This window comes from Marmota flaviventris, chromosome 4, assembly GCF_047511675.1.
Source record: "Marmota flaviventris isolate mMarFla1 chromosome 4, mMarFla1.hap1, whole genome shotgun sequence".
Classification (NCBI taxonomy): Eukaryota; Metazoa; Chordata; class Mammalia; order Rodentia; family Sciuridae; genus Marmota; species Marmota flaviventris.
The window spans coordinates 160,619,784-160,908,141 of record NC_092501.1 but is presented as its reverse complement, the minus strand read 5'-3'; the positions used below and the strand labels follow the sequence as shown (position 1 = coordinate 160,908,141).

At 37.1% G+C, this 288,358-nt stretch overlaps 1 non-coding gene across 1 annotated transcript; it reads right to left on the bottom strand.

Annotated features, from left to right (window-relative positions):
- Positions 1-202,786: 202,786 nt before the first annotated feature.
- Positions 202,787-202,977, bottom strand: LOC114095625 (U2 spliceosomal RNA). Its single transcript, XR_003583292.2, has one exon. It is a non-coding gene; the product is annotated as a U2 spliceosomal RNA (small nuclear RNA).
- Positions 202,978-288,358: the final 85,381 nt, after the last annotated feature.

The following is a 288,358-nucleotide window of genomic DNA, read 5'->3' as shown; positions in this document are numbered from 1 at the left end:
GGAGGTTGCAGACAGTCTTAAGGTTGCAATCAATTGACCTTGAGAAGGGAGATCAGTCTAGTGTAATGGAATGGACCAGATCTACTCACAAGGATCTCATAAGTGACTGAGGTTGGGAAGAAAGTCTGATCATTGATACCATATGATATGATACGTGATATGTGACCGTGTCAGCTTTGAAAAAAGAGGAAAAGGAACATGGTCCAAGGAACATCATCATTGTAGAAATTGGAAAAATATGAGACAGATTGCTCCCTACAGTTGACAGAAGGAAAATAATTCTGCTGATCTCTTGATACAAGCTTAAAGAAACCAGTCTTAACTTTGAAGATCTAGAAGTATAATATGATGCATTCCTGTTGTTTTTAATTTGAGAAATTTGTGGTGATTTGCTATAGCAGCAGTATGGAACTGATACACAACACTGTTTGAAACAATCTGAATTAATAATTACTGATAATGATATTACCACTTTTGCTATTCATTGTGTGGATACATATATCCATGTGTGTGTGTGTGTGTGTGTATGTATGTGTGTGTGTGTGTATGTATATATATATATATATTGTTGTCCTATTTCCTCCCAGAATCTAGGAAAGCAAAAATCATGGTTTATGGACAACCATCATGATTTTCTATAATCTTTACTTATTGCTATTAATTTTCTCTTTCCAGTATTTATTGTAAGGATTAATCTTTTATTCTGCATAATGGTTTATATATTTATTATAACCATAATAATATTTAGGCCATCTGTGAAGAAAAAGGAGAAAAAAATCTAAAATATAGTCCTATTCTAACTGATTATATATAGATAGTTTCTACATGGGAGGGAAGCAGAATCATCAGCCTTTTTCACATAGATTTAAATTCCAGTTAGTCAGATATTTAAATAAAGATAATAAAAAATTGAGAAAATAAATAAAAATAAATGAGTTAATAAATATTTTCCAATTGTAGCTTTCTTTGTTTATACTTATAGAAGGGTCAATATCTTAAATTAGGGGTCAGATAAAATGAGCTCAACCATAACTGTGGGTTAAATTAATCAGTCACAGTTTATTATTTTACCTCTGGTGTTTAATTAAAGTTGTAGTCAGGGTAGAAAGAAAATATAAATAGGTCTTACTCAACAACTTCTTGGATTATCTTCTGTGTAAAGAATACTGAGTATAATATGTAGCCACCTATTAAGGTTTATAATATTTAGAAAAAAAAATTTCCTTCAACCTACATAGAATTATTTTCAATTACTTAATACCATATGTATACACACATATATATCATATATAAATATATGTATGACATAATTTATAGTGAAAAGAATCTCCATCTTCTCCTAAGTGCAGATGGGTGTCTACCTGGAACAGATGGGCCAAATGTTGTATAGGCTGGTAGAAGATTTTGCTGTAAATCCTCAACCAATTCCTAAAGGCCAGTGTGGGCTAGGATAAGAAGGCCTCAGATCATAACAAGCAGGTGCATACTTCTCTGCAAGTTTTGAATCCAGGATGTCAGCAGGGTTCATAACTGAAGAGACCCTTGGAAAAAAGTCCTCTTGTGAGGGAAACTGGAAGGGAAGCTATGTCAGTCATGCTTAATTTATAAGTTAACTGTGTTATATATAATAGAAGCAAAACTATGTCATTTGTAGTTAAAGAGTATCATTACATTGAGTATATATTTTTCAAAATATATATCTTTGCATGCATCTATTACTTTAGAGTGTGCACACACATGTGTGCATGTGTGTGTGTGTGTGTATGTGTTCTTAACTGCTTTTTAATAAACAAAATAAATGAAGGGCTCCACATTTCTTTGTTTTAATTATGGTATGTCAAAGCAGAATACATCATTCATTTATTTAGATCCAGAACCCAACAAAATAGCTTGGTATACTGTAGGTGCTTAATAAAAATTTCACAAAAAGACCTGGATACTGTGTCCTATCATCTGCCTAATGATATTGACTTCAATATGTTTAACAGTGAATGTGTCCAAACTCAATCCAAGTGGATCTCTCTCCAGGACAAGCATCCTAGTTCTGTTAATGATTCACCATAGGAAAAAGAATTTGTCACTGTCCTCACTGCCTCATTCTCCTCTTCAAACTCTCAAAATCTTCTAAGAAACCAAGTACCTTTCAGTCTCTTAGAAGGCTTACAGCACTGTATTCCTTACTGTGGGGGGAAATTGGAAAAAAAAATAGAAGCTATTCTATGCTATTTCTAACATATGCATAAACTATAATAATGAAGTCTTGAGATTTTAGCATAATCTGAAAATCATAGGGTCATATTAAACACCATTTCAGATTATTAGACTTTCAAATGTATTTGGGTCCTCATACAAAATATGACCACAGTTTGTCAATCATTTAGACAGATTATCTTTTTCACTGGCTTTTAGCCAAGAACTTCTGTGTATTCCAGGGGACATTGAACTATGTCTACAGAAATATTTATTGTCCCAACTGATATTGTCTCAACTGGTATTTATTGTCCCAACTAATATTGTTATTCTTTAGTGGGAAGCTACTAAATATCCTACCATGTATATATTTAGACCTATTACAACAAAGACTTACCAACCTAAAATATAATCCTACCACATTTGACAAGTGTTAAAATATCTGCATTAAAATACAACTTTCAAGCATATGTTTTATAACCATATCAACAAAAGAAAAGATTAAAAGAAAGTCTTCTGATGAACTCTTACATCACTCAATTCCCATCGTCATACTTAATGCAAAGCCAGGTGCTATGATTTACCTAATATCATAACTTTGTCAGCTTTTGAACTTCCACAAATTCATTCAAAATTTGTAAGTCAGTGAGCCACTTGAATGTCAGAGTGGCTGGTTTTCTGTGTTTTCTAAGCAGAAGCTGCTCTCAGTAGCATGTGAGAGGTGGGGTCTTGTTCTTTTAAACAGTTGGGGTTCTGATGCATTTCATTTTGATCAGTGGCTCTGGAGCTCAGTGCTCAATCTTGGAGTCCATGTGCTTCCCAGGACATGGAAAGTTGAGTCATTGAGACTGCAGTACAAATGGACTCATTTCTGCTTTCTCATTAATTATTTCTTATGAGTAAGTAAAGTCGAGTTACATAATTTCATAATTAGGTTTGTATTAGTGCTTTGTTGTGAAGTCTTTTGATGTCTGAAGGGACTAACAATAACAACTCTATTAATTAAAAGAATACCGGCAAATTATTCATTCATCCGTCTGTAAGGCAATCTTTGGCAGTCTCTTGTTTTTCTTTGTAATGTGTCATTGTTATTTTCTGATCAGCTCTGCCATCTGAAAGCCTTTCATGGCATTTTCCGTGTGTGTAATATAATACAGTTTGAAGGAGCCTGAAATATTATATGCTTCTCCACTTTGGAAGACAAGAGGCAGAGTGAAGAGATCAGTGTCTTTGTCTGGATCATTTTGTTGTAGGTGTTAATTTGCCAAGGTATTTCTCCATTACTGCTCAGACCCGAGCATTGGACTCTCTTATTGGATAATTATTTATGAAGAGATTTAAAGAAAATATATCACGGGAAATGTTTACTCAGTGTTCCATGTTTGATCTTTGGGGTACAATCTTTTTGCTAAAGCTGGAATCTATTTCCAATGACTACATATGAATGCAGCACACGTTCTGCGGCCTAACAGATGCCATCTGTAAAAGCATTTACTTTAAATTAGTGGAATAAGTAATCAAAAGGGCTTTGTACTTAATGCAAAACTTTTGGTGACTATTAAATGCTCATTAGAGGGTGTTTTTGCTGTATGACTGTCAAAATCAGCAGGACGCTTATGTTAGATTTCCTGAGTGGGTCAAGATTGAATATGATTTTACAACCTAAATAACATAAATGAATGCAGGTTATTTCAGCATCTCCAGATGTTTTTTAAACTCTTTGCCCCTAAATCCAAAACTTAATGCCATTTCAAATTCTTCAGTGGTATTTTACTGAAGACTTAAAAAATTAAATGTTTTGGCATCTCTAGATAAATAAGGAACATTTTTACACTATCAACATTTATAAATGAATATCATGATACAATCAATATTGTTAAATATACTCCAACCCATATATTACGGAACTATATCCCCTGGGGGAATCAGATAAAATCAGCTTAACTATGCTAATTATTACAATAGCCAGTTATTTAAAAAATTTTATTATGATGGTTTATTTGGTAGATTGTATATATGTTACAATTTGAATCTCTGGACACATGTCCTTATTATCACTTAATTTTAATTGAACATTCAATATCTGTCTTGTTAAATCTAGAGAGATGCATCTATTACTTTCAGCATTGTTATTTATGTAGAACCATGCCCAGGAATGATATGGTACAACTAAATGCTTAACTTCTGTCATGGTCTTACACCGAGGGAATTAAGTTTTAGATATACTAACTAAAGTCTATAATTGGCCTGATTTTTAGAAAAAGATAATTTTGAAGGTCCATCTGCATCAGAGAACTGGCAAAAAGAAACCCAAGAGTCCATAATGTCACACTTACAGGCCAAAATACACTAAAAATAGTTGGACCAACATTGAAGGTTAAATACAGAGAACTAAAGCAAATCAGGCTCTAGTTAAAAAAAAAAAAAATTCAACCAGTTTAGAAAGAAATACTATAAGAGTTGCATGATGCCATTTTTATTTATTTATTTATTTTTAATCGAGAAAAGTATAAATTGGCAGAATAAGCTGTTGCTCTACTCTCTTAGAAAATCCTTACCATGGGGTTTAATTCTTTTACTCCCTATGATGTGCAGAATGAGAACTGTTTTTCTGATTCAAAACTCTAGTTTTCCACCAATGTTGTCTCTGGTCTGGAGGGGCTGAAGGCTGTTACGCTTTCCCCCTGGCAGTCCTCAATCTTCTCCAGGCCAGGGATAAGCAGCCATTCCACAACTGGCTGTTGTCCTTGTGACAGATCACAGCAGAAACGAAAATAATTTCAATCTTAATCTGATCTAGACTCATTTTTTGAGAGCTTCCCCAAGAGTAAAACATTTGCGGGGATACAGAATCTATAATAGAAAACATATTGCCATTTTTGTGCTGGTGTGGGCTAGAGGGTAGCTATATCCACACAAGGAACCCAGGACAAAGGGATGAACCGTGTCCTGACTCAGTCAAACCACAATCATGTGTTGAAAGTGGAAGTAGATGTGTCACCATTCAATTATTCTTATTTATTATTTTTTTCAAGTGCCTGTTCAATAAATGCTACATTCTTTGCCTACAACACTTCAAAATGAAAGCAGTCTTCATCCTAAGCCCCTTAGAGTGTGTTGGTAAAGATGAGTTTGAGCATGTGTCATTATATGGCAGAGATATAATGAACTGAGCATTCTGCTGTGGGTGAGAGTAGGGTGCTCCCAAGAAATGAGGGGCTCAGGACAAACAAAAGACAAAGTCCCTTGGAAAACGTAACAGATCAACTGGTTCTAGAGGAGCACTGGCAGTAAAGCAATTTGGGAAAGGGGGAAAGAAGAGCTGTTCTCAAAGAAACCTAGAGCTAAAGACATGGAGGTGAGATTTTCACTGACAGCGTGTCCCCAATATGCAAAGGAAAATCATCTATGTGTTTCTGCGATCATCAAATAAACCATAAATTAGTAAATTGGATAAATTTTAGCCATGTTAGTCCTAAGTAAATGGTATGGCAGAATTTCAACCAAATTATCTCAGTCACGTGATGAGTAGATTTTAGACTATCTCAACAAAACATTCTCAGTTTTCCTCTCAGTGAAGAACACATCTGTATTTAATCAGAGGAAATGGAAGGAAAAGCCATATTAGTGTGACCCTTTGTTCCTGATACTATACAAACACGTAAAATCTTAGGAAATAAACACATGGGAACGAATGAAAACATTTTAAAATGATCATACTGTCTCAAATACTTCATGAGCAAATTGTGTTTTAGGGCCCCCTGATCTATGATGACAGTCATCAAAAGGAAGCAAACATTAACTTCTTGAAACTTTTTATAAAATATTCAACGAAAAACAGTATAGTAAGGTAAACTCATTCAATGGAGAAAGAGCATGGCTTAGGAGTGCTGGTGTTTGTAGGTTTACAGCATGTGCTTAACCTATTATTATAATGTTCACCCTTTCTTCTTCTTTTCTCCACATAGATAGAATTGACCTCTGCTTCCACAGGGGATTCTGGGGTTTGATGAAGTTTGGATTCTAGGCTCAGTGAACATGACATCACACACATCTCCCTCCCTTTGACTCGGAGGCCAGTGACCCATCTCATTTCCTCCACTGAATCATTTAAAGGGAATGCAAATATTTTAACATAATCAGATGATGAACTGAAACTGTGTTAGTAAATATTCTCCAGGTTTTTCCCATTGGAAGAAATAAGCTGAATTGATTCTTTCAGTTGAACAGCAAAGATATGTAGCTGTAGAATCTCTCATAAGATGAACACTCATGAATCTGAGGTAGAACAATGTCCCTTAGAGTGAGATGACTCCCTCCACTGTGAGCTTGCCTTCCCAGAAGACTCCAGGGGACAGCCCTGTGTCCCTAGGCCTCACATCCTTTCAGGGAAACCTGTTTTATGACCCTGAAGTCAGAGCCAGGCTCACTGCCACGTGTGAACCCGTTAGCCTTCAGGAAGCTCAGCATGCTTGTCCTGTGGGGAAAAGAGGCAGCAAGTGTTTTCATCCAGTGTCTACTCAGTTCCAATCCATTGCAGTCTGTGCACATCAACCCCTATATATGTTTCTTTCTTTCTTTCCTTCTTGTTCTGTAGGACCTGTCTTTCTTGTGCCAGTCTCATCTTTTGATCTAAAGCAGAGGATGATTTACATCCTATCTTCTTCCTGAGAATTTTGACATTTTGTTGCAACCTCCTGTCACATTCAAATATTAAGTGGATCTCTCTCTTGTGCCCTCTCTCTCATTGGTTTTTATCATCAGTGATACACTCAGGTGTCTGCCATTTCCACACCAGCAGCCCCACACAGATTGAAGATAAATGCAGGTGTGTGTCAGAGATATGTCAGATACCGATAAATGTCAGCTTTCTCAGGCCCTCGGCCTCCAGCTTTGTGAAGCCAACAACCCCAGGCCTGGAGCCAGCAGCTCTGTGTCCAAGAAGTGGAGTTAGAAAGGACCACATTGGTTCTCAAATACTTTACAAAACAGATTTTGTGGAATATTTATCAATGGTTGGGAAAGACTTTTATCCAGTTGCTGGGCATCTCCCAAACCAGAAAGCCATGTCATATCATTTATACTTCCACATGCATTGCTTTCTTCCATTTCTCTTCTTGTCATCTTAGAAAAAGTAAAAATATTAATATTATTACATTTGACACTTGAATAAATATTTTTAAAATATTCTCTGGAACAATCTGAGAACTGTACCAAGAGCACTTCTTCATCCCCATCTGCAGTGGCTGTCTTGGGGATCAGCAGGCACGTGGGTTGCATGCAAACCCAGCAGCGTCCGTCCCTCATGGACCATGCTCACTGGGAAGAAGGCTGGACAAACACACTGTGCATCCAGGCCTGTCCGACATATTTTCGGGCTGAATGAGCTGAGCATGCCGCCTCCAGGAGATCTGCTCAGGATATAAACCACCAGTTATAAAAATTGAGTTTCAAAACCAAATTAAAAATTTGGAAGAAATTGTACTGGACACCATGCACTTGACATTTTCCCAAACCTTAAATAGTTGAGAACTGACGTTAACATTTGAGTTTTTAAATTTTATCTAAGGAAATGTGTCAATGTTTCGAAAATTAGCATAACTAAACAAACCAATATTTTCTGAGGGATTAATGCATGATGCTGCAAAATCCTGAATGTATAAAGATCCATTTGAAGTGCAAGATGGGTTTAATAGACCCCTGGATTAAACAGAACAATGGATTTAATAAAAGAGTGGGGGGAGAAGTTTAGTGACAATGTTTCATATTCTACTTTGCGACTAACCTTAAGACACTTCTCCTTAATGAGTTTGTGTGTAGCATCAAAGAAGAATATCCACAATTATCTGAAAAGACTATTAGGTGAATATTCTTTTTCTCCAACTTTATATCGGTGTGAGGCCATATTTCCTTAATGCACTTCACCCAGAACAACATATTGAAGCAGATTGAAAGCAGAAGCCGATAGGAGAATCCAGCTGTCTTCTATTAAGCCAGACATTAAAGAGATTTGCAAAAATGTAAAAGAATGCCACTCTCTTGAATTCTTGTTGTTTTGAAAAAAAAATAAGTATTTTAAAATATGTTAGTTTTGTTAACACGCAGTGAGTAGACTACCACTTTAAATGAATTAATATTTTTAAAATGTAGCAGATTTAATCTATGAAATATCATATACTGATAACTATAAAACACGAAAACAAAAATGCTCTTTGGAGTTTCAGTCATATTTAAGAGCACAAAGATGTTCAGACATCAAAATTTCAACAACTTCTGTATATTTGTTTCCTGGTACTGCCCAAACCAAGTAGCAGAAACCAAGGTCAATTTTCACAATAGAGTTGGCTTTGGTTGTTGTGGTTGTTTTTTGTATGTTTTCCATGACTCCAAGGCCAGAGCACTCATCTCAGGTGTTGGGAGGAGCCTGCTCTCATGGCAGACTCTGGGGAGAATCTGTCCCAGGACTTCCCCCTGGCTGTTGGTGTTACAACCATCCTTGTCCCTCTGCCTGGTGCTGCTTACGCCCGGGCTCAGGCCCGGGTCCTCTCTGTGTGCCTGTCTGCAGGCAGCATTCTTCATGGTGTGTTTCTCCATGGCTGCATCTCTTCCAGGACATCCGTCCCCTTGGAGTCATGGCCCCCCTACTCCAGTATGACTCCATCTTCGTTTCCATCTTTGTCACCTTTGCAAGGATCTTATAAGGTCACAATCACATGGACCCAGGAATTGGGACTTCTAGGGATCAAAGTATCTGTCAGAGGGGTAACGTTCAACCCAAGATGCCAGACTTCCTAGGAATCCAGCTGTCACTGTCACTTGTTGATGATCACCCCTCTTTATCTTTCTTTGTTGTGGTTTGCTTGTGGACACATTGAGGTTATTTTGACTTGTTCATTTTCCCAGGTTTTATTTGAAGTACTTCACACAATTTAGAATCAATAAGTAATTGTCACCTGAATCAACTAGTGATAAATTAATTATTTGATATATTGTAAGAGACACTGAACATTCCTTTTTTTTTAATCTTTTGAGATCTCATTAAAGGATGCTGGTTTTTCATTCCTTGTCTAAAATAATTCCTTATCTGTTTTCCTTTGGAGGCAGTTTGGTATACAGAACGAGCTAGCATTTTAGTGATAGACTCACCTGCCTTATAATATGAATGAACCAGTCTCTAAAGTACACAGCTTTGAAGATAATTTTCCTATATATCCATCATCCTGATTCTTATTCTGAAAAAAAAAATAGGAGTACAAAAAATGCTTGCCTAGAGGAATTTGGTAAGTGCTATTAGATGACATATGGGCTATGTGAAAAAATGAGAGAGATTTTCAAGTTTGGTTGCTCAGAAGAATCTAGCCTGTATTTGATGAGCCTGGAGGGGAACCTAGGCATCTGCATTTTAGAAGGTCATCACATGTTGACTGCATTTAGACACACGTGAGGCAGCAGGTGCAACATGTTAGCAGTACCAACATTTAAATCTTGGTTACAAAGAGTTCTGGAACAGAACCCCTTTATTAACCTGTTGTGTGTGTCAGAACCTTTAATTCAAATCTCAAGTAAAGCCAACACCTTGTTCAGGTCAAATTATATATAGCAATTTTTAACAATGTCTTGATAAGAAACATTTTAGTTGCTGTTATTATTTTTGAAAAGGGAGTTTGCTGATAATGACTCAACTTGTGCTCTGCTCTTCCCAGAGGAGGGCTGCTTCTTGACCAGAAAGGGAAGTGAAAACATCCCGTGTCTCTGGGCTGTGACATTACTCTGCACATACAGTCTCCAAACCCTCCTTGGTAGAGATAGTATTCTCTTTGAATTTGAATTGTGGAATATTCTGCAGGTTATAAAAATATGTGGCACAGTGTTTGGTATATATTAGGTGCTGAACAATTATTAGCTTTTCTTCAATTCAATCCTGTTATAGAGGTAAAACAAAATGTGAAAAAAAATTATTCTTTTATTTGTTCTAATTAGTTATACATGACAGTAGGATGGATTTTGACCCATTGTACACAATTTGCCTTCCTCTGGCCTTATGCAGAGTCCCAACATTAGTGTAATCATACATTTATAGCATGTAATAATGTAAAGGAAACATTTGTTTTGTATCATGGACTTGCTAAAGCATCCAGTGCAGAGCTCTCTTTCATTTTTCATTTTCCTGGTACTCCCAGGTAACAGTAGTGACTAGTGTGTCCATCACATTTTGAGCTTTTTGGAGGTCATCAGAAGGATGCTAAAGCTGGACATTGAGGCCAATTATTTGTGACTTTGATTATTGTTCAGGTGAATCTGAACTCAGGGCTTGTGCAAATTTAAAATGCTGGCACATTTTGCAGTACTTTCTAGTGTCTTTGTCTACACATTTCAGGAACTGTTTCTGGTTTAAAAGTTCAAAACAGCCTAAAACTTCAAACAGCAGCATCGTTCTCTGGCTTTAATGGCAGCAGAATGGCACAGAACATCTGAGCTCATGCTGCATAATGACGTCCTTTGGCCCTTCCGCACAGGCCTGCTTGTCTCGTGTTCTTAAATAAAATGTGAGATCTTGGAATGTTTTTCTATCTGACAGGATAAAATTGAGGCCTTTCTGTAAGATGTAATGGGATTTTAAAGGCAGACTGGACCCTGAAGCAAAGAACCACTCGCATTTTCGAATCACAACTGGTGAGCAATGGTGGTTTGATCACAGGGCGATGCCTGTGGCCTATAGTACCCGTGGGAAACCGGCTGTCTTTCCTGCCTGGTCTTTTTAAAGTTGCCTGAGAGAGCGCTGCTATAAACTTACTTATTTATCCTATTTATTGGATGAGCCCATCACATAATGGTCTTTGGGTGCATTTACAAGGGCAATAAAAAAGGCTATACAATTCTCTCTTAGCAATTTCTTAGCGAACACAGAGCTCAAAGTAGATACAAGCATATGCGATTCAGCTATTTCACTGTTCTTTAACAATCTTTACATTTTTATTTATTTAGCTTTTTTTAGGGTTATCACATAATAAAATTGAAAAGGAGGAGTACATAATCCTAACTGAGATACTAAAGAAATAAAATTATGGAAAACAATTCACACTCTTTTTCAAGGTTCCCGGAGGACATCTCTGGGTTGGAGGTCCTGTCTTCACAAAGTTGCACATCCTATGTGGAGAGGCTTTCATTGTGCGTTCTTCTTAGATTTCACTTCAGATTAACAAGCATGGCACGCAGGGTGCAGACCAGCCATGCTACATTGCTCTGCATGTGAGACATTCCTACAGAATTTCAAGCAAAGTGGGTTAGTGGGGCTCTGAACAAGAAAAAGATGGAGCGATAGATGAGCATGTGCAAGCATGTGCAGGGAGCAGGTCACATGCATGGGCACAGGTGTCTAGCGTGTGAATCCCGACTGACAGCAGGTGGATACGGTAGCCTAGATAAAGATCTTAGATTTTGCTCAACAAATAGCTATTATTGTCTACATATGTAAAGTGCTGTCAAATATAACTAAGAATAAGGGATGGTTCATTCACTCACTAGTGCTTAGAATTTCTAATTCTCTGTTATTCTACTTTCAGTGAAGTGATCCACCACAACAGGTGCTGAAATGCAGATGAAATGTCAAATGCAGATGAAATGCATAATAGTATTTGGTCAATGATGAAGGTAAATATGCTAATTGGATAAATAAGACCAATGCATGGGTCAATATATTCTAAGAAAGTTGCTAAAATAACAATAAACTATACTTACATTTTCAAGTAACTTCCGATGAAGAATTTATTTCATATGATTCCATCATTTCAACAAATCTTCCTCCACCTGTTAAGATATGTAATTTGCTTTGCTTGGTGCTGAGGCTAACCCAGCGAACACAGAATGCTCTTTGCCCTCAAGGTGGTTAGTGCATTGTGGGGAAGATAACTGTCATTCAAGGTATAGAAGAAAGAAGGGAGTGCAGAGACGTGGACATGGGAACTCCCTCCCGGCCCTGCTTGAGAATATTATAAAAAAGATCACTTGGCACAGTAGTGAGCAGATCAGAGGGGGCCACCTGACCATGTGGAGGAGGCTTGGGAGAGCCAGGAGACTGGAAAGATGAACACAGCCAGGCTGTGGGCTTCTTCAGTAGTTCCTGCAGTCTGCAGGTGCGATTTCTAACTTGAGTCTCCGTAAGGAAGCAGTCCAATGAGAAGTTGTGCTGCAGTTTGGCTTTGGTACAAAGGTGGTTTGGGCTACAGAGAAACAGGGCTAGGGCTTCTGGGTAAGTGATATCACTGGACTGGCAGGAAAGAGAGGAAAGTTAGGAGGGGCACTACTGTGGTATTGTCAGTGTGATTTTAAAAATACACGTGAAAGACACTATAAAGTTGGATTAATGTTTACCTGTAAATGGATATTGGAGCAAAAAATAGGATAAGAGTCAGAGTAACGTAGATGACTTAAGCACGGTTGATACAGAAATTGGAGCAGTTAATGGAGAAATAAAAAAAAAAAAAAAACGGAAGAAAGAACGAGCAGACAGGAGTTCAGTGTTGAAACTGGGGATTGAAGTGATGGGGGGGTGCATCCAGAAGGCAAAGGATACCTGGCACGGAAACTCAAAATGGTCTGGAGTAGAGATAAAATGTGTGCCTTACCAGAGGAGAATCATGGCATGAAGTCAGGAGACTGTGCAAGATTATCAAGTGAGAGAGGGTTAAGCGCAGACATAGAGCACCCATACCTGGAGGTGGGAGATGACCAGGGAAGGACTGCCATGGAGGGTTCAGTGGAGAAGTCAAAGCTGCAAGAGGGAGATATAAAGGCCCCACGAGTTCCAATTAGACATGGAACACAACACATTCTTCATTAGAAAATAGTCAATATAGGCTTTAATTCTCATTTTTAATAGGTGTGTGATTAGCATTCATTTGCTCTCACACTTTGCTATCTTTTAATGTTTTTGTTAGTGCATTAAAGTTATAGATAATACCGGGGTTTATTTTGACATAGTCACTTATGCATGAAATATTATTTGCTCCAAATCAGTCCCCAGTGTTTCCTCTTTTGTTCCCCTCCTCCCCCAAACACAGCAATTTTTATAATGTGTTTTGTTTTCTTTAATCTAAAAATTGATGTTTAGAACCCTTTTTTACAAATATGCACTGAACAGTTTCATGCTACTGTTGAGGGGTGTTCACATCTCATCAAATTGCTGTCCTAAGTATGACTGCTCCTAAAGGAGATTAATTTCCCACATTGTAAGGAGTTTCTTTTAAAGACAGTAGCATGATATATTCATCAACACAGGAGACCTAAAACCAAAATGCTACAGGAACTTGCAGGAGGAAAGTTGGTTCTCTGTTCAGAGTCACTGACGCCTCATTGAAAGAAGCAACTGAGATACCAGCTAAACCACAGGCCAGTCCATTTCTCCCTTTTATGCTACTCTGTGTCTTAAGTTAGTCTAAGTTTAGGGCACACGCAGACTGAACTAAAAAACTTAATTTGAATATATATCACTTAGTTCTCAAAATATATTATTTTTTACCACTTCAGTATACACACAAATACAGAAATAAATTTAGGGAATGAATTTTGTTTATTGTAATTTCCATTTCCATTTCAAATATACTCCATTTGTCTCTCTGTACCTTCCCCCCGCAAGATTTAGATTTAAGACAGTGGTATCATCCCATTATTTTGTACAAGGATGTACAACACCAGTGAAGAAACATGGAAAGAAGTTAAAAATATTTTTAAAAAAGACAAGGGTAACATTTTACTATAATTACTTAACATTTTACTATTTTACTTAACCTTTAAATATATTTGTAGACTATATTCACATTTGATCAAACCTCATTTTATTTATATATCTAAATAACATTTATCATATGTTACACATTCACTTATTTTATAGAACAAGACATTTTTTATGAACTGTTACAAATAAGTCTATTTATTTCTCTTTCAGAAAAATACAAAGATGTATTTCTTATTTCCTTCAGTTATAATTTTTATTGTTCCTTAGAATTTGAATTGCAATGTACCTGAAATTCTTAGACATATTACTTTTTCCTGGAGAAAAAAAAAAAATCACAGCACAGCACAGTACTTAATGCATCTAATTGTGTGGCCATTGTCTTCGGCATCAGAGGCTGTTCTCCAAGGCCGTTTTGTCATTCTCATGACCTCCCTATGACAATAGGTTACCTTGTTATTCCCAGTATCAATTGCCATGGCTTTGACTCCCTCTTGATAGTATGGAATCCAATTTCTCTTCCATTCAATGTCAGCAATAAAGGATTTATTCAGCAGCTGAAGATGGTGTCATTTGAAATGAGAAAGGAAGCTTTCTTTCATTCCAATTAGCAATGAGGGAGAGAGCTGGTCTCTTCCCCCTACTTCCCAGGCCTGAGCAGGACCAACACTGAAACTGAACCCTGTCACCTGCTTAGACTGTTGCAACTGCACATCATGGAGCAGGTAAAATGCATTTTCTGTGTAGGGGAATCCAGACATCTTGGGCGAGTTGCTAACCTGCTCCCAGAGAGATGCAGGGTCATTCCTCTTTCCATAGCAGGGAGGTTTTCCACTGGGCAAGTCATGATTGGCATGTGAGGTAGGCCAGGACACACTGCCTGTCTGTGTAAACCAAAGGCGCCATGTTCCCAGCCACTGACTCCTTTGCTTTCCCTGTGAGGATGACAGACATCAAGAAAATAAAGTATGTTAGAAAATGAAGATGTTGCTTGAATTGATATACAATAAATGAGTGTGATTCTTCAGTAATCTTCATGATCTTACTTTTATGTACTCCATTCCCTGCCAATAATACATATTTATGTGGTGAAATTCTATACCTCGTCATTAATTTTTTTTCTTTTATATTTGATTGAGTGGCAAATAGATTAATTATAAGTATTTACTTTTTTCTTTCATATATATACGTGTGTGTGTGTGTGTGTGTGTGTGTGTGTGTGTGTGACTTGTATTTATTTGTACACAGCTAAGTGGGGAGAAGTTCCCAAGATCCCTGGACCAGCTGGCACCTGAACCCCCCACAGATCATTGTCCATCTCTCAGTGAGTGGGACAGGCCGGTTCAGGTTTGCACCTGACCCTGCTGTCCTCACTGGCCGTTTCTGGCCCTCTCTCCCTTCTCTTTGGCAGCTGCTGGTTCCTCCAGAATCAAGTTTTGCTTTTTAAGCTCTTTAAAGACTTACATTTTACCTCTTAAAAAAAAAAGTTACCATATGCTCCAAAAGGTAGTTTCTAAGCTCATATGAAGTACTCTAAAATAGGAAAAGCAAGCTTACAAAATATTTGTGATACAAATAGAACTAATATACATATTACAAACTTTGCCTACTATTTCTTTCTCTTTTTTTGTATTTATATTTATTTGAATGAATGAGATTTCATGCTTCATTCACACTCTGGTTTAAAGTTACCTAGGAACAAGCAGATTTTGAGATGTGGGAAAAGAATATGTGGATTTTAGAGCTTATAGAAGAGGTAAAAAGGAATGGTCAAATACAATGGCATTGAGGTCTCAGAGGCTTTTTTTTCTGATAAATATGTACAGAGAGGTGTTTAGTTACACAGCAAGCATAGAATGTGTAGATATTCAGGGAGGGGGCAGAGGATTGTGTGTTTGTTTATCTTTTTATTTTGAGGGACAAGAGACAACAGATTCAGATAGATGTATAAATAAGCATCATGCATCTTCGATGATTAAGAACTTCTGAAACCTAAGAAAAAACTGTAACTTAGAATTTGTTCTTCAAGATAAATGACCACGAGTCTTATCTCCAAGAAAACTATAAGAAAGATTTAATAATAATTTTAATAATGTATTTCAATTTGAATAGAAATTATGAAACATCGTTTTTAGTTTTTTCTGTAAACATATCATACCTACATTTTAGGCATGTGGAGGTACTACAAAGAAAACCCAGTGATACTCACCTGTAATCCCAGCTACTCAGGAGGATGAGGGGGAAGGAGCACAAGTTTGAGTCCAGTTTCAGCAATTTAGCAAGATCTTGTCTTAAAATAAAAAAAAAAATAAATAAAAAGGGCTGGGATGTAGGTCAGTGATAAAGCACCCCTGAATTCTCTCTGTATTGCTGGGTGTGGAGATAAAGGAGGTCATGCATAGCTGATCTCCTCTGCACCCTCCCTCGGCTTGCTAATGTTCTGAACACCAGTGGACTCAGTGAGCAGAGACCAGCCACAGAACATGCACATTGGTAGGTTGGTGAGGGCCTGAGAAGCTGAAAATGAACTGAGCTGAACAAAATCAGAATCTGTTGAAGAAACCTGCATGGATTATCAACCTGCTTCCCTGATAGTGTGATAGTCCCTGCTGCCTAGATAGAATGACATGGCCCCGGCCATAAGGTGCATGGGACATGCATGGTCCTCTGCAGCTTTGCTCTGGATGAGGCTACTAGGACCACCCGGGTGGGCTGAGGGGCTGTCTGGTACATGAACAGTGCTACTTCATTTTCTCTCTATAGTTCCAAGTACACCTGAAATATTCTAAATATTACATGAAGATCCATTAATTCATTTGTTCTTTCTTCACTCATTTCATCCACCATCATTTATTTTGTGCCTACTGTGTTAGGCACTGTGCTAGATGCGGAATGGAAATAAGAAAGGAGGCTTGCATGTTTCTCACCTCTATAAAGCTTTCAGACTTCCAGAAAATAAATAAAGGGAAAGGGAAAATTGTAGCAACTATTGCAGTGATAATTACATATTATGATGCATCCTGGGAGACAGAGACAGGCCAGCTTCAGTGTGCCACCTGAGCAGTCATGTTGGTCCTGTGCTCGGAAGGTCTGTGCTCAACTTAAAGTTCTAACAGTACCTTTTGGAAATTCTAAATTATTCTCCAACCATAGGTGCTATGTTTTCATTTTTCACCAGCCTCTAAAATTACTTTGCATATTCAAAGATGCTACATTAATTATAAACATGGGAATACCTGTTTTAGATAGAGTGATAAGGGAACACAATCCAGAGAAGGTAATTCCAATTAGATTCTTCCTCTAAGTCATAAGTATAGGTAAGATTGACTCCAGAGCCATCTCTCTACCTTTTACTGATCTACCTGTTGCTCTAGCTAAATCAATGAGGTTTAAAAGAATTAACAGATTAAGTAGTAAAAGAAGATTCACAATATATTTACAAACCAAATCCCTCCTAAAAGTGGACAAAGGATACAGAACAATAAACAAATAGGCCAGTAAAATGTGAAAAGATGGGATTCCAATAATCATTAATATAAAATTAATCATCTGTGGGATAATCTATTTCATCAATCAAATTGGCAATTAAAATTTTAATTCCCCCATGTGCAGGTATAATTGCACGAATGGTGCTATTATCATGTACAATCAGAGAAATGAAAAGCTGTGCTCCATTTGTGTAAAAAATAAAATAAAATTAGGTAAAAAATGTAATATCTATGGTCAGTATTCTTGTTTCAGGGAACATTAAGTTAATATGATCACATAGAGATGGAATTTACTGGAAAGAAATCAGAAAATTCAAAGTTGAGGAAGGGTGTTGGTCTCAAGTTAAGCTTAAAAGAACAGTACTCGAAACTCTGCTTGAGAACTGCTCTGTGCATCAAATTATCATAAACTTTGATGACTCCTGTAGTAAAATAGGTTGTCTCTTCCTTTGCAGATGCCACCTCTGGATCAGGAAATGCACGAGCATCTCACCCAGTGTCCTGTCCCTCATTCCATTACTCTGAACAGCACTGTGGATTGTGTAAAGTGCCTTTTCCTCAAGAAATGCACACATCATCATCCATTCTTCCTTATAGCTCTGTAGAGCTCTGTTGCATTCACACCCCACGTTCGTTTTTGTCCAGTCATCTGGTGATGGACATCTAGGCTGTACCATAACATGCCTGCAGTGAGTCGCAGTGCTGTACACATTGGAAGAAGGAAAATCTGTCATTTGCAATTAAATGGATGGAACTGGAGAATCAGACTCAGAAAGTTAAGGGTTGAATGTTTTCCCTCATGTGAGGAAGCTAGAGATAAAAAAGGAATAAAATGAAAGGGAATCTTATGAAAATAGAAGGGAAATCAGTAGAGAAGGTAGGGAAGGAGGGAAAGGGGAAGACCTGGGGAATAAAATCTATAAGATTATGCTACACACATTCTTGAATGTACCACAATGCATCCGACCTTATGTAAAATTATAACGCATCAATGAAAAACACATGTACATGTAAAGAAATAGACAGTAGATCAGGAGAGTAGAGGAGGGGAACAGGAAGGGGAGGGAAAGCGGAGAGGGAAGCAGAAGGACTACGGAATGTATTGGTGCCGATCGTGTTATGTTCATATATGAATTTATCACAATGAACATCACTAGTTCATGTAATTATAACACACTAACAAAAAGGAAAATAGAAATTTCTGGGTTGAATCTACATGTACAATGATGGGTTAATTAGCCTCCCTGTTCCTCAAATTGCTTCTTTATAAAATGGCATTAGTAATATCTTTCTTACATGAACATTTTCGTATGAAATGAAATAACGTATATAAAACGTAATGCAGTGTCTCAATCATCAGTTGAAAACTTCAACTACTTTTGGCTATTTTTTTGTGAATTGAATTTTGGTTCAGTTCATTTGTCATTTGCTTTTTGGCATAACCGAGTTTTTCTTAATAATGTGAAGGGTATACTTATAATAATTTAATAATTTATCTTTTTCCTAGCACTTGTGTTTTAAATGTTTACTCCCAGTTCATTTGGTTTTCTTTTTTTTTAATATTATGGAATTATAAAGTTTAACGTATGTTTTCAAATCCACTGATGTTAATTTGATGTCCTTTTACTGTTTCTGAATTTAAAAACAAATTCTTATTGAAGAATCAAATTAATGTTCACACATGTGTGCCTTTTTATTGCTACTTCCCTTCTCTATTTAACCATTTAATCAACCTGGGAATGTGTTATGATGACAAATATCTATGATGTCTTTAACAACAAAGAATATACAACCCAAGAAATCAGTATCCAGAAAAAAGATAAATGGAATCTTTTCCAAGTTCAAAATATACACTTATAAAAGAGACATAATTGAGCCACAGACTGGAAAAAAAATGTTTGCAGCTTATTTGAAAAAGGACTTATGCTTTACTCAGCTTTTCCATTGCCTTCACCAAAAAACCTGACAAGAACAATTTTAAGGAGCGAAAGTTTATTTTGGGGCTTACAGTTTCAGAGGTCTCAGTCCATAATGGCCTATTTCATTCCTCAGGGCCCAGGGCAAGACAGAACATCATGATTGACTGACGGGTGTGGTGGAGGGAGGAGGCTCAAGACATCACACCAAGAAGCAGAGAGAGACTAAGCTCAGCTCATGAAATATATATCCCAAAGGCAATCTTTCCAGTGACCCATGACCTCCAGCCACACCCTACCAGCCTGCAGTCCCCACCCAGTTCATCCTATCAGGGGATTAAGGCACTGATTGGGGTAAGGCTCTCATAACCAATTCATTACACCTCCAAACCCTGCATTGTCTCACACCTCATATCTAAACCATAGCACCAAAGGAGGGAAAGGGGAAGACCTGGGGAATAAAATCTATAAGATTATGCTACACGCATAATTCCTACAAATCAACAATTAAAAGGAAAGTAACTCACACACACACAAATAGACATAATTGCTGCAGTCCGGCTGCAGCAAAATAACCAGGGGGGGGGGTGAGGAACAGCTTGTGTACATTGAATCAGCAGGAGTGGAAGCCGTTTATTGTAGGACAACAGAGGTATTTATATATTCCACACAGCTTATCTTAATTAACATAAAATAGATACATCAGTCAACCAATAAGGAATCACAACACTTAATGGCTTGCTGGTGTTACTTCACAAACCACTCCCTCTGGCATTTTGCCAGGCACCATCCAGACTTGTTTACAGACTCTAACACATAATATAGCCCAACTGCAGAAGATATTGAGAAGAGCTACAGGTTCACAGCAGTGTTGACCACAGCTCTGTTGACAATGGCCCGGAGTGAGAAAGGACCCCCGTGCTCAGCAACTCAGCAACAGGGGGATAGAGACAGATGGTGTAGGTGTGAAGCCAAAGGAGAATGGGTGCTGGCAAAGGCTGGGTGCCCCTGACCCTTGCAGACAACATGCCAGGTCACAGGCACTGGAGGGCCCATATTCTACAAATACGTTCATAGTAATCACCCAGGGTGGAAAGATCCATACAGACCCATACAGGGCCAGAGGTTAGGGGACATAGAGAATGCAGAAAGATCACTCAGTGTGTAAGGGTCTTTAATTTGGAGAAATAAAGAAATGCTTTGAGATTTGAGAGGCACAGTGAGTGCATAATACTGTTCAAGCATGAAGGACCACTAAGTTGCTCATTTTAGAGTGGTTCCTTATATGTTACGTGAATTTTACCTCAAAATTTATTTTAAAGATTGGATGGTCAGAAGACTTGGATACTTCACCAAACAAGATATATGGTATGTCCATACACACATGAAAATAATCAACATTATAAGTTATTATATATATATACACACACATAAAACATCATTAGAACACAAAAAGAAAAAACCTGATGCTTTCATTTTGCTAGAGTGTCAAATAGCTCAACCACCTTGAATAGCCAAGCATGACCAATATGATCCATTTATTTATTTATTTATTTTGGGTACATTCATTCCATTCCACTTCTGATCATGCACTAAGATCCCTGAGAACATGTGTTCCTGTGTTCAAAAGAATGACTTGATCAAGAAAGTTCAAAGCAGCTGGATGTGCAAGAGCCTACAAAGAGAAATAATCCAACGATCCACCAATAGAAGAATGGGTAAAACCGGGAGACAAAAGCCCTCTGGCTGATCGATACTCGCCATCAATCATCAATAAGGATGAAGATACTTGAGTACTGAGAGAGGATGGATAAATCCAATGAGATTATTTTAAGTGGGAGGAACAAGACACAAATAATAACACATTGATTTATCCCATTTATTTTAGGTTCATGAGATGATGGGACATGTCAGTATCTTTCATTAGGTCTTAGTTGCATGTGTATAAATAATTTCCAAAATTCATAAGACTGAACACTAAAATTTGCATATTTACTTTGTATTGATGGACAATGATATATTTTCTTTGTTAGTGTGATTTTTTCATATTTAAAATAAAAATAACTTATTTTATGACATTTAAATGCTGTGGACAATCGGCCCTCATCCTTTCTCTTTCTGGAACAGGTTTTTGTATCTCCAGTTTGAATACATATTTTACTGTTTTGTCTTTTAGAATTAGTATCATGCCTGTGTCCAACCTCATTTGGCATGCTAATAGGAATACACCTGCTGATCTGCCATCATATGACATAATTTCCTAAAGTGCCACCTGTGATACAACATATTGTACAGCTTCCATTTAAAAACTTTATGAATATTAAAAGCAAATGTTCCTGCTTCCTTGAGTGCATTGGCTTCACATTCTGCTCACCAAGCCTATCCCAGGTGTTGATTTAGAATTCAGTGGTACAAAACGATTATCTATCATTCTAAATTATCTCATATTCTTCTAATCCTCCGTGTATCTGAGACAGAAGCCTGGGAAACACGTTCTTTCCCATTGACCATGTAGCACATTTTGTCATTAGTGGCTGAAGCTGCGTCATTTGGAATTTCAATCTAAACAAAGATTCATAAGTGCGTCTCCCAGCAGCTGCCTTGTCAGGTTGTGAAAGGGAAAAATTAAACTCCTATATTTATTCCAAGCTCTTCTGTGACGGATCTCATAGGAGAGCTTCATTTTTATTTCCTGTTTATCAGAAATAAGCCTATGGAAGACACGGTATGTAAGTAATTATGTAAAGCCATCACACAGATGGTGGATCATAATAAGCGATTGTTGATAGGGATTTGGTCCTTTAACAAGCGCAGAGAAATGGCATCTGACTCTCCTTCTTATTAATAATAATACCTAGTGCTTGTTAAATTTGGTGGCAGTTCCACTTTATCAGAAAAAAAAAAGAGATCTGGCACTGGTAATAACTGTTATTGAAAGGGAAAGAAACAACACAGGGCTTCATTTATTTTCTATGCAGACAGAGGATGCTACCAGAGATAGAGAAAGAGACAGACAGTCAGACAGACAGACAGACAGGTAGACCTTATGAAACAACTGAAAAAGAGTGAAACTGCAGTTATAATGCAGCTTTTTCTGGATGCCATAAATCTTTTTTCATTAAACTTTTAGAATCGACCCTGCAGGAAGCAGAAAATGCATTTCTCCAAATTGTTTACCTTTCAGCCTCTTTCAAACTGTTACTTGTAAAGTACTAGAAGTATAAAGCCACTGGTTCAGATATTCATTCATGTATCTGTTCAGAAGTATTTGATGAGACTGGCTTCTTCCAGGCACTGTTGGGAAAGGCAGCTGTGAGTCAGAATAGCTGGTCTCTACCTTCAACCTGATTATTGGCCCTGAAAAGAGCATGATTATCGGGTCTATTAAGAATATCTGGAATGAGATTAAATTCACCCAAAATGTATTCATTAAATGTTTAATTTTTTACAACCTAGAAAGAGGAGCTGGACTAAAATGGAAAAATGCTACAACAAACTTCAATACAGGGAGATTTACACTGAAATTTTCAATTGCTTAAAATTTGAATGTAATAATGTAACTAAAGTTCTGGCCAATCTATGCCTCTTTCTGCTAAATGCCTGAAGCAAATGTCCCTAGACATTGCCAAATGTCCCCCCAAAGGCCATATTGCCACCTGCTGAGAAGCATTAAGAGAAGAATTAAGGGAGAAGAGATGTAAAGACCTCAGAAACTGATAAAAACAAAAGTCTCATTAGATACAAAATTAATGTTAGTTACCATAAAAAGGATATAAATTGTTCTCATTCTCACAACCATTAATACTTCACAGTATCTACTAAGTCTTTTCTTCTCCTGTACGTCTTTGCTTGAATCATTCAAGAATTTGAAATAAAACCATATTCTTGAAACCATAAAATGAACAAGAATAGCTACTATCATTTCTTGTTGCATATTTTGGGATAATGTTATTAACAACCAGATTAAAAAAAATAACAAAGTGATCAAGAAAGAATGTGCATCAACAGAATTCAAAATGAAAATAAAAATTGCTGGCAATTGAGATTTTAATATAAAATTTGGAAGAGTGTTTACAACATGATTTTCTTTCGTTTTTTCTTTTGTCAAGAACCTCACTCTTTGTAGATTAGAGATGTTAATCCAATAACTGAGAAAAGAAAAGAGTTTCAAAATAGGAATGAGGAAGAATCAATGCAACATCAATATGCTTTTTAATGTAACATCAGAATTATGTGTGACAGATGATCTCAATGTTGACATTGCTGGCATTTGGTGTAAATAGGTTGGTATTTTTTGAGGTACCTTGTGCACAATAGGATGCTTAGAAGCTTCCCTGGACCCTGTCTTCTAAATGTCTGGAAAAAAATGTCCCCAGGCATTCCCAAAGTCACTGAAAGGCAATATTGCCACCTGTTGTGAATCACTGAATTAAGGCAGTGATTAAGGAGAAGAAGATGTGTGGGCTTCTGAAAGTCTTTGAGAGATAGCTCACACAAAGGGAACTTTGCCCAACTGACTAGAATCTATAGCTAAGCATCACTAGTGACAAATAAAATAATATCTATAGTATCCTGAAGTGTGCAGATTAAGACAAATGAAAAAAAGAAAAATCTCAAGATGTGAAAATAAATAGCAAATATCAAAAAGTCAAGTGAGTAATTCTATAAGTCAGTGACAATAGAGATCAGAATTCCTAATCTTTGTTTATTTCAACATCTGTTTAAATGTTGTAGTTTTGGATTACAAATATAAGTGAAGTTAGCAGATACTAATTTTGACTAACTATGCAATCATATTTTGACTTTATTTTTAAAAGATCAAAAATATGTATACTAAATAGCTTATCATCACTTTTCTCAATTATCCAAACAGTAATTAGCTTGAAAAACTAACCTTAATGAAACACCTGGTGTCTTTAAAAGATCTAAATAATTTACCTAGGATTTTATCAATAATTTGAATTCATTTAAGTACAGAAATTTGCTAACTTGTTAGGATTAATTTATGTTAAAACTGACTTTCACTCGAAAGTATTTTTTGAGGTGGGTCAAGGAATAATGTGAAAGTCCTACTAAATTTTTAGTTTTAAAAATTCATTAAAATGGCACCCCAATATTATTTATAATGTAAAGATTTCAAAACAAATCTCAAAATTTTTTTTTTTCCTTTCACTCATTCCTACACCCATGTTGCCATTTGTCTGTGGTGGACTGGTGACCAAGGCCAACCATTGGGAAGTTGTGTCCATGTGGCGGAGGGTGGAGACAGTGTGGACCGGAAGGTCTCCTCGGCTGAGTGCTGCTGAGCCAGGCCCTCCCTGGCCTCCGCTGTTCTGCACCTGTGTGCTCAATTGGTCTTCCTCTTCTTTCTTCCTCTTCCCTCTTCCTGATTTCTATTAAGCATCTCCAGGGACCTCCTGGCCAACACTTCAACCATCAAGTCTTAAGTTAGGAAATGAGGGAAAAAAATAGCTTTCCATGGTTGCATTAAATTGAGAAATACAAAGTTGTATTTAGAAAATGAGTTCCAAGGGGAAAAAAATTGTGAGCTCTTTTTAGATGAGTATAAAACTAATAATCCATAGCTCAAACATATTAATGATTCAAAATATGTAAAGAACTTAGACAGGACATTTTCAGACATTGTGTAATAAGCATATGGAATGAATTGAGCAAAATGACCATCAAAGAAAATAAATGAATGAGCTTAAGAAGCAGACGTTTTTACATGAGGAAAAGGATTAAAGCATACAAGGGCCAGTCAGTATGTGGAATTGTGATAAAAGTGGACAGCCTCTTTGAACCACATGGTACTTTCAGCTCATCCATCTAAAATACAAATCTACACTTTTAATTAAAATATGCCTTCCAAAGTCCATGAATATGTCTTAAAATACTTAGAATTATGTTGGGTTTGGCCTAGGGCATAATTTACATAGGTAGTTTGAGTTTTTGGTTCATTAATGAAAAACATACTTGCCACTTGGGAAGGAAAATATATAAAAAAAAAAAAATTCTATCATGTCCTTTAGATCCAGTAATAACTCCACTGTGAAACTCAGTGCATTCTAGAAAGAAGTTTGTGGGTTGTTTGATCATTACTGAAGAACACAGAAGTTGAACATTAGTGAATGCATGTAACCCCTCCACCCTCTGCTTCCTAAGGGGAGACAGGGTTACTTCTGGAAACTTGATTGGGGCCAGAGCAGTCTAGATTTCTTCCTTTGCTTGAGTTGGGCTTCCCTTAGCTCCATCCCCACAGGACTGCTATAAGTAGTGATTTTTTTTAAAGTCTTTCTTGTCTTTTAGAATCTATTTCTTCTCCTCATCCCTACTTGTTACTAGCTGATGTATTGATGCTGAAGGAGGGACACTTCCATCGTTTGTTTACACCTAGTGTGTTTATCTTAATGGAGAAACTGTGTAGTATTTGACTTCAACTATTTTAAAGATAAATGATAAAAGAGCAGTTGTGTTGATTGATTTGTGACTATGGACAGCTTCAGAGGTTATACCAGGCACACTGTGTATTTTGACTCATTTTACAATACCCTGACAGATTATTTTTAATATTGCTATTAGGAGATGAGTTGTTCCCCTGTCTTTAACCCACAGCACCTTAGAATATTATTTTATTTGAAAAAGTGTGTGTTTGCAGTTGTAATTAGCTGACAAGGAGTTCATGCTGGAATCGGGTGGATGAGGGTAGAGAGGTGGGAAGTGTCTCTATACCCAAGGGCCACCAAAGGTCCCAGAAAGTCATTAGAAGTAATGGAGATGTATGGGACAGATTCTCCCTCATAGAAGGAACCAGTCCAGCTAATACCTGACTTCTGGTCTCCAAAATGGTGAGAAAACACTTTAAAAAAAAAAATAAGCCACACAGTACTTGGTTATGGGAACTTGGTTATAGTAGCTTCAAGAAAACTAGTGTTTTAGTCATCTTTAGAGCTGCTATGACTAAAAGACCCAACCAGAACAACCACTAGTAAAGAAAAGTTTGTTTAGGGGCTAATGCTTTTAGAAGGCTCAGTCCATAGAAGACTGGTTTTATTTCCTTGGGCTGAAGGCGAGGCAGAACTCATGGTAGAAGAGTGTGGCAGAGGTAAGTGGCTCACATGATGATCAGAAAGCAGAGAGACACCACTTATAGATACAAAATATGAACCCCAAAGACATGCCCCATTACCCACCTCCTCCAGCCACACCCTACCTGTGGTTCATTCAGTTACTGCTCAGTTAACCTCCATCAGGGATTAATTCACTGATAGGTTTAAAAGCTCTCATAACCCAATCATTTCTCCTCTAAACTGCTTTGCTTTGTCTCACACATTAACTTTTGGGGGACAACTCAATTCTGAGCTGTAACAACTAGCAACAGCATTTTACAGCTGAAGACTGAAAGCTCTGGAAGCAACCACAGCCCAGGAAGAGAAGTGGGACCTTCCAATCCACACATTCTCCTAAAACAGCTTCTCATCTGAAAAATACAATTTCAGATGGGAGACTTTTTCTAATCTCTTTTTGTATTCTGTGAAGAAAGGACACAAAATTATAAAAAAAAATTTTTTCACAATTTTTAAATCTACCAGAAAGGAACAGAATAAACATGATATAAAGAAAAAACAATGTCCCTAAAAGCTGAGAAGTAATACTGAATCACTGTACATGTTAAATAGTTCCACCTTGAAAAGTTATGTTAACAAATTACCTGCTAGATAAGGAAAGACCCTTAAGGGACATCTCAGATTGAGTGTCAGTGATAAAGGAAAAAAAAAAGAAACATGTAGAAGAGGTAAGTGAGCTGAACATTTGAGATAGATAATCAGGCTGCACTTTATTAAGGGAGAGAAGTCACCTGGGAAAGGGGTTTCATAAATGCAAACTGTAGGAAATTATCAAATAGATCAATTTTGAATGTGAGTGATCAAATAGAAAGAGATATGTCTGTAGAAAACATTTTTAAAATTTATACTAAGTATTTTTAAATGATACAATGTAATGTTTTGAAACATGCATACACTGTGTAATGTTTAAATCAGATTAAACATATCTATCTCCTCAAATATCATTTCCTCAAGGTGTAATAATATAAAATCCTTCCTTTTATCTCCCTGAAATGCATAAGATAGCTTATCAGTGTGTGTAGCCCCCCTGTTCTCTCATAGCCCCTGAACTTCTCACTCTTCTCCACTATCTTATCACCCATTGATCAATTTCTCTCCTTCCCTCTTTCCCTCACTACTCTCCCCATCTTCTGGTTGATATGGGCTAAAACTAAGAGAAGCCTTCATCGCTCTTTCTGTAGCTCAGAAATTCTGCCTGTCTCCCTCAGGATATTTGCTCAGTCCACAAATCACCATCAGCTCTTCTCTGTTCAAGAACACAGGACATAAACTTCCCTGTGTTAACAACTCCACAACAGTGGTTCTCACAATTTTACATCTCAGATCTTTTTAATGCCCCTAAAAAAAGTGTTGAGAAACATTCCCAAAGATATTTATCTTATTAGAAATCTGAACAAATTTTTTTAATATTTGTTTACAAATTAATTAAAAGTAACAATACAAGCATAAGGTATTATTATCAATTTAATATTTCATGAAAAAGAACTACAAATTAGTGAGAAAGAAGGAATTCCACGATGCCTTTGCAAATCCCTTTATTGTCCTGCGTAATTGAGGCTAGCCACTTTTTCATGTCCATTTGCATTCAGTCTGTTGTAGTTATGTTGTTTCAAATGAAGTGTATAATGAAAATCTAGCTTCAAAAATATATGTAGTTAAAAAAGAGATGAGTATTGTATTTGGTGTTCTGTACAGTCATGGCTAATCTTCCTTTAAATTACATAAAACCTAAGAAAAGGTGGATTCTTAAAGATTTGTGATGCTACAACTTCAGGTGCCAACATTTTATAAAGTTATTTTACAAACCCATTGTCCTAACCTCTTTGTGAATGGATGGATACTTTGCCATACCTGATCTTGTAATTATGCACTGGCTACTTGAAAGTATGAATTGACTCATGCAGTCACATCTCCCAGAGATTAGCACATTTCATTATATGATGTAAGTCATTAACATTTGCCAATATCACCTCAGACCATAGCAGAAGAATCTGTTCATACTGGGATGTTATCAAGCTCATGTTGATGAAGACAAATTTTCTAAATCTGATCTTTGTTTCCAAGCTCAAATTCCACCATCAGTCTATCATACTGTAAGTTATTTTCATAAAAGCAACAGCCTAGCTTTGCTCACTGTGGAGAAATCATTGGCCTATCAGTGAGCATGGTCTATCAGTTATTAATTCAGGTAAACTGAGAATGTGAAGAATTACATTGAATATGATAGCTAAGTTTAATAATCTGGAGGGGAAAGATTCATGGGTGAGTCCATGGCCTTGAGTGGCCAGGAGTGACCTTTCCTCTTTCCCTGGTACTTTTCTATAATTCTGAGCACTAAAGCTTGTCATTATTATGAACATGCAGAGGCGTGGCTCTGCCTCAAGCTGGAGTCCATTGCTTCAGGTATTGGCCATCAGGGGACATCCAGCATGTCCTCTGTGTGCACTGGAGTCCTCATTAGGGGTGGTAGGGCAGACTGTGAGCTGTGGGAAAGAAGAATGGAAGGAGACAGGAGGTAGGAGAGAGGCAGTGGGGAGGGCAGGAAGACAGAGATACAAGTGGGATGGTGTCTGTGTGGCAAGCGGCAGTAGCTCAGATGTCTTCCTGCAGATCCACTGCTCACTGGAGAGCTGTTACAGGAAAGTGTCTCAGACTCTCAAAGTCATCTCGCTTTGGTTGTTTGTTAAATGGAATCAATAATACTAACTACGGCCGAGGATTATTGTCCGAATTAGGTGAAATGCATTAAGAAAACAGGACTCAGCCTGCTGCTTGGTACTATTCCATGCTCAGTAAAAGTTAGCCTTCACCATGATAAATGCCACCAAACGTGTTAGAGATGGAACCTGCAGTGTTATTAAAGAAGACAGAACGCTGCCTTTCACTTATCATTCTCCTTCCATCCGGCACAGCGACCTCACCTCTGCCTACTCTAGGCCTGGGGCTGGACGTCCTCTGTGTGTCCGGACTGGGCAGTAGCTTTCCTGTGTCCTGTTTGCTGGAGGCTTCCCTTACCATCGGCATTATTTACTCTGGGGAGAAAACTATGAATTTGATAAATTAGTTTAGATAAAGTCAACATTAAATTGTAATTCTCTGGGATACCATAGATTTTTCCATGGTCTAGACAACTCAGAAGAGGGAAGAGCTGTCAGGGCATTTCAGGAGAAGGCATTTTATTAGGCGGGGAGAAGCTGATGAATGCCAAGGCCAGTCAGGAGCAGGCGAGGTGGAGGAGGGGTGCACTCAGGAGAGGTCAGAGGATTGCTTTGATTTTGTTTATTCTCATATTCCCCAAACATATTTAACCACATTGTCCTCCAGGTCTTGAATCACAATTGAGTATCATGTGTCAAGTGCTTCTAAGGGTGGGCAGCGCTGGCTGAACTCCTTCACAGTAATTAATATGCTGTCACTTCTCATTCCTGCGCCTCCTTTTAAAGTCCCTCTCCGGTGCCCATTTCTGATGCCCGTGTTATGCTGGTGGAGATGCCAGGGTGTCTCCTAAGCTCTCTCCATGCAGAGCTTCCCTGCAGGCTCCACCCATCTTTTGTGCTCCTTCAACAGCCTGCTTCAGGGGCTCAGAACTTTCCATTTTTTTTTTTTTAATATCAGTCCAGTTCAGATTGTCATTATTTTTTTTCTTATTTCATTTTATGTTGTGTTTTTAAGGACATCAGTTTTGGCAGAATCTGCCATTAATACTTTCTGAATTCTCAAGCCTGTTTAAAGCCATTTTCACTCCCAGAAATCTTTAAATATATAGAAAACCCTTGCCCCAATCCTAGATCTAACCTAACTCATATGCCCTTTTCCCACTATGAACAAATATTCACAGTTTTATCTGACATGAAATTATGGGTAACATAAAACAAAAACCCTAACTTTGCATTTTGAAAGATAGCTTGTCAGTTTATTCAAAATCCCCTGAGTGTGTACTTGTGTACTCCTGAACCCTGTATCTCCTGTTTCCTATAGACCCGGGGCTAATAAAAGATATATAGCATTGAGAGAATCAGTTGCCAGGATTCCTTCATTGTAACTTTCACATTTATGCTTCAACAGGTTTCAATACTTGCAGTAAGAATAGAGGGCCATGGAAGGTTTTAATCATATATATGTATATATGTATATATATATATATATGTATATATATATATATGTATATGTGTATATATATATATATATGAATGTATATATAGTATTTTAAAGTTGATACAATATCTGATATTTATTGTAAGGATACAGAAAGCACTGCATTCATTTTTCAGTCAAATTAAAGAATGAAAAAACAGTAATAATGAGACTCATGCATTCCAATTCAGAATCTGTGTCCTAATCGCATGTCATTGTTGCCTCAGGGTGTGGGAAGGTTTGCACAGCAAGGCTCTCAGTGAAGGGGGTATTTTGTGTTTAGTCCATATGAGCCCTGATTAGGAAGATTCTGATCCTCAGCTACGCAGCATCTCTCTCACTACCCAGTGGCTAGCTCCTGGCTGCTGTCAACTTCTGGTGAGTCACTATAAAATGTAACACAAATCAATATAATATTTTAGAAAAAATAATTTGAAAGAAACTTACAACTATTAGTTATAGGAAATAAAATTATTTTAGAAGTTATGCAATGACCCTAGTAGCTAATAATGTACATTTTAAATAAATGAGGATTATATATTATTTTAACCTCCATGCTGATAAAATGATTTAAAATGTTCCTTACTACATTTGATTGAAAACATATTGAAATAATAAATGTAAAGATGTACCACACTGGAGATATAAATTTACTTGAATGATTTGTAAAAAATTATGCCCTGAAAAAATTGTATTGTTATTATTATTCGAATAGTAAAATATATATCCATAGCACCTTTTATAAACAGATAATACAACTGAAAAATTCATCAGCTTATGAGACTTGAATATTACTTTTGAACTGTACAGATGCTGGAGTAATATGACTTTATTTTAAGATAATTCTCTCTTATGTCTCCAGCTGTATCTTACGCCTTCTGTTTCAAGAACTTTTAACATGTAACTTAGATTTGTTTTGTTCTTCTTTGCTGTTGTATTTTCTTTTGATATCTAAAACAAAAATCAGTTATCATGGGCAATAAATTAGGAGATATCTTGTGTAAAAGAGTTATTTTTCCTTCTACATAAGGGTATACTATTCTTTTATAGAGTGTTTTTTTTTAAAAATTCATTTGCAAAAAAAATCTAGTTGTGATTGCTCATGCTTGTAGTCCCATGTGCTTGCGAGGTTGAGGCAGGGGAATCATTTGGTTACATAGGTTTGATAACAGCCTGGGCTGAATGTGAACACATATTGCTAAGTGTGTGTGTGTGTGTGTGTGTGTGTGTGTGTGTGTAGGGAGAGAGAGAGAAAGGCTGAGAAGGTAAGTGCACTACAAGGGAAAATGATTGTGAAAATTATAATGCAATTATTTTATGCTGCTAGTTTAGAAAACAACACTCAGGGAAATCAGGACTATCAATGGACCCACAAATCTATAGTCTATGTGGTCAATTATTACTTCTAATAAAACTAAGTTTTTCTCTTATCATAAAACTCATTTTATTTCCACATCTTTTCCTCAAATCTAACACCAATAATATTTGATTTTTTGAAGACAAAAATATGTGTCTCTGAAGCTGGTCTACATTAGACACAATCAGGGTTAGATACGTGTCCTGCCATAACAGAATCAAGTGGGCTTTGTAAACATGCTACACATTTATTGTCAGGTGTTCATTGTCATGATTGTATCTAGTACTGGAGTAAATTTACTTACTTGGATACCAAAGGCAATGAAATAAAAAAATGTATTTCATAGACACTCGTTTTCTTCTTTCTCTCTCTGAAAACAGTTTTCAGTTAGATTAGAAACTAATCTATATTTCTTACCAGGGCTTAAAATGGAAGTAGATTGGTTTCTGGAGAACTAACATTACTAACTGTTCTTAATATAATAAATGAGAATTATAATGTATGAACGTGTCAGTGGATGATAGGTCACGATGAATCTATATAACTAGAATTTATTTGACATGGACAATGGGCGTGTGCTTCATGGTTTACAGTCAATCTGTTGTGCAAAGTGCTCAGGGTGCAAGCACTACTTTGTTCAGGAACATTTGCACTAAATGTTGACTGATCTTGGGGTCACTGGTTCCTGTGGCCTCTCCTGGAAAGTCATATTCTGGCTGATGAATAACTGGATACACCACAATTCTGGGCCTCAAGGCACTGCCTACTTTTCCTGCAAGAGAATCTTATGTGGCCATTGGACTTGCCTTCTCTTCCATCTCTCTTCTTCCCCTACTAACACTATCTCTAGTAGTATTCCTTGGGTCTGTGTGCACAGTTATCTGGCCATACAGACTTCCATTCCCTGCCATTGTTCATATTACCTGTAATTTTTATGTCACCAGGATATTTTGACATTACCCCTCTGTGGCTTCAGTAAAGGGTCCTATTTTTCACTTACATTCATCAGGTTTTCAAGAAGCCTGAATTTATTCTCAGGATGTCCAAGAATAAAGTAGGTATTATGAAAACTCCCGATTAGTGAATTCAGACAATCAAATATGCAATAAGTGTCTTTAATCAAACACTCATCTTGATTTTCCTCAACTACATAGATGTGGTTCTCATCTTCAAATAGATGTGTAACTACAATTTCTAAACCCAGACTCTAGGATCACAACCCAACTGTTCACTGTTGATATCTAATAAGCATCTCATTTTTTTTACTGATTTTTAAAAAAAAAAAAAAACAAATGACAGTGGAATGCATTACAATTCTTATTACACATATACAGCACACTTTTTCATATCTCTGGTTGTATATAAAGTATGTTGACACCAATTTGTGTCTTCATACATGTACTTTGGATAATGATGTCCATCACATTCCACCATCCTTGCTAATCCCCTGCCCCCTCCCTTTCCCTCCCATCCCTCTACCCAATCTAGAATCCATCTATTCCTCCCATGCTCCCCCTCCCTATCTCACTATGAGTCAGCCTCCTTCTATCAGAGAAAATATTCAGGGGCTGGGGATGTGGCTCAAGCGGTAGCGCGCTTGCCTGGGTTCGATCCTCAGCACCACATACAAACAAAGATATTGTGTCCGCCAAAAACTAAAAAATAAAAATTATAATTCTCTCTCTCTCTCCCTCTCTCTCTCTCCCTCTCTCTTTAAAAAAAAAGAGAGAGAAAATATTCGGCATTTGTTTTTTGGGGGGGATTGGCTAACTTCACTTAGCATTATCTTCTCCAATGCCATCCATTTACCTGCAAATGCCGTGATTTTATTCTATATTATTGCTGAGTAAAATTCCATTGTGTATACACACTATATTTTTAAAATTTTATTCATCCACTAAAGGTCATCTAGGTTGGCTCCACAGTTTAGCTATTGTGAGTTGTGCTGCTATAAACATTGATGTGGCTGTGTCCCTGTAGTATGATGTTTTTAAGTCTCTGGGGTTTAGACCATGGAGAAAGATAGCTGGGTTAAATGGTAGTTCCATTCCCAGTTTTCCAAGGAATCTCCACACTACTTTCCATATTGGCTGCACCAATTTGTAGTCCCACCAGCAGTGTATGAGTGTGCTTTTTCCCCCACAACTTCACCAACACTTATTGTTGTTTGTCTTCATAATAGCTGCCATTCTGTATGGAGTGAGATGATAACTTAGGGTAGTTTTGATTTGCACTTATCTAATTGCTAGACAAAGCATCTTAATTTTAAAACAGTAAAAAATAACTCTTTATTTTCTCACACTTCACAGTTGTGCCCCTCTCAGATCCACACAGTTCTGCAAGTGGAACCATCAGTTGCATAAATTAAAAATCAACATTTTTTTCTTCTCTGTTTTCTCATTTCCTCTCTGATACTCTCCATTTGCAGGTCAGAATTGTCAGACTGAAAGACAAAAATGTCAGCCGTCCCAGTAAAACACATCCCACAAGCATCACCTCCAGCTTCACCATCCCTGCCCCATCCTGGGCACTTCTGGTTGATCTTTCCTGAATTACTAAAGGAACCTCTAATCTGAACTTCCACTCTGGTTCTGACCCTGTTCTTTGGGCTTTAAATTTAGCAGTCAAATAAAACTTGCAAAATATTATGAGATTCTCATGTTGGAAATTTTTGGTGACTTTCACCAGTCTCAAAAAAATTTAAAATTTCTTCCTCTCACTTGCTGAGCACTGCATGCTCTGAACCTGTATCATCATGACCTTCTGTATGGTATCCTAAATCCTAAATTGCAGTGACTCCATCACTCCAAATGGTTGCTTAACTGGATTTTCTAAAGCTAACAAAGTACAATGAACATGGGTCGGATACAGCCTGACTCATGATTCTTCCTAGGAATATCCTAAGCTAGACACAGATCAGTGCCTTCCCATGACTTTCATCTGAGGAGATGGAAGAGGGCTGTGTTAGTCCCACCACCCACCGTCACCCACCATCTGGTGATCAGGTGATGCTTGACACTGGGAGGATTCTTCCTGTTTGATGGCTTCTGCTCAGGCATCGAAGTACATAAACACTCCAGAGCCCCATAACTGCAAAGCTCCCCAGGGGGAAGTCCTTCTGACCTTGTTCTGTGTTCATCCAATTATGGACTCTGTTAGACTGTTCAGGAAGAGCATAGAAAACTAAACACCACACATGGGGCCATACACTTCTGGGAAGCAATTACTCCTTCAGCTCAGATACAGGTTCAAATCATGTTAAAGGAAATAAGTATCAGCAGCTCAGTGCTTTTGAATGTCTATTAGTGTGTAAGGGATGATTCCAACTACTCTGTGTACAATTACTGCAGATTCAAAAAAAAAAAAAAAAAACCAGCTTGTTGCCTGAATCATCATGTTCTATCAATATTAGCTATTGATGTTAAAAAGAAATATGATTCAAAACAATCCTATGAGGTAAACACTTTGTTCCCATATTTTTCAGAGAGGAAATGAAAGCATAAAGGGTAAGATAATTTATTTTGTTCATTAGTTAGGCAATTAGCAGATCCAGCCGAGCACTTAAGCAGAGGTATGATGACTCCAGAGTCCAAGCCAAGGTCACCTCAAGTTAGCATTAATTTAAAACATGCCACTTTTCTTCACCTTGTAAAGATGCTTCTCTATCATGCTGATTGACTTTTATCTTCCTGTAAAAGTGAGATCACCCACTTCAAGCCACTGTTACTCAATCCAGGAGCCTCGGACTTCCTCAGGATTGGTCACTGAGTACTTGGACCAAACCATAGTGTGCTCAGTATTTGACAGAGGAATAAAAGGACTTGTTGCCACATGGCATGTGTCTCACCAAAGACCAAAGGGGATGAGCCATGTTGGAGAAGGTGTGCAGTGTTTCCCAGGAAACACGGGTGGTTTAGTTTTAAGCAGTTTCTATGATAATGTGAAAGCAAACTCATACAGACTTCATTATGTGTCAGGAACTGATCTATGAGGTCACATATTAACTCCTTAAATGTTCTAAACAACTCTCTGCAGGTAGGGACATATACTGAAGCTGAGACAGAGACACATTAACAACTTGTCCAAGGTCATGGCTGGTAAATAGGGAGAGGAGACAAACCTGGGCAGCCCAGCTCCAAGTCCTGCTTTCACCATGCTGAGACTGTTGCTTCTTTGGAGATTGATATCTCCTGTAGTGTAGGAAAGTCATATCCCCCAAAATAGATAACGAGTAGAAACTGGGCAGTTAGACAACATGGCAGTTAATATCACAAGGAATTTTAAAAAGTGATTGACAAAGAGAGAAGGGCTTGCATCTCCCTGGGGTTTGTGGTGAGCACAGGGAATTTCCCACCTGGCAAGAATTAAAAGTCTCTGAATTTATAACGGATTATATTCATCCACACTCATTGATGCTCTCAAGATTTCCAAGGAAACAAACCCAGGCTGATTGTAAAATCTGAAACATACAGCCACATATTACATGTTACTTTCTTATACAGGTATCAAGAGAGACAGATTCTATTTAAAACACATTGGAGGAAGAAATTTTTGCTGGGGATGCATTTTATACACAATGCCTGGCAGGGAAGGAATGTACAGCATATGGTCACTTTCATTAATATGATATATAGAGTCTGAAAACAGATATCACAGAACTGAATATATTCTACAGGATTCTTAAATATGAGATGAATGTTTAAAATACAATATTTTATTAAAAATAATTTCTTGGATATAACTCTCAAATTATGTATTTACTGGGAATTTTTTATAATCCCAGTAAAATATATATAAATTTAATAAATTCTTCAGAGGATGTTTCTTTTATTCTTCAAAACTAAACACAAAGATGCCAGAGAAAGGGAAAAAATGTTCCATATAAAAAAAAAAATTTTTCCCACAGGAATTTAGCATATCTAGAGCAGAGGCAATCATAGGTAGAACTCAAATACGCCCACACAGCAGGTGCTACAGAATGTTTTGTTTGTAGTGAATATAACAGACTATATCATAAGAGTATGTCATTAGGAAGAAAGCAGAAAAATGATAATATGTCTACTGGCTAAAATAATCACACATTAAGCAAATATGAATATTAAATAGATTTAATTATACAATCATATGCATATATATTTTCAATCACATATAGTATTCATAAACACAATGTATACATTTTTCATTTATATATAAATTTTGTAATTGGATAACAAATCACAGTGCATTATTATAATTATATGGAACACAATTATAAAATTTTATAAGTGCATTTCATATTTATATAATTAATAATATACCAAATGTTCGGTCACATATTTATATAAAACCACATGTCACATAGTCATCAAGTGATAGAGACAGACAATACAGAGCTTTAGGATTTTCCTACTATTGCACTGAATGTGAAACTCCCACCCAAATGCTGTGCTCACACTGAGGATCACAGTGATTTCACCATCAGTGTGAACTTTCTCTCCACTACCCTCTGCATCACATCACTCTCACCTCCATCAAAGTTGTGAGATGTAGGATACTTTGGGAGACATGGATGATGCTGTTATGGGGAGTTAAATCTCGAGCCACCAATGCCAGTGTTCATGTGTGACTGCAAGTTGGTGCAGTGGGCAGAGATCTGGTTAGCTCTTCCTGGGAACTGCTCTTGGGAGTTTTCTCACAGAAACTTTGCAAGGAGAGGAAGCCTCCACTCCGGTTCTTTCCATCCACTCTATGGATGTAAACCCACATGCTCCATAATGTGAGTAAAATATCCACTGGATTAGTTTCTACATATGTTACAATATAATGAGTATTTATAGTGACATCTAACACTGCCAACTGTGCGTTCTCCAGGGGGAAAAACTCCTCAACAATTCTGCAGCCAATTTCCTGGTCTCTTTACCCCTCCAATTGCTTGAGGTAGCTTGTCTCCAAAGGTTCCGAGAGATCATTGATTGAGGTTGTTCTAGGCCATTTCTCTTCCACAAAAACACAACTTTGTGGTTCAAAATAAAATCATTAAATTGAGCCCTATTGTAGTATGAGATACTTTCTATCTTGAATACAAGGTGACTTTCTCTCTGAGGGATGCTTTTGGGAAAACATTGGTATATTTAATCATTTATGATGAAATCTTCTATTAGGTCCTAAATAGGACTCCACAACAGAGAAGCATTTGCAGTTGCCACCTTGAGCAGGTGGAGTTATTGCTGTGGAGGCCTGTAGCCCACTCTCTGAGTCATCTGTCACCGTCACCCACTCTGGGTAGGGCTGCGCCATAGAGCAGGGTGTGGTGTACATCAGAGGAAGGCCTTCTTTGCCCCCAGGGACCCAGCAGAAGAAACAAAGACTCCACACATCATCATTAGCATGACAGTGGAATAGTGGGGTTCATTTTGATGTAATCCTACATGCGTGGGATGCCATCTGCTCCATTACAATCCCCAGTTCTTCCTCTTTTCCTCCCCTTCTCCTTTCCGTCTTCTTCTGCCTCTTCTCCCTTCTCTACCTTATGCCTTCTATTTATTTATAGTTTTTAAATTGATGCTTTATAGATATATTTAAAATGCACTGTAGTATATTCATATATATGTGAATATATTTGCAAGGAGTGGATTTCATTCTGTAGTGGCTTCGTTTCCCATTTCTCCTCTCTCCCCAACCTAGTGCCCTTCTTCTACCTCACTGCTCTTTCTTCTGTTTTCATGGCATCTCCCTACCTTTCTCCCACCTGTTTTCGTCTAGCTCACCCATATGAGTAAAAACATTCAACCCACTTTCTGTGTCTGGCTCATTTCACTTAGCATTATATTTTCCAGTTCATCCATTTATCAGCAAATGTCATAATTTCATTATTATTCATGGCTGAGTAAAACTTCATTATGTATATATACCATATTTTCTGTATCCATTCTTCTGCTGAAGGGCACCTGGGCTGATTCCGTAACTTGTCTATTGTAATTGCAAAGCTATACAGAGTAAAGTGGCTGTATCACAATAATTTGCTGATTTTAGTTCTGTGGAAAATTACTGAGGAGTGGGATAGCTGGATCATGTGGTGATTCCATTTCTAGTGTTTGGAGAAACATCCATGTCACTTTCCATGGTGAATACACTAATTTGCAGTCACCAAAAATGTATGAGTATACCTCTGCTCCACACACACACGTTTGCCAATAATTGCCATTCTGAGTGGAGTAAGATGAAATCTGAATGTAGTTTTGATTTCCATTTTTTGTTTTCTAGGGATATCGAACACTTTTCTTACATAGATTTGTTGGTCATTTTTATTTCTTCCTTTTGATTTTATTTTTGATTCACAATTGGAAAATAGAGCAAAAGATGCATTTGGCACTTGCTTAAACACATGCACAGCCTCTCAGTTGTCAGTCAGCATCCCTCACTAGAGTGGAACCATCAATGGCCTCTCAATGACACATGACCACCACCCAAATTTCATAATTCACATTAGAATTCACTCTGGGCGAGTATGTTTAATGGGTTTTTGACGGGATGTATAATAATGGCATTATGGTTTGGCTAGGCATTGTCCTCCTAAGGCTCTTGTGTTGATGTAGGAATATTCAGAGGTGAAGTGATTGGGTTATGGGAGTTGTAACCCAATGTAATCATTCTAGTTTGAAGGGACTGCTGGATGGTAACTGTAAGCACCCTAGGCATGGAGGAAGGGTCACGCCCTGGAAGGGTGCGTCTCTCCTGTGGCACCTTCGCCTCCCTCTCAGTTTCCGGACTCCTTCATGAGCTGAGACGCTTCCCTCCACTGGGCTCTTGCACCATGATGTGCTGCCTCACCTCATCCCAGAGCCATGGAGTTGGCCACTTACGGAGTGAGACCTCTGAAACCATGAGCTCAACTAAAATTTCTCTCCTCTGACTTGTTCTTGACATGCATTTTGGTCAGAGCAACACAGAGGTAAGTACAGTGTTCATAGCATCAGCAGTTTCTTACACAAACTGGGGTCAATAACAAAACTGAGAGCTGATTATGCAGAAAAGGAAAATTTATTCTTGGCCAGAGAATAGGGAGAAGGTGGGAGAAACAACCTTCAGATCATGCTGTCACCCAAGTGAAAGACGAGGGTCCTTTCAAGAGCAAAGGAGAAAATTCAGATATTAGTTAAGGAGCAGGGGAATTATTCACATCTTCTTGGAGAGCAGACTGGGTCTATCCCAGAAAAAAAGCTAATGTGAGATCCTTATGTGAAGCTGCTAGAATCAGGGTCAGAAGCAGAGCAAACCAAGATAGCATTTGGCGATTTCATCAGGGCCAAGTAATATAATGAGACAGTCCAGGTGATTAGCAGGTCCTCAGAGTGTTCTTTATGGCTGAAACCAATTCTTCCCAGTTCCATTCTGCGTTAGTCTCATAGCAGTAGCTGAAGTCCTACAAATCTGCACGGCTGGGTAGGTGTTCCTCTGGTCTAGAACAGAACACTGGTTAGCAAAGGGACTGCTAGTATCAAACTTGAGGTCTGAGGGTGTGTCTGTTTGCCTGGTGACTCTCTCACGGAATATCTGTACTGCTCTCAATTCCTCCAGCTCCACCTGCTTACACCTATTTATCTGCCTTCCCCCAGGTTTTGGCAGCCGCTGCTTTGTTTGTTTGTTTTTGTTTTGTTTGTATGTTTGTTTCTGTTTTTATCATCTCTATTGCTTTGTCTTTTTCAGAATATCATATAGTTGGTATCATACGGTCTGTACCTTTTCAGATTGGATTCTTTCAAGTACTAATATGCACTTAAGCCTCATCCATATTTCCCCTCATTTGATAAATCGTTTATTTTCAGCACTGAAAAATACTTTATTATCTGGATGTACTACAGTTTATTAGTTTGTTCACCTGCTGAAGGACATCTTGGTTGCTTCCAAGTTTGGGTAATGATGAATAAAGCTATTATAAAAATCAATGTGCAGGTTTTTGTGGATGTAAGTTTTCAAATGTGTTGTGTGGAGACTAAGGAGTTCAGTGCTTGGACCATATGGTAAAAACATATTTAGTTTCATAAAAAAAAAAACTGCCAAAGTGTCTTTCAAATGGCTATGGCAGAAATGAATGAGGGGATTCGTGTTGCTCCACATTCTCATCTCCATTTGGTGTTATCGGTGTTCTGAATTTTGCCCATTCTAATAGTTATGTGGCAATATATCATTTTTTAATTTGCATTTATCTTACAGAAACTGATATGGTGCATTGTTTCATATGCTTATCTACCAACTGTCTAACTTTGGTAAGGCATAATCACATTTGCTGGCTTCTTGGGTTTTAGGATCTCTTTCCACATTGTGTACGACATCTTTATCAGACTTGATGTTTTCTTCAAATAATTTGTCAAGGTTTTGGCTTGTCATCTTACTCCCTTGGCATTGTCCTACATGGAAGTTTTAATTTTAACAAAGTCCAGCATTCAAAGTTGTTCTTTATCAGTTACTCTTTTATGAAACATGTTTTTTTTTTTTTTTCCCTGGGGGTAGGGCATGCTGGGGACTGAACCCAGGGCCTGGTGCATGTGAGCAAGCACTCTACCAACTCAGCTACATCCCCAGCTCTGGAACATGCCTTTGAGTTTTATCTGAGAGCTCATCACCACGCTAATGTTCATCTAGGTTTCCTCTATATTATCTTCCAGGAGTTTTACCACTTTACACTTAGGAATCTAATCATTTGTAGCGAAATTTGTGAACGGTGGAAAGCCTGTGTATTTTTTTTTTTTTTTTGCATGTAGGTGTCCAGTTGCTCCTGTGCCACTTGCTGGTGTCTTTCTGTCCTCCACTGAATTGCCTCTGCTCCTGTGGGATCCTTTGGCTATGCTGATGTGAGGCTATTTCTGGGCTTTCTATTTTTTCCGTTGATCTACTTGTCCACTCTCTGACCCATAACGCTCTGCCTTGATTCCTGTAGTATTGTCACAAGCCCTGAGGTTGAACCGTGTCAGAACTCCAACTTCATTCTTCTCACAGTTATGCTTTTATTGAAGAAAAACATGTAAGATAAAAACTTAATGAAGACTGAAATTTAATCTGGTGGAGAGTGAGGGGAAATAGAAAAGATAACTACAAACCATCTCAGGTAGAGATGGAGGCCCTGAATTAGGAAGTAAGTTTGATTTGAGGATCTTAAAAAGGAACTGTGCACAAAAAGAGGAACCAAAGAACCAAAGAAAGAGGGTCATTTGACAGTGTTGGACAGGGCAGATGTGTTTTATTCATTTATTTTGTTTTTTTTTTCCTTCTTGTTTCTTTCTTTCTTTTTCTGAAAGGGGGTTCAACATGAGGCAAAAGGGAGAGGCAGAGATGAGACCTAAGGAAGGAGAAGGAAGGTGGAAGGTGTGTGCAGGAAGAGAAACCCAGGCACAAAAGGAGAGAGGCCTGAGGAAGCGCCACTGACCTTCTTCCATGGGGCAGAAGCCCCCCGCCCTCCTGCTTCCATCTTGGCAAATGAATCATATTCATTTGGCTCCATCATGGTTCAGACACTTCTGTAGTGACAAATCCTCTCCTCTACTTTTACTGACCAAAGCCACCATTGCTGGTGCGTCCTCGTGCCCCTGAGGGGAACTCCACTTCCTGCCAATCCCTCCCCCACTGCATCCCAACCTCCACGTATGCCGGGCTCCCCTGAATTCTTGAGTTTGTCTATTTGGTTCATCCTCCACAAGGAAGAAAGACACATCTCTCTGAGTCCTTAGGGTAACTACTCAGTGTTTCCAGCAACTTCTAAGATCTTTGGCAAAGAAGCACTTAAAGGAAATGTTTTCAATCCGGAGCTGCTAATAGGTCAGTAAACAGGATTTATGAAGCACAGCTGTATTCAAGGCCCTGAACTGTGGGCTGTAGGGAAATGAGGAATTCGCCGATTGATGTGAATTCCTCATGAGAAAGATGATTTAAGAAAGCTTCAATTAAAATAGGATAAATAGGACAACTCAATCAGATGAAAGCAGTTTATCTATATGATTAAATTTCTAGGTGAAATGGGGGAGGAGAATTTGAGGGAGAATTTTGAACAGGGTTCTAAAATATTCCACAGGATCAAGTGGGTATTGCCTATTTTAAATCAGAGAAGAAGCAAATAAGGCACATATGGATGTATCCATGGTCAGGGAAGGAGGCTGAAGGGAGGAGCTAAGAGAAACAGGGAGAGAGAGAGAGATGTGTATCTGCAAAACATTGGAGAGGGAAACTGAGCACTTCCTAGGACATTGACAGACTTGAGTCCCATTCTACTTGCTATTTAATCTTTTGCATCTTAATTATTTATAAGTAAGACATGCTAGTGATGGCTAACCTATGTGCTGATATTTTTAGAGGAATTCCCTTAGGATATTTGCTCAATAAGTATCACTACTATTAATCATATCTGACTTTTTTCTGGGGACTTCTACTTACATTCCCCCTCACATCAATTAATACAGTGTTGCATTTGTCCTGATTGTCACAGAAGTAAACAGCCTCTTGTTATTCCACTATGTAGCTTCTTCAATGGCATTATATCACCAAGAATCTGAGATTGGTAGGTTATCCATAGCCCAATGCAATGTTGCCCTTCCTGAACTTTCTATTTTCATTACATAATGCTTCTCCTTTTGTTCCTTGATCCAGATACTTTATGAATTAGCAGCACATGCTCAGGCAAAACAGGATCCTTCTGGAGTCCCAGCCTTTGCAGACTTGGATACCTGTGTACATAATCCCTATTGTCATTGTGGCAAAATCCTGCTTGAATTTCCCTTCTTTAATCTAGCTTCTTTCACTACCATGTAGAGAAAAACACACACTTTTGTGTGCACTGATTTTACTTTTTAGGTTAAAAATGAAATCTGTACTTAGAGAAATATTTGTTTACTTATTTGTTAAACCATTATCCATCCTTTTTCATGATGTTGCAAATCTAAAATTCAATAGACAGTATTGTATTTCTAGTATTTTGAAAGAGAAACTTTGGAATACAGTTAACATCTAATCTTTATGGTTTAGACATTAGGTGTCCCCCAAAAGCTCATGTGTGAGAAAATGCAAAAAAAAAAAAAAAAAAAAAAATTGGAGGTCAAAGATTTAGGTTGAGAGAGCCTTAACCTAATCAGCAAATCAGTGCATTAATCCAATGAAAGGGTCTATAGCTGGATGGTAACTGTAGGCAGGTATATTGTGGCTGGAGGATGTGGGTCACTGGGGCATTTCCTTGGGTTATATATTTTGTCCTTGGTGAGAGGAGTCTCCCTTTGCTTCCTGGTGCCATATCCTGAGGCACTTTCCTCAACCATATCTTTTTGCCATGATGTTCTGTCATACCTCAGGCCCAGAGGAATAGAGTCTGATATCTATGGACTGAGACCTTGGAGACTGTGAGCACCTAATAAATTCTTGCTCTTCTGAAATTGTTCTTTACAGGTCTTTTTGTGACAACAGCAAAAAACACTGACTAAGACACTAACAATGGCTGATAAAAGATTGAATCATTAAATAAATATAGGAATAAATGCTTAAAGTCTTCATAAAATAGAATTTCTTCCTATTTCATGCTATACCTCTGTTACCTTCAACGATGACATATACATATGTGAGGTGCACAGAAATGCAATAGCTTAGTACTGATATAACTGGGTAGTCAGTGTTCCATTAAATGCACGGCAATGGGTGTATATTTTCATATGAAGAAACTGGGAATAAACTATATTTGGTGAGGTAAGATCTTCATTAAAATACAAAATAAGATAAATATGACCTGGGAAATAACAATCCCACACTCAAGAAAGGACAAATCCAGATTGGATGATACACACCATTTGGAGATTCCAAGATGGTTTCATTGGGGCACATCAGCAAAGTTACCCAGATTAATTTGGAGACAGTACAAATCGCAAGATTGTGGGAAAATTGTTCAATCGAGCTGTATTTTTGTATAAAGCAAATCTCAGAATAATTGATTTGAAAATGAAGTAAAAATAAATAAAATAACTCAGATTGTCATGAGATTTTTTTTTTCCTGTGATGAAAGAAGATAGCCGCAATATGAAGAAGTTGGCAAAAGTATTAAGACAGAAGCTCATCTGTAATGGATTTTATTCAGAGCTTCATTTCTTAAAATGTTGCCATAATTCAGGGTATCTTGATGCAGGAGACAGCTGGAATTGATAATAACGTTTCTCAAGGCTGTCATTAGTTCTGCAATATTAGCTTAAAATTAGTATGGAGGAGAATGCAAAGTTCATACAGATTTTTGGTTCAATTCCTTACAGCATATAAAAGATGAAATGACATATTTTAATAAGCCATCAGGACTTGTTTTCTTCAGAAGAGTAGCCTCAATTTTTAAAGATGTACTATTAGAAATCATTTTACTAAGCATATAGAAATATTTTAATTGTATTATAATTCAATTCCAAAACAACTCCATAAAGCATGAAGTTATTTTACTTATAAGAAATATGCTTCCATTGAATTATTTATTTAAAATCCATTAAGGAAAGATTTACACATATGTAAGCAAAGCACACATATTACCTCTTCAATAAACAAGGTGAATATGCCATCTACAGAGAACCTAGTCTTAAGTCAGTCAATCACATGTAGCCCATAGACACCAAATCCAGGACCACTAATGCAGGGTGATTGGAAGGCAATCCCACCCTTTGAACACCATGTGATCACGTCAGATGAAAACACCTGGGAACCAAGTTATCTATACATAAAGGAAAGCTAAACAAAGAATTCTTATTTGCTTAAGTCATATAATTACTTCTAACTTTTGAGGAGCAGGAAGCATTTATCAATAACAGAAATAAATATAATATATAGAAAATTTTGTATTTATTTTCTATGTTAACCACAGATTATATAAAACATTATGTAAAATTTACTAAAAATGTCAAAAAGACATTTAGTTGGTCACGGGTTTAAAATAACACCATTAGTATCACTTTAAATTATTTGTAATTATATAATCATGATCACAAAGTTTATTTAATTCCCTACCCATAACTTATCTATTATCAGTTGACCTATCTACATGCTTTTGTTTGTTGATTTAAAGAGTCCAAATAACAAAAAACTTAAAAAATACTACCTTATTTTTAATCACTTATAAATGTCTAATTAAATCTCATTTTTGTGTACATTGATAAACTGCTTAAGTGTAATGTTAAAATAGCATTACAGGGCTGGGATTGTGGCTCAGCAGTAGAGTGCTTGCCTAGCACGGGCAGGACCTGGGTTTGATCCTCAGCACCACATAAAAATAAAGGCATTGTGTTGTGTCCATCTTCACCTAAAAAATAAATAAAAAATTTTAAAAGTAGCATTACATGATCAGTTCTACATAGCTCCCAAGCAATTCTTTATAGGAAAATGTGAACTAGATCCTTAATGTTTTAATACGAATAAGCTTAGTGACAGAGATTGATGATCAGCAAATATAAAGGAATAATATAAGTAAATAAAAGCTCAACATCTACAAAGATGGAAAATATTGGAATTTTCAGATGCAAAATATAGAGTAATTATATGCCGCAGTCCAGCTACAGCAAAATAACCAGGTGGGGTGACGAGCAACTTGTGTAGATTGATACAGCTGGAGTGGGAGCCATTTATTGTAGGACAGGAAGGGTGTATATACATTACACACAGCTTATCTTAATTAACATAAACTAGATACAGCAGTCAACCAATAAGGAATCTCCACACTTAATGGCTCCCTGGCGTTACTTCACAAACCACTCCCTCTGGCAAAATGCCAGGTGCCATCTTGACTTGTTTACAGACCCTAACATTTCCCCCTTTTGTTTAATTTAAATAACAACCATAGTGGTTTTTACACAAACACCAAAAATAATCTGCTACAAGCAGAAGGGGAGAATACAAAATGCCACGATATCAAGCCATTTGATGGCTCCATGTAAGAAGCCCTTGGAAAAATTATACCAGCAATGACACCATTAGCAAAGATACCGAGTTACAATTTGTTGTAGATTACAGTTTGTTGTCTCAGTCCAGGTAAAGCAGTGTCTCAATAGATTAACTCACAGTCCAGGTAAGTTCTGCAGGCAGCTAGCTTAAATCACAGTCCAGGTAAGTTCTGCAGGCAGCTAGGTTGGTCTGAAGTCTTGTCTGGTTCTCAGCAACACTGGAAATTCTTCCACCTTCGTCCTCACCAGCACTGGGACGAAGGCAGGAACTCCGGCAATGATGCTAAAGAAAATCCTGTAGTATTCCAGCAGGCACTAAGAAAACAACCTTCTGAACAATTTAGTACATTATCTCAAGGTTATTTTACATTTGAAATAAGCCTTAATAGTGCTCATTACTCATTAGCTTCCAGGTGTGGGAGAACCATTGTAGTCACTGGCCTTGGAAATGATCAAACTGTCTTCCGCCTGCAGCAACCCGGGCAGCCCCAGATGGCCCCGGGGAGTGTTCTGGACGCAAACTGCCACTGGGCACAGGGAGCAAGATCCTGCGAGACTGTGCCTCCGGGGCAGGTTTGGATTTGGGCTCTCGCAGTGGCGTCCCGCTACAGGGGGGGGTGGGGGGTGGGGGGTGGGGGGGGTGGTAGCCGGCTGCCACCGCTTGGAAAGTCCTTGCTGCGCCGCGCCAATTCATGCAATGAAAAGTATTCAGTAATAGCCTTTTGCTGCAACTTTTTTCCTGATAATCCTTCTTCTTCTGAACTTTCCTTTTCTTTCTGACTAGAGTTCCTGGGCTTCCATCAACACATGCCCTAACTATTCTTGGTTCCACTGGGGTGCCTCTTTCCCTTATCAATTTACTTCTCACCCCTTCCATATTTTCATCACAAAGACAATACAACATTTCAAGACAAAACAAGACACAAACATACTGGATCAATCTTCTCCATTTTCTCGAAATGGCCATTTTTCCTCTCGCCCTATCTAGGGACGAGCAGATTTGCTCCCATCCTATCTATGGACAGGCAGCTTTTTTTCGTCACTTACCCCCGAGTCCCGAGTGTCCCAGGGCTCCCGGTATGGGCCACCATCTGCTGCAGTCCGGCTGCAGCAAAATAACCCGGGTGGGGGGGGGGGGTGACGAGCAACTTGTGTAGATTGATACAGCAGGAGTGGGAGCCATTTATTGTAGGACAGGAGGGGTATATATACATTACACACAGCTTATCTTAATTAGCATAAACTAGATACAGCAGTCAACCAACAAGGAATCTCCACACTTAATGGCTCACTGGCGTTACTTCACAAACCACTCCCTCTGGCAAAATGCCAGGTGCCATCTTGACTTGTTTACAGACCCTAACAATTAATTATATATGAAAATATTTTGAAAATGACACAATTTTAAAGACTGATCATCTTACAGACATTATTAGGAGTAAAGAGATCAGAAAATACATGGCAGTATGTAATATTTAACTTCTATGTTTAAAGTGTATACATTTGAAAGTAAACAAAGTTTACAGGTGAAGTGAAACAGAATTGGAAAATACAGTCAAATAAATAACAAAATGAAGCCCTGAGAGATAAGGAGATGGGAATAAAAAAGAATCATGGAGATATAGAAAGGATAGAAAAAATAAGGTCTAACCAGTTAATTTACAGGGACAATAGAGAAAGAATAATGAAGAAAAGATAATATTTGAACATATAGTGGCTGAAAATGTTCCAGGCCTCATAAAAATTACGAATTTAAAGAGAGGGGAGGGAGGCTGCATCTCAACAGACAAAAATCAATTCTTACCTCTTTTAGTGTGGACACAATGGAATCCACTACATCTAAAACCAAGAGCAGGACAAAGAAACCCATTCCCTTAGGTGCTCTTCAGCAATGGCTCCAACTTTTACACAGTGCAGGGAAAGACAGAAAGAAACTAAAAACATAGGGAGTGGGAGGAATAGACCTAGATAATTTAACGAAGCCCTGTAAAATACTCCTGGAAAATGTCAACAATAATATGACAATAGCCCAGTGCGCAGATGGAAGATCAATATGAAGACCTGAATGTTTTCAGTATGTCTATATACTACAACCAAGAATATTGAAACCTCATTTTAAAACACATTACATCAATTATACATCAATAAAACTGAAAATAAAAAGAAACAGCAGCAACACATTGTATACACTACCAATATATAGAAGAGGCGACTTAGGTCTTACAAAGGCTATGCAAAACAGGAGAGAAAATGATAAAACTCTATATTAAATGTGACATAAATATGTGGAACAAATACTCTATTCTTGGATGGTACTCATCAATTCCCAATGATGTGAATTCTTCAAATTTGACCTAGACAATATAAGAACTTCAAGTACTAGCAGATTGTCAAGCTAAAATAAAAATACAAGTGAAAATAGTGCAGAAATAAAAAAAAATAGAAGAGGATATATATATATATATATATATATATATATATATATATATATATTCTATAAATAGCCAAAATTTAAAATAAAGCTATAGGAAATAAGAGTAATAAATTAATAAATTTTATACCTTCTGTTCAGTAAAAGACAATTGAAAAAGTGAAAAGATGAATCCAAATCTAGGAGAAGATATTAGTAACACATAATTGACAAGTATCAGATTCGAAAATAATACATTAATAACTCAAAGAATCTTACCCAAGATAATTTTTTGTCAGAAGATTATGAACAGTACTCTCAGAAAATAGGAAACATGTAAGTCCTTATTCCTTATTACTTCATTCTTTATAACATTCCTTATTACTTCATTCCTTATAACATTCCTTATTTTAGAAATGGACATTACAATCACAACAAAACACCATTTTGTTCTTGTAAAATAACTACTACTAATAATAAGTCAAATAATACAAAGTATCAGAATACAGTTCAGCAGGAACTCATATTTTTTTATATTGAAACATAAATTTGCACAACCACTTCGGAAAGCAATTTGATATTTGCATGTTATACAGCCCAGAAAAATCCGAGCATAGTATGTTGTGAAGAAATGTCTGCATGTGTATTTCAGGATCAGTCTGGGGTAGGGAGTTAAGCCAGAGAATATTACTTCATTAGATAATAGATAAGACATTTTTTACTAATAAAATGTAAGATTTTACAATTATAAAAATGAATGGATTAATTTACCCATGAATTTAAAATTAAGTAAAACTTTAAAACATGTTTCTTAACCAGGCATTAACATGCGATAAAATTATTTAACACAACAAGGGAGGATTAAACACAAATGTTAAGATGGTGGACATTTATGAGTGGCAGATAAGAGGTGGGTAGCAGAGAAGGACAGAAGGATGTGCAAGTTATGAGCATGTTCTGTTTTGGTGGGTGAAGAGACAGGTTTACAAGCAGCATTTACACATTGCTTTTCTTTATAAATTCAAACAGAATGTATCAGTTATGGTATATGTTAAACATCATGTATTGACACATAATAAAAATATTAAGACTATACATACAGGCATTAGGAAAGAATTTACTAAGACACAATCATATTTGCAAATGTTTTAACAACAAAACATTCCCAATTTTCTTCCCTGAAGTTATATAAACCTTACATAACTTACATAAAACTTTAATAAACTTATAAATAAGTCTGTTGCACAATCTGACAAAATTCTGTTAATTCAAATAAACATGCCAAACATCAAGGTAGAAATTAAACATCCTGTGGTGCCTTCAGAAATTTGCAGGGAGCCGCAGTGCACTGGAGTCAATAATGTACTCAACTGAACATTTAAAAGTTAATGTACTGTCCTGATGTGGGCAATTCAAAATGGGCATAGGAATTGGATTTAAGCCAATGTCTTTTTCCACTTACAGTAGATCATTATTAACAACTGAAAAAATGGATGTTTTTCTACAGTTCAAAAACTTCTTCTGCAGATGTTTTTATATGTAGCTGAACAACAATAACAAAAAGACTTGGATAGAGTATCCTTTAAAGAAATGATGGGTGAAAAAACATCAGATTTTCTAATATTTCTGTCTTCATGTCAGTAAAATATGTGATTCTGCTTGATTCAGTCTTTGAGATTCAATAAGATAATTTATATCCATTAAAATATTAAGAAAGCCTTGAGTATCATCACTCGTAAGATATCTTAGAAATCACTAAGCAATATGTAAAAATGAGATGAATTACCCATTAAGTCTAATAATTTCCCAGGAAACAGATTTTGACAGAGTTCTGACTTCCAGAGAACCATATTATTACTTTGCCTAGTGTAACTGTCAAATGTGTGTAAAATCATGAGATAGTTCACAATTTTATTCCATATGCAGCTTTCACATTAGCTTATATTTTTAACTTGTATAATTTCTCATGTATTTTCTGTCTAAAAAAAAAGCCAAAAACTTTCTCAGAGGAAAATAGTTTTATTAAAAAAGACATATATCTATTACATTACTTTCTGATAGATATCTTTACTGATCCATCAAATATACAGAGAAAAGTGTATAACCATTTTAATAAATGCAATTTTAGTATAATATCAAATACACTAACACCCTCACATTGTGACGTGCCTAGCATTTAATGATTCTACCACCTATTTTCTACTTCATGGGTTCTTCATTTTGAACTATTGTGTCTTAAATGTTATGTTCATTATCCAGAATAGTCTAGCTAAAGAGAAATAAATATTTAATTGCTTAGCCATAAAAGTGAATCAAAATGTCACTTCATATGCATATATCCAGCCCAGGTTTCTCTAGCTTCATAGGTATAAACAACAAATCTCCCATGTTGGCCCACTGAAGACATCTAATACTTCTTGTCCTCGAGTAATAAGGTGCTCCAGTTCATGGAGACCTACATAATCAATTTTTAAAGCAGCTTTTCTGAAGGGTTGTTACAAAAAAAGACCACCCCAACAGTTAATTCCTTAAAATAATGATTATTTATTTTACCCTCAACTCTGCACTTGGTGTAGGGCTTGAATAGAATGGCCTATTTCTGGTCCATAAGGCATTAGTTGGGATGTCTTTATAGGGATTGGTGTTTCTTCTTCCAAGGTGGCTCCCTTACATGGCGGGTTGGTACCAGCTGTGTGCTGGGGTCTCAGCAGAGGTTGTTGCCAGAGGCCATCATTTTCCTCTTTGAAGGCCTCCACCTGGAGATTTTTATGTTTCAATAAATTTTTATTCAACCTCACAGTAGTTTTCTTTTTCCAGGGGCATTGGCATGTGAACTGAATTTAATTTGTAGATATTCCTCAATAATTACTAATTATTTCTAAATTTTAAAATTGATTTGTTTCCTGTTTAATTTTTCCATTTTTCCCTTTGTAAATTACACTGTATCACACTGAAGGGGGCTTTTAATGTAGCTATCATAATCTTGATGATGTTACTTCTTTCTTAGACTTTTATGATCCCTAAAAGTTCAGGTTTCATATCCTTTGGTCATTTTTCAATTTCTTTACTGAATTCATTTTTCCAGCTTTTTTCTCTAAATGAATTACTTTGCCATTCGCAGGAATTATTTCATTTTTTAAAATGTATTAAATGCAATAAATTTATGATGGTAGCACACACCAATGCTTTCCACATGAACGTCTATCCTAATTGCTCAGAAGGGTAAGAGGAACTCGCTTGGAAATTAAATCAGAACTAAATTTACCTCACAATCTAGCAGACATTTATCAAGCTGCTTCTTAGAGCATACTTGTATGTATCAATATCTATTTCTCCTTTTGTTTTTTGGACACACAGGTCTGCACTGACCATATTCCTAAGATAAGCAATCATGGCTGTGATGCTGGGAAACCAAGATGGGCTCTCTGGTTACTTTCTTCACCCTTGCAGCAATTGCAATGAGAGTAGTCTTGTGATAACTTTGGAGAAGCAAAATTAGAACAATCTGTATTACTGTGGCCATATGGAGAACAGCTACTTTGCAGTGTGGCCTGGGACTTAGCAAGCCTCTGTCAGTGGGAAGTCAAGTGGCACTGTGTCCATGAGAATTTGGGTTTGTTGCTACTTCATTCTGGTTAAATCCCAGGTCAATAATTATATTCCTGTTTATTTTTTGGTGACTATGAGAATTTCAAGTGACTACAGAAATTTGAAACACCCTCTTATTCTCCTTTGTATTCATTGATCTGGACAAAACATGAAAAGGTACCCATTAACAATAGTGAAAATGTAATAATTACGCACAATGGAGTTCTACTCAGTAAAAGAAGAATGAAGTCATGGCATTTGCTGGTAAGTGGATGTAACTGGAGAACACCATGCTAAGTGAAATAAGCCAGACTCAGAAAGTCAAGGGTTGAAACTCCACCCTCATATGTAGAAGCTAGAGAGAAAAGAGGGGGGAATCAGAGGAGCAGAGATAGGATATCAATGATAAGAAGGGAGAGAAATGAGAAAAGTTGGGGAATAAGGAGAATAAAATGTACCAAATTATGCTATTTGTATGTATTAATATACCAACAATGTACACCATTTTAAGTAAAATTATAATGTACCAAGGAAATACATACAGATAAGACACCAGAGTAGTGGAGAAAAGGGAACCCGGTGAGGGAGATGGGGAGGTCCTGGGGACTGAATTGCTTTGTGCATATGTGAGCATGTGACAATGAGCCCACCATCATGTAAGCCTATAATGCAGCAATAAAAATATAACATAACATGAGAAGGCATAGTCTCTGGAGATATGCTGTACATAACCTCTCCTATCGATGTTGATGTTCTTGTGTAACTGAATGGTATTCCAAGTTGCCATGAATTCTTGTTATTAATCCTTAAATGTTAATTGTTTGTGTTTCTTCAAATTAGAGATTCTATGAAATATAGAAGGTATGTATGCTTGGGTGATGATTGAGAAGAGCACAATGATTCAAACTCCCTTGGAAGTCCATTCATGGTATTCCTGGCTGAGGTAGCCAAGTCACATATTTAAGAATTGCTTTCACTGACATTGAGGGAAAATTGTTTTTTGTTTGTTTGTTTACCCTCTCCCTGCACAGTGATATATCCCTGCAGTTTGTTAATATACTTTAAATAACTCCTGCCTAACACTTTCTTATCATTTATTGATTTCCTTCATTTTATTTATTATTATAATTTTGAATATGTGTGTTCGTTGAGAGAGATAGGAACTTTTTTAGTCAAAATGCAAGGATGTTAAATTGAAAAGTTTACTACTCTTAAATTCTTACTAGACATTTTAAATAGAGGCCAGAAACATCTACTAAAAATCTATCCTACTTAAGTACATCAGTGCAATAAAAAACAGTGGATATTTAAATCTTCCAGTGAATTCATTTTAATTTCCCACAAGTCTTCGCAGTTGAGCAACTCATTTGAATATTTGGGAGCACTTAAAACGAAAATAAAAGCGTCATATATTTATATTTATATATATTAGATGGATGGATAGAGATAAAAGTATATATGGGCATAGCTATCAGCCCAGTGTAGTCCCTAAGCAAGTGCTGAAGTTATATTAAATTTTCAGGGAAAGGCTACTCAATATTTTTTATATTACATTTTAAAATAAAATATGAAATATTTCCTATTGTGTAGCACCAAGTGTACACCTTTATTCTGCATTGAAACTCATGCTCTGAAGGCTTTAATTTTCTGTTGATTGCATAGATAATTTTAGTTTTTGACTATTTCAGATATGGTGTTAAGAGACAGTCTTCATTATAAACTTTCAAATAGAATCAACATGTTTCCATAACTACTGGGTGACTCAATTTTGAGAAGTGTTCTTTCAGGTGCATGCATTTATATACATGGTTTGGTAGAAGATGAGGAATGAATCAAAGGTAGGATCAAATTTGTGATCATTGATCTGCACTCCTGGAAAATGGCTTTTGAAGACAAACATGTGATTGTTGTCATATGTGCCTGTCTACAATTCTTCCTATTATGCTCTTCAAAGAGTTTCCTAAGCAAGCATCGATGAGCTGCTTCTGAGATGGGATGCTTTGGGAGGAACTGGAGAGTGGAGTAAAGAATAGCAGCACATTCCTGCTTCAGCTCCAGGACAGAGCACTTTGACATTTAATTATGTTGCCAATGAATGTGTCCCTGAGGGCAATTGTGAGGACACACAATGGTCTTACCCTGAGTGGACTGGTCCTCCTTATTGATGTCCCTTAGGTCAGCAGCACTCATCAGTCAGGACTTGTGCTGTGCTCCAATCTCCCATGCAACAAGCTCCTGTAGAGAGCATCCCTTAGGAATACTGGGATTTCTTTACTATTTGGGCACCAGGGATTCTCATTCAGGTAAAAACAGAAGACAAAGGGAACTGACAAGAAGTTCCCTCATATTAGATTGAGTCAAATTGCATTTCTGTTCACTTCTGACTTCTGGATACCCAGAAATTTCCATATAACATTACCAATTGAAAACTAAATTAAAAAGTGCCTTAATAGGTATTTCTCTTTATCATACTGATAACCTATTTCTTAACTTTTTATTCTTTTGTTGTTGGTGGTGCTGTTGTTTGTTTGTTTTGTTTTGTCTTTTTGAATTCTAGTAGCTTAGTGATGTGGCTTTAATGTACTGGAAGTGGAATATTATAATTTATCATAATGCAACATTCTTTAATCAATAAAACTAAGTACTGGTTTCACTTTATCATAGGATACTCGAAACATTGTATCACTAGCACTTTAACAGTGTTTCAAAAAGCAAATCACAGTAAATTTTTCATCTTCTTTGGCAACTTAATTATTTAAATACCATAGAAAGATGACATGGTTGATGCCGACGCAAAGATTTAAGTACTATAAGAATATGTGCTGTATTTCATGCAGAGTTGACAGTGCTATTTTTAAAATGCTGTATTGTCCATAGTGGTATATTTGCATGGATCTGGCCTTCAGTGTTTTACAAATGATCTTCCTTTTGAAATGTATAACTTTCCTAGACATTTGGGCTGATGGAGTTTTCCTATGAAAATGTCATTGCTGGAGTTAATTGACAGCTATAAGCTGCCATGGAAAAGCACATATGTTTTAGTGGGAAAGGCTTATCTAGAGAAGGAGACTCAGTATCACAGTCAGAAAGCTATTAGGGGCCCTCACGTCACTGTCCTTTTTAAAATGAGGTCTTTAATGTTTCACATAGACACATACTCATACACACACACAAACACTCATTCACATCATTGTTCAGAGTGATATATATCATGCACAATTGTTTGCAAGATCCTGGTTTTTTTCATATTTAACTATGTGGAAACAATATTATTTTTTCAGAATAATACATGTTATTAAAAAAGTTATAGCTAAAAGATTTATGAAACTACATTTCATTTGAACTTTGTACCAAATATACATAAGAAAGATTTCTGCAGAGCCTAATTGGTTGATCATTAAGAAATCAGGAGATTTGGAGAAAATGAGAATAAAAACAGAAACAGATACAAGAAGCAAAGCAAATAAAAAGTCTAAGTTATCCTCAAAAATAATTCCTGCTTGTTAGAAAACTTGAGTTTGAATTTTATTTCAGCAACTGAAATGAACATTTGTCTGCAATTAAGTAATAAGATAGATTCAATGATTTTTTTTTAATTGGGGACAAGCATGTTAAGAAATGTTTAAAAAATGAATTGTGGGTGACATTTAGACTAACAGAAAATTTAAAAGGATCAAATTAATTGTCTTAATATTTCCATAAATTGGTAATGGTTAATTTTTTACAAATAGGCTTCTAATTGACATTTAATCAAGCATACATGAGTGTATGTTAAATATAAATTAATTACTGTAAGTTAAAAATACCATAATTTTATGGTGTGTAAACATGTGAGTACATTTTAGTTACCATTTAATTAAAGATTTCACAGATGGTAAATGTATGATTAACTAACATCTCACTACCTTTCTATGGAAAGCATTTTTGGGGTTAAATATAATGTAAAGTTAATTAGATATTATTTATATAATAATACTTAAAAAGTTGTTGGTGATTTAGCTCATCTATCTCATTTCTGAATTAACTTATCTTTACAGTAATATATGTGGAAATTAGAATGTGCATAAAGACTGCTTATAAATTCACAGTTACATGATTGTGATTTGATTACCCATCAATGCAACATCTTCATAGAAAATACAAAAAAAAAAGTCTTGAGTTTTAAAATAGTATCTATTTATAAAATTATGTTAAATAAATAAATATGATTATACATAATACAGGAAACACTTTGGAAAATGTAAATTTCTATAAATATGTAGTGGGTACTAATTAACATACTGCATTTTGAATTACTACTTTTCCTTGACTTTGCCCTTTTCCACTCAGTGATTTTTGACTGATATTAACTTTGTGCCCCTATTTACCTCTTCCATTTCTCTTACATGTCCAGTAAGTGCCATGCATTCTATGTTAAAAAAATAGAATATTGTTGCAAACTGACCTCAATTGGTGTGGTTATTGATGATTATTCTGGTCCTTTAGCAAAGATCAGTAGTGTCCTGTAGGTGAAGTTTCTACCAACACAAAATCAGTAGCTGGCAATACATTATAATGAAGGCTAAGTCCAGCTAAAATCTGCTACACTTACAAATGTTTATGAGCAAAACAGTAGGAAAACTGTCATTAGCACCTCCATTGTGAGTAGTGGTCCTTCATATGGGAGGAAGGCAAACTGCATGACAGGTTCAAAAGAAGCAGCTGTGTTCTAGTGAACACAGGATGCATCTAACTTCACTGAAGTCACAGTTGCTGTTGTGTTGTTAAATAGCAACTGTTCCAGAAGTCTCAAGGCATGTTTTCATTCTCAATATTGTAAGAATTATAAAAGATTTGGGTTGCCCAGATATTTCCAGTTTATGTGTATATCTGAAATTTTATAATTCATTTTAATATCAATTTTCTATTGAGATGTCTATTCCTGATGAAGATAGTTGAAGAACTTATAATAATACATTAATACATTTCTGGGATATACCTCTCTGATTGTAGTTTATAAATGAGTGCACTTCAAATATTAACATACATACTTAGGATATATATTACCATAGATAATTGCATGTAAGTTTAAAGAATCATGTATCATGTTGAAGTATTTGAAACCAAGTTATAGAAAATACAGGAGACATATATGTGTGTGTGTATATATATATATATATATATACACACACACATATATGTTTATATAAGTGTATATATATATATATATGCACACATATACATATATTTTGCCAATTTAATTTGCCATATATATAAAATCACAACCTTAATTATTATGAAGTAATCAGTGTGAAGTTGTATAAGCAGTTTATAAATGTATAGAATAACGCCAGCTGAATTATGAAAAGGGACAAATTTGTAAACAACAGGCATAATTAAAGTACCAAAATTTAATTATATCTATGCTTATAGTCTCTTGATCACTTAAATTTTTCTACTAGTAATTGAAGATCAAATGCTGTTCTGCGCTTCACCTAAACCAAACATTATGGAAGTTACAAAAGGGGCTCAAAAATCTAAATCATACCCATGCTTAGATCAGGAGGTTAAACTTTCCTAAATGAATGTATTATCATGTGATTTTTAGAATCAGGATGCATAAATAATAAGATGCAAAAAAGATTAAAGGTAAGGAGTAAGCCATGGAGATCTACATTTAATTGAGTGATAAATTGCTTGATATAAGGACAGAGTTCACAAAAAGAGAAATTATTAGTTAGAATGTCTTCATGGAGATGTTATTATGGGGATTATGAAGGTCCTCATAGCCAATTGTACATTTTAATAGATACTGAGGCCTTAGCTTCTTCATAGTGGAGATGCACAGAGGAAGCCTGGCTGCTTCTGAGGTTCCTAAAGTTAGGTATTGCTCTACAGTGAAAAGAAGGGAGTGATTTAACTCTTGTTCACTCCTCTCCCAGGTGCATTTCAGATGTCATGCTAAGACAAGACATACTTATATTTTCATTCCACAAATATGAAAGAGCACATGTATACATCTATGTTGTAGATACCTCTACCGCTACATATTTCAAACTATGTGAGCTTTACATTCTAAAGGAATTACTGAGAATTCCAAAGAGCTTTTGATTTTACAGGATACATCAATAGTATATATGGTATCAAACATTAAATTGATATTAATTGACAAAAATCTTTTTAAATTATTTATTATTTATTAAAATAACAGTAAAAATGTACTGCATGATAATGTAACATAGATCATTTAAAATAACTATAATTTTCAACACCAAAAAAAATAATCCTGTGAACGGAAAGTGCATTGTTTTATACTTTGCAAGTCTTTTTAATAACTGGCTTGATAAAAGAAATCCTGTTCTCATATCAGCTTTTTCATTGCATACATCACATCTATTATTTTTTGAAAGTATTTGAAAATACCTGGCCTCACACAGCTGTGCAGCTGGAGAAATATTTCCAGATGATTGTGCACATTGTCTTTTACACCATGCTAAAGTTTGGCAAATGGGTGTTTTTAGAGTTTGCTGTAATGTGTAATTTGAAACTTCATTAACAGTTTTTTACATCTTTTTCATATGAAAAAATGCTGATCTTTCTTGTACTTTGAATAAATTTTTTACCCATCCATGATGTTATAGCCTTGTACATTGGTTATTTGGAAAAATAAATGTTTCACAGATATATAATCCCCCAAACATGGATACAATTTACTTTTTTAATATAAAAGAAAATCCCATCCAGCCACTTGGAAACTGTAAAAAAAATCCTGCAGACTTTAATACCCTGATAAGGCTAATGATGAGAAAGGCTTTATTATAAACTACTTTTAATCGAATGGATGCCTTGATAGTTTGTGGGGACTTTCCCAGTGTTCCCACATCACACTTGAGAAGCATAGTCTTTGAGCACAAAAGGGATACAGAAGAGAAATATGTGCCTGAAAACCCTTCTCTCAATTTCTCCTCCTGCTAACACTCTCCCTGTTTTCAACCCATCACCACTACAATAGGATGGATGAGGGAAAACATTAACATTCTTTTCCTGATGCCTAAAAAACTTGTTTTTTAAACTATTTTTTTTTCCTACAGAATAAGCCCCATCAGTCAAGCAAATGTGTTGATACACTTGATATTTTTGCAAAGTAAGATTAGACTCTGACCAAAAGAGCATAGTGTACTCCGATTTCCAAAAGCTCAGATTTGCTAAACTATGTGTCTTGGTATTTTTCAAGGAGTCCCAACAACCTAAAGAAATGATTGATACCACCCTTGGGACCAGAAACTGAAATACTTCCAGTGGATTCCCTCTTCCTCCTCCTTTTTCTTTCTCCCCTTCTCCAGCAAATCCCACAAGGTCAGGGATATAGAAGACAAGAGGGGCGTGATAGATATAAATCTAACAGCTGACCTGTTTTCCATCTTTGCTGTTGTATCATTGCCAATATAATTGTACGCATTCAAGGTGTGCAATATGATGTTTTGATAGCCTTATACACTGCAAAATGATCACCACGATCCAATCAAATAACATATTCCTCCCCTCAATTGATTACCATTTGTGTGTGTTCCTGGAAGGGGATGTATCTGAGAGAACCTTGGAGACCTGTTCTCCTTGTGAATTTCAACACAGTGATATTAACGTGTTCACCATGCTGTCTATTAATCTTCACCAGGTCGGTGGCTTCTGAGTATATTTGAGTTGCCAATTTTCCACATTCTATTTATTCCTACATCCTCTTTGTTGTGTGAGGGCGGGGACTTCTTAAACTTTGGCAATGTGACTTCCCCCCTTATTTTAACTACTGGAATAATGACCCATTCTATTCTAAAGTTCATGACCTAGGTTTTATTTTAGCTGTCAACTATACTTAGACATCACTGGGCACAAATAGAACAAAGAATCATAAATATATTTACAGCAAGTAAACTGAAAAAACAAAATTATCATTCCTCTACAGGATGCCATTTGGCCAGGTGACTTTGCCAAGCATTTTATTGACCTTAGCTGTCTGATTTTATATGTGCTTTTTATGACTTTACTTTTGAAATATTTTATATGAAAGCCATGTGACACTTTCAATACTTCAGAAGCCAAAATAATTATGTGTGTGTGCTCTTCACTTAAACAGTGAAGAATTTGCAGTTATGCTTATGCCTATGAATATACACATTGTTGAATGGATGAGGAGGAGTGAAGCAACTGGAAAAGCAAAATTAGTTTACTGACATGTTGTTAGTGCTGGAACTGATTTACTACCCTCCAGACTTTCATAAATATAATTATCAGTGCATCAGATTCTGAGGACGGGATTATAAGGAAGGAGGCCTGAGAGAACTGTCTTCAACAAGTACTTCTGCAAGAATGAAGGACCTCTAGAGTAAAGAATTCAAAAATGCAAGAAGGGGCATTATAGAGGAGTGCTATGTGTCTGTTTTCAGAATCAAGGTAATGCCAAGATTCAAATAATAGAAAATCATTAAATAGTGTGTACTATTACCTATATCTGGGGTAACAGTGGTCTGTGTTTTCATTGACGTGTATATGTCATGAGCTGCTTATAATAAAACATTGATTTCAGCTCATTGTGAGTTATATTTTGGCAGAAAATTTTCTCTTGCCTGTAGATTGGACTCTGAAATAACGAGAGATTCACAGAAGTTGCTTTGGAAGAAAATAGCAGAACTTCTTTCTTGTAGGTCATCAGCTTCACCTAGAAAGGTCACAGGTCCAAGAGAGAAAAGAGCATCTTGGAGGACTCCATATTTGGGTACATATGAAGAACTCAGACTTTATTTAAAATCTGGTTCTGATGTGTGGTAGCCAGAGTCCCCCGCAGTTTACCCACTCACTGGGTAAAGCATTTGACGCTGAGTAAATACTCAGTAAGTTTGCTCCTTTTTATTTCCTCCCATCTTGCATATATTTGCAATATTAATCTTTGAGTCACCTACTCAGTATGTGACCTTATTCTTTCAGAAATTGTCATCATCTTTGACAACCTAAAATCATTTTTAATTACTACTGCCTGAATATACCATACTTTATTGAACCAAATCTGTGCTGAAGGATATCCAGGCTCTTCGTGATTTCCCAAATTTTGTATATTGCTATAATGGACAAACTTTGGCACATTTTTTCATATTACTTGTGACATTATTTTGATGGGAAATAGACTTGAACTTGTAACTTTTTGGCCATTGATTTGTTTAATTTTAAGTTTTGATTAATATGGCAAAAATGCTCTAAATCTTTGTATATATCTTTGTCAATACTGTATGATAAATTTTTCAGTACTTCGTAAAGCTTCAGAATCATTTCCTCAAACTTTTGCCAATACTAATTTTTTGGGGGGTCTTTTTTAGTCATACATATCATGAAACATACTCATGAAAGCATGGAATATAACTGGCTCTAGTTCAATTCCCAGTACTTCCCCTTTCCCTCTGCTCTTCCCTCCCCCAATTCCTTTTCTCTACTGATATTTCCTCTATTTTTATTTTTTTAAAAGAGAGTCTGGTGCTGAGGATCAAACCCGGGCCACATGCATGCCAGGCAAGCGCGCTACCTCTTGAGCCACATCCCCAGCCCCTATTTTTAATTTTAACTTACTTAATTTGTATTTTTATTATAGTTAGTGTCATGTGACTCTACATGATGACGATATTCACTGTGATGTATTCACGTATGGACATGGCAAAGTCCATAAAGATCGGATTATTCTGCTGTTATTCCCTTCTCCCTCCCCTTCATTCCCCTTCTTCTAGTCCTAGTGTATTTCACTTAGCTTCACAGCCTGCACTCCATTCATTTATAGCAAACACCATAATTTCAGTCTTCTTTGTGGCTAATAATCCAGTGTGTGTGTGTGTGTGTGTGTGTGTGTGTGTGAAATCTTCCTTTCCCATTTATCTGTTGGAGGGCACCTAGGTTGGCTATGTTGCTTGACTATGGTTAATTGTGCTGCTATAAACATCGATGTGGCTGTGTCACTGTTCTATGCAGATTTTTAATCTTTTGTATATATATGAAGGAGTAAGATAGTTAGTTGGGTCATATGGTGGTTCCATTCCTAGTTTTTTTGAGAAATCTCCATACTGCTTTTCAGTGTGACTGTTATAATTTGTCGTCCCACTACCAATGTCTGAGTGTACATTTTCCCCCACATCTTCACCAACATTTATTATTATTTGTATTCTTGATTACTGCCATTCTGACTGCAGTTAGATAAAATATTCCTAGGGCTTTGTTTCTGATTTCTCTGATTGCTAGAGACATTAACCATTTTTCATAAGTTTATTTACTAATTGTTTGAGAAATATCTGTTTAGTTCTTCTTCCTATTTATTAATTGGTCATTTGGTTTTTGGGTTATCAATACCCTGAAGAGCAGGTGGCAAAGGCAAAAACTCGCATTCTATAGGTTCTCTCTTCATGGTCTTAATTCTTTACTTTGCTGTGCAGAGACTTTTTAATTTGATGCCACACCATTTATTATTTTATTGGTTTTATTTCTTGCACTCTAGGAGTTTTGTTCAAGAAATTGTTTCCTGTGTCAACACATAGGAGCCAATACTGAATTTGGGAGGTAGATTACAGTAATATGAGAAGCTAATTCTTTAACTATTGGTTGGCTTAAAAATTTTTATATGATCATGATAGTCAAACTTTAGGAAAATTTTTACCATCATTTTATGTGTGATACTGGGGATTGAACTCAGTAGTTCTCTCCCAGTGAGCTACACCCCAGCCCTTTATTTATTTTGAGAAAGGGTGTTGCAAAGACTCTTCAGCTGGCCTCAACCTTACAACCATTCCACATCAGCCTTTTGCATCAAAGAGATGATAGGCATATCCCACAATGCCCAGGCCACAAAACTTTTCATATAGCTTGTATGTACATTTTGAAAGTGACTTTGTAAGTATATATTGCATCTAGAAGTGTAAATATAATGTTTTATTTTTTATTTTAAATAATGCTTGCTTCGTATATTAAATTTAAGTTTTTGAAAAACAACCGTGGACATTAAACTTTGATTGTACCTCATTAATAGAAACTGTACTTTTATTTTATATGGTTACAATTGTAAAGTATAGTTAAATTGTATTTTTTCTGTCTTCTAATGTCTTTATTATACATTTATTCATTAAATTATCTAGCCATTTGGAATTGTTTTGATATGAGAGATGTGATAGACGCTTATCATTTTTTCAAATGTTCTATCTTTCTTACAGCATTTTTAATCATTTATGTTTTCCGTTCAAAATATTGTTTCTTCAAGAATCTTAAATATGTTATAAATTTTGGAGTTTGCATTTAAATTTCTTACAGCAATTCTTAGTATGCTGCCTTATGAAAAAAATTAAGAGAATTTTCCACATTTGTACTACAGTATTTATTTCTTCTTTCCACACTGTGCATATGGAGGACATGCTACAAACCTTCTCAGCATTATGACTGGATAAAAGATATGGAAGAATAGAAAAATAAGCATAACACACACTTTATTCTCTAAGAAAAATACATATTAGTAGATAACAATGTCATAAACAATTCAAGGAAAATACAAATAAATGATGTTGAGTTTAAAAGTCAAAGATTCTATTTTTGGTGACATTAAGAAATGATTCATATGAACCCATTTAATGTGCATTCAAAACTGTGGGTAGCAAAATGATAATTCAGAAAGAGAAGAAATTCTAAATGAAGAATATAGTATAAATGACTGAACAGCAAGAAAGTGCCAGATATGTTCTTGGTAGCTAGATAAAAATAGATTGAATCTTATATTCAGAGGGATCACTGAGAGAGGAGGCTTGTGGGAAAGTCAGGACAAGGCTTTGAATCTTGCTATGACTGCCAGATTGAGTTCAAGTTTAATTAATTAACGAATGGGAAATCATGAAAGGTTTTTGACAAGAATGTTGATATGATCAGATTATTAATTAAGACCAGTGACAATTATGCAACAATTTGCAAGCCTGTATAGAATCTCAGGAAATCACAAGGAGGCATAAATCCTAGTCATATGATAATTTGAATTCTTGATGTCATCTACCATTTTTTTTGAAATAGAAAAATAGCCCTGATTCTAAGTCAAATATATGTGTACAAAGCAATTTATCAGTAAAAGTTAAAGTAAAAAGATTTGTCAATTTATCTTAAAGTTTGGGCATCCCCGTAGTGAAGCCCACTAGCTAAACGTCAATTTTGGAATGATTAATTCAAAGATAATAAAATTATCTAATGTACATTTTAAAACAAAGATAATGTGGATATAACACCAACAGTAAGAATATTATCATTTGTAAAGGGTATTTTTATCAATAGTGCCAGACAATTGGCTAAATTTTGGTAAATATAATGACTTATAATGAAACAAATACACAAAATTTTTTTATACTGAGGGGATTTTAGTGCAAAAATTGTTGAACACTTCCTCCACCATACACATATATCAGGACTTGATAAACATTCTGCATGTATCCTTTTTTGTGTATCAAAAATAGTATATACACTAGCAGTAAATCATATAGCAGTTTATTTTCCCATTGTATGCAAATAACTTTATTATTAATTTAACAGAATCTTGTGTTATACCAACCAGTGAGGTGTGACTAAAAGATTTTGCTATATTTCCTTTGTATTTCAGGTGGAATATGTTTATCATTAATTTGCCAGAGATACTGTGAGAAGTCCCTGTTTCAGCTATTAGGAGTATGACTATAAATGGTACCATTTAGACGTTTTGCCTTCTCTTCCTTAATGAAAATTAATTTTGGTTGAGGAACAAGCTACTTATAACTTGTTTTTAGAAAGTTTGATGGATTTGCTGATTTTTGTAATAAAAACAAATGCCTCCATGAATTCTTGCTCCTGTTTGACAGTGTTGAAGCAGACATCATACTGGTCATCTCTAGGTCAGTAAAAACCCATTTCACACACAGCAGATATTTGTGTAGAATCATGACATTTAACCACTCAGATGTATCCCACCTTGTTCAAATGCATATTTCTTACATTGTACTTGCTCTGCTTTTTACTTTATGATGATATGTAGTATTGATATACTATTTTATCAATATATTATGTTTTTAAAAATATATATAGTAAACTTTAAAAGTAGTTTTGAATATTTATTCATTTATTGAGATAAAACAGGTAAAAATAAGGAAAGTAAATATTTGAGAAAATTAAACAATACTACCATCCAGATTTTATTTTTTAAATAACATTAATCAAGTCATACCACACTCTTGATTGATGGTTCATCAATATGCACTGACCGGTGAGTCTCCTGTCACTCATGGGCTCCTTGTAGATACATCATTGGAATGTAACTAGCTGCTCTGTGAAGCACAGAACTGACCTGTTCCACCTTGCTGGATGAGCAAGGAGGATGTTATTTCATCACGTTTTCCCCTCAGAAACCACCAGTTCTCTCTGTGCGTTCAGAAACAGTGCTAGATTCTTACTCTTTCCAAAATGTATTATGAATGTATTATAATATGTCTTATGTACCCAGGGCTGCAGCTTCCCAGATGATAGCAGCCAAACTAGGATCTTTCTCTGCAGTGTGGTATGCATACACTTTGCCTAAGGTCACAAGTAGCAGCTTGAAGTAGATACCAAGGAAAGCCTGGTGATTCAAGGATCATGGCATAGAATCACAATGACTTCAATATTGAATACCCTGGCCCAGGTAAGGTAGAAACCATAGCCCCCCCCCCAAAAAAAAAAAAATAAAAATATTAGCCTGCAATTTTCCTGTATTGTCTGGCTATGTGATAGACTATGGATAATAAGAAAGTCAAAGAAATAAGAGTGTAGAGTTAATACTGATCTTCTGATAAATTCACTAAAATTTTAACTCAAATCTTTTGCTGTTAGTAATTGCATGTTATAACAATCTTCTTTTAAATGCACAATAATACATTTTCTTTTACTTATGAGAGATCCATTTTACACAATTAACAGAATATCATTTTCTTTTCCTTTTGGAAAACTCATAAAAGGAAAATAAATATAAATAGTGAAAGAATATGTCAGTTACTGTCAGCCCTCCATATCCTTGGGTTCCACATCTGTGGATTCAACCAACCATGAATCAGAAATATTCAAAATAATTGCATCTGTATTGAATCTGTACAGATGGCTTTGTTTGTCATTATTCCCTAAATATCAATATAACAACTACTTAACAACATCGACATTGCGTAAGATATTAGAAGTAATCTGGAGATGATTTATAGTATGTAAAGAATGTGTATTAGGTATATACAAACACTATATTATTTTACGTAACTGACTTTTGCATCTGTGGATTTTGGCTTCCTTGGGGGAATTCCTGGAATGAATGTCCATGGATACAGAGGGATGAATGTACTAAAATCAGGACTTATTCTCTTTGCAGATAGGTTACAATTAAGTGTAACTTCTCCAATGCCATAATGAAAGATTAAGGTACTATAGGCATTGAGGGAGCAAATAGGAAAAGTCCCTGCCTTTACTTGAAAGAAAGGCAACAGGGAGAAAAGAAAAAAAGCCTGGGGACCAACTCCTCATCATGCCAAGTGAAAGCCAAGAATCAAAGCGGGTGGTCAGAAACATGCCTGATGCCTGATAGAGTGGAACAGAATTGCAACAGCCACTAAGGAGCAGAGAGGAGCATCATGGGAGGCAGTGCCAAGTCTGAGTGGGTGATTCCAGAAATGGAAAAGGCTAGAGAAAATTAAAGAAGGAAGATGGAGAGATGAGGGAACTGGGGAGTGGGAGAGAAACTTTCCCAATAGCCAGACGGGCAGTGTGGGCCACGGTTTTCAGACAATGCTGGGGGGGGTGGGATTCAACCAAAGTTATGCTAGTTCTTTTGCTCCAGTGTGGGAAGCTTCATCCTGTGACAGTTGAACTTGCATGGTGATTGAAGGCTCCATCAGGGAAGGAAAGTTTGTGGGAAATGAGATGAAGATGATCTGCAAAAGACTGAGCAAGTGCAGTCAGCTCTGAGGACAACTGGGAAGGAAGAGGCACTGGGATCATTTGTAGCGCAGGTGGGAGGCCACGGTGGCTCCCTGCAAGATGACCAGCTTCATGGCTAAGTTCTGTGCTTGAATGGGGACGTCATGGTGGGGACATCATGGTGAGAAGGAAGATAATGAATTTATATTCAGACACTTTTTTTGCTCAAAGTCATGAGGCTGCCCCAGTAGGAACATCTGCAAGGCATTATTAGTGTGTGGAGAAGACTGGGAGGAGACAGAGGTGAAAATGTACATGCCCCCCAGTGAATGTGCCTACCAGGGGTGATGGAGATTGTGAAAGCAGTTTTATCATGCACATATGACACAAAGCAGAATTGTGAAAGCCACTGGGGGTGAGGTATGAAAAGAAGCTAGCTAATGAGGCAGAAGACACTGTCAGAGGAGTCAGCGATCCGGCTGTGCAACAACGTGAGTGTGAGGGGTGGTTTGCACTGCTCGCCTTTCTCAACGACTGAGATAAAATAGTGAATAAATTAGCAGCTAAGGTGTCTGTGGGTTTGCATGGAGAAACCTCTAACTGTGAGAGAGTGCAGGGGAGGGGCTCACGTAATCACTCTATATACCATCATTATTATTACTAGGATAAGATGTTGAAGCACAAAACATTGTACACTGTTCTTAGAAACATTCATCATTTATAAGATTTGCAAACATCTGGCAAATTCCTAATCACCCAACAAATGCAGTGGATTTTTATCATACCTAAGGCCAAACAATTATAAATGGATCTTTGTTCCTCTCAGTCAAGGTCACTTCATGCCTCCCCACTAAGACCCAAATCGCTGTCTTGTGCTTTTTATCTAGGAATTGATAGCACATCTGATGTCTGATGCTATCTTCATCAATGCTCCAGTTGTTACATGTGAGTTCTGACATTAAACTGAAGTGTTTATTCAGGGAGAGGCAGGGTGCCCATGAAGATCCACGAGCATCTCAATAGGACTCATGGTAGACGGAGGAGGTGGTGCAATACAAGAAGAGACAATGTCAGGGACTGGGGGAGGCAAGAAGAGGGGGGCAGAGCGAGGAGGAGGAAGGTGGGACCTGAGGAGAAACCAACAGGGAGCTTGATGGCAGCAACTGCACCCTGAGCAGAGCTGCCTGGTGGGAGCGGAGCTGGCACAGCACCTTCACTATTCAGACCTCTGATGGCCTCGCACACAGTGAATAGGAGTGAAGCCCCTGAGATCAATCCTGCATCAATCCACAGCCTCACAGAGAGATGTAATGTGATGCTTGCTTTGTTCCTCCTTCTTTAAACATTAGTGGACTTTTGAAATCAAGGAGTTTGTGTCCAACTACAATAAGACACCTTTTCATATTGCGTTACGTGTTAAGTCATCAGGTAGTTGATAATTGGGAAAGTTAAAATTCAGAAAAGACACTGTTTCTGGAAAAAATAAATAAGCAAAAAATATTTTATTTTTTCCTATTTCTCACATTATGACCTCATATTTCCTATCATAAGAAAGGCATTTACAAAACTTTTGATTCAGACATAAACTATTGTTTTAACAAGTTACCAATACAGAATTTAGACATGCATCTAAGATAAGGTGCACAAAATTGTTTTGATGCAAAGGCTATCCCAAGATAACCACCTAACATAATCATGTAGACTATAAGGGATTGAATATGCCTAGATATGATAACATTAATACCAATCCACGGTTCTTCACTCTGATCTCTTTGCGAACAACATCAATTCCTTTGCACAGACGTCATCCTGTCTCATAGAAAGCAGTTCTATTTCTTTCTTCTTTTTGCTTATGCTCCCACCAAACAGCAGTCATTAATTTACTGATACCCTGTCTATCAGGCCCACATCATCTTGATTAGGGCTGTTATCCTAATCAAAAGGCTGATAATTAAGACTATCCATCTGTAGAGTTCTAAGTGCTGAGATGAGTTGCAGATCCTAATTAAGATTATTTAGGTGTTACTTAAATGCCATCATTTGATTCAGCTAATCATACCAGCAGGTACATTAGATTTGCATTAATGTTCTGCTGAAGCCAGCAGCTATTTAGGCAGATCAAAAATGTAGATTGCAGACACTATTTCAAATGTCTTTATTTGAAAGTGATACTGAGACAATACATTTAGATAAGCAGGATGTTAGAGCAGCTTAGGTTACTTCAATGTTTCTTAATTTGCTTTATGGTAATAAGTAGAGTATTTAAAATAAACAGCCTATTTATTGAATTTACTGTGTATCTTTCATCATCTTGCACCCTCTCTCACACATGGATATGCAGCCCAACAGTGACACATCTTTCCAGTGTTTTCCACTTTGTCAATTATTCTTACTGAGGCATATTAAAATTTTTTGCAAACCACATTTCATTAGTAGAAATGTTTGGGAACAATGAAGGATGTTTCAGATCCAAAATATCTCAAATTATATTAAGAACAAATAAATAAAATAATGTCTTAATAATCATATAAATAGCCAACCATCCTAATGCATTAATAATAAAATGATTATAGTAAAATATAAATCATTAATGTCTTATTTTATATTATTTTTTCTTTGCTTAATGGAAAATACAGAATATATTTTTGATTGATTGTATAGGTACAATGGAATGAATTTTGTTCATAAGATCTTGGCTAAGTATCACTTCCAAGTTATTTCTCCCCATATTGTGAGGACAAATTCTACAACTGCCTCTGAGAGTAAGTACTGCGTTTCTTTCTCTTTTTTCTGAGAATGATTCACATAAAAAAAATATCTGGTCAATAATTTGAATTCTCTTTTTCCGGTGTACAGAGGCAATATACACTCAGGTTATATGCCCAGATGTTAATTTCTGAAATTCTTGTGTTAAAGTGTGTATGTGGGTGAGAGTAGGAGAGAAGGCACAGGGCCATAAAACGAACTGGAAGCAAATTGAAGTCCAGAAGCTCTTGCTTCTGCTGTGTGCTAGGTATTCATGACAAAGGGTAATATTGTGAACAGAATCACTTCTTGCTCAGGGGTATCACTGTGTGAGTGTCTACATGATATAGTAAACTGATTATTTTGTGCTCTCTATCCCTATATTCATTGAGGTCTGATTGACAAAGTTTTGTAAATTAAAGGTCCACAGAGATGATTTGAATACATTTTTATTATGAAAGGATTACTGTATTCAAGACAGTTTATACTTCCGCCCCTCACCTAACTACTGTTGTTTTGTGTTTTGTTTTGGGGTTTAGGATCTGCTTTCTTAGTGACTTTTGCATATCCAGCACAGTAGTGTTGACTAGAGTCACCATGCTCTCTTTGGAGACTTTTTCATCTTACAACTGCAAGTCTGCACCCTTCATTCACATCCCCCACGTCCCCCACACCCTAGCCCCCAGTACCCCCCATTCTACTCTGATTTTATGACTCTAGCTTCTGCAGACTCCACAAGGTCGTACAGTGATAGTTTTGTATCTGGCCTATTACACTTGGCATAATACCCTCATGTTTTATCCACACTGTTGTAAAAGGCAGGATTTCCTTTTTTTATTGTGACCTAAAGATAGTCACATATACATATGAATATTTTACGGACCTGTAGCTATACCTATTAATTAATTAATTTATTCACCAAGGGGCACTTAGGTTTTCCCTAATAGGTGGGCTCTTGTAGACAAACTGCGCTGGACATGGATTGTAGACATTTGTTTTTTGACTATTTACTTCATTTATTTTAGATTTATCTATAAGTGGGAATAGTGGATTTTATGATAATTCTATTTAATTTGAGAGAATTATTTCCATAATACCTGCTCCAATTTTCATTCCCCTTACTCAAGATTGCTATCTTTTGATATTGAGGTACTAATGCTCCTATCATGTGAGAGGTGATATCTCATGGTGGTTTTGATTTGTATTTTCCTGGTAATTAGTTAAGGTATTCACGATCTTTCCATGCACTTGTAGATCATTTGTTTGTCTTAGGGGAAATGTCTATTTTTATCCTTTACATAGATTTAATAAAATTGTTGTTATTATTTTGCTATTGAGTTGGATGACTTCCACATATATTTTTAATATTACTCTCTTTTCAGATACATGATTTGCAAATACTTTCTCCTATTCCATAAATCATTTTGTCGGTTATTCTGTTTAAAAGCAATTTAGTTTCACATAGTTCAACTCAGTTATTTTTGCTTCCATTGTGCAATAAATAAAATCTTTGCTAAGACCAGTACCATAGAGTACTTTCTCCATGTTTCCTTCAGAAATTTTATATTTCAGGGTCTTACATTTAAGTCTTTAATTCAGATTAAAATAATGTTAGGGTTCAATTTCATTCATTTGCATGTAGATTCCAGTTTTTCCAGCATGGTTTATTTATTGAAAAGGCTAACTTTTCACCTGTGTATTCTTGGCACCTTTGTTAAATATATTAGATAATTGTATATCTGTGGGGTATTTTTTTATGGCTCTTGATTGTTTTCTATTGGTCTCTGTGTCTGTTTTTATGCTAGTACAATTCTCTTTTAATTACTATCACTTGTAACATAGTTTGAAATAAAAATGTGATGTTCCCAACTATCTTCCTCAAAATTATTTTTGTTATTAGAAGTCTCCATGCTTCTATACCTATTTTAGAATTATTTTTCTATTTATGTGAAAAATGACATCGGAATTTGGATGCAAATTGCATTGACTTTGTAGGTTGCTATGGGTAGTAAGAACATTTCAACATATCAATTCTTTTCAAACCTTAATACAGAATCTTAATATCTTAATAACATCTTCTTATTTTTTTTATCACCATTTTATAGTTTTCAATGTATAGGTCTTTCACTTCTTTAAATAAATTTATTTCTTAATGTCATATATTTGATGCTATCACAAATGGAATCTTCTTGCTTTTTTAGATAGTTTATTGCTCATGAGTATAAATGTAAATGACTTTTATATGTTGCTTTTGTATCTTGTAATTGTACTATGTTATTTTATAGGTCATTATTTTGTTGTTGTTGGAGTCTTTAGGGCTACATATGCTTACATACTTAACTGCAAACAGAGACTGTTTTACATCTTCCTTTACAAACTTGAATATTTTATTTATTTATTTTCCCTAATAACTGTGACTAGAGCTTTAAGAAGTAGGTTGAAAAGAAAGAGTAAGAGTACACACCCTTGTTTGTTCCTGATCTTAGAGAAAAGGCTTTGAGCATTTTGTCATTGAGTATGCCAGCTGTGAGCTTGCCATATGTAGGTTTTTTAGTCCATTTTTCCCTTTCTGTGACTAAAAGACCTGACAAGAACAATTAGAGGGGAAAAGGTTTATTTAGAGCTTACCTTTTCAGAGGTCTCAGTCCATAGGTCGAGCCTTTCCTTAGGGCTCGTGAGGCAGGACATCATGGCAGAAGAGTGTGGTGGAGGGAAGCAGCTCACATGATGATCAGAACCAGAGAGACTCCACTCTCTAGATACAAATATATACCCCAAAGCCACGCCTCAATGCCCGCCTCCTCTAGCCACATACTACCTGACTTCAGTTACCACTCAGTCAATCCCCATCAGGGGATTAATTCGTTAATTGGGTTGAGGCTGTCATAACCCAATCATTTCACCTCTGAATGTTCATTGTCCTACACATAAGCCTTGGGGGACATCTAATATCTAAACCATAATAGTGGGTTTTATTGTGTCAAATTGTATTTCTTTTATATCTAATTTGTTGTTTGCTTTTACCTTAAAACATTGTTGCATTTTGTTCAGTGCTTTGTCTTTATCTGCTGAGAGATCATATGGCTGTTCATCCTTGATTCCATTGCCTAGCTGATTGATTTTCATAAATTCAACTGCCCTTCATTCCAGAAATAAACCCCACTTCAATGTGGTATACCATTCATACCATTCCTCCTTTTACTTTTCTCTTGTATTATGTCTGCTGGTATTTTGTTGAGAATGTTTGCATTAGTGTACAGAACTGAGTGAACTGTGTGTCTTCTCTTGAATTGAATCCAATGCTGGCAGCACTACCACTGAAAACACTTCTACATCTCAGATCCTATAACCCCTGCAGCTGCATGCGTGGGAATACACTAGTTCTGGGGTCAAGTGGCCTAATTTCCCCACATGGACGAGAAAGGGACAACTTTTGTAACACACCTGTTTCAACCACCCAGAACTCCAGTATCCTCAGCTGCTGCAGCCATCATGGACACTTGGACCACTATGGACCATCACAGTCTTTGCAGTCTTTGTAGGCATTGACTTCTGCTGAGGTAGCTGCACAGAGACACAGCTGCTGTAGCTCACTGGAAACCAGAGGTGTGCTCCCTACCAGCCAGTCCCTGGAAGCCACTCGCAGGTGGACATCTTTTCAAATGTTTGCAGTTCAAAATCCTGCCTACAATGTACAGATGCCAAAGCAACAATAGAAAAGAGAAAATCCAAAGACATATATATGTCACCATCAAGGATCATGGCAACTATTCAGAAAGTGACCTTAAATGGAGATTCATGTATTTTCTGGGAAAAAATTCAAAATTATTATTTTAAGGAAACTCAGTGAGGTGTGACTGTTTCCATCATAGGTATCTGGATTTCAAAGACACTGTGTTGTATTCCAATTCATAACTTTAAAAAATATAACTGGCTTTGTTTTCCACCATTTACAAAGTAGTCTTTAAAAATTATAAGACTTTTAAATCTTGGTCATAAATGTCAACCTGTACCCTACACACTGTAATAAAACAATTATACCTAACTGGATATTGCAATGTCATTTTCTTCTGCCCTCAGGTAGAAAAGGTGTTAAGTGGTAAACTTAAAGATATTGATTAAAAACCAAGAAGGATAGAAAGGAGAACGGAGCCACTGAGTAACTTGCATGTTGACTAATCTGTTGCTGAATAATTTAGAATTGAATATATTTGGAACTATTAAAACTTTGAGACTACTAATGACAGCACTCAACAATCTTATTTTCTTGGAAAGTGCCCAAGAATTCCTTATTTATGGCTCTTTTATTCTAATGTGACTAATTTATATTTTGCCTGAATGGCTTTCCTAAAATTGATTTACTTTTAGTGGAAGAATATGCTTTTATTTAAAGTTTTATTTGCATCGCATATAAAATACTAATTACTTTAACTTACCCATAATCTTTCTTGGTATATGTCAATTTTAATCAATTTGTTGAATGCTATTTTACCTTGAGAAACTTGCTCAGAATTAAACATTGTGATTGAGATTAGGCTCAAGTTCAGCCAGGTGTGGTGGCACAGGCTGGCTACTTGGGAGACTGAGACAGGGAGATTGCAAGTTCAAGGCCAGTTTTAGGAACATAGAGAGACTCTATCTGAAAATAAAAAATAAAGTGGACTGAGAATGTAACTCAGTGGCAAAGCACCCTGGGTTTGATTCCCAAAACCAAATTAAAAAAATGAACACAAGTCCTAGATATAGACTTATACATATAATACTGCAAAAACATTGTGCATAAAATGACCATTTCTGAGTACCAATTGTATACTAGGCATGCGACTTGTATTATTAGTTTTATTCTTCAATTCCATGTAAACAAAGGTGACGGACCTCCCACCACAGCAGGGGTGTTTAGGATCTCCTGCTGACTCTTGCTGTCTGGGCACCAAGAAGATGGTGTGTTTCCTCATGGGCAAAAGGAGAAGAGTGACATCTGCTTTGCAGGGATGTTTGGAGACTTGAGGTTCTTGTTTTCATCCTTTTCTCCCCAAAGACACCCCATCCTGTGCTGCACTCTTCCTCATTTAGGGAGTGATAGTTCCATTCTTCCATGTCCCTGTGATACCGTCAGAGATGAGTTCAGTGGTTCTCCTCCCTCCACTCCACAACCAATCCACCTACAAAGCCCGCTGGCTCTACTGTGATGTGCATCACACCCTTCCCCTTCTCACCCCCACTGAGGCTACGGCACTGGTTCAAGTCCAGGCTCTTCTCACCAGGATGAATCTAAGTATGGCCTAACTCCCTGTCCACAGGGTTGTCACCAAGGTCCACCCATCCCAGCAATTTTCAACTCAGTTTTCAAGTGATCTCCAGAAGTACAGACATCTCATGCCACCCCTGTGTTTCCCCACAGGACACTGGCCCTCCCAGGAACCCCTCATTTCAGGACCTAAAGAATACTCCTGCAGGAAGAACCCATGGCTCCTCCCTGAGGACGCTTTCCTGGATGCAGGAACAATACTGGTCAATGGAGATGTCAAGGCAGAAGCACAGAAAGAGTTAGTGTCCTGGGAGCTGCCCTCAAATGCTGACAGACAAAATGGAGGCTAAATTTCCCAGCACTCCCAGCCCTCACTCTGGTGAGACCCCTGGGATATGACAGGCCATCACCCAGAGTTCCCACCTTGACAGAGTGCCACTGTGCTGAACGTAATCTCCTGTGAACTGACTCCATATTTTCTTCCTTCTCTCTGACACCCCCATCTCCCCTTGGCCTTTCCTAGATCTCCTCCCAAATGCACTGCTAGCTTCACGCCCTGCACGGACCTTGTTGACCTGGCCACAGATCTCGTCCCTACAAAGGCTTCTCCACAAGCTCCTTCCCAGGCTGGTGTCGGGCATCACGTCTCCTCCTGATGTCCCACTCCCCGCTCACTCTTCCTCAGCTCTCCAGGGACTCCACACCAGCTCAGGGCTCACTGCTCTCCCCAGGGCCTGCTCCTCTGTTTGCTCCTTATTAGTTCACCCTCCCCTGCTGCCACTCTGGGACACCTGCTCCTTCCCTCACCTGTCACGTTTTCCTTCATAGCCCTTGACATCATCTGGTATGATATATATTTGATTATTTTAAAAATCTGTCTCTTCCCACTAAACATAAATCTCATGGTGTTAAGAACATAGTTTATTTTTTGAGGACACTGAATCCTCCTTGAATAAAATAATCAGTAGCGTATACAAAGTAGTTACTCAATTAGTATTTCACTAACAAATTACAGATAGCAGTAATATGAATTTGGGCAGCCTAGTCAACCTTTTAAATACTTTTTTTTTCTTTTATTAGAAGTAAATACAACTTTTTAGTACATATTACGTGCTCAGTGGAAGATGTTCATTCTTGTGGTCAATATTTATATGTTGTTTTAGTCCTAAATCTACTATCATGTCATTTTTTTTATTATAGATACCCCATAAAAGTGGATGTTTCCAATTGTAAAAAATTTAAGACCCATGTTGACATTATGGTAGGCTATATAGGTTCAAAGTACATATAAAGAAGGACACATCTAACACTCTATTGACATGCAGTATGTGGAGAAGCTTTCTAATGGACGACCCCACCTTAATTAGAAAGTGTAAATCTGAAAATGGTTAGAGACCAAGTTTGTGGGTGTGAAGGATTGATACTATGGAAGACTTGTGGGAATATTGTTCAGGTTGTCATATGTCTTAAGGAAGGATCATATGCTTTTGAAATTAAGATTAGACAATTTTATCAGAAGAGAGATATGCAAGAATAAAACTTTAAGTATTGTCTTTTTTTTTAATGAAGGAAAATGCAGTTCTAAAATAGTTAGCAAGTTAATGAAACAACGTGAAAGGAAATCCTGAGAGGAAAAGCTGATTTTATTGCAAGTTATCAGAGAATATTTAAGGATGACATGTTCAAAGCCTTATTGAACAAAGCCATTTTTTTAAATCATTTCATGTATCACGTTGATTTGGAGACATAGTTCTTTACACTGTACATACAATATGATATCCACACAAAGAGAGGCAGAGTCGAGCAATCATGAGTGATGTCATTTTTTAAAAATTTTGTTTTCTTAGCCAATGATTACCAAAATAATGAGGCCAAAGCACTAAAATGATATCAGCAGAAATTGTTTTTGAGGTAAATGGATGATTATGATTGTGATGCTTATATGTCACAAAAAGGTAGACATATTCTTATTTATAGTTTCTCCAAAACTTATGCAATTATCATTTATTATAACACACACACACACACACACACACAGAGTTTGATGAATTTTAATGAACTGAACCTGGCTTCCTGAAACAGACTATCAATAGTATCCCAGCAGCCCCCCTCTGACATACCCAAAGGAGATTGGTGTGTAAATAAGTAACTTAAAAAAAAAATAGACTGTGGGTTAGCCATTGTGTAGAAACAGGTGTCAGCTGGCTCTGGTGATCTGGGGCTCCAGAGCCACACTGTTCTCCGGAAGTCTAGTTCTGTGATGAGGACCTGAAGTCGTTGCTGTAAGTTTACACACACTCGAATGTGTTTCCATAATCCTTCTAATTCCTATGAGATTTCAAGTATCCCTTGATAAATCCCCTTCTGCTTAAATTAGCTGGAGTGCATTCTGTTTCCTGCCGTCCAGGGCCCCGCATGAAACAAAGATTAATCCTCTCCATGGACACTTTGAAACACCAAAATATATTGAAAGAGGTTCCCGAAGGAGTACAGACACAAAGAGAGCGCGAAAGAATTATTTCAGCATGGAAAACTGTGATGGTGGAACTCTGCTTGGTTTTTCTGGGGTAGCAAAAATAAAAAGTAATTTTCTCCCGATCATGGAGACTCATAATACAATTAAGTCAGCTTGTCCCACAGAGTGAGGCTGTGACGTAGAACACAAAGTGAAAACTACCAGATGCAAAATCTGAGAATGTTACGCATAGGCGTTTCATTCCTGAGAGGTGGAAGCCAGAGTCAAGCTCCCAGAAACCATGACTTTTTCAGTTTTCTCAGAAAAAAAGGCTGTGGGGTCACCTGTACCTGCATTTGGTTGCCTGCCCTCCTTTGCAGTCAGAGAAAACGACATAAAAAGGCAAAGTGACTTTGATGGCAGTGTGACCAAAACTGGGAAGTCAGGGATTCTGCCTTCCTGGCCTATAGCAATGTTAGCGTTTCAGGAACAAGCCAGGCTCTAATGCAGGCCATGCACCTGATCTAGTGTTCCCAGTGGGATGGTGCCCAGGCCCCAGGCTCTGGGGAGAGTCCCAGCTTCTGTTCTCATCTTAAGGTGATGGCTTGAAGATTAGCAGGAAATGGGAAGAAAATACAATTTAGGACTTTTAATTTTACATGGGCTCACTACAGAACATTTGTGCAGTCGGAACAAGACAGATGCACACCATCAAGAAATCTTAACTATAATGAATGCATTGACTTGTAATTTTAAAAATATGCCAGCACATACCCTTTATTATAGTAGATAATTCAACAAATATAGGATTTTAAGTAGCTCAACACTCATCTTGCTGGGTCCAGAGTACCAGATGTTGACAGAGTTTCAAATATGTTAGTAGCATACAATTGCATAAAGTGTTGTCATATTAATTCTAAGGTGATATATTGCAATTACACGTAAAAATAAAGATCTTGATGTAAATAATTTATGAAAACTTTAAGTACTTGAGGATGACAAAATAATTAGACACTTAAATAAAAATTAGAATTGTTCATGTGTTTTTTTTCTACATAGATTCAAACTTAATCCAAATTTATTTACATTGATATGGAAATGTATAAAATTTTGGAAAAAAAATATTGTCTGCTACAGAGACTTTTCAGATAATCAAGAGTTTTTTTTTTTAGCATATGGACATTGGTTTCAAAAAGTATATTTCTTTTAATGTATTCCTATTGACTTAAAATAGATAACCCAAAGTTTTCTGCCCTTGACCCCAGGAGCTCATTTTCAGGCATATTTCTCCTATTTTGTCCAAGTGTTTTCCTTTCTAATCACCTCCGGGTTCATTAGCTAAGGCCCTTCATGCCGGCCGCAGCCCCTCCGGCCCCCTGGTATTTGCACTGGGAAACTAAATATTTGTGCGGCTGCTTACCTTTGCTCTTCCCTCCTCAGTTAGCACAGTGGAACCTCACTTAGACTCAGGCTCTGCCCCCAGCTTGGAGGGAATTGCAGCTCCTCTTGGAGGCTGGTATTGATTTCTTCTGTGACAGCATCGGTTCCGAACACTGGCCACTGTTCATTCACTCACAGCCGTTGGCAGGCACTCCTGTAAGATGGGTGCAGTCCGGTTTGTGAATTTAAGGAATTATTCTGATGGTCAGAAATAGAGCTGAGCAAGTACTCACAGGTGATCCAGTGTGCTCTGGCATGCACTAAATATCCTGACACACAGGATGAGGAAGCAGAGTGGGGAGTCAGGGTGGCACACTGAAGTGGGTGGGATGAGGGGAACGGTCAATGGTAAGTTGTAAAGAAGTAGAATATGTGGGTTTCCCTTTGCTTTAACAGGTCAAGATGTCATTGGCATATGATAAGTAGCACATACTTAAAATGTATAATTTCAAATATGTATTTGTGCTTATATGTATGAATTCATGACTTCACCACCTTAATTAAGGCAATGAACATATTTGTTACCCTCCAAAGATGCCTCATGCCTTTTCAAAATTAATTCCTCCTTCCTTGCCCTGAAGCTCCCTCCTCTGCCTCCAGGGAATGCTGATCTGCTATGTCACTAAAGACCGCTTGAAAATGCTAGAAGTTTCTGTGAATGAAATCACACAAAGGGACCTCTTCTTTGAGGACGAGAACAAGTCTGGTATTTTTCACTCATAATAATTATTTTGAGATCCATCCACAATGCAGCCCATGTCAGTGATCTATTCTCATTAATGAGCACTGGACCATATTGTGTTAATTTATTCATCTGTGATGATGGACGCTTTGTTTGTTTCCAGTCTCTGGCTATTTTAAGTAAAATTGCTATGAGGAAGTTTGGAGATGGAAAGTAAAAGTATTTGTTTGTTTGTTTTGTCTGTTTGGTTTGATTTCACTTTGTTTTAGTGCTGGGGATTAAATGCAGGATCTTTCACATACTAGGTGAATGTTCTACCACTGAGTTACATCCACAGCATAAGTATAGATATTTGTAGGTATGTATGTATATGCTTATATTTTTTTTATTTCTCTAAAGTTATTTATGGAAGAATAGAAATATTTGATGATATAATAGTTTAAACCTTTCAGAAAATGCTAATATCTTTACATACTTAAAAATATGTTTAACTTTTTTAAAACTTTTGATTAACATCTATTAGTTGTACAAGTTAATGGAATGTGGAGTGATGTTTCAATATATTCAAACAGTACTCACTTGTAATAGTAGACAATGTATGATGGACCCAAACCCTTTGTCTTCTATGCAGTTGACGAATGTTCCCCTAGTCTGAGCTTTTCCTCTGTATCCTCTCCATATTGCCATTAGAACTTGAAAAGTTTTTATTTTAATGATGTTCTATCACTTGGTTATTTCATGGATTATAATCAGTGGCCTTCCTAAGAAATGGGTATTTGATTCAGGGTTGCAAGGACTTTTCTCAGGGTTTCTTGTTCTAGAAGAAAATCTTCTAGATTTACAGTTTTAAGTTTTTGCATTTCCATCCATCATTCATTCCGAGTTCACCTGCTATGAGACATGAAGTACGTATAAAAACAGTTCTTTTGTTTTTATTTTGCTAACAGATCTACAATTCATCGAAACACCATGTATTTAGAAGTCTAGTTTTTCTCCAATTGCCTTTGCACCTTTGCTGAAAATCAGTGGCCCAACTCTTATAGGTCTACATCTAAAGCCACTGTCCTGTTTAATCCTGTCAGCACATAATGCCCACCCTGTCTCCATTACTCTTACTTCACAGGAGGCTTTGAAGTCAGGTAGTTTCGGTGGTTCAGCTTCATGCTTTAATTCAAACCTGTTTAGGCTACTCTAGACCTTTTCTACCTCTGTATCAACTTTACTCTATCAAAGACCTGCTGGGAGTTCAATTTTACATGCAATGAATTTATATAGCAATTTAATCCATATATTTTGTCTGTTTTTCTTTCCATCTTGGCTAAAAGCAGAAAATATATCTCTGCTAAGAATAGCTCATTTTGATGGAGTCTTTGCAATCAAACTTGGTTATGAATGTAAATTATACTTTCCATTAACTGATGAGTTTGAATGTGACAACTTAATGGGAAAAAAATGAAGGAAACTACAGGGGTCAAATGAGTATCCATACATGGGGTTGAAAGACACCCATATTGAATGATTATCAGTATTGTGAAAATTTGTGATAATTTGTTGAATTCTTATTTGAGCACAAGGGATTGACTAAAGACAACATTTCCTTTTTCTTTCTTTCTTTCTTTCTTTCTTTCTTTCTTTCTTTCTTTCTTTCTTTCTTTCTTTCTTTCTTTCTTTCTTCCTTTCTTAGTTGTAGGTGGACTCACAATATCTTTATTTTATTTTTATGTGGTGCTGTGGATAGAACCCAGTGTCAGATGCATGTGAGGCAATCACTCTACCATTGAGCCACAACTCCAGCCCTAAACGTAATATTTTATATTGAATATTTCTTTACAGTCTAAATTTAGTCCTCCTGGCTTAATATCCTGAAGCTGCTTTCTTATTCGTCTGTAATTCTCATTTTTTTTTATTTGACTTCTGTGAATCTCAGCTTCCTCAACTATGAAACTGAACTATTAATATAGTTTATAGCAAAGGACTATTGTTTAGCTAATGCAAAATATATGGAATGCATTAAGTATGCAAAAAATGCTACAAAGAATACCACGAATGTTGAGATGTTTGAATATTTTCAGTATGTATGGATAGAAGTCCCATGGGCGCTGGCGTGCTTCCTTGGCACTGCAGTCATTTATAAAGTGGGGCCCATGGAGCAGAGGCGGGGCTGGAAACCATGTTACAGGCAGTCTTCACACCTGGTGTTCCAGCGGGTTCCTAACAGGGTAACACTGCCATGCCTGACTATCCTTACTGCCTCTTTACCTTTCCCTCATTTCTCCGTCAGACATGATTGCTTTAAAGATTTTCTTGATATCCCAGACCTTAAGTATTTATGTGTGTTCTACTTCGGTGCAATTTTCATGGATTTTTCATCCTTGGTATTTATTGAGATGCTTCCCCTCCCCTCCCTTTCTCCCATTGTTCTCCTCCTCTTTCTTCTCTCTCTTACCTTCTCCTATGAATGGCACCAGGGATTGAACCCAGGGGTGCTTCAGCCCTGAGCTTCACTCCCAATTCTCTGTACTTTGTATTTTGGGAAGGATCTTGCCTAGTTTGTAAGCCTGCCCTGGAACTCCCAATCCCCCTGAGTTGCCCTCCTGAGTTATCTCCTCCCGCTTCTTTAACAGATACAATTCAGTAATCATAGCTCTTTAACATTCTCTGCTATCAATTGTAACATCAGTAATATTTCTTTTTTTACAGTTTGATTGAAAAATTCTTTAATAAATATAAGCTTACATATTGACACTTAAATTTTAGAATAAAGCTAAGTTAAAACAGGACAAAATAGATGACTGATATACATAATGGAATAGCACAGCTTTCTCAAAATAGTGGGTCTTAGCTCCATTGTAAGACATTTAAACAGCAAAGATTCAATTATCCAAACAATTCAAATTTTTGTGTATAGACAAAAACAATTATCAAGAGATCACACTTTCAATGTATGTTACAAACACTAGGTATTTAGTGTTCCCACATTTATGTAGTTTCAAAACATGTCTATCTACCTACTACAAAACCACCACTGTCCTAATATTTAAAATATCTTATGTATGCTATCCTTTACTTAATTAGGCTCATCCTAATTTAGTCCTTATAAATCAAAATACAAACTTAACAAAGTACTACCTTGGAGCAACTAATATTTCTAATTTTGTAACTCATTATATATGTGATATATAAATGAATACAAATTCCCTTCTAATATGGCCATGATTTCAAATAGATTTATTTATATAACATTTATTTACATTTACAAATATGCATTATGGATTGACTTTTTCCCCAATTAAAAAAAAATATTACTTAGCAACTTCCTTAATGAATGTGACTTAAGACATTTCTCAAAAATAGACTGTCTTTTTACTGTGGGATTTGTAGAAGTTGAGTATTTTTATGCTTGATAAAATGTAACTTCTATACAAGTTCTCACTCCTTCCTGTTTATCAAAAGTTAATTTTAATCTCAGCCTACATTGTGCTCAATTATCCTGCTTCTTTTTAACAATGTCATCTGTATTCTTTTTTATCCAATGAACTTCAAACTGATAGTTCTATGAGGTTCAAGTTATGTTAACTTTTGAAGGTGATTTAGTTTTGTGTCTGGAAATTCAATGAAGGCACATAACTTCTCTGCAGAGAACAGACTGGGTACACATAGGAATTAATCTGAGTTTAGTGTTCAAATACCTAAGATCCTTCAGAGGCATCAGTATCTTCTCTGTTGTTGCATCAATTGACTTTGCTTCTCATTGTTGGATATATTTTCTTGCTTATTTGTATGCCTGGATGTTTTTATTTGATAGAAGAAATCTTGGATGGAAATATATTTGTATTGCCATAAATATTTTTGAGTGATGTTTTGGACCATACTTATTTTTCTTAGAGTGGGTTTGATCCTTTCAGATCTTGGTTTTAAATGTTGTTAAGAAAGACCTCTGCAGTTTTCAGCCCAGGATTGTTTCCCTCTACCTAGAGGAACTGTTTTAAATATTTTCTAAATACTGTACTTGAATCACAAGGTTTTTATTGCAGACTGCTGGGAGCAGACACTGTTCTCACCTGGGGAAGAGTTCCAGAAATTATCCTTTCTAATATATTCTGGTTAGCTATTTATGTAACCTTGGCTACTTTCTTCCCACATTTTCAAACATGAGACTCGGCTGAATATTCAACAGGAAATTTCCTCAGATCTTTATATCTTTAACTTTTGCAGCTTTATCTTCTTCAGTTTTTCTCTGTGGGTCTAGCAGCCTCTCTGCGTTCCGCCTCTGTGTCTTCAAACCAGGGAAGCTACTGGGTCCACCTGGGTTCTCAATTTCAATTCCATCATTAGGAAACGCTCTGTAGGCAGGACTATGTGCCTATTCTAGTGTTTAAATAATTTATTTCTCCTGGATCAAGGACTGCTGTTTTTCTGTCTGCTATCTAATTTCCTGAAGACAGTTTTAATGTATTTTGTCCAGTTTTGTGGCATTGTTGCTTCCTGTGGTAGAATAAATCTGGTCCATGACATTTCATCTTGACCAGAAGCAGAAATTCCAACTTCCTTTTACTACTTCTCACCAATAAAATGCCAATAGCTAAGATTAAAGTCCCTGACACACAAAATGATCTTTCTGAAAACCGGTTTCCTTCAATTTTTATGTTCCACAAACATTCATATTTAAAAAGCTCTTCTTAGCTACTTATTCGTGTGAATTATTTCTGGGTTGAACCGAGTTTCCAGATCATTAGGATCTAGCCAACACTGAGCCCCACTGGGACCTCCACACAGGCTTTCCTGGCCTCCCACTTGTTCACCTCCCCAGCTCACCTCCCCATGGCCTCGCCTCTGCCCCTTAGCCTTTCTTCCCACGGCTGCTGGCTCATCTCAGTCCTGGTGTCCTGAGCACGTGTGCTCTCTCTCCCCCTGTGCTCTCCCACATGAAGCCTCTTGTACCACCACTACAAAATTCTCCAGAAATGTGGGTGTTATGGGGAAATGGCCACATCTGTGACGCCACCAAGGGGGTCAGACGTGCCACAGCAGTGTTCTTGCAGGGCCCACAGGTCCACATAGCTCCCCTCCCCCTGGCTTTCTCATGTCCTCTCCATTGCCCTCTCTCATTCACGCTTCTTCCCAGATGGCCTCAGAAGTCTCAATTCTTCACCTGGAAAATTCATGGAAATGCAAGTTTTATACCAGTTGTTGCAGGGCCTGGCTGGCAAACCGTATCCCTAAGGAGCTGTGCACCAGTGGTGCAGTGGATGCTCCACTGACCATGCTTAGAATAGCACAGCACTGGGACACACAGACCCTTTTCTCAGGAGGCAGTTGCCATGAAGTAGTGGGGTGGGGTGTGTTTTTGCACACATTTCACTCTAATGCAATCACATGGCTACTTTCTTAACTAGTGGATCAAAAAAAGAAGAAGAAAGAGAAAGAGAGAGAAGCAACATGTTTATAACCCTTTTATTTTATTTGATGTGTCAGTTCTAAATCTTAAGAACAAAGTACTTATTCCCATGAAATTCTTCCAATCAAATCAGTCAATGGAATATGTAAAATATGAGGAAAACATTTCTCATATCATTTGCCAATATTTTTTCTTACCTAAATGATTCTCTCTGATGAAATCATTTAGACTTTTTATAGAATGTTTTGAATATACTAAAACACTCAAAACCCATTAAATAAAAAATGAAGTTATATAAGTGGCATGATATTTTATAATATTTTGAATAAGAATGGGGAATTTTGGCAAATACTTACTTAAATATGTATATCCTTTCTGTAATTCGAGAACTAAGGAGTTAAAATGTTTGTGCATGGACATTACTTTGTATTCATGACCCTCTTTTCTACTGAAATGGCTCTGGACACCATCCCACCTGCTGCAGGAGCATGGATCACCTGGCAAGAACTTTTACTTAGAGATGCACTAGGCAAAGCAGAGTCAGATTTTTAGTCACAGAAAGTAAAGGCTTCTAAAGGAGCAGCCAGTCCCATCTAAATAATTAAAAACAATGGAAAATTATGGTCCATGACTAAATGAAAGAAAATTAAATGAAGTCCTAATGATTCCCGAAGCACATGGCTACCAGCACTGAGATGCAGTGAGCTTGTAAATCCTTAGAGAGGGGCCTTCCCTTACTCCAGAGAGATCAGCTCATCCTCACTTTCCGCCTGCAAGGTGCTCTGGGACCAGTGCTGTGCCTCTTCCTGTAGAAACCTGGTTTGGGTGTCCAGGCCTGCTAAGAATAAATGCCACCTGCTCCCCACGGCCCAGCCTCTTTCCCAGAGTTCTCAGGGTAACTGTGGAAAGCCATTGACATAAAGCCAGGGATTGTCAATCCCTGTGAGAGCCACACAGTTACACACACACACACACACACACAAACACACACACCTTCCTGTGAAGATGCTTTGGGGAGTATATGTGAGGCCTCAACATAATTTTTTTTTCAAAATTCTCTATGAATTCAACTTTGCTTCATGCTGAGAAGTGTTCTGCTGTTAAAATATTTGTACTTAGTTTACCTAAACAGATGGTGCAGACACACCCACCCTGATGCCAATACTTTAAAAAAAATGTGCAATAATTTTCTTTTCTTCCTTTCTTCCTTAATTTGGAACTTACATGTTTACATTGTCCCCCGGCTCCAAGCCATCCAGGTAACCTCACTATGGAGAGGTTGTCATAGGATGATCATTTAAGGAATGCACATAAAGAGTTAGGAAGATGCTGACTATGTGGATCACCATATCTTTTTAGGCTCCTGGTGTGCTGAATACATTGCACACTTGGGGTTATGCCAAAGTTAAACCCACATGACACATTGGTGCTTGCAAACACAGCTATGAAGGGCTCAGCTAAAATAGTTTATCTGCATTATAAAGTAATTTAAGATACAAACGAGGATGTGTACTACCCAGAGATAAAATATTCATATAATTCCTTAACTCACTAACATTTCATGTGTTATCAAACATTTTTGGTAAAAGTTTATGTTTATATTAGATATCATATTATAAATGCACACATATGCACAGGTCATGTGTGTATGCTGTGCCCTGGCAAAAGCACCTGCATTTTCAGTGGCTACCATGTAGAATTAGGAAAGTCTTTCAGTGCCATTGAGACCACTGAAGAAATGGCTTTCATCACTTGAGCAGCATCCTGCTACCAATTCCTAAGAGGTGTGCATGTTCTTCTTGCTTTCCCAGGGGGCTTGGCCTCTCCTCCATCTCCTTCACTGTGCACTGACTTGAGTTACTTCTGCAAAGCTCCAGGTGACTTTGCAAACTGTCTTCCGCTGACCATGAGGGTGGAAAGAGAGCAAGCAACAATTACCAGCTCTATTTCTTGCTTCTGTGATCATTTTCTCCTCCCCACATTCCTTTTCCTATAGAGTTTTCCCATTGCAGTTTGTGTCCAGGGCACAGGGAACTTTTGCTATTGGAGATTTTCACTTATCACTCTTCAGACTGTGTCCCTGTATTCTTCACTTCATTGATTTTAAATTCCTCTGGCTCTGCCCACACCCCCATTTTAAGGAAATGTCTCTGCTCTGTGTTCCAACTCCTGCTGTGATTAGGCTATTAGACCTGTTTGCAGGACCACTCAGACCTATAAATGACCTGGGACAGGGAATCCATAGACAGGTCAAATATGTACTGTGTGCACACTTGAAGGTAGCATGAGAAAAATGATATTTTGCATTAGAGAGAAAAGATACATTAGTATTGGGCCATACAGTATTGGGCCAACTTTATGGCAGCCCTGGGCAAAAGGAAACCCCTACCTCACAATATATACTCTAACAAAATCCACATGAAATATACTTTCAAATGTAAAGAATGGAAGCAGACAATCTCTGAAATGAGATGTAAGTGGACACATGCTATTGGCATTAATGAGGCAGTGCAGGGAGTATAGGGAAAAGAGTAGTAAATTTGACTACCTTGCATGAGTTTCCTGTGCATTAAAAGGTATATCTAGCCAGGTGGAGTGGTGCACGCCTGTAATCCCAGCAGCTTGGGAGGCTGAGAGAGGAGAATCATGAGTTCAAAGCCAGCCTCAGCAACTGTGAGGCATTAAGCAACTCAGTGAGACCCTGTCTCTAAATAAAATACAAAATAGGGCTGGGGATGTGGCTCAGTGGTTGAGTGCCCCCGAGTTTAATCCCTAGTACCAAAAAAAAAAGTATATCTATTGGCAAATGAACACTTGGAAGCATATAACTTAAGCATTAATACTATTTATTACATAAACATAATATAATGTGGAGAATTTGAATACATCAAATTTGACATAGCAAATGATTTCCTGAAAGTGGGGGTGACTGGGAAGTTATAGAAACTGGTTTGATTTTCCTTCCTCGTTTAAGACTATCTGTGTTCCTTTTCTTGGATGCCTCCCTTTCAGCTGAACACATAGTAATTACCACGGCCCCTAAAGCCTCCCACATTTGCTGTAACAACAGTCAGCAACTGCGAGACGTGGTAAGGAATTTAGCATTCTCTCATCCCACTAGACGCAGTGGAGGATGAAATGAAGTGGATTGCAAAGATGTAAAGTTTGTCACTAAGATTAATCAGTTTGGTTGTCAAAGTATCATGTGTTTTCTCCATTTTATTTGGAAATTAAAAAGAAAATAAAACACCTCGTGGTACATAGAAACTGGTGATTATCCTTCCTAATCATTGCTAAGTAAAAGTTTTCCCTGCTACTTTTCTTTTAAATGACTTTATATGTGAGCCATCATGCCTGAGGAAGACATTGCAGAGTTTCTCAAGAACTAAACTCTGTCTCATGGGATTTTTTCCTAAATGCAAGGTTTGTTAGCGACTTGAACACACACATACACACATGCTCCCATTTCTGAAAATGACGGAGACATTATTACAGATGTGCTACAGGAAAAGTCTTTATAGGGTTTTATGGGTTTTCAAGCATAAATTTTAGAAAGGCAGAGAGGATGGGGGTGATAGGAGACTTGCAGGTCATGAGAACCTTCAAATTCTGCAGAATGTGGAAAACCTGTAGAAAAGAGCCCCTGTGCATTTTGGAGTTAGATTGTCAGATGTATTTTGTATCAGAGAACATTTATTTTAAGCAGAGATAAGATTTGAGAGCTGCAATTAAACTTGCTCATTTGTGCATTGTTTCTGGAATATGGGAGCTGATCTCCCAGGTCACAAGGACACATCCAAATCCTACATATGCTGCACAGGTCATTTTGCCAGAGCAGAGATGCTGCTTTGTTTATATGTAAGAAGACAAGAACACTCTGCCTTAGGTAGGTATTTATATCTTTGGTGAGCTAGAAATCATGCCATAATCTTATCTAAGTCTCCCTTGCTGCACTTCAGTAGATTGATAACCAGATCTATTTAGTTTGTGATTTATGTGTATTCCATTTGATTCAAGGAAGTTAGAAGGGCTTATGACTGTTTATCATATGCTGAGAACCTCCTGGTATTCTGGATTTGGAATCAGAAAACATAAATTCATGCCCAGCTTCATTGTGAATTGCTAGATAGCACTGAGGAAGTTATTTCTCCTCTCTAGGCTTTAATTTCTCACCAATACTGGTAGAATCTATTTTAAGAAGTTGAGAGAATCAAATATAATTCATAAGAAAGACTTGGTAAATTTGAAAAAGAAGATATCATTTATAAACGTTAGTCAATCCAATACAGTAAACATCTTTAGTCAACATGGTGCTTTGAATTATTCCTTTTTATTCTTTTTAATAATTTAAAATGTCATTATACAGTATTGCTTTGTCATGTCAGACATGTTTCTGCAAAACTAATTTACCTCCCAGTTTATATAAAAATGCATATTTCTGATTTCAAATGACAAAATTCTTTTAGCTTCTTCTCTATTAGTCCAAATGTCAATAAGGACTAAATCTAGTTGTTTTTTTTTTTTTTAAATCTATTTTTTAAAATAAAGATCTCTTCTATCCAACCTTCAATTTCATGTCTTGCTTTCTGTTTGCCCTTCCTTTACAGATTTGGGAAAGGAGGACCATGTGCGTCAAACACACCTAGGTTTGAATTCTAGTGCTGCTAGTTACTGTCTGTGTGATCTTGGTTATATAATATAACCTTAAACCTTAATATTCTCACCTGTACAATGGGGATAATGAAACATAAGCCTCTCACAGTGATTATATTTAATTAAATTTTTCTTATAATAATAGCTTTCCCTATTCAATATCTTCAGTGCTTTCCATTTTCACTAAATTACATTCAAAATTCTCATAAAAACTTCTTAGACCTTGACCCTCTCCCCATATAAATAATTTTTTTTTATTCTTCTCCCATAGTTGTAGCCACCACTAGATGTTACTGTCTTGACACCAGAGGCACAGAACTTACCTCCCCAAATGCCTTTTAAATCAAGGGTAATTGTTTATTTGATTTCCTGGTCTCCAATAGAGGAGAATAAAATTTCCTGAATATATAACAGAGCATTTCTTAGGCAAAGTTTGCCAATCATTGTTAAAGAACATAGGACGGGCCACGGCTACCTATTTCCTTGGTATCATTACTCTTGGGTGTAGGTTTTTGCTCTTTATACAACTAGAAAACAAATCTTTCTTCATGTCTCCTCTGTCTCAATAAATGAGAGTGGCTGATTCCAAGTGAAAAGATGGAACCTTTTTCCTTCTCTATACCCCCTCTCCCCCAACAAGACTGCAGAATAAACAGAAAAATGTGTAATATACATTCACTTACGAAATTCATACTTGTAAAGGTCAGTTGCCAGACATTAGCCAAACCTTATTTTATGTCATTCTGTTCTTTAAAAATGTAAAGGTGTTTAAACTAGACCATCACCCATAACTATAAAATTATATGAAGAAAGGTATAACAGAAATGCTTCTCTACTACACAACAAGACTAATTCCAGTACATAAAATACAATAGTACAGCTCTTGATCATGCTACTGACTGGATTAGCATCAATATATTTCCTTTGGATGAATTATTTCCTAATTAATAACATGAAGACTGTCTATATTTAGGTGACTGGCTTGATTCTGCATTGCTTTCTAAGCACAGAGAATTCTGAGCAGGGAGACCAGGCTGGGGAAATGACATGGCAGATATTTATGGGACTAGCCCATCCTGAAGGATTGCAAGGACTAAGTCGGGCTGCATTTGTGAAATGAGGGCACCTTCCTTGGAGCCCTCCATCCATTCATCCAAGGTCAAAGCAAGGACATAGAACAGACTATGGACAGTTCAGAACAGAATTATTTACGACTTGTCAGGACCAAGACAGGTAGTGGATAAAAAGCTAGGCAGCCAGAGACGAACACTGATGAGACATCGGAGCAAACAGGACAGATAAGGAGAAGAGGAATGGGAGCTTCAGAAAAGGGCAGAGGGGAGACCGTCCATCCTGTGGAGCTCAGGACTCTGTAGAGAGTGCTCAGGGAATGTAGGGAGTGAGAATCTGGCTCGATAGGAGTAGATAAAAAAGCATTTCCATCAGGGGGTCTACGCCAATTTTTAAGTGAAGCTAGCCAATCCCTAAAAAACAAATGCCAAATGTCTTCTTTGATATAAGGAGAGTAACTAAGATCAGAGTAGGGACGAAGAGCAGGAGAAGAAGATTAACATTTAACAGGGATGAGAGGTGGGAGGGAAAGGGAGAGAGAAGGGAAATTGCATGGAAATGGAAGGAGACCCTCAGGGTTATACAGTGGAGGGGGTAGAGAGAGAGGAGGGGAGGGGAGGGGAGAGGTGGGGAGGGGGGATGGTGGAGGATGGGAAAGGCAGCAGAGCACAACAGACACTAGTATGGCAATATGTAAATCAATGGATGTGTAACTGATGTGATTCTGCAATCTGTGTATGGGGTGAAGGTGGGAGTTCATAACCCACTTGAATCAAAGTGTGGAATATGATATGTCAAGAAATTTGTAATGTTTTGAACAACCAACAATAAAAAATTAAAAAAAAAAATAAAAGAAGAAGGGTTGGAGATGAGTTGTGGCTAACTTGGGCCCCGCAGTGAAAGTGGATGCTGTGAATGGGGAACTTTGCCATCAGGAGTGAGAAGGCCCAAGTTCCAGCTGCTTCTTTTTATTTGAACACCAGAAGTATCAAAAGTGACTGGTGGAAGGTAGATCGAATCCCCAAGGCAAGTGCGCTCTGTCCTCTCACCCAGGACCAGTCCTGTTTTGAAGTCAATCTTTCTGAGTGAAATGTTTATCAATTTAATTCTATTGAGAAAGCTTAATTGTTTCTGTGTTTGTTTTGTTTCGCTTTATTGTTTAATTCTCTTAGCAAGTTGCTTGTTATTCAACTACGAATACAAAGAGCAAGAGTATTCTCAATTAAAGCATGTGCCTGCTCAGAAATAAGCCTGGGCCTCTGCTGAACAAAGGGAATCTTTCTTTTTTTTTTTTTTTTTTTTTTGGTGGGACAGTGCTATGAATTTAAATTATAAGGAGGGACAAATGGAGTCTCATCTCTTGAAAACTGCAAACAGCATGTCGGTCTAGGGAACATTGCCAACCTGATGTTATTTGGGGGTTTTATAAATGATCCGGAAAGAATACACAGGGAAATTTCCTTGTCTGAAGAGGACATTAAGCTTTGGGGAGTGAGAAATGACAGGGCAGTAGACACCAGGAGAAATATCTGACTTAATTCAGCTGTGACTTTTGTGTGCCCTGTTTCCCATGTTCTTTTTTTTTTTTTATTGTTGGTTATTCAAAACATTACATAGTTCTTGATATATCATCTTTCACACTTTGCTTCAAGTGGGTTATGAACTCCCATTTTTAGCCCATATACAGATCACACTTCAGACAGAGCCCTAATATTCCCGTGTTCTTTAACAGATAGTTTTTTCTTACTTTTTAAATTTGTGAATGTGAGCCCTCATTTACAAATCCAAAAGCAAATACTGAACTATGGTAGTTGTCCCATAATTGTATGATTACGTACCTTGTAGACATCCCATTATGACTGGAGGTTCACACCACTTCTTGAAAAGAGGATGAATGTGCTGGTTGCCCCCTGACACACCTACCAGGCAGGGATATTATCACTACTTCTCAACATAAAGACATTTACTATGAAAGAAATAATGCACAGAGAATGGCTTACTTGTCTTTGTGAGAATAAAAAAAAAATTCCTAATCTCTTGGTGCTGAAATTAACTGATTTCAAATTTTATGCAAATCATTTAATCTACTTTTTATTACCTTTTTCTTTTAATGAAAAAAAAATACCTAACTATTAAAATAATTCCTTGATGATTGAAAAATCAAAGTGATTTTCAAATTATATCTCACGTATTCTCCTGAGGAAATATAATCAGATTTTGAAAAGATCTTTGTTAATGATAACATAAGCATCACTCTAATATTAGATTTTCATAACTATTTTTCCCACTTTATCATATTTTGGTTAATGAGTTACTTGTGATTTATGCTGTCTTAATTATGTTTGTCCTCTCTTCTTAATTTATCTAAAAACTTAGGAATATATAAAGTTATAATTAAAAATCTCCAAAGTAACCAAAGATAGTGCAGGTTGTGTTTGGCTAGATTGGATTAATAAACCCATGCATGTAATTATATAGCACATGTCCCCAGAACATCATTTTCTAAAGTTACTTAAAAATTTGTGGTAAACTTTGGTTATATCTTAAAGAAAAATTATCGTATATATTTCAATATGTTTCAGATATTTATGTCTAGTTCAATATTTGTTTTAGGAATAACCAACACTTATACACTGTGCTTTCATGAATAATATCAGAGAATGGCTTTTAATCATCTTTGCACTTTTACTGAGAATTGTAGATATTTGCAAATCTTTAGGATTAAAATCATGGTGTTAAAAAGACCTTGAAGGTCCCTCCAGTCCAATTCTCCATCTGAACTTCAGATAACCCCCAAGCTGGGGGGACAGACTAAGCAAGATGGATGATTTTGTTTCTCCAGACTTTCTTTGTACAAAACAATTCTGATTGTTTGCAGTGTTCATAGCAACCGTCTTAGCAACTTTATTATGCAGTTTAACAGGAACAAATTGAAAATCAATTATACAATACTCATTTTGTACACAAGAATCTAAACTTCTGAAAATTTACATGATTTTGTGCTGTCACACATTTAGATGGAAGAACTACAATTAGAATTTTATTCCCTATTGTACAATACTTCATGGGTAAAAGGTAGAAGGTAACAATAAAATGGCAGAAATGATCTCACTTTCCATTGTGCACAGTAAATGCAAGCTATTGCCTTAATAGAAACATTTCAAAGAATCATTCTTAAGATTTTTTTTCTTCAATGATGTCTTGAATATTTTTTTGGCATGTAAAGGAAAAATTATTTAGAATTATTCTAACTGGTTTCTTTTGACCACTTTACACCAGTAGAGAGTGATGGTCCTGGTCCCAAGAGGTACACAGAACTTCTCTATTCTGTTTTTTCAGGTCCACTTTGTGCACCTGAATTCAGCATTGAGTATTGCCAGTAATGATGCAGAAGTACTGTCACAGCCAATCTTGACAGGAGAGGTAGCTGCCAAGCAACTCATGATTTGCTGGAAAAGTTCAATGACTCAAGTAAAAAGACAGAGAACAGAAAGTCAACAAAATGCCTGAAACTTGAACTTATTGTGTCTGACCTTCAAATTCGGGTTCCCAAAACAGTAGGTGGCACACAATTATTCTTGTCAATAGAGATTCATCAAACACAGGGTGATACACTCAGGCCAATAGTAATAGTTCTTTCCTTCCAATTCAAACGGTGTTGGTACCAGAAGAAAGAATTTACATTTATGATGCTATGTGTATACGCATGTATGTCTGTATAACGTGCATATGTGTACCCGCATGCATGAGTGTGTGTATCTCAAAGAAACATCATCATCACGGTCTATCAGTACCTGAAAGAAAGACAGGAGTCTTGGCTTCCTGTAGAACGACTTTGCCCTGACCTAATAGCTTGCTTTGCCACTGTTTGCAGGCCTCTTGGTTTTTGTTCAAATGAAGATAAATTTTAGTATTTCCCTGCTTGCATAATCTGGTGTCACATTCCAGACTGTTAGCAGCTTTTCCACATATAAATTATTGGGCTATCACCTCACAGAATCTGGTGTGCTGCTATTTTAAGCATCCTCCAACTCTTCCCAGCCTTCTCCTAGGTGGTATTAGACTTGCAGACCCATTAGAGGGAGCTGGACTGCTGTGAGTGCCCAGCATTAGTGGGACATCCTTGCAACCAGATTGCAAAGAGCAGGCATATTTGATGAAGCATACTTAAATAAAAGGCTATTATATTTAATGGCCTCAAAAAGAGAAAAAAAAATGTATGGGAACTCATACATTTTATGTCATTGGAAGCCATATCCCCAAAGTAAGAACAGCATCATTTATAGGGATTAAGGAAAATTATTATTTGACATTTTTTCTGTTATAATAGCAGTAAAGTTAGTTTCTTATTTATGTGATAAAACTACTAATGGATGGATAAATTAATAACATTATAGGAATTATGCTCAATTAATTTTATGTTTTAAACTTTATCATGTAAGAAAATTGTTTCCAACGAGAAAACACAATGCAACTAAAGCCCTCTGTAAAATATAATTTACAAAATAACAATAATATATCTGTTTCTTTTATGCTATATGCTGAATAATTGATAATTTGAAATCATCAAGGAAAATATATAACATGCTATTTGCGTGTATATATTTTTTAAAATAAAAAAATAGTTTATAATGAGATAGATGGGCTGAAATGTGCAAGCCTGTCAAATTAATTGCTATTTTTTTTTTTCAAAAATCATGTTGATTTTATCTATCAGTGAAGTCCAAGTGATAATTTCAAATAAACCACATTACTGTTTAGAACATACAATATCGCATTGTTTGTTCCTATGTCTAATTATTTCTCATTCAATGATGGTTCTTATGCCACACCCACATATTTTTTTTTTGTTTTTTGGGTTTTTTTTTGTTGTTGTTGTTTATTTTTTACTTTCATGACATCCTGATGACCTATGGCCAATGACTGAGGTTCTTTGAGCCTTGAGCAAATAAGAAGCAAAAAGACCTTTTTGATCAAGAATTTATTTGTGCATTCTACATGTGGGAGAAATTTGAGATAACTTAGCTAGCATGTAGAAAAATTCCCTCCCTGAAGGTAAATATGACCATTGTGTTTGAATTGCTGACCATTCCTGAACTGGCAACCACTGGTGATCATTGCCTGCCCATCCAGAGATGGGTGTTACTGACAATGACCTTTATAGCAGTGAAAGAGGTTCAGAGACTGAATATGAATTTATTGCATTTAAATAGTTAGCAAGCAACAAGTGACCATTTAAATATAATTGTATTTCCCTTCCTTTTTTCTATCAAATGAAGAAATGTTGGACCCTTAAGTTCAATAACATAGTTTGATCCAATGTATATAATGATAAATAGATTATTTTTCAAAAGCACACATTTACCAAAGCTTTGATGTAATTAGTAGTGAATGGAGATTTGATGTATTCCTCAAGTAGTTATTAGTTTAATCTCTTTCAGTTGACATTAATACTAATTTTTTTTCTATTTCATAATCAAAATGTTCTTGAATATTCCTGATTACAACTTTCATAGCAAAAACTAGCCTTGCATAACATTTTTAAGACAAACTACATAATTATTTTAGTAGAGAAATGGATTCCTATCTAGATGGTGATTCAAATAAATTGAAGGAAGGAAGAATTTGTAGAGGTCATTAAAAAAAAAAACACTTTAATAAAAAGCATTTGTAATTGTAATTTATTTCAATTTCCAGTGTATACATTCTTAAAGCAAAGACAGTTAACATTTACTTTGTGATAAGATCAACATTCCATTAATCATTTGCTTCTTCAACGTCTTGAAAGCTAGCAATTTTTATGTTTTCTATGCTTTACATTCTATCATTTTTCACTTATATTACCTCTACATGAAAGAAAGATCTAAGTGTAAAAAAAATGTCAAAAATAGGTTACCAAAATCATTATTATGTGGGAAACAATCTTGAGAGTAATTTGTAGTTGAGTAAAATAACAGAATATGAAGCATTATAAATTATTTTTCAAAATATGAAAAATCCACACAAAATATAACTGGCTGTAGCTTCCTGCTCATTTGCTCCCTATCTGAGGGGTGTCTGACAGTGAGCCTATTTATTCCTGGTCTTGCTTCTGCTGCTGCTGCTAGCTAGCCAGTCTCTAAGCAGAGTTGTTATTTTTTTTCCATAAAATCTATCTCTCTTCTCCCCTCACCTATAATAAGTCAAACACTATTACAGAACTAGATGAGGGAAGGCTGGCTAAGCTAATGGTTTAGCATTGCAATCGTATGTGCTGAGTACATTATATTGAATTATGGAAAAAAAGATTCCTCCACTTGACTTTTCATGTTCTGCGTCTGTCAGCTTTATTCTTCTAAACAATGAGGGAACAATTGCAGTTATAGAAAATTGAACTGTTTACTGAGGACGAAAATGCAGAACACATATTTTTCAGAATGTATTCCATGTCCAAAGACCACAACTTCATTTCTCCCTGTTTTGAATAAACATTCTCATTAGTGGTGGGGCCAGAACCCAGACGTGGCAAGGGAGATAGTCCAAACTCCCTCGCTCTTGGTTCTTCTCACTCCCTTCGTTTTCAGCATCTTTCTACAGTACCATTTCTTCCTGGTGACCCACAGTCTTTTGCACCTCTGTGTCTAAAATCCAAAATAAAAGAAAGAGGGGTTTGCAGAGCGGTCTTGTTCATAAAGTAAATAAATTGAGTAAATTCATGAAACAGATAAAATAATAAAAGTTACAGTTGGTTCTCCTCCTTGGTCATTTGAAATGATCTCAGTCATTGCAAAGACTGGAAATAGCTGCTACTTTGTTTACATCCATTTTTCCAGAATAGTAGATATGGAAAGCTCCCATCTGTCCTTAAAACGCAAAAAGGAAGGAGGTCACTGATGCGTAAACCATGCTCACTAGGTTTATAACATTTTTACAAACGAGAAATCGAAACTAAATAGTGTTGACCCACATTTCCATCTCCTGAGAACTAAGAGTCAGGTATCTTGCTTTACTTCCACACATATGTGAATGAAGTATTTATTTAAAAAATATTTATAAGAGCCCACTCTTCATAAATAATGCTCTGCCTGATCTGTCTGTTCTCATTCTGTTGATAGATCAATTTAAAAATTTATACAAAGCAAAATAGCTTGCCTCAGAGACCTCATCTTCCAAAGAGAGAGCCAGAAATCATACACATGCACAACATGGAGAGTGACGTCAATGTTATGAAAAAGAAATGGAAACAAAAGTAAAACTTGAAGGAGAATAACAGACCCTGGGTGCTGGAGATGAGTAGATGAAGATGGTCCGGGAAGGCCTCTTGGACAGGAGACAATTGAGCCTCAGCTGCACAAAGGGAGGAGGTGGGTGGTGTGGCCATCCAGTGGAACAGTCTACCAGACAGGTGCACATCCAGGCAACAGCAGAGGTCTCTGCATCTGGAGTCAATTGAGCAAGGGAGAGTTTTAGATGGAGAAGCAATTAGGGATTTGGAAAAGAGGGTCTTGTAGGTGTTTGCAGAGCTGGGTGAGAGATCTAGCTTCCACTAGGGTTAAGATGGGAAAACACTGGAAATGTCCAAACTGGATCTCAGAGAAAGCTGGACATTTGCTGAAGACCAGGAGGTGAGAAAGGGCAGATGCACATCCATTTTATTACCTAGAACGTACATGAAGCAAATTTGCTGTGTACTCATCAAAGACGCCGATACGCCCCTCTCACTGCAGCGCTAATTTCGCATGAGGAGGAAGGGATTGATCCTGGCTCACTGTTCACAATAACCTTCTTGTGGGAAAGAAAATATGGATAGAATCCTAAATGAAGTCCCAGTTCAGATCTGAGAGCAGCTTGATGTAGGTTTGCATCATATCAAGTTTGGCAGAAAGCGGCTCTAGAAAATAAAGTGCTAGTTAGAGAATAAAACTAGGACACAGACATTCTTGACTTTATCCTCTGCGCGGGGCGGGGAGAGGGGAGAGGGCACCACACTGTTTTCAATAAGGCAGATACTGGTTTGCTCAGAGAAAGGGCCTGGGGCTGGAGAAGGACCTTGGATCCTCCGGTTCTCAGTCATTAACTGGCAGTGTCCATACAAGGGCCTGAGGACTAGCTGGGGGGTGGAGGTGCAGGAGTCTCCCCTTTCCTCACCCCCACATCTCCCACACATCACATGGAGGTGCTTCCCGAGATGCTTACTAATCCTGGCTCAAAATTTCTCATGACCTCTTCCAAAAATTTTGACCATTTCTTCGTTGTCTCCCCATCGTCCTGCTCTTCCACTTGGTTTCTCAGTCATGGGGCTTGTCTGCCTCATTCCTCATGTACATCTCCTTCCTTCAGTTTCTCTCATCTGCTCCCAGAAGACATTTCTTACTTACCTGGCATTCTCTGTAGGGAAGTTTGGGTACCATTTTTTTTTTTTTTTTGGCGAGAGAGAAAAAAAATTAATTCACCATGTATGTTTATGGCTACTTTTGATTTTTACTCAGGATACCATGAGGGGTCCTCTCAACTCTTCTCTTTTGAGTATGAATTCCTTTCTTCCATTTCACAATCTCAATTCCCAGTGACACATACCTCTGTATGCCTCTAAATACATGCAGAGTGGTCTGTAAGTAGCAATTCCAAGCTTCATTTGGAAGACAGCCTCTTGCTGATCAGGAATGCCTGAACGGATTTTACCTGAGTCCAATATAAACTTCTATATTATAGGTTTTGTAGTTGGGGAAGGTTTGTCTGTTAGAGCAATTATTGTCTCCTTAAAGGATGCAATACCTAATGCTTTTGCCATACTCTGCTTGAAAGCTTGTAATATCGGCGGGTACTGTGAATAAATGACTTACTACTCTATAGCAGCCAGTATGATGACTTGAACATCGATAGATACATATTGAGATTTATGTGAGTGTTCAAATTCAGGGGAAAATTTCATACCATGTGATTATAGAAATGTGTTATTATAAGTAGAAAAATTGAGGTATGTAGCCAGGTTGAAAGATGGATTTATTTCACAATTCAATATTAAGTATATTAAACTTCAGTTCCTTGGTGGGAAATTCCCTTGTGGAAACCTGAGTCAGATAGTCTAGAGTGTTCTGCTGAAACTAGGAGAATATACAATAAAAAATGTTGGAGTCGTCTGCAGACAGGTGGCTGTGCAGGGACTCCACATGTGTATTCAGGTAAAGAACAAAAGACCAAGTGCAAAAGGTCCACAAACTCCCATATTCCCCTGATAAGAGAAAGATCTGGCAGAGAGAGATGTGAATGGGCAGTGAAGGGAGAGGGAAAGACAATGCCAAGAGCCAGGGAAACCGCTCAGGAATGAAGTGATAGTTGAGGCAGGGACATCAGTAACCGACCACTGAATTTAAAACAGAAGAGCCTTCTGTGCTCCCTGAGTCAGAATGTGAGTGAAGTGGTCAGATAGGAAACAGCACTGGGGGGGTGCTCAAGGACACAGTAAGGGGCAATGACTCCAGGGGTGACTGTACCAGTTCCATCAGGACCCTCTGGTGGAAGTCCTGCCCATGCCATCCTACAACTAGTGGCCTGCATGCTTCTGCAGTGCTGAGGGGCCTCTTTAGGTCTGTTTGTTTCAATTTGGGCTTTTTCCTCATTGCTTCACCACAGCGAGTTGGACAAGACTGAGGAAATAGGTCGCAAGCTGGCAGTCCTCAGGACAGGCAGGCAGCTGGAGATCCACGGGAGGCTGGGCAAAACAGAAGATGCCAGCCGGGAGCGGTGGTGCACATCTGCCGTCTCAGAAGCTCGGGAGGCCGAGGCAGGAGGATGGCAAGTTCAAAGCCAGCCTCAGCAACTTAGTGAGGTCTTAAGCAACTCAGTGAGACCCTATCTCAAGATATAAATAAATAAATAAATAAATATATAAATAAACAAAAGGGATGGGGATGTGCCTCAGTGGTTAAACACCCCTGGTTTCAATCCCTGGTATCAAAATAAAACCCAGAAAAACAGAAGATGCCAGAAGACTTTCTTCAGAAATTGGTGGTAAGAAATACCCAAAGGTAAGACAGGAACTGCAGTGCCATCTCTCCAGTCGTGCATGCAGAGGTCCGTAGTCCATGTGTAGGCCCAGGCTGTAAGACACCAGTGCCCAGGCGAGAGAGCAGGACATCAGCAGAGGCAGAGAGAAGAGAAGCAAGAGGCAAGCAGAGGGCCTAGAGCAAGACGGCAACAGTGTATGGAGACGCTGCGGCCAGTGGCCCAGAGACAGAGGCAATGGTTTTGAAAAAGCCTCCTATCCTGAGAGATTCCCCCGGCTGGTTCTTACTCCTAAAATGACCTCAGTCGGTGGACTTGTGTGATTTTGTTTTGTTTTATTCAAAAACAACTTGAAAAAAGAACCACAAGTCTTCCTAGTGTTCATCTAGCTGTGCCAAAGCCAGGTGGCTCCATCGTTGGCACTCCTGAAGGGTTGAGAGCATATGGTCAGGGGAGAGGCATAAACACGTGAGGCAGGAGCTTTGGTTGAGTGAGATCAGTGCCTCCTGAATGGCTCAAACCACTCTGTTCCTCCCCTTCTCCCTGGTGAGTCACTGCGCCTTTCATGCAGGGCAAGCAGCCACGTCTGAAATCGGCCTGAGCAGGATCCGATTCCTTTCCACATGGGCCCCTGTGTCCTCTCCAGAGAGAGAAAACGATCTCTTTTGGTCATAGGATGTGAGAACATCATATGATTCCTCAGGGGAGTGAGGGCCAAGTCTGCACTTAGCTGTGGAGCAATCAATAATTGAGCACCCTGATCACAGAGGAGAGATCAGAGCTGAGAACCCCTGAGCCCTCACAGATCAAGACCCCAAACAGTATGGCAACAGGCCAGTTTTGAGTCTATCCGTTTGGGCAGGGTAATAAAAAATTTTAGTTATACCATCTTATCCACATTAAAGAAGTGGCGGAAAATGTCTGCAAGCTGATTTTAAATGCTACCACCTTCTGTTGGAGGAGTGGATCAAGTGTCATTTGCCACTTTACATTATGCAATAATCATTTAACAATGCATGTGGCTTCAACAGAGCCCCCAGTTATGATAAAATGGCAAAAATACTTATATAATTTTGAATTAAAATTAATTGCAGAAATTCTTTTCCCACTGGGTTATTTTTCTGGAGTGGTAAACGGCTTCCTGCTAACCTGTGATCGATTTTGTGAAGCTCTCCTAAATAGCAGAGTTAATGATTTAGTAAGAGTCTTCTTTTCTGCAAAAGGACTTTCCCCTGCCTTTGAAATGTCCACACCTGAGATACACTGAACATTCATATCTATCCTGCACCAGATTAGAGACGGCGAGTGGCAGCAGGTCTGATAGTGCTCTGAGGGCTTCAACAGATGCTGTGCCAATACACGGGGCCTGATACATGGAAGGAGAAAGGAGAAATAAAGCTGGTTGGAAGTCCAGGGTGTCCTGGCTATGGAGGTGTGATTGGTTCATTCTTAAGCACGATCCCCTGTATTGTCTTCAATTTTGTTCTTCTGTTTCAGCAGCCATGGCAGAATCATCTTCCTATCACTAGTCACAATTAATGCACATTTGGACATGTAACTACTTTCTTTTCCAGGATGGCATGAGTACCTGCTATAATGGTTAATAAATAAAAGTAGTGTTTTGAAAGTCCTCTTCAATTATGGAATTATGGAGTTGTATTTTTGTTTGTTTGTTACAAATTGTTTAATCCTTTAATTATATTGTAAATAATAATGATTCTCCACTGATAACATCTGGCACATGTGTAAGAAGCATTTTAGTTACCAGAAAATACTACTTCTAGGAAAAAGACTTCTGAATGTATTTTTGTATTAGAAACTATCATTCATTGACCATCTTTCTGTAACCCATCCTTAAATATAGTTCTCCTTCAATAAAAATAAGTTTTATGTATATATACACACATATATTATAGAGCTAACATAAATATGTTGCTCAAAGTATTTTGATCATTAAACACTATTACGCATATATTACTATATTTTCCTACTTGTGTAAAATTAAAGTAATAATCTGAGCAGCTATGAATTCGTGATGCTTGCCACAAACCATAGGTTTTATATATGGTTTCTTATTTAAGTAATAACAGAAGTGATTTTTTTCACCTATGGAACTGACACTGGAAGACAGTAAGAAATAGCATTTCTGCATACTGCAGTCAGGACTCTCCAGTTCTGCTGTGTACTGTCTGACCTGCTCTTTGCCTCAGGAAGCTGCCTCCGTGGCTGGTTTCAATCCAGTTTCTTTGCTTCTACCTTCTGCACAGGTTCAATTCAGAGACCAACAATCATCATCAGATTGTGGCTGAGAAACTCCAGGGCATTCGTGAGTGGGTGCTTCCTCCTCAGGCTGCACCTCTGCTTGACTGCATTCCCCTTGCAGAGGTGGAACCTCCGCTGGTCAGCACTCTCCCATAGCCTCTGGTCCTCCTGGTCTGCAAGCACTCCATCTCCTTGCCCTTTTAGATATAAGAACTAACACCTTCCCTGCTCTGTGACACCGGAGTCCTTGTATCCATGGTTGTCTAACGTAAGCCAACTAGCAACATTATAAATTCACATCTTATTAACTTCTATTAAATCCCATCCTGAGAGTACAAGGTTTGAAGTTGTCACCAGGATTGGCTCCAGAAAATAGAACTGAGTAGAATTTGGGTTTCAAGTTACTTAAGTTTTTTACTAGGGCATGATGATATATGGTATGTGGAGGCATTGTATGTGTTTGTGGTGGGGAGTGGAGAGGAAGTGACCATCCTTTGGTCTCTCTGGCTAGAATAGTAAGGAAAGAGATACAGAAAGAAGAACCCACCAAAACACTCAGATGTGTACCCAGCTCAAGTGTAGGGGGGAATCTCAGAGCCATCAGGACAGTTTTAAAGATGGCCTTAAGTTTCTGTACCTTCAGGGTGGATGTGGCTGAAAATCAAGCATTGTTCCCGATTCTAATTGTCAGAGTTGCTGCTCTGACAAACATGACCCTATAGGATTCTTTTCCCAAAGTAAGGGAACTAACAGGGGCAGGAGTGTGCTGAGCCATAGGATTGGGCTACCTCAGCAGACAGCATCAAGCTGAGTACTGCTGCACCTGGGTCACCCTGAGTGGTCCTCACCTGCTCTCCAAATTCCTCCCGGCTCAGGGAAGGAACCACCCTTCTCATCCTGAAACCCTGGCAGTAGCTCTGCATGGAACAGAAGCCTCTTCTCCCACACCCACTGCAGGAGTCAGACTCTAACAGAGCCCAGCAAGAGAAGGGAAATGATCCATCTGGGAGAAAAGAATCTTTACAACAAAAACATGGCAGAATATTCTCAGTATGGATTGAAACGAATCTGAAGGACATACTGGAGTACATTCTGAGCATGTTAGATCAGGAAGCACAAAAACTAGGTAAATGCGCTCACATGAGCAAGAATTTAGTTTATCAGCTCATATAGCCTAGGGCTGCGCTGATAGATCATTGGTTAGCTAACTGGTTTATCTCAGTCAATGAGGCTGAATTGCAAGAGTTGCTGTGGCAAACTTGTATCAGAGGTCAGTCCATGTACCAAATCAAGCCAGACAGCTTGTTTGTAAATACCTTGTTATTGGAAAACAGATACAAGATTTTATATTTGCTTTTGCACTATGATAGCAATCATGTATTTGCAAAAGAAACCAGACATTCCACAAAACCTAAAGTGCTTGCTATCTTCTACTTCATAGGAAATGCTTTCTGGCTCCTTCACTAAAGGGGAAAAAAAAAAGGCTTTAACCACAAGAAATGCTTTAGTCAGTTTTGAACAAGCCACTGGGACTCCCTCTCATGCCTTGACCACATACATCCCTGAGGAGGACAGACACCAGGGCGTGGGGAAGTGTAGTGATGTTCCTCAGCCTATGGACATTTGGATGATGTTGTAATCCAACCAGACTTCAGGGGTCATCAAGGTGACTCCTGTGGTTCATAGAATAAAGTCCTTCAAGTAAAAGGTGCAGTACTATAAATGCAAAAAGGCATTGCAGACAAAGTAATAAAAACAATCGTGAAAGATGGAGTCTTCCAGAAAGCTGTCAAATGCCAGTAACATCACAAAATTAAATAAATAAATAAATAAATAAATAGCTTTGCAATTTTTTCTTTACAGTTTTTCCCTATAGGGAGTGATGGGTTTTAGTTTAGTTGTTACGGTTTTTGTCAGGCCTCTTTTCATAACAGTGATTCCACAGTGGTGGAGGCCACATAGTAACACTCAACTACCAGGTCACATGGGTCCAGTCACTGTGGAAAGTGTCAAGGACCTATGGTGGTGGCAGATTCATGACAAATTTCAAGAAATGAAGTAGATGAGTGGTTTCTTCTAGGTATTGTTTGACATACATAATTGGAAAAGTTCAAGCGGTTGTTTTGAAATTTAGTTGATTTATATTAATGGATTCAATGTTTGGGTTCCCTCAAAATTTGTATGTGAAAATTCATATTTTAACATGAAAATTTGCCCCTGTGACAGAGGCTTGGTCTTCAGCATGTTGGTGTGATGCAGTGAACCCTTGGGAGGTGGAACAGGTGGGAGGAGTTAGGTCATTGTGGGGATGCCCTGGGAAGGGACTGGGAAGCCTTCATGAGACTAAGAATGGTCAAATGCCTGTATCACTCTCCTGCATACTATTTGTCATTATGATCTCTCCCTCTGGCACTTGCTCCTACATGAGGTCCTCACAAGAGACAAACTATGCTTGTACCATGCCCTTGAATCTCTAGAATGACAAGCTAAATAAATCTCTCCTGTATAACACTAGCCTGCCTCAGGTATTTAGGTCCCATAGTAAAAATGAGATGAATACAATGTGATGGTATTTAGATGTGGGCCTATGGGAGGTCTTGAGAGTAGAACCCTCATGATATAAAAGGAGGAAAGATACGATTCTCATTCTCCCTTTCTCTCTCCCTCCCCCTCTCTCTCTTTCTCCATGTAAGGATTCAAGGAGAAGAAATATATCTGACACCAGAAAAAAGCCCTTAGCAGACATCAGATCTATTGACATCTTGATCTTAAACTATCTGGCTTCCCAGAACAGTGAGGAATAAGTACTGCTGTTTAAGCCACCCACTGCATGGTATTTTGTTATAGCAGCTCATGGATACACTGACCTGTGTCAATTCACAGACTTGTTGCTCCTTGATTGGCAGGAGGTCAGGTTCCTTGAGGGAGAACTTATCACAGTCCATTTTTGTGTCTGAGAACATCCCTCCAAATCTTACTATAAAGGTACTGTAGCCATTTACCCAAATGACTAGACTTTTTAAGGGGCAATATGTACAGTTTATAGGTTTGTGATTTCTGCTGAGTTTGCTCATATGCTGAGATTCCACCAAGACCCCCATTGCTTAGGGCAGAAACTTTTAGAGGTCAAGTGACAAATGGAATCCTGGCCCAACTCTGTCTCAGAGGGATTAACTGAACCACAAGTCCATCCTGTAGTTATTGCCCCAAATCTAGACTACAGAGTGAGGGAGGGTACACTTGGTGACATACATGATCGCCACATTAGTTGCTGTATTATTTCTGGATATGGGTTCTGTTAGGGAAGGTAAAGTGGAAGTCCTGAAACTCTTTTCACACCTTCCCCCTGTGATAGCAAGCTGAACCATTGCATCCCAAGGGCAGGAAGGAATCTGGTGTCTCCATCAGAGCCTCCAGGGATTCAGGGGCTTTCTGAATGTGTCTCTATAGGACTTGGCTGAATATCCAGTTGAGATGGCCAGAGAGCACTGCAGAATAAATAAGGACACTTGAAAACACACTTGGGTGGTGATATTATCCCAGGTGTGATTGCAGGTGTATTATCTCAACTCAATCAGATAAATACATCCTTTGGCTGCCACATGAGAAAGCTGAATGGGTATGGACTGAGCACTATGCTTTGTTTTGAACTCCCTCCAACAAAGTGAACCAGATCATCATCCCTCATGAGATGGGGACAACAGTTGAAGTTCTTTTTTTATACGTCAAATTATAGTCAATTCTCTTTTTTTTTTTTTTGAGAGAGAGAGAGAGAGAGAGAATTTTAATATTTATTTTTTAATTATTGGCGGACACAACATCTTTGTATGTGGTGCTGAGGATCGAACCCGAGCCGCATGCATGCCAGGCGAGCGCTACCGCTTGAGCCCCATCCCCAGCCCCGTCAATTCTCCTTCTGAGTTCAACGTGTAGAGTTCAGGTACCTCAATCATCTTAATAGCACATAAAGCTATTGATGACACTGTGCCAATTGGGGCTAGTGAGCCAGGATGCAGGAAACCTTAGTGTGATCACATGACAGGAGAAGGACCTAAATCCCATGAAAATCCAGGGATGTGACAAATTGGGAAAAGTCCTAGCAGTCCATTGATCTGGGAAATTTAAGACTATAATGAAGAGCAATTTCCTGTATCCTGCACAGCCTTCCATAAACAAGGAGGAACTTTTTAGTAGATTGTTTCTGACCCATTGACCAAAATATGGTAGGGTGATACATTTAAGTCAGACCCAGACCAAAACTCCACAGAAGTTCCAGTATATAGTTCAAACTTTCATGATTCTTGGCTTTAATAACCAAAAGTGTGAAAGGCAGATAGGGCAGCTCTTTAAGGTCTCTGAAATTTTCCAGTACAAGAATTGTAGCACTGGTTCTTCTCCAGTGACAATCGTCCTTCATTTCAAAAGCAAATCCTGAGACTGCACAACTGACCCCATGGCACATGCAGCCTAGTGACTGTGCATCTGGACTGCCCTCTGTGAGCTGGTGTTATGTGATCTGCAAACCCCACATCTGAATGTGCACAGCAGCATTTTATTGTTAGATGGAAATGACGTATATAATGCTGGGTCTGTGCAGGTCCAGAGGAACCTAGGGCAAACTTGAATTTGTGATTACATTTGTCCACTACAGGAAATTGGCTTTTAAATACTCCCTAAATGCAACTAGGCAAAGCAGTTGCATGTGATTTTCAATTATCTGAACCAATTTTGAATAGCCAACAGAGAATAAAAGCAACCCTTAGTAGTATTAATCTTTCAAATAACCTACTCATGGTGACAGTGTTATCTTTGAGGATGGTTTCTCATCACTGAGAAGTGTTTTTCTCCTATTAACCTAAATAATATATATCATATTCCTATTTTACCCTTAGAAATCAAATTCCAATAATATTCTGATAGAGTTACATTGTTTTTTAAACTTTTATGATGTTACTTATTTATAGTGTTTGATTTGTAACTTTGTTTGTCTTTTAATGTTTTTATAACACCTGATATACTAGGTAAGCATTTTATTTTCACAAATAAGACTTTAATAATATGTAATATCATGCAGGTTTTTTGTTAAAGCCCTCAAATACTGCTTGATACAATTAATTACATCATTCTTAATAAATAAGCACATACAAGCATGCATGCATATTCTTGGAATAGCATTTTGATGCTTTGGGGATATATATATATATATATATATATATATATATATATATATATATACACATATATATATATTCTGATCTATACAGAGACTCCTTTAATGGCCCGAATATTTTGGAAGGTTTTTGAAAACAGTTTCCTCAAATTTGTCACCAACTGTAATTTTGTTGTTTTTCCTGGAGTCAGGTGACTTTTAGTATTCTTATCAGATCTACAGTGACTGATCTTCCTACACTCAAAGTCATCCTGAGTTTCACACCTGCTGCATCTTTGAATTTCAGCGACAAGAGTGTGATTCATCTTCTTGTTTGCTCGGTCTTGTGGCACCCACGGGGAGAGAAGGCTTTCTTTTAATGAGCTTGCCCCGATCTTGCCAGGAATTAGCACACTTCCAAAGAAATGGCAAAAATGCCAGTCCAGGCAAGACTCAGAGGAAGTAGAGGGCTTAAGGAAACCCTCAGCATGAGCCTTCCTTCTAGGCTGCATTTCAGGGATGGGCGCATAGTGGGTTATTATAGTGAACATTACACATTCCTAGGTACCGCTTCAGACCTTCTGAGTATCAACAGGTATGTTAGACATGTTGAAAAGAAAGAAGTAATGAAGGGTATCCAGAAAGGCTAAAAGAAAAAACAGCGTTCATTTAGACATTGTTTTTCCCAACAATGGCATTTTCTGTTTACTCTTACCATTATATTTACCAGGCATGTTCCTAATAGACTCTTAACAGCTGGCAGAAAGCAACACAGTCTCATGGTCTCTGTGAGCCTGAATGTAGACATCTGTTATGAATAAAACTGCTCTAAAGCATCCTGCCTGATGAGATCATCAATCTCTCTCTGATTTTCCTAAGCAATCTCTTATTATCACAGTTACCCAGGGATGTTTCTGAAACATGTCCCCTTACCTCCTCTACCCCGACAATCACTGAAGTGAATCACACCCCAATCTGAATTTCTTGAAGCAATTCAAAATAATGTGTAAGGGATGGAAGTATTTCTCTCTCACTTGTATGGGTAAAGATTACTCCTAGAATGTTCATGTGTCATTTCAATTTTATTTCATTTGCACTTGGAAATGCAAAATGATTACTTTCTTTTCCATACATAATTGTTAGAGTTTAGATCTGAGATGTTCTCCAAAGACTCACATGTTAAAGGCTTGGCCCTCAATTCAGCAATGTTCAGTGGTGGGGTTCTGGGATGCGATTGGGTCATGAGAGTCTAACCTCATCGATGGATGCATCTATTGATTGTTCATAATTGAATGGACTATTGGGAGGTGGCAGGCTCTGGAGGAGGTGGTACCAGGTTGGCAGAAGTAGATCTGTACTGTTTATCTGATTATATATCTATGAATTTTATATTTTATTACTATAGCACCCCCTCTCTTATTTCTCTCTCACTGGGATTTCTGGGATGCTTGTGATACTTTCTAACAGATCTTTCAATTATAATCCTGGAAGTTTCAGAAAGTTAAGGGAGATGCTTCTTGATTCCACCTACTTACTTCCGCTCTGGGATGGCACTGGGCATGCCCAGGGTCGCTGCCTATTAAATTGTGCTTGAGTTAGCAGGGCACTGTTTGATTGTGCCTTCATCTTTGCCACCTCAGATTTGTGGGGAAATGATGATCTGCAATCACTAACAGTTATTAACTACTGAGGCCTCATCAGGTAAGGTAACAAACACACTTGCAAGTGGACCAGATTTTATTTTAAGCAGTTGTGCTTCAAATCATAAATTTATGCAGCACACCAAAGTCCTCATTTCGTCTTTTCTCTGTATTGACTCTGCTCAGTTTCCCACTTGTGTTAATCTACTTTTTAGGGAAGGCCAGAGGTGGACAAATTAGCCTTGCAAATCCTTGTCTCTTGAGTAATTTTTCAATAATTTGGAATAATAATAATACATTATTCTAATGTATCTTTTTATGAAGTGTGCCTCCTTCTTTCTTGATCATTATACTAATACTGTTTGGTTTGTTTTCTTATCATCCTTCTGAGGTAAAGGTCATGGAAGAATTAGAAAGTTTCTTTTGGTTTTGTCTTAGAGAACAAATATAGTTCAATACCAAACTATATTGTTTATTTTTATGTTTTTCATTGTCTATGCATTTTGTTTGTTTGATTTCATGCTCTTTGTTCATAGGTTAAGTTTATTTAATTTTGAATTATTAGAATACACATAATTTATTATTAATAATTTCTTAATAAAGTTATCATTATTCAAGAATTTTATGTTACAAATTTTGTTTAGGTGCAATTATAAGAAAATTTTAATTCAAAGAATTCTTTATCCATCAAAGAAAAGATGTGAGCTTTTTGTCATATTTGTGAAAGAGATATTATATCACTGGGGACTGGGGTCTGACCCACAATGCAGTCTAACTCCAGTTATTTCAGCTCATTACCTGAAATTGAGCAAGTATATCATTTAAACAAAGAAACCCTTAGTCATCTCACATAAAAGAGGAATGATGCTATCTAATTGACAAGTTGCTATGAGGATTAATTTTATTGGCGTATAGACAGATATGATCCTTTCTATATGCACAGATTGATTTCTAGCAGGCCAACACTCCCAATGAGAACTAGAAAGTATGGGAGAGAGACTGGAAAGAACTCTTTGAAGGCACCTGAGAATTACCAAGGTTGTTAGGACTCGAGGAACCGGATCTTGAAGAGCAAGGACCCTCCAGGTCCTGATGCGACATTCTTTTCCATGACACCCCACATCCACACATGGCACCAGCTGATAGGCCAACACAAGCCCAGAGCAATTTGGGCAGGGAAAGCAATGCATGCAGTCCCCTTAGAAGGATTCCTTATGCAAATTGGAGAGTACAGACCAAAGTCAGAAGTGCCTTCCCTTTTATGTGGCTAGTGAGAGCTTAATTTTCTTTTGGAAATCAAAAGATATCATTGATTAAGTAAGTTGAGGAAAATCTATGCAGACATGCATTGAGTAAGTATGAAGCATTTTGTTACACTATATTTATTTGCATGTTTTTCAGATTCTAGTTTTTATATTCATGCTTAGAAGAGGAATATTCATTAGGAACTTGATGAGAAGAGTCCCTCTGTAGTCCTCGCCCTTCTGTCACCACTTATGGCCTTTCCCCAGGGTAAACAGGGTGGAGTTGGAATTCCACAGGTGGCCAGAGTTCTCTGGTTCAAAAGGCAGATGAGTCCTCAGGAATGGCCAGCGTATTTGAGAAAGAAGATGAGACTAAGACAAGCTATCTCAAACCATACGGTAATAGTCTACACAGACTATCCTAGATGGAACAGAGCAAACAGTAACGTCCTAAATTTTCAAAGACTATAGTAGGAACTTTTTAAAAAGCTCATGGCATAAAGTAAAAAAAAAATAATAATATGTATTGATGTGTAAACAGTCCCACAAAATATTTAAGATTTAAGAAAGTTTTATGATGTCACATTTAAAGCTTTATTCATAGAGTAAACCTCTCTAAAGTCATGTATCAAGTTATCTATCAGTGGTTACCACAGCATGGAAAGATTCAGAGGACCTTAGTATCCTTCACATTTACTCAGTTTCCTGTCATTTACTAAACATGAATTACATCAAAAACTAAATGTCAGAAGATCCTAACATGGATGTCCATCAGCATTTATGCTGGTGCTTTCTCACCTGTTTAGAAAACACTGTGGGTAGGAGCTCTGCTTGTTTTTGTTTTTGTGTTGCTCTTGCTTTCACTTGGACATAGATTGATTGCTCTTGTCCTAAAGGCTCTCTGTTGCCGAATCCATCAGATATTAATCAGCCACCTCAAAGTGCATTTCGAAGGTGAGTCTGGAATATCAGATCAATGAAGATTGAGTGCCTGTTAGATGCCACTGGCTGCCCCGGGTACTATCGCTGACATCACATATCTCCGACTCAGATGACCTTGTGAATCAGCATGACTCCCTATAAGTGCCAGCAGCATAAACTCAGAACACCTTGCTCAACAAACATCTTGTTTCTACTAACAGCATCAACTGAAGAATAGACTGCAATCTCAATTTTACTACCGAAGAAACCGAGACTTGACGTGTTCACATAAGTCACACACAGCCATTCAGGGATTGAGTGGTACAATCAGCATCAAATGCAAATTCTGCACATTGGAGACAGTTTGCTCCTCCCTAGGACACTTGCTCAGCTCAGGGAGAGGACTATGGCTTTAAATTATTAAATTACTTTTCCAAGGGCAGTTAGCTGATGAGAGTTAAAATAGGAATTACAGTAGATGTCTTTTGAGGCTTTGCAGCACAGCTCTGTTAGTATGCAGGGATGTGTCTGTCTACCTATCTACCTACCTACCAATCTACCTGTCATCTTGCATGTGCCTTCTATTTTATAATATGCCCTAAATCCCATGCACTCCTTGGTATTGCCTTTACAATCCACCATAGCATGACAACAGTTTGTAGAGGCTCCTAAATAAAATCTCTGCCAGTCACAAATAATTTCTTGGGGAGGTGGTTTGTCAGTAGTCCTGGTCCTTCTCTTCTTGTGGGGTTTGGGACGATTATCCACTCCCACTCTCTTGAGGTTAGATATAATTGTGCAACATGAGAATTCATCTTTTGAAGCAGAAACTTTGCAGAGCTGAAGAACCATTGTTCATGCCCTTCTCCTCTGATCCTTTTCCTGGGCATCTTGACCGAGGTGAAAGGTAAGATGGCCAAATTTCATCCACCTTAGTTCTCTGAGCACATTCCTAGCTAACTTTCAGACGACTTGAAGCCTGAATAATCAATAAATGATTCTATTTGAAGCCAATGCAAACTTGAGATACTCTTTATGTAGCATACATACCTGGGTCAATTCTTACTACTTATTCTTAATTAACAAGATCAATGGTTTGATGAAATGCTCAAGATACTCTTCTGCCTTTTCACCCTGTATATACTTATTGAATACCTATTACATGACCAGCAATATGCTAGGAGTTATGTGTATTGTGGTGGGTAAAATACAGAAGAGCTGTTCTCATTAGAGTTACCTGGCAAATGACTAACTGTTCTATTCCTCAGGAACTCATAAAACATGATAGGATCTGCAGCTTCCCCCAAATAAACAAAGTGGAAGCAAGTTTAGTATTTGTGGCTGTGGTTGAATGTCCCAATCTTATCTTCCAGTCCAATCAGACTATTTAAATGTTTATTAATTAATTAGTTTTGAATATCTTCACAATTTTCTGGTCAATCATCAAAATCAATGTGTTTCAAGTTGAGGATTCTCTCAATTCTGTTCAGAATTTCCTCATTGGCTCTGTAATTCACTTAAATAGCATTGTATGTGTGTTGGGGAAAAACCAATAGAAAATAATTGGAGCCATAGACGGACATTTGTAATTTTACATCGTTTCCTACTGACATAATATCCTTTGCATTTTTTTCACTTATTAGTATTTCCCTAAAATTTATTGATTCAATGTGAAATACTTCAGTACTTTGACTCTACAATTACAATACCTCAGAAAAAAATGAAAGAAATAAACATGTTCATCAAGAGTTGAATTGATAATTTGTGGCATATTTATACAAAGCAAAACCATAGAGTGATGTGAATTAAGGAGCTACTGATACTATAACAACATAAACAGTTCTCATAAAACTAATGCTGAATAAAATGGGACTCTCTCTATATAACATATTATTCAGTTTTTGTAAATTTGAACAGTAGTAAAGGCAAATTTCATACAATATGATAATACTATTAGGTAATATTAAAGTCATGTTAACAATAATATGTGAAGAGGATAATGATTATCACTAAAGGGAGCAGACTTTGGTTTTAGAAGCTCAGTATTCTATTTTTGATTACTTTATTCTTTATTGGGTTGAGTCACTGTGATCACCCACCGAGGTGTGCCATGATTTGAGGAGTTTAGTGGCTATGGGATATTCCATTATGAGAAGCAAACTATTTTCTCATGTTTTACATGTGAGTATTCTTCACTGGTTTCTCTAGACTTCCTTCTGTGGTTCTTGTTTGTCTAAAACATAGTCATCATTTTCCCTTCGGTGAGTCAGCCAGTGTTGAATTCTCTCCAATCCCTGTGCAATGAATCTCTGAATTCAAATTAATTTTGAGGTTGAGATTTTTTTAACGAATCTATTGGTTTGTTTGAATGCATGGAAAATGTGATGCCATTTTCTTTTAACATTCATATGCATTCCTGCCACTGAACATTCAGCTGTTAGATTTTGTAACTCTGGGAACTTTGCACTGTTTTGTTTTGCCGTATGCTTAGATGTCGGTTTCCTTATTTTTAAAATCTTGGTATTCATGTGGCTTCTTGATTCTGTAAATTGATCCCTTTAATAACACTTGGAAAGTTGTGCCATTGTCTCCTGAGAGTTTTCTTTGGCCCCTTTCTCTCTTTGCTCTTCCTAGAACACCAGACCCATCCCTGCAGGAGTGCTCTTTCTGAATATCCTCCATGTCTCACATGATTGTCTCTCGGCTTCATCCTGTGTGGTTTCTTCTCACCTCACATCCTACTATGTCTTCTCCAGTTGTTCTTATTATGCAATTGATTTTATAATTTGGATTGAAGTTTTAATTGCATATCCTGGAAGTATTAGAAATACATTCCAGCACTGCTGAGTTTTTCAGTTTTGTACTTCTATTCTGAGTTGAATTACTCTGGACATTTTAGAGATGTGTCAGAAAGATCCCATTCCTCAAACAACCGTAGGCTGTTTCTAGGTCTCGTGTCTCCATTGGTGATCACCTATGTGTCATTCCTTAATGTCACATCATATTCACTATTTCTTCACCCACCACAAAAAAAATAACCTTTTGTCCCTTTGAAAGGATCTTGAAACTCTGGCAGCAGGGATATCACTGAGCTCTGAGCTAGATGTGGTGATGCTCATGCTAGTATTCAATCCTCTGAGGACTCTAGGTTTTACTTTCTGCTTCATTTAACTAAGGCGTGCAGAAATTCAATATTGGGTAATCTGCATAGTCTAATATAATTTCTTATTTCAGAATTTGAAGGACAGGAATATATTTGTGTGAGGGTGTCCTCCTCTTACTAAAACATTGTTCTTTATTTCCTTTGGTAGTTTTCTGTCTTTCACTCTTAGGGACTAAGGCCTATTACCATCATCTGTGAGAACTTGTTGGATCCTACCCAATGCATGTGCATTTGACCACCGTCTTGGTGGGTGCTCTCCAGTGTGATTTGCTAAGGCACTCTGTGTCATACCCCTGCTAACCACAAACTTATTCTCAACGTTATTGTAATTTGTTTGAAAGGAAGATGTGTTTATATTGTTTTACTGGCTTTATTGAGAGCTAATCTATATACCATACAATTCTCTCATTTTAAAGTGCACAATATGATGATTTTTACTATAGTCCCATGATTATGCAATCATTGCCCAAATCTAATTTTAGAACATTTTATACCCCATTAAAGAAACTCTGCACACATTAACAGTCAATCATCATTCCTCCTCCCAGCCACTCCATTCTTTCCCAGTCCTAAGCGACCACCACAGTTGCATTACCTGTCATTAGGAAAATGACACATACGTTATGAATTCTAAGTCAGTGTTTGCTTTACAATACAAGAATGGCTGTCCAGTAAGTTTCTCTGGCTTCCCTGGTAAAGCAACACAAATGGGTAACTTTAAATAGCAGAAATTTCATGTCTCATAGTACTAGAGGCTAGAAGTTCAAAGTCAGCTTGGTGGCCCTGGTCTTGTTAGCAGCTTTTGGTGCTTTTTGATTTGCCTGACCTCCTTTTAACTAATTACATGTGCAACACCTCATTTCCAAGTAAGGGCATATTCTGAGATATTAGGGACTAGGACTCAAATATATATATACCCATATATATATATATATATATTTGTGTGTATATACGTATGCGTATATACACACATACATATATACACACAAACACAAATATTTTTAATATATTTTATATATTCATTCAAATATATATCTTTGTTATAGATCTATAGCATATATCTCTAATATATATTTTGTTTTGGGAGGACATTTTCAACCATAGTATAGATGATGAATGGTCAATAACATTTTTCTTTCTTTGCAAAGGCTTTTATCTTGAGTACGCTGATAATAAGTAATTCTATTGTTTTTACTTCTCTCAATGGAAATTCCAACACAACACATGTGTTTTTATAGTGATTCTATGAACCACTCAAAGTAAATTATTCCTAGTGTAAATTGTTACATTGGTTATAAATTATAGGATTGCAGATTGGTTCAATTTTTTAAAATTTTCTAGATAATAATCTGTAATTTCTCTCTCTCCAGTAGAATTACAAGTAAGAGATTTCACCCGCCATATTCCACACAACCATTTTTTTTTTTTCCAAAGAGGTAATGTTCTTTGTTCAAATCACTTAAATTAGAGCTGCATTAATAATAATAATAAAAAAAGCATTGGAATTTAGTGTCATTTTTAATATCTTTTACCTTTCCACATAGAACTTTCTTTCAAAGTCCTTAAATAACTTTTAACTCAAGAATAATTCTAATATCTAAAGAATTATTTATTACCCATGATCTCAAAACAGAATCTTTGATCAACCAAAGATAAAATAATTTTCTTTGGAACTGGAGCACAAATTGATTTGTAAACTACACAATGGCACCAGTCAGATATCAAGTCAAGGCTGACATGAGAATCTATTAGGAGTTAGGGGCAGAAGGAGAAAATGCACCAAGTAAGCAGTAAGTGCCAGGGAGAGAGTTTGTGGGGAGCGTGAGAGTCGCCAGACAGATAGAAACCATAGCTCTGAGGGAGGAAGATCACCAAGAACGTTTGCAGACCAAGGGAAAAAACAAAATTGGAATCCAGAGAAAAGAGTAGATTCTTTAGGTCTATATTTATTATGTGTTTACATAAGTAAAATCAATTATAGCCAATTTATGGGCAACCTCAGAGTCCGGGTCTCTAAGAAAGTAGCTCGAAAGAAGTTTCAAGTTCTTATCTACGTGTTCCATTAATCTCATGATACTTAATTTAAACTACAAAAGAAACTTTTATCTGACTCAAAGTAGAAATGCCAAATAAATCACAATTAGATCTACTGGATATTTTGTAATTTTCTTTTCATAATTAGTTTTTTGATTTATAAGATGTTTCTGTCTTTTTTTTTCAAGAAATATGAAACCTTAAGTTTAATGTTTTTGATGACCTGGTTCTTTCAAATATTTCTTTTGCATATTAACCTCTTTTTCCCTTAATATCTAATCTAACCTTAAAGAGGAAAGCCACTAGTGGAAAACCTCTGTTCTGCAATATAGGTGATAAAGATGCTTCGAAGATGGATTTTGGTTCGGAGGCATTACATTCTTGTTTTCAATTTGATCTGTCACATTTTGAAATTTATCAAATATTTTTCTGCTTGAAATTATAATAGAAATTTTGTCTAAGTGCTTAAAGTTCTATATAGAAAGTTGAGAGTTCTTATATTTAGTCTTTCTTCATCATCTCAGAGGTGAATGAAGACTGTTTTTTTTTAATTGGTATTTTATTTCTTAAAATATTGAATGCTTATATTTTCCTTATGGTTATGAAACTGTTCTTGATCATGTGGGGATACACTTGTGAATACCACATGGTTACTTCCTTCAAAAATTCTTACAGACTACTAGCTTAATAAAGTAGATGTGAACAAATGTACCGAGATCCTGAAAATAGGCTGTGGGTGAGGAACATTATATAGACCGTGCTGTTTTTATAAGTTCAGATTACTTACAAACCTCATACACAGATTCTTCTCTCCAAGAGCTTAACTTTTTGTAATTTGACCTGGATATTTAACAGAAAAAGTATAGCAAAGAAGAGCTCGCTGAGTGTTTGTTTAAGTGGATTAATGAACTTAATATAGGAACAAAGTAAAGAAGATTTAGGTATCAATTGAAAAAAAGCATTCTTCCTGGATTTAAAAGCTTTTTGAAAGTTTCATTTGTTTGTTTTCTTTGTAAGTAGAAGATAAGATTTATAAGGGCTTAAATTTATTTTCCATCTCTAATTTTTAGATCTACTTTTCTTATGTCAATATGAGAAAAATTAAAACTCATCTAACTTTTTTTTAAAAATCTGTAAACATAAGAGTTCTTTCCAGTCATCAAATTTCAAGCTTTTTAAAAGCACAAAGTATGCTTCATAAAAAGATAATATTCCTTGGAAAGAGAATCTTGCTCAGAAATGACTCTTTTTTTCATGTGTTTTGTTTTCTTTTTTTTTTTTTTTTTCATTTTTGAACATAGGAGACTGGAAGTTAGTAATAGAGATTTTAATAATGGAAAACAAAAGATAAGAAGGGCTAAGTGGTTTACGTTGTCCTGTATCTGAAAGTCCTCTAATGTTAGCCTAACACTAAAACAAGCTCCCTTGAGCTGGAGGGGCTGAAGTCAGTGTGGACTCCCAGCTTCATGTACTGCTGCCAAGACAATTCCCCTCAACAACCAAGAATACGCCTACCAACGCCCAGCTCAAAATCTACAGGAAAGAAAACCCTGCATATAGAACAGGGAAAAGCTGAAGAAGGTCCTACATACATAGGAAATAAAGGCATAGATACTATTTGAAAGGGTGAGAAGTATAAGGAATAAATTCAAATCACCAAAATTTGTTTAATATGACAATTGCACATAGCATCATTTAGACCTGGGCTTGATGATTCCTTTTCATTTTTATATTACAGAAAGAAAATAATTATCAGAGGACATCACTGCATATAACATTTTCAATAATACTTGAATATAAAATAAACATTTACAAAATACATGATAGCCTTCCAATTAAATTATATCACTGAACCAAAGCAGCTTCAAAGTACCACCTAGCCCCACTGTGAAATTGTAGTTGACTGACACAAGTTTAATACTTAATCCCTACTTTTTTTGTGTTTGAACATATAATTCAAGTAAATATAATTAGGTCAATTCCAAGGTACAATAATTAAATATTGATATAAATGCTTTCCTCTGCAGTGAATATCAAGGAAACAATTTTTAACATGGAGAATGGAAGACTGCTGTTGAACAGCAATTACTAAATACTCATGTGAATGTGCTTGAAACACTAATGTGCATGTTTGGTTTTGCTTCTAGCCTCAATGCATAAAACTATTTTTAACTTCAATTAAAATTGTATAGGTGGCATGAATCCAGAGAAGAACAGCTGTCCCTATTAACAATCGATTGTGCAGAAGATAGATAGAGATCAGAATTATTGTCATGATTCTAAATTCACCATCATTAAGAAACTTGGAAATAAGCAAATTTCATATGTTCTAAAGTATTAAAGTTAGTCTTCATACAAAAAAAGTATTTTTATGCATTTATAAAATAATTAACTAATAGTTGACAATATATTAGATATTATTTGAAGAACATAAGATTGTTTTGAAGCTTTTATAATAATTTATATTGTAATTATCATTAATTTGCATAAGCAAGTACCCATTTGTGAATAAAATTGCTCGATTTCTATGAGAAAATGTGGATGAACACAGCTCATGTATTATAGAGATCTTGGCTGCCATCAATTGTTGTCACAGTCTTCAGTATTAAATCATATGTAGAAATAAGTACAATCTGCCTCTCAGGAGAAGTGAAATGGATCTCCTCACAGCTATTATCTAGCAGTTATTGGTTTTCTACATCAATGCGATGACATAATTTATTACATGATGAATTTTCCAACCCGCAATCCATCTTAAACCACTATATATGTAGAAACTGAAAAATAATACAATTTTAAGTCAATAAAGTTAACTTTTAACAATGAAAAATGTATATTAAACTTTTTGAGAATGTAAATGTTTCTATTTTTTGTTACTATCACAGACACATCTTAATAATCTGAGTAGAATATTTCTAATGTCATAGTCTCAGGACTTCCCTTGAAAAAAGTGAAGTAGGTGCTGGACAGACCTTCCTCTGATTCCTAGCTTTGTGTCTTATAACTTCGATTTTACTGTCTAATATGTCATTATAGCATATTACAATCCAAGTAAGCTATTTCATTTTCAAGCCTGGATATTGCTGATTGTGTTTGTTAAAAGAGAAGATCGATTCAGGAACAAAGCACAGTACCTGATTCAAGGGAAGTCAAAATTTTCGGGGAAAAAAAATCATACCCTGTTACTGGAATTTTGAAAATCATTTTTTTACATTCTAGTGCTAAATGATAATCTCCAACTTTTACAATATCCTTTTCTCCACTGTCAGCATCAGTCATTTCTTCAAGGAGTTTTGCTATCTATGAGAAAAATGGTATTAGAAACCAAGATATGATAGACTATTTGCTACTGAGATGTCAATTCTTTAAGACCTTTCAATTGACACAACTCATTATAAACACATTTTGAAACTATTTCTCTCTATATCCCTTCATATACATAGGCAAAGCATGAATGAAATATGGTTTCTCTAACAGTAACATATTATAATATGTATCATTTGAGCATACTTCCTTGCTTATCTGCAAACCCCAGCAAAAAAGAGCCTGACTCTTATCATCATTTATTTATTTTATTTACTTATTTGTTCATCTTCTGTTCATTTATTTACTTAATTCATTTATTTAATGTTCAATTTAAATTATTTATTTATTAATTTTGCACTTAATTTTTTATTTACTTATTAATTATTCATTCTTTATTTGACCTCAGTTTTACTTAAATGTTCAACTTCATTTACTTAATTTTTCAGCCATCACAAACATACACAGCAGTACTGGATGGGTCAGCAGGATTCCTACAATGAGTCTCACTGCATGTGTCACCTACATCCTATTGGTTCCGTTCCTCTGAAGAGTCATAATGCGATATACAACTTTATCAACTAGGCTATGCTGCTTTTTGCAGTCTCTTTGGTCTTCAGTCTTTAAAACGCCACTGGCTTGAAAAGTTACTTTGATCATGAACTCACCACCATTTTCTCCAGATGCTTCATACATTTATTTACTTACAGTGTGGTTAGATATTCTTGCCATTTCTTCCATTGTTCTTTGACCTCTTAAGTGTTTTAATTTTTTTAAAAAACCCTATATTAAATTTCACCTCTGTGTTTTAAAATTCTGCTTATTGACAAATGTAAACCATCATATATTCATCATTAAAGTAGTACATAGGATACTTTTAATGTCTTGAAAGTCCCTCCTACTTTACTTAATCACCCTCATCCCTCAGTCCAATCCTCTCCTTGCTGCTGGTTATTGATTACCTTACTGTCTTTCCAGCTACTTTATTGATTACTTTATTGATTACTTTACTGTCTCTCCAGCTTTGGTCTTCCTAGTAGCTGTACTATTTTACAGTTCCACCTGAAAATACTGAGAGATCCTATCACTCCAAGTCCTCAACATTTGCTTTTGAAAATTGTTTGGATTTTACCCATTTGGATAGTTGTGTGGTAGAATCCTATTGTGATTTTAATGTTCAAATTCTTGAATATGAATAATGCTGTGAAACTTTTCATTTCCTTATTATTCAGTTGGGATATTGTCTTTAATGAAATATTTCTTCAGATTCATTGCTTAATTATTTTATGTTTTCTTATTTTTCTTTGTATATGTTGGACACAACTATGAATAGGTATATAGATTACAAATATTGTCTCCCAGCTTCTATCATGTCTTGTTTATCTTTATTTTAATGTTTTAAAATTATATACTTATTTTAAAATAATATTTCAATTGATATATAATAATTATACCCATTTTGGAGATATAATGTGTTATATAAAAATGTAGAACTATAGATACTATATATATTATATAAGATATACTTATATACATACATAAAAAATATTTGGGCAATACACACTCTCTCTATATATATACACACACACACATATATGTAGAGACAGATAGCTATATAATATATATAAATATATAGTATATATGAATATACAGTATAGATATAATATATAGTGTATATAGATATACACTATAGGTATCTATAGTATACACTATGTATATTTCTCTCTCTCTCTCTCTCTCTCTCTCTATATATATATATATATATATATATATATATATATATATATATATATATATAATATTGACCAAACATTTACTTTAATTTTTTGTTTGTGGAAGAAATGTGGTTTTCAATCTTTAAAGTGTATCTTCTGCACAGCAGACTTTTTCTTATGAGGATAAGTTCTATCTCTCACTTCTACTTTAATAGATCATGCTATAGGTATTTTATCTAATAATTACTATCAAATCCCAGGTCATGTGCAGTATTATACTTTTTCATAGATCTGTGATATACTTTAATTTCTTTTTGGGGCAATTTGAAAGATCTAAGCCCAGGTCTTTTACTGAGTTTTTTTTTTTTTTCTCTTGGTCGTCCAAATGCTATAGCACCTTCTCAAAAACGCAATGCTTTCTCCATTGAATTTCCTTTGTGCCTTTGTTATACATCAGCTGAATACACTTGCTTCAGTCTATTACTGGGATCCCTGTTTTTTTTTTTTTTTATTGATTCTTTTGTCTATTCTATCAACAGCATCAGGCTGTCTTCATTCTGGAGCTTTAGATTAAATCATGTTTAGATAGTGTCATTCCTTCGTTTTGCTTCTCTCCTTTAATACTGTGTTGGATATTTCAGGTTTTTTCCCTGTCTATATACACATCAGTGTTAGTGTGATAGAGAAATCTACAGGATCTGGGATTTGGTGATAATCACTAAATACACCTAAACAGTAATCCATAAAAGTAAAGGTGATGTTAGTACTTATCATAATTTAAAAATCTGCTCTGCAAAAAATTCTCTTTAATTATTGAAAAAAAGCTGTGCATCACAAAAAAAAATGGTAAATGTTTCAGGTTATGGATATGAAAATGTGGTCAATCCAGGATGTACACATGTTAATAGCTTGCTGGAATTTATATGGGATTTATAATATATCTGTGAAACAGATATGAAAAACTCAGTACCTTAATATTTAGACTTTCTTTCTAATTAATCTATTGGTCAAAACAAATCTCCAAAAATATTTTTGAAACAAATGAAAATCAAAGGACAATTCATCAAAATCTGTAGGGTGCATCAAAATCAATGCTCAGCAGCAAATACTTAAACTTTAATGCATATATTAGAAGAGAGAAAGAGTCAGTAATTTAATTTTCTATCTTAGGCAACAAGAAAAAAGAACAATTAAAGCAAAAGTAAACATAGAAAAATAAAATAAAAAATATAGCAACACCCAATGCAATTGAAACAGAGGATCAACAAAACAAAAAACTCATTCTTCAAAATGAACAAAAAATTGTGTCTTTAGCCAAACAAAGTTAATTGACAAATACTCAAATTATTATTAGAGGAACTGAAAGAGGAGATACCATTGTAAATCCCATGAGCATTAAAAGGAGCATATGGGAACATCATGAGCAATGCCATGTCCACAGATTTTATAATGTAAATGAAATGAGCCAATGTCTTGAAAGACACACTTCAGCAAACTCACAAAAAATAAATGGAAAACATGAAGAGACACATTTATTAAATAAATTGAGTCAATAGTTGATAACTTCCCAAACCAGCAAGTCCCAGCTCTGGATAGATTAGATGGTAAATTCTATCAAACAAATTCTACTAAATCTATCATTGCTTTCAGAAAATGGAAGTATAGGTATACCTTCTACCTCATTCTGTGTGATCAGCATTACTCTAATATGAAAACCAGACAGACATTGGAAGAAAAATAAACTAACCAATGTATTTCGTGAATATTAATTCATAAGTCATCAGAAAATTATTAAGAGATCCAACCCAAGTGAAATTTGTCCCAGACATGCAAAGCTTGTCAACATTCAAAAAACATAATAATCCATCCTATTAACAGGCTCAAATAGAAAAATTGTATGATCATAATAGTAAATGCAGAAAATGCATGTGACAAAATAAGATATTCATTCATAATCATTATATAATCATGTAATCTGTGAAAAAATAGTTTCATTTCATCCATCTTATTTTATAAGTGTTATTTTCGTTTTCTTCTTTTGTTGCACCAGGCAGAAATTCTAATGCAACACTGAATAACAGTGGGAGAAGGCATCTTTGCCTTGGTCTTGGTTTCAGGGAGACAGTGTCCAGTTTACCACCCATAAGTAGGGTAATAGCTGCAGGCTTTTGCTGGGGTTCATGATCAGGTTGAGGAAGTCTCTCTTACTCCTAGTTTGCTGGGGAATGTTTTTGTTTTGTTTTGTTTTTATTGTGTTTTATTTTATTTTTTGAATATATGACAGCAGAATGCATTACAATTCTTATTACGCATGTAAAGCACAATTTTTCATTTCTTTGTATATAAAGAATGTTCATGTCAATTCATGTCTTTATACATGTACTTTTTTTGCATTACAATTCTTATTACACATATATGCCACAATTTTTCATATCTCTATTTGTATATAAAGTATTTTGACACCCAATTCGTGTCTTCATACATGTACTTTGGATAATGATGTCCATCACATTCCACCATCCTTGCTAATCCCCTGCTTCCTCCAGTTCCCTCCTTCCCCTCTTCCCTATCTAGAATTAATCTATTCCTCCCACACTCTCCCTCCCTACCCCACTACAAGTCAGCCTTCTTATATCAGAGAAAACATTCGGCATTTGTTTTTTGGGGGATTGGCTAACTTCACTTAGCATTATCTTCTCCAATGTCATCCATTTACCTCAAAATGCCATGATTTTATTCTCTTTTATTGCTGAGTAAAATTCCATTGTGTATATATGCCACATTTTTTTATCCATTCATCTACTGAGGGGCATCTAGGTTGGCTCCACAGTTTAGCTATTGTGAATTGTGCTGCTATAAACATTGATGTGGCTGAGTCCCTGGAGTATGCTGTTTTTAAATCCTTTGGTTATAGTCCTAGGAGAGGGACAGCTGGGTCAAATGGTGGTTCCATTCCCAATTTTCCAAGAAATCTCCATACTGCTTTCCGTATTGGCTGCACCAATTTGCAGTCCCACCAGCATTGTAGGAGTGTACCTTTTCCCCCCACATCCTCGCTAACACTTATTTTTGTTTGTCTTCATAATAGCTGCCATTCTGGCAGGAGTGAGATGATATCTTAGAGTAGTTTTGATTTGCATTTCTCTAAAATATTCTCCATAATGGTGGAGTGATGTGTCAATTCAGTCACTTGGTTGACATACTTCCATTTCCTACAATGTACTTGCTTTCCTATCCCTTTTGTCTTCCCTAAAAACTCTTTCTTTCCTTATAATCTCCGACTACTTTTCCAAACCTGGTTGATGAGATGGTAAATTATGGGGTGGGGGAAGCACTTTGTAGCTGTGTGAATAAGCCCAGTGTTAGTGGTTCTGTGTGCCCTGGCTGTGAGCTCTCTCTCCTACCATCCTTCTCTCCCTTAGGTGATGCTGAAGGCTACAGTGTGCTCTGATGCGTGATTCCCTATTCCTAGTGTTTTAGTCAGCCTTTTCTTCACTGTGTCTAAAATACCAACCAGAACAACTCTAGAGGAGGAAGTGTTTATTTGAGGGCTCACAGTATCAGAGGACTTCTTAGTTCATGAAAGCCGGCTCCATTGTTCAGGGCTTGAGGTGAGGCAGAACAACATGGCGGGCGAGTATGGCAGAGGGAAGTGGTTCACATGATGCTCAGTATGCAAAGAAAGAGACTCCACTTGCCAGATACAAATATATACCCCAAGTAGTATACCATCCCTGGTAGTAGGCAGGTGCTTGCTATGGAGAGCTCTCTGGGCTATTTCTAAATAGGGTTTTCTCTCTTCATCCATTGGAAACATGGGTATTTTCTTGACTCTTTACAATGAAAAATTTGGTTGAGTTCTAGGATAAAAAGTCTATGAAGGTTTAGGTCCTCTGCTAAGCATTTGCCCTGGACTTTGTTCCTCTCCTGCTGCTTCATACTCCCCAACAGGTCATCCAGCCATTACGCAAGCTTTCTCACCAGCTGCGCTCTTGGGATCTCTAATGTAGGTAAGCTGATCTCAGTCACAATCTATGCTCCTGTCTCTGCAGATTTGGAATTGTTGGATGGTCCTGAAAACTTGCTTTCTGATGGCTCAAAATAAAGACACTGATTTTCAGGGTTTTTAAAAATTATTATTTTATTTTTCCAGGATATTTCTTATTATAAGGATGAAATCAACAAATTTTAATCTCCTTACTTGTTGGAGCTGAATCTGGAAGATAGGTAGGCTTTAAAAATACTCACTTCTGGATTTATTTACATCATCAATACTAATAAAGGAACAGACATATTTGAATTTTATTTTTGATTGGTAGAAAGCTCAGAACTGAAGTTTCAACACAGTTTTCTTTTCTTTTTCTTTTTGTTTTCCTTCTGAAGTCAGTGCTGAGTTCCCAGCTGCCTTTCTAAGGGAGGCAGGATTAAAAAGCCCTCTTCTTGGTATTTACAAAGGGCAACAGCAGTGCAGCACAGAGATCTGAAAAAGGAGAATTTAACAAAATAAATCAGGCACTACATTCCCACCACTGAACTCGTCAGAGAATGTGAAATATCTTAGTACACAAAACACATTTCATCAGAAAGAGCTCCCTAAAATAACAGAAGGGGTCTAAAGTGCACTGTAATCTTAAATAATAGTTAACTTCCGCTGACATTCAAGTGGCGTTCAGCTACAAGTTGTATGTATAAATTTCTAATTGTAAACATGTTATCCTTAGATTATTAATATTACTAAAATACACTAGTCTCATTTCATTTTTTTTTCTGAAATAGAGAAAACATAGCAGTGATTCATTTAGAAAAATGTAAATCACAGGCCTGAAAGTTATTGATTATCCAGTTGGTGTTCTATCCTTTAACTGCAAACAGGAGTTTCAGCAGTGAAGCACAGGTTCATGTGAATCCATTTCAGTTTTCTAAGCTTTTCATCAAAACTCAAGATGGAGCATTGTGTGATCTGTGAATAGCTTGCATTTTTCCCAGACAAATTTCTGGTATTCTTTGCTTTGTAACAAAACTTTCATTATAGAGATTAGGAGGAAGATACTATAGAATTGACGCTTCACAAAGAATGAAAAGCAAAGTCTAAAATAGGCTTCAGCATCACATTTTTCTACAGAATGTTGAAGCAAAAGAAAAAAAAAAAAAGAAAATAGTCACAGTCAATTCCTGTTGGCAGGAAATTCACCTGTGGAGAGAGGGTGTGATGTGGAAATGCTACCCTGGAAGGAATTAATATTTACTAAAAAAAAGCATCACTTGCAAACATTCATTTGTTTAACAGAATTCAGAGATGTTTCTGGTGGCCTTTTCTTTTTATGGACCAGGAAGCTAAGGCTTAGTGAAGGAATCTCTGTGATTTCTTTCTCTGTGTATTGCTTTTCCTCCAGATATGAAAATAATTTGTTTTAAAAATGAGCATCTAATCAGAATCTGGTTCCAATTCAAATATGGAATCCAGCATTCCTGTCCCCACCTGTAAAATAATAAGTTACTTTCCACTGATGTGTGTGTTTGTCAGAAAAACTTGAGTTCTCTAGCCATGTGTTTGGCCTTGGGCAACCAATTGATCATGTTTTATTAAAAATCAAATATAAAATAAGTGAATAATTCAAGTCCATCTTAATTTTCTATGTCCAGATAAATCAGACACAAGTAACCTTTATGAAAGTAATTACTATAGAAAATTTGTGGTTTTTTCTTTACACTATCTCTTTAAACAATGGGAAAAAATGATTGACATCTTTTAGTGCTTAGAATATTTCCTCAAAGAAGCATCTAAATTTGTCCCAGTAAATATTTTCTATAGTGGTGGCAGTTGACTTGAATGTGCATTTAAATATCATGGGGCTCTCATTTAAAGGAAGGCTGGTTCTATACATCTGGGAAGATACCTTTAATTCTGCATTTTTAATAAGCTCCAAGATGCTGCTGATGCTGCCAGTCCATAGACCACACTACGATAGCACAGTTCTATTGGCTGAAATCTATTGACTTAAAAGATGCCATAAGAAACACCTGGTACCTAACTTAGCTTTACTAAGTGGGTACATTTTTAGAGATTAATTTATGATTATAGAATTGGTTTTCAGTACATTTCCTAGGCATGATCATTCCAGGGATATCACTTGTTTGCAGTGGCTGTGTCAATGCTCTGAGTGGAGTGGCTGAGCAGTTGAGGCAGGAGCACATCAATTTGCTTCCACAAGCAGTGGGTGCTCTTTTCCTCTGAGGGTTTCAGGAACCATCTCTTATTTGACATGTACTCTTGGTAAGAACAATGTAATATCTTACTTATAAAACAACACCCCTGCAATCATGAAGTGCCAATAATTTGGCATACTTAGGAAGAACACATTTTTTTAATCTTAAAGAAATATAAAATGTTGGAAATCCATTATGCAGTATAAAAATAATGGCAAGCACATATTAATTTTTTAAAACATTTCTTTTTCCCTCTCGTGACTACAGCTCTTGATCTCTAAAACAAATCCTTCCACCTTCTTCTTAGTCCAGTGGAATATTTTGTTTTATATCATAACTTTGGACTTTTTTATATATTTGTTGTTATAACTACCTAGATGCAGATATTTATACAGATGATAGGAAGATGACAGAAATATATAAAATGAAACATTTTTTTCTACTTACATGAATTGTAAAATTATTACATGGGTTATTTCAATTATTTTATGTTCATTCAAAATTAAGACCATGAAATGATTATCCAGCCAACACAATCTACTAATTGTCATTTCATTTTTCCATAGATACTATTTATTCCTCTAATTCTAGGGAAGTCATTATGAAATTCCTATTGCAAACAACTCTGCAATAACTCTTCTATTGCATGTGTCCTTGTGATCCTGAGAGGTCCCTGACTCTCCTGAGTGTTGTCAGTGTTTACCTGATTTGTGTATACTGAGCCAACTCGATGGTTATGGGATATTTTACCATATTTCTGTTTGCTTGGTCAGGTAATTATTTTTCATATTCTTTTTATTCATTTTTTAGATCTATGAATTGAATGCTCATATCCTTTTACCCATTATGGTTTCTTACACTTCTACATAATTGTCATTTTATTTATTTAATATTCTGAATATTAAGAATTTTTCAGTTATGTGTTTGAAATATCATCTTCCAGTTGTAGATTGATTATCGTTTAACTTAAAGCATGATGTTTAGTTTAATATAGAGAAATTTTTAGCTTTTTCTTTATTTTTCCTTTAGAGATCACATAAAATATCTTATTGATAAAATTTGTCTTCTAAAATTATATTTTTTTCTTTTACATTTATATGGTTAAGCACTACAGACGATGTTTTGTGGGCCAAGCAATCAGAGCATATTTTCTTTCATATGGATACCTATTATGTCCAACACCTTTTATTGAATATGCTAATTTGTGATTTCAGCTGCCATAAAAATTTACAATATGTGCACAGGTTTGTAGGTGTCGACGTGCTTCTGGCTAATTTCTTCAGAAGGGGTGTGTTGTTTGCAATTATATCAAGATCGAACTGCTGTATTATACTGTAGCATCATGATTTACATGAGACTTGTTTGGTTGTTGAATTTGTTTTGAATATTGTTGGTCATTTTACCTTCATATAAGGTTAAGATCAGTTTTAAGTTTCACAAAAAGGACTTGGTAGAAATTTTACTGGAATTAGAGAGCATTATTACCACGATTTGAGAAAAGAAGCATTTTGGGTAATATATTTCCATTATGAGAAAGATGATTACATTTAAGCCCAAGAATAAACTTGTCTATCTGTATTTATTAAAAATTAATATCTGGTAGTACCCCACCCAGTATGTAGCAGAATTTGATGGTATCTTCATTTTAATTATCTATTCACAGGGTAAAGTGAATCCTAGGGTAGAGCAGCACAGACTGCTATTAATTGTCATATAATTTTTATATGATCACATTTTGTGTAATCTCAGGTTTTCATAGAATCTCACATTTTCCTGCAATGTCTATTAGACAGTCACTCTTATTTTTGTAATGGGTGTTTTGTTCCTTGTTTATTATTTTTTTCCATATCTTTATTTTTTTTTAACTTTCTTTTGTTCCCTGGTGTAGGGCTTCAAGCACCATGTAGTACACAAGTACCAATAGTGATGACATTTCTGCTCCATGCTTTTATTCGACTACTTCTAAAATGCCACCATGAGCTATTAGTTTGGACTGATTTTTCGATAGTTTTCCTTTACCCCTGGCTTTTGAGGCACATGCTTCAAGCTGTTTGCTAGTCCTCGATTGTCTAGCCTGGTTTGTATCTGTTGAAATAATCATGGTACATTTTCTCCTCCAATATGTTAATAAGGCCTGAAGAATATCATTTGTAGTTTATGTAACATTCTGGATACAATTTTGGCCATTCTAAGATAAATCTAGTTTGTCCATGGTGTATTTTTCACTTTCAAAACTTGGTGAGTATGCTCAGATGCCAATATTCTATTTAACATCTTTGCATTTATAGTCTTTACTTTGATCTCTGCAATTTTCCTTTCTCAAACTATCCTTGCCTGGATTTGCTATTACAGTTTTAGTAGCCTCATAAAATGAGTTTGTAAACTTTAACATTATAGTCCTCTTGAACAGTTTATATAATTTAAGGATTACACGTTCTTTTAAAGTTTTATAGAACTTTTGTTAAAAAACTGTCTGGGCCTGGTGTGTGTTGATGTTGAAGAGATGGGAAGAAAGACATATTTATACTGTAGTTTCTATGGCTTTAATTTCATTAATCTTTTATTAAGGTTTATGTTTCACTTTTGAGTCAGTTTTTATTATCCTTACTTTGTAAAATGTCTATTTAATATAGATTATATAGTTATTTATATAATTAGTTCATTCTACACTTTTAGCTTCTAATGTTTACGTGTTGGTTTTCTTTACATTTTCTTGCTTCACTAGCACAGGAGCCTGTGCAGGGGACCCCTCACATCCAAACCTAACTGGCTCTAATCCTCTCTACTCAGGACACACAGGCAGGAGGTTCACACATGCAAGGCCAACCTGAGCAACTGAGTGAGACCATGCCTCAAAAAAAAAAAGTTTATGGATGTACCTTAATGGTGAAGCCTTTGCCTGACACGCCCAAGGCCCTGGGTTCAATGGTCAGTATGTCAAACAAACTAAAAACAAAACGCAGAGTTTGAGAGAATGAGCGTAAGCCTTCTACTCCTCCCAACATGTGAGGATACAGCAACAAGGTGCTTTGACCTTGGACTTGCCAGTCACCAGAACCATGGGAAGTTGATTTCTATTGTTAATAAACTACCAGTCTAAGGTACTTGACTTATCTGGGAAAGTCTCATTTCTTCCCCGCATGAGAAGGACACATTTGCTGGTTCTAGGATTTTCAGCTTCTGTATTTTGCCCTTTATCACCTTGAACTGCCTTTGGTGATTCAGGGTTTCTCGAGCAAAATCTGAAGAGAACCTTGTGGGGAAGGGATGAGGAGTGTTCCTGCCTCTCCACCCCATAGGTGTTAAGGCCAAGTGCTAGAGTGTGTTAGGGGACAGAGCATTCTGTGGTAGCATCACCATGTGAGTGAAGCACTACCATCCCTTGGACACCAGTCATTCTGAGTTGGAAGAAATCTGAATTGAGCACTTTGAGTGTAGATAGGATGAAGCTTTTAAAGGCCAAAGTTGTGATGGATTTTCATCAACCTCCGAGTGAAAAGATCACTGAAGTATCCCACAAGTTTTAATCTCTAAACGTGTAACTGTTGGTCCTTATAACCCCCTGAAACAAAAAGCTTCCGGGGTCCTTTCTTATTCTTATTATGAATGTTGAGAAGGTCCTGGAGGTCCCAGAGCGAGATGAGCACTGGGGATTATGCCCAGGCATGACTGGCGCCACTGTGATGGGATTTCAAACACTGGCCATATAAGAGGGTGGGTTTGTCCATGAGTCCAGGAAGCTCTTGGTGGTGACCTGTTGGACTCTCAGATAGTTAGCATGTTTGTTGGTTGGTGGTCGGTGGCTGGTAGTTGGTAATTGCGGTGTTTTGCTGTTGGTTTTTTGATTTGGGCTTTTGTTTATTTTGTCTTTCGGTTGTTGGCTTGGGTATTTTGTTTGGGTTTCTTCTTATTATTATTTTTTTAGCTAGCATCCTTAGTTGGTGTTCTGGCTTTAGGATGCACAGTCAGTGAGGTCAGAATAGCATAGGGCTGCAGGAGCCAAGACCCTGCTACAAGTCACCCCTCATGGACCATTACCAGGTCTTGAGGGACCTTGGGGGGGCCTTCAGCCAGGTGTTGCCAGCCCACCATCTCCTCACAGAGGAAGAGGTGGCAGTGAAAGTTGTGGTGAAGACAGAGGGAACATGCCCATCCCATATGAACTGGAGAGGTTGATGGCCTTGGATCACTGAAACATGATCAGCTCTTGCAGGTCATGGAGACCACGGGCAAGTCCACATGTTTATGGAGCACGCAGGTAGGGACAGCTACAGTCCTGCATCCCAGAGGCCAGTGGCCTGAGGGAGTAGAAGGCCTGCAGAGTGTTCAGGGAGATCGTGGGTGCCCTGCATCACTGCCAAGACAGAGGAATCAGGCATGTGGACCTGAAGACTGGCAACGTGGTGGTGGATGCCGGGGCAGCAACATCAAGTTCATGTACTTCGGCCTGAGCACCAGGTTCGTACCTGGGCAGAGGCTCAAAAGGTTCTGGGGCACTTTCTGTATGTGCCCCTGAAATCGTGCCGTGGCAAGAATACGAGGGTCCCCCATGGAAGTCTGGAGCTGGGTGTTACTCTGTTTCTTATGTCACAGGGAGATGCCCATTTAAGGCACGCACTGCCCAGCGCCTGCAGAAGCTCATTGTGCAAGCCATCGTGCAGGCCAGCTACTACCTTACCCGCACCTTTTTCAGGATGCCGGCAGCCTCATCCAGCAGATGCTGACGGTGGACTCCACTCAGATGCCCACCCTGGAGGAGGTGATGGGGCACCCACGGCTGAGCCAGGGTGAGAACCCTTCACCCAGTTCTTGTAGCAGGCAAGTACACTCCCCAGACACCCTGACTGCGCCAACAAGACCATCATGTTTGACATGGTTCATGACCCCTACAATACCTGGTGTCCCTGGACCAGAGGAAATCCCAGGAGGCCAAGGCCACCTACCTCATCCTCTGGCACCAGAGAACACAGAGGGTGTGCTGCATGCTCCAGGTGAGCCCTGTGCTTTGTAGGGCAGTTCAGCCTCGTCCAGGCCCTGCAGATCCCCCCAGTGTCCACCCCAACAAGGCTGCAGCGAGCATGCCCTTCCCTTGCCTTATGAGCAGCAGCAGCCTGAGAAGGCCAAGTGGTCAGGGCAGCTTGCCCGCCATTCCTCTGTGCTTCTTCCACATGGACATACCCGGTCCCAGCCCAGCCCCCAGCTTGACCTGTGCCCTGCAGGCCCGAGTACCCCTGGCCCAGCCTGTCACAGAAGGCCCCAGCTCGTCCTCCCAGGGTCCCTCTTTAGGGCAATCCCTTCACAGCAGCAGGGGCTGGAGGGGTCACTAGGAGAGTTGCCACCTGCATGGGCAACTGTGCTGCTGCGTGCTGTGCCTCCATGGGCTGCCTCCAGAAGGAGATTGGCACCAAGGCAAGGAGGCCACAGGTGCCCTAGGTTCCAAAACAGAGTGGCTCTAGTGAACGCGCCCTGGTGAGATAGACCAACAGACACCCAGAAGACCCCGAGCTCCGAGCATCCGGACATCGTGCAGCCAACACCTGTCAGGAAGGGGACCGAAACGGCTTTAGCAGTGAGGTGTGCCACCTGCCTCTGGCTTCCCCACGCGGGTTCCAGCCAAGAGCACGTCTGCTTCCACGAGGACTCTCCTCTGCCCCCACCTGCCACAGACAGGTCTCTGGGACATTCCCCCTGCCCTGGCCTTCCTCCCTGGCATCTGGGATAGCAGAGATGGTTCTTAATAAATTTTTATTTCTCACAATTAATATAATAAAATTGAGATTCCAAACTTTGTTTTGATTTGTTTTAAAAAGTCAGATTTAAAAACAGAAGAGACAACTTTAAAAGAAAAAAAAAAAGAGAGAATGAGGGCTCAGGGCAAGGGCAGCAGCCCAGCCGCCATCCAGTCTACGGCTTGGACCACTGGGCCTCCCTCTGCTGTTCAGTGTAGATAGACTCACGGGCCGTGAACCAGTGTAGAGGGGGGCTTGCTCCCATTGACCTAGTGTAGATGGAGATTCTCTTTTGAGCCATTGTAGGCTTGAGCCAACTGTTCTGGGCAGAAAGAATCCCTTCCCCAGTCTTCAGACCCCTCCCTGAGGTGTGTGGGGAGGGTGGTGGCAGGTATTGGAGAAGACACATCTGGAAAGGCACCGGAGACTCCAGAGTGTTCTGTGGCACCATCTCCATAATCCCAAGGGCAGGGAAGCCAGAAGTGGGCAGTGGGCAGGGTCGAGCCTGCCTACAGCAATGGCTGGTGCTTCACCACGTGCCCCACAGCCTCAGAACCCAAGTCTTCTGACCGCTGCTAAAGGTGATGGAGAGTGAGCACATAGGCTTTGGGGATCTTAAACTGTCTCAGGTCGTTACTTACATAAAAGCCAAGTGACCATGAAGGAAATAAAGTTCCTAATATAAAAAGCTCCAAAAATATCTTCAGGTATAGATGATATCCCTGGAGAATCCCACCTCACATTTGAAGAAGAATTAATTCCCATCTTCTACAAACGTTTCCAGGAAGTAGAACAGGGAACAGGTCACCATGTATTTTATAAAGCTGGTATTACCTGAGGATCAAACCAGAAAAGTCAATGCCAAGATAAAACCATGAAAGAAACCCCAAATTGACATGCCAAAGTCCATCCTGAGTATAGACACAAATATCCTTGTGTATTGCACTTTATTGAAAAGCCAAGAAACACATGATGGCATGGATTCATGTAGAATAATGACATGACAAAATTCAGCACCTATTGATAAAAATGCTCAGAAAGGTAGGACGTGAGTGTGGGAGGGACTAAAGGAACACTACCCTGATGGGACTCTGGGCAGGGAAACTTCACTAGTGTAGAGAATGCTGCTTCTCTGCCTCCCCCCCGCCACCTCAGCCAGTGACGCCTCAACGTTACATGCGTACACACTGTGTGCTCAATACCACAGAATGATGTTGGGGTTTTTCTTTTTTTTCTGCTATGTTATTCTCTTATGTCTTGTGGGAAGCAACATCAGCATTAGCTTTTATCATTGTCACATATTTGCTTTTCCAGAGATCTTTCTGTCTTCATTAAGATCTGAATACCTAATCCAATGTCCTCCAGGTCAATCTGAAGGACTCCCCTCACACAGGGCACATCTAGTGAGGAACCGCTCCATGAGGAGGCGGTCAGGCCATGAGGCTGCAACCCCCGGGATGGGATGCGTACTTGAAGAGTGCTTCTCCAGCATGCCCAATACCTGGTTCACTTCCAAGCACACACACACACACACACACACACACACAGGAGTGTTTGTCAAGCTGGGAAAAAAATAGACCTAAGCCTATGTTTTAATCAACCTTATCAGCACTGTAGCCCATTCACCCAACAAGAAACACTTAGAGGGGGAAACGTTTGCACAGTGGTCTCAGTCCACAGATTCCTGCCTCTATTGCTTTGGGCCCAGAGTGAGGCATCCCATTATGGCGGAAGGGCCCAGTGAAGGAAAGCATCTCTCCTTAGGACAGCAAAGAGGCACAGGCAGAGGCAGAGGCAGGTAGAGAAAGAGAGTGGGGCAATGGTTACAGAAATAAGAGCCCTTCCAGGACATGACGCCTGTGAGCCGTGGCCCAGAGTGACCGGCAATGACCCCCCCACTGCCTAGAGTAACCACCAAGGTTTAAGCATTGTATTAGTATTTTTGAAAGAATAAGACTTATTTTTTTTCCACACACTGTTTGTTTTCTATTTCATTAACTGTCAGATCCTTTGTGCTTCAGTATTGCTCTGGTTGTTCTGTCCTTCTTCTAACTCTCTGAGCTAAGTATTCTCCATGGACGTCTCGACCTTTATTTCAAGGGGATGCATTTTAACATTGGAAATTTCTTTCAAAGGACTGATAGGGGTGCGACCCCCAAATGTTGTTAACAGCATTTTTTATGCTACTCAGTATGCTGGGGTTTGAAAATGTCCCCATGATTCACGTGTTGGAAACTTCATCTCCAGTTCTCCTGTGCCACAGAGTGGGGAGGTGGGAGCATTTATGTCATGAAGGCTCCTTCTCATGACTGGATTCATACCACTGCAAAGAGGGTGCCTGAGAGTGGGTTGGCTCCTCCTTGCTGCCCTGCCTTGGAGGGATGCTGAGCTCTGTTCTGTGCCCACCCACCTCCCTCAGAATGACCACTTAGCAAGAAGGCTCCTGTGAGGGATTCGCTTGGCCAATGCAGTTCTGCTCATTGTAACTTACCCAGCCTCAAGTATTCTACCAGAGTATCACAAAAGGGACTGAGACACCGCATTAAATCTTTTTTACAATATATTACTTACTCAAATCAGTAATTAGTTGTATATGCATGTTTTGTTTCCCAAAATATGTGGCTTTGAAGATTCTTTTTAGTATGAATTCAAATCTCATAGAGTGTACATGATGGTTCTATTACTGTTGAGACTTCTTTTGCTGTACTATCTTGGTAATTGAAGTACTCTAGGTGCATGTGAAAGATTAACTAGAATGTCTAATAATTAATAGAATGTTTAGTAATTAATAGATTAATAGAATGTCTCTCTTTCATACACAAACACACGCACAAACACATCGTCATTATCATTTTCTTCATCCTGATTATTGCCCTTTCTTTCTTTCTTTTTAAATCTATGTGAGTCACTCCTGTCAGGATTTCTTGAGGAAGGGTTGTTATAATGGGAAGATGCTGAGATTTCTCATTATCTAGTGCATTGGTGGATTTGGGGGATATATTTCTCAATATTCCTTCATGAATTTTGATCTTAGAAAAGAAGGTGTCCACTTTCTTATGATATCACCTATTATGTACACTTCTATACTTGTTCTTTTTATTATTCTTCAGCAACATTATTCATAATTACATTTATTTACCTAAAGTATATTTTGTGTGGCCTTAATATTGCTATGCCAGAATTCTCTCTGATTAGCTGTCACATATCTGATGGATCATAATGTACTGGGCATTATCCTCAAATATATCATTCACTTCACCAATTCTGTCTTTAACAATGTTTAATATGCTCTTTAAGTCACTCATTTAAAATTTAATTTAAATAACTGTTTGTTATCTCTAGAAGTTCCACTGTTGCTAATATGTATTTTTCTTTTCTATGTTTCAATACTTCCCTTTATCCCATCTCATTTAAAATGCACTGATTTTATTAGACTCTTTAACTTTTCAAGTTATTTCAAGTTTGTGGGGCTTATCCCTCCTATTTAGTGTCTACTCTTTTTAGTGTAGTAGATAATTTTATCTTTGTCAGCTATGAATTCTTTTTTCCTTTCCTTATTTAATTATTTCTACTATGAGAGGCCTAGGTGTTTTAAATATCCCTCCCAATTCATTTCCAGTTCTGTTTCTCATACCAGGTGCTACTCTGCTGGGAATAATTTCTAGATTCATATCTTGGCGTAGGCGTTTGCTATATAAAAAACAAACAAATATAAAGCAATGTGCTAGCATGAGATTTCACTTTCATTGGAAAACACCCTCACCTCAACTCCCAAGTCTAGATAGAAGTAACCTTCACTGTCTCATAGCAGGACTTTGCCTCTTGATTTGGGCTGTTTATCTTCTCATGAAGGTTGTCACACTGCCAAGAAAGGACATTCATCCCATTCGTGAGCTTCGTTTTCCTGCACTGTCTGAGGCAGAGATGTGGACCTCCTTGCCCAAGCCTCACCACTTCAGGTTCCACCTGAACCATCAGAGCCTTCCTTTTCCTGCTTCACTCAAAGCCCCTGTGGATTTTGCTTTCTTATTTTGGAGTTTGCAATCTTTTAAACAGCTATAGCTAATCCAGATTCTTAAGTTATTTGTAGGAGGATTTTCCCGCTAGCCCAGTTCTTTTATTTTATTGGAATCAGAATGCTCTGCCTCTTCTGTTCTACCTTATCCAAAAGATCCATGAAAGTAAGAATTAATCACTTCCGTGTAAGTCAGTACACTATATTTAGTCTCTTCAAAACATTTGATGTGCTTTGTTAGTTCTTTGCTTCTTTTTAACTTCAAACAATCGCTTAAGTCCATGATATCCTGTTGTATCTCTAAATGCACTTGGGCAGGATGAACCATCACATTTACCATTTTCTTGCTAGGATTTAGCTCTCTGTGCACTTATCCCACTATCACACCTTCCGGGCAGCTTCCAGGGTTTCTCTACACTAGTTTCTCTACCTTCATTCACTCGCTTCCAACAACCTGATCTAACTACAGCTAAAATAATGAAAATTTAAAAACTCAAATTGTTCCTTCCAGTGTAAAACCTGTGATGGCTTCTAGTATCTGCAGACCAGGCCCCTGACCGACAGCTCCTTGGCTTGATCTCAGGAACCTTTCAGCTCCACCTTGGCCTTGTTTTCCATTCTCTTTTATTTCTTAACAATGTTGGCTGGTCTTTCATTTTTCACTTCACTTTGAAACTAGGCTGTTAGACAGTAGTTTTCTTTATTTTTCCACATTGTTTTATTCGTTCATTATTGTTGTACATGATAATGGGATTTTCTAGGATTCAGCTCACTGTGCACTTACTCCACCATCGAACCTTATGGGCAGCTGCCAGGGTTTTATTGTACATGCACACAATGTAATAATATAATTTTGCCCACATTGCTACCTTATATGCCCACCACTCACCCCCTGGTCCCTTCCCTCCTCTATCTCCCTTTGTTTTCTATGGGACCCCTGCCCCCTGCCTTCTTTTTCCACTCTAACTTTCATCCATGAGAAAACATATGAACCTTGACCTTCTCAGTTTCACTTATTTCATTAACATAATGGTCTCAAGTTCTATTCATTTTCCTATGAATGACATCATTTCATTTTTCTTTATGGACAGATAAAACTCTTGTGTATATACACCAGATTTTATATATCCATTTATTGGTTGAGGGGAACCTAAGCTGGCTCCACAGTTTGGTTATTGTGAATTGTGCTGCTATAAACACGGGTATGCATATATCGTTATAGTAAGATGACTTTAGTTCTTTGGGATAAATACTGAGGAGTGCTACAACTGAGTCATATGTTGGTTCTGTGCCTACTCTTTTAAGGGACTATCATGCCAATTTCCATAATGCTTTTAATAATTTACAACTGCACCATTATTATAAAATTGCACCTTTTCTCCACTTCTCTCCAACATTTATTATTGTGTGTATTCTTTTTTTAAATATTTTTTTTAGTTGTAAATGGATATTTTTTATTCATTTATTTATTTATATGAGGTGCTAAGAAAAAACCCAGGGCCTCACACATGTCAGACGAGTGCTCTACCACTGAGCCACAACTCTAGCCCCTATTGTTTGTATTCTTGATGATTTCCATTCTGACTGGTGTGAGATGAAATCTCAGAGTATTTGATTGGAACTTCTCTAATGTTAATGATGTTGATAATTTTTTCATATATTTGTTGATAATTTGTATTTCTTCCCTTGAGAAATACATGTATAATTAACTTACCCATTTAGTAATTGGGTTTTTCTCTTTGGGTGCTGAGTTTTTTGAGTTCTTTGTATATTATATATATTAATCCTCTTGTCAGAAGACTAGCTAGTGAAGCTTTTATCATGTTCTATAGGTTTCCTCTTCACATTATTGTTTCTGTTGCTGTACACATATTTGATGCCACCACTTATATTAATACTTGGGATTATTTCCTGAGCTTTAGGAGACCTATTGAGAAAGACTTTGCTGGTGCCTGTATGTTGGAGTGTTGAACCTACATTTTGTCCTAAGAGTTGTGTAGTTTCTGGCCTAATTTTAGATCTTTGATCCATATTGATGTGACTTTTGAGATATAGGGGTTGTTATGGTTGGTTGGTTTGAAGTCCCCCAAAAGCTCATATGTGAGACAATGAAAGAAGGATTAAAGAACAAATGATCAAATTACAGCAAGCGTTAACCCAATCAGTAAATTGATCCCTTGATGGGATTAACTGGGAAGTGACTGAAGGTGGGTAGCCTATGACTAGAGGAGGTAGATCACTGGGGACTTGCCTTTGGGGTATTTCATATCTGGTGAGTGGAGTCTCCCTCTGTTTTCTGATCATTATGTGAGCTGCTGCCCTCCACCATGTTCTTCCACCATGCTGTTCAGACTTACCTGGAGAGCAGGCTGTTTATGGACTGAGAACTCTAAAACTGTGAGCCTTCAAATAAACTTTTCCTCTTCTACATTGGTTCTGATCAGGTCTTTTAATCACAGTAGCAAAAATGCTGACTTAAATAGAAATCTACTTTCATTCTTCAATCTACAGATCCATTTGTTAAAGAGGCTGTCATTTCTCCAGTGTATGTTTTGGCACCTTTGTCAAAGGTCAGATGGCTGTACATGGGTGGTTCTGCCTCAGTTTTCTCTGTTGTGTACCATGCAACTATGTGTCTGTTTTTATGTAAGGTGGTGGTTTTCCAGGTGGGTTCCTAGAATAGTGGCATTGCTGGCGGGTTTATCAGGAATGTGTACTCTGGAGTCCTATCTCTTACTTAGAGTCCGAAACCCCCAGGCAGAGCCTGACAATCTGCTTTCATGTGCCCTCCAGGTGTTTCTGAGACATGCCAAATTCTGGGAGCCACATCCACTGGTGCTGGCAACATTTGGAACACCCCTTGCCCTATCCTCAGCAAGCTGGCCTGGGTAATCTGTCCCATGCTTCATGCTTCAGATAAAAAGTCATTCTCAGTGAGGCAAAAATAGCACCTAGGGTCTTATAGAGTCCACCTGCTCTAGTCTGCTCTTGTGTGTGGCACTTCCTTGTTAATGATTGTCATCCTCTGGTAGGATGCTAAATACTGTTTAACCTTCAGTGAGCAATGGCAGACTTGGGAAAGTAGGAAATTCCAGTGGTCTCTTTGCCATGTAGGGTCAGTGTTTGCCATGTACATACACAGGAGGAGGTTGATACCCACCTACGAGGTAGATGATGGCAAAGTATTTTTAAATGCATGGAATGGATGAATACGTGGTTGAATCAATATTTTGCTTGCAAAGATCAAAAATGAATCCTCCCCAGATCCTCTCACTTCATTCCCAAGGTATTGCTTGTTGAAAGAACTGATATCAAGGAAATCTGAAGTGCAGATAATATTTTTTTGATTTCAGGTATTTGTTTATAAACCTAAGTTTCCCAATGGGTGTCTATTTATATTGTTATTTCCAACTCATTTTAAAGTTGGCGACTGCTGGGTGAGAATGGTAAACACATACGAGATATTGAAATTATTTTTTTCAAGCAGACTCAAGTTTCAGGTGTTAAGTACTCACTGAGAACTGTCTCTATGCAAAACGTCACTAAATTTCTTCCACGGGCCAGCACAGCTGTGTTTACAGGTGGAGTTGGAAGGACAGCTGGTGGTGGGAGTGTGACTGTGGGAGGTGACTGTGCAGGAAGCTCACAGTTGTAACCTCCCTGGTCCTAGCTGTCCACCTTCAGTGATGTCATCTGCCCTTCATGCTTGGGGAAACTATTTCACTTCAGAAGACTCTGTTCTCATTTGTCTGCTTCTGGTTATATGCTTTCTCCTTCATTAAAGGTTCCTTTTCTCCATGATAAAAAGAAAAAATTCTCTGATTGTTTCTGTATCTTTGAGCATTTTGTAATGATTTATAACTCTTTCTTTTGAATTTTAACTGATATGATCAAAGTTTAAATTTACTTACCTGTATTTCCATTCAATTTATTCTCCTATAAATCATTAGTCACCTTTTTGATTGCTTTAACCAACTTATTTTTAATGCTTCCACCTCAAGGACTCTTCAATGTCTTTGTGTTTATATTTTCTTTTAATTTGACTGAGTTTTTTTTTTCTTTAAATAGCATTTTCTAGTTTCAGTGTTTTCAATGTGTACTTTTGTTTTCTATTATCTTAATTTTATAGTTTAATGTTTAAATTATCAATTTACTTCTTAATTTCTAGCCTTTCTAAATCTCTCCTTGTGTTTCATCCAAGTTTTTATCCTAGAATTAAAATTAAAACTTGAATTTAGCATTTTAATTTTGGGTCTATCCATGTGCTATTTATTTCACAGGTTTCAAAAGTAGGTCTTATATTTTATATATATGAATATATATAATTTATATATTTATATATGAAAATTTTATATATAGTTATATATAATCTTTAATTAATTAATTAACTAATCAATTAATTAATTATTTTTGATACAAAAATTTAACCACTGAGCCACTTCCCTAGTCCTTTTTAATATTTTATTTAAACACAGGGTCTCACTGAATCACATAGGGCCTTGCTAAGTTGGGGAGGCTGACTTTGAACTTGCCATCCTCCTGCCTCAACCTCCTGAAATGTTGGGATTACAGGTTTATACCACTAAGCCCAGACTCAATGATTTATTTTATCATGTCATCAGAAGACATGACCTTTGTAATTTCCAATGAGAACATCTGACATAATGAGCACCATTGTTTGCAATCTTTTTTGTTTAATTCTTTTTGCACCTGACCCTTTTCAACTTCTGTAAATGAGAATCAATATCCATATCACTCATTCATCAAATGAAAGGTATTCAAATATTGAACATTTAAAAATGAAATCAATGTGTGGAAAGGAAAAGTGTTGGTACTTGGATATAGCAGTGGAAAAATAAACTGATCTTGGTGCGTAAAATCATAAAATGTTAATAAAGATGTACACACACTAAGAGCACATATGAGAGTTAAACAACCTGCCTCACAAAGTGTGCAAGACCAGAGGGGTATTAGGAAAAGTGATGGTGAGCAGATGCTCCTGGCAGAGACTATAAAGTGTAAGTGCATTAAGACGGGGAAGTGTTTTGTGGTATCAGACAGATAGAAAGGAGAGCAGTCACACAAGAGAACAGGGGCAACAGTAGCATCTGGAGGGCAGAAAAGAAGTTGTCCTAATCGTGGGGTTTTAGCAGAGCCCAAAGCTGTGCCTTAAAAACCACATGTGCTTCCGTCCCAGCTCACCCTGGTACTTGGATTAGGGAGATAAGAGCAGAATAACGTGAAGGTTGTCTGCTAACAGCTGGAACAGGGCTGCACAGAAAGCTGGGAGTGCCAGCAAGGAGAACCAGGAAAGGTAGAGAGAGGGAGGAGCAGCAGGACTTGGGTGATTTTTTGTGTGAGAGAAGTTTTAACCTTTCTCAGAGATGGGGGCATTGGAAGCAAAGCAAGTTTGGGGCACAGGATCTTCTATCAGTTTGGAATATGTCTAGTTTATGATAGATATGCAAAATGTTGGATTTTATTCAGGCAATTATATACATAAGAAATGAAAAAAAAGAGGTTTCAAACAGAGATGTCAATGTGCCTGCCAACTGCATATCATTAGTGGTGGGAACTGTGAGAGCAGAGGAGACTTCTGAGGCACCATGTTTAGGGTCAAGCAGTCAGTGGCCCATAGGTGGAGAGAAGAGGAGAGACCAGAGAAGGAAATGAACAAGCCCCAGCCCAAGTGACGATCCATGAGCATGGTTGTCACAAAAGCCAATGGAAATATCTGAAAAGAGGAAGACTGGCTAAGCCTGCTGACAGCTGCTGGGGAGCTGGGATGGTTAATCTGAACTGTTAACTCAATTAGATTAAGAGACACCTAAGCTGAAGAAGCTTCTGATTGTGTGGATGAGGGTGTTTCTTGGAATGTTTGGAATGTGGGACGGGGAACCAACCGAGTGGGAGACACAATCCAGTAGGTCTGGGGCCCAGGTGGAACAAAGAGGTAGAAGAACAAGGAAGGTAAAGCAGAGGTGAGCTCAGTTCTTCTTGAGGGGGTGCTCTGGTTGTTGCTGTGATCACCCCAGGACACCAGGCTGCAGCTCTCTCACTCTTGCAAAGCAGACGCTGGCAATGACCCTCCAGAGAGTTTTCAGGGCTTCATCCCAGACTAGGCTACATCGCTGGCCCTTCTTCTTCCTGGGTTCCAGCTTCTTGGGCGGAGCAGCTACTGATTCCTGCAGCTATCCAGCCTGCAGATGACCACTGAGGGACTGTCCACTCCTGATCCTGTAAGAAAAGGTAATAAGTAATCCTTTTTACAATGATTCATATACACACACACACGTTCACATATATATGTATATATGTGAATGATTATAGATATATCTATCTGCATGTGTGTGTGTATGTGTGTGTGCACACACACACATGCTGTTGGTTGTGCTCCTCTAGAGAACTCTTATTAGTAGAGGAGAACACGAAGATTCCAGAAGGAAAAGAAGTCCATTGCTGAAGCAACACGTCCATTTTTGACCTATGGCAGTTGTTGCAAAGCTGCTTGTTTGTGGTGAGTATTGAATGAAAGGTGAGGGAAGAGGAAAAAGAAAAAAGAAGAACCTGGATGGGTGTTGTGGAAAACCAGGAGGGTTTTCTAACATACATGGAGCTTGGTAGCACTTTCAAATGATTTGGGTACCATGTCAGAATGATTGAAATGTTGTTTCTTTGTGGTGCTACATTATAGTTGTGGAACTACATAGAGTTGTGTGTTTTAACATGCATACTCATATTCAAATCTGATGGCATTTAGTAAAATTAAAAAAAAAAAAACATAAAAATCTTGGAGTTTGCACATTTGGGAAGATTTCCTGAGTATCATACTGTGGATTGCACAAAATATATTAAAGGTCATGTCAGGAGGGTCACCACACTGAGGCTCCAGGTGCCTATCGGTGCTGTCAGTGCCGACGAATTCCCAATTGCATGGCAACAGACACTTCTCCACAAGAACCATCAGGTGAGTTTGCTGCATGTGGCTCTCCATCAGCGTTTCTCTCTGCACTTGACCTCAGCACCTCCTCTCTGTGTTCTGGGCACTTGACCTTAACAACCCCTCTCTGTATGTTACCACCTCCCTAAATCTCCATGCTATATTTTCTATAAACTTGAATCCACACACTAAAATACTGGAAATGAATCTTATGCATGTGTGTTTACCCTCACTTACCTCTAGCAGTGCTCTTGCTTGTCTTTAATACTAAGATAACTGAGAAAATATTACATCCTGGTGTCAACACTTGCAACATTCTGTTCTTCCTTGCTGTGGTTTCTCAATCATCATATCCTCTACTAAGTTAAAAAGACATTAGAGATTCCAGAGACTAAGGAATCCTCAGGAGAAAAGTGTCAATCATGCCTGTTCTATTACATATTATTTATTTACAAATCAGTTTATGTTAAATTAAATGCATTAATATTCTAATCTTCTTATTAAAACCACATAATTAGAAGCAATTAGTATAGTTAACTTGCCTAAAATAGATGCCTTAAATCTTACATATTTTCAGTTATCTTATGTAGAACTCTATAGTATTTAATCATTTAAACATTTTTCTAAAAGAATATTTTGAAACTCCATATAAATCATAGGTTACCTTTAAAAAAAATGGCCATCCCCTACAATTACCTCTACAAAGCAAGTATGAATTAAATGCTCTCATCTGTATTCTGTAAGAGCAGTATATGATTTGGTAGTACTGGTGGCAGAATAATGGCAATCCCCAAGGTGTTTATATCATAATCTTTGAGCATTTGGTATGTTTAACCTTACATAGTAAAAAGGGCTTTACAGATATGCTTAAGGATCTTTAGATGAGAAGAGAATCCTCGAGTATCCAGGTAAACCAAATGTAACCACAAGGTCCTTGCAAGAAGGAGGGAGAGTGTTGGAGGGGGAGGGGACAGGACACAAGGCCTGGAGGTGGGAGCTAGAGCTGTCAGGCTGGTGCTCAGCTGTCCTTGAAGAGAGAACAGAAAAGCTGAGTAAATGGCGTCTCCCCTGCAGGCTGCAGAGGGGTCACAGCTCTGAGGACACCTCTGGTTACACCCAGTTAACACCATCTCCTATGCTCAACTTCCAGATGTTAGGACAATAAGCCTGTGTTGTGTGCAGACAGTCGGTGTGCGGAAATGTTACAGGCAGCAATGGGAACCTACACAATATCCTGTAATTGCTCAAAATTTGTAATTTGACTTTTCAGCCACACTATGGTGGTTACAGTCTTGTGGCTATGGTCAGTCACATTCAAGCAGGGACAAGTGTTGAGGTAGGAGAGCCAGGCAAGCGTTCTGTGGCTGTGCAGTCTCTGGAAAGGCCTATGGAGCTCGGGGAGCAGACAGAACTAAATCTCTGCTTGTCTGTGACTGGGTACTTTACCTTCTACCAGTTATAGAGCATCCCTAACAGCTCTGTGACAACATCATCTCCTAAGAATGCTCAGTAGGTTAACGACATCCTCTTAAAAAGTATACTTATGAAGTCACTGAAAACACAATTTTTAAATGTACTTACATTTGTTTCTGCTAATATTTCACTCCCATGAAATTCCTGCCAACCTTGTGTGAGTCTCATAAATTCAGGGAATGTGTCTTTGCTATCTAATGAGAGACCACCTATCAACCCTACAGCCACTCTGGAACAGCTCTGAACCTGCTTGTGTAGTGGGGAAGAACTTCTCTCTATTGAGTGGACTATAAAGAACAAAAATAAGAAAGAATTAGTTTTTATTTATCTGAAAAACCAACAAATGTTTGCACTTTCCTCTCCTGGCGCATGTTCAAAGTGTGAATATACGTATTTGTTCAACAGAATTTTGCCACATAAAGATTCATTTCCATGTTAACTATAGACTCAAAATGATGACATTCTATGGTCACATTAAAATGTCCCATGAATGTACATCAGAGCCTTTATAGAATTTGGGGACAACAAATTGAATAAATCTTATTTATTGGACTCAATCTAACATATGAAATATATTGAGTCATGACATAAGAACTGTGCAAGAACTACACAAATAATAAAGAGCCGTTCACAGTGACAGTTGTGAAGTTGTTGGGCTCCACCATTTTTCAGCAGCTCTGTGCAAATCGTATAGCAGTGGCCATGGGGAAACGATATCAACATCTGGAGTTTTCATTAAACAAATACCAACAGCTACTATTTGATTGCTCTTTCCCAAAGCAGAGATTTAAGTGATAGTCCATCAGACACCTGCTGCATGAGATTCATCAGAGCTGCCTGTCCCACCATCAGGCATAGGTAGCATCTTTCCTGCTAAGTCCAACACAGGAGACTTGACCTCTTGATATGAGTGTGGGCATGAGTGAGCAAACCTAGAAGCAGAAAGAAAGAATGGGAAGTACCTATCTTAGATCCTTACTTAAAGGGAAATGTTTCTAAAAACTGAAAATATGTCCATTATATCGAACTGGGTCCCACATTTTTCTGTGAATTTTAGACACTACATGCCATTTTACTATAGTATTAACATGTTTTTAAAGATTATTCATATAGGACCAGACGCGGATCATAATGGTTTCCAGAGTTGAAAATGATGGGAATCCATTATAATAAGGGTTATTAGATTTGGAGCAAGGAAAGTACATATTTGCAGAACTGTTTTCACATAATTTTTAAGAGTCCTAATATGTCGGAAATCAGGCTATTGGGCTAAATTTAAAGTGGAATTTGCCGTCGTAAGGCAAAGTTATATTAAATAGAAACAGGGCTTTAAAGCTGCATGTGGCAGTGCCTTTCCCAAACACAAATGGTCTACCCATATTGAAGGAAGTGCAAATATAACCGTGGTTTTTCACAGGCACTGTTTGGAATAGTTTATGCTACTGAAAATGAGATCTGCAAGTTTGCAGTAGGAGAATTGCCTGGGAGCTCCCTAGACATGCAAATTGTTTGCCTTTAGATTGAGACCTGAAGACCAGTTTTTGAAGATGGGGTCAAATATCTGCATGTTGAGTTTTCTAGATATTTTACATGAAGTGAAGGTAGAAAATCACAGGTCAATGTGACTGAAGGGCACCATAACTTGAATTTATTCATCAAATGTTGAGGTACATTCAAATTTGAAACAACCCCCTAATCACTGGTGTACAGGGACTCAAATTCGTATACAGGGATTTATACATGTGGTTTTCAAACCTGCTTCATAATAAATCCCTCTTATGTTTCATTTTGTATTATTATTCAGACGTACATGGTTGGATCTATCTAGTGGTTTTTCCAAATTTAATTTTAAATAGAAAAAAAAGTGGGGGGATAACACATAATAGTGATATCCAATTTACTTGAGATAGATTAGGAAATGATTGGAGTAAAAGTTGTCAAGACTAAGAAAAAAAGTTTCTTCTTATATAGAGTTTTTAAATTATTTCTGAATCATAAACCTGCATATAATAAGTGAAATAACATTTAGAGGAAGTTTGAACCAATACCATTCTGACTAACATGGCAGAGACTTATTGCCATTTAGAAGTCAAAAGGTTATTTTGACAACAGTTAGTGTGTTGTTTAGGTGTGTTTTTGAATGAATTGAATGAATTAAACTTGGCTTAAAAATGGCAGTTAACTGCTTTCACATAGCAAAGGTATGTGGCCAAGAAAGTTGCTGGAAAAGCATTAAGACTTTGCAAATTTTGTGCTTGGCTTCCAATGCGTCATCCTGTCCATGTTCAAGGAAAACACAAAGGGAGAAAACAGCATGAGATCCAGGTGTCATTTTAATCAGAAAAGCTAATCTTGTCTTTCAAATCCAAGAGCCTTGGCATAAGGCCCACTGCCACATGAGGACACCTTTAATGAGAGGTAGTGGCAGAGATATAATAACTTCTGGATCAGCCTATCAAAACCGAGTGTCCAGTCTAGAGGTACAGCCTTGAATATTCACAAAACCCAGATCAATAGATGATGTTGTCTAATCAATAGACAACATTTATAATAACCATTCACTTATTTAGTGATTCATACTGATGTCCAATATGTTCCTGAAACAAACCAGTTGGATTTACCCTACTAAACTATTTAAAGGTGAACATATTTCTATAGCCTTTTTTTTTTTTTGCCTCTGATGACTTCAATAATGGATTTAATACATACAATAGAGAGAACTGAAATATAGTCATTTTTCCCAGTTCCTCTCTCCAACAGGATACACTAACACAAAACAGATGTTAACATTGCTTCCACATTTACCTAGGGAGGTGAACCGCCGGTTCTCCTCCGTGACCTATTCCTGGGACTCTGCGCTGTTACTAGAGGGTGCTAGCTCAGGACATGGGACAGCTCGGGGAGCAGCAGGGAGCTGAACTCCATGAACTTTCAAGGTCTCTCCTAAGGATACTGTCAGATTTGCCTGCAGTGCAGTCCCAGGACTTGCTCATATCCACATGAGGTCAATGCTGCCTCCCTCCTATTAATTTTCCTGCCATCTGTGCTGCCAGATGTAGTGAGAACAGAGAAGGATCTCCACCCTTGGAAGAAAAGGCAACTCCGCCCAAGAGCTCTGCCTCTGCCTCAGAATCGATTCTTCCCTTTGTTCCCAGATATGTGTGCTCTCTTTTAGCGAAAGTAAATTTCTGAACGCACAATGGAGTTGAAAATAGCCTTCACTGAGTGCAGCAATAGTTTATGCCAAGAAGATTAATATTGCACATATTTCTTTACTTTTGCTATTTATGAAACCTTTTGGAATTTATTTCCTAGCTAGATTACAGCTCAGTATTATTGAGAGGCTGACCCAGGATAAATGAGATAAGATTCAGTCAGAGAAGCATAAGGCAAGGAAAGCCAGGGCCTGTGGTCATTGTGTGTTGAGGACAGAAAAGACATTCGGGAAGCATCTGCACCCCTCCCTGGAGCACGTTTGCCATTATCCCAGAATGCAGGGCACACCAAAACAGGAAGCTATGGCCTCATGGCATGAAAGCTGCCTTTAGCTGCCTCCTGGATCCAGGTTTCTAGGAAGATAAACTTCATGTGAGTTCATTTCCAAGATTTTCTCAGTCATTTTGTACTCTTAATATGACAGCACTGAGCATTTTGGAATTTGGGGAAAATATATTCCTCAGCGTGGATTCACTGGGTGTTGACTGTGAGTACACATCAGTCTCAATTCATGTTTACAGATTTAGTAACTGAGGTCTGCAGGTGGGAGGTAAAGACCTGCCACCGTTTGTCATGCAGAGCTACACAACACCGAGGAATCCTGTATACCTGAAATTTGGTTTGTTAGTAATACTTTAGTTACCTTCCTACTCACCTTCACAAGCCCTATCAATGGAATTGAACTTTGAGTTTACTGAGTGAAGACTCCCTCAGTATATGAATACAGGCAGCTCTTGTGAATACATTTAACAAAGGTTGAATACATCTAAACTAAGGTCGGATTTCTGACCACTTCTGAAATCACAGGGAGCTCACTCAGGGTCAAAAACAAGAATAAATGGTTGTAAAACCTGTCCAGTGGAAAGGAAACGACAAATTTATCATGCAACCTCAGGTTCTGACCACAGACTCCCATTTGGTCATGAATTTCAATCACTGTTTATTCATGCTTAACAACCCCTGTGGGTTTTTTAACTCATGGCAATTTTAGGTTAATTTAAAAATTAATTTCCAAGTCATTGGGGAAATTGGAAACTGAGGTGTATAAATATTTGCAGGATTTGATTATCCATACTATTCTAAGTAAAAATGTTCTTGTACCATATTAACAAGCAGAAATGGTCTCTCTTTTCATGCTTCATATAGTATCTAAAAATGTATTAATCTTTCAGTTGAAGCATGAGTACTTTGTGCTTTCATATTATAGCCACTTTGTCATTGTGGAAAACAAGATACCTGTCCAATCAATGTCTATGGTAGTTTTGTCACATGTATAGCTCTCTGTTAGATCCATTTACATTTTTATATTTAACTAAGCTTTTATAATAAAGTTCACAACACAAACTAGAAGTCATGTTTGGTAGGCACCTCAAGGGAAGTGCTCCCCAAAGAAAGGAAAATCAAAAAACAGAGGAGGCAAAGCTCACACAGCACTCCCCAAGGAAGCTTGTCAGGGGCTGTCAGTCTGTCCTTTGGTCCCAAGGTTGGAAAGACATTCCCTACTCTTGGTGCCTTCTCTTCAAGGTCAGCAACCTGCACTTCTGGAGTAGGCGACCTATTCAGGGGCAGGCATAGGTAAGCACCTGAGCTAGGGCAAAGTGTTTCTTGGGCTCTTCTATCTCTGAACCGTGGCTTCTATTTGCTGAAGGGAACTAAACCTGAGGTCTCTTGTTTGCCGCTGGTGATCATCTTCCTTTGCTCGGGGCTGCTGCTTACAGCCCAGAGCCTGCCTTTCTCTTAGCAGTCTGCTAAATCAATTAGCAATAAATGAAGGTATTCCCTGCTAAAGGGAAACAGACTGAAGACATTTCCTTTTTAGAAAACTGCTGAGCATTCTTGCTATGATATTACCAAAAAGAATGCCATAGTTAGATTGTTTTCAGAAAGTAAACAATATTAAATAAAGAGGCAATGCAAATGTCTATCTAAGTCTTTTCCGTAATGGTCAGTGGTGGCATTATAAAAAGAGTACTGGGTTTGGAGCAAGGAACCTAGATTTACACCCAGCTGTACTACTTACTGTCTGACCATGTGCCTGAATGGATTCTGGGAGTTTCCACTTTATTCTGCAGGAAAATAGAATGAAAATAAACTTTTTTCCAGGATATATTTGAAGACTAAAATATAGGACAAACAGAAACAGTTACTGGTTCATGTTGGTCAGTCAACAAACATTTGCAAAAATCAGCTTTATCTGAATGTGTGTACTAATTCAGATATCCTTCAATATGTCTGGGAATAAGTTAATTTTTAATTTGTCTAACTCTGTGTTTGACAGGAACATAAAAACTACATTCTATAATTTATGGAATCCCTATGTCAGAGATTCATTCTATCTATTCCTTCTCCTTCTCTCCTTAAACTAGTTTGGGCAAAAGGATATTACAGGAACACAACTAGCCACACATGGTTAGTGAAAAATAGGGTCAAAAAAAAAAAAAAAGATTTCATTCTTAAGAAATAAATTGTTTTTTATCATATCACTCAATCTTCAGGATCATGAATGGAAAATAATTAAATTAATTCTATTTACTGTGTGATAGCAAACATAACTATTTGAACTAAATTAAAGGTTGACAATTAGTTTTTATACAATTACTTTCTTTCCTAAACTTTTTAATCAATTATAAAAAAATCTTTACATAATACATGATATATATGAAAACAGGAGTATAAGACAGTGTTGGTTTGAGAAATTGAGATAGTCCTAATATTTAAAATAAATACTTGATTTTGAAAACTAACTCAGACTTAAATCATTGTAATTTACATCTTTGAACACAAAGCAGGTATACATAATGTAAGAAGGATCAATCAGATTTACCTACTAAGTTGGATATAGCAAGTAATCAGGATGCATGTTAGACTGGGTAGGATCAGCACACTGAAGAAAGAAATTGAAGACGACCTTGGAAGATGGAATGACATCTCATGTTCATAGATGGGAAGAATTAATATTGTCAAAATGGCTATGCTAAAAAATTGCTATACAGACTAAATGCAATATGCAGCAATGTACTGATAATGTTCTTCACAGAATTAGAAGGGAAAAAGTCCAATAATTTATTTAGAAAAATCAAAGTCCCAGTGTAACCATAGCAATGTTGAGCAAGAAGAACAATTCTGGAGGTACCTCAATACCTGGGTTCAAATTATACAACATATGTATGTGTGTGGGGGGGTGTAATTTGCATTATATATATATATATATATATATATATATATATATATATATATATATATATAGTATTGATATTGAAACAGACTTGAAAAACAATGAAATAGAAGTCAGAGACAAATCCACATAGATACAATCATCTGATATTTGACATAGGTGCCCAAAACATATGTTGAACAAAAGATAAGGAGTCTAACAAATAGTATCAGGAAAACTGGATATCCATATGTAGAAGAATGCAATTAGATGCTTATCTCTAAGCCTGCAAAAAAGTCAACTGAAAGTGGGTTGAAGAACTAGGATTTGACCAGACTCTTCAACTACTACAAAACAAATGGTCAATTCTCCAACATACTGATGTCAGCACTGACTGCTTTAACAATAACACTAATGCTGAAGATCCAAAATCAACAACTAACAAGTGAATGACATCAAATTCAAAAGCTTCTGCATGGTAAAGAAAACAAGAGTTTGAAGAGAGAGGCTACAGATAGGGGAACATCTATGTCAGCTACTCCTGACAGGAGAGTCACGTTCAGAAAAATGTGAAGAACGCAAACATTTAACACCAAACTACCAACAGAATCAAACAACAGGAAAAAATAATTAAACAGACATTTTCTCAAAAAGAAGAAATACAAATGACCAACAAGTATATGAAAAAAAATTCAACATCCCTTGCCACCAGGGGAATGCAAATCAAAGCTGCACTGAGAATCAATCTCACTTTTCTTAGAATGGCAATCTCAAGAATACAAAAATAATAAAGGCCTGCAAGAAAGTAGGGAAAATGCTCCACTCACACATTATTGATGGGACTGAAAATTAGCACAACCACTTTGGAAAGCAATGTGGATATTTCTCAAAAGAAATTTGGGGCCCCGCCATCTCACTTCTTAGTATATGCATAGTATTGTAATACATGAATTGCCAATATCAGGAGCAGTGGAAACACAATAGCTAAGTTATGGCACCTGCCTAGTTGCCCCCACACACACAGAGAAGAAGAATGGGTAAAGAAAACATGGTATGTGTGTGTGTGTGTGTGTGTATGTGTATACACACACAGTGGAGTTTTAATCAGTTATCAAGAAGAATGAGAGTATTGTATTTGTGGGTAAATTGATAGAAATGGAGAATAGCATGTTAAGTGAAATAAAAAAAAAATCAAGGGTGGAATTTTTTTTTAATATGCACAATTTAGACCAGCAAAGCAGAGTAATCCCATGAAAACAGAAAGGAGATCAGAGGAACACAGAAAGAGTCTATAAGGAGAGGGAGGAGGGATGGGAAAGGAGAGGAACTGTGGAATGCAATTGAACATTTTATGCTTTGTACGTATATGATAGAGTATAGTGAATTGTGTATATCTGTAAAGAGCCAATACAAAAAGACTTAAATAGAAAGAAGACCAGTAGAGCAGAGGAAGGGGATAGAGGGAGGAAAGAGAGGAGGTAACTTTGAAGTACTGGGGACGGAATTAGAACAAATTGCATTCCATGTGTGTGATTTTATCAAAATAAACCCCATTATTATGTATGGCTCTAAAGCAGCAATAAAAGACATTTTAAAAGTAAAACTAAGGAATTTATATTAAATGCAGCACAGAAACTGAAGAAAATAAGAATATTAGGAACCAGTAGAATCAAATAGAATAAAAATGTCCAATAGATCCCAAGAGCAATTGCAGAAGAAGCAAAAGGAAAGAATGGCAGAGAAGCTAAAATGATGTGCCTGATAATTCTCAAGATGTATCATTCATATATATATATATATAATTTATTTTCATATAAAAGAAACAAAATTGATTATGTAGAGTCATAAATAAAGAAGACACAAACAAGTAGAGCTTTACACTGCAAGTAATTGTGGGTAACAGTGAAGATGAAAAAAGATAATATTTAGGGAGGTGGTAGTCATGCTCAAGAATATCCAGCCTAAATATGATAGTTTCAATAATTACGAGGTACATGATGAGAATTATACTAATAGAAGCAGTAAAAATCAGGCAGGCAGTACCAGCACTATTGGCAATAGCCAGGGGGTGGAAGTAACCTAACTGTCCATGGATGGATGAGTGAATTAAACAAAATGTGGCATTCACATACAGCAGAATATGGTTCAGCCTTCGAAAGCATGAAAATCCTGTTATGTGCTGCAACATGAATGAACCTCGAGGACATTATGCTAAATGAAGTAAGCCAGTCATAAAAGACAGACCCTGCATGATTTCATTTATGTGAGACATCTCAAGTAATCAAATTCATAGAAATGGAAAATGGAAAGGTGGTTTCCCAGGGCTTGGGGAAGATGAATAGCAGAATTGCTGTTCAGTGGATATAAGGTTTCAGAACTGCAGGATGAGAGAATTCTGAAGATCATTTTAGCAATGTGAATGTATTTAACACTACTGTTTACATAAAAATGAATACATAGCAAATATTATTGTTTTCTCCCCAAATTTTATAAAAATTTAAGACAGTGATTCACAACTTCAAGTCATGATATTTAAATATTTAAACCACAGATGGAAGATAGATTAGAGAGACCAATATTGATAAAGCAATTAAAGACTGAAAAGATAACTAGTGCATTTGACCTAGTAGATATCTATCAAAAGTGTATCTTTTATACATATATATTATATGCCCATAATTTATTTTCATATAAAAGAAACAAAATTGATTATGTGGAGTTATAAATAAAGCTTTGACAAATAAAGATTTTACATCTCACAAATCATGATAAAGAAACATTACAACCAACAAACAAAAACAGTAAACCCAGATGCCCTTCAATAGATGAATGGATAAAAAAAAATGTGGCATTTATACACAATGGAGTATTACGCAGCACTCAAAAATGACAAAATCATGGAATTTGCAGGGAAATGGATGGCATTAGAGCAGATTATGCTAAGTGAAGCTAGCCAATCCCTAAAAAACAAATGCCAAATGTCTTCTTTGATATAATGAGAGCAACTAAGAACAGAGCAGGGATTAAGAGCAGGAGAAAAAGATTAACATTAAACAGAGACATGAGGTGGGAGGGAAAGGGAGAGAAAAGGGAAATTGCACGGAAATGGAAGGAGACCCTCATTGTTATACAAAATTACATATAAGAGGTTGTGAGGGGAATGGGAAAAAAAACAAGGAGAGAAATGAATTACAGTAGATGGGGTAGAGAGAGAAGATGGGAGGGGAGGGAAGGGGGGATAGTAGAGGATAGGAAAGGTAGCAGAATACAACAGTTACTAATATGGCAATATGTAAAAATGTGGATGTGTAACCGATGTGATTCTGCAACGTGTATTTGGGGTAAAAATGGGAGTTCAAAACCCACTTGAATCTAATGTATGAAATATGATATGTCAAGAGCTTTGTAATGTTTTGAACAACCAATAAAAAAAAAGAAAAAAAAACAGTAAACCTAATGATAAAACCACCATAAGACTAGAAACTCAAAAAAAAAAAAATATCCAAAATAAAATTTTGGCAAAAGACAAAATTTTTGTGAAAATTATGAGTAACCAAATGTATCAAAAGCCTATGACACACAGCAATGATTTGAAGATGTTTTTTACTTTAAGCACTTGCATCTGAATACAAAAACACTGGAAAGGAACAAACTAAGCAGTTTGAGGATGTTAAAAAATTTATAATTTTAAAAGAAGAAAATGACAATGAAGACTCCAAAGTAGCAATACATAAGACAGAAACTTTCACTTTAATTTTTAACAGAAGATGTAAACTTTAGTAAAATTGAAGATATAAGCAGCTACCTCTGCTGAAGGGTGTAAATGTAATTACAAATTAATTTAAAATGTTTACAAGTGATTAGATTAAAATATGATAAATTTTAACTAAGCATTTAAAACTCTAAATGAAATAGTTATAAGAAAATATAATAGACTAAATGCATTATATGATTAATTAAATTTAAGTTTCTAATTAGCATTATTTTTCTCATTATAAAACATCAGGCATAGATGGAACACTCTCATGCATATAAAACCTACAAATAAAATTTTAGCCAATCTCCTTTATAAAAACTGAAATAAACTATTAGCAACTTAGATGTACTCTTACAATATAAAGAAAACCAAAAGTAAACAATTTTTTTTTCTGGAAGTGCAAAGATGAATTGAAATTAGTAAATATATTTTAATATTTAGTAAAACATCTAATGAAGTAATTACTAAAGTTTTAATATTTTTAATATTAAGAAAATGGAAAAGTACCAAAAATTTAATCTGATAAAAGGACTTATTTTGAAACTAAACAAACCTCATGCCTGTCATTTTAACTTTAGAAGTTCTTTAATAGAAGTTCTTAAATAGAAGTTCTCTACATTTTTTTAAATAATGATATTTTGTCAAAGTTTTTATTCAACATTCATCTAGAAGTTTTGACCCATGTAGCAAGACACTAGGAAAAAGCAAATGCATTAATATTGATAACAAAAATAACCTTAAAAATTCTAAAATCTGACACTTGTTTGCAAAAATGTGCTTGTCTAAACTCATGTACTAGAGAACATATTAAGGTAAAACAAAATTCAGTGAATTTTTTCATCTGTAAACCTATGTTGACACACATAATCACACACTCGAAAAACATATATAATAGGAGAGAAAGCATTCACTGACCATTATAACCAAATCTGGAACAAGGCACACCAACCAATATATGCAGGCATTGATGGAATGAATATTAAATATTACTAAGGCATACAAGAGAAGATATGGAAGTAAGGATTATAAGGTTCCAAATATCCTAAAATATCACTTTTTTTCAAAGCTAATCATGAATGTCCTGTTTTAAATCCCAAAAGTATTTTTACAAATAAATTTCAGAATTTGTTCAACTTATGAAAAGATAAGGACTGAAAGTAATTTAAATAATTGTTAAGATAAATAATAAGATGAAAATCATGAATACCAGAAAAAGTGTGGTATTTACATAGAGATTAAAATGGGCAGATGAAACAGAAAGGAATTATTCACAATAGATTTGCAAAAAACAACTGTGAAAAACTCATATGTCATTGCAAGTGAGTTAGGAATGTTGATATTATCTACAAACAAGGGAAGAAAAACCGATTTCCTCTATCATGCCATTAGAAATATTAATTATAGTAGAGAATTGTTAAAACTTTTAGAAATAAATATGATAAGAAAAACCCTAATGAATTCAGAATAAGGTATAAAACCCGAGAGGAAAAAAAATAATTAAGCATATGATCAATAAATTTGATATTAAAATTTAAAAGGTTATTTAATAAGATGCATTGTATGCATTTTCAGAAGAGAATGGCCCCAAATTTGTATTACATGGAACCAATCAGTGTTTTTGTATTCACAATATTAAAGAAAAATCAATTAAGTATGACAAATACATAAACAATCACACACCACCCTAGAAAAATATTCGAGGTGTATGGACGGCTAATTCAGAGAAGAGAAAACAAATATTTGTAAAGATGAAAAGGCAAGCATATTTGGCAAAATGAGAAATGACAGTAAGATATTATTCCAGACCAATGAGATTGAAAAACAAATAACAAATTCTCACAAAAACAAAGCCTAGGTCTCGGAGTGGGGAACACAAATTTAAAAACCACGTAAATTCCCATCAGTCTCAGAAGAGGCATTGCTGGATTAGTGGGCAATGATAGACAGGCTTGCAGCAGAGTGACAAAATAACTTGGGACCTGTGCACTGCATGAGCACGTATTTTAAATCACATAACGGAAAGAGCAAGGTGTCTGAGGATATTTAGTGCATAGTATGTTATATAGAATGTGAGCTTTTAGAAAATTTTAGAGACATTTAACAAGTGAATCAAAAGATAGTGATTAAAAAAAGGGATTATATTTAAGGAAAAGGGAACAGGAGGGAGGTTGGGGATGGGGGCAAAAGGACCCTCAACTGGATCTGAACATTTTATTTCATCAAAAAAATATCCCCAAACTCATATGACTGGATTCTTATGTTTGATGAAGAAGTGAGACTCGAGGGCTATGTGCCCTTTTGAGAACCTTATATTCTGACTTGTTCAAACTATTTCTTCTTTACAACATGTTAGTGAGATAAAAAAAAATAATAAGCTAGGGGCAAAACAGTAAAGCTAGCATCAAAAAGAATTCAGACGATATTTTTAATTTCTTGCAAAGCTGAGTGAGTTAAGCCTCTATTTAGGCCACTAAAGCAGGACCTACACTCACTCAACTACAGATTTCCCTGATCTCAGCAGTGTTTCCAGGGTCAACATTTCACAAGTTTTAAAACCATTGCACCCACAGTTTTTATTGTTCAGTTTTACAATGACCTGCACATTTTGAAGGAGAAGGCCTTGGGTTGATATTATTCAACATGGTACCATGCCCAAGTCAGGAGGCTTGAATGTGAAAATAATATGGAACCATCCAGGGCGTCTGCAGGCACACCTGCACACAAGACTTCCAGAGGTTCATATTTTTATTTCAGCAGTCCACCCTCTCTCAACCCCCCCATAAATCCACATAATGCTGGAGCATTTCTTTACAACATCTGGTTCCTTGTGGAAAGCTGTGGTGTGAAGTAGCTCTCAGAGATCTGGAAAGGAGATGAGGTACAAATGGTCCCTTCTTTTGTGAATTTTCAGTTCAAAGGAATAAGATTAGGACATAAAACAGAGTTGTCCCCCCCTGTGGCCTCAAAACACACACACGTGCGTGGACTCACATATATACACAATGTCATAAGATATCCCAGAGTAATATTTTTAATTTCAATTGAATAAGCATTTAAAGGCAGCTCCTTTTGGTGTCCTGTGGGAAACGTGAAGATGTTTACACATGATTTTTAGGCTTCAAGAACACAGAGAATTTATAAATCACATCATAAGAAATGGTTATTGGGACATGAAGTTTTGTATAAAATTGTACAATGAAAAGAATTAGAAAGTCCTTTCTAAAATGATAAATGCTCTCTGGTCATTAATGGCTGAATAGAAAGTTTAGTGGCACCTACTGAAAACACCTTTTACTTTAACAGCAATGCATATTCATTTTAGGAACTGGTGACAATTCTGGAAAGCACTATGGAGGACTCACCTGTTTCAGGAGATAATGGCAACATCAGGCAGCCCCCCCAGGGTCTCTGCAGCCATGAAAGCCACTGACAAACAGGTTCCAGTCTTTCACTTCTACCATTGAAATACTTGGGAAGGTCTCTGAAAGATGGCGGAGACAGAAAAAAATATCACACATTCAGACAAGGGCAGGCCATGTGGAATGTCTCCATGTTGGGTCAGTTGATGGCCAGTGGGGTCAGTTGATGGGGAAGAGGTCCTGTGCACAGTTTTGAAAATATTATTATTTTATTTTATTTACATTTTTATGGAATACAATATTTTATTTTATGGAAATATATTTTTATTCACTTCATCCAACACACTACATTTCTGAGTTAAATATCTCTTAGAGGTTTTTAGCAGCCGATTTTTTTTCTAAGTTAGTAAAAATATTCTCTTTCTGTTATTTCTTTTCTAGGCCTTGGCATGCCTACTCTTGTCCTAAATTCGTCTCCATTTTTAAAATGGTGATCATGTGTTGGGTCCCTTCTGCATGCCAACTCTTGAGCTATGAAATGTGATTACGTGATGGTTCCTACTTGCAAAGAACTTGAGGTCTCAGCCTGACTCTAATCTGTTCTGGTCTAGAATAACTATGTCTTCTATTATATGCTTCTCGATTCCTGAAACACTTTTGTTATTTTTTTTTTCCTAATCCATCATGGAAACTAGATTAATCCTGCTCCTGGATCATAACAGAAATTTAAAAATAACAATAAAGGTAAAAAGAAAATAAAATTCTTCCCCCCTCATCTTTTTATCATCTCTGCCCCTGATGACCACATCCATATCTGACGCCTGGAAGGAGATGTCCCCCACTCCCAAGTCCACACTCTAAGCTTCAGATTCTCTCAGTTGTGATTTCCAACTGTTTTCTTACGTTGTAATATCCCATTTGCCCTCTGACCAGGCTGTCATAATAGTTTCATTCTGCTGCAGTCCAAAACAAATATTAAATACTCTTGGTCACTTTTCAAATTATATTAAGGGAATTTTAACTTACACTAATATATCTGGGCATTTTTCTATACTACACACACACACACACACATAATTCTTAAATATTACATATTAATTTAATTTCTGTATAATGATTTATAGTTGAAAAAAGAAAGGAGCATTAAGCTTAGAGATTTCCCATGTTGCCAAGTTTAATTCATTGTAAACTAAATCCTTGTCTCTATGTTTATTAGTTATAATAGTAGTAGCAGTATTTTAATTAAATCTGCATTTTCATGGAAAGTGTGGCTTTATATGAGGACTCTCATATACATCAATCCCTGTATTTCTAGTGTGTTTTAATCCTAAAGGGATTTCTCAGTAGACTTTAAACCTTTCCTACATCTGTTATGAACTAAGTATTGTCTGAATATTTAACTTGTGAAAGAAAAGGAGGGGGATTGTGCCTCTCTTTATGAACAAGAGAATGCAATCTTTCATTTATCTTTAGCAATATAATAGAAATAACATCCATAAATGGCTTCCTAATCTATCCTATGCACAAGCAAAACCAATGATATGTGGAATTTCTTCTAAAATGTACTATTAAGAAAAGGGTCACAGATAACAAAGTAGATGACTTTGTCAATACTGATACTAATCATTGAAAAAATTTTATTCCCCTCTTTTGAATCATAAGATTCTGTTTATTGTATCATTTATATGAATGTGAAAGCTATTCATGGATCAAGTCAGTGCCTCCAATTTTTCATATTATTATCAATAATTGAGAGATCATCAGCATTATGAAGAGATTTTTTGTATGAAAAAGAATTCTCAAAAAATAAAAAGAACAAATAATAAATGTACATACTTACAAATGTAATTGTTACTATATACATATTTGCTGTATAGACACACCTTGTACATAAATGCTTATACATTGTGTATATATATATATATATATATATATATATATATAATTATAAATTCATAAACACATATTTCCACAATTCTATTTATTTCTTGGAGCATTTTACCATTTATAAAATTATATAGAGACAATGGTGCAGTTCTTTGCATTTTAACTGTTCATAAAGGTATGCACACTGTTTTTAGAACCCATCAACCTAGGATTCTATAGAACACTGTTGAAGCTGGAATGCTTTCTGAATGCAGAAATAAGTAGAAGAGGATTATTTCAAATGACTCACCTTAGCTGCTGACAGCAGAGTGGTGACCTGTGTGTGCAGGGAGTGCAGTGGTATCAATATGAAGACATCACCAGGAAGGATCTCTTAAGAATGGAGAACAGACGTCATGCACACTGACTCTGATTCAGAAGTGTATACAGCAATGTCAATGGCATTCTTAATTGAGAGGGAATAGAAAAAGTATTAAACATGTTTTATAGGTTACCAAGAAATCCTTAAGTATATATGTGCAAAGTAAATATCACAAATACTTTCTGTTTCTATTATGATAAGAGTCTTAATTGGATTTAGCACAATGTCAAGATATTCAATGTATCTGAAGAAATATATTTTCTCTAAATAATTTCTATTTAAGCCTAAAAATGTGCTAACAAATATGTTTGAGGATATTACAGGTTGTTTTAATTTTTGTCTACATATAAATTTTGGGAAATGTATTCCTAATCTTTCAAGGAAAATTAAGGTGAAAATTAATTTCAATACAATGTTCAGGGAAATTTTTGTTTAAATAAAGATATGAAATACTGAATGCAGTGAAACACATCTTGTAATTCCAGCAGTTTGGGAGGCTGAGAAGGAGAATCCCAAGTTCAAGGTCAGCCTCAGCAACTTAACAAGACTCTGTCTCAAAATAAATACATAAATAAATTGCACTGGGGTATAGCTCATTAGTAGAGCACCCACAGACTCAATTTCTAGTAACACACACATAAAAAAAAATTGAAAAAATTCTCATTTAACTTTCAATCTACTTCTTTCTTGAAAATAAATAAATAAATAGATAGATAGATAGATAAATAAATAAATAAATAAAATGTCCACAAAAGTATGTGTTACATTCCTTTCTCCACAAAATTCTCATTCTCTGGCACCTTCAATTTATGAAAGAGACCTTCAGGTCATAGCAGTATACAAAATATTTCCCAGCATTTAAGTAGTTACATTTATTTCAAAGTTAAATCCATGGAAAAGTGATTAGTGTTTTAATCAACTACTAAAGATCTATGGACTCACACAAATTATATGCTTTTCAAGTTAAATTTTAATTATTTCCTTCCACAGGAAACCAATGTTATTATTTTACAGCTCAATTTTTCACTAACCATGAAAGTTCTTATCAAATGTATCTAAATAGCATTCATTTTATAGGTAAAGTTATAAAGATATCCCAGCACAGGTTTTGACTTATAAATTGGCTACTGTGAAGAAGAAAATGGCACTCTGTATACACAGTTCGCAGTGCTTTACTTGATTACACACACACACACACACACACATACACACACAAATGCAAACATATGTAATCAAAGGGTGCAGTGTGTTGCAGACACTTCTAAGTACTTCAGTGTACGAGGTTCACCACAATTCATACAATGATGTTGTATCCTCCCAGATTTACTGCTATTTTCTTTCTTTGGATTGAGCAAATTTGAATTTTTAAGCATTTTATCATCTTTCCTTACTCTATAAACTTAGCTCCATATGTAGTTCTTTTTAATGATTTGTACAACAATTTAAGCATGTCTTAATTTTGATAGATTTAATTCAGTTCCTGTTGAGACTCTGATATTTTTTGATAATGAAACATATTCTTAGAATTATCTAGGTATATTGTGATAAATAGAGAATTTGAGATAGTGTCATGCTCAGACAAAGGGAGTAATGAACACAGAAGGCAAATCTTGATCAACACTTCACACATAATGGACAAAAATCTGTGGATGAATAGAAAGTTATGCTTACATGCAGAGTTTCATTCTCCCAACAACCTCTTTTATAATTTCCAGCCTAACTCTTCTCTAAAGGTGTCTAATATCTTTGCTCATATTCTTCAATTCTCCCCTTTGTCTAAAATTATTTCACTTACCTTGTCAAACTGGTAAATTCTAAGCATTTTAAAGTTAATATCAAATGCTCTCACAGATAAAAGGTTCAGGAAGCTTTCCGATTGCAGCTGAGCAGCTAAAGAAATGTCCACTTGAGTGGTACAGAACAAAAGCTCCTGCTTTGGCCACTTCTGTGCAACCTCTGTGTCCTTCCTATTCAATGCAATATGGAAAAAAGTAGGAGACATAAGGTTAAAAGACAATAAAAAGACCATCTTTTTCTACAGATAATATAAGTTCTTACGTTAAGTTCTATGAACTTTACAACAACAACAAAAAAAAACCTTAGAAATATTTAATGAATTCGTCAAGATTAAAGAATGCAGGTTAGCTAGATGAGCAATTAATTGCATTTCTACTTACCAGTAGTGAACAATGGAGAAATTCATATTTTATGTGTTGTATTTTTAAATAGCATCAAAACATGTTCTTAAATATGAAAATAACATATAACATATAAACTGATAATTATAACAAAATACATTCTTTAGGCTTTCTAAGACTAAGGAAGACCTAACAATGGAAAAGTGCACTCAGTTCAAAAATTGGGAGCCTCAATATTGTTTGAAAATGGTTATCCTACCCTTAGGATATCAAACACATTTGTGTTTCTCCTAATATCAAAGTTCTAATATAATATTTGTGTGCTCATTTGATGATTATACTTTTTTTTGGAAAAATATTCAGTAATTAGAGTGGCCAAACAATCTAGGTAAAGAAGAAAGGTGGTTGGCATTAACCTTATCATTGCAAGTCTTAGAATATGTTCATAAGAATATATGTCATATAGATTTGATACACGAATAAACAAATAAATTTCTCATACATAATAACAACGGAGGAGCAAGTTTTGGGTAGACCAACATCAGCACATGTTTGTTGTTATTGTTTGTTTATTTTTATTTTTTGAACAAAGATACCAAGACATTTCTGTGGAAGATGAAAAATGCTTTAAATTAGTATTTCTTAAACTACAATAATTTATGGGAAATAAATGATCTAGGAATGTGATTCACACCAGTAATTTATGAAAGTTAATACATAATGACTACATAGGTACACAGCAAGACTGAAGTTTGACTTAAGGTTTAAAAGTGAATTAATGTGATGAAAAAATCCATACAACAATTCTCATAGATATTGAAAATCTTCTGACAAAAGTTAGTATTCATTCATAATTGAAATTGCTTAAAAACCAGAAAGGAACTTTGTCAATTTGATAAAGTATACACACATATTAATTTGAGATGGATATTAGTCAAGCAAAACTATAAATCTTCTATAAGAAAACACTGAAGAATATTTTTTAACTGGGTAGGTACGATTCTTATATTGGTATTAAGATATAAAAATTTATACTTCAGGATTGAATCTCTAGTTGGTCCCATTGTCAAATAGTATCCGTGTTTTTTTGGTATTTATTGTTTCAAAATTTTTAATAGATATTCTGTTCTAGAGTCATTAAGTTCACTTGAAAATGTAACAGAAAGTACTGATGTGTCCCATGCCCCTCCTGTCTGGCATGTGCCGGGCCTCCCTCACCAGAGTGGATCATTTGTTAAGACTGATGAACCAATATTGATGTATCACTATCACCCAAAGACTACAGGTCCATTAGAATTCATTCTTGATTCTGTACATTTTATGGGTTTTGACAAAAGTAAGGTGGCAGGTGGCTACCATTATAGCATTAGAGCATTGTGGAGAGTAGTGTCACTGCCTGTTCAGAATTTGATCACCCCAGACTATGGAAACACTACTCTTAGTGTCTAAACAGTTTTGCCCTTTCCAAATTTTGTGTGCTTTAGAATCATGTTAGAATCTTTATAGATTGGCTTCTCTGATTTAGTAATATGCATTTAGGTTTCCTCCCTGCATGTCATGGCTTGACAGTTCTGTCGTTAGCACTGAATAATAGTCATTTTCTAGATCTATCATGGTTTATGTATCCATTCATCTACAGAAGAACTATGTGGTAACTCCCAAGTTTGTGCAATAAGGAACAATACTACCATAAAGTTCCCTGTGTAGGACTTTGCATCAATCTGTTTTCAGCCCCTTGGGAAAATACCAAGAAATGTGATGGCTGGGTTGTACAAAAAGAGTATATTTAACTTCATAAGAAACCATCAACTGTTTTCCAAAGTGGATGCATTCCCACCAGCAATGAATTAAGTTCCTGTTACTCCACCTTATTATTAACATTTAATAGTAGAATCCGCTTCCTGAATTTGGGCAATTTTTAATAGGAAGTATTGGTATCCTGTTTTAATTTTTATTTTCTGATGACATATGATGTTTAGCAGAAGACGTCTCCCTAGGAGAGCCCCTCAAAAAAACTCATCAATTTCTGCTTATGATCCTAGAGTGTAAGTCTGGTGAGATAAGTCACTGTACAAGTATTGCAAAGCAACTGTATTGCTTACAGATAAGGAGGAAGAAGCAGCCATTTCCCTCAGGTCTCAAAAAAGGTCTTCAGGGCAGATGATGCCTCTTCCATACATGCTCATGTCCCAAGGTTACGAAGGAACATTAAAAGGAATCTGCTCAAGAATGTTATACACCTTGGGCAATCTGGACTACTGAGGTACAAGCACTAAAGTACATCCTGTTCTAAGAGGAGTGAGATTGAAGCCTGGCCTGTTCCCCCAACTCAGAATGCTGCATTTCCAGCATATTCTATAATTATTCCAAGGATCACAAAGGAGGAAGGAGGCAGAGGTGGGTTGCCAAGGTTATCTGTAAAATTTCTTTTAATATGCTCATCTGTCATCTGTACGTCTGTCTTGTATGTTTTTAATGATATAACTTCTAAGATATATTGCCCATTTTTCCTTTATCATGTTCATTTGCATAGTTAAGTTTTGTCAAAGTTAAATTTAATATGAACCCAATTATTTTTTCCTTGTGTACAAGAAATGAATTGAATATTTGTGTTAATCTGGTTCCCTATAACTTTGCTATAAACTGTATTTACTTATCAGTACCAGAAGCAGGCATATTCTACTTAGATAATGGTGGCAATTATCAAACTCATTGATCTAGCTGATTTCCAATATGGTGATAGAATGGAATGATTAGAGGATGTTCCAGGCTCATTTAACCTTAGAGAAGAAACATCTAATTTCTCACCATGAGTCAAATGTGAGCTGTGCACTTTTAGAAATATCTCCATCAATGTAGGAAAGCTCCATTCTATTTCCAGTTTGCTGAGATTACTTACCATGAGTGGGTGCTGGAATCCACAAAATGTTTTTCTTTGTCCACTGAGATAATCATATGATTTTTTTTTCTTCCTCTTCTAGATGTGGTAAATTGTATTGATTAATTTACAAATGATCCATCAGCCCTTAATATGTGGACTATATCTGACTAGATTGGGATGCCTAATATTTGAACACTGTTGGATTCATGTTTTAAAATGTTGTGAATATTTTTTTGCATCTATTTCATGAGAACTCTAATGAAAAAAGTGGAAAAATTGTTAGAATAAATAAGAAATATAAGCAAAGCTAAGAAAGAGAAGGAAATGCAAGAAGTATTAAAAATACAACTCAATTGAATAATGCCTCTAATAGACTGAATGCAGCCAAAGAAATCACGGCTGAGGTGAAGGATGTCTCCATAGCCCTTTTCATTTCATGGTCTGATAATTCCAACATCTTCATCTTCATCACATTTGAGCTGGTTCTGTTGCTTGCATTGTCTCTTCTGACTCATTTTTTTTCCTTTATTGAAAGCTTACTGTGATGTATCAGTAAGTAGAAGAGAGATGACTGGGTGTTCAGTGTGAGGTTTATGTTTGCCTGTTAGGAGTGAGACTGGGTTAAGGGTTTGCTCTGGCTGGAGAGTCCAGAAGATGCTATAGTCTCCAGTGCTCCTTTCTCTTTCTTTGTGCTGTCCTGGACTTCCCAGGGAACTCCCTTCTAAATGAATTAACCTTATAGCTCTTTCAGCGGTAATCCATGACTTTAGACCTGAGCCCTGTTAGTGGGGTGTTAAAGTAGTGGGGGAGAGGTCCTCCACAGCCTCACGGGTCAACCCTAGTCTTGGAGTTGGTCTCAGTTCCTGGTCTAGGACCTTCACAATTGTGTTAGTTTGTTTGTCCATCTGTCCGTCATTTCTTCCTTCCTTCTTTCCTCCCCCCTCTTAACCCTTCCTTTTTTCCTTCCCTCCCTCCCTCCCTCCCTCCTTCCTTCCTTCCTTCCTTCTTTCCTTCCTCCCTTCCTTCCTTCCTTCCTTTGTTTCTTTATTTCTTTTTTTTTTCTTGTGACAGGAAGTTTGGAGGGCACAGGATTCAGGGTATTTCTTCTCCTGATGGCATAGGACTCAGGAAAAGTCCTTTCCCCAGGAAAATAGAACTTCACCTTGAAAAATTGGTGGGGATAATCTAACATCTTTATTTTCTCACTCCTTCCTCCAGTGTCAGACACAATCCCTCTTGATCTTCATTCAGACAACCTGTTGGATTTTGGATAAAATTTTCATGGAAGTCTGTGCAGCCTCATGAGACTCAGCCTCCAGCCATGTGCTGGAATTATTATTTCAATGTTCGTTAGTTCATGCCTTCAGCATTTCCACTCCAAGGGAGCTGATCTTGGCCATGACTCGTTGAGTTTACTCAGCTCTGCAATCTTAGGTAGGCACTTTGACTTGAGAAGTCTCAATGATCAGAGCAAGGACATCAATTTTGTATGTGTTCAGTTTTCAAACTGTTCTTGGGCTCTTTTTCCTCATGACACTGGTATTCTAAGGATGAGGACTGGGTGTTCTACAGAATATTCAATTCAGTTTTGACAGACACTGCCTTGGAGACTCACCCTCCGGGTGAAGCTCATTTTGATTGCCAGTAAAGGAGTTAATCGTTTCTCAGTGAATTAATAATTTTCCTTTTACAAATATGAGGCTATCTTTAGAGAAACACTTTCAGAATATATAAATATGCTGCTCCTCATCAATTTTTTCTCCTATATTTAGCATTAATTAATGATCATTTCTCAAACCCATCTTTACTATACTCAGTGCAAAATGGCATCTGGCCCACTGTGATACTTCTGCACATGCAACTGTCTGCATTCCACTGAAAGGAGACTTTCTCTTCTATCTTTCCATCTCCTTGTTACTATCAGTGTGGGCTTAAAAATTAATCTATTTCAATATTTTCATAATCCATGACATCTTGAATTTGGTGTTCACATGGTTCTGTACCTGGCCAGCAAGACCCCTTCTTGCTAGCTCTTTTTGCTAGTTTTGACATTTTCCTATCATATTTTATTTTGCCACTTGCTTCTTTTCTTCCCCTACAAAATATCCCATATGCATTCCGTACCATTCTCAATTTAGTGTGAAATTGGAAGATATTTCTTCAAAGGATCAGATCTTTTTTCTTAGGGCACTGGGGGAAATCCAGACCTGTGAACCAGGTTAGCATGTGCCTGGCTGCAGGGATGACTTCCGTAAGAGGATTTTTCACTGATTTAAGTGAGGACTTATATAGATGCAGTGTGTAACATTGTATCAGTTCTCCTTAGTTACTGCAGCAAATCACCATGACTGTCTTGAAACAGAGCAATGTGCAATGATTCTCTCGTGGTTCTGAAAGTCAGAAGTTCAAACTCCAAGTGCCAGCAGGGCCACACTCCCTTTGGACATGATAGGCTCAGATAAGCGCTTAGCCTCCTCCAGCAAATGAAGACTACTGGCACTGGATTTGAAGAGCATCACTCCAGGACCAGCCTCCCTCTTCACATCCTTCCCTCCACCTGTCCGAATCTCAAAGCTCCCTCTGGCTCTCTTACAAGGTGCATGCACACATGGCCCATGAGCTGAGGCAGGATCCATGCTTCCCCAGGCAGCCTCATTTGGTCACCTCCTTTGCATTTAAGGTAGTGCTGCCTTGCCTGGCATATGAGCTGCTTTTCTCTGGTTCTAGAGATTAGGAGCTCCCTATTTGGAGGCCATTTTCATTCTACAACAGTCATGATTTCTTGTTGATATTTCTGAATCCAAATTATTTTCATAAGCTTTGACTAAAAGATTGTATGCTGCTGTGACTAAAAGATCTGACCAGAAAACTTTTAGGAGAGAAAAAGTTTATTTGGGGGCTCACAGTTTCAGAGTTTTCAGTCCATGAATACCAGGCTCCATTCCTCGGGGCTCAAGGTGAGGCAGGACATCATGGTGGAAGAGTGTGACAGAGGGAAGAAGCTCACATAATGATCAGAAGCAGAGAGAGAGTCTCCACTCACCAGATAGAAAAAAATATACCCCAAAGCCATGCCCCCAATGCCTCACCTACACCAACCACACCCCACCTGCTTTCAGTTACCATGCAATTAACCCCATCAGGTGATTAATTTACTGATTGGGTTAAGGATCTCATAACCTGATCATTTCTTCTCTGAACCTTGCATTGTCTTACACATGATCTTCTGGGGAACTCCTCACATCCAAACCATAACACAAATCAAATATATCCCCCAAATATTCTTTATTATTTTCTCAAGATTCTGACAAAGTTGAATTTCTAATTCTTTTCCCACAAGTTTTACTCTAAATTTTATGTTAACCTGGAAATCAGGTAATGACAGCTCAGAATAGATGTTATAAATTCAAATCAATTTAAATTAACATATTAAGATTGTATTAGTGACTTTATGAACTGTAATCTCACATTACAAGTTATAGGCAACGATCCTGCAGGCATTTTCGCAGTAGAGTGGATCAAATATAGACTTTCTTGTTTAAGACACATATTTACCTATATACTGGAGAAGATATGGTAGGAGCCATTTAGGTGGAAGACAGTCTCTGCAATAAAATATTTTCCTTCTTTTTCAAAGCAGACTTGGTTCATGTTCAAACTGATTTGTGACATTGTTACAGAATACAAAAAAAAACTCCATTTGAAGTTATTTGAATATTGATATGCATGAAAACAACTCTGTATATAACATTCTTAACATACGTACAAAAAAATCCTTCCTAATTATATTAAGTAAATAGCACCGGTGGCAATGATGCATAAATATGGAGGCTGTTGGGGAAGGAAAAAAAAGCATGCAGAACCCTGTGACTGAACCCTGCTGCTTGCTGAGGTGGCACCACATATGGCACTTGGAGTACAAGCACCACAGCATAAGGTGGTGGAACATGCCCCAGAGCCTTCTCAGCAGATTACAATGGTTGGTATGGGAAGCAAGAAAAGAATCCATCTCTTTATCAAGGAGCCAGACACACTTACAGAAAAAGAGTAAAACATTTTTGACAAAGTTGTACAGAAGTGACAGTTTTGTAGGACTCCACTAGATAATTTTTAGGATGCATAAAACTAGAGGGAAAACTGGAAACACATGCCATGTTTTGCTCTTAGAGGTATTTATAGTATACTTTTAAAGGACAAGAATATCTTGATACAGAGCTTTATTACAATATAGAGAACAAAGAGAAGGTGTTGGTTGATATTAAAAATTATGCAAAATGTGTGAGCAACTTGATGTTTCCTTACCTTAGTGGCAAAAAGGAAATTAGAATTGATAACACTTAGATGCTTTCAACCTTAACTTTATGCTTACATGTGACATAGGAACAAAGTCAGTTCCGCTAGATAGGAAGCGTTCAGCTTTTTATTTAAAGTTTGGTATTGTTAAATCATGGTACTGTTTTAATGTTATGACTTATCATGTATAATTTATAACTTTCATGGAAAAAACACATTAATGCAGGCCTCTTGATTAGATCATTTCTAAGCTAAGAAGTCTGAAAATATCGCATGTTGCTTTAATTTTTCATCATCTTGTCAGCTTATTACTCATTTTGTTGTTACTGATTTTGTTATTTTATTTATTACCAGGTCAGCTTATTTCATATGAAGTTACACACAATGGGTCTTTCAGAAAACCTATTGAATTGTAAGGTTGTTTTACCATTAGACATGAACCTGGACTCATGCAAGTTCAATATTCCCATTATTCATGCTAACAGAAGCAGAGTAGGAATGCATTATCATAAACAGTTTATTACACTTGATTAAGACATTGCCTCACACTTCCTGCTTCTCACACAAAATGTGTCTGTGCACCTCATGTGTGTGTTTGAAGAGGATACGTAAGTTTCATGGTGAGAGTGAATAGATTTAAATCAGAAGCGCCTTTGGGATTTTCATATCACATCTTGGGAAGCATTAATTTTTATGGGGTTTTGCATTTGATGGAAATTCTAGTTTGTCACTAATTCTGCATTAATCTTTTATGAGAAGTCAACATTTAAATAATATAGAGATGATTATTTATGGTAAGCTAAAATGACAACAAAGTACTCCAACATGAATTCACTGCTTGCAAATTACAATCTGAGCTTCTAATAGAATTAACTGAAGACCAAGTAAGATAATTTATTGTATAATCCAGCAAATCTATAAAAAGGATAATGAGAAGATATGCACTACAATGCAATCCTGAATGTAAATGTTGTTTATAATCACTAAATCTTTGATCTTGTTATATTCATGCAAAGTGGATAGGGAAGCAGAAAATAGATTATTTTAATAAGTAGAAAAATAAGAAGATAAATCAAAAAGTGGGATATTATCCAAAATTATTCCAACAATTACTTGGACAGATAAAATAACTGTCAAAATAGAGGCATAAACTTTTGGTCCAAATTCGTAAGCACGGATTTTCAGAAATGTGTTCTTGTGCCCTGACCTCTTATACTCCCGATATGCATGAGACAAAAAGAGACATTTTGTCTTCTGTGTTTTCACATTCATACCAAGGTCACATGGAAATAACCTAAGTAGGGACAAAATTCTAAATGTAGAAATCAATTTGAATTGGACAATTTCCTGTAAATGATAATAATGCTAATTTCAGCTTTCTGATCAATTTTAGAAAATTACTAAAATTTTATCAGCAGATCTACCACCTGCAAAAATTAATTTGTCTTTGAGTCTGCTTTTTTGGGGGCACTTCATGGTAGCCACCAGTTATAATAATGATAATGCTAAATGTGGCTCATTTCTGCATCTCTTAATCTGGTCCATGCATACCCTCCACTTGCTTTTCCCATTGTTCAATGGAGAAGAGGGAGTTGCCTTGATCACATCAGTCTCTGGCAAAACAAGCTTGAGAAAGTTCAGGGAGACCTGACTTACTAAGCTACTACTGTGCTGGGTGTGCTAGGTGTCGGGCTAAACATTGCATGTATGTGACCCTGTTTAAATTCTCCCTGGAGGTCTATGAAGTTAAGGTATGGTTTCTATGGTGGAGGTGAGGAAAAGGGAGCATAGAATCTCGGGTTATTCAGTCATAGACCTGGAGTTGGCTCCTAGCTGGGTAAATGAGACACCTACCCCAGTTCTTTCTCCTACAAGAGCCTTTGCAAACCAGAGTCATCAATCAAAGGTTTCTGTATGCAATGAATCACTTTGAGGATGGGGGACAGTTGAGGTGGCTAAATTCCTGACCTGAGGTCTCAGCCAAATGATCTTCTTTCAATTGTTGTACATGCAGGAGTTCTGTATTAAAACAGATGAAAAACCATCCATAAAATGTGCCACATCAAGAGAGAATCCTAATTTATACCATGGACTTTAGGTGATAATGGTGAGTCGATGTAAGTTTGTCAGATGGGACATTCTGGTGCGCGTTTCTTCTTGGGATAGGCTTACCTTATGGGGTGTACATGGGAAATCTCTGAACCCTTTGCTCTGCTTTCCCGTGAACCTAAAATTACTTTTTTTAAAAAATAAAGTCTCTTAAGGAAAAGAAAAAATAAACAAAATTAAAGGAGCAAATTCTAAGACGTTTTATCATGTCTATCTCTGAGCATGACACTCCCTTGGAGAATATTGTATTAAGACCCACAACATGTGAGAGTCAGCCCCTTCTGTGTGTCTTACCACCCTGTTGTTGCTAAACCAATAAAAAGAACATCAGAATGTTTCTCCAGCTCCCATTTGGTCATTTACATCAAATAATGATTTCACAAACCCAAGTGTCTCCTGCTTTTCTCAGTAACTGAAACATTTTACACGGGAAGCCTATATGTGCTATTTAAACATTCTTAACACTCCCTCCCCAGTGTTACTGTCAGTACTACCTTCTTAAGGTGAGTGGGGTATTCTCCAGTCTGACCTTCCCCCTCCACGCCTCTTTCCACCACCAGACTTCACAGGTTCTCTTTTCCTGCATCTTCAGGACCTTCACCAATGCACCATATACTTCCACCAACACTGGGCCCAGTCCTTGAGTTCTGGTGTGCAGTGTGGTACAGGGCACGCTGATAAGTGGTCATGCCAGTGGAGGAAAGGGATGGCTTCTGACTTCCTGGGTCTTCACTATTGACCAGCACCACTTGGTAGCAGGGTTTCCCGGACTCTGCAGAGACCTCCTGAGCATCTTCATCCTCTCTCCAGCTATAAATGGGTAAAAATGTGTGTGTGTGTGTGTGTGTGCATGTGCGTGCACATGTGTGTGTATGCACACACAAGATTTGGAGTCAGGATGGACTACTTACACGATGTCTGTATATATTTAATTTAACTCAGGTAGAAAAACACCTGATAGAGAGCTGGAGTTGTGGCTCAGCTCTAGAGCGCTCACCTCACACGTTTGAGACCCTGGGTTCGATCCTCAGCACCACATTAAAAAAAATAAACAAAATAAAGATATTGTGCCCATGTGTAACTAAAAATATATTAAAAAAAGAAAAACATCTGATAGAAATAGACTTTGAAATCAGAAAAAAATGGCATTGGATCATAACCCCATTATTTAACTGCAAGTTATACTTCTCACATGTCAGTTTCATCATCTGACAAAATATTTGCATGGTTTAAAAATGTGTCTTTTCTCCACAAAGCTGTCACTTGTCATGGTCACATACAGAGGGGTCCTCGACCTCTGCAATCCATCAGATATGATATTTACCACTTTAGATGGTTCTAATAAAGATGAATTACCCTCAAGCCACTCTTTTTTTCAAAAAATAATAGGTATTTTAAAGAATTTGAGGGCATAATATCCACACCCACGTTTTGCATAAAGTCCTTACTACCTGAATAACTCTGATTGGATCAGTTAATCGCTTAATACTTTAGTGTCCTCAACATAACACAATTAAAAGGATCTGTATCTTTTAAAATGATTATAACAAATTGAGGTAATATACAAAAATAACTTATCTTACTAAAATAGAAGTTACAGAATTACTGTATCTTTGAGTACTGCTCGATCTCACTTTACGTAGAATCTAAGAAAATTCACAATCACAGAAGCAGAAAGTAGAATGGTGGTTTCCAAAGACTGTGGTGGGCATGGGGTAGAAGGGCAGGTTAGTGAGAGGCTGTCCAGTGATAAGATGAAGGCAATTTGCAGATCTCGTACATGATATGGTGACTGTGGCAAGTTATAATGTGTCGTATGCTTGAAGTTTGCCAAGCAAGTATCTCAACATGGGTACATGTGTAATACAATGATGTCTATGTGTGGTGACAGATAGTTTTATTAACCTGATTGTGGTAAATATTAGACAAAATACCTATGTCAAATTATCACAATTTAGACCTCTAAAAAGTACTACATTTAAAATTTGATCATGACTAAAAATGCATAAGAAAGTTTTAACATCTCCGCATCTACCCAAATATTTGAACATATTAAAAAGGAGTAAGGTGTTCTTTACTATGTGGTATGATTTCTAAAGCTGGATGTGCTCATTTTAGTCTTGGCAACTCAAAGGATGAAATCTTTGTGAAATTTTATGTTGGAAAGTGGTTTAAGCATGCTTTCAGAAAAGTCTTTTTGTATTGAGAGTGGCCTCAAGGAACATGGCTGTTATGCTGCCCTTAAGAAGATAAATCAAACATCTCTGATAATATTATTAGCACATAGCCTCTCAAAGAGTTTTACAAACTCTCCCTAATCTTCATTACCGCTGCCAACAGTCCTCTGCCTGGACATGAATGACATTTTTGGCCTTCACATGTGAGAAATGTGCTTCATTGTCAAAGGTAAACTTTAATAAAAGTGCCCCCATCTGAAAGGCAGTACACCATTGTCAACAACTGGGGCACACTACTCCTGGTCCACAGACAAGTGCTAGGAGCTCCACCTTCCACACCTGTCCAGAGTGACTGACCTGGGGCTCTGCTCAGTGGCTGTGTGCTCACGGCATGATCATCTCTCTTCTTGCTTGCTGCAGGACCCTACTGATGGGTCCCTATTGCCAGTCTCACTCCTCCATTAAGAGCCTATTAATTGCACACCAAACCACCAGAGTGATCCATTTAAAAGACCATTCTGGCCCTGTCACTCCTCTACTCAACACGTTGCATCGGTTGGTTTGAAACCCTTCACAATAAATTGCAGAGTTTTTACAATGACTTAGAGATCTGTCGCCTCATGCCCTCCATTCCAACTTGAATCTCCCTGCCCTGCTACCCATTCACTTAGCTCTGTGATTCAGCATGCTTTCTGCAATATGTGCAGGACATACCTTGCCTTTAAAGTCACCAATAAAGATTCAGCTTAGCAAACAGGCTGTCCTTAATTTCCCAGCCCAAACTCCCATTCCAGGTCCCTTTCACCCTACAGATATCTTTTCCACTTACATTAACATCCCAAGAAATGACACATAAACACACACAAACTTATGTGTGTGAGATCTCTATGTACAATTCATATTATGTTAAGTGGTCATAAAAATAGATGTGCATTTCTGTTCTTCATTTTGTTTTATTTTCTACAAGGCTAGAAAATAGCCAATTAGCTTGCCAAAGCCAAATCTTAGATCAAAGACAGGGAAATCCGGAAGAATACATGTTCAGAGGGAGACACTATCCCCAGGAGGCTGAATATAGGTCCTTCAGGCAGAGAGAAAAATGAATAAATGAAGGAAAATGGTAGGATAAGTAAAAAGCATATTGATGAGAAGGAGCCTGGTGCTGTGCTATCTTTGGGAGGTGGTTTTGAAGTAAAGAGCATTAGATTCAGGTTTATGTGAGATATTTAAGTACTGAAGAATAAATATATCCTGCCAACCTTTAGCCCTATGAGGAAAAAGGTGACAAAGTACATTCTTATGCAAATCAGAGAATGTATTGATGGGAGCAAAAAAAAAAAAAAAATGAGCAGAAAGGTTGAAAGGCAACATCCTCACCACGTTTTATTGAATTACTAGAAGTTGTCTCCTATCAGACAGAATGAATGTGGCTCCAAATTGGATCTAAGCAGTATAAGTCTTGGAGGGGGAAAAAAAGAATAAATTTGAGGAATAACTAGTGTTGATGGTAAAGGCAGAAGTTCCTAGAACCCTATTTAAGCAGAGAGTGTATTTGTCCATGTGGAATTACACTTTAGTATTCTTTAATATGCACTGAAACCTAATATGGATTCCGAAATAATTACACATTTGCAAAATGGAATATATGATACTGATAATAATCAGAACGAAAGCAGCTTCTTAACCTGTACTGGAAACAGTCCTCAATAAGACATATAAACAATGCTGTTCTTGGACATCAGCTTACAATAATGCAATTCTAAGACCATAGAGAAACACTAATGTGCCTTAAATCCATGTGCCCACCAGGAAATGGAAAGGACAAGCTCATTCTCCACAATAGCACAGCACCTGTCCCTGCTCACCACCCACCACCCAAAAAGGAAAGGGTAAACTCCCACAGTTGCAGAAATAAATAAAAATAAGAACAATAAGGAAGTCCTGCCTGTGGAATCCTGAGTTCCATTTCCTGGGAGCTCTGTTCTCCAGGTCACCCAAGGCTCTGGCATTGATCCTACATTATTCTTTCCTCTTTGACTTCCAGTAAGTTGTAGGTAAAATGTCCACTGTTCGTTTTCTCACCTCTGGGATCTGCTCACCCTCTGCTCTGCTTTGTCTTCATCTCCCTTAGCTACACATTCCCAAGATGGCAGCAGGAATGTTCTCACCACCAGGAAAGCCACATTCCTGGCATCCCTGCCCTGTACACACCTGGATTTTCAGACAGCAAGGCTTTCCTCCCACCTCCAAGACCCTCATTCAGCAGTCACAGCTTCTGCCTCAGACTGCCCATGTGGATGTTTTCTCAAACATTTTTGACTCCTATCTGAAGTTCAGGTGTCACCAGGTGTCTTATATTTTTTATTTGCTAACTCTTGCAAAATCATCACTACTCCCTTCTAAAAGGTCAATAGCTCTGTTTCTAGAAGAAAATATGTAAAAAAATTGCAAAAATCCTCATTCACCTGTGCTCATTCCCACTGGATTCCTATTTAATGTCTGAGAGTCATCTCTACACCTCTGGGACCAAAATACCTGACACAAACAACTTAGAGGAGGGAACACTTATTTGAAATTCACTCAGTTTCAGAGGTCTCAGCCCATAGGTAGCCAGCTCCATTGCTCTGGGGCCAAGGAGGCAGAATGCCATGGCCAAAAGGTGTGGTGGAGGAAAGCAGCTCACCACATGGTGGCCACGAAGCAGGAGTGGGGGCAAAAGGACCCCAGGAAAGATGAACACTTCCAGGGCGTACCCCCAGTGGTCCACCTCCTCCAACCAACACCCTACCTGCCTACAGTTACCACACAGTCAGTCCATTCAAACCAGGAAGGACCAATTAGGTCACAGCTCTCATCATCCAGTCAGTTCACTTGAATATTCCTGAACTAGCACAGGAGCTTTTGGGGGACACTTCATATCATCCAAACTATAACAACCTCCCCGTTTCCTCTTATTTTTATAGAAAAGTGGAAAAGGTCATTATTGTTTGTTCAAAGGTGATCCCTTAACATGAAATTGAGATCGTACAGTTTATTTAATGCCCCCTCTTACACGCATCTTAGTGGATCATTCTCTGTAGCTCATTTGTTTTATATCTTCCATCATAAAACAAAACCCAGAAAATAAGAAATTGCAGGAAGTTCACAAGACTTCAGTTCTGAACTGCCCTTCATAGCCAGACCTCTTAAAATCCCCAAGGATGGATACAGGCTCTCCCATCATCCCCCATTCCTTCCCTTTCCTGAGATTTACACCTCAGTGACCTTTGCACTTTATTCTTTAGTACCTCTATGAGGTTGGGCACACACCTACATAATCCCTGAAGTTTGATAAGCAGGAAAATACTGATGCCCAAAAGCTTCATATGTCCAGATCAATCAGGTCTGCTGAATCCCAATCTGTTTAGACAACAAATATGTAAAAATTTATCACACATAATATTAAAAATGTCTGAGTTAAATCTTTTATCTTTTTCAAGAGATATTTTGAAGAATATGCCTCCGACACATACACACACACACACACACACACACACACACACACACACACACACATGAGTCACCCTGCTCACTTTGAGCCAACTGGTCCTGAAGCCTATGCTTCCAGGCTGAGAGGGTCTGAGAAGTGTCTAGAAGCTATGCACAGGCTCTTTCCTCTGCTCTTTCTCATACTCTTCTGAGCTAATTCTTTTTTTTGGTGGGGGGGAAGTGGGGTGATGGGTACCAGGAACTAAACCCAGAGGCACTTAACAACTGAGCCAAATCCCCAGCCTGTTTTTATATCTTTATTAGAGACAGTATCTCATTGAATTGCTTAGGGCCTCTCCAAGTTGCTGAGGCTGGGTTTGAATTCATGATCCTCCCGATTCAGCCTCCTGAGATGCTGGGATTACAGACATGGGCTATTTCTTATCTTTCAATTTGCAGTGCAACTCCTAAATCTTATCCTTCCCAGATTATTTTATCTAAAAGCCTTGCTCCCACACTTCTCTCTGCATATCATCTTCACATCACCATTGTAGTATCATTTTGTTTTTCTGTTTATTTTGTTTCTACTTTCAACTAGGTGATTGTTTTATTAAATTATAAAAAAAATAACATGAATAGTAAGGTTATATCATCATGATATATGATAAAATCTACTGCCATTAAGCTAATATATATACTACAAACATTACTAAGTGATAGTCTACAATGTTCAATTAGATCCTAATAAATTAACTCAATAAACAATAAATAAAGTAGTTACAGAGACCTAATTTTAAAAAAGTCCTCTATTACAGTGATAATTCGATCTTTTAATTAAACTTCCTTGGGATATATTTCATTTCATGTGAAAATAAATTTTCTAGAAGTCATTGTTTTACTTCCCAGGCACATTTAGAGTTCTTTTTGCAAAACTCTGTATAAATTTATTGTTCTATGATTACATCAGTGAATATTAACTCTATAATTATTTATAGCTTACTAATCAATAGTGAGCAAATAAAAAGATTTAGTAGCTCATTTCTCATTACCTTATCTTTTGCATAAGAATAAGAAAGCTACTTTTATATAACAACACATTCTAAAAGAATCTTAAGTAGTATGTTAAAATCCCAACTCTAGACGTCAGCAAACTCTCTAATAATAAAAATAGGAAAACACATACATTTCATTTTGCTATTGGAGGTAAAAGAAAAATCATTTTAAAGTAAGAAACTGTTTATTGGTTAGAATGCTCCCCTTCCGTTCTGCAAGTGTCTTTCTCTCCCCCTTTCTCTCCGTGGGAACATTATCTCCAGATCCACTGAATGGTCCTGAGACCCTGTCCCCCAAGCACAGGAAGGAAAGCCTGGGAAACAGTCCACCGTGGCATCGACCAGCCTCAGGAGCCACGTCCCACGCATAAGGTCATCTGAGTTGTGCAGGAATGTGAGGACAGAAGCTCCCTCTTGATATGGAGGAGGCACAATGATGGCACCTTCCCAGGCTCCTTGTGGACAAGAAGTCAAGTTTCTTGTGAGTCTGTTCTGGCTACTCCCACGTCAGCCATAGGTCCTTGCCAACACAGTACCCAGAACAGCTCACTGATCTCATGCGATGAGATCCTTTGACTTGTTGGGAACCAAAGGTAAAGTGTCACTTCCAAAGCAATAAGAACTTGTTCTCCATATGAGGGTCTCATCAAGCCCCAATGGACTGTCACAAACTGTGAGTCCACATTGACACAGTCAACTGAGTATTATACTCCTATTACTCTGTGACTCTTGCCTAAACCTTGCGCAGGGGATCAGGCCTCTTTTAACCTCCAAAGCGGGTCAGTACTCTGCTAGTAGAGTCTGATTTCTCCCAAGAGGTACAAAGGGCATATTCTACAGTTTGTTAGGTATACCTTTGCAGTGATTTGTGAAATAGACTGCTGTGGGACTAGTTTTACAATTACGTATTCCTTTTCCAGGTAATAGGCATGAACCAAGCAATGTACAATCTGCAAAAGATACGAAGACATTTATCACAAAGCCCTGACCTAATGAGCCCTACGATCTTATAGGAAACACGAGCCATCAGCCTGAAGTAAAACCACATGTAATCAATGCCAAATGACACCTGGCACTGTCGCAGTGCAGCCACCACCTAGTCATAAATCTAGTGTACATTTCCCCAGTATGTACTCTTAAGCAGCTGGATTTATAAAAATGACTTTTCTATGGCAGGGATCTGAGGCTTAATTCAATGTTTTTGATAAATAACTCTGCTGTCATATAACTCAATTTGGTGTTCTATTTAATATCTTCATGACAGAGAATATATCAGCCTCCATATCTAATTTGGGAGCTCCTCATGAGCTGTGAGTCCCATTGCATTGCTATTCCTTCATGGAAATGAGGGCACACTCCAGTGAGTCTGGGCCAATCATGGGGTGGGGGGATGGCAATTGGATGCATTTGCCTGAAAAATGTGGTCATTATCATTCTTCCATCGCTCTGTCACAATTGATATTGCTTTATTAAAAAGCAAAAGTGCAAACACTTGAACTCACTCCTTATTTCTGTTTTTTTTTTCCTTCTAAACTTTTTCAGTAGAAAATGAAATGATCAGTTGTTATCACGTGTAAAGCAGAAAAGTTCTTTATGTAGGAGAGTGGATCTTGAATCAAACCAATTGCTTTAAAGAACAAAATCCTTTTTACAAAAAAAAAAAATAGTTCTCAAAAGTCTTAAAGAAAATTCTTAAGGAAACTTAAAGAAAATTCTTAAGGAAAAATATAACCCTTTCAGTAAAGCAGCTCCCATCCTGGAAGACAAAGCGACTAAGAGCCTAATGAGAGGAAGTCTCCAGGCCCACTGAAGGGGATGTATACAGCATGCCACATGAAAAGTGGCTGAGTTTTCACAGCACTAGAATGGTTTTGAAATGACAGAGTTTTCTGCAATATCACTCCAAAGATAAATGAAGTAAGAAGCTTCATTTTTAATAAAACTATGTGGAAAATTTTATAAACAAATAAAGGCCTTCCTAAGAACAGGATAGATTTAATGAAAAATACATGAAGAATTATAATTTATCTGAGGTGCACCATATCTAGAAAATCAACTTCCTGTTGACTTTTTTTTAAAATAAGTAAGATTAATAAATCAAGGGGAAAAATAATGTGCAAGCATTTATTTGCTAGTGTTCTGTATTTGAATATGTTATCCACCAAAAAATCATGTGTTGAAGCCTTTGTCCCCAATGCAGCAATGTTCAGAGGTGGAGATTTTGAATTGAGGGCTCTGGCCTTATCAGTGAATGGATCCCTTGAGGGAATCAAAGCTAAATGGACTCTTGGGTGGTCTTAATGTCAGGAGGTTGATCAGGGCTGGTGGGAGTGGTTTCTTGGGGTCATGTCCTCACCCATTTCATCTTGTCCCTGGCCCCTTCTTCTCTTGGGCTTGCTAGCCACCCTGAGCAGAGCAACTTTCCTCTGCTATACTCTTTTGTAATGATGTCTCCTCATCTCAGGTCTGAAGAAGTGGAGCCAGCTGACCATGGACTGAAACCTCCAAACCACAACCCAACACAAATATTTGCTCCTTTAGGTTATTTTTCTAGGGTATTATCTCACAGCAACAAAAAGCTGTCTGATATAGAACAACTGGATGACAGCTTAAGCTATCCATGCAAATTTGATAATATAGGGATGAGCTTTCATAGTTTCTCATCCACTTTTCCTTCTCCATTATCCTATCATTATAGTGAGCTTCAATAAACATTCCTGAATCTCCCCAGCATCAAAAACTGTTCTTTTCTCTGCATGTCCATAGCCATGTTTCTGAATGATATTCCACTAAAATGCTCCATTGGCAAGGCCATTACGAACAATCCAGGGTTTTGCAAGAAGCTTATGCCTGGTCTACTTCATTCCTCTCTGACATTTGCATATTACCTGATGCTGCCCTCTATGGCTTACCTCATCTGTTGGTTCCCCTTCACGCTACAGTGGATTGTTAAACGTGTGACAACAGAAATTTCAGAAAAAAAAAAAAAAATAGAAGTGTGTGTACAAGTTAAGTATTGCATTAATGTAAAATGCATGCCACATAATCTATAAACTGTAATAAAATATACAATGCTTTTATTATAAATTCCACATAGTCAAAAATATTTTCAGATTATGCTTTTATTCAGTCTCACCAAACTCGTGTGTCTTGTCTCCACTGCCATTCAGTGACTGTAAATCCACCATGTTGTGACATGTTGTGCTCTTTACACAGCAAGGGCAGATGCAGTACAGTTTTCTTTACCTTATTTACTTTTTTCTACATCAACTCCTTAAAACTAGACAGCCTACAAAACAAAACATGAAGGCCCTGCTGGTAGCATTTGGCAACTCATGTTGCATAGATGCCCTTATTATGGCCAAATCCATTCAGCCAATGAGATGCCACAGAGCAGAGCTGGGAGCCTAGACATTACCCGTTTCCCCCCCAGCAGAACAGACAACTGCAGCAGGCCCAGAGAGCAGAAAAATCATAGTGAAAGTACTAGGAAAATGAGTTTTAAATGTTTACTTTGTTTTATTATAATTATTTGTAACTATGTAATTTCATATTTAATATTTAATAATGGCCAAATTTAACAACCAGGTTGAAAAACTCCTGCAAATTTAACTGTGGTTTTCTTGCAAGCATACATGAGCTGTCTCCAGCAGAGCCAGACACAGGATTCCCTAACTGGAGCATTTTTGGGGAACCCTAAAATATATTCCAGATTTCAAAGTTTACATTCTGTACCGAATAACTGTGACTCATTCAGAGCTCCAGCTCCATTCATTTTCCTCATTTCTCAACTGCTCTCAGTTTGTTAAGGCAGATCAAGCCATAGCCCTCAATTCCTGTCCTGCAGCAGGCTGCTTCTTTCACCTCAATTCCAGGCAATAACGAGCCGTGTGACTTTGGAGAAATCAATAAACTGCTCAGGACTAACTCACTTTGCAACATGGAGAACAACTGAAATTTCCTCTGGAGCAAAACAAGATTTGAACTGTGTCTCTTTCATTTACAACCATGGGGTCTTGAGTAAGATACTGAGTATCTTTAAGAGCCCCTTTTATCATCTGCAAAATAAAGATAATAAAAGCCAGTGGACAGATTTTGGTTAGAACTACTGGAGGGTCCAAAGTCATCTTCATACATGGTACTGCCTGGGGGTGAGAGAGATTTTCCTTGTTCCAGTGAAATACGATTGTTTAAATTTAGATGCAGAGGCTTCCAGAAAACTCTCCAGATGACAAAAGCCTGTGTTTTCTGTAACGCAGTAAAAGGGTGAGTCCAGCTTACCACGCTGCATCCTCTCACCAGCCGCACATTCCAAGGCTGGATGGGTCGGGAGACTTGAGCTTCCTGAGGTAGCTTTTGGGGGGCATGCTCCCCAGATGCTGGGAGCGTTCCTGGTGTGTGGTGCTTCTCTAGAACAGAGCTCCTCTGTCCCCCTTCCCCAGTGCTGCCTCTTCCACCATTTCTCCTTCGCACCTGTTGTTAAAACCACTTTCTAAATTCTGCCCCTTCTGCTCTGGTAACAGAGACTTGGGCACTTTGTGAATGAAAAAAAAAAAAAAAATAACACACTAAGCACTAGCACAGAGGATAGAAAAGCTAGGTTCGAGTTCCAATTTTGACAGTAACGAGCTGTGTGACTTTGGAAAAATCAATAAACTAAACTGCTCAAAGCCACAGGTCCTTCAATTGGAAAGGAGACATACAATCTCTAGGGTCCTTCCAGACGTAACGTTCAATGACTCTGGATTCTCGTTTTGCTCATGCTCTTAGCAACTGCAGGAAACCAGAAATACGATTGCTTTCAGCCTGTTGCTTAAGCAACCTTAGCTGGTGGAAACAGGCTCAGTCTTTGGTTGAATGTGGCCCAGGAGCTCACCAGCTGCAGAAGAGGCAAGGCAGGACAACGCCAGAGGCTTCAGGAAGGAAATGCACATTTTTCCTGCAACCTTAAAATGTGGATTTATGTTTTCTCTGTAGAACGAAGTTTTAGCTTTTTCAAATAAAATTTGATTATTTGGTTTTTTCAAATCAGTAAAGAGCTATGTTCTGGGTAATACAAAAAACATTGATAAATGTGAAGATTTTTCAGATATAGTTTTAACTGGGAAGCTGCACCATGACTTACACACTATGTATGGAAATTTAGTCTGATATTCATTGAGGTGAAATTAGGTAAAACAATATTTAAAATGACAGTACATTTAAGAAATTAAATTAACTTTATAAAACAAATATTCAAGTCCCCTGATATTCTGAAGAATACTAGTTCAAGTTACCTGTGAACTACGGACATATGGCCATGATTTATTAGACATTACATTTATCTATGTATTTGATTCTCTTCTTAACTTTCTTACATGATATTTTAGGACTTATCAAATTTCAACTTGCTGATCAATAACCTGGGAATATGAATTAAGGATAATTCATAACTGAGAGGCCCTTATGTTATTGAGTGCTTATACAAACTGCTACTTCTGTCTGGAAAGTTTTCCCCCTTTCTCTCCTCCTGCAATTTATAATTTAATCCTTAATCAGCATAGGCATTGTACTACTCTTTACAAAATGTTTCTCTTATCATTCTAAAAAAATGGTTTTGATATCCTCTCAAGTAATCCATCATTCTGATTTTCTCATAACTGCCTTTTAACAGTTCCTTTCACTAACCAGTGATGTCCTTAAGAGTGGCTGGTATTCTTATCAAGTATATCTTATCTGCACCTTCAGTAAGCATGGTAGATTTAGCAAATAAAATTCAAGAGGTCCATGCAAACTTGCATCTCAATGAGCAACTGGTACTTTAGTACATACATGCTCCATGCAATACTTAGTACATATGTGAAAACTTTACACTCTTTAATCTTTAATTCAAATTTCACTTGACATCTAATATTTTAATTGAGAGCCAAAGTCTTTAGCTTCTTGAAACATGCCTGAAACATACTAGTTGTTCAATAAGTATCCCATGATTCAAAAGAGCAACAGAACATTTTATTCCATTTCTTCAAAAGTGTCATAATAATACACAATCTATTCATTTTGGAGAGTTAGCCGTGAGTATTCCTTGCTCTGTTTGACAGAACAGTCATTTCAAGATGGCTCATGTTATGGATATTATGGGTCTGACTGTGTATATGTCACATGGCTGGTGTCTTCACCCTAAAACACAAGCTTGCATGTGAGCAGCATGGGAGGATTTGAGAACATGGGATTTTATTTTATTTTTGGCTTTTCTCATGGATCTAAGATAGGGCCTGTCTGAACTTGCTGGAGGCAGAATCTCTAGGTTTCATCTCACACACACACACACACACACACACACATGCACGCACGCACACACTCACAGCACACCTCCCTCCACAGCACAGCTGCAACCAGAAGTGCGGGGACTGCTTTCCCTGGGGAGCAGCAGGGTGGCTGCCATCTGGTCCTGACCTGGAGGTGGCTCCTGGCCTGCAGCTCAATACCTGACTTTCCCCTCTGCCTCTTGAGGAAGGAACCCTAAAATCCCAAAGGGTCATTCTCTGACTTTCCCTAAAAATTGTGGAAAAAAATGAGAGGTTTTCTTTAATTTTATTTACTTAATTTACTTAATTTTGTTGTGCTACGATTTGAAGACTACTCTGTAGAAGATATTTTTTTAAAAATGGGGAAAATTGACTCAATAGATCACTTTCATCCATCTATAATAAATTTACTAAAATTTATTGTAAATTTACTAAAAAGGACTGATGAGAGGAATTCTCCTAAATCTTACATGTATACACATTTGGATTTCATCTTTTCAACTTTGCAGACATTTTGTTGGTTAGCTTGTTTGTTTTCAATTGAGATTAGCACTCGGGCCAATAAAGAAGTGGATGCTTCAATTCTTGTGGGTCGAGTGAAAGGAGCTCCTCAGTCTTGCCCTTCTACAAAAGCCATGAAAAATGAAAAAGGCAAAAAACTGTGAGGATCACCTTATATAGAACTCTGAAAAGAATAAAAAGAATGACAAAGGAAAAAAAAAGAATCCTCAAGTAACTTAAATGAGTACTGAGTGTAGTGATATCAATGCCTATCGTAGAAATAAAAACGATTTTAGAGAATAATATGATAAAATTTTTGTCAAAAACTATGATGCTGGGTGAAGTAAATTCCTAGAAACACACAAAATCCTAAAATTGACTCAAAAAGAAACAGAAAATGTAAATTGATCAGTAATCAAAAATTTTTTAACAAAACAATAAAAATCCAGGGCCAGATGGCTTCCTAATGGAGCACAACTAGATAGTTAAAGAAATAACACTGACTTTGTGCAAGTTCTTCCAAAACATAAAACCACTAAATATTTGCAAGATATTAAAGGAAGCTAAAGATATCACAAGGAAATAAAACTACAGACCATTATCCACGTTGACTACAATTCACACATCCTCAGAAAATACTAGTAAACCAATTCTGAGGGCATAAACATGTTCAAGAGCATGTTGAAGAATTGTCTACCATGACCAGGTGGAATTTATGCTAGGAACTGAACATGGTTGTACAGACAGCATTCGGCTATGTAACTCAGATTATTAACAGAATGAAGTAAAACATTCCATTACCTGATAATAAGAAAAATCATTAAAAAGCCCATCACGTTTCCATAATAAAAACACAGAGTAAACAGAAATTAAAGAGGAACTCCTGTCCTTGACAAAAGGCACCCACAGTGAAGACCACATGTAAAAGTTTAACACTGAGAACATTTTCCCAAGACTAGGTGCACATGAGGACATCTCTCCTCAACACATCTACTAAATAAAGGTGACAACTGTGCTGAAAGTTTCATCCAGAGCTGCTTCTTTCAAGAGAAAGTAATAAAAATCCAAAGTGGAAGAAAAGAGTAAAATTATCTGTCTTTGAAGATGATATGGACTTGAGTGTGATTTTGATTTTAATTTTATATTCAAACAATACCTAGAAAGAAATTTATCCATGGAAGTGCAAGTCTTATATATTTAAACTGTCCAACTTCATTGTTAGAAATTAAAGGGCTAAATTAATTTTCTGTTTACCAATTGTTATGATAAAAAAGTCCAAGTTTTTACAAATTCATTGCAAACTTTATCAAAACTCCCCCTGCTATTTTTGCAGAAATCCTAAAATTCATACAAACATGCACAGAACAGTAATCTCCAAAACTATATCGAAAATTAAGAATGGATATGGCACACCTGCATTTTCTGTAGTACATTTCCAAATGCACTGCAAAACTAGGGTACTCAATGGTGTGGTGCTGCCACACAAATAGGTAAGAAATCACTTTATTGTCACTGTCCCAGCTGTTCAGAATGTTCAGTGAGGTAAGAAGAGTCTTTCCATGGAAATGTGCTGGAGCAGTGAGTGGCCACATGAAGAGAGAGAACCTGGAACCCTCATCACCTGTGGACAAAGAAACAACTCAAAATGGATCAGAGTTAAACTGAGTGCTACGACAATGACGTTCTTTGAAGAAAACAAAAGTGTGAATCCTTTTTACTTTGGATCAAGCAATAGTTTCTTTAATAATAAACTGAAAACAGCAAAGTGTGGTCATGAAGACCTGTGATCCTAGCTTCTTGGGAAGCTGATGTAGAAGGATCATAACATTAAGGCCAGCTTTGGTGACTTCAAGGCCAGGGCCAGAAACTTAGTAGGCAAAATAAATAAATAAAAAGAGATGGGGTTATACTCAGTGGGAAAGCACAAGCAATAAGAGAATAGCAGCAATAGAAAAGCAGATGATATAGATTACCAAATAAATAACTCTTGTGCTCCAAGGGTACTACTAAATTGCAAAAGGTAGGTCCTAGAAATAGGAGAAAAACTATATCCTGGCCTCTGGGAGACTTTTCACTCCCATGCCAGCTCCTAACTTTTTTTTTTTTTTTTGTCCCAGGGTTGTAGGCATGAAAGAAGTCAAGGGCCCTGTCCAAGGAATTCTGCCAGGTCTGGTTTGCTTTTGGGCTTGAAAACATGCTTTCATCCATTTTGAAACCACTGATAGTGTTGTGGTTCACCTATGACATCCCTTGAAGTGAAGTTCTTCAATTGAAATCCTGCTCTGATTTCTAAAAGACAGGTGTGACAGAGGCCAGGGAGTCCCACATCCCTTGCTCAGCAGGCTACTTCAGTGAAGGGTTACTACAGACTCCTCTCAGGCCATTAGGATCATTGTGGGGAAGCTAACTGACTGACACTCCCACTAAACACATTATTGACCACATCAAAAGGGACAATTAACAGGTCAGAGACAGCCATCACCCCAGGCTACTGTTGATTTGGGCTTCAGGTAGCATGAGGGTGGAATCCCAACTGAGGGGCACATTCCCCAGAGTAAGACAACAGGATAACCATTCATGAGGCCATAACTTCTTTGCAGGTAAAGGCCAAAGACACCTGGCTATACTAGCCCACTCTGGGGACACAGATGACACAATTCTGTGGCGAATTGTACCAGGGTCTTTAAAGAAGCCAGAGCTTTTCGCTTAAATCCTGTGTGCATGTATCAACATCAAGGTTGGTGACAACTTCTATAAGAGAAATATCGGAGCTGGGAATCTAGCTGGAGAAAGCTTTAGTTGTAGAATGAGAAAACAAAATGGTATAAAATAGTTAAAAAAGCATGTGATCCTGTTCCCACACAGATTTCTGATATATTAGAAGAAAATGTCTTGGCTCCTGGAGCCCTGTGAAGAGACACAGAATTCAGAAGAGGGACGGTCCATGATCCTGTGGAGGTGCAGCTAGAGACAATGGGCTGAAAGAAGATGGGAATCAGGGAACACAGGAAAGTCTATGGGACTCCCCCTCTCTGGGGAACACCATCAGCGCTGAGGTCTGTTTCAAGCAAACTATGGGATTGGTTTCTAGGACTTGGAGATGGAAGAGGTGGCTGGAAATCTTCCCTCCTGTGAGGATTCTGCACTACTGTCCTAGTGATAGTGACTAACAGGGCCTCGGACAGATGGGCCAACTCACACCCTTAATGCTGACTTGGACCCCTGACATAGACTCTTTTACATTTTAAGTCTTCAGTTTATTCGTCTTATGAGTTTTACTTCTAGAAATGTTTTTAATGAAGAAATTGGCTGAACAATAATTCCAATACATATTATAATGAAACTGCATAAAGTCAGGCAATAGTGTCATTTCAAATGCAGACATAATGATTTAAAGCTCTTTCTTCATTTCAGTTTCTCCCTGTGAAAGGAAAAGGGAAAAGTCTTCTTACAAATACAGAAACAGGGATGATCACCTCATAACACCACTTTCTATTATATTTCAATTTGTATTCATAGGGGGCAAAAAGATTAATTTTTATCCAAGACTCCTTTGGTCAGGTTAATTTACCCACAAGAAAAAAATAATAATATCCTGTGTATTGTAGTTGATGTCAACATGTTGACTACACTCTCCAAAAAAAGTAGTTTTTGTCACAGTAACTATCACAAGAAAAAAATAGTAGTAATTTACTATCTAATACTCAAAATAGAATAGCAAAACTCCTGACATAAATTATCTTAAAAGGGGAATAAAATCCCTTACAATAGTACAAATAAAAATGAGAAAAATGAAAATTAAAGTAAAAATGTATTCCTCTATTTCTTTTCAAAATGACTTCATTTTTATGTAAATATTCGTATCTCTCTTATTCTTGAGTACTTAAATATGTAAGTCTTGAAAGATACTGGAGGATGGGACAGCTTGTGAATAAAGATATGATAACTGTTCTTTCCACTAAGCCTATTATCACAGGCAAAATTACATTTATCTTTTGGTTCAGGAAGCCAAGAATAAAATTCAATGAACTCTGAATATGTTTATATTTCAGGAATGCATTTCACCTTATGGTGCGCACATACATTCTAAATTAAGACAAGCTAATTAAACAGAGAAACTCCAGGAACTTAGTGTTTTACTATCCTCTCTAATTTGCTTTTAAGGAGTCTCCAATATGTGTTTCAGAGTATACCTCTGAAATTTGCTCTGAGCCTTCTTAATTCTGATCTCAGCCATTCTTTACTGTTATTTTGTCTTTTTTTCCCGATGTATTCAGGATTACTGAAGTCTAAGGGAAAATGATGCGTTTGAGGGAGTCAGACACATCATCACAATGGAAAGGTGGTCCATTTCACCATATTTTGTAGACTATCTTTTCCTCAACTTACACTGAGATGCTGTGTAATGACTAAATGGTTGTTGACAAGTTAATGTTGAATGATTGGTGTGGTGCGGGTGGTTCTTGTATGATCACACTGTTTCCATTACTAGAGACCCATTCAGCTCTATCACAGGTCTCCCTTTCTTAGATAATGGATTGAACCAGACAATAATACTGAAGTGAGCTCTATTGCTGTGGAATATTCAGGGGACTAAAGAATAGCTTTCTTTCTCTTTTCTGCCTATGACACATAAACCTTGTGGAATGATGAAAACTGGACTTGCTTGTCATTTATTACTTATTACCATCAGTCACTATGCATCATTTACCAGGCCTCTGGAGCATAATTGCACTTCATTACAGAATAATCATTTTTGCTTAATGTAAGAGTCCAATAAATGAATTTAAGATTTTATTTTGAAAAATATTATAAAATAAAAATTGTGTTTTATACTTGGAGAATGTGTGTGTGCCCACATGTGCCCCTGGGGCTGAACACACATATGCATGTGTATACTTTTTGCAATGCCTGAGACTACTTGGGATAATAATTGTTAATATTTATGTCGCATGTTTTGGGAAGAGGGTTTTATGCCACTTAATCCTCAGAGCAAATTAAAAGGGGCTTGGTGTTTGACATTGGTTTCCAATATTTCAGCACTAATGCAAGAGTATTTTGTATATTTAAAGATCCCTGATTGCTTCTCCATGATCGATCTTGATTTCAAGTTCAATTTTCCCCTGTCTCAGCCGAAATCTTCAATTTACCCTTTTTTATTTCCATAAAAATGAGAATCCCTTTGGGGATGTTGTTCTTCACTTCCCTCAAGGTGAATTTATTCATCTGAAGGGAATGTCCCCAGAATAATCCAAAGAAATACTTCTCAGTGGTCTCTGGAAGGCACCATGTTTGGTATAGGTTGCTCTAGCCTGCTTGTAAAGAGAGGCAAGTGCATGTTCTCCACATTCTTTACTAATCCTCATGGATTAAGTATTATTATATAGGTTGCCACTGAGCAGAATCCACTGGGCAGGGCAGGTGGACTGGGTGCTGGAGGGCAGAGGAGGAACCTGAGATGGGCAGTGGAGGAACTTTGGAGATGCACCTCTGGGTACTTGATCCTCAAAACTGGCCTGTACTACTAGGATCAGTTTTAAGCCTACACTGGATAGAACATTTCATCACACTCTGAAGCACATTAAACAAATTTGTAATCTGAGTAGAGTCAGAAAAACAAGATAAATTGACATTTTGAACCAAAAGGAACAACTGATCTGTGTTTTTGATAGATATCTTTCTGTACAACACAGTTATTTCATAGGATGCTTCTTACTTCAATTGCATTCAAAATGCAGGCAAACAGGGTCAAGCTAAAAACTGAGGAAACAAAGAAAAATAATGAAAAAAAGGAAGATTGTTACTGTCTATTTTAGCAAATATTCTAGTTTACTATAAAAAATAAACTTACAGACCTTAAGGAAAATTACTTTATTAAATTTCCCAGAGATAATTCTTAATTAAAACAATAGTAAATTTCTCAAATTGTCTTATTTACTTCTAGATTATCTGAAGACAGTTACATTTGGAGAGGGAAATGAAAAAAAAAATAACGAAAAATACTTCTAATTGTTGTGCAATTTGCTTTAATTTACATCAGACTCTAATTTGTTGTCACAGTAGATTGAGAGGCTGCAAAAACAAATGTAATGGGTGCTTCAAAGCCAAAGGCAGACCTGTGAGCTGAGCTATACTCCACATCAGACTTCCATGAAAACAACCTTTTTCTCTTTAAAGTAGTAAACATAAACCAACAAAGAATTTAAAATAAAGCAAATCATTACTTAAACTGGTTATATGGATATTCAAGTCAATGCCATAAACAGCAATATACTCTATTTTGTGTTTTTAGTGAAAAATTAAAACTGATTTATAATACAGCAGTGATTTGTGCCTAATCTGAAATAGCCTTTTTTATTAATATTGTACTAAACCCCAGGAAATGATGCCAGAGGCCAAAGATTAGTGCCAAAATACATATGAAGTCCGTTTATGCTGTTTATTAAGACCATACAATGTCCCTGACCCTTTCACAGTGAACAAACACAGGTCAGGCTGGCTCACAGGCTTTCTTTCATACAAACCTGTTCACTCATATCTCTTTGCCACTTTTATTTTCACCAGGGTGGGAGCAATCCACAAACGTGCAGGAACCCAGTGGTGGCTAGCTGGATTAAGCTTACAGTGGACAGTGGAGGTGTGTGCGGAGCTAGGGTGCCAATTATCCCCACTCCGATTGGGTGCTAACCAAAACCAGCTTCTTGGGAGTGTGTGTGCCAGGCCTGTAAAACAGCACCTGGGAGCCGTCAGGTGAAATTAGGCGCCCCCACATGATTGTGTTTTCCTGAGAAGAAAATGTGGTTGGCCATTTGAATAGAGGCAATCACTTTGAATAGAAAACACATCGGGTTTGGGGGAGGTCTCCTTACACAGCACTCAATAAAGGGCAGAAAGGGAAAATGTAATTCAAAATGTCAATAGTTTTTCACTCAAGGGACATAGCAGAGGGAAGAAGCACTCAAGTTCACACTGCTGCTACCACCACTGCCAGCAGCCACGCCACATGTTTGCAAAACAATTAGACTCAGCATTCTCTCTTGTCCTTTTTAAACCTCCAAGAAAATCAGCAACTCGAACGTAAGCATCTTTAAACCTTTTCCACCTTTTCCAGAATAGCCCTTATTTCTCTTTTCTATGCAGGAATAGGGTACTCTTGGGATTTGAAACCAGGTTAGTAGAACAATTGTTTAAAAGGCCAAGAAAAAGTTATAATTTAAAAAATAAGCTCTGAGATGAATCTCTATGGGGGATACTCAGATGGAGATCATCCGGGCTGTTACATCGCATGGGTGCAAGTCCTTCCAAGGAGGAGAGTGATGACGTCTTCCACACACAGGAAAGGGCAAATGCCCTCCACTCTCCACACCTTGAGGTCTAAAGGATGCAGATTGTCAGGCTTCATAGAAAATGGTATTTGACAGAGAGGTCTTGGATGCCCGGTGTTACGTACGGACGTTAATGGATTGATGCTAGTGACCTGATTGGTGGCAGTCATGGAGGAACCTCACTGAGCAGTGAATTCTGCTAATAGCCTCCAATTGCCGCAACCCAAAGAAGAGCTGCAGTGTGAACGTCTGTGTCGTCCCCAAGTCACATGCTGGAGCCTCATCTCTAGGGCGAGAGCACTGAGAAGCCAGATCCTTGGGGATATAAGTAAGCCATGAGCCTCCAAATGGGACTAGTGCCCTATGGGAGGAGTCCCAAGGGAGCTTGCCCCTTCCACCACGTAAGAGCACAGCTAGAAGGAGGTGTCCATGAACTGGAAAGTAGGCCCTCACCCCGTTACAGAACCTGCTGGCAGCCTGGTCTTGGACTTCCCACCTCCAGAACTGCAGCAATACATTTCTGTTTTTTATAAGACACCCAATTTGTAATATTTCTGTTACAACAACCTGAAGATCTAAGATAGAAACCTCCATAGCTTTATGCTTGAAGCCAGATACCTCCCAGCCAAGAATGAGCCTGCAGTCCCACCAGCCTCAGGGCATTCCTGCTACCCCCTTGTCCTGGTGGGACTCATCTGCACTGCAGCCTGAAGCTCTGCCCACCCAAGGCCACTCCCGTCCTTTTCCCTCTTTGCAGGTGTCAGAGCTGTGGAATGCTCCGGAGTCCTTCCTTCCCACCTACTCCTCCCCTCTCTCTCCCTTATCAATCATGCCTACCTTCTCCCCTCCAAAGAAATGGGTTCGACATTTCAGTCCATCAGGACACCTGCTTTGGGGAGGACTCAAACACCTCATCCAAGCTTCTCTCTCCTTGTGTTAATTTTCAGAAAATCGAAATAGATCCATTTTCCAACTGCAAACTACCTAGTAGGAGAGGAGCCAGCTTCAAAACATAGATACTTACAATATGTCCTGGAAGTGTCCAGAGAAGAAAGCTTGTTTACTTACTAGCTTTCTGACTGACTCCGTGCTATACACCTTGGTTCTCAGGTGGCTGGCTGTTGTGATGGTGGATCAGAGTATCACAGGACAGTAGAGACCCCAGGGCTACCTCATACTCCTGCCTCTGGCTCCTACTTCTCTGCCTTCAAACAAACTCAATTCAAGTGCATCTAGGGAATATTTCCTTTGACCTTGGTTGAAATTCTAAGGCATCTTTTTCAAATCATGGCCAAAAAGAAATCTTTTTCAGTCTCCATTTATTTATCCCATTTTTTCCTATAATAATCAACCCTAGACTTCTATTCTTCTAAAACTAAAACTCCTCTCAAAAACCCTAGTGACCTCCTAATGTTTTCATTTCCTGATGGACTTTCTTATTTTTCATGAATGAATACATAATATTTCCTATTGATAATTGTTGACTTCTAAAAATGATGATAACAAAAATCAGTTTATGTAATACATCTACATCCTTGACCAATCCCTTTCTGAATTCTTCATTGGTAATAAATTTCTTAGCACCCAAATAAAAATATTGTCAGTGATCCTATATATTTTGTCTTCTCTTTTCTTTATCCATTAATTTTTTCAATTTACTAAGAAATGATTTCTACTTTCAGTTTTCCATCATTTTTGTGTTTCTGTGGAAGAGTTATAACTTTCTCTTGATTGTCACAGTGAGATAACTTGCCAATAAGTCAAAGCCAATGCTTTAAAGGACAATTGTTCACATTAATGGTTTAGGCCCTACGTTCTGCAATCTCTGGCTCTATCTAATTTTCTAAAAATGGAAAAAATACTTCTTGGGAATTTTTAATAATAAAATAAAAACATGCTTGATTTTTTTCCCTACTTTATTCTTTCCAATCTTTGTTCTCTAGTCAGCTATACACAAAAATTGAGCATAAAATTCCTTTGCATATACAATAACTTCTCCAATACAGGGATGTAGCCCATATTTTGACTTTTATAAGAACTATATTTATTCAGTGACATCTTCACTAATTTTTACCAGATTCATTTATTTAGCTAATAGTTGTTATTTATTCAACCAGTATTATTGAGTCCCTACGGCATGCTTTCAGGAGATAATATAGATAGTTCTTGTTGCCATGGAGCCTGTAGTCAACCGGGAGCTGACAAGCACTTAATACATATGTAATAATACTCTCCACAGATTCTTTGAAAATAAAGTACCCAAATTAAATTTTGGGAGCCATGATTAGAATAACTATTCACAAAATTTCTAAGAACACAATTTGAAACCTGAAGAATGAGATTATATAAAATGTATATAATGTAGAGACACACCAACCAATAGACAGATATCTGTACCCATTTCAGGCTTCAGCTGGTAGCTATCAATTAGCAAATGAGAAACATAACTGTGGATAAGAACATACACACCAGTGACCCTCTAGCCCCTCCATCTGCTCACCGCACCTCTTTCCAGTGTGACAGAAGGGGGGCTTTGGTAATTAATTGGAAAGCAGGAAGGGAAAAGGCAGTAGGGTGTTGTTTGGCAGGCTTTCCCTGGGACACGTCATCTGATTCCTGTGACCACTGCCACTTCTCTGCAGGAGTAGGATGTGGTCCAACAGCTCTGGCCAGTGCCCTCCTTAACTGCTAAGCCTGCATCAGTTTTGTTAAGGGCCCTCATTCCCAACATCATTCTCAAATTCCACACCAGTCCTTTTCTCCATTCCAATCTCTGTCTTGTTTGTTATTTATGTTTCACTGAGTTGGGAAGGATGGACCTTTTATATGGCATCTACTACCAGCGATCTAAGTCATGAGTGTTCTTCAGTCAACAGCCACACCCAGCTTTATATCACAGTGGGAGCACTAGGAAGAATGGACTCACAGGTCACCAATTTGGTTTCCTTTATCAATGAGGCAAGAGACCCAGACATTTGTCATGATGTAGCTGAGGTGTGTAGATAAGGAATGCAAACCAGGCTGAAAACCTGTGTCCACACTTTTTGGACAGGGCAGTCAAGTGTCCTCTATTCCTGGGACAGGCTTGGTTTATCAGTAAGTCCAGCCAATAGGAAGAGGTCTGCACCTGTGAATCATGGCTGGAAGCCCTTTCCTCTGAAGCTCTGGGTGGCAGCCCTGTTCTCTTCATCTACATAGAATCCACTTCTCTTTCCGTTCTACCACATGTACAATACCTTTTGATTTTCAACTAAGTTCATATTTAAGTGTAAGTGATGTTTCCAAATTTAGCCAACCGCTACATAAGAAAAATGAGATCTTTTTTTTAATCAAAAATGTTTTACTTTTCTTATGTGGAGAATCAACTCTCAGAATGAATGGATCCAGAGATATAAGATGCTCACTTAAGAATACTATCTATATTTGTATTCTCAATGCTTGCAATTATAGCTGAAGTAAGATGAAATCTCAGTGTAGTTTTGGAGTGAATTTCCCTGATTGCTAAGAATGTCGAACAACTTCTTTTATACATTTGTTGACACTTGTATTTCTTCTTTTAAGAAATGTTTATTTTAATCTTTTGACCATTTACTGATTTTTTTATTTTTGTCATTTTTATTTTTTTAATATATTCTGGATATTAATTCACTATCTGAGGAGCATGTGGCAAGGATCTTCTCTTGTTCTGTATGGTGACCCTTAATCAGTTCCTTTGCTTTGCAGAAGGTTTAATTTTGTTTGTTTGTTTTATTTGATGATCCTGCTATTAACTTAGTTTTCTTTCTTGAACATTAGAGGTTTCATTAAGGAAGTCAATGCCTGCACCAGTATGTTGAAGAGCTGATCCTAGGTTTTCCACTAGCACTTGCATTTTTTTGGTCTAGTTCCTAGGTCTTGAATCTGCTTTGATTTGATTTTCATTCAAGCAGAGGGAGAAAAATCTAATTCCATTCTTCTACATATAGATATCCAGTTTTGCCTGCATCATTTATTTTTTTTTAATTTTTTTAATTTTTTATTGTTGGTTGTTTAAAACATTACATAGTTCTTGATATATCATATTTCACACTTTGATTCAAGTAGGTTATGAACTCCCATTTTTACCCTGTATACAGAATGCAGAATCACATCAGTTACACATCCATTGATTTACATATTGCCATATTAGTGTCTGTTGTATTCTGCTGCCTTTCCTATCCTCTTCTATCCCCCCTCCCCTCACCTCCCCTCCCCTATTCTCTCTCTACCCCCTCTACTGTCATTCATTTCTCCCCCTTGTATTATTTTTCCCTTTCCCCTCACTTCCTCTTGTATGTAATTTTGTGTAACCCTGAGGGTCTCCTTCCATTTCCATGCAATTTCCCTTCTCTCTACCTTTCCCTCCCACCTATCATCCCTGTTTAATGTTAATCTTCTTCTCATGCTCTTCGTCCCTACTCTGTTCTTAGTTACTCTCCTTATATCAAAGAAGACATTTGGCATTTGTTTTTTAGGGATTGGCTAGCTTCACTTAGCATAATCTGCTCTAATGCCATCCATTTCCCTGCAAATTCTATGATTTTGTCATTTTTTAATGCAGAGTAATACTCCATTGTGTATAAATGCCACATTTTTTTATCCATTCGTCTATTGAAGGGGTTCTAGGTTGGTTCCACAGTCTTGCTATTGTGAATTGTGCTGCTATGAACATCGATGTAGCAGTGTCCCTGTAGCATGCTCTTTTTAGGTCTTTAGGGAATAGACCAAGAAGGGGAAGAGCTGGGTCAAATGGTGGCTCCATTCCCAGCTTTCCAAGAAATCTCCATACTGCTTTCCAAATTGGCTGCACCAATTTGCAGTCCCACCAGCAATGTACAAGTGTACCCTTTTCCCCACATCCTCACCAGCATTTGTTGTTGTTTGACTTCATAATGGCTGCCAATCTTACTGGAGTGAGATGGTATCTTAGGGTGGTTTTGATTTGCATTTCTCTGACTGCTAGAGATGGTGAGCATTTTTTCATGTACTTGTTGATTGATTGTATGTCCTCCTCTGAGAAGTGTCTGTTCAGGTCCTTGGCCCATTTGTTGATTGGGTTATTTGTTATCTTAATGTCTAATTTTTTAAGTTCTTTGTATACTCTTGATATTAGTGCTCTCTCTGAAGTGTGAGGAGTAAAGATTTGTTCCCAGGATGTAAGCTCCCTATTTACCTCTCTTATTGTTTCTTTTGCTGAGAAAAAACTTTTTAGTTTGAGTAAGTCCCATTTGTTGATTCTAGTTATTAACTCTTGTGCTATGGGTGTCCTATTGAGGAATTTGGAGCCCGACCCCACCGACTGTAGATCGTAGCCAACTTTTTCTTCTATCAGACGGCGTGTCTCTGATTTGATATTAAGCTCCTTGATCCATTTTGAGTTAACTTTTGTGCATGGCGAGAGAAAGGGATTCAGTTTCATTTTGTTGCATATGGATTTCCAGTTTTCCCAGCACCATTTGTTGAAGATGCTATCCTTCCTCCATTGCATGCTTTTAGCCCCTTTATCAAATATAAGATAGTTGTAGTTTTGTGGATTGGTTTCTGTGTCCTCTATTCTGTACCATTGGTCCACCCGCCTGTTTTGGTACCAGTACCATGCTGATTTTGTTACTATTGCTCTGTAGTATAGTTTGAAGTCTGGTATCGCTATACCGCCTGATTCACACTTCCTGCTTAGCAATGTTTTTGCTATGCTGGGTCTTTTATTTTTCCATATGAATTTCATGATTGCTTTCTCTATTTCTACAAGAAATGCCATTGGGATTTTGATTGTCATTGCATTAAACCTATAGAGAACTTTCGGTAATATCGCCATTTTGATGATGTTAGTTCTGAAAAGGCTGTCTTTTCTCCAACGTAAGTTTTTGATGCTTTTCGCAAGGATCAATGACTGCATGTGTATGGACTTCTCTGTGTCGTACACTCAGAAATTGTTTGTGGGACTGATTCTTACAACCACTTTGGAAAGAAGTATGGAGTTTCCTCAAAATAATAGGAGTGTAACCACCATGTGACCCAGTTAACCTTGTCCTCGGTATTTGTCCAAAAGAACAAAAATCAGCATACTACAGTGATACATGTATACCAATGTTACAACAGCACAATTCATGATAGCCAACCTGTGGAACCAAACCAGATGCCCTTCAAATGATGAATGGATAAAGAAAATGGGGTATATATATATACACAATGGAGTTTTACCCAGCCATAAAGAAGAATGAATTCTGGCATTTGCTGGTAAATGTATGGAACTAGAGAACATCATATTAAGTGAGATAAGCCAGACTCAGAAAGTCAAAGGTTGAAAGTTTTCTCTTGTGGAAGCTGAGTGGAGGGGGATAGAAATGGAATAAAAAGGAGATCAGGAAAATAGAAAGGAGACCAACAAGTAGAGGAAACGAATCAAGAGGATAGAGAGGAAAGCCTGAGGAACTACTGCAGAAAGAAATCTACAAATTACACTGTGTCCTTGTGTTGATATACCACAATGAGCCACACACACAATTATAATGCACTAATAATAATAATAATAATAATAATAATAATAATAATAATAATATCAATAGAAAGAATAACAGTAGAGTAGAACAAACAGATCCGGAGGAAGAAGGAGGAGAGAGACAGGGAAGATACTAGGGAATGAAACTGATCAAACTATATTATGGGCATCTACAGCCACACCAAAAGGAATTCTACTTTTACATATAAATATAATGCACCAATAAAAGAAAACACACTATTTATATGTCTATTTCTGCTTCAAGAGAGCTGCTGTTGGAGATGTGATAGAAGGAAGAGGATGTGGACATTCCCTCTGTGAAACTGAAATGGAAGGCCACCATTCAAGTGATCATCACTTGTGTCCCCAATGGGAGTCATAAATTGGTGACCAGGAGGACGACTTTGTAAAACACATCTTGTGCACTGATTCTGGGAGCCACTGTGCCAAGTCCTTTACCGGCATCACCTCTGTACACAGTATCACTCTGCAGGACATGCTTTCATTTTCCCCACTTGGTGACAATGAAAGTGAAGCCTAGGAGAAGGTAAGTGACGGTTCTTAAGGCCTGGAGTTGCCATTCAAACCGAATGTGTCTAGCTTAATAGCTTTTATCCTTTTATTTTTCTTAAGGTTTTATAGCATTTAATTTTTATCCATCACCATCAGCGTTATATACTCCTTGTAATTAATCGAATTTGATTCTGGATGGATTTCAGCAGACAACATTTCTTCCATTTCTTCTTGGGAGAAAGGTTCCCCTTCTTCAGTCATATACTTTATGAGTTCTTCTTTAGTAAGAAACTCATGTCTAGCAGAATCTAAAACCTCAAAAGCTGAAGAAGGACTCCTTCTGTAATTGGTCTATACCTTCTTTCTACAAGTATTTTGTTCATCACTGGAAGAAAGTTTTCATATTGAATATATCCAGTGGGTTCTTCTTCTTCTACCTCTGCAAGCAGTTCATGTAGCTTTCCCTTACTAGGGCAGCATCCTAATGACCTAATAATTGTCCCAATTTCTCATTTTATCCCCCGAGGGGGTACAGCATTCCTGGAAGTACTGCAATACCAGGTCGATGCGTGGAGTGGATGGAGCAATCTCCTATTCCATTTCCCTGCTCCAAAAATGCACTTAATATATTGTCCTCGGATAGAGGACGTATCAGATATTAAACTGATAAGAACACAGACTACACTTGATCTCAGCCAAAAGGCCAAGAAGCAGTATTATAGCATTTATTCTTAATGCCAAGTACACTCTCTCCATTTGAAGAAAGTTCATAATATTCTGTGTTATTTTTTTGTATTTTTGTTTTGCTTCCTATATTTACTTTTTTTGTTTGTTTTCCTTTCTGGATTCCTTTCTTTGGAATCCATCTGAATTCCAAAGCCTCTTAGAGTGAAATTATAATCTGCATCTTCCTTAGGGCGTAGGGTGTAGACAGGCAGCAAGAGACAGATTTGGGAAATTTAATGTTGACTTCCATTTTCTAGTTACTTTTGGGTGAACTCAACCATGGAGCACATGACCAATTTCTAAGAGTTACTAAACTGATGGACAAGCAGACAGCACAGTTTTATCTAATTCAGAGGAGTGAGTGAAGGTACTGAAGGCTTCCATGAGCCTATGGAAGGTACTGAGCCACAGAGGAGCAGTGGAGGGCCAGCAGCCCCTTTGGCACTGCCCCCCCACTTCACCTTATATTTCACCAATGACAAATTAGGAGAGACACTCACTAAGCTCAGTTAGCAACATGCTAGGAACAGCATCTTCTCTTTATTTATCACTCTCTATGCAAAGTTGCATTTTAACAGGTGTATTTTTTAACCTTTAAGTCTATCTGGGAGGATGAATTATAACAGCATATTTTTATTGTGTTCTATTAACTAATTTTCTACCTCACCTCCTCATAATCTTTGACTCAAGTTCACACTGTGTTTGTGGAAGGTAGGAAGTTTTGCTTTTAGAAAACTGTACATTGAAGCATTTCATGTATTCTTTGCAGTCCTTATGGATGACTCTCTGGGGTTAAAGAGATATATGTAGGTACATAAGGCAAGACACAGAGGTAAGACATCTTTCCAGTATATCTTATTAACGAGCACCTAAATGGGCCTTACCATGTCATTTCTACTTCCTCCTCATCTGTTCAGTCCCTTCCTGTTCCACTGGGTGCTCCTGTTGGTCCTCTTCTCAATGTAAATCACACTTCACATGGGTCAGTGCACCAAAAGCATTCAGGGCCCAAGAAACTCATTTAAACACATCACATCATTTTTGTCACCTTTGTCTAAATTTATAACAGAAATATGAATATACAGGAAGCTATACCTTTATAAATGAATTCCTTTCTACAGTGTAGCTAGCCTCTGATTTACATTAAGGGAACAGATTGTAGTAACTTGTACTTACTGCTTTTCAACTAATTTCTAGACTCCAAAATAGCAATCTAGTTTTCCCTCCTCAGTCAAGAAAGTGCCTGATAAAATTGTAAAGCCACCATGTTGCTTTACACCCTGATTGTGTCCCAAAAAGGTACTGACTTGAGTATTTGACTTGAAAACACAGCATTTACTAATAAGTAGTTAAAATAAATCTTAAAACACACACTGAGATTGAATGCATCGTTAATATCTATATAAAAACAGAATTCAAAAACTTTAAAAGTTTTGGTTTAAAATCAATTTTCTGATTTGTTAGATAAAGGAGATACAAACTAAGAATAGGTTTTAAGCCACTTGAAAACAGTATGGAACCAAATACATTTAAATCTGAATAGGAACAGGGAAAGATTTAGATTTGTTTGATTTCAGAGCTCTTAGGATCTTGTGCCAATCTATGGTGTTGATTGTCCGCATTAAGAATTTTGGCACACACTAGTGACTGATTGGTGAAGATTCAAACTTTCAATGAGTCACAGGAAAAGGATGGAAATTAACTCTAATGACCGATGTGTTAGTCAGCTTCCCATTACTGCAATGAATATTGATATAATTGGCCTATCAGGAAGGAAGTTCTATTTTGTCCCACAGTGTGAGAGACTTGAGTCCTTGTCCATTAGTCCTGTTTCTTTGGGCCTCTAGGGGGCAGTGCTTGGAGGAGCAAAGCTATTCACCTCTTGGCTGGGAGTCAAGAGGAGAGAGGCAAAGGGACTAGGGGCCCACAAACCCTTCCCAGGGCACACCCCCAATGACCAGAAGACCTCCCACTAGGATCCCCCTCTTCACCTTTCCCCCACTTCTCAATAGGGCCAACCTTCAGACTAAGTCTTTAACCCTTGGTCCTTTGGAGGATATTTCTGATCCAAGCATAGCAAACCCAGCTGCCTCCCACCCTGTCCTGTGTTGCTACTCAGGACTGCATGAGTTTCAGTCTACTGTTCAGCAAGTCTACTATGAAGTGCCCAATATCCTCCATTCACACCCTGATGCTGGTTTGTCGAGAGTCGCAGAAGCATCCCTGGCTACTCACGTCAGAAACCTCCACGGAGTGGGTTGGTTTCAGAAGGGAAAGTCCAGGTGTGAACGTGGCTCCGGGCTTTCCAGAGCTGCTTTCAAACTCACTGGAGTTATTGCCAGATTTCAGATCCAAGTGGCAGCAGGACTGAGGTGGCTGACTGTGAGCCAAGGCTGGGTGGCGGCTCCTCCTCTGTGGTTCAGTGCCTCCTTCCCCAGGGTCTGTGTCAGCAAGCGAGAGTGAAACCTCAGGCCTCCAATCTCTCTGAGCTCCCTTTGCCTCAGCTCTGCTTGGCCTTTCTGTGCCTTCACATTTTCTCACTCCAAGTAGGAGAAGAGTGTCTTTGTTTGGAAAGGACTCCTGTGAATAGACAGGATCCTATAGAGAGTCTCAGATAGACCCTTACTTTTGTTAGCAAACATAATCACATCTGCCCTTTCACAGAAGCACCAAGATTAGTGTTTTATTACATAATCTGAAGATGGTAATTACAGAGTACATCTTTAGAATCCCATCCACCACAAGCATCCAGGAGCGTGCTATACAATACGTAACCCCATTAGTTAGCCAGTTTTTCTTGCTACTCGGTATTGTCAATGTTGGAACAATTAGGCAAACCAGACTACTTTCAGTCAGGCTGCCCTTTGACTAAGTTAGATACTATGCATCAAATATCCCCTTGGATTTTTATCTGCATTTCTATTCCTCTGTCTCATACCCTAAATGCTAATGTGCTGAATAAAATCGTGGATGTTGTCTTCTTTCTTGTTTCAGTGCTTTGATGGAGGCATAGTTTCAAGACTCTTACTATTTCTTAGTTCTTCTTTAAGAAGCACCACTAACTTTAACCTTATTATATTCGTGTTCAAAGATAACCTCTAGACATTTGTCCCCATTTCTTACCATTATCCTGAAATTCAGTTAAACATTATTAATAAATTTTTCTTTAGTTAAGCATCATCCAATAACAGGCAGTCCACAGAGGGCTACTATAAGTGGATAGGTGCAATGAAAAAAAAAACATTGTTTTTAATCTCTAATTGAAAAGAGAGTAAGTGAAGGTAATGGATAACTCAGCAGAATTGACAATGTTCATAACTGACACTAAAACACCAACACACGTATCCGATAAGTTACATAAAACATACATTATAATTGCCACCGATGTATAAATTAAAATTTACAACTGTTTTACTACATCATACTACTTTCATAATTAACCCACTTTGAACTACCACTGTGATTGCAGTCTTAATGTCTCCATTGTCCCAGGGAACTGGCTTTTCTGATCCTAGATGTGATCTGCCTCTCTTGGCTATACCATCAGACTGTGTGGGGACAACCCTCATCTCAGTGATCCAGGTCCACAGCAACTTTCTGAACATTATGTGGAAGGAGGTTAATTACATATCACCTAGAAGTTTAATATTCCTACTCAGGAACACACCTGTAATCCATGTGACTCGGGAGGTTGAGGCAGGAGGAGAGTGAGTTCAAAGCCAGCTTCAGCAAAAGAGAGGTACTAAGGAACTCAGTAAGACCCTTTCTCTAAATAAAATACAAAATAGGGTGAGGGATGTGTGGCTCAGTGGTCAAGTGTTCCTGAGTTTAATCCCCTGTGCCCCCACACCAAAAAAAAAAAAGTATTCCCATAGGGACTTCACTTAAAAAGAAAGTGTAACTTCTATGGTCATTAAAAAGAAAATATTTTAATGCATTCTGAAAGTACATATGCTACTGTATCATATTTTTAATGTTTTGACAAACAAATTTCATTACAAATGGAATTCTTTGTAATTCTAAGTATTTGTATATTTTGAATACAAAAAATCAGAGAAAGAATGTACAGGTTTACCAGATAGTTTACCATATTGTCTGATAGGACCTATGAGAAAACAGCTATAAAAATTGGTTAAGGATTCCTGAAATATGACAATGTACTATGTCTAGAACCAAGCTGCACCTTGTCCACTAAATCCACCTCTTTACCTGACTAAGAATAACATCTCCACACTTTAGTTTTCTAGTCTATAATTCTTACTTGACAGGGAACTCAACATCTCTATGTGATAAGTGCTCAGCCTTCATTTATTTCTCTACAACGTGTGTGTGTGTGTGTGTGTGTGTGTGTGTGTAGAAGAATGAGTGAGAGAGAGAGAGAGAGACAGAGACAGAGAGAGAGAGACAGACAGAAAGAGAGTTAGTTTGTAGCAGCAAAAATTGATAATCAGTGTTCGATCTCTCTTTTCATTCACTATCCCTGCTCTGCTTTCTCAGCACATTCAGGATTGCAATGTCTTCTTGATTGACTGATTTATCATTATTTAATAACAATTTCTATCTCTGACATTGTTCTTTTTACTCTGAGGTCCATATATATGATATTAAGATAATCATTTTTGATATATTTTTATTAAACTTTTCATGATATATCTTCTACATTATTAAGTTCAGCATGTATATGTTATTATTAAATTCAAAATGAGATTAATTTACATAGAATAAATTGAGCTACACACATATAAATACTACTGGTCTTTGTTTCTTTTAAATTGGTTTATTTATACCATTTATATTTAATGTAATTATTGATATGTCTGACATAAAACTTGCTCTTTTATTTTGGTTCCATTTATCACCTCTATTCTTCACTTCCTTTGTCTGTTTTCTTATTTATTTAAGTTACTTGAGCATTCATTTAGAATTCCATTTTGGTTAGTTAATCTGTGCTCTTTTTGTGTGTATCTCTTCACAGGTATTCATGCTGTCCAGTTGAGATCATTTTTCTGCTCAAACAAAGAGTACCTTTACGTCCCATTACCCAACTTGGTGATAATACATTTGAGTTAAATAATTTGTCAGGATACTTTTAGAATTATATCACATGAAGTTGTCACTTTTGCTTTAACTATAAAATACAATTTAGAAAACACAAGAAGAAAATGAAATCATGTTGTATTTATCATATTTGTGCCTTTTTTTTTCTTACTTGATGTCCTGATGCTTCTTCCATTCTGCTTGGGATATTCTTTGGCTCCTCCTTAAAGGGAAATATAATGGAAGCAAATTCTCTTAGTTTCCTTTCACATGAGAGTATTGTGATTTGTCATTCATTCCCAATATACGTGTGTGTGTGTGTGTGTGCGTGTGTGTGCATGTTTCTAGGTAGAGGGCTCTGGGTTGACATTACTTTCTTTTAAATAATTGAAAACACCATGCCCTTTCTTCTCTGCTCCCAGGTGTCTAATGAGAAATCTGCTGCCATTCAAATTGCTTCCCCCTTACAAACATGGTGTCATTTTTGTCTCTGACTACTTGCGAGATTTTTTTTTCTCTGTATTTGTTTTTAGAAATTAGATTTTAGTATGTCTGTGTGTGTGTGTGTGTGTGTGTGTGTGTGGTTTTGTTCAGTTCCTTAAATAAGTAGGTTTATGTCTTTTAAGAATTTTGGGAGTCATGAATTAAATTTTTTTCTTTCAGTTCCTTCTCAGCCTCTTCCTCTGTCTCCTCTCCTTTCAGGACACTGATGACATGAATGTCAGCTCCTTTGTTTTATTGCCAGAGATCCCTGAGTCTCTGCTCCGTATTTCAGTTCATTTTTCTTTCTGTTTTCATATTCGATGGTTTATCTTGATCTACATTCTAGTTCACTGATACTTCCCTGTGTCTTCTTCATTATTCTGTTAAAATTATATACTGAGATTTTTATTCCAGTATTGTATTTTTCAGTTGTAAAATTTTCACTTTTTTTTAATACCTTCTATTTTATGTTGAGATCTTCAGTTTTCTCCCTTGAAATTCTTTGTAGTTTTTAAAATGTTTGTCTGCCTGTAAAATAATTTTATTATTATTGCTTTAAAATCTTATCACATAATCATAGCATTTTTATCTTCTTGAAGTTAATATTTATTAATAGTCATATTTGTTCAATTTTTGGTCTTTCTGGTTCTTCACATGAGAAGTGATACTCCATGGAAACATGTATATTTTCATATCATCCTTCGATATTCTAATTTTTTTTCTAAACTTTATGTTTGGCCACATTTTCATGCCACTGCTTAGTTAGGGGACCAGTTTGAGAAAGTACAGCTTTCTTATTGTCAGGTAGTTTTTCCATGCGGCCTCTATTGACCTGCAATGGGTGATGTACCTCACTATTATTGGACAAGTTGGGGCTTTGAGCTGCTCAGTTGACATCACAGTCACAGTGGAAGTTACCCAGTGGAAGCTACTGGAAAATGATCAAAGTTCTGTTTTTTCACTGATCCTACATTGATGCCATTTTGCATGATGAGGAGTGTTTGACTTGCTAATGCCAGGTGGTGTTGGAAGTCTATTTTCCTTACTTGCATTCCATGGACACCCTTTGAGAGACTGTATTGCAGCTGGCTTACAACAAGGAGAATCCCTGTTCTCCCCTTGGTCTTCCTCATGCCACTCTGGTGGAGATGTTCGGTTGCCTGTTATTGTCTCACTGTGGAAATCAATGTTTCAGTCTTTGCTGGCATTGGTAAGGGTAGAGAGATAGCACCTTTTTGTTGTATTTTGATCCATTAGAGCAAACATTTTCTGGCAGTTTCATGCTTATGCAGCTGACCACTGCTATTCTAAAGCCCTTGCTATTTGAAGGTGGTTAGCCTTCTCAACACTAAGCATAGGCTATAAGAGGCAAAAAGAAAACCCAGCAAGCTCTCCACTGTGTTATTCCTGAGGTCTGCAGTCTTTAGATGGTGCACCTTCTCTAATGGTTTCTCTGTTTTTGTCTCTTTTTCCCTCCCCCCCCCACACACACATAGTGTGTGTGTGGTAATATTTGTGTCTTATGTAGCAAGCAGGAGGAGTAGAGGAAAGTACAATCTATTACTTCTTCTTTCCAGAAGAAGAATTTCCCTATATGATCATTTTCAGAAACACAAACTAAAGTTCATGCACTGCAATTAACATGTTTTTGAGTATCATTTCATTTCTAGATTTGATCTTCCCACCACTCTTATTTGTTGAAGAATTCAAGAACTTTTTCATTAATTTACCCATGATCTGGATTTTAGAGAGTGCATTCTTATGGTGTTGGTGAGTGTGTCTCCCTGACCTTGTATTTCTTCCAAATGAAGGCCATGGTGAGAGGTTAGATATGAGATGTTGGAAAAGACACGTATTCCATCAGGAAGCACATCACCCCTATTGTATTCCTAATGGAGGACAGTCAGTAAGCATTTCCTAACTCTGAAAATTGGAAACATGTAAACTAACAAGCACGAGTGAGAGGACAGCCTGCAGTCCCAAGGTTACAAACACTAAATACCTATTTCTAGAGCAAGGCACTCTTGTGAGTGAAAGCTGGGTGGAGGATTCATGGGAATCCTCCCTGCTGTCTACATTCCACATGATGAAACTAAGGAAGCAGTAACCTAGGCTTTGCACATAAAATATCCTTTTCCAGAAATATTTCACAAATGATAATTTTTTATATAAAAATTCGTCAATTTCTTAATCACCCAGAGATATTTTTGCTCCAGACTGCTAACATATATTTATATGTAGGAATTATTATATAAGGAAGAACACTACCTCTGTATAAAGATGGAATATTTTAAAAGTTTGAAATAACTGGATTTCAAAATGCATAAATTTTCATGTAAGTCCATGATAGTTTGTACATCAATGTTAATAAATTTGTAAAACTGAACACAACTACACTAGATACTCTGTTTCTTGACAGCTAGCCCAGTCCATTGTGATTCAAATATAATAGAGCAGAAGTGGGCATTTGACATACTTCCTGCCCTGCTGCAAGTTGTAGAAGGGAAAAAGGAGAAGCTGACCCAGATACCGCTTCTCTCTGCCCATAGATGCGCACGGTTGTGTGTGGTGCCTGGCAAGGTGGCATGTGTATAAAGAAGGACAGGGTATAGTACAGTAAAAGGGAACACAGTAATGCAATCATAAATGTAAATATTTAGTTAAGAAATATTGTTTATAATGATGTGGAAATGCTACTGAAGCATTTTCATGTGCTGAAGCATTTTGAACAGAAGTCATATAATCAAGCTGAGATTCTGGTTGATTATCTGTCTAAAGAGTTTATGACAGATGAGACAATGAGGAGAAAGTTCAGAGGGAAATTGTTGGAAAGCCCCTGGGAATTTCCACACACACACACACACACACACACACACACACACCAGAATGATTGAGAAGATGTAAGAACACGAGAGTGTTAAGTTCAATACTCACAAGAAAAGAGATCAATAGTTAATAATTCCCAGATCTCGGCATCTTAAGTGGGTGGTCAACAACAGGCAGATCATTTGGCTGACTACAATCCATAAAAGACATTTTTCAGTTGGAAAATTCTGCTCATAACATCAGAGTACATCAATTAGAATAAAACTTTTCCAGAAGCATTTCCTTAGAGGAATCTGGCTTGTGAGTTATATGGCTACTTGGAACTGCTCTGCAGCAGTTCCCTTGGCAAAGCATAATACTTTCTGAAATACACATCCCTATTATATTGACATTCATAGTTTCTGAAATTCTCTATTATATAAACTAAAGGAATTTGAAAGGTAGAAAATATTAATATGTCAACCACAGTCTTCAGTGAGAAATCACACAGCAAGTTTTCTAGCAAGGATTTTGTTGTTATTATTGTTATTTTAAGAGAAAAATCTCTTTTATGGACTTAACATTTTGCCTATTTAAGAGATATTAATATATGTGTTAAAAATGTTAACATTGAGTTTCACTAAAAATCATCCTACTCTCTACATTTCCACCCATTTTTATTGATTCAAGTTCACATATTTATGAATTACAAAGATATAGTTTTGCTTTTAGCAATGACAATATTGATAATTCAGCCAAATAGAGATTTGGAGAGGAGGTTCAGTAAATTACTTGTGGCTGATTAATATTAAACAGCTGATTATATGGATGTCTTCATCAAATTGACTATTGTTGAACATGGGATCTAGAATGACATTTGATCCTATTTATTTCTCAAGCATCATTACAAATTAAAGCTGATCAGTAGATAAATCATTTGTATTAAAAAATAAAGGGATTTTTGTGATGTGATTTATCAAGTGATCAAATTTCAAAGAGTTGCCTGAAGCACTATTATAATTTCAAGCAGAGTATGCAAACATAGAAAAGAATAATGCATTTATAATAAGAAAGATGGGAATTTTTTTTTAAAGATTGAATTCATTGTTTGATTTTTGTTTTGTGTTTTTACTTAATTTATTTTAAATTTGCATTTATATGTTCCATTTAGGGAAAAAAAGGGCGGGGGATGATAGTGTGATTGAATATTGCAATTTTCGCATGCAAACATTCATAAAGATACTATCATTTTGCTTTTATATAGAATTTTAAGTTTTCATAGAAGTATTTCAGAAATTTATAAAAAAAATTTTATTTAAAATAATCATCATGTAAAAAGCATTTCCTTCCATTCTTATTCAGGATTTTTGATGCTTAATAATATAAAATAAATTCTCTTAAATTTAGAAAACAACACTGAGATAAAATATAGAAGTAGTACACTACCTTGGAGGAAAAAAAAATAAGCACATATATAAGATATTTTTTGAAATATGTTTATTCTTTATTTTCTTTTTTGATCATAAAATAATCATATCAACATTAGGCTATTATCATGAAAACATCCTAACAGGGTTTGAATATATAGGAAATTTGTTCCCATTGTTAAAATAAGTTATTGTATATGTACTGAATACCTTATGATCCCAATTTATAATTTTTCACCTTCTTTGAATGGACCTTCTTTAAAAAGTTAAATCTATAGTGTATTTTTTAAAGGACTAATATTTTGTCCCAGTACTTTTGGCAATTACAATGCAATACATCTGCAAACAGAATGGATTTTGTTCTACTTTTAACTCCAAAATTGTGAACTTCAAAAGGCCCAAGAAGATGTATTGCATTCTAGCTAACGTATCTGTCATGCATAAGAACTAGTTAACTAATTTGCTTTCTTTGGGGTCATTTTTTTCTCATAGACTATATATAATTCTTTGAATTCAAACTCATAAAATCTGTTGATGAGATTCAGCTTCAGAGGAATATTTCCTGACTCATAATATTTCAAAAAACACATTTCTGGAAACTTTAGTATATTAAATCTTATTAATACCAAGGTCTGGAGCAATCATTATTGAGTTGTCATCAGAGTCTACAGAATATAAATCTAAACAAATGCGACCAGTATAAAAAGAATTCTTTATTAAAACCACCTTTCCTTAAGGTTCTATTACCTCAGTATGTGATTTTGGTGTGCTTAAACACGACTCTCCCTCATGTCACTGCACCCGGCCACTGCTAACTTGCATTCCATCAAAACTGACACCACTGAGAACTAAGAAGTGCTGGAAAACTTACTCTTCTCTTATAAAGTACATCAGGCCAAAATGAACATCTTAAGTCCAGTTTCCTTGTAAAAAATGGAAGGCAAATACTCCTATGGTTCAGACAATTAATCTTCCAAATAACTGGGATTGTTTTTAATTTATGGAACTCTATATGCCCCCTATATTTTTACTTTGCTTTTTAATTATATTTTTTCTTTCCTTATCACATTCCAAAAGATGAAATCAATTGTTAACTAAATATCCATTCTTTAAGCAAAGCCATTTATATAATCAAATGAACCGAGATTTATACATATTAGTGGCTAACTTTCTTAAGCTACTTAAAATGCTGACATTTGATCCTTGGCAAAATGCACCAGTTTTTAAAATGTGTTTCCAAGGTAATGAAAAGACTGAGCTTCAGAGACCCAGAGACTGTTAAATGTGATTTGCTACAGCTCGCATTACTGCAAGGTGGAAACAATGAGAGACGGAGAAAATTCAACTTTTTATATAATTCATCGTACACAGCAATCCATGAGCCAATAAAGTCAGTCTTAATATGTTGCCACTGTGCATAATAATTCTTAAATATAAGTTTCACATTTTAAATAAGGTAGTTATAATATATCCAGTTATAATAAACTCCTACTTCACTACTGCTTGTGAAATTCTTCAACTCAACCAGAATTATATATGTGTTTCCAAGACTGTAATGGGCAGATAAGGAATGTCCAGTGCTACTTTATTTTAAAATAAGGAAGGTACCATCTGCATTATCCAAAGGAAGGGAAGACAGAGTTCACCTGCCATGTGGCAGCTGACATACAAATCATGGTTCAGTTGAGTAAGCAATTCTAAATCAGGGCAATCACATTAGCCAACTCTCTTTAAAAGAGGAAGAAACTCCAGTTAAATGTTAAAAGAGTTTATGGCACAATGAGTTTAACTTTGCGTGTTTTATCACTATTTCTTCATTTTAGATACATATCAATTAATTTATGAGAATTATGACTATAAAACTAAAAAAGCCATTTATATATCTTTACACTATTTTGAAAATTTTTCCAGATCCATGAAATGAAAATATGACTGTAGATAACTGAATCTCAATATTCCTAAGATCCACTAACTATTTTGTGGCTGAGCATCCAAGATTAATAGACATCACAGAGTGTCCTTTTATGTAGGCACTTTCAATGAAATTAGAATCTCCCTAAATCCCTGAGAATATGTTCTTGGAGTGCCCATATCCTGACTGCACTATAGTTTTCAGTAATGTTTAAGGAAATTTTTGTGGGTAAAGTGCAAGATCTGTCTGATACAAGCTAGAGTGCATTTATCTTTGTATAATCTACCAGGCAATCAATTCCAGAGGTTTCAGGTGTCCATTCAAAATTAAACAGGAAAAAAAAAAAGGTCTTTTGACCCACTGGCCGCTAGTTTTCAATGCAGGAGCTCATGCATTTCTAGCCCTACTTTAGGGGTGGCGATTAAGAAAGGATTATGGTGATTTAACTGAAGTTTTCATTTTTTGTTTTCGCCTCCCTCTGTTGGTGTGGTTTTGCTGCTCCTGATTATTGTGGAGGGTTTAGAGAGAAGTGAAGTAAGTGGTTGGAGTTCAATCACTATGAGACCCAGGGCAGTGCAGGGACGGACGGCTTGGGAAACTGCTTTGCTATGGCCATTGAAGCTGCCTCTCCACCTGAGGAAGTGTCCCTCCTCCGCGGCTGAGTGGCCACTCTTTTGTTTCCCTCTAATGCACTATTATTGATACTGAGAGGCTGAAAATCTCTTCCCCCCTGTGCACCCAGCTCCGAAAATGGCTCCGCCTCCCAAACACAGTGTTGCATTTAGAAATTAAGTCATTTCTTAAGGTCAATTACTCCATAACTTTTTACACATATGAATTTGCTTCAGAATATGCAAGTTAATTAATATGTTCAACCGGCAATGAATTTCATGAAATAGCTTCAAGGAAAATGTCACCTCTCTGAATTCTTGAAAAGAAAATCTTCAGCAATTCCACAGAGCCCCATTTTCTCCTAAATTCAGTTTTACTATTTTTCTTGCAACTAACATCACTTCCCCCAACCCCATTAAAATTGTATTAATCCCCCATACAAAACATTAGAGCCCCCACTAGTTTCTGGAACAATTTCTACTGTTCAGTTGTTGAACATGTTTTGCTCTGATTTTTGTTACATTTTTATTCTCTAAGTTCTAACCTTTTATGCTGGTATGAGTATGTCATGAATATGAGGTAAAAGCATCATAGCAATCAGTTTATTTAGAAAATTTTTTTTTGAGATCAATAGTGATTATAAATGAACATATGAAATCATGCAAATAATTTCCAATAATTTTTAACATATCTACTGTCTATCCAAGTGTATTCTTTTAGCTAAATTATTTAAGTGCAGCCCTGTATTAATGTATTGTGTTTTAATGTATTAATGTTTATGTGTACAGAACCATAAACAAAATGGAAATTTCAAAAGGCTGATGGCTTTGAAATAAACCATAGTTCCAAATTGATTTATCTTTAACATTAACTAGGATATTGTTGTATGTTACTTTTTTTAATTGAAGAAGGCATTTTCAAACCTTTTCCTCTTTAGTTTTATTCTAATTTCTTTAAGAATAAATTTCAAAACTGCAGAAGAACTTAAATAATAATATAGTGAATACCCAGATAGCTACCACCTAAATCTAATGCCTATTAACATTTTTAACCTGTGTGTATTTTCTGTAAACATGTGTGTATAAATACAACTAGATGAAAATAACCAGAATTACCAGGTCATCTCATCTATAAGAGCCTAACTCAACTTTCTTATCCTATATGGAAGGCTACTATGTCTCATAGCCAAATGCCATTTGCATGGTTGGTGAAGTCAACAATAATTCCCTAACCTTCTCCAATAATCAGTTCATGCTCAAATTTCCAAGCACTTCCACAAATATATTAGTTACTCTGAAAAAAAAATATCGTTGATTTAACATCAGGTTATTGTACCGCAACTGTTTGTACTCTGTGGCTTCAGATAATGTATCTGCTGTTACTTGAATTATCTATATCTATTGATTTATGTTTATATTTCATATTTTTTATTATTTATATATATAGTGATTATCACAATCAAGCTAATTAACATACCCATCACTCTATATAAAGGTAACTCATAGTTACCTCTCTCTATATATATATTTTATATTAAGATATATAGATTCATGTACATATGTACTTTAGCTTTCACGTGTTTAGTTAGCATTTTCTTGGCATGGATATGTTTAGTTTTATTCTTTTTGTGGTCCCTCAGTTTCCCCATTCTGTAGATTTATGTCATTTAGCAAATTTGTTTGATTGTCTCTTCTTCATTTCTTGAATACCCTCTCAGCCCTACATTCATTTACACTTCCACTGAAATTATAATGGTATTCATGGTGCATCTTTTATTATTGTCTCTTTTGCTCTGAATATTTTGTCTCTGTTTTTCAGATGGGGCAAATTCTATTGAGGGTTCACGTGCCCCCCCCAAGTCCTCTAGTTCACTGACTGTACCCCACCATCCCTTCTCAACTTCCAAGCTCCCAGAGTTTAGTGTTGTTGTATTTTCCATTCTACAATTATCATTTCATTCTTTTTGTATAAATTTTATTTATTTGGTCAGATTTTCCTATATGTCATTTGTTTCAAGAAAATATTAATTGCTTGTTCATGCATTTTTTGGATGGATTCATTGAGGTCTGTAATGATTCTAACATCTGATCCACCTCTGTGTTGGCAAAAGTTAATGCTCTTCTATTTTAAGCCGTGAGTTTTCTGGCTCTTGCAACAACAGGTGATTGTTTTTGTTGATCCTGGACATTTCAGAATACCCAGGATCCTTATTACATGTTTTGATTTAGCCAGCAGTCTCCCTGTGTAGGGATAGCACACAAGTCCTGGCCTACTTTGGTAGGCTATTATTCCATTTACAGTTTTATTTTCCAAGTTTATTGGACCCTTCATTTCTTTAGTTTTTCTGGCTCCACTGGACCTCCTGTTCTTTTGGTTTCTTTGGTTCATCTGGCTCAGCTGAGGGTCTAAGGAGTTTCCCCAGACAGAGCTGCCCAAAGCCTCCATGAAGGGCAGGAGAGGATCAGGAGGACCAGGATGAAAGGGCCTCCAACTCCTGCTGCTTCTTGGGCAGGACCCCACCTGTTGGTGGTGCCTTGCACTGGTGTTTCAGAACCCTGGGACAAGGTAACTTCCTAGACATTTCTTTTTTCCTCGCATTTTTGGTATTAGGCTTTTATATATATTATAATATCTGGTGACTTGTCAAATTGTGAAAGGTCTAGGCAGAGCCTAAACACACAGTATAAATGTGTGGGAAGAAACAAGGTCGTTTCATGTTGTCTACTTTGTAGAGCACATTAGCGCTGCTGGTGCAGTGCCCAGGGTCTCCAGAGAGGCTTCATGCAGCTCTGCAAGCTCTGCAGGCCAATGGCCCAAGGGACAGAGGGAGGAGTTTTCAGCCTCATTCTTGTATTTCAACTTTCTTTTTCTTTTTGTTGCAAAATTCTAATGGTGTGTCGCAGAAAACAACTTATTTTCCTATAAAGCACTCAATATCTAATTGTAATGGATTAAAATATTTAATATAGTTTATCATACAAATCATACGTTTTGGGCCTGAACATCCACTGGATAGTTAGTGTGTGTGTGTGTGTGTGTGTGTGTGTGTTATGTACCTGCAGGAGCATTACCACTGTCTTATGCATTGACAGGTGTATAACAAATATTTATTGAGTGGATGAGTTTATAAATCTTAATGCATTTCACAATTTGGCATTTATCATAAGATTACATGGCTCTATCTCAGAATTTCTAAAAAAGTTTCTGGTATATGAATTACCATATTCTTTGATTATAAATTCCAGTTTCCAGGAAAAAAGAGCCAATTTTCTTTTATTCTTTTTTTTTTCAATTTGTAGCAAATAAGACTTAGATTTTTAAATTTTAGAGTTAAATTTCTGTCCCATTTCTTTATTTTTCCCCACAATTTTAGCTTAGTTTTTTAAATTCTTATTTAAGTATCTTCATTGTATTTTATTTAATGTTAATATGAGTGACATTACTTGAAAGATAAGAAAATTAAATGTATATATCAATAAAATATGCTATCACAATAGAAATATGTATAGTATACAAATTTGGCCATGTGTCCACAGTTCACTAATTATTTATATAAAAAACTGAAAACATACATATCTATCCTATTGTATATCAAATATTTTAAAGTATATTTTAAAAACCCAAATTGTTAGTGTTTTGGAGAAGTTAGCTAACTTTCCAGTAGAAAAATATCTTGGTAACAGAAAATTATATTTAAGTTTCAAGCTAACCACAGAATTTTAACCTCTCTGCCACAACTGACAATAGCCAGCCCCAAAGCAAGATTCTTAATGGAGAAAAATTAGGTATGAGGTTCATTACACCAGGTAGTCAAGACTGAAAATCACTTACATCCACCCAAGCACTAGCCTTAGTTACCCAAGTACTTGTTCAATATCTACCCTGTTTAAACCATTAAAAGGAAAGCAGGAGATTTGGGTGCTCCCAGGCTGTGGCTTTAAAGGAAGAGAAGTAGAGTTTGCCAGAGTGTCTGGAGTCCTGTGCTAGCCCTGTAGGCTACCTCTTTCACATCCTGCCAAAAACCTCAGAATTTTTTTGTTACCCAAAAATATCCCCCATGTCAGTCACCGCCTTCCACCATGATCATTTTGCTGAATGTTTTGCCTTCATTTCTGGGCACTCTATAATCATCTAGAGTGTCAGAAACTTAAACAACAAAGTCCACAAGCTCTAGTCTCCCCCAGCACACACTCACACATACTTACAAACCTTCAGGCTTCTTAGACTTGACAGTACTGTCAGTAACTCCATATTTAAAAACCCTACTGGATTTGAAAAGGACTGTCTTCCTATTTGGACACAAAAATAATTACCAGGGCTAGGTGAGGAGCTCTGAGATCAACACATGTGGCAGATTCAGCAATTCTAAAAAGCAGAGGAGTCCCAGGAGGTGCACTGGGCTGGGTGGCTGGGGTGTTAGAAGGGATGCTGTCAATTTGGTCCTCTCTTTAACTAGGAAAAAAGAGAAACAAGGCAGCTTCCCCTACACTGCTCAGGCAGCCAGGGCTTTGTGTGTGCCTCGGCCTCTAACACTGGAACGGCATTTAGGAGGAAGACAACAAGTCTGCAATTCAATTTTTTGTTAGAGTCTGTAACAAGTCAAGATGGCTCCTGGCATTTTGCAGAGGGAATGGTTTGTGAAGTAATGCCAGCGAGCCATTAAGTGTGGAGATTCCTTATTGGTTGACTGCTATATCTAGTTTATGTTAATTAAGATAAGCTGTGTGTGATGTACATATACCCCTCTGGTCCTACAATAAACGGCTCCCACTCCTGCTGTATCAATCTACGCAAGTTGCTCGTCACCTCCCGGTTATTTTGCTGCAGCCGGACTGCGGCATTTTTTTTAAAAAGACAATGTTTACATAAGTTGTGGACTACCACTATCCCCTTTAGAATTTTCATTCTCAAAGTTTTCTTGGTCAAAAGAAGGAATATACTGCTTTGAATATCCAGAATCATTTCCTTTGCACCTTTTTGCTTTTTTTTTGGATACTGAGGATTGAATCTAGGGCCTCCTGCTTGATACACTGCAAAGTGAAGGATAAAAAATGACATGGTAAGTATTCTTTCCAAAAATCTAAACTTTATTCAAGTTTATGGGAGATGTAGGTGATAGAAAAAAAGTTTAAATATATCATGGTTTCATCTTAACACATAATAAATTTATTCTATAAGACACTCTATCTTCTAAGTAACAAAGTGGGACCATTGGTCTAGATTCAAGAGTGAGGAGACATGACAACTATGTGCAGTGAGTGTGATTTTATAAAATACTGGTTTTAAAAAGAGCCAGGAGCCCTGGTGCATGGCTGTAATCCCAGTGACTCCAGTGACTCTAGAGGCTGTGGCAGGAGGATTGCAAGTTCAAGGCCAGCCTTAGCAATTTAGCCAGGCCCTAAGTAACTTCACAAGATTCGTCTCAAAATAAAAATACATAAATAAAAAGGGCTGTGGATGTGGCTCAGTGGTAAAGCACCCTAGGGTTCAATCTCTAGTAACCCTCCAAAACTTTTATGAAGAAAAATTTGGTATTGAAGTATACTGTGAAAGATAAACAACTGTTAAAACTTGAATATGGTATATGTATTAAATGGTATAAAATTAATATTTAGATGAAATAATAGTATGTGATTGTTTTGGCAAATGTTCTTTGGACATGTGTGCTGAAATATTTATTAGGGAATTATTATATTTCAAACATTTTCAAGCAGATAAATATGTGAAGGGTAAGAATGTTTATTTTGCTATTCTTTTGACTTTTCTATATGTTTGACATTTCTTGGATTAGATTAATGGCAAAATTTTCTCTAATTATTCTGGGAAATATAAAAAGTATTCTATGTACAAAGGCTGGGCCCATTTTTTTTTTCTCTTCCTATTCTGGGTATGTGGCATAGGTGTGGCTATGCTGAGCAGCCACACATGCTGGCTGGCTTTCTGGCACCCTGGGGGAGACACAACTGACTGATACTGGAGCATTCACAGGTGGGTGGAGCAGGAAATGCTGTGGGGGTGATACAGCACCTGGGCTGGGGATCCAGGTGTGGTGTAGGAGGGGCTCCTGAAGTTCTATGTGGAAGGCAGGAGGCTGTTCTGAGAAGGGGGTTGAGGAGCCTGTCCACAGGTCACCTTGGCTGGGCTGCAGATCACTGATTCAGGTGTACCAGGATGGTGTTCTGTACACATGATTAAGGTGAATGCTCAGTGTATTTTGAGGGAGAGGATCATAGCCAGTGTAGGTGGTTCCAATTCAGTCAGGTGAGAGTCTGAAAAGCAGAGTTGAGGCTTCCCTGGGGCTCACAGGAATCCCAGCCTGCCTTCCTGATCTATGGGACTAAGAATTCTCACAACCATGCATGTCATTCCTTGAAAAAGCCTTTAAACATAATATCCTATTGCTTCTGTTTCTCTGGAGGAGCCCTGAGTACAGGGTGACCAAGCACAGCTTTGAAGAAGATGAGGGACTGTGGAATGGAGTCTGTGTGTAGAAGGTGGCACAGGGAGGGGGCACTCTGATCAGTGGGGCCAACAAGTGCCAATGTCCCCGGAAGGCATACCTGGCATGGTCAGAGTTTGCAGAGGCTGTTCCACTGTAGCTACAGCACAGTCCTGGATGAGGAATGCCATCAGAAACAACTGAGCACAGACAGAGGAGCCCTGTCTTGTCTCCTACACCACTAAAAGGATTTTGGTTTTGAGCCCCTAGAAGCAGAGTACAGAAGGGTGGTTATCAGGGGTTTGGGGTGGGGAGGGAGTTGAGGAAGATGTTGGTGGAAGGAGATGACTTTCAATCAGACAAAAGAAATCAGTTGAAGAGATCTATTGGGCAACATCCTGCCAACTACAGATAACAATGTATTATATTCTTGAAAAATGCTAAGTGGGCAGACATAAAAAGTCCAACCCTCAAAATAACTGTTAGGTAATGTGTATGCTAATTAGCTAGAATTAGCTAATTATATGAACAATGCATATAAACTTTGAATCATGTTGTGTGTGATAAATTCGTGCAGCTTATCTGTTAATTTAAACAATGCAATTTTATAATTCTTTTGCTCTTTACTGAGTACTGTGGGCAGATGGCAGAGGGCTTTTGGAAAGGAGGGAACATGATGAAATTCTTTAACTTCTCTCTCAGGATGAAGAGAGAGTGTGATGGGCAAAGGTACTGGCAGGGCCTTCTGTCAGGGTCCCTCTGCAGAGAAGATGAAGATGACTGTTGTCAGAGTCTCAAGAGTCTGCAAGAGTCTGGATAAAATTTGAAAGAAAGTGAACAGCATGAATCTATGAATTAATTTATGGATTTATTTATGGTTTGAGAGGAAAAGGGAATAAAAATTCATCCCAAATTTTTGCTAGCTGAACTAGAATTAAGCTGCTGTTTACAGAGTCATAAAAACTGCAAGGAAATGGCCTCCTGAGAAATAATCAGGAGATTTTTCTTTGAAAACACTGAACTCGAGAGTCATCCTTAAGTCCTTTCATCAGCACGCCCTTGTTTCCTGCTGACATTCACACTGCTCAGCTTCAAAGGCGGTCCTGTTGACATTAGCAGACATGGCCTGGCTGTGTTTGGAGAAGATATTCCAAGGCATAGGGCTGGTCTGTACAACTGAGGGAGACTCTATCACATTTGGAGATCTTCAGTTAGCTTTGTATAAACGTACCAAAGACTCAAAACCGAAAATTTAGCTATACCCAAGTCTTACCCTGCCAAACCACAGGGCATGATGTCATCCAGAAAAAAAACCCTTCTCTTTCATTGCCTCCCAAAGTGCTCAAGTTTTACAATGGGTACCTCTTCTCCTCACTGCAGAAATCATTTATCAGGAAGTAGCCCACCTTTCCTCAGTCCTGGAGAATGCAGGCATCATTCAGATTCTGCTGTGACTCTTCAGAGCTGAGAGGACCCTGTTCCTGCAGGGACACTGAAGAGCTCGATGTCCCAGGGGTACACTGCTGTAGTAAAGACTCCTGCTTATCGGCTTCTCTACTCATTTTCACCATTCATATTCTCATCTGAAAATGGAGAAAAGAAGCATGGGAGGAAGCAACTCAAAGTTATTTTTCCCCACTTATAAGAAAAATAATTAGCACATTTGACTGCATTAGCCATACTAAAAGTATGTGCTTATTTTGTTATTATGCTAGAAAAAGATTCACTAGTGTATGTAGTTGGATACTACTGCTATTTAAATAATAGTTAATAAAAATTACAACTTTTGGAACACCATCCACCAAAAAATCTTTGCCATCATTGCTCATGATAAAACTTGGAACCTAAAGGCCTTTTTAGCTGGTCCCCAAATTCAAGAATATCAGCAGTATTTATTCTGCCCCAAACTGCACTTACCTTTTAAAAGTAATGTTGATTTACTACTGCTCGTAGGAGAGTTACAGAAACAGGAGTCCTGATGAACAGGAAGTTCTATTTCATTTTCTGCTCATGTTCCATTAGCAATATTTGGTTAATTCTGTTCCTAAACTTTGTGTCAGAAAATAAATGAAGAAAATCTTAATTCAAATGGCAGTACTGGACTTGTGCCGGCCAGGACGTGTATTGATTGTCCTGCCTGTTTGTTTGAATTGGCTTAGAGTGCAATTCTTTATTTCTACATCTTATTATATAAAACCTTCTGGTAGTTATAGTTTGGAATGCAGATATTTGTCTCTTTAAGAATAAAATGTTCCCATGACAGGGGCAAAAATAGCTGAACTTTGTGTACAGAACTGAGACTTCCCGATCATTAAGTATGTATGAAGTGTCTTAGATGAGATGAAGAACAAAAGCACCCTTAGAAAATCTTAGCTGGATATATATAAATGCATATGTATCACATACATCTATAGTACATATATGTGTGTGTGCGTGTGTGTATGTGGGTGTATGCGTATATATGTTATGGATAAAGACATGAACATCTATATTATCATCTTAAAAACTGGAAGAGCTACAGAAGTAAAATATATCTTCTGTCATTTTTTAACATGTACTTTCTGAAGTGTTCTATTAGTAAAATGTTATACATGATGGCAAAATAAAATTTAACAAGTTGGTTTTGGCATATGGAGTGGAGCACTATAACCTACCCATTGAATAGCACTCTGTGTGTCTGCCATTTCCCACCACTGGGCCAGCATTTGGCTTTAAAAAGGATACAAGAGACTATTTCTTCAGTTGGGACAGGCTAACCAGGGCTTGGCAAGAATTTTGTGGAAAGGTCCAGAGAGTAAATATTTATGACTTTATGAGCCATGTGCTCTCTCTTGCAGCTACTCAAATGCAGGCATAGACAATATGTAAACAAAGCCCCTTGGCTGTGTTCCAGTGAAACTTGCCATACAAAAGGAGGTGGAGTCTGGGTGGGCTCTGAGGGCCAGTTTGCTGACCTCGGTCTAAACCAGAGGTGTACCAACTTCATTCTTCACCAACTTAACATGCAGAGCATACTGGGGCCCAGAGCACTGTAAAGAGAAAAAGCCAAAATCAAACAACTTCAGGCTTCTTCAATGGCCAATGATTTCTTTTTAAAAGATGTCTTATTTACAGTCTTTAAAATGCCAAATGTCATATTCCTCTAACTTACTTCTTATTGATATTGTGGGATGGCACAAAATCTGAATCTGTCTTGGGTTCTTAAATACCTATCTCTGAGTTATAAAAGAAAAAAAAAAAATATATATATATATATATATATATGTATGTGTATGTATATATATTTGTATATATATCACAAATATGTACAATATATAAATTATATGTACCATATTTTTATGATAATATAATATAATGCATTGCGTAATAATATATGTACATGTAATAATACATAATTATGTGCATGATTTTCATGTTCCTACTGGAGCTGAATAATGTGTTTCCTTCAGAGTTCTCCCTCCTCTTGCTGTTTTCCTTCAAGCATGGAAATTGAGCAGAGGGAAAGGGGTGACTTCATTTTGTATACATATGGACACTTGCATGCACATATCATGCTTGGACCAGGAATAGAATGAACTCTTTCTAACTGAAGGAGTAGTTTATCAATCAAACCTTTATTTGCTCCCTGATAATTTTTTTAGCATGTACACATTTTTGTAAAGAGATGTGTGCTCTTGGGAAATTCACCCAAAGCCTCTGGAATCCATGTTTATGAATGATAGTTATCTGTAGTCCAAAGCATATTCTTGTACAAAGTCTACGTTTTGGTGTCACACATAAATTCTATTATTTATTAATTAAGAAACTCCAGGCAAGTAGCTCTACCACTCTGTGTTAGTTTTCTCAACCACAGACTTGAGTATTAATAGCTAAGTAATATTTATAGTTCCCACCAGACCCACCCACTTTAGACCTTCAGGGTATTTCAACCTCTGCATTTTATAAATCAGTAACTGGGGGAGTTAGTGTACAGACATTGTTAAGAAGACTAATGTTTGTTTTAGGATAGAGGCACACATGTGTATACCTATGTGTCTGTGAGAGAAAGAGGGAGAAGGAGGGGTAGAAGGGGCACAAGAGAGAAATTTAAAACTTAAATGGAGACGTTTTTACTATAGTACAAATAGACCAGCTATCATTTAATAAGGTAAAATAACAGTGGACAATTCACACATAACAACTTAGACACTGAACTATTGACATGAAAACATTTAAAAGAACAACAAAAACATCTCAAATGTACCCTGGTCATGCCATAGGAAATACTCTGTGATATATTAACATAAAGTTTGGGAAAGGAAATATTATATGTACATGTACAAATAGATTATACAGGATATTTCTATGAAAAGTCTATAATTTGAAACAAGTAAAAAATGAGCTACTAGTAAAACAAATAGTTGTCTTTAGAATCAACACACTAAAAATTAATGTGTATAACTGATACACATTTATATGTCTTAAAATTCACTATCTTTTGGCTATAGATTGTGAAAAATTGACTTAATTAAACCTACAGAGATATTCTTATCTGAATGATTTTTGCATAAGTAAATCTTACTAAATATAGCATATCAACCTTGGCATGTTATTTTCTTTATACCACCAATATTCAGCGCCATCTCCATGGCCTATAATTGCAACACACTCCATGCTTTTGGAATTCATTGAAATTTGCTAGTCACTTGCATGTGCTATGGTGAGTCCATGCCATTCCAGATTCTTCTTCAAGGACTCAGAAAGCAAGGTTCCCCATAGAGCTCTGAATCTAGCTTTTTATTTCCACCAGCATTCCTGCTCTTTCCATCTATATGGTGTCCCTTTAGAGGTGGCAGCAAGCAAACCCTTCCGTGAAGTGCAACGCAGGCTATCATGACTTCTTGAAGATTTTTTCCCTAAGCTTTGGGCTGACAGGTAGACCCCACATCTCCAGGCAGCTCTGGGCGGTTTCCTCAATTCCCCATGTCCTGACCCTTCCTCAGGACCCCTCCCTGGAAATTCAACTTCTCATCTTGGTCACATAAGAAAAACTGAGTCCTTCCCGTCTCATTACAGTGCTCCCCTGAGTGATGACGGCCATGGGGCGCGTTGGCTCTTCATTTCTCAGGGAAGAGCAGGCCTGGGGACAGGACAAGTGGGAGGGGAGGAGGAACCCACGGGATGTTTTCTTCTTCTTTCAGACCTTGTTTCTTAGTATTTGAAAGAGCCCAGGGAAGGCCGCCTTCCTCACTGAGCCAGTTAAGAAGCCCCCAGAGGCCTGTGCCCCTGCTGCCTGCTGATACCTGGGGTTCAAGTGCGCCCAGGCCTCCCTGCGAAGTTCCCCTGAGGAAAAGTCATGCTCCTAGAAATCAACCCTCAATTCCGAGGCCCTGTCAGATTGTTCCAGGGCTTATTTGTACCTGGAGCATCATCTCTCCCTGAAATAGTGTGTGGGGGAGACAAACTAGGAAGAAAGTGTTAAGAAAATGACACAGAACATAGATGTGTCTGTCCAAGACAGGGTGCCATTCTCAATCCTAACTTTAAATGAATGTCCCCAGTGCAGCCAATCATATGGGACCTGTAAAGAAGCAAGAAACCCTGGCCATGCCATAGGGAATACTCTGTGATATATAAGGGAGAAAAAAGAAAAGAATATATATATATATTATGTATTAAAAAAATATATATTTTATATATATATATATATATATATATATATATATATATATCAAAAACAGCATTAAATCACTTATTCTGTGACTTTTCTTTATTAACACAATCAATACATATATATGCATACATATTATATAAGTCCATATATATATACATATCATATATATGTTTATATACATAGTATTTTATTTTTGTAAGAAAACCCTAGTGTTATTCATCTCCACAAACCGTCCTCTGAGTATAATCACAAACCTCGAATACAATAATAATGCCTGTTATACGGAACTTTAAAGGAAGGAAATGCTATGGTATACTTACTTTTTGCCTTATATTTTAACCTCATCCATTAGATATATATCAGTAAAAATAAAAATGACCACTCACTCTTCTACAAACAAAAAGTGCATTTCTTATTGATCAAGCTGTGCCTTGATGCTTTCTTCTCTAAAGCATCATTGAAGACAAATATCGATTAAGTCTGGAAGTGCTTTATTGCAGCCTCTCTCTTAACTCTCAGTGGCATGAGGTCAATGTACATTTAATCGATTTTTGATTCATTTATGATTGGAAAATCAGTAAATTATTTCATTCGGTTTGAGAGGTACACTCATCACAAAGAAATTTAGTTGAATTGAACTTTGGCCATGAATTTGAAGGGCATCATATGGCATAATTAAGTAAATACATAAATTTTATTTTATAAGGTGAATATTACCCTATGGGGATATGCCAGATTCTTGGTTTACATCCAGACTGCAGAAACCTTGGCAGAGTTTTCCAGGGCAAAGCCTACCTCTTGTGAAAAATGCAATTATATCCTTATTATATATACCCAGAATGGACTAACCTAAATTTCTTGTGAAATATTCTTTTAGGAATGATTACAGAAAGATCAGGATTCTGGTCCCACCCACACTTTACTAGACATGGCACTGACACCTCTGTCACTGTGCAGTGCGACAATAGACTCACTTCCTGGAAGTCTAGTAGACAGCCTGCAGCCTGTGATTATGATGAAGGAGAAAATTTCAAGTTGGCCACTGCCATGGATCACCGGGTAATTACTATACATGGTCGACACCTCGACCTCCTGGAGTGACTAGTTCTTCAAAGGAAGAAAAACTTGATGCATAATGTGCACGTTACCAGGTCAAATTATAAATGCAACGACTCTTCTGTTGGAGCTGTGCTGTTGTTGCTTGGCTAAGGAAACAGGACTGTTCTGCTCTTTCTCATTCTGCCCAATTAAATCCTAAGTAGCTGTAAACTTGTATCTCATTGTTCTCATGTATAAAGTAATATTAATATCGTTGGCAGGAAAACGGTAAACGAACATTATATACTTTTAAAATTAGCCATAAATGCTTAATAAAGGATATGGAGAAACATGGCAGTAACTTTCCTAACATTTTGCTGATGATGCAAGTGCAACAATACAAAGATCTGTGAGGCTGCACCTGCTCGCCAGCTGCACTAGCATCTCTCCTGTGTTGTGATGCTTTAATAAAGGCAAGATACAATGTTTGAAATGAGTGAGGCACCATTCAGCTTTTCTCCTCTTTCCTCTTTGCTGATTGTCAGAATATAAGGCCATGATCCTGCATGAAATCCGCCTATGTGGATTCTTTCTATGACCCACTTAATGTTTCCTTTGTAGTCTTAAAATTCTTGCCACATCCTCGATGTGACTCTCTGAGTCTTTTTGTGATTGCTAATGATGCAGTGATTGGTCTTGGCTTTGAAACTTCGACAACATAGAAAGTGAATAACTTCCTTCAAGAGCATCACAGTGCCAATTGCCATGTGTTCCCCCCCACCCCCTAAGTGGTTGATCTTCTGTGTAAGTTGTGTAGTGTTATTTTACCTCCAAAATATAGGATATGTTTGTTGCAGGATGTTTGGTGGCGAATTTGAGTATGATTCATTAGTGATGAAAAAAAAAAGTGATATCGATGATGGATCGTAGGATACAACCACAAGCAAATTTTGAGTATTTTAAATCAATTTTCCATGAAAACATTTTGGAAAGTTCTTAACATAATATTCTTCTTAACATAATGCTTTTTAACATAATACGGAATTCCGCATACTTAGAAGTGTGTATGCATGCATTAATTTACATGTGTGCATAAATATGAATCTATGTATCTATAACATGGACGGGTTGTGTATGCTTTTTTCTTTCCTTTTGTTTTCTGCTTGTTTGTTTGCAGTGCTGGGACCAAACCCAGGCCCTTGCACGTGCCTGTCAAGGGCTCTACTTTTCCCTCCATTTACCACACTAAAAACCAGGATTCATTTAGGAGAAAATAAGCACAAAACTCAAAGAATTCCTGTGCAAGTTTGTCTCTCTGAATTCCTTCCTTGAGTTCAAGGGCAGGATTTTGCCCTGTCTCTAATCCCTATGACTAACTCAGTTTATTTTCACCCACACATGGAGACAACACGGGAAGTCTGGAACCCCTGTTTCTCTGACAACCCCCTCCTTTCTTGCTGAGAGCCACAGCTTAGTCGGAATGGCCCCTGGCATTTTGGCCAGAAGTAATGGTTGAGAGGTGAGCCCTTAAGATGATGCTGGATTGATTCAATTGTATATTAGACCTTTACTGTCCGGTATTAGGATGGCTCTTGCTGCATTGGACGCCCGCTACTTTGGAGTTCCCATTGAGTTCTGGGGGTTCCGAGAGTGAGTGAGTGCATGCAGCCCAGGGGAGGGATTTCCGGTGTGTGTGGTGTGTTCCAGGAGAAGGCCACATGCGTGGCGCTCGCGGGAGTGCAGAGAATAAAGGAGTTCCTGTTTTGAACCTACAAGGCTGTGTGGCGGTTATTTTGTGCCCAGCCAGACTGTGGCACTTTCTCCCCACTTCCTTGTTTTCCCTGTGCTTCCTTGACAGGACCTCCCGCTTCCCCTCTGAACTCCACCCTAATTCCAGCCTGGTTCAGGAGGCAGTCCACTGTTCCTGTTGGCCCATGCCTGGATAACACTCCTGGACCCTCTTCCTACATGCTGCATTTGCACCACAGGTTTCTGCAGTGATGACTCCAACCGAACCAGCTTCTGTCCAGTCCTCCCTGTACTAGAGGTGGAGATCTGCTACCCCCAGCACAGGAGGAGGGCACGACCACAGGGTTGAAATCGCCAGCATTCACTTAAGAGCCGATGTACTAAGAGGCTGTGTGTACTGTGACCTTGTCACCACTTAGAGACAAGCTTACTCTGTTCTTCTGAGGTGGTTGGGACATGTGGTGAACATGCTGTCCTCCAAGATGCTTACTTCAAAATACAGCAATAGACAATTGATGGAGAATGGAGAAAGGATGGTTATACAACCATCATACTCGTGCACATGGTGGATACCTGCATGCATTATTTCTTCCATTAATGGATTTATTTAATTTGATGAGTTATTTTTCATTTAGTACCTAATGCCTGACTGCAGAATTGAAAAGACAAAAGGAAAATACCAATTTCACAGTCATCTCCCAGAAGTTACCTTCCAATTGGAGATACAGGATTGAAAAATGAATGCATAGAGATTAAGAAAGCATCCACATAGCAAATGAGCAAAACCATGCAGTGGGAAGGGTCAAAGAAGTGCTCACACTAGGAAATGATCAACAGTTTGAAAGGAATAGCAGGTGAGTCTTGCATTATTTTCCAGTTTCTACTATGATTTACAAACATTTAATTTAGTTAGAGCACTTATTATTAAGTATTAGGTACTTCAGAATGTAAGAGTAAGGTTGTGCCCTCTAATTCCAAAGGATTTTGATCTGGTCCATTTATATGATATGTTCACATTCCTTTGTATTTTCCATAAAGAAGAGAATGAAGTGTTGTTCCTCCAATAAATTGCACATATTTTAGAAACATTGATTGAAAAACATGTTGATTTCTAAGAAATGGAGACTTATCACTCTTCTCAATTATTTGGCCAGTGTTGAGAAGGAAAATTATCTACATTATATACTTAAGTTTTTATGATGATTTTTTACAGCCATAAAAATTAATTTACACTAATTTCATCCAATTAATAAGTTGTTTCACAAGCTTTGTACCTCTGTAAACATGACATTAACTATTCATATCTGCAAATTGCAAAATATAATCTTTACACTGAATCTGCATTTATATAATTAATAATCAGATGTGTGCCTAAAAAGTTAATTTTGCTCCTAAATTTTAACAATGTAATATAGATACTGAAATTCTGAAACAAAAAGTAAAGTTAATTTACTATTAATAATCTTGGATAAATCATAATTATTTATTGACAGCAAGTTTTCATTCCTTAATAAATGTGATCCTTCTAAATGTCCTTCAGCTGATGAATGCATAAAGATTATGTGGTACATATGTACAATGGAATATTACTCAGCTTTAAATAAGAATGAAATTATGGCATTTGCAGATAAATGGTTGGGGCTGGAAAATATTATGCTCAGCAAAATAAGCCAATCCACAAAAAACAAAGGCCAAATATTTTCTCCAATATGCAGATGCTGATCCATAATGGGGGCAGGGCTAGGGAAGACCTGGGGGTAGGACAGAGGGGAGTAGGGGAAGGGAGGTGTGGGAGAGTGGGAAAGATGGTGGAATGAGACAGACATTGTTACCCTATTTACATGTATAAGGGGACGTATGATGTGACTGCACCATCTCCAGCCAGAGGAATGAGAAGTTGTGCTCCATTTGTGTACAATGAATTGAAATGCATTCTGCTTTCATGTATAATTAATTAGAACAAATAAAAAAATAAATGTGTCTGTTGAAATTCAGAACTGAACATCTTGCTTTGAGCTGTGGATAGATAATCAACCAGGGAGAACATGCTTGGCTTTGTCTCTGAGCTTATAGCCTAAGCAACTGTAAATAAAGGTCATTGGCAACCAGAAGCTAAGCTAGGGGAGAACATTGAATGATCTTCTCCCTCACCCCTCAGAAGGAGTCAACCTACCAATATCTTGATTTTAAACTTCTGTATGCAGAGCTGTGAGACAATTCATTTCTCTTGTTTAAGTTACCCAGTTTTGGGTACTTCAGCGCAGAATTTCTAGCAAACATACAGACCTATCCATAAAGTTATAAACTAAATTAATTTTTACATGAACAGGGTCCTATGAGCAAATATTTGCTTGGTACTGATGTTGACTGATATGGTGTTCACATTGGTCCATGGAAATAGACCAACCATCAGATTCTCCCTCATATGAGGACAGGAAAACCAAGACTTCTCATTGGATATGTATGTTTGTGACAGCTGTACAAAAGAGCCAGGAGTCATCCTGCTCTAACTCTGTATTTCGTAAGCTTGTCAGTCTATGGTGCTGCTTGTGAAGACTCATCTCTAGGTATTATCTGTAGCTTATTCATTTTTAAGGGAACGGTTTTCTTACTGAAAAACAGTTGAAACGATTACCTTTTGAGAACATTTCCTTCCTCCCTCTGCCCCCTTCCTTTCCCAGCTGTTTCATATACAGGATCTCATGTCTGCATCTGCTCTCTTTTTCCTCCTGTGGTGGGTAGGCTTTGTCTATAATTCCTGGATTTTCATAGCTGCTGCGTGAGCTTTCCCGAGTTCTTCTTTTGGGTCTTCGTGGTGCCCTCTAGGTAAGTAGGTCATCTTTTCTGAGCCTTTCTTCTGAGGTCCTTGTCTGCGGCTTGCACTGCATCTGCTTCTCCGAACTGGCAGAGGCCACCCCACCCTGGATCCTCCACCTGGGCCCACGCACTGCCTTTCTGCTGATGCTCAGCACTTTGGATAATGGCTGTGCTTATTAAATTTTCTGCAGATTCAACGGAATTGTGGGAATTTATGACTATCATGTTTGGTGCTTCATCATCCTTATTTTGCATGCTTCTTTTTTTTTTTAATACTGGCTTGTATTTCCTGTGAACTTTTTGCCTACCTGCTTAGGTACAGCATTTGCTGCCATATGTTCAGTGGTTCTCTCTTGGGTAGCTCTGCTCTTTCATTTGCTCTGCCACTTGGCTATAGGATGTAAGGTTCAACTTTAAGAGAATTATGTCGATTTCACTAAAGGAGCATTTAGTATTCACTTTTGTTAATTTTCACTGCATAATCATCTTGTTATTGTCATTATTTCATTACTGATTCCATCCTAATGAGTGGTAGAAGATTTGATATATGCAGTTGGACATAATGAACATGTTGAGCAGTATGTGAAATTTGGTTCTCACCTAGGGATGATCTCTGAAGCAATGTACAGGTTGAAGGTGCATTCACAAATGTCAAGGAAGAAGAGGAACAGCCAGTTCCTGCTTGTCATAGCCTAATGGCTTCTGTGCACTGAGTATTTCCTATAGCTGGCCCAAACCCTATAGCCACTGTGATTTCCTTACCTCTATCTGCCATTCTTTTAAAGCAGGGTTTCCATTCTCTAGGGGGTTGGAGAGCACTGATGCTAGTCTCGATATTAAACTATGGTACCCTGGCTGTTTGTGGGCAAAGACCATGGAAGCAGCCAAAATGCTTAGTCACCTTAGCCCCTGCTTTATTTTGATGAGGCAGGCGGCAGGTGCCTCATGCTTTAATGCCTTATAGTTTACTCCAAATTAAAGCAAACCCTGTCTTTGTCCTCAAGTTTCACGAAATCAAGTATCTCTGGCTCCAGAGAGTGACCTTCTTCCTCTCCCTGTGACTGGAGACTGCTTCCTCTAATGGCTGTTTAAGCTCCAGATGTTGTGTATTTTCCAAACATATTTTTGCAAAATTAATGTAATCCCAAGAAAACTGCATTTTTAATTATTAATATAAAGTAAGAATAATCAGACTGAAAAAATAAAGAGCTTATGCAATACTTTTAACTGTATCATTTCTTTCCTGTGAATGAATGATTTCAATTCAGCAGGAAATTTGTTCTTAGGTTTATAAAGGGAGATCGTATGTACAATTATATATAAATTTTGGATTACCAAAATGCCTGCTTTTAATATAGGCAAAGTAGTTTGCCTGAAATTCCATCAGGAATATAAGAGATCATTTATTTAGCAGGAAAAAGAAAGTTGGGGATCATATTAGCCATTTTATGACATTGTGCAGGCAAACGATATAAACAAATACACACACAAATGGATAATGCAGCACTTTCCAAGACTTTGTGAAAATAATCCCCCAACTAGGAAATCCTGATAAAACAAATTTCCATGACCTAAAAAAAAAAGGCAAAAGAAATCACAATTGTAGGCTTGGCTAGAGTCATTGTACCTGGATAGATGTATTTTAGATTCACTGTGCTTTTCTGAATTTTATTACTCTTTGCATTCTAACTACTAACCAAAAACAGGATTCCTTCAGATTCCTGGGCAGTTTGCCACTGCTTTGGGCCAAGGGGCCAATAAAAATCATTAGCAATACATAAATTTTATCCAGTGGGCTTTCCTGAACATGTGCAAGTGTTCATGGGGTAAGCACTGAAGCCACATGCTCCATATCATCATGTGCTCCTTATTTTCTTGCAATCAGTGAGACTCAAATCTGTTATGTGATTATATTGTAATTTATATCAAATGAGGATCAATAAGTTGCTCAAACATACTAATAAAGATGTTGATTAGATAGACATGTTTGCTAATAGGAGGCAGAAGATAAGACTTAACATAACTCTAGGTATTTTAGAAGTGGGCCCTACAATGTGCATATTCTGCATTGTAGTTATTCATTTGCAGGCAGGTCCACATGAATATACTCATTTGAGAAATATATCAGTGGAGGTAGCTTGTTTAGAATTGTCCAGATGAGTCCATCAGCCCCCATATGGCCCTGAAAATCTCCACTTTACTTCTTTATTGCATTAAAAATATACAATTGTTCTTTGACTAGTTCAATTAAAGTGTTATTGCCTCTTGTTTATTGTTTATAATTATGTGTTGTGTTTTTTTCTTGAAAGGGGAAGATATTTTCTATGAAAACGTTCATTTTGACCTAATTTTTGGTTGAAATGCACACAAGGCCACACAGACGTGTACAAACCAACACAAACACATTTAAAGATGACGTGAAGTGCTTTTACTCTGATGTTTAATTCACAAGTGCCAATATCAGAGGAAGGGCACCCTCCATGCAAACAAGGCATTTCCAGTGGCTAAATGTCCCTTTCTACTCTGCTCGCAGTGGCTGTCCTGTAGTACACGGAGCAGAATCAAAGAAAATAAAAAGTATGTTGGGGACGAAGCATTACAGACGAAACAACAACACAACTCAGGGAAGCCAGTTTGGGGAGTGCTGTTTTAACTAAGCTGTCATCATCCACATTCATACGATTGGCAGTGATTTTTTTTTTTTCTTTCCTTTCTGGTTACATGTGATCCTTGATCCTAGTTCAAGTAAAATCCAAAATTCACAGTTTGGGAAAAAAGATACCTCCTTCATAATTTAAAACAGAAGGTGACCCACCTTACACTGAGGTCATCTAGTAGGAAGTATATTTTGGCCATAAACATCTACTTAAAACCATTTACAACAAACCTGCGCACCTTGGTGCACTAATAAATACAAATGATAGCAGAAGGATCCCCCTGTTTTTTTTCCTTCTTCTTTGTCCCAATTTCATACATTGTTAAAGGCTTGTTCTTGAAGAGTTCAGAGATTCCAAAACTTGAGGAATATATTCCATATCCCAGCTTACTTGCATTAATTGTTCTAAACAGATGGGTGTCTATTTTTAAAAGCTCCAGAGAGGAAAGATTCACAGGGTGTCTAGGTCATCCTCCCTGGCGCTCCTGCTAATCCTGTGATCCTTCCAGTATCTTCTGTCTATGTACACCTTTCTGCTCACCAGAGGAAGCGATGAGAAACAACTGAAAATAAATTAGACATCAGGACAAGAGTGTGGGAATGGTTGTATTTTATTTGAAAGGAAAATGATACAGGAAATTAATATTTGGCCTTCTTAGCATAAGCTTCCTGGGCTTTTTTTTCCCCCTCTGATACATTAAAAATCCCTTAAGTAATGCTTTTGTAACATAAGCTGATTGATCACAACAAAATATCTGTGGTAAAATCAATTTATTTTAATTGGAAATTAAGCAGGCTTTTTGGTAACTTAATGGGGCACAATTCCTTCTTTCCTGAATGGCCTGTTTTCAGTCACTTTATAACGTTTCCTTCCAAAGAGTAAATAGCAAACAGCATCAGTGAGTCTGGTGACACATGGCAATAGCTAGCCGTTGTCTTGCATGCCTCTTTCTAATTTTAAAGAACATACTTAATCAACGTGAGTCTAGATACTCAGACACATATATTTGGAAGCAGTGATCCCACACTGTCCATCCTCCCTGCCTGTATGTTCATATGCAGATTACCAGGACCATTTGTCTTGAGATAATGCATCTGAAATTTCTTTCTCTGTGAAGTGAGGACTTCTCCAGCATGACGATGCCAATTGTTTCTGAGCATCAGGTACTCTGGGTTTTTGTCCAGATGCCCACATCAGAGCGAGGGATCCAGCCCTCATCTGATGAGAACTCAGGCTGCCCTGGATTGCAGCTGACCACTCCCTGGAAACCGTCCTGGAACCAGGGTAGGGCTGCGGGACAGGTGCAGTCCTCTCTCAAGCTGGCTCTCAACAGTCATTGGCTGACCTGGGTGTAAACGCCCAGTGCGGACTCCAGCCTCGCAGCTCCCCTGTGCCTCAGACAACCAGCGGTTTCACAGTGATCCCACACTCCCTGTCCTCCCTGCCCAGCAGGTCCTCCTCCAACACTGCTCCCAGGTAAAGACGCAGGGGCTGCTTCATCCCAGGTTCTGCTTCTAGTGATGCTACTCTAGAACAGAGTAACTCTTGGCATGGGGACACGTTATTTTAAAAGCCATTCAAGAATTTCTGTACACAGTCTGGTAGTCTGACAGTTGCTTAAATGTCACTTAAATTGTAACTTTTTATAGTTCTTCATGTTCTAGGAAATATCAGTCAGTACATTTGGAATCTACTTTGTGTAAGTTACTGGAGATGCTATGTAAAATTAAGTTTCATCTTTCCTTATTCATCAGTCCCATTCTGAGGACATGTTCTATAATACAAGTGTTTATCATTTGAGAAAACAGAACCTGAACCTATAAAAGCATTTCTGTTTTAACTGGAATATTTTATTTCTATTGTTTTCACCTCTTTTTTTTAACTATTGCTTATTCATATTTGAATTACATATGGTGCTTTATATGTCTTTGTGATACGTCACCTTTGATTTTTTTGAATATATGTCACTAAAAACGTTACTAAGATAATGATTATAGTCTTTAAAAATTTAAGAATCATGGGTGGAAAAGAAAATGACAGAAGCAACCCAATAAGAGGGAAGAGTGGTGAACAACTATCACAAAACAGAAAAGATTCATGGCACGTTTGAAGTCTCACATAGATCCGTTTGGCTACAATTTGCATTATGGCATGATTGATGATAAGCTTAGAATTTCAAATGGTGCCAACATGTCTTTGAATGCCAAAATTAGAATTCAAATTTGTTATAGCAGGTGATGGATTCGCTGTGTGTGTGTGTGTAGATATATATATCTACACACACACACACATATATTAGAGCAATAAATGAAAAGGGGCAAATATTCATCCCAAAATTCAAGTCTGTAGCATGAATCTTAGGGGTTAATGTGATAAACTGACATAGGCAGGAAACCTGAGAGGCAGGGGCTAATGTTCTAGAAAGCGAGTGTGGTGCCTTGGCACCCATTTTGTAATGGGCCATGATGGTTCAAGGAGAGAAGTGTTTTCAAAGGGGAAGAAAAGTGCAGCCAGCTCTCCCCATTTTAGGTTAAATGAGGGTATTTGATGAGGTTTGCATGAGTGTACAGGTAACCATGTTTATGAATGAAATCTGGAGTATAGACCAGTTTGGGAAGAGAGAAAATTTGCCTCTTGTTATATTGAGTTTCAAGTGATTGCTGTGCATTCAGGTAAAACAGCAGGAGGTAGGTGGGGGCACAGCAGGGGAGATCCAGAGGGCTTCTTAGGAAGTCATTACATGGAAAGGAAGGGGACCATTGATCCTTTCAACACAGACAGAACCAGTCAGACTGTGAGTGATCACGGTTTTCATTTTTTATTTCATACTGTTTATATATCATGAAACCGTTGTATGATTCTACCATCAAAATAAGGAAGTCCTTCCTAGAAGTCTTCCTTGTACCTCTGTGAACTCAGCTCTCTTCTCCACGTCTCCATACAGAGGTCCACTTGGTGACCTTCAGCTACCCCTCCAGTGTGTCTGCTGGCAGCTATCATGCATGTTCTTCCTCACGCCATTATTAACAGAGTCTGGGCTCTTTGAGGCCATCTTCAAATGCTTTGCAGTGGAGCCAGGGCCATCAGCGGGCCGCTCCTATCTCCCTAGCACACCTTGCACACTCCAAGTGAGGCAGCAACATCAGCCACGTGGATGTTTGTCCTGCTGTAGATCCTATGACCCCACACCCTCCGTTTCAACACGAGCCTCATCTCAAGCCCTTCACCACCATCCTTTCTTGCCTGCCTGGAGATATTCATCTTGTCGGGAATCTGCTTTTGCACCTCTCTCCTGTGTTCTCGCTATTCCTGGGCTGGCTCTGGCGCTCTGCACAGCTCTCGTTGGCCTCCTCCCCACTGTTTTTTGTGTTGCTTTTTGTTTTTGCTAGTCCCATTCCAGATTCTCATTCTTTGCTTTGGAAAACTGAGTATGTTACTAAATGCACAAACAGAATCTCTAGTTGGCTGTCTCTCTTCTTCTATTTAGTATGTTTTACCTGGTTATACAACTAGTGATATCTCAGAGTGAAAGCAAGGCTTCTCTCCCATAGATTTATTTAAGCATTTAAATTTATTCCTGTTCTTACAAGTTTTTGATTCCTCCATATGATTTCCGAATCTCCAGGATTGTGTGAAATTAGTTTTAACTATCACAATGTCATAAGAAAAGTACTAATTTTCTCTTTATATTTTGACATTATTTCCTAGATACACTATCCATTCTTTTTTTTTTTTTTTTCCTTTGGTACTGGGGATTGAACTCAGGGGCACTCGACCCCTGAGCCACATCCCCAGCCCTATTTTGTATTTTATTTAAAGACAGGGTCTCACTTAGTTGCTTAGCGCTTTGCTGAGGCTGGCTTTGAACTCACAATTCTCCTGTCTCAGCTTTCTGAACCACTGGGATCATTCTTTTGCAGAGCTCAACATACTACAATTCTATTGCAGATGATTACCAAGTACATCTCAATGCTCATTCTTCTACGGTGCCTTCTATTAGACTGAGGTTAGAATATTTGATATTATCTTTACTTTGTGCTCAGAATCAGACCTACAGGAATTTTTTTTTAAAAGTCAAATGCTATTTCCTCTGCAGAACATAAACCCTCCCCTCATGCAGTCTTCTAATCTTTTAAATGCCTTTAACGTATCACGAATCCAACTCCTGTGCATGTATATCCATTTGTTTTTCAGTGGGAAGCATCAGAAACCTTTGGATTAAAGAAATGTCTCTCATTTCCCCTTGAATTCTTGTGTTTTTCACACTGAAATGCTCTTCTGAGCTGCTTGACTGTCCTTCCGCAGACTCAGAAGTGGAGTCTCCGACCTTCTCTATTTTTGGTATTCTCTACTGCCAGAAAGGAAGGGCAAGCCCCAGAAGGCTAGAGGACAGGGAGACCTTCGCTGTCCTGAAGTCCCATCTGCTCAGTTAACATGGAAGGAAACTGTGGCCCAGAACACCTAAAGCCAAACAAAGCACACCTGTTTACTCAAACTGTCATGGCACGTCTCTTTCTCCTCCAGGCCCCCGCCCTCCCTTCCCACTCCTCTGCCTTCTGTGTGCTTCCTGGGTGTCTATGGTTTGTTTGAGCCTTTGGGTCTCTCCTGAAGCTTTGACTCACATATTTTTTCATGAGCACCCAGCCTGATTGTGGTGGAATTGACAAAGCACACATTCTGCGATGATTCCTTGAGAATATTACATTTTAGCCATCCTGAAGTCCCATCTGCTCAGTTAACATGGAAGGAAACTGGGCCTTGTATTTACGAGGCTGTTTTGACCCTTGAAGTTATCTTTTGAAGATTTTTCTTTTAAGTTTTGTTCCATTAAATTACACTTTTTTAAATATGTATTTTTTTCCCTTCTATATTTCACCTGCAGAGAAATAAGGTTTCTCTGTTTTGGTCTTGTTATCCCCCATTTATTTGGTTTTCATTTCTTTAATTCACTGGACTTCTGGCCCCCATTTGAGGGCTGCAGATAGAGGTGACTCCACTGACATACTCTTCAAGACCACCTGCTGGCCAACGGGACCCAACATCCTGCTGTGATTTATGAAGCTCTTATCTGTAGTCCTCTCGGGTCAGCCCAATGTCAATCTCTGTTTATTTCTTCCCAATTATTCCCGAAGGCCTCCTCGCATCTCCCTTTTCCTACCTACCCTAGAAGTTGGTTATAAACATTTAAGAGACTGTTACCATGTCTATTTCTCTCTTCTAATGTTCATGCTGAGTGCTTGCTGTGGAGCGGTTTGCACAGGGAGGGTGTGCCTTTGCACAGTAAAGGTGGCCTGCATTTAATTGGAGAGCACTGTGTCCAGCATCCCTTTCCTCTCCACCAACTCACATTTCCTGGCTGTGCATTGCTCCCAGATGAGTTCTGGTGCCTTATAAAGTAGGCCTTTAGTTGTCTTTTTATTTTTCTAATAATGACAATCCTTCTTTGTTTCTACTGGAAAACACCTGGCGAATGGCTAATCCAACCCTATCCTTGCCACATTGCCATGTCACATGTAACGTTTCCTTGTCCAAATCCCAAACCTGTCTGCTGCTTGGGCTGGAATATTGGCACCAGGCAATGTAGCCTGAGCTAATATGTGCTCACCCTTTAACCTGCTAATTGGAAGCAATACGCTGCATGACCACAGCATACCTCCATGCTTATGTTACTTTGGTGTGCAGTAGCTGTTAAGTGAAAAGGAGGATAAAAATCAATTCATACTAATATATATCTATATATACTACCTATGAATCAAATGAACAATATGTAACACATATTACTAAACAAAATGTAATATTGACAATAAAAATATAACAAAAATAAATATGTAAAATGCAATACTTTACAATTTATCATATTGCAGCAGAATATGAGATGCACTATGTTCCTCTTTAGTTACTAGGAAAAAAGTATTTATACTTAATCATATAAATGCATCTAGTTCGTACTGCCTTCCTATTGTTTTGAAACTTTTTAATTTCATCAAAATTTTTTCACCAAAATTTTTACAAAGCTGAGGCCAATTGAAACTTTCAAAACCTTTTAATGCATGTAAATAATTGTGCTATTCTCATGGAAGGAAACTGTGCCTTGTATTTATGGTTTATACTAGACCTTTCTGTTTTTCTTTATTTCTGGTTCTCTTTTCAACTACCGTATTTTAACTCAACAAGTCACATACATTTATGAAATCTTGTCAATCAAATAATTTTTATGTTCAACATAAGGAAAGTAAGCCTAAGTTTTGGGTAATTTTCAAACAATATAGAACTCATTACAGACAAATATGGATGTAGTATACATACATACAATTTTATTGAACATAGTTTATAACATATTATACCATCTTTCCAATCTATCTAAAGAATGCATTTGTTGTGATGATAGTAATCTAGAGTTACAATAAAAATGACTGTGAATTAGCTAATATGCCATTACTGTAGTTATATACAAAAAGCTGTGTGTTAAATTGTTCTTAAAACTGTCAAATATTCATACAACTATTCCTATTTAAAATATGTATTAATATAAATAAGAATTATTATTTCTTTTGCTCCACCAAAAATTATTATGAGTCTAATTCATTCATCATCATTCACATGTCCAATATAATGGATAATAGGATACACATATTATAACTTTTTCATTAGAGCTCTTTATAATAAAAGACTGGAAAAAGAAAATGTAAAGTAATTGCACTGTTAATGGACTCATCAGTTGCATCTGTTTGTCATTGCAATGATTCATTTTCTTGAAAAATGATACTAGTGAATGATTGAAAGTGGTTAAATGAAGCTGAACCCTCTCATTTCACTGAAAATGGTCACACTGGTTGGTTGTAAATACACAGAAAGAAGTTGTCAGTGATACATTCATATAAAAGCTAAATGGCTCAGAGTAAAGAAGCATTATCATATATTTTTCTGGTAATATGCACTAATTGAAATCCTATCTATTCAGTCCTTTCACCATTGTACATTAATTTTAAGTAGACTTATAGTTGCAATTCAATGGTATGAATACTTGAGAATTAGCCATTTTTAATATATTCCATTTCTGAAAAACTTAGAACATAATCATTATTTGACATTAAAATACCTTTTGTCATCTAAAATGTCAGCTTTTAATAGTTTTAAGCTCTGCAGTGGAGATTAGAAAACATTATTTGTATCATATTTTTGTTATTGGTTTCACTCTGTAAATATGGGTAGTTTAATTAATACTGGTACTTTATTTTTACACTCTAATGAAGATTTCATACTAATTAGAGTGAAAGAATGCATCTGAAATTACTTAGGAAGTAAAACTTATTTTGTATATACAAGACTAGGCATTATTTTAAAGCCGATAAGTTAATGCCTCAATATTACCACAGAACATGAAAATGAATAATTTTCCAAGTAGAGGAAAATGAATTACTACTGGTCTGGAAATTGCTGGGTAATACCACTAAGTCTCCAAGGAGCATTAACCTCTGAATTGTCATTTTTCTGAGTTGTAAAAGAAACCATTTCAATTGCTAAATTGCTAAGTGCTATGAATTTTAAATTGTCCATGAGCCAGAAATGTTATCTAAGTTGCTAGAATTTCCTTTGGAATTGCCTGGGTAAATTCTTAACACAGGCAAAGGACCCAATATGCAAATGAAATAGAGCATCAACCATGTTGTGTATCTGATCCCCTGCTACTGTTTGAAATTGGAGACTCACTAATCCACTGTTTTATAAACTTTCTGAAGGCTGTCTTCGGATGTCTTCATATATCTCCACATCATCTAGTGCTTTATTTTGCATCCAAGGAAAACTGCTAACTGATTGATCTTAAAATATTCAATTTGGAGGGAAAAGTTAATTTCACTGTACTTTTACAACTTGCACTCCATTTATTTGTAAAGATAACTCAAATATTTTTATGTCTCAATTAATTCTGATGTGTTTTATAGCTTAAACTCTAAAAGGTCCTCAAGTGAGTATCTGCATAGATGGGTATGTATAAGAGCGACGTGATCCCTTTGCTCTGGTTGTTCTGAGGAGATGGAAGCACATTGGTGCAGTAGTTTCCAAGAGGCAGAATTACATATCAGTTGGCACTCTGGTGTCTTTTACATTGTCACTGTTACATGTGAGGAAGGCTTAGCTACTTTGAAAAGATGTTCCACAATTTTGGCAGCATATGTACACTGACCAAGCATTTCCTGTTCCCAGCTGCACTGGGGTCTGTTTGTCGGCTTCCGTTCTGCTCTTCTGCAAGATCCAGCTACTGTTCCAAAAACAGAAGGTGGGATTCCTTGCCAATGCCTGCCGAACGATTGCTCTATGCTTCAGTGCTTGCTTCCTCTAATCCCTCCTGTTAATTTTCTCTAAAGGAATGAAAGGGTCCTGAAACTACAGAGCGAGCCAGTAGAGGAGCAGCCATATTCAACTGGCTTCCACCACTAGACAGGTTCCTGTCTATGTTCTCTGACTCTTTCGTATCGTGTAGCCTTCTGTCCACCCTGATTGTCTCCCTGAGGCTCACCTCAATCTGTTTTCCTGTCTTTCCTGGATGCCAGCCAGCTACTGAAACAGCCACTGGGCTATTCATAACTGATGGGCCTCAATGGTGAAATTGTTATGAAAGGTAGGCAGTCATTTGTCCTGTGGTCACTATGGCCACCATCCCAAAAGGTTCCAGGGCCACATTAGTGCACTTGGCTTCGCCTGAACCAAAAGTCAATGTACTGTGAGACTCTGAGCCACGGTGGTCCCAAAGCACTAACAGGCATTGTTGTAGAATGTTGTATATTGAGCGTATTCCCCATAGACAGCAGTGCTTGTCCCTTGTCTGGGCTAGAATAAAATGGAAATCCTGTAGACTTGAATGATGTCTTTTTATATAAAATTTAGCGTTACAAAAAGTCTCATTAATCTAGAAAAATGAGTTCCAAAGGTATACACAAGCATTTTGTTCAAAAAGTTTGGAAGAAAAAGACCTGAAATGCATATTTTAAAGAAATAAGGAGATTTAAACATCTTTAAGGAAATCCTAAAAATAGAAGGGCTCTGTGATGTGAAGCCAGCTGTTTGGGGCTCCCATGATAACCTGTACCTACATTTTATATACAATATTTCATACTTTACTATGAGAATTAGTTTCTTCCTTACCTCACTGGGTTTTGTTTATTTGGTTTTCATAGTGACCTATTGTTGTAAATAAAGCTTTATTAAAACACAGTAATGCTCATATGTTCACTGATTGTGTGCAGGGATTTCCCTGCCACAAGAAAAAGCTGAGAAACAAAAAGATCATATGGGCAACAGTATTTAAAATACTACCTGCTTTCTACTCGAAAAGTTTGCCAGCCTCTCTTCTAGAATCTTTCTTAGCTTAAAGAATGAATGAATTCATGATCTGATATGTCTAGTAGAGGATCATTTCTTTCAGTCATTCATCTGCAAGTGTACTGATTCAGATAGAATTTTCTCAGGTCAGGTGATGCTTGGCTCAAATCAGAGCTCCACCACCATACAAAACATTGGGAAATTAGCTCAACACATGAAATTTGTTTTATTCACCTGTCATATGGATTTGCCAGTAGCACATGCTTCATCAATCCTGGCCAACAGTGGTTATTCTCCAAGTATTTCTTGTATGAATGATGGAGTAAATGCCGGTATCCAGTCTTCCCATGATGTTATGATATCACTTGCTTTGGGCTCAGATTGAAACCCAAGGTGCATTGGGCAGTCTGTGTACAGTTGGGCAGTTGGGCCAGAAAAGGAACTGTGCTAAACTATAAGTGATTATTAAAAAAAAAAAAAAAAAACTATAACAAATGCAATAAAATGAGGAGGGGACCTGACGTTGTTCCAGAATAGCAAGTAAAAAACAGACCAGGTTGGTTCTGAAGTCTGAACCAATGTTTTCAGGTCATGGTTGTAAAAAGAAACATATCTTAATCCTGCCTGACTTGTTATTGAGTCTGTAACAGTAAGGGAATGACAAGTCAGTTACACATATCATGAATTCCACCAAGAAGACACCTCTAACAAAATTTGAAAAATATTTGTAATTTGACAAGTTTAAATAATTTTTCAAAAACTAGAAGATACTAATTCACTTGCAAAAAGCTACAACCTTCTCTGGATATTTGGAGTCAATTAAAATGATTTTTTGGCAGAGTTTTAATAAGCGTTTGGGCTCTTGAACCTGGTGTTCTCCACTGGTTACCTTTTTTGAACTCATTTGCTTGGCAAAAAGTTTGGGAAAAGCATATGATACCGAGCGCCTTGGAGTATAGAGGGGCAGGCATGATTCACCAGTGTGGAAGGTATATGAATGTATTCATCCATTTCCATTAAACTCACTGCAATTGTGTGTTTCTACATATTATGATTATTATTATTTCAAGAGGATCTGGAACTGGATAGATTTATTATGCTAAACTGATATTAGTGGGACTTAGAAACTTAAGGTCAAAGTGAAGAATAGTTTTAGGAAAAGGTAGTTTTCTTGTGATTTTTACCGACCACAATATGCATCTGCACAATGAGGACTGAGTATAGCACCATATCTCATATTAGTACTCACAATGACAAAAGTAACAGGAGACAAATTGGTCACAAGACCCTGTACACTCCTAGAAATTTAAACATGAATGTTCAACAGGGGGAAGAAAGGCAATTATATAAATTGAGGTTTGGAAGGCAGAGAAAACACTGTGAAGTAGTCAAATTTGTGCACATAGTCTGCTGAGAACTGGGAACACTTAAAAAGAAGAGAGAATGCAGAAGTGAATGTCATCCTGTGGCAGACAGCAATGAAATAACTGTTCATAAGGACACGTTCATTGTAAAAGTTTCAGAGACACTAAGAGTTGCAACTCATTAAGAGGAATATAAAATGAAAGAAACAATATAATTCCTTGTTTATACTGACTTAATTTAATATTAAAATATTAATGTCATAATTCAGAGTATTCTCATTGATTTCAAATAATCACCATAATTTATACAGATTGTGATTAATTCATTATTAGTATAAACTATGTGAGAAAATACTTAAGGCTGAGAAAACACACAATATCTTTTCAATTAATTTTTATTATTTTATTTTAAATTTATAAAATTCTAAGCAATTCCCTGGTATAGAATTTGAAATCAAAAATTATGCTTTCAAAATGAAAATACTCTTTTAAGCAAACTGATTTTTTTCAACTGTCATTTAATTATGCCACTACAAAATTATCTTTTCAAGAAATGATTTACACATTTGCAATTTACATCCAGAATGATTGGTTTTGTGACAACCCAGACCTGAGAAAGAAGTGTAAGTTATTTGAAAGACATAAATACAAAGAAATATAAAATGGCAAAGATGACTTCTGAAGTGGCTGCTTTGTGTGTTTTATAATCTACGCATCACCTGGTGACCAAAGGATATTCAAGTGTTTATTCTTCCCTTGTCTGAGCTAGTTACAGGAACCTTGTAATTCTTTCTCTCTCTATTGGATAAGATGATGGCACCATTGTTTGTACCAACTATTATATCGAGGTTTAGAAATTTTAGTGGGAAGAAAAGTCCCTCCATTAACCCTACAACAAGTGTTTTGAACCTGGCTCTAAGTTGGTAAAAATGGCTGCCTTGATGGACATGCTTGCACCAGTCCTTGGCTCTAACCTCTGGCACCACGGCAGCTCATCAGCTTCCTCTGGCTCCCACTGGCCTTGCTTCCAGGGCTGTACTTGCTTCTCTTCCTTCCTGGAATCTTTCCTATTTGTCCATTCATGGTGTAGCGCTCACTCCCTGTGAAACGGGCTGCCGCACGTCACACGAACCCTTGGCTTTGTGCTACCCCCTTACCTGTGACCTCTGGCTCATTGCTAAAATTGACAAACAGGGTAACCAGTGCCAGATAATTACAAGCGGGATACCATCTCAGCTAAATTATGTTCCCCGGAGGACAAAAATGATATCATAAGTATCTGATAAATATATGCTTATTTACATTAAAAAAACCCAAAAAACTGTGTTTTGCCAGATGGAATCTCTTCCAGTCCATAATGCCAAATTTTAGAAAATCAGGAAGCTGCATCTGAAAATAGAACACTCCTGACTGGTGACACTCTGTTTGTGATTATCAGTGATGTTGTTTTATTCTTGCTTAACATTTACAAAATGCAAAGATACTTTGGTACCTGTTCTTGATAGACTTGGTTATACCACCTTTAGTTGTTAACGTAAACTTATTGATGTGAGACCCAGAGTGAGAACTTGCATGCTTCTTCATACTATGGTCAGCTTCATGCAACCAGAACAACGAAGTGAAAGACATCTCACAGGCCAGAGAATTCAACACTTCCTAGTAATGAGCAGGATATTTTGACTATAGATAAAGAAAATCACATTCTTCTGTGTTTCATTTTGCCCCTCATTGATCAAAGTTGGAGATGCTTGTAGGATTAGCATATTTACCCTAGAAATCTCCATGAAAAATAACAGAGCATGACCAGAAAATGATTTTTTAAAACTTATATCCTGATACCAAACACAGCACAGAATCACAAGATTACCAGTGACTTCCTGGTTGTAATTTGGTGGTATTGGGAAGTCTCAGAAATTTTTTTCACCAACTGATATGCTAAGATGTTGCCATCACCATAAGTTAAAGGAGTTAACGATCCTAGAAGTACTTAATTGGTAAACATGTTTTATTTAGATCGGATCTGAATATATTTCTTTCAGATCTCTGCAGTAATTTTTACTGGCAATGGAAACACATTCAATCACATTCAAACTTCCTTCTGATAAATTCTTCTGTCTAATCTCCATTAATATCAATCTCAAGATAATAGATTTTCATATGGAATGTAAATTGCATTGAAAAATGTCCTCATTTTTTTTCTAAGATATCATCACATATTTCTGTAACACATATATTATCTTCTGGGCTTATTATCTAAAATATAATAAATTTAATGACAAAATACTGTGAGTAATATAGTAATGATTCTAATACTTTTAAAATTAAAAACTTTTTCTTTTTTTAATTTTAATTTCTCGAGCTTACAATGCAATGTTCTGTTGACAACCATTTGAAGGACAAATGTCCCATCCATTATCTCAATGCCACTAGTAAGTATCTGGCACTAGTTTCCCCATTTATACCCTTCAACTATTATCCTGGAAACATTTCTAACCTCATTGTGGTATAAAGAGAGGAAGTTGTTTTAGTCTTTAACTCTGGTATCTGGAAACTAAGTTAAGGAATATCTTTTGTACTGGAAAATAAAAAAGAATTCAGGGAACTGTGAAGAAAGGGAAAATAAAAAATTTAAAGGAAAAAATATTTCGAAACACGTTTGCATCTAAAATTGGAATTTCTGACATTACATTTTTGGCAATTGAACAAGGAACCTTTACATAGGTTTCTCCTTGCAATATGCATATAATTAATTATTCCATAATTTCTAATTTTGTACATTATTTCTGAGTAGCTATTAAATTGAACACATTAAGAAAAAAGAAGACATGGAAAAGCCATTATGACACAGTACTGCTACCTGAATGACACATTTTAAAATACTTTTCTCTCAAATGTACGTTTAAACTCATACTCATGAACATGAAAAACAATAAACAAAACAGAAAATATCTTTATTACATTCTGACTTGGGTTACTTACGTATAGGTTATTATGGCAGTAGACAGTTTCAATCTTAAGTGAGCTTAATCATTTGATATGGTATTACAGGCTCACAATACATATTCCCACCTTGTTTGATTCCCCTCTAGTGACCTCTGTTGATCTTTCTTTTTTCTAAGATGGTTCTATAATCTAAACTCTTCTGGTATTTTGCAAATATGCCCTTTTCTTCGATTTAGCCCCTTGTTCACAGGCCTGAAATCCTGACCAATTTGCAGATCCTCCAATTGCTACTGTACCTGGTAAGTCACATAAACGAAGCTCTGGTTTTATCATAAAAGTACGGGGGGAAAGGCACTGAGAAGAAGAACCTGATGCTTTTAGGGGGAAAACAGCAAATATCTGCATGGGCACCTGATTCTCAGGGGTTTCCTATTCTGACCAAGAAAAAGTGTCACTCCCAGAGGGAAGGAGAGGCCCAGATGGCTTCTGAGAACATCAATTGTGTTGCCTTTGGGAAAACTCTCCTGGCTACAATCACATATAACGATCTTTCAACAGAAGTTAAAATGTCATCCTAACTTAATGATGTCGAGTAAGATCATCATTTAAAGTCTATCAGTTTCGTCTTTGCCAGTTTCTCTTCTGACGTGTTCGAAGCCAATTGTGGAAGAGTGATGGGTGTGATTTGATTTACCTTGCCTGCCTGAGCGGCCCATTTTGCTAGGCTTATAAATGACAGCGTGAATGTAATAGTTCATTTTGATAACAAGAAAATTTAAAGTTTGGCTCCACAAACTGGAAGAACAAAATGAATCTTGACATGGTTCTAAAAATAAGAACATCTGTTTGCAGCAGGAAATAGTAATGATTTATGACTCCTACATCACTGTGTGATGTGTTGCTTCACTTTATGGTAATTTACAGCATTTAATGTACTATATAAATCGACATAAACTGAGGTAATGCTCCCCCAAATTGCAATAAAAGGAACAAAAATGTGGAATATAAATGTTTGGTTTCCTGTGTGAAAGTTTTGGTTTTAAATTGGGGATTCATGTGGAAAGAACAGAATGATTCCAAACCAAAATTGCTCTCTAGGTAGCTTTGAAGTTCTGCTGGTGTCAGCGTCCCATGCATGCCTGTACGTGGGGCCCTGAGCGCTTCCAAAGGAAGGACTCACATGCCATCACCCTGCTGGCAATTTTGTTTGGCTTTGTTTTAAAAGCATGTCTTTTCTGCAAAGTTCTCATGTCCAGCCAAAGACCTCTAAGTCAGATACATTTACCAGATTTCCTTGGTGAGCAATATGATTTTTGTAATTTTTAAAATCATGTAAATGATTCTGTGAAAATCATTTCTGATCCTAGTAACAGATAATTCATTGAAACATTACAGAATACATAAAAAATCTCTCAATCAATACCGCTTTATTTAAAGTGCATTATTGCCGTAAGACTGTACTAAGCCATCATGAAGCCCATGGACACTTCTCACATGGGGAACTCACCATCTCAGACATTGCACATTTCACATTTTCCAGCACTTACTCTTGCCAGGTATGAAGCTCTTGGTGGGGACAGTAGGAGATTGCTGGGTAATGAGAACAGTAGTGCTTCATAGGCAAGAGCGCCTGGCAGTGGACCTAGGGATAAAGAAAGCCTGGTACAAAGACAGAGTGAAATTCTCTTCAGCTAAGAGAAGGATGGTGTCCTGCCATTTCTGACATCATGGGTTGAATGATAGATCGTTGCATTAAGGGAAATAAGTGAGGCACAGAAAGACAAGTGCCTCAAGATGTCACTCATGGGGAATCCAAAAGCATTGCTCTCACAGACTTGAGAGAAGAACTGGTGGTTACCGGAGCCTGGGGAGAGGAGTGGTGAGAAGCAGAGGGTTTTGCCAGTGAGAACTCAGCTACATTTAGATGGTTGTAAACTGTTCCGCTGAGCTATTGCAGAGTAGGGTGAATATCATGATCATGTACTGTAGAAGAAGGATCTTGGATATTTTTTCCCCTAAAGAAATGATACATGTTTCAAACACTTTTTCTTTTTAAGTATTGGGGATTAAACCGTGGGTTTTATGTTCTGAGATGCCTCCTCAGCCCTCAACCCCCATACTCCTAAACCTTTTAAATTTTAAGACAGGCTCTAACTAAGTTGCTATGGCTGGACTTGTACTTGAGATCCTTCTGCCTCAGCCCCCCAGGTAGCTGGGATTATAGGCACACATCACTGCACCACTCTTGGCAAAGTCTTGAGGCATAAAGTGTCAAGAAATTCTTAAAAAGAACCATCAAGCTGTTTGCCTGGGCGAGAATTTTCAGGGAGGGTAAAGACATGTACAGACAATAAGTTATGTAGGGGATGAAAACTTTTGAACCTGGTGCCTCCCTGAATGGAGAGGTGGGCGTGATTTTGATATTCAGACACTGGCTCTGGGTTTCTAGAATATGCCAGCATTTGTTTCATGTCACTATTCAGGAACCAAGAAAGTTCAGAAATAGGATGTGTGATATGTGTCCTTTTAGCATGCATGTGTGGAAAATCCAAGTACATCAGTTCAAAGAATACCTCCAGGTATCGTCTAGAAATGTTTGAACCATTTAAGAAAGGAAAAGTTTACAGAGGTCCTCCACGGTGTATGGCTTTCCATATTTAGACAATGCAGGACTTCATTCATCATTCTGCATGTGAAGGATACTACCATTAGCAATATTAAAAATAAATAAATAAATTAAATAAATGATATTGCTAAGTCTCTTAAACTTCCATCAACAAATCCATTTCTGTGAAGGGGGGGTAGATGTTACATCTGACAAAATGGAAATACAGATTCTTGTATAGTTTTGACCTAGATACCGCATGTTCCATCTCCATGTTACACATTCCACCCTAAACTATATATATACACACACATATTATTTCTTTTTTTGGGGGTAGTAGGGATTGTACTCAGCGGTGCTCTGCCACTGATCTATATCCTGGCCCCTTTAATTGATACAGCATCTTGTTAATTTTCTGAGGCTGACCTTAAATTTCTGATTCTCCTGCCTCAGATTCCCCAGTCCTTGGGATTAACAAGCCAGCGATGCAGTACTTGGCTTTACACACTACCTTTATAGACTATTTTTCTTCTGAGACTTACTTGCATTACATTTTTGAAGTTCATATTGAAATTATTTATATAATCATAATGATTTATACACATTTATATATGTGAATAGTTATAATCACATATGCTTTTCCTAAAAAAATATGTTTTTATGACACTGACTATAAATTATTTATGGACTTATGGCCTAAATCTGTTTTCTTACATAATTCTTTATGGAGTATGGCCTGTTTTTCTATAATATTGCAATATAGTGACAATGTTTACTATAGTGTAAATATAGTAAATTTATAATTATCTTTTGTAATTAGAATATTACAGAAAAAACATCAATTAGTTTTTATACTTTTTCTTCACAGAATTCCCTAACTTGAATAGTGCTTAGGTATAAAATAATTACAAGCTTTAACATAATAGAAAATTTAAAATAAACTATTTTTTATGACATAGAAGCTTGTGATATGGGCCTTTTCAGACTTGTACTCTCTTATTTTTCTCAAAGGAAGTTTAATAATCCACATAAGATAGAGACAAAAACCAAAATTTTCTTTTCATCTGTTCTCTCTCCCTTTATTCTCATAAGACTGTGATATTATATTCACAGAAATGAGTATTTCCTCTAAATTGTACATTAACTCATAAAACTTTATTGTGGAGACAAGTTAAGATTTTCTACTTCTCTTCCCCACATGAAATGCCTGTCTTTCTAAAGTGATAATGTCTATGTTCTCTGAACTGAATGATCTTATCCTAGATAGTCCCTCAAATTAGTTTTATGTCTCCAAAAGTGTTTCCTGTTATGTATTTAAATGTATCTTTATTTTATTTTGCTCTTCTTATTTGCCTTAAATGTTGAAGGAGAATATTTTCAAACCATTTTAAGGCCACACATTATATTTTAAGGAAATGCCAAATGTTGAGGAAGCTAAGTCTCTGTGACACTGTATCTCTTGTGACCCTCTGTATGCATTATCCTATACAGAGAGAATGGACCCGTCCCAGGTGTAATGCAGAAGAATAAATGTCTCTCCTAAAACAAAGTCAACAAAATACATTTTGGGTTGCTTTAGCTATTCTGGGTCTCTTATACTTCCAGATGAATCTCATGACTGCCTTTTCTATTTCCATGAGGAATATCATGGGGATTTTGACCAGAATTGCATTAACTCTGTATAGTGCTTTTGGTAGTATGGTCATTTTGATAATATTAATTCTGCCTTAAGCAAGAGTAAGGTAAGCAGATGACATCCATATACCAGACCATAAATTATACTCCAGAGCAATAATAACAAAGAATTATATTGGCACCAAAACAGACTGGTAGACCAATGGTACAGAATAGAGGACATGGAGACTAACCCACAAAATTACAATTATTTTATATTAGACAAAGGCACCAAAAACCTGCATTGAAGAAAAGATATCCTCTTCAAAAAATGGTGCTGGGACAAAGTGAAATTAAACCCCTATCTTTCACCATGCATAAAACTCAACTCAAAATGGATCAAGGACCTAGGAATTAAACCAGAGACCCTGCACCTAATAGAAGAAAAAGTAAGCTCTATTCTCCATCATGTGAGATTAGGCCCCAGCTTCCTTAATAAGACTCCTGTGTTGCAAGAAATTAAATCAAGAATCAATAAATGAGATGGATTCAAACTAAAATGTTTCTTCTAAGCAAAAGAAACAATCTGTGAGGTAAATAGAGAGCCTACATCTTGGGAGCAAATTTTTACCACTCACACATCAGATAGAGCACTAATATCTAGGGCACATAAAGAACTCAAAAAGCTAAACACCCAAAACAAACAAACAAACAAAAACCCCACAAATAACCCAATCAATAAAAATGGGCCAAGGACCTGAACAGAAACTTCTCAGAAGATGATATAACAAATATATTTAAAAAAGGTTCATCATCACTAGCAATTAAAGAAATGCAAATCAAAACTACTCTAGGATTTCATCTCATTCAAGTCAGAATGGCAGCTAATGAATACAAACAACAATAAGTGTTGGTGAGGATGTGGGGGAAAAGGTACACTCATACATTGCTGGTGGGACTTCAAACTGATGCAGCCAAAATAGAAAGCAGTATGGAGATAACTTGGAAAATTGGGAATGGAACCATCATTTGACCCAGCTATCCCTCTCATCAGTCTATACCGAAAGGACTTAAAAACAGCATACTACAGGGACACAGCCACATTAATGTTTATAGCAGCACAATTCACAATAGCTAAACTGTGGAACCAATCTAGATGTCCTTCAGTAGATGAATGGATAAGAAAATGTGACATATATACACAATGGAATATTACTCAGCAATAAAAAAGAATAAAATCATGGCATTTGCATGTAAATGAATGGAGTTAGAGAAGATAATGCTAAAAGTTAGCCGATCCCCCCAAAAAACAAATGTTGAATGTTTTCTCTGATATAAGGAGGCTGTTTCATAGTGGGGTAGGGAGGGGAGCATGGGAGGAATAGGTGAACTCTAGATAGGGCAGAGAGGTGGGAGGGGTAGGGAGGGGGCATGGGGTTAGAAATGATGGTGGAATGTGATAGACATCATTATCCAAAATCATATGTGAAGATACAATTTGGTGTGAATATACTTTGTATACAACCAGAGATATGAAAAAATTTGTGCTCTATATGTGTAATATGAATTTTAATGCATTCTGCTGTCATATATAAATAATTTTTTTAAAAAAATACATTTTGGAACATTGGTAAATCTGTGCAGTTTGCTGAATCTCAGGCCAGTAGTGCTATCTGGAAGAGGACATTTAAAAAGAGCATACCAGGAGAGTTATTCCCTGATTCTGGAAAGTCAATTCAAAGGTCAGTTAGAAAAGCTTGCTTTAGAATAGATATGTCACACTTGCACATTAAAGACAGACAATTATTGAATAAATGGCATGTTACCTTTATTGGTTTTCAGAATCTAATAAGTGTTAGATTTAAGGCTCATTGGCACATGGAGATGCTTAGATTTGTATTTCTATATACTTTTTAAAGAAAGAGTGCTTCTAAATTTGTCAACCAATGTATGGGCACTAGACTCCCTCAAAAATCTAACAGCCCTTTGTTCCTATCCTGTGTGGAAAACCTGTGACTGGGTTGGGTTGGACAGGATACTGCCTTCAAACTGGCCTACCCCATTTTAGTCTTGCAAAAAGAAGGTGAATCAGGAGAAATGTACCTTACTGAGATACTGGAAGGCTATTATGGTATGGAAGTCAGGGATGTCTGTGTTATGACCTTTGCTGTGACATCTTCTCCTCCAGAAGTCCCTCATGAGTGCCGTGCGTGCCATGTGTAGGAAGCAGAGTGATACCCTGTGCTCCACGTCCCAGAACACTGTGGGGCATCTGCTCTGAGATGTGGAGGACAAATCTGACTTGAGCCCCAGTGGCTAAGACGTTCCTAAGGTCCGATCCCAGTTGAAGATTATTTCGTGGACGCAGAAGGGGAAAAGAGCCACAAAGCTTAGAGAACTAACGAGCCATGAAAGGAATGAGAGGTCTCTGCTCCTGGTGACACTGATTCAGCTGGGGCTAGGTGCTGGCTGACTTTAGGAAGAAGGGAGAAAATAGGACCCAAAGAGAAACAGACAAGTTTTTGCTTGTCTCTTCACATTCTGGAAAGACCCAAGCATCCTGTAGGAGGGCCCTCTGATGAAACAGCAAAGAATTGTAAAGACGTGGAGAGCACAGCCCTGGAGGGAAAATGGGGGATTGGGAAAAAAAAAAAAAAGGTCCGATCCACCCTCCTGAGTTTCTTGCTTTGGAATTTGATCATTAAGAACCAGGGACTAGCATCAGGGTGAAGAAGCACATGAGAATTTATCTAAGCATTCAGAAGGTTGCAACTAGTTCCCAGTGAGGTGAGAGAAATATGGAACATGCACAGGACCTTACAATTAGGCAGCTCTGATGTCTGATGCTTAATGTTTGTACATATTTCACTTCTATTTCAAATATTTGCTATTCATGAATCTTAAATCAAAATTTTATAAATATATATATATAGAGAGATATACACATATATAGATGGATATACATATGTGTGTGTGTATGTATATAAACAAAATTGTGTGACCCAATGATTGATTTCAGTTTGAGCACCTTTGCAGACCAACTACTTCAGTCAAGAAAGGGACCATCATGAACACCTGAGAAACCCCACCTATACGTCACTACTATTCTCTGTGACCTCACATTAGTGACACTGGGTTTCAGTCACCATAGACTGGGTTTGTCTATTTCCTGACCTTATATAGAGGCAGGCTTCGTTTGTGTCTTCACCAACTAATCGACATTTTATTTGCGGCATTCATTGCCACCATTTAATGTACCAGATGGCTCATGTGTTTGCACTGCTTTGTACAGTTCCAATTTACGTGCTCCTGGTGGACTTCTGGATGATTACAGTTCCTCTTTGGCTATGAGAAGGAACACTTCCAGAACAAACCTAGATTCAGTCACCTGTACAGTGTATATGCTGCACTTGTTGTGAAGCTGTTTGGTCACATTATGAACATGTTTAGTACAGTTTTCGATGGCATATTGTTTTGATTTTCCATATCGATTTACCCTTCCATTATCAGAGATATTTTCAAATGACTTCATAATTGATATTTTGGTCTCTGTTTTTAAATATTTATTTTGACATACATTTTCACGGAAACACACATACATATACTTATTTTTTGAACTGTTTGAATGTTACTTACCTGCTATCTTTTTTCTCACTAAATAGTTCAGTATCCTTTTGCTGAAAAATACAGACATTCTTTTATACACCAAAACAGACTGTCCAAATTGGAAAACTAATATTGACATAGTACTATTGTTTCCAGTTGTTCCAATAACACCCAGAAGAACAAGATGCTAGATAAGATGTTGTATTTTGTTAGGCTTTTATTTTTCTTCTTCAGACATTCTGTTGAAAGCGTATTCTTATGTGTAGTGCTTTTGTCTTGTTTTTAATGAAGTTAAACAATATTTTTTTTTTATGTTTAATGGGCAGTTGGTGTTTTGTGTGCTTTATTCTTGCCAATTATTCTATTTTTCTATACTGTATTCTTGTATATATTCTCTTTCTTTTTTCTCTTTTCACATATGTTTTATAGAATGTACATATCTCATATGAACATGCACACAAGTGGATGCATAAGCATACATATTGCACAAATGGAGAATGTATATGTGTGTTTTTATATATAGTTAGATACCTGTACAGGTTGTCAACTTTATGCCAATTATCAGTGTTGTCAATAATACATGTTACAAACAACTATTCATGTCGGTTGGCATTTTTTTCTCTGACTGAAACACCTGATATAAATTACTTAAATGGTTTCAGAGGTTCCAGCCATGGTCAGCTGTCTCCATTATGCTGGGCCTGAGGTGAGGGGGATCATCATGGTGGAAGGGGATGGCAGAGGAAAGCTGCTAAGCTAACGGCAACCCTGGGTAGCAGAGAGAATGCAAGACGTCTGGGAAGGGCCAGGGACAAGATAGAGTCCCACAAGGTCACACCCATCCAGTGACCTACTTCATCCTACCATCTCTCTCCTTCCAAGACTTTTCAACTCCTCTCAGGAGTCCATTCAAATTATTAACCCATCAAATGGATTAATCCACTGATGAGGTCAGAGTTCCAAGATCCAATAATTTGCCCAAATCTCCCTGTCTGGGCATAACTGCTTTGGGAACCAATTCTTCAAAGCATAAGCTTTTGGGGTTTGTTTCAGATCTAACCATTAAAATATCTTATTATTACCATGAGCCAGCAATTCCAAATGTTAATAATAAAAATGTCCTTCCTCGTGATAGAGGTAGAGAATTTGTTGACTTAAATTATGGACTGTTACCACAGTTACAATTGGATTTTAATCATGAAAATTATCATTTTATATGTGAAAGTGTACACACTTCAAATGAGCACATTATCCTATTGTGTTCTCTGTGCAGGTTAATTTGGCCTTTGCCACATACAGATGAATGGACATGAGTACATTACCAGAGTGTGTTTATAATTCAGTTGTTTCAAGCTTGCTCAGAGTGCCGTCTGTCTTGAACTTTGATTGTACTACATATTCTTAAGTTTAAATAGTACATCTGAAATGGTCAGAAATAGCACAGTGCTCACAAAGCTTCAATTGCTCAATTTTGATTCTATTTCCAAAGCAATACATCCGATTGTGTAACTATTAAACATCATTTATTCATTTTCCATTAAAGTTGCAGAAGATAACATGGAAATTTATGATAACTTTTTTTGATAAAGATATTCTAAAGGCAATGTTTTGATTGTGAAAACATTTAATTGCTTGTAGAATCCATTTTGAATAACCAAAATCATGGACTGTATTATTATTTCATGAATTTATTTTGAAACGGATTGCTATTCATCTTTGCTTATCTCATCTTAAACTCCTAATATTTTCCTAACTATTTGCATATCTATTGTATTATGTGAAATAAACTTCAAAAATACAATTTGTTAAAAGTATTCTCTAACCATTTTCTAAATAAAATATTAATCTGATTCATCAAATTAAATTTTTTCTTCTATTCAGATTCCCTTTTAAGGAGTTAAAGTCGTCAGAAAAAAAATTGAAATTCATATAATATGGTTATTTCTAGAGTAAGTAAAGAATCCCCATTCTTATCATTCAATAAGATGATCCAAATTTTAAAATGATTAAATTACCAAAACTCTTCACTCCAAAACACATGGCATATAGACATATAGAAAGACACATGTTTTGGGCTATTAGAACAAAGAAATCAAAACCTCAATGAAGCTGATAATAAGAGCACCCACCGGCAAGAAAGTGGAATAACAGAACCCATGCAAATGTTCCTAAAGGGGGTGGAGAATGGCACAGCCACTTTGGAACATAATTCAACTTTTTTATTAAATTAAACATCCTTACCATATAAAGTGGCAATCCCACTTCTAGATATTTACTGAAGAATGAATGAAAACATATGTCCACAAAAGATTTGGAGGTCAATGTCCATAGCAGCTTCATCATATCCCCAAAAGTAAAAATCAAAACTGTACAACACTTTCACTTGGCAAGGCAATAAACAAGTGTTTGTATTTTTACATAGTGGAGTAATAAGGGGAAAGAAAGAAAGGAAGGAAGGAAGGAAGGAAGGAAGGAAGGAAGGAAGGAAGGAAGGAAGGAAGGAAGGAAGGGCGGGCTGATGGAGGATACAGAGCAGATTTATTTCAGGGTTTTTTGGTTAAATGAAAACAGCCACACATTAGGGTGTACGTTCATGAAACTCATTCAACTGTGTACTCTTAGAAGGCAAATTTAGTATGTAAATTATATTTTAAGAAACCTTTAACTCTGACTTCTAATAATAATATGTCTTTGATCAACTAGGAGCAAAGAGAGGTTGATAATTCACATATAATTAATATTGAACATGAATATGTCATGGTCGATTTTGTCAAAGTCATTGGCCAATTTGCAGAAATAAGATTTGAAAATGGAAATGGTAATGCTATTATTTACTGCTGTGACAGACCAATATGTAAGTTCCAATTTTTCAATTTTTAAAAAGAACGCATTGTTGTAATTAAAAAGATGCTTTCCATATTTCTAGATTTATTTGTTTATAATGAGGTGATGATAAATGACAAAATCATTTTTAAAATGTCAGCATTAATGCCTTTATTTCCTTTAACCAATTTTAAAAGTAATTTCAGTTGATATGCATTACTGAAAATAATTTTATTAAACAAAGTATACAAAGTGAACATGACGAGTACCAAAGATCTGGTCACGCCACTGCCACAAACACCTTTTTGAAGACCATGCTCCTGCCACTTCAGCAACAGTGAAACTGTTGAAACTCCACTGTGCATCAGGCTTTCCTGTCTGTTCCTGGGCTCTCTTCCACTGAATGCACTGGAATGTTCTACATTTGCCCAGGATCATATGGGCTGCACTGTTGTTGCTTCAGTGGTAAAAGTTAAGCCTGAAGTGTGAATCCTTCTCCCCAGGATAGGGAGGGAGCTCACTGGAGGAATGCTAGCTTAGGATGCACCAGGCCCCTGTTACAGTCTGCTGCACCACACACACACACACACACACACACACACACACACAACCTCCTCCCATATTCTCCTTTTCAGGGCTGTCTTCTCTACTTGTGGCTCTTTGTTTGATTATCCAGTATTTGAATCAGTTTGTCATTTTCCATGAAATACTGCTTGTGCATGGTTCTTGAATTTGTTGAACTATATACTAAATTGGGACAAAAATAGTCTTAGAGTATAATGCTCAGAGTGTGATATATTATATGCCTCTCTTTTGATTTTTAAAAATTTTATCTCAAGTCTAGTTGATGAAAAACTGTGCGGAGGTTATAGAACATTTTACTGTATGCATTTCTATGTATTTGAAAATGAGTGATCCTGTTGTACATGATATTACTTTTAAAAATGACTTCCTTAACAAGACCTCTAAAGTGCAAGAAGTAAAATTTTTTAAAAAATCAATAAATGTAATGACATCAGGTTAGAACACTCTTTCACAGCAAAGGAAACAATGACGAGTGTGAAGAGAAAGTCTATGTAATGGGAGAAAATCTGTGTCACCCACACCTCAAATAGAGCATTAATATCCAGGTTACACAAACAACTTTAAAAAAACTTAATACCTAAAATACAAGTAGCCTAATCAATAAATAGGCAAGGGAAATAAACAGACACTTCTCAAAAGAAGATATGCAAAGAGTCAACAAATATCTGAAACAATGTTCAACATCTCTAACAATTAGAGAAAAACTACATTGAGATTTCACTTCACTCCAGGCAAAATGACAACAATCAGGAATATAAGTAACAATAAATGCTGGCGAGGATGAGGGAAAAGGGTAAACTCATACATTGTTGATGGGACTGTGTATCGGTCCAACAACTATGGAAAGCAGTATGGAGATTCCTCAAAAAACTAAGAATGGAACCATCATTTGACCAAGTTAACTGATGCCTTGGTCTAGATCCAAAGGATTTAAAATCAGCACAGTACAGGGACACAGCCACATCAATGTTTATGGCAACACAATTCACAATAACTATGCTTACGGAGCTATCCTAGGTGTAGTTCCACAGATGAATGGATAAAGAAAATGTGATAGATAGATAGATAGATAGATAGATATAGATATATAGATATAGATACACACACACACAAACACGGAATATTAGCCATAAAGAAGAATGACTTTTTGACATTTGCTGGTAAATAGATGGATCTGGAGACTATCATGCTAGGCGAAATAAGCTAATCCCCCCCAAAACCAAAGGTCAAATGTTTTCTCTAATATGTGAAAGTTAACCCACAACAAGGGCATAGAGGTAGACGTTCAGTGGATTAGACAAAGAGGAATGAAGGGAAGGGAGGGAGGATGGGAATAGGAATGACAGTGGAATAAATCTGACACAACTTTCCTATGTATGTGTAGGAATATACCTCAGTGAATATCACCATCGTGTATAACCACAAGAAATTAATTAAAATTTTTAAAAAACTATGTGTAAATGTCAGAAAGATCAAGAGAGGGAAGGGAGCAAGAGATGGGGAGGAGAGGGGTTATAAAAGTACTGAGGACTGAATTAGAGCAAAATACATCCCATCCTTTTATAATTATGTCAAAATGGATTCTACTGTCAAGTATAATTAAAATGTGTCAATAAAAATAGGCTCTAGCTTCCCACAAACACAATTCACATTTTTACACTGATATTGGGTCTAGTTATATTGCTAAATTCACTTTTAAATTTCTTTAAGGATCTGTGCATGTTCTTAACTCACAATATATAACTGAATATTTTTTATTAAGTTTCTACTCCACTATACTTTAAACATTTCTTTCTCTCTCTCTCTGTTTGTTCTCGTCCTGTGTTTCAGGCTGTGATTTCTTGCACAATGGTGTGTTTAATTCTCCTGCCACCCTCCTTGTGCTGCTACCAGGGAGAAAGCCTTTTTTGAACACAGGATCATTCACTATGATATTTTCTATAAGTTCTGTATAGATAACCCTTATTACGCTAATAATATGGCATTCTTTACTTAGTCTTTTAAAAGCTGTTAATATAAGTGGATTTTTATCTATTAAGGCAATTGCTTGTTTTTATCAACCTTTATTTTTGTTATTATCAGTGACTTACATTGGTTGATATTAGAATACTAATTACTATTCCATTTCTGGAATACATTCTACTTGGTCATTATTTCTTAAGCTTTTTAAATTATATACATAAGTAATTTTGTTTATAATTTATTTTATATTTTTGGAAGATAGCTGCCAGTAGTGTGTCTTTCTTTCTTTTTTTTTTTAAATCTAGCTTTAGTTATATATGCGCTATTTTTCAGTCTGTCTGTTCTTTTTGAGGGGATGCATTCTTCATATAATTCCATGTACTTACATGTTAGGGTCTGTAAACAAGTCAAGATGGTGCCTGGCATTTTGCCAGAGGGAGTGGTTTGTGAAGTAAGGCCAGTGAGCCATTAAGTGTGGAGATTCCTTATTGGTTGACTGCTGTATCTAGTTTATGTTAATTAAGATAAGCTGTGTGGAATGTATATATACCCCTCCTGTCCTACAATAAACGGCTCCCATTCCTGCTGCATCAATCTACACAAGTTCCTCGTCACCTCCCGGTTAGTTTGCTGCAGCTGGACTGCGGCACTTACACTCTGCTTAGTTTCCACTTCACTTAAATATATTTGTGAGTTTCTAATTGTAATTAATTTATTAATCAGTTATAAATTTCCATTTTATTTATCATTCTATAGTTTCTAGTTCTCTCTGGAAGTTCTCAATCTGGCATTTTGTATTTTGTTGAATAAACAGTCCTTTTAATAGTTTTCACATATCATGTCTACTTGCTTAACTTTCTCTTTCTATATTTTAAAATGGATCTTTGTCTCTACATCTGTTTGGTATAGTGCATTGCTAATTTAAAAAAAATCTGATAAATAGTAGGAGATATAAGGCAATATTTCATATCCCTTCAGAAAGCCTTTCCCCTTTGTGAACCTTGGGAAAGCTGCAGTTCTACTACTTGAACTTGGGTGGTGGCAGGGTCACCAATGAGTTGCTCTCTTTCTTGATCCTTTACTGTTATTGCAGGTTATTTTTAGGATCATAAAGTAAATTTAGTACTTTCATCACATTCGCTCAACCTCTGATGCATCCTGAACTTGTGTTTTTGCCTCACAGCACAAAAACCTGTGGAAGCTCTCCCTGTCTCCCCAAGTTCATGTTCCCAGCATGATTCCCCTGAGGAATTAAAGACTCGGGTTCAGTAGTAGACTGTGGAAGCGTTTTCAAGGTGCTTCCACAGAATTGTTTAAAACACTGGTTTTACAGTTTTTCACATATTATTCTCAGAGGATAAAATTTCTGAATTGCTAACCAGTTAATTCCAGAAAGTGAGTTCAATTCTCTAACATTAAATATTAAGTTGTAGATTGTGAAGAACAGTCTTTTTTAACCTGCTTCCGATAACAGCTTCCATCTAACAAAACCATGAAAATAAAATTCCTATTCACCAAAGTAGATATCAGGTGATATTAAAGTGTTTTCTCACAAATAAAATCCCCAAAGACACCCTTTCTCAAGTGAACAATACAAGAAGTTTTGTCTTTCAGCCATTGCTGTAATACATTAACTGTGAGAGATGCTTGGTAGAATAGTGATGAGATTTAAAGTATTAAATCATGCTAAAAATCCATAAACTTCTATGACAAAGATGAGCCAAAGAGAGACCTAAATATGCGTGTTCTTATTCAAACAATAATATTTATTTTGGTGTAAATTCTTGAATATGGATTAGTATCATTGTAGTTTTAAGGTTTTTTTTTTTTTCCAAAAAAAGTCATTTGTTGTTTAATATTAAATTTCCAAGGGGGTTATTTATTTACCTTTCCATGAAAACATAATATATGAAACTAGAAAAAATGTTTCTGTGGTTGCTAAGGCAACATTTTGACATTAAGAATGAGCTTTTAGGTACTACACAAAGGGAAAAGTTTGTTTGTTCTTATTTAAAAAAAAAAAAATGGTGTTAAGCATCTGAATAGAGAAGCCATTATAATTACTATCCCAAAAGTAGACTTCCATAAAGACCAAAGAGGAATCCACTGTGACACATCCAAGAGGGTTTCCTAGATGTATGTGTGACCATTGCTTTATCAATTACATGGAGTCCAGGGTATAGAGCATGGATGCAGGATCCCTTTCAAAAATAATTTCCCCTGAATTTTTAAAGGAATATATGAATTTTGTACACTCTCTCAATTATGATATTGTATGACATTTCAAGAATAAGACTTTTATTCCACCCTCACTATCTCTGCAAATGCAAAACTGAGAACTTAAGCTATCAACGGTGCCTGGTACCCCTGCAGTGTAGAGTAACTGACCAGCTGCTAAGAATTGTCAACAATTGCCACAGTGCAGGAAGTTAACATATTTATCAGATACTTGAGATGGAAAAATGGTATTTCATGGGGACTTTTTACCCTGTGCCATCTGGTCCTGAGGTGCCTATTACATCTATTATTGACTCATTAAAGTCAATGAGGTGAATAACACAATTAAACTTGTTTACTTGTCATGTAACAGTCAGTGAACACTGAAAGGAAACTTCCAGTTTCTGTACCACCGTGCGCCACAAACCCACCCCAGTAACACTTAGTGACTCCCCAAATTGATCTCAGATTAACATCTCTCAAAATTATAGTGCCATTTAAAAGCACATGAATATTTGAGGCTACTTTTTAACGTACAAATGCTATATAACAGTCACCATGAAAATTATTCTTTATAATTAAAACAATAAAACAGAAATAAATAGCCAATGGGGACCAAGCACAGGCTACATGCTCCTGCCCTCCACTAATCATTCAGCTACAGATGGCTTGCACATTTGAAAATTGCTTGCAGAAAATACAGTTCCATTTGCGTAGGCAGGGCAGCAATAGGCAAAGCTATCAGAATAAAAAAGCTTCTTTCCACAAGGCAGTTTAAGAATTCATTATTAGATAAGCTTTTAAACACGTACATAAATGGCTGTGGTCAAATAAAGATATTATTCTTATTTTATAATATGTCTTCTATATTCCATCATAAAATGATATAAATACCTTGTGATTGGACCTAAGAAAAAAATCAGTACAAAGAAAGTTTTAAGACTTTATAAACATTTATATAGGTATATAGAATAACAATTATTAAACTACTTTTATGTGAGATAATACTTTCAATAATATAACATGAATATTTTTCATCTATAAATAATTATTGATATAAAGCAAGTATGTATCATTTGTTCATTATACACATTAAATGTTCAAACACATTAATGGAATGCAGCTTTACAATTAAAATTTTATGAATAAATAATCCCTGGCTTTATAAATAAGAATGACCTTCACCATAGTCAAAGTAATTGACATATATTATGTCAAACATATATATATATATTTGTTATATAAATATATATATATTTGATATATATATATTTAAATCTATTTAATTTAAGTCTCTATAGAAAGATTTGTATGTATCTATCTATATACAGGAGAGATTTAAATCATGCATATAGGTACATATGTCATACACACATACACACACACCCACACACACACACACTCATAGAAAGAGAGGGAAAGAGATTCCCAACCACAATCGGAGCAGAATGAAACAATGTCTTTTGAAAACTTCTTGAGTCTGAGATAATTTCAGGTTTCTGTCTCACTTTTATCTCCGGGTCTAGTGCAAACACCTAAAGAGAGACATGATTGAGGGATAGGTGCCACCCTGTTGGAGTTGAAAGAAATATTTATTCAATTTAACAGTAAAGTCATCCCTCTCAAATATAAATTTCTCCCCACTAGGAACCATATGCAATTTTCAAAATATATACATACTTTACAAATAATATAAATATGTCTTTTATCAAATCTGGACAAACAAAATCTACTAGAAATTTTCCATCTAAATGCTAAACCTCAATTGCAGACAAATAGAACTAACTGCTTTTCATCAAGTAGAAGACATACAGAAGCATCATTGGCCTTTAAACTTAAATAAATAGAACTTTGAAAGAAATATTCCCCAAAGGCCACATGCCTTATCAACAGTTATTTTTCAACCTGAGTAATGCAATTTAGGATTCACATTGTACACTATTTAACAAGAGAAAGTAATCAATGATCCAGACATGCAAACTCAATTCACTAGATCACTATAACTTAAAATTTATGCTTCTCACATTACAAAAATAAAATAGAAAAATAAAATAGAATGATAATACAAATTAATATCTATTGCCTTAGTGCACTACATAACAATGAACAAAACTACATTTGGGCCAATGGGTATCTGAATGTGGCCCTTCCATGAAGATCTTCTAATGCACTTCAGACACTTAGCAGTTTAAAAATGAAGAAGATGCTTCTTTGTTGTAATATGTACAGGAAATGTTTGGTGAACTGTGATAACTAAAAATAATACCAGCTTCAAATTTTCATGCATTTCCATGATCATAGGTTTATCGTGTTTTTTTTTTTTTAAAAACCATTAAAAGGACCTAAGATTTTAGTGTTAATATTGATTGTTTATGTTAGACTTTCATAGAACACTGATTGTCCTTCAGAATCTAATGTTTTCATGTACATTTGAGGAACAATTGCGATGTTTTCTAGTCACACATAGATAAGGGCAAAGGTTAAGTGGTGTGCATGTTGAGCTTATTGATAATTTTCAAGTAGTAAAAGTCTTTCCCATTAATGAGTGCCTTGCCAACAGCACTTCAAAGAAGACACAACATAAAAATTAGATTTCAGAATGGCTCAACCTCATGACTATCTAATCCATTTAAACAGACAACATGGTCTTTAATTATCTAAAGAAAAACAAAAGTCCATTTGCTTTTCCACAAAGAATCTAAATCATGTAAAAGTAAACATACATTCAGAAGCTCTATAAATTCTGGATGGTGTTCAACAGGAAACGCCTTGAGAACATACTTCAGGAAAATATCTTCCTATCACATGAAAGTCTGCCTATATGATCTTCTTAGAAAAGATAATTGTAAAAATTAGGCTATTAATTGTCAGATCAAATAACCTTCTTGAAAAGGAAAATTGATCTGCAAATGGACACGTGGGGATGAAATGAGAGCGGCCAACCCATATGGACCAGAGAAAGTAAACACAGGATCAAATGTCTTATTTTGGGAACCATGAGGAAAGCACGAAGTTTTGAAGCCGTGAAAAGCCACTTAAAATATCTTTAATGTGTGTGATGAATCAAGAGAAAAATCAGTTTAATGATAAAAAATACAGACTGAAAGAAAACACTAACTTTAAAACATGCAGTATTTTATATCAAGGCCAGGCTTTCTTGTAGAATGTTAGCAATACTATTGCCTACTATGAATATCACCCAGTGGGGGGGGGGGCATTTTTAAGAACCAGTGATATATAAAATGCATGGTAATTTTATTTTGTATTTCTGAAAAATAAATTTAAATCTCATGTAAAAATAAAATTGAAAGGATTACTGAGCACTTTTCAAATAAGGTACAATATAATGCTTGATAATATTGAGTAAGTAGTAATATGGAAATATAAACCTAGATAAGAACAGCATCCACAGCAACACAGATTAACACTTCAGCAGGATGAAGAGGTCCAAGGCCCACAAGTGCTAAGAGGTATGATCTGAGTGTCACATACTCTTCCCCTCCCAGAAGCCTCAGGGCTTTTTCAAAGAGTTCCAAGGAGTGCTCTGATTCACTTTAGATCCACTTTATTTAAAGAGAAATCCTCACCATCTTTGTTTATTATGGGCAAAACAAAACTTCCTGGATTTTTTTTCTTCTAAGAGCTCTGAAAATTACCAAAAAGTCTTAATAATCTTCATAAATATCAAATCACCGTAAAAGACCAATGTTTTGGTCAATGAAGTGTAAATGAATAGAAAGCATATGAAGTAAATTTCCTTTAAAGCACACAAGCTTGTAAAAATCAAGGGAAAAGTAATTCCAAGAAGGACATTTGGTACTTTAACTTCGAGTGTTTCAAAGCAGTTCAGGATATCATGGAACGAAACCAGCCTGCAGACACATCATATTTTGGCTATATTTTGTTGTAGGACAGGGATGATTCTCCATTCAGCAAGTTTATGCTGAAATACAGGATAGAATCTTAGAGGTTCTTCCATGCCTTGATGGAATCTTATAGTAATTTAGAAATGACAGACATAAATAGATAATGTGATTATGTTTGTCTTTATATTAAAAAAGGCCACTTTTAACAGAGCATTTTTAAATTAAGTTAGAAAGTAGTCAATTATGCTTTAACTAACATCTTCTCATCTAATTGCATTTTATATTTTTTTCTAATTCTTAACCCTGAAAGGTACTCACATCAAGGAACCTAAAGTATAATAGAGAAATGGAAAGTGGTTGTAGTTTGGGGCAAATGAATAAAAAATGAAGTCCACTTTCTCTTTGCAATTAGGTCCAAAGCTCTTTTCATTACATTGCATTAAGATACAATTTATATGTCATATAAGTCATCTGTTTTTTTATACAATTTGATTTTTTAGTATATTCAGAGTTATATAATCATTATGACAGTTTTAGAACATTTTCATCACTGACCAAAGAAACTCCATCCTTTTTTTTATTTGTTCTTTTTAGTTACACATGGCAGTAGAGTGTATTTTGACATATGTACATGAAGTATAACTTCCTATTTTTGTGGTTGTACTTGGTGTGGAGTACACTGGTCATGCATTCATATATGAACACAGGAAAGTTATGTCTGATTCATTCTACAGTCCTTCCCATTCCCACCCCCACCACTTCCCCCACTCTGCCCTGTCCAATCCAGTGAACCTTCCCTTCCTTCCCTGCCACCATCCAACCACCCTGCCCATTGTAAGTCAGCCTCCACATCATAGTTCCATCTATTTACCACCAAATGTCATAATTTCATTGTTCTTTATGGCTGAGAAACTCCATTCTTACTAGCAATCTTCCCCATTCCCTACAACCCTTCCCTGCCACCTCTAGCCCTTTCAAATACTAATCGTCTTCCTGTGTCTATTGATGTGTCTATTCTGAACACTTCAAATAAATAAATCATAGATTTAGTAGGGATTCTTTTGAGCTTTGTCTGTGTTGTAGCATGTCCCAGTACATATATCTTATTGCAAAATCCTACAACACTGTATGGGTATCATATTCAACTTATTCATTCTTGGTTTGATGGACATTAGGGCCATTTCCACATTTTGGCTATCACTACTGCTGGCAAAATATTCACACATGAGCTTTTGTGTGGACATGTGTTTTCATTCCTCCAGGGTATGTGCCTATCAATGACATAGCTGTGTCACTTGGTCACATATAGTTAAATTTTGAGGAATGGCCAGTCTGCTTTTCACAGTGGCTGCACTACTTTGCTTTCCCTCCAGCATAAGCTAAGAATTTCCATTTCTGTCGTCCTCCCCAGCCCCTGCTAGTGTCTCAGGTTTATCTTAGTGGATTTGAAGTGTCATTTTTTCGTGCTTTGGCTCACATTTCCCTGATGCCTACAGGACTGTCCCAGCTCGAGGGTGAAACATGAATAATATGGTGGTGTAATGTGACATAGATCAACCAGATTAGAGAAGATCAAGTTCCAGCAACAGATAGAACCAACCACCTGACTAGGTGACGTTTGTGCTCAAATAGGAAAGGATAAAAGGGCACTTTGTGAAGACTCTGGAATTATCATTGCACTAAAGAAGACTGGTCAAGTGCAAAGTCCCTAAGGCAGAAATGAACGTGGCACTTTGAAAGAATATAAAGCAGTTTAGAGTGAGTGTGGCCTGTAGACTGCGTGGGAGGAGAATGACAGAAAAAAAAAAAAAAAAACAGGGCCATTGCATATGTCATCGCCTACCACCCATCAGATGCTCAGTAAATGCTCCTTATTAGGTTTATTTTACTAATATATGTATTAACAGGGATGTAAAAATTTGACTTATTAAAGGAGAGGTGTAATTTCAGCTGATAAAATATTTTGCTGCTTCATCACTTTTAAAATGAATTTGTCCTTGGAGTCAGGTGGCATAATGGGAAGGGCAGAGGTTTGGAAACCCTAGATTAAAATCTCATGATCATCACTTTCACAGCAAATGTGCAGGAGTAGGGTGCCTGGAAGGGAGGAATTGGCATCTTTCATTACAGTCCACAGAGTTTGAGTCTTAAACTTGGAGAGGGTTCCAGTGTGTTTTAGCTTGGCCAATCTGTGAATTTCCTTTTCTCTCCACCAGCAAGCTTCAAGGTGTCTGGCCACCCTTCTGTCCTGTGCAAAATCTCCCATCCTTTGAGGCTTGTGTGAATGCTCATCTTTCGGGATGCTTATTGGTAAGCATCAGGGCTGCTGTGACTGGTCCATCCCTGAGGTGTCATTACAAAGGCAGACATGTGTCAGGTGTCTGCTCAGCCCAGGTGAACATCAGTTCTCATTTGAATTCAGTCTGGGTATTTGCAGATGTGTTCTTGGTCCTCTAACTCCTAGCTCTTACAGCAAATGATCTTTGCTGAGACTTGACTCTGTCCCTCTTCTGACCCCATTCTATCCTTCCCCAGGTTCCAACCTCTAAAATGTTATAACCATTTCTTTTAGATAATGAACCCTGCAGTGTAACCAAAGTCTCCATTTCCAGTGCATTTGGTTTCTGATAGAGGATGGCTGGGTTCACATTTTAGACAACTTTCCTCTTCTCTCAATCCCATGATGGAGGAAGACCTAGTAGGTTTCCTGAGCTACTTGGCCTTAACCTCTTTCCCTTCCAGACACTTGGGCTTCTTGGCTGTCCCTTGGAGCAGCAGCTCCCCAGGGCTGTCTGCTCTTTATCTTCCCTAAGCATGAAACTGAGTCTTGCCTTCCTACCACGTGGCTCCCTCTCTCATTTCCTGCAGGTTGTGGTTTGACCTTGGCATGACTTCTACACCATTAATATTTGCTGTGTCTTAAAATCACTTAATACCATCTGACAGAATAAAAGTCTGTTTCCCTTGAAACATTTTTTTTAATTTTCTGTTGTCCATTTCTCCCAAGTTAAAAAAAAATCACCCAACATAAGGAAGACACAATAAAAACTGGTTCAGAATGCATGAATGAAAATGCCCTGAAATATTTTATTAATTATGAAGAACTATTTGGGGATAAGGCAACAGATATCAAGTTAATATAGAAAGAACTGAAGCAATCAGAATGAATGTATGCTATTTATATAAGGTCAAGTTTGACTTTAAAGAAATAAGACAAGGGTGAAACGAAATGAAGGCATGATTAGTAAGTGAGAAAGTACTGGAAAGAAAGGAACAAATGGAATTAGGGTTTTATTTTAGGTAAATGTGATATAAAATGTGACATTTTTCAAAACACATAAGATCATATTGCTTCGTTTCCTGAATGTTGTAATGATCTTATTTAGGCTATACATTTTCTACCCAAATGATGACTTTTGCATTTTTAATGATGTCTTTGGCATCAGTGCTGACCACTGGGTGTATGTGCTCCATAGTCTTTCTACCCACTTCAGCACGTTTTGCTCTCTGGAGACCCAGTTTGGGAGGTTTAGAACTTGCATAATGAAAGTGATGCTTTCAAATTGGCCTCAAATTCTGGCACCAGCTATGAAGCTTTATGTCCTGGGAACTGAGGATTAGGACATCATGAAAATGGTGCATATTTTAAGGTGAATCCTTGACGTGATGGTCAAATGTACTGTGGGGTATGACTCTAAATACTAGACCAGAGTTATTCTTCTCTCTGCATTAGCCCTGAGCAAAAAGGAAGCAGGCAGTGGTTTTACTTCCATTACAATTTTATCCCCAGAAAAGTAATGATAAAGGGCATAACTAAGTACATTTTCTCTTCTAGAAGTACAGATGGGTCAACACAGAGGAAATGACAGTTTGTAGCTCAAGATTCTCCCAGGGTTAAAAATACACACTTTGAGAAAGAGGACAGGAAGCATCAATAGACTGCTGTCTGGATATTGATCAGCCTTACACTGGAGAGGAAATAAAAAAAACCAAGGAGAATGCATTGTTGACCTCTTCATTTCCTACCACTGCATTGTCACTGGGCTGAAAATGATCAAAATTTAGTTGTCCCACAAAACGAAGTCCTCATCATCTTCAACAATAAATAAATAAATAAGCTAAACTCCAAAAAATAATACTAACAGAAAGAAACATTCTCCAGATCATGTGTTCATCAGTAACTCCTGGACAAGATTTTTAGTTGTTGATTTATTGGAGTAACAGGCCCAGAACAGACTCAGCACACTGTTTAAAGTGTGAAATCCTTGCTATTCCAAAAATGATTCTTGGCTGGTCCAGAATCCTTAACATTGCCTGGAGTTGCTAAAAATGAAGTACCTCAGCCTTTCTTGCACCTATGGAATCAGAATCTGCCACTTTAACAAGGTCTCCAGGTGATTCTTGAGCACGTTAGCTTCTGGTTAAAGTATGCATGCATTATTCACAGGGACCCAAGGGTGAGGCAGGCAATAGAAAGATAAACTTGGAGCTCTGGATGAGGCAAAAATGATTGGGTGAGACAGAGGCAGCCTTGATAGCAAGTATGCGGTCCTCACAGAGCTTTTCCATAGAATGTGAAGCAAAAATAATACACTGTTCAGGGAAGGGAAAAATCTGCCCATATTTTCCATCTCTTGTTTGAAATTATGATTTAGCATGAATTTCAAAAGAATGTTCTTTCGGTGAGATCAACTCTAAAGTGATGCCAATTTCAATGAGCCAGAGTAGAGCTTTAGGTAGACGGTGTGAAGCTGAGGGCATTTTAAGACAGTGATTGTGGGACTTGGACAATAACTGGTCTCCAGGGTTGTAGGGGAAGAGAATAAATACAAAGGTGGTTCATATGTGTCATCTTTCCTTTCTAATACAGAGATCACTCTGCCTTGTCTCGGGGCTCACACATCCCCACTGCTAGACTGCAAGGTGGTCAGACTAAGGTACCACCCTAGATTGGCCTGTCAGTGCTGACTCAAACAGTGCCACCTGTCTCTGTACCTTGTCACCACTGATTTGCTTATTCTGTATATCTTCCTAAGTTTCTTTCTTTTTTTTTCTGTGTTCTTTATATCTGATCTGTAAAAATTAAACTTTTACCAGCATTTTATTCTTTCTTTGTGAAAGTCATCTTTTCCTTTGCCATAATTTCTCTTCTGCTATCATTGTTAATATTTTATTTATATCTACATTTCTATTAGTTTTGTTTTACTTTAAATCTCACTTTAATAGCAAAAGAGTTTATTTTACTCATCTAACTACATTTGTATAATAATGTGACTTAACAAAGAATATTTTATAGGTGATATCGGACTTTGTTCTACAAAATATTTCTTTTTTCAACATTTTGATCTATTTTTCTGATGTTTTGTACATGCTATTAGTCACTGAATATAAAATTGCTGCTAGCTATCCAGTTGTTTGCTTGCTCTTGATAGAGTGGTTTCTCTTAATGCTGATGGTTCTCTAAACTCAAAATCTTTGTCCAGCTCCTTTAAGAATTAACCTGGGCGGTCACTCCAGGAGCTTCTTGTCCTGAGCACTATGAATCACTGGGCTGGATCATTCCTTTCTTGCATTCATTGTAGGATGTTTAGCCACATCGCAGACTCCACCCACTGGATGACAGTAGCTCCTCCCCCATCCATGATATCACTCCCCAAAACATCTCCAAATATTGTCAACCCTCTGTGGGTCACAAAACCAGTCTTGTTTGAGAGTCACTGTGCTACTGAAAGTCGTCTTCTGGATGCCACCTATGACCAGAAGTGCACCAGCTTTTCGGTTCAGCTGTCCTGGTAGCTGAGGGCCACGGCACTCCCGGATTCCACAGCATCCTTCCGCTGGTTCTCCTTTCTAACACTGCTCAGATTCCCTCCCCTGTGTGGAACCTGCTCCCACAGCGGGGTGCCACTGTCCCTGCAGGTCGCTGGGTCTCAGTCCCCCCTTGCTTAGCAGCATTGGCTTCTGGACCCCAGCTGCCGCTGCGCAGTTAGATCTGGGTGCTCCCCTCCAGGTCATTCGTCAGCTGTGTGGTCCTCACCCACCTAGTCTGCCCCGCTGCCCACTGCCCACTTACAAGTTATTACTGATACTTGCTTATAAAAAAACACACGCATTCCCGAATCCCCATTTGGTCACAGACCTTTCCTAAAGTAAAAAAAAAAAAAAAAAAAAAAAAAAAATCTGTGGTTTCCTCATCTCTTGTCCGCACTGTTTTTCTAACCTCCTAAATGGTCTCTGGGCTGCCAGTTCCCCAGACGCTGGCCCACGGCTGCACATTGATGACAAATTTATGGTCCTAAGAAATGAATTTAAATATGTCATTCCACTGATTAAAAGAGCACTGCCCTCATGCACTGTTTTCTTAGTATAATTCAATCATGGTTAATAGAGAGTTTAGAGAACTTCACCATCTGGCCCAGCACCTCCAGAGTCACCAACCTCCCAGCCCCCTGGCTCCAGCAGGCTGACCAAGCCGCACGGATGGCTCTTCCCAGGCAGAGCAGCCTGCCCTACTTCTTGGCTCACAGTCTCCATGGATTCTTCCCATAGAAGCTCAGGAAAGGGCTAATGTTACAAAGCCAGAAATAGGCACTGGTGTCACTGTGTTCAATTATCACCATGTGCTATAGCTATTCTTCTAGACCTCCATTTTCCTCTTAGAAACTATAAGATCCTATGATAGGACTTGCATCCTTTTGACAGCTAAAATAAAGATTCCCTATTAAGAAAAAGGGGGTGGGGGAAGTAAATTGAAGGTTTCTATTGATTCAAGATACACTTCACAACGAATTTAAGAAATAAAAGTAAAAGGTAACAGCATAGGTTTCACCTGAGTGTGTCCACACACATGCACACACCTGTGTGCATGTTTGTGTGTGTGTGTAGACAGAAAGGGAGTGAGACAGAGAGTGAAGGTTGTCTGAGCTGCATTATTACAATAAGAATTTTTTTAAAAATATTTTTGATCTTACATTATCTACATCATATAAATACCCTAAAATTAAGCTATGAGTCTAGGGAAAATGTTACTTTGCATTTAAATGAAAATGAAACTCTTTCACAAGGAGAAACATAATATAAGCATATTGTTATATGACAGCTTTCATATTTAATCAAATTAACTGCTAATAAATTTCATATCTCTCAGAAATGGGAAATGGCAAAATATATTTTGAAAAGTAATAAAAACAAATGTATATTTATATTGGATTTTGCATTTTCAAATGTCAGAAGTCCTCATTAAAGATCTTACAAGCTGAGTGTTTTCCTTGCATTCTGCTTAAATGCATACAACTTTCTTTAACCTCAGCCAATTAATTCCACCATCTTTACAGTACTCACATGTACTTTGGATTTCAGCTCTACTCATTCTGGGTTAAGGTCTGTGAATCACAGCTCAAAATTGATGCAATCTTGAAAATGAAAGGCCAGGACTTTATCCTCTAATCTTCTTCAAAATATTGACCCAGTGTCCATGGATGTTCATCATTGCTCAGGGATAAATCAGTAAGGCGATCTTAATGGAGTTAGATCTGTGAATGCAGCCACACGTGTTGGCTGGGCCTAGCCTAATAACTAAGTCAATATGTTCAAAACCTCAGTCTGTGTGCAGTGATTTTATTAGAGAAAAGACATCTTTGCCCATTTTTCCTAATTGTTTTAGAAGTTGAAGTGCTGCTGATTATTTACTAAATTGACTCATAAGTGGGAGAAAGACATTTGTTAGGCATTTCTTTAAAAGACACTTATTAGGCATTTCTTTTTTCTGGTATCTTTGATAAGAATGAAAGAAAGAAAATGGAGAGATATGAGAATCAACTGCATAGGCAAAGAAACTTATCTTCTCAGTTAAGCAAAGGAGGAATAATCTATATATGATTTCAAAGAGAGGTTTTCTGATACAATGCATGGCAACCATTCACTATATAATGCCACTTGCAGTCAAACACAAATGTCACAGCCTTTTCTCTCATCTTCTAGATTACAAAGTAAAATCTAAACTCTGAATCAGTCCTTCCATTGAGACTTGTCCTTTGGCCTCACAAACTCTTCATTCAGGAACACAACACAGTTCTAGAGTATCATGCTTTACTTTTACCCACTAATGTAACTTTTTATTTGAAGAATAGAACCCTGTGCAGCTGCTACTCTATCAGGTTGACTGACAAATCATTTCAGAGCTTCATCCTAATTAGATCAATAAAAGTTAATCCCTATGAGAGTATAAATAAGGCTTGCCAATTACACACTTAATTTAGGGAGAAGTAGTGCTAGTCTCAATAAGTGGAACTATTAAGACTATTCCATTGCTCTTCTCTAACATTTATTTCTCTGGATTACTGAGCTGCAGTTGTAACCCATTAGGTGTGGGACAGATTTGGGGTAAGGTGGATGACAGGAACCATTATTGGCTGATATTTATGGCTGTTTTGATGCTTATGTTTCCATGCCTATGGACTGATTATAAAAAAAAAATCTTGATTTTTGCAAAAAGTCACATGACTATAGTAATTGCTGTAAATGCTTCTGTGAGTGGTACTAGCTTGTAGATAATGGCACGCATCTGTGTGAAATGACTAAAAGCCCTCTCTTCTGCCATCTCTAGAAAAGGTCGAGACGCATAGGAAGACAGCATTCTGAGAGCCAGGACAGTGTGATACAGGCAGGGAGCAGGTCAATTTGCCATCATTGCTGATAATTAAACCATTGGCCTGAGTAGCTATGAGTGTCTGAAAGGGAAGTGTGTTCAGTAACAACAGAGGCACTTTCTATTGATCAGGCATTGATTTGTCCTTTGCTTTATTCTCCATGTAGAATCACCAATTACAATGCAGTTATTGATATCATGGTTTCGTGGAAATTGACTATTCTGAGCTTGATGAAAACCAAAGAAGAAAATTTTGTCTTTTGTTCTGACAAAATAAATCAATTTAGGGATTTTGTTATTTGATTTACTATTTGGTTATTTGTTTGGCAGAACATATTATTACTTTAACATTGATCTTTCCAGTTTGTTGACTTTCCCTTCAACATTTATTTTAACAAAAAACAATATAAGTGTATTTGATTTCTTAACATCAGGTATGTGTATATACACACATGGACTTGTTAAGATGTAGGCATCTGACATCTACCCAAATAAAATTTTATTTTGAAAAATTGCAAACACATATTTTTATCATAGTGATTTAAATAATATACATGTTTAATCAATAAAATGAAAAATAGCTATTTTAATTTTAAGCAAGGCAACATACACAATTTCTACTATATATGCATCAGGTTAGATTTATATCTAGGTTTTAAAATTCTTAGCTATGTATAACCTTCGTCTATGGTTGTGCTAAGTTCCGTACGTGATTCGGCAAGCTGAATGTTTCTCTCTACTTGCCTATCACAGTGCAGATTGAGAGCAATCTCCCTACTGTGCACTCTCTGGGAACAGGACCAGTTTTGTTCTACTGAGAACACTGGGGCAGCTGAGAGGTTCTTTCTGCAATTTCACACAACAAGGACCTTTAAATTGAGCTCACCGTATATACAGCAAGACAGTACATGCATTTGGGTGAATATGCCAAACTAAACTTTATCATCCGTGTTTTGAGAAGTGAAAGCTATTATACATCCAGGGGTAGACACACATGTACTGAAGGAATGAGAGAGAGAGAGAGAGAAACTTCCAAGAAATGTCCACCCAAGTAAACGGAAACCATCTAACTATCTAGTTTCCCAGATGTTTGTAATTCTTCTGTTTACTTCTCAAACTTATATGGAAAAATTATAGCATTGTTGATGTTTGTAGAGGCTAAATGTGAGGATATGAGAAAGCCATACTCTCTGCCAGCTGAGCAGGAGAGGTGGAGATAGGACATCCTCCTTTCCCAGTATAATGCAACCACCAAGGATGGGCATCACAATGAGGCAGCCCTGTGGTCTCCTGTTCTCTGGTCATGGTCTCTGGCAAGTAACTTCACCTTGCTTAACCCTCCATGTGACCTGTGAGTTCCTGGCCTACCCATCCAGGCTTCTTTCCAGTTTGGTCAGAAACACGGGCTAACTTCAGTAGAAAAAGAAAATGCAGGAAAGATTAAGTGGAGTCTTTGAATGATATTGAACAGTTACAATTGGAAGAAAGCTATAAAGCAAAACCTTTATTTTCAAATAGACATCGAGAATAACATCATCTTTTGGTGGGGGTGGATTTGAGCATTAGTCATTTTTAACACTTCAAATTTTCTATGGTTTCATGCATTCCCATTTACAATAGGCAGGTGAGGAATGATCACGCAGATGGGGTCTGGCGAGCTGGCAGCCTTCAATTCAGCAGAGATTTCTCTGACCTGATGAAATGGTCATGTCATCATTTAATAAGATACTTGCAAATAATTGTGTTTTGGATACACAGGTATTCACACACTTATACAACTGTATTTAAACTTCAAAGAGAAACTTTCTAAGGGATATTTGTTTCTTATGGAAATAAAATAAGAATGAGCCATATTCAAAGGGTGAGGAAAGCTATACACAGGAGACCTCTGTTTTATTGTGGTTTAGCTCATGGAGCAAATATGTTTAGTGGTTTCGGTCTACTTCCTTCAAAAAATGTCCATATTAAAAATGACCACCCAGGTTAGCAAAATCTGGCATAATGCGAATATCCTAGAAAACAGAAGTCTTTCTCCAGGGCCAATGTCCACTTCCAAGTCTTACTAAATTTCTTTTCCTCCGGGAAGAGATTTAAGTAGAATCAAGAAAGGTTATTCTATGGGTCTTAAAAAAATACAATAAATTGTACACTTTAAATCCATAACGATTAAATCAAAATAATTTATTGTCCTCCATTTTTTACCATAAATGGAGACCATCCACTATGGGATCAACCAAGAGTGAACTATTCCCCAGTTGGTTACAAAATTTATTCGGTTGTCACAGAATTGTGACCTGGTAACCCGCCTGATCTTAGAGAGGTGGAACATTACAAATGAGAAGGTGGTTGGGCTGCATAAAATTCTTTCCTAAAACAGTATAGCATTGTCAAGAAGTTTTATAATCATTACTCCATGTCGCCGTGCTACGGAATGGATGGCCAGCCACATTTCTTTGTTTCACTTTATGCTCCCTCCTCTCAGCAAATGAGGGATTCCTAGGTAAACTTTAGACCCCTATGAGGCCTAGAGGAAGCCTGCAGTCACTGCCCGAGTTTCATCCAGGGTACAAGTGTGAAGTTTGCTTTCAAAGACCCCGTATTTTGCAAGCCCAATGTAGTCGAACATAGAGTTTCCTTGAAATACTTCTATAAGTAAGGTAGACTTGAGGAAGAATTCTATGCAACTGACATAAAAATAAACAGGAATGCCCAAAGAAAATGGACGTTATTGCTTTCATGCTGGAATTTCTGGAAAAATTAAGCAGTGATCTTGATGGCACCTGACTTCCATCATTCAGATTTATTTAGAATGGACAAAATAACATTAAGAGCTTGCGTTGCTTATGCAGTGAACTGGAGAAAGTATGAGGTAAGTATATATGGCATTAGCCTTGTTTGTAGATTTCTCCTAAATTACCTGAAGCCTTATTTCAATTTCACCCAGCCAATCCTTAACTAAATCTCTAACTAAATACCATGTAAGAGTACATACAAAACAATAGTCATGCTTGATTGTCCAAGCTTTTTCAAATCTTGAATAATTATTTTTTGCAAGAGTATTTGTCAAAAAGCAGAAATCAAATAGTTTCCTATACTGTAATAGTAAGGAAACAAATCTGTACCTTCTACCTGGGTACAATGCACATGAGATTTGGGGTGTGGGTATAAAGAACTCCAATATTCACGCCAGAGTACCCTGTAGGAAAGCACAGGCTAGTCATTCATTGAGAGAAGTTAACACTGACAGAAACTTGTGACAGCTCTCAATCCTTTATCAATATGTTTCAGTTTGAAATAAATAAACCATTTCCCATGTTGCTAAAACTCACTAAGTGGAGAAAGATATAGGAGGACTTGCTTCTGGAAGAAGAAACCATAAAGGAGATGCACTTATAAAAAGAACAAAACTGTTTGCATGTATTAGTAGGGAACACTTACCACTATTCCAGTAAAACCCTGGGCTAGCAAAGTATCCAATCAAAACAATTCAGTGCAAACTAACACAAAAATTCTACATCAGGAAAATGAAAGCACACTGTAGGACTCTGGATGACTGTAATCGTCTCTTTCAACCAACTTGGAGGATGGTGTTCCCCCTCCCCATTAACTGTGAGCCCCCCTCAACATTCCCTAATCTTGACACCTATTACAGATTCCTAAATTGACACCTTCACTAAATCAACTAAAATTAAATTTTATTTTTTTGACATTTTTTGTATTTATTCTTTTTTAATTACATACAACACCTAATGGAATTTTTCTTAAAGGTGACAGTGGTGGTGAGTACCTGCTAGAGGCACAGAACACAATGACAGAGCAAGGGAGAGATTTTGAATTCCTTAAGAACAGAGCCTGACAGACCATTTTAGAGTCAGTGCTGATTGCAGTGTTTGGCATCAAAAGGAAATCAATAATTGCTTTTGAATTGTTGAATTAACTCTCTTCATCTTGTGGTAAAATTTTTATCTCGGTTGCAGATTTATCTTGTCAACTAAAACCACTTGATCATTTAGGTGTGCTTTAATCATCTAGTCAATAACTTAATTGCTGCTGTATTTGACTCTCAAGGAATTCATATAATAGTGGCAAATGATATTGTATGTTTACATTAATCAATTATAGTCACTTGGGGAAAAAATAGCCACATTGTCTTATAATGCAAATACTTCTATAATTCGGTGATTAACATAAAGTGTAAGCTGTGATTTATTTTTAGTGAAAAAAATTTACTGTTGTTCCAGTTTAACTAACAATAATGGAAAGGAAATACATCTTCCAAGTGAGTGATATTTTCAGTACAATTATTATCACAATTCTCTTCTAATTTTGCTTTGTTTCTCTTTCAACTGAATAGAACGACTTCTGTCTCATTATGGTCTTTTTCAATTAAAATGAAGTCATGTGGCTAGGCAAATATTTGCATGGTTACAATATTGGATTAATAACACCCACAGCAATAGCAATTAGTTCTACCATCACCAACATTTAATATGTCTAATTTTAATCAAGTCTATGGGGGATTCAATTGAAAAGTTTTCTCCTATTTTTTTCTTTGTATTTGCTGTGAGATTTTCTTCATTTCATACACATATGCCATAGTAATGTTTCCACATTGGTTGTCATCAGAATTAGTAAAAAATAAGGACTGCTCATGTGTGCATTAAATTATTATAAGACAAAAAAAGAGAAACACTAAATATAGTATATCCTCTTACCAAGATGAGATAATTGATTGTGTGATATTAAACCTCCAAGTTTTATTACTGGGACTATGTTATTATAAAGTTTAGGAGGTCATTTTGAAGAAAATGTTGCACATGACCCTCTAACCAAGGAATCACATATGTATGCCCACATGTGCATACCTGTGACCATCTTGCACACACATGCACTAAACTTGTAGGGGTGTGTGTGTGTGTGTGTGTGTGTGCATGCACATGTGTGTTACTTGGAATCAAACCAGGGCTTCATGCATGCTGGGTAAGCACTAAACCACTGAGCTGCAACTCCCACCTGAGCTCATGCACTGACTTATTACCTAGTTTCAGGGTATATTTAATACAGTGTTGTCTCAAGGTAGATTGGTTCAAATAGATGTCTACAAAATAGTCCTTTCCTGAAGATTTTTTTTGAGGTACTGGAGATTAAACCCAGGGGTGCTTAACCACTGAGCCTTATCCCATCCCTTTTTATTTTGAGACAGGTTCTTGCTAAGTTGCTTAGGCCTTTACTAATTTGCTAAGGCTGCTCCTGAACTTGTTCTGCCTCAGCCTCCCCAGTCACAGGGATTATAGGCGTGTTTATCAAGGGGATCATTTATAAAGGCACACTCCAATTTATTAGGTTTAGGGAGGAGACTGAGAGTCCAATTTCTGTCATGCTTCCAGATCATGCTGATTGGAATGACCAGGGACCACATTTTGAGGAACAAAATCCTAGAAGACAATTTTGGTTATTTCCAAACTTAGATTTAAAGACTTTGCCCACAGGAGGACTGAAAGAGCATACAGAATTGTAGGACTGATAGGAACATACAACTGCATTAGTGTAACCTATCTCATCTCTCATGGGATTGTTTTATTTCCCTCGGGGATGATGTATTTCTTAATGAGCTTTTATTAGTCAAATCTGGGAGCTGTTCTCCCGATATCAATTTCAATAGAAGAAATCTGGTATTAATGAATTAATGATAGCAAAGAGAAAGTGCCTGCCATATGATTTACAGAATATCTCACCTGTTAAGCCACCACCCTAGGACCACCAGTTTATACCTTATCTACTGGATGGAACTCCTCATCCCAGGCCACCAGGTTTCCCCCTTCCACATTTCCTTCCTAGGCTTTCTCAGGCTTATATTTCCTTCCAATTTTGATACTAGCATAAGAGACCAGTTTTGAAACATCCAATTCTCGGAATGAAATATAAGGAAGAGAGAAATAAAACTACAGAAATATAAGTGTTTTCTACTGTGTTCTGGCCTGATTTCATCTTAGAAACAAATCCCAAACAATTCTCCCTGGTATTGTGCCACCCCCAGGCCCCGCCTTTACTCTCCACTAGGACTTCACAGGGGTTTTCTAGTCTCTCTTTTATTGAACCAAAGTTCATAAAGTTTCAACAGTGTGATTCTATTAATTACTCCTCCTTTCATAATTTCCCAACTTACAACACAATTAATACTCAACCTTCATATTGTGCCTTTTCACCCTTTGTTCTGAATACTTCTGTATGTCTTGAAATATTTGTCTTTAAAATCAAAATTGGTTTCCCTCCTTTCGTCAGATGTATCTCACTATATCCATGAAAAGTGGTTGAAAAAATGTGTCAACTTTTTGACTCAATGTACTCTTAAAGAAGAAGAAAAAAGAAGAGACGGCCTCTGGGTTGTCCGAGAGGAAAATCATCAAAATTTAAGGAAATATAAGAGCCATCTAAGCAAATTTGCCCTATCTTCTAATAGTAAATCTGTTTAAACACAAATTGTCGTTCAAAGCAGAGTAAAAAAAGAGTTAACTGGTGGAAGTTGGCAGCAGTCTTCTGAGAAAATATAAAAAATGAAATGTTCCTTTTGTATTCACTTAACATTTCCCCTATGTTTGCAAGAAGTTAAGAGAAGGTATGTGAAAAACCAGTAGTAAAATATCAAACTCTTCATGACTAAACAAGCAGATTAATGATCAGAGGGAACCACACATTTCAGAATCCTTTTATCTGGTCTTTACTATGTGCCTAAGCCTGTGAGTCGCAGGGACGGCTGGAATTGATCGCAGCTGTGGGCCTGCCCACCACACATGCCCCATCTGTCAGCGATACAGATGGGGTCCATGCATGTTTTCTCCCTATGATTAACCCTTGTTCATTCTGATGAAAAAAAAGTCTAATGTTCCCAGCACTTAAATTCCATGTGTGCCACTATTTCTGATATTATTGTGCTTATAAACATTATATCACCAAGATTATTGACATGTCCCTAGTCCTTTTTTAATTTACTGTTAGGACTTCTCTGATTCAGAAAGTAAGGTTAAAAGGGTCAACATCAATGAAGGTTTTATTCCCCTTCTAAAAACTGAATTCTGCGTGTGTGCCTGGGTGTGCACAGGCACTACCTTGTGTGGTGAGTATGTGGTTAATAGATTCTATCAGATAAATAAATCTATTTGTTAAACTTTGAGAAGATAAATAATAGTAAGCACTAGTAACAAAGGGAAGATCTGGCATCCATTCAGCCCTAAAACCCTTGGCAGGTTTCTACTGACAGCATGAGTAATTTAATGATCAGTGGATATACAATAAAGACTGCCTATAATTTTTCACATGTCCTTTGTTTTTGGAAAAAACACTAAGAAATATGCTTACAAGAGGACATTTCCATTATATTTAAATTTCTTTTTTTTATTTTCTAAACTTTCAAATAGAGATTCGAATGTTTTGAAGGTAGTTAAAAATGTCTGTAGTAGTATCCAATGAGAATTGTTCGGTAAAATATCCATTTTGATACATGTTGTTTTGTTATAAATCTTTCTCATGGAGTCTATCAAACTAAATTTTTTCTCCATGAGGTAAAGTTACACTGTCTGCCGTGTGGTATTATTATTGTGTTGGCTTTGCCATTTTTTTTTTTTCATTTAATGTCCTCGTTTGGTTTAAATGAAAGAAAGATTTCTATAATTCAACATTCACTCTCAACTTATGGTGTGAATAGATAAACAAAATATTAGATTCACTAGACCACTGGGAAAATATTCAGGAAAACAAACCCTTCAGCTTATTAACTGATGAGGTGCAAAGCAAGAATATGATATCTATTGACGAATTCACCTTTTTAATTTGGCTGTAACTCCTAAAAAAAGGATCACACCACTAAGAGTTCAAACACAACTCAAAAAAGTGATCATCCACACTAAAACATGTCAAGCTTCATAATGGAAAAAGAGAGATGTTTTCTATTTAACTGAGTAAAAATTAACTTCTGTTAAACAAGAGGATCATTTGAGCAGAGGTAGTTGCTATCCAAACCCAGACCATGACATTCCTGCTGACCCAGGAACAGGCCACACTGTAAGCATGGCTGGGTCCTGGGAGGAGCTGAGCCAGTGTGCAGTTCTAACATTGTCGTTGATTTTATTCCTTCTGCACTGAAGACATGGCTCAAGGAAGGTACTAAGAATTCCAGGTTATCTGCAGGTGGGGGAGAAATGATGGATCACTGTGAAACAATCTCTGGTCAAGGCCAAAGGCCCTTTTCTACCCTTTGAACCTTGAAACCTACTCTGCGCCGGACAACACTCCTGGTGTCCATGAATGGAGCCCATTGCAGCATTAGGCCATCAAGAGAGTCATGCCACAAGGGAAAGCATCAACAAGTCCTTGGAAGGGTCACCTTCAAAGAAGACTGCAGGGCAGTATGAAGTGAAGGTCGACCTGGATTACTTTCCTGGTTATTTGATGCCTATCGTTACAAGCAATTCTTTGTATTGGCCTCAAAGCATTATTGGGTATTTAAAGACAACTGTAGAAAAAAGAAACTTCAGAAGCAAAACAATTTATAATGTAGTTGGGTCCTCTACCATAATTGGAACTGAAAGTACTTCTATGAAACAGTAGCTTCAGTATCACCAAGGAGCTTGTTAGAAATGGAGACTCTATGACCTCACCTCAAACATACGGACACAGTGTTTGTATTTTAACCAAATGCACAAGTAATGCTTTCATATATAAGAGTTTGAAAAACACAGGTTTATGGAACCATTAGAATAATAAAATATTTCCCCTTGTGGGATCAGTCAAATTTAATACACAGATATTATACTTTCATCAGTGTGCATTTGTGTTTAAGGAAGACACATGTGCACATTTTCTGTGCCCCTCATGAACATTTTCTCAAGTCTTGACACCGATGATTCATTCTCATTTGGTTTATGTTGTGGACAGAGGTTTTTTTCAGGTCTCCAAATAAAACATGCTACACTTACGTGCAAGTCCATTTCTGCCTGAACAGCAACAGTTTATCACAGATGAAGGTCAGTGTTATTTTCAGTCACTGAGCTTACCAGATGTTTTAGTCAGCTTCTTTATTGTTGTAACCAAAAGACCTGACTGGAACAGCATCGAAGGGAAAAAGTCTATTTGGTGCTCATGGTTTCAGGGGTCTCAGTTTAAAGATGGTCAACTCGATTGCTCTGGGCCCAAGTGAGGCAGAATATCATGGTGGAAGGGTATGGAGGAGGGAAGCTACTCAGGACATGGCAATCAGGAAGCAGAGCGGGTACTCACTCACCAGGGACAAAATATAGAACCCAAAGGGATTCCCCTACTGACCTACCTCCTCCAGCCATATCCTGCCTGCTGAGAGTTACCAACTGGTTAATCCAGTAGGTTAGGTTAGAATTTCATGATTTAATCATTTGGCCTCTAAACTTTCTTGCAAAGTTTTGGGGTGACACTACTTACCCATATAGCACCACCAAAGAAGAAATCAGTGGCAGGAGTAAATAGCTCCAGTCCAAGGCCTTTCTCACAACAGGACACAGTGAGCCATTGTGTCAAATGGATCCCACATAGTTCTTCAGAATCCTGAAGGACACATCAAAGCAAATCATCAATACAGAAACTTAGCCGTGCTTGCCTCCATAAATGAAATGAAATTTGAGAATCCAGAATCCCATTATTCAGAGAAATAAGACAATGATGGGAATCATGATGCCACTTCAGAATGCAGCTGATAAAAATAATGCAGAGAGTGATTTGAATTTCTCAGAGGCATTCATCTGAGTCTGTGCATCACCCTGCTTGCTCTAACAGAGACAGATGGTTAAGAATTAATGGAAGGAAGACACCAAAAAGCACTGAAATGATTTCAGAATCAACTTCCCAAAATGTGGCATATGGCTGGAAACAGATTCTGTGTTATGCCTGTGAGGTCCATTAGGTGAATTTTTGTCTCAACCTGTTGTTTTTTGTTTTGTTTTCTGGGTTTCTTTTTCTCTGTCTTTTCCCCTTTTCCTTATTTCCCTCTGTCTCCTTTCCTCATGATCCAGCGTATGAACAGTCCCCAGTCAAGAGGTACTGAAAACTAATTTTTAAACTAATATGCTAACTACAGAGTAGCCATGCCGGTACTGTGTGTTGCCCTCAGTGTTAAGAGCTGTTATTTTTCTTTAGCTTCCCAACTTTTCCTTCCTCCAATTCTGAAAGTCATGACAAGGATAAGAAACATTTTGTTTCTCAGAAATGGAGTAACTAATTCTATATTTGACTATATTTGTCATTTTAATGAACAACAAGAGGAAAATACAGGGGAGGAGTGAGGACTTAAAGAGGCATTTGACTCTCAACCACAATGATTTTATGGGTTCCAAGAATCTCTTTCTTTGTATTTTATTTCTGGAGATAACAGCTTGAAGCTGGAGAGACCAATACCTTACTTGCATAGAAACTGGTGATTGGTTTTTCTATGTAATGTATGCCACGAATCACCTGATTTTTAAAAACAGAATCTTAGACATTTTTTAAAGTACAGGGTTTAGGACTCAAAAACTGAGTTTCCTGAGGGCTTTCTTTTAAATGCTCTATTAATCTTCTAATAGAGAAGAGTCCAAGCTAGAAATAAGAAATGTGTTAACCATTACTTCAGCTCGGAACCGTTCTGTTTCATATTGAACTAGTTAGTCTTTGAAGGAAGCCATGCAAGTTACCAGAAGACCTCACCTGAAGGAAATTATCTGGACTTCTAAGGCCTTAAATTCCACGCAGTGTTGCCTACTCTGAACTATTAATTTCCTCTGAATCCCGCATTTCTCTGTCTTGTCTTGTTATGCATCTCTATCTGAAGGCATATTTCATTATTTTCCATTAGTCATATTAAATTTTCTTCAGTTTCCTTTGGTGCTGTATGAAGCCTTCATGAAACTCAGAATTGCAGTCTGTGGACTGAGTTATGAACTCAGGATGGAGACCATTTGGGTCAACATTCTGTCTTTCAGAAAACATAAATAAAGCCATTAAAAGAGTCCCAAAAATACAGTCATGGTTTTATAAGCATTAGATCTAACCATTTTTAAAGTCATTGTTATATTATTTTTAGAAATGTCAAATTCTAATTTTTACAATTTAAAGTATTCTAAAAATTTAATGTGATGTTTCTACATGTTCACCAGCCTGAGCATCCAAATATTATTTGTATGTTCAA